The 288,358-nt window shown below is 44.3% G+C and overlaps 1 protein-coding gene across 1 annotated transcript; it reads left to right on the top strand.

Annotated features, from left to right (window-relative positions):
* The first annotated feature begins 323 nt into the window (after window positions 1-323).
* On the top strand, window positions 324-223,361 carry LOC121008091 (aldehyde oxidase-like). Its single transcript, XM_040440436.1, has 27 exons — window positions 324-688; window positions 65,861-66,002; window positions 66,655-66,747; window positions 75,332-75,474; window positions 83,921-84,014; window positions 87,420-87,523; window positions 99,719-99,903; window positions 103,069-103,258; window positions 103,628-103,717; window positions 107,815-107,990; window positions 110,262-110,367; window positions 110,451-110,573; window positions 116,337-116,433; window positions 116,545-116,669; window positions 127,365-127,489; window positions 136,959-137,046; window positions 144,233-144,319; window positions 149,619-149,810; window positions 159,738-159,965; window positions 162,109-162,204; window positions 166,733-166,858; window positions 173,652-173,726; window positions 173,853-173,905; window positions 177,651-177,765; window positions 200,585-200,650; window positions 220,621-220,809; window positions 222,645-223,361. The coding sequence occupies exons 2-27, from the start codon at window positions 65,864-65,866 to the stop codon at window positions 222,888-222,890; spliced, it is 3,351 nt and encodes a 1,116-aa protein (XP_040296370.1). The 5' UTR covers window positions 324-688; window positions 65,861-65,863; the 3' UTR covers window positions 222,891-223,361.
* Window positions 223,362-288,358: the final 64,997 nt, after the last annotated feature.

Genomic DNA, 288,358 nt, shown 5'->3' on the forward strand with positions numbered 1-288,358 from the left:
TGTCTCACAATATTTCCCTGTATAATGTTGTTTTATACTGCACAAGTTGTATGCTTAGCAGGGACACATCTTTCTCTCTCTCCATCTGAAAGGTTTGCGTGTACTATTTGCGTGTCGTGTCCCTGACTTGTTCAGATTGTTGGATATCCCTGTTCTATATTACTGATTAGTCAATTTTATGCAAATCTGATTATACTTTTGTATTGTATCTTGTGAAAAATAATGAGTATTACTAGATGAAGCTACATTCATTCTCTAGTGCAAAAGAATCTCCTGGAAATGAAATGGTTAAACATAAGTCTGGGTGAATGCCTTTGAACATCGCATCTACAGCTCACATCCCACATTATTCCCATACACAAGAGGCGGCTTTACTCATTGGAAAAACTGGTTTGAGGGCTGTATGACGAGGTCAAGCGATGTGTGCCCAGCCCTTGGGATATGACAGCCCAGCCAGGATGTGTACAAGCCGTGTGGAGTGATGACAAGGGAGGGGCTTCTAACACATTACCTGCATAGGTGTGGAAGTTCGAGTCAGACCAGCTTACACAGCAGCCAGGCCGCCCATTAAACAAGACAGAAAAAACCGTGACAGACGCCTGAGAACGTGATGGAGGCTGCTGGGCTAATGTGACTAGCTGTACGCTAGAGAACTCCTTCACCTTGTGTGCTCTACCTACAGTCTCAAGTAAGTAGGAACCAACAAACCGTGTCATGTCCTACCCAGTATGTATGGCTGTCAACATCTACAATGTACCTGCCTCTGCCTCCGGCGCTACCTGGCCTACTTTACACTGCAGAGATGAGGGGTGCTATAGGAGGATATACTGGATGTGAACCTCCATCGTAATTGTCCATGGATGCATTGAGTATGTGGTGGACTAGCTGGACGTAAACACTCAACCTTAAGGATCATCTGACCATTTCTAGGAGGTTGCTTCAAGTTTTTTCTCCTTCTGCTGTATTCTCACCAGGCAATAAACTGCCCATGATGCATAATGCTGAATCTTTCTGCTTTTTCACATGTCAGATGCCCTTATAGCACAGAGCTAGTGTAATAGTGCGCACTAAAAAACCCAGCTCAGTGGTTTGGGGTCATTAAACCACCATCATGCCTATATAAAACCTGTACCTCCTGCAAGGTATAGTTAATAAAAATGGACGTAACTTATTGGGAGGTGATTCTGGGGTTTATCTCCAGTGGCATTGGGCACACGCACCACTGAAGCTGAGGACAGTATACCTCACCTCACCTCACTGTGCATGCCCTGCACATTGGCGCATGTGCAGTGAAGTCAGTTATACCACCTCTACTTTATGGGCACGATGCACATATGCCATGTGGCACTGGAGATGAGTGCCGAACCCATCTCCTGGTAAGTTAGATATTAATTTACTATTCTAGCATGGACAGACGTGTTTAATGTTGACGGTTTGGGAACTATACTGTTTTGATAATGTCTGTCTGCTGGTCTTATTCCTTATTATAGGTGGGCACCCCAATGGGCCTCATTATTTTTTGAGTGCATCCTTGGGTATGAATAATTATATTTTGTTATATTTAGGTGGTGTGCTTGCCTTTTTGTGTACCCTTTTCCTTCTTTTTTTCTTTTTTTGTGTGCTTATATTTTTCATGGTACTTTTGCCAAACCCTTGGTATTCATTCTGGTGCTTTCATTCTGGGGTTTACTTACTTCAGCCAATGGGATTTATTGAAAGTTAATACAAGGCACTTACTAATGTATTGTGATTGTCCATATTGCCTCCTTTGCTGGCTGGATTCATTTTTCCATAGCATTATGCACTTCTGGTTTCCATGGTTACGACCACCCTGAAATCCAGCAATGGTGGCCGTGCTTGCACAGGATAGGAAAAAGCACTGTCCTATGTGTGTTACTTCGGTCCCGGTCTCCAGACAGATTAACTATAGTATTTCCATGTCAGGGATGCAAAGGAGGTGTAGCTAACCCCCCAAAAAAGGCTTTATGTCACCCACAGAATTAACAGACAGATTAACTATTGCATTTCTGTGTCACAGGTGCAAAGGAGATGTATCTCACCACACAAAAATGGCTATAGGTCACTAACGGAGAGGCCGACACTTCTTCCTATAGTGTGCAAGTACAACCACCACTGATGGATTGCAGGGTGGTCGTACCCATGGAAACGAGAAGTGTATAATGTGGTGGAAAAATGAATGAAGCCAGCAAAGGAAGCAATATGGATAATAATAATACATTAGTGAGTGCCTTGTATTAACTGTGTCTACATGACAAATCCCCTTTAATGACCAGCTATGTCTCCGTTTGTAGCAAATGCTGGTCTGTAATACTGTATATCTCTGATCTGCGTGATGTACAAGGTGTGATAGAACTCTGCACACGGTATTACGTTAATATAATCCAGCTTTGATGGTTCCCAGCTGATGTGGAAGTGTAAAATGCAAAATACCATCTCGATCCTACAGTGCATTGTTGACAGGTAGGTTAACCCTTCTAGTTCCACACCCAAATTAGTTTCATAGACAGATCAGAGACAGTCCCAGTTCCTCTGTGTTTCTAAACCTATAGATCCATTGTGATTAAGCGTCTTCCTCAGTGCCGCGCCGTGCTGTGCATGCCTATATCTTTGTCCAAACAGGTTTATATAATAGGAATGTGATTTTAATTGCCTTGGAGGGAGAAGCCCTGTTTCCAATCTCAGTGTGCTGTCTGGGAGAGTTTTAAGAATTTTCTAGATTGTAATTATCATTCGTTGTGATATTCTCTGTGTTGATAAGGCTTTGTTCACATCTGCATTGTGGCTTCTGTCTAGAACCACTTCTGTTGTACACCATATACCACCTGTGCCAGGCAGAGCGGATCATCGTAGTGTCTGTCATGTTGGTGGGAAGAATAGCCCTGTCAGATCTAATGGAATTTGCAAAAGAGCATCCAACACAAATGTGAACAGCGCCTTAGGCCCCAGTCAAATGACCATATTTTTAGTCCTCATTCGATCTGCATTTCAATGGAACCGCAAAAAATGCAGACAGCACTACGTGTGCTGTCCACCTCCGTATATCTGTTCCTCAGTCCTGCAAAAAAAAAAAGAAGGACATGTCCTATTCTTGTCCATTTTGCAGACAAGAAAAGGCATTGTAAGGCTCCATTCACACGTCCGTAGAATGGGTCCGGGTCCATTCCGCAACATTGTGGAACGAATCCGGACCCATTCATTCTCTATGGGGCCGGAAGAGATTGCGGACAAGAATAGGCAGTTCTATGGGGGTGCCGGACGGGTGCATTGCGGATCCGCAATACACTACGGATGTGTGAATGGACACTTACAATGGGTCCAGAAAAAAAAACATGGACGTCACATGAACATCATTCATTCATATTTTTTGTTGATCCATGTTTTGTGGACACAAATTACATACGGTCGTGAGAATGCAACATTACCAAGATATGGAGCAATAATTGAGATACTTATTTGTGAGTCAAAGGAGTTTGCTCACAGAGTATTTATCACCTAGCTCTCTGATGCCTCCATGACTTCCACTGCCCCATACAAGTTCCACCATAGAAATGCTGGTAAAATAGAGACTTAGGGCTCATGCACACAAACGTATTTTCTTTCCTTGTCCGTTCCGTTTTTTTTGCAGACTGTATACGGAACCATTCATTTCAATGTGTCCGCAAAAAAAAAACGGAAGGTACTTCGTGTGCACTCCGTTTCCGTATGTCCGTATTTCCGCTCCTCAAAAAAAAAAAAAAATAGAACATGTCCTAATATTGTCCACATTATGGACAAGGATAGTACTGTTCTATTAGGGGCCAGCTGTTCTGTTCCGCAAAATACGGAATGCACACGGACGTCATCCATATTTTTTGCGGATCCGTTTTTTGCGGACAGCAAAATACATACAGTCATGAGGCCTTATAAGGGGGCACAAAGGTGGATATTTTGATTAAGAATAATAATACCCCCTTTCCTTCACAAAACAGTATTGACAACCCCTTGTATTATTTTGTAGGGAGTACATTGCAGTATTAATACTGTGTAATGGAAACAAATAATTATTTGTGTATTTGGGTAGAAAGAGGGCATTATTACTGCCAGTGGTGCATTGTTACTAAGAGACACAAACAGGACATTATTACTTTGTAGGGACACATCAGGGGGTATTATTGGTATGTGGAGGCTCAAAGGATGCATTATAACTGTGTGGGGCACCAAGAGCAGCATGCTTACTGTGCAGGGACATTATTATTGTTTGGGGCCGCTGGGAAGATCACTATTAGGGCTCATGCACACGAACATATTTTATTTCCGCTTCCGTTAGTTTTTTTTTGCAGACCATATGCGGAACCATTCACTTCAATGGGGCTGTAGAAAATACAGAAGTTACTCCGTGTGCATTCCATTTCCGTTTGTCTGCATTGCCGTTCTGCAAAAAAGTAGTGCATGTCCTATTATTGTCCGCAAATCACGGTCCGAGGCCCCATTCAAGTCAATGGGTCCGCAAAAAGTACGGAACGCACACGGAACGCATCCGTATATCATCCGTATGTCATCCGTATTTTGCAGATCCATACTGTAGAAATGCTATGCCCAGCCCATATTGCTCATGTGTTTGGTGATTAATAAGTTACTGTTTCTGTATACGATCTGAAAAAAACGGATTAAATGCGGAAACCATATGGATATGTTTTGTGCAATAACTGAACGAAAGAGGACTTAAATCAGAGAGAAAAAAAACTCAGATACAGAACAACGGATCCATGAAAAATGGAACGCAAAACAGCAACGGTCGTCTGCATGAGCCCTCACTGTGTGTGGAGTGCAGTTTTAATATGTGGAGTACTATTACCATCTGGGGCACAATACAGGGTACTATGTGTTTGATGCTATTATTTTGGGGGACACTATGTACCTGCCACTAATGTTCTCAGGGATTTTGTCTGCCTGTGCGGAAGGATAATTATATTTATGATATCCTTATCTCTGAAATGCAGTATTTGGAGCACTGTGCAAAGCAGCAGGTGCAGCTAAAGGGCAGATGGGGCTGCAACAGACACAGAAAAATGTGGTGTCAGCAGGATAGGGAGTTTGTGTAGGTTTGGAAAAAGTAGAAAGGGGGCTAGAAGTGAGGAGTCTAAGATATCTGAGCAGACAACTGCAGATACAAAGTCATGGCTGGAAGAAGTCTTCATAGTGGTCTGGGCTGGATGGAAAAGACGGCAAAAGTGAACAACTCAACTTTCAGAGAAGACATCATTTGTTTGTAACTGGATTAAACTTAGTTTCACTTAGGCCTCTTTCACACGGGCGTCATGTTTTTGGCCCGGATAAGATGCGGGTGCATCGCGGGAAAAAGCGCAATTTTTCCGTGCGAGTGCAAAACATTGTAATGCGTTTTACATGCGCGTGAGAAAAATCGGCATGTTTGGTACCCAGACCCGAACTCGGACTTCTTCACAGAAGTGTTGTGTAGATTGTATTCTTTTCCCTTATAACATGGTTATAAGGGAAAATAATAGCATTCTTAATACAGAATGCATAGTACAATAGGGCTGGAGGGGTTAAAAGAAAAAAATATATAATTTAACTCACCTTAATCCACTTGTTCGCGCAGCCGGCATCTCTTCTGTCTTCATCTTTGAGGAATATGACCTTTGATGACGTCACTGCGCTCATCACATGGTCCATCACATGATCTTTTACTATGGTGATGGATCATGTGATGGACCATGTGATGAGCGTAGTGACGTCACCACAGGTCCTTTTTCTGTGCACAGCAAAGATGAAGACAGAATAGATGCCGGCTGCGCGAACAAGTCGATTAAGGTGAGTTAAATTATTATTATTTTTTTAACCCCTCCAGCCCTATTGTACTGAGCATTCTGTATTAAGAATGCTATTATTTTCCCTTATAACCATGTTATAAGGGAAAATAATAATGATCGGGTCTCCATCCCGGTCGTCTCCTAGCAACCGTGTGTGAAAATTGCACCGCATCCGCACTTACTTGTGGATGCTTGTGATTTTCACGCAGCCCCATTCACTTCTATGGGGCCTGCTGCGACGGAGCATGCTGCAATTTTCACGCAACGCACAAGTGATGCGTGAAAATCACTGCTCATCTGCACAGCCCCATAGAAATGAATGGGTCCGGATTCAGTGCGGGTGCAATGCGTGAGGTGAATCCGCACTGAATCCGCGCGGAAATCTCCCCCGTGTGAAAGGGGCCTTATATTGTCTGCAGAGTGCCTGTATAGAAGTGGTATCTTGCCACTATTTTGTCACTGTACAGTGGTAAAATTGTCCTTTGTATAGTGGTCTTTATTCAGTAACAATATAGTGGTTTTACTATGTAGTCAGGGCCGGTGCAAGGATTTTTGCCGCCCTAGGCAAGATAAAAATTGCCGCCCCCCCCCCCCACTTATCAGATGATCTGCCCATATCATGACATCCCATATGTTCCACCCCTTTCTCAGCATTTAAATTAAAAGAACTGCTATGTTTCCCTTAGGGTTAATCAAGCTTCTTGTAGCTGTCTCCCTGACAGCCGCTAGAGGTGCTTCCGCGATTCTCACTGTGAAAATTACAGTGGGAAGACGCGGAACATAGTTTTGAATGCAGCTGAGAGGAGGATCGGGGAGAAGAATTCCCAGTGCCGGCGCTGGAGAAAGGTAAGTGGCTGAAGGGGTTTTAACCCCTTCAGCCCAGTGGGAGGGGGACATGAGGGTGCCCTACTCCTAACAACTATATAGTGCCAGGAAAATGAGTTAGTTTTCCTGGCACTATAGTGCTCCTTTACCACCAGTACTGCACAGGGTCTTTTCTCTGCAGGAACAGGCTATAGACACCAGTACCACTACATTAAACTGTACTGGTTCTGGGACTATAGTGTCCTTTTAGGCGCCACTCACACGTCCGCAATTTCGTTCTGCATTTTGCGGAACGGAATTGCGGACGTGTGAATGGAGCCTTAATGTGAGGTAAATTAGTTTCCAATGTAGTATTAATAACTAAACAATTAAATAATAAACATATTGCATTGTCTACTTACCACCAGGACAATAAGATGATCTGGTCTCTTGCTGCAGTCTGGCTCTTGGTCTGGCTCTGGGGACTCTCTTGTCACTCTCTTCTCCCCCCCCCCTCCCTTGTCACTCTCTTCTCTCCCCCCTCCCTTGTCACTCTCTTATCCCCCCCCCTCCCTTGTCACTCTCTTCTCCCCCCTCCCTTCCTTGTCACTCTCTTCTCCCCCCTCCCTCCCTTGTCACTCTCTTCTCCCCCCTCCCTCCCTTGTCACTCTCTTCCCCCCCTCCCTCATTTGTCACTCTCTCCCCCCTCCCTTGTCACTCTCCCCCCCTCCCTTGTCACTCCCCCCCTTGTCACTCTCATTCCCTCCCACCTCTAGTGTAGCGTGGCCGTGGTCCACGGTACAGGAGCATTTGTTTCCTGTACCCGGCCGGACTGAAAGGAAGTGCAGACTAAGTGAGCTATCTAAAATATATAGCTATACAGTATCGACTATTGCCCACAATGCAAAAAAAAAAAAAAAACATAACAAAAAAATATAAGGCTTCTTTCACACCTGTGGTAAAGATATCCGGCAAAGGAACAGCCTGATGGAGTTCACAGCATCTGGCTTAGCCGGATACTTCCATCCACCGCCAGACCCTATTGACTATAATGGGATCCAATTGGCCAAAACCTGGCCCTCATGCTGGAAACCGGCCAAATCCCTGCCAGGTCCCATTATAGTCAATGGGATCTGGCAGTTCACAGCAGTATGCAGCTAAGCCAGATACAGTGAACTCCGACAGGCTGTGTCCTCTGCCGGAGCAACTTGCCGGATAGCTTTACCGCAGGTGTGAAACTAGCCTAACATAAAAACAGCATGTTTTTTTTCTGTAGGACTTTCCTATATAGTGAAAAATGTTACTCCATAGCATTGAGGTCAAACAGACACATTTTTGACTTCCAACTGGGGGCCTATGGCTACATTTGGTACATACTGTAGGTCAGAAGCATATGCCAAACATGTACATCTCAACATGGTGTGAACATAGCCTTATAATGAGTATCACATAACATGAAAATAGATTTACTGACAGTGTGCATTATCTACAGAACCTTTATCATCAGAACCTCAAGTGCATGTTATAATGAGAGTGATCAGTAGATTAATACTGGAAAGATAAATATGTGCATGCATTTGTGGCACACTGCTAAATTATTGCTTCGGTGTGACCTTCTTTTTGATGTTCTGCACATTCTGGAGTTCCATAATACACATGTAATCCTGGGTATATTAGAGCTAATGCCAACAATTTTGGCATGCCCTGGGTATGAGTTTTATCTGTGCTGTATGAATTGACTTTTGTAGATTTTGTAATTGAATGGGAACACAATTTACATACTGGTTTACATACTAGATTAGTAATTAAGTAGTTATTAGCGCCTGCACATTTTTTTTAAAATCACAGCATGTTCTAGGTCCACCATTTGTATGGTAACAGGGTTCTTCTGACCAGAGTTGGAGCTTGCATTGACCTGCAGTTAGTTGTGTAGAAGCGAGTTGTATTGTAATTAAAGCAGGCTCCCAATTACTATGTCTAGTCTACTTACCTCTGAATGTGTGTAACTGATGCTTAATAATCATCTTTTTCATGATGCTGGTTTAGTAATCTTTACTTTATAATCATTCTGCCCTTGCTGTACTCAGTGGCGTAGCTAGAAAAAAATAGGGCCACCCCAGAAACTTCTTCACAACCCTGACTCCTGTGCAACCCCCACTCCTATGGCTGGTCAAGATAGCTCTATCAGACGAGACCTGCCAGCCGCTCCGTCCGTTTACTACAGTGTCTCTGTATATAATGTCATTGTATAATGCTGTTGAGTGGGCCCTGACAGTAAAATCTTTTAGTCCTCCTCCTGGGTAGGCCCCCTTTGAGTTTGGTCACCAAAGCAGCCACTTCCCCTGCTTCCCCTATAGCTACTCCCCTGGCTGTACTGGAAATCACCTCTTCATGGACTATCCTCTTGGTCAGCCTGCTATAGACTTGTGTTTATAAGTAACAGCCAATCAGATGAGGCAATGCTGGAGGGAGGAGGAGAAAGCAGCAGCCTGAACCAATGGCAGGGCAAGAGGTGTGCCTCAGACTAGCTCGGACTCACTATATCACTGTAGTCACAAGTTAACAGCTCTTCCCTGACGGAGTTTAGCTAGACCCACCAAGCAGCAATCGGTGACGAAAATGAATGCGAGTAAACATAACCACCTATATGTACAAACATATTATTTTTAATCGTAGAACTGGACATCTGCTTTAGATATATTCAGAAAGTGCTCTGAAAATGCACTCATACTATACTGCTAATTTCTTAAAAGGGTTTTCCGGGTGCAGAATAATGATGGCCTGCTGTCAGGGTTATGAAAAATTTGATTCGGCTGCTTCGCCGAATTTCACAACGAAATTTGATTTGTGATGAATTAATTCGCCACTAAGCTCATTCCTTTGTATGTAGTGGGCACAATAGCAGCAACTGGCGATCGCGCCTCCCCCATCATTGAACCCCTCAGATCCTGCATTCAGCTCTGATTGCGCATCTGATGCTACAATTGCGGCCTTTGAGTGGTTAATCAGGTAAGAAACTAGGTGTGTTAGAGCAGTTACCCGACTAAAACACACTTGTGATGTCACAGCAGTTTATCTGACTGATGCACAGTTGTGATGTCACAACAGCTTACTGGAGAGAAAGTTGTGATATCACAGTTGCTTACCTAACTAAAACTAGTTATGATATCACAGCACGTTACCTGTCTGAACCACACTTGTGATGACACAGTGGCTTACCTTACTTTACCGCACTTATGATGTCACAGCATTTGTCTGGCCTAAAACACACTAGTGATGTCACAGTAGAATACCTGAGAAACTCACTTGTCATCTCACACCAACTTACCTGACTAAAGCTCAACTTGTGATGTCACAGCAGCTTACTTGATTGATACACTCTTGTGATGTCACAGCAACTAGCCTGAATGAAACCCCCAATGATGTCACTAAAGTCACTGACAAAAACCCACTTGTGATGTCACAGGAGCTTACTTGACAGAAACACGGTTGTAATGTCATATCAGCTACCTGACTGAAACATTCTTGTGCTAGATATGATGATAGCTTATCAAGGGTTGCAGCAACCCAGGAGGGGAGGCAAGAAGTGGGTAGGGAATGGTAGTGGCAATGATGGTGGTAGTTGTACTCACAGTTCAGTCATCACTTTGGTGCTCCCTGGGACATGCACAGTGAAAGAAGGATGAACCCTTTCTTCTGTGGGACTTCTGTCTGATGGTACTTTGGGCGCCCTTGACGTTAGGTGGATGGCAGGAGTACGGATGCACGGCAGGCGGATTGATGATGGAGTTAATAATCAGGCCCGTTGGTTGTAATAAATAAAGTCTTTCTTTACTAAATTGATGATGGGAGAACAGTACATATAGCAGCAAAAGGTACAGTTCCAAAGTATATCACTTTTAATAGCTATGTATGCGCAGCAACAATAATAGTAGCAGTAGTCCTCCCTAACTCTCCTTCTAAGGACACTTTGCAGTCTCTCCAAATAACCACAGGCATGCTATTCTATACTTGTGAACTCTATCTGCAATTCCCAGGCTGAGTTGTGCGGATTTTAGATCTGGATGACCAGTCTGTCTCAAAGTGTGGTAAGTGCAGGAGGCAATTAACCCTTTACACCGCAGTAAAGTCTTTAATGGCATAAATACATGGTACCTAACTGAAGTTATATTTCATGGCATTGGTGGTTATGGCTCTTCTAAGATGGCTTGTCCTTCAGGGGTACTCTGATAACAAGGAATCTTCTCTGCTTCTTCTGACTCTGGTCAGATTTTCAAGAGCTTACACTCGTAGGCGTTGTCTGCAGCTCCGCTTACAAGACACTCACTAACCAGGTGGCGATCCATCACCCTGGTAACTAAGCAGGTTTGTCAATGTTAACTATATATTGCCCATACATTGCTATTAGGTATACATAGTGCACGAAAAAACAAGTGCTTTAAGAATAAATTACAACATTTAACTTGTTAACATTAAATTAAAGGGGTTTTGCCATCTCAGACAATGGAGGCATATTGCTAGGATATGCTCCCATTGTCTGATACAATGAGAACGGAGCGGGGAAATGAACGGAGGGCGCACTGCGAATGCGCAGCCACCCTCGATTCATTTCTATGGGGCAGCCGAAAATAGCCAAGCACTGGCTCGGCTATTTCCATCTGCCCCATAGAAATTAATGGGAGCAGGGGCCGCGCGTGCGCGGTGCACTCCCATTTACTTCTATGGGAGCAGAGGGGTCCTCCAGCCACAGCTCTCCCTGCTCCGTTCTCGTTGTCCCACCTCTGGGACCCGCACCTAACAGACAATGGGGGCATATCCTAGCGATATGCCCCCATTGTCTGAGATGGGAATACCCCTTTAACCCTTTTAGCACTAATGAAGCCTTTTAGCAGTAATTAACCCTTTGCAGTCGTCCTCTGGGGCACTGGAGGGGCAGACACTAATAAGAGAGGACCCTTGTGCAAAAACTTTATCCGGTGCCAATTCAAGGTATCTAGAATGGCAGTAGTGGTCCCGAGGCTAAAAGCCAGCCAGTCTTCTGAGTATATTTTTTTAGGTAGTGGAGCACATATGTATATAGTTAACATGTGTATTGTAAGGGATGGCTATCAGGGGTCGGCAATGACAGACTTTGCATCAAACAGGGGGTTTAAAGTCCATACTGTGCTTTATTTTGGGCACTTCATCACCAGCACTAACATAAACAAAGCAAAACCAACACCTGCCTGTCTAGGCACTACCTAATACATAGGTCGTCTCTACCTCACCTATAGAGCGCAGTTCACACTCAGGGTAAGATCCGGCTTTTCTCAGCCTCGTGGCCCCTTTGCCCTCCTGGCTGAGAGCACAGAGAGCCTCTGCAGGCTTCCGTTTCCAGGTCCTCTTGGACTCATACACTGAGGGCTGGTTTATCCCCCCAGTGCTTAAACCCAGCTGGCCTCCCCTCAGGTGAATACCTGTGGTGGAATATGGATGTGGACTGAAATATCCACCCCCTCCACACCTCTATCATGTATGAGGCCTGTTACTGCCTCACAGTATATACAGTATTTTTTAAGTTCGCTACTGATTTGTATATGTTTTGAGTATGTATATGTACTGATATGTAGATTGAAAATGTGTGTCTGACTGTATATATGCTTCTGGGGGTACTATTTCTCCTTTTGGAGAGTGCCTAATTGGCATAAGAAGTCTTATAGGACATGTCATGCTCCTCTGGGAAAAATATATGCAAACTAGCCATCTTACAAAAAAAAAAAAAGCTGAGACTAATGCCACCAAGTGTAAACTAGCTATCCTATAGGTCAATGTTCAATCTTTCAAACAGGCCGTGAGACATAATTTAGGATTATAGATAAACCAGTACCAAATTTTTGGACAGCTGTTTCGGTGCAGAGCAGACAGAACTCAGTGAGATTCCTTTCTCAGGACCCGGGAGGTATTTTTCTCCTTGTGGAGAGTGCCTAGTAGGCGTAACAAGTCTTTTAAACTTCTCTAAGTGGGTGTATATTACTGTACTTAAAAAATCCATGTGAGGACAACTGTCATTTGTCATTTGTTATTTCTAGTCCATCCCTGGTGTAGAGTCAAATACAGCCTTAATCTTTAACCTATCCGACAAACAAAAGGTCTGTAGATGTTCCCTTCATTCCAGCTCTGGATACAGGTGACTAAATGGACAAAAGCAGCAGAATCTCTTTGGCATTTTTCAGATAAAAAGTATCTGATGCACTCTCCTAGCAAACAAAAATGTAATATTACAAACCACCTAGATTGTAATAAAACATGGAGACAGGAGATAAAAATAATAATTCTCAGCTGATTCCTCATTCCTCACACTTATTGCTTTTCTACATTTATCGCTGTTTCAAGATTTAGGAGGGAAAATAAAAAGGTTAAGTTGAGTTTAAATTCACAAAATCCCAGCAAAATCCTGTGATTTTGCCACTACTTTGAGCTAATCCCAGCAAAAAGTGCAATTTCCCCCCAATGTGGGAATCCTATTATTTTTTTATTCCCTTTCTACAACTTGAAACAAAAGTGATGAACGTCTCCAATTCATTTAAAGGCTAAGTAAAGGTGAGGGAAAAGCTGAAGACCATGCCAAGAAATGTACCATGAAGAACGATGAAGGATAGAGTTTACTTAAGCAAGCACTTTGGCACATATGGCTTAGGACTAACACCCTTCTGAATGTTACAAGGGTTGTCTGAACCTGGGAACTGATGGTCATAGGGCTGGGTATGGTGTAAAAGTTTAAAAATGGATCACCTTTTCAGAGCGTTCCAGGTCCATCTCCAAGCTCTCCTCTCTGCTGTAGCCAGTACCAACTGGACCATGCCATGTGATGTACCGCCACTAAATGGCCTCAGCGGTGACCTGTACAGGAATGACATATGATCAAAGTCAAAGATTGACATTGACGTTCATTGATGTAATTGCCAGAGATTTTAGGAACCACAACAATCACAGTATGTAAGGGAGCAATGCAAAGATGTTCAGTTTAAACCTGCTTGTTGTCTTTTATTGTCACAATGTTTCTGCTCTGTTTTATTTGCCCATTAAACCTTTATGGTTAAATACAATTACATAAGAACAAACTTATGACACTTGTGACTCACCAGCCACTATTCAAAACCAAAGTCTTAGCTAATAGATGTCTCATAGTAATCCATAGTTAAAGGCCACCTGCGACATTGAGCATGCAGTTTGATTTATGGGCAGCATGTTATACAGCAGGGGGAGCTGTGCAGATTGATAGTTTTGGGAAAAGATTCAGCATAACTTATAACTTATTGATTGAAACCCCATCTCATCTTGTGTTTAGGAGTCCAGTGGGTGGTCTTAGTCAGTTACTGACAGCCATCTCTGCATGCTTACACAAAGAAGGCTTCACATTACTGAGGGACAACCTTACTGGACTCCAAAGCATAGAAAGAGCAGAGATTTAAGTGAATATAATTCAAACTTTAGTGAATCCCATAGTAGATCCATCTGCTCTATAACAAGATGCCGGTAGATTGGACTGCATGCTCAATGTCAAAGGTTCTCTTTAAGTATGTTATCTCAGATGCATGAATTGTTAGATTTTTTATATTGAATATATTTACTTTTTATACACTTTATTGTATATACAGCTCAAAAGGGTTTTTCGAGATTTGAATACTGATGAACTATCCTTTGGATAGGTCTTCAGTATCTGAACGGTGGGGGTCCTGATTGTCTGCTGTTTGAGAAGGCACAGGTACTCCTGTGAGGGCCGCAGCCTTCTCGCAGCTCACCGAGCGTCGTAAATTTTACAGTGGCTGTGGCTTGATATCATAGCTCAGCCCCTTTCACTTCTATGGGGTTGAGCTGAAACTAGGACATGTGACAGATGAACGTGTCATCACTGGCCTAGGAACAGCTGAGAGAAGGCTCACAAGAGCACCACTGCCTTCTCAAACATCTGATCAGCGGGGGTCCTGGGTGTCAGACCCCCACAGACCAGATACTGATGATCAGTATAAAAATCTTGGAAAACCCCTTTAACTACTATTTATACTATATAAAAATACAATACTTTCTTAAAAATTTTGACCTATTCTTTTTACCTGTTAAGGCTAGTTTTTAGCCCAAGAATAAAATTAATTATATCACCACACTGGATAAATCTGTGGCGATATCTGATTACACCCAAATAATTATCAGATTCATTTTGTAAACTGGGATTACTTTAAAACATAACATTTACTAAATCATTTAAAATAATGGTTTCTGTAAGGTGATGGACAACAACAATATCTCCAATATACCACTTCAAATGCATGAAAAGAGGGTGGATCTTACCCCATTCTGTGGGATCCACATTCAATGGAGAAATTTCCTGGTCTTGAATAGTACCAGGAACCGGTGTGACCAGGGTGCTTGCGTCCGTATTGGCACTGCAGATAACTCCTAATAGGCCCTATTCTGCCTTTCCTACCTCATTAGGGGTCAGGGGCTACAAGCAGCGCCTACCTATCACACATGGAGCACCCGCCCCGACAGGGGCGACCCCACACCGAACCTTTCCCTCAGTATGGGTCTAGTGTTCTATATGGCCCTAATTACAAAGCCCTACATGCCATGTTTCTGTCTTTCTTTTGAGACATCATCAGGGGACTTCACACATGTATTCAAGGGCAGCTGGAAATAAAATCACAAACATACACTAAATACAGGTCACATATATTACTGAGTACCGCATATGAAATAATCATCAGCAGGCTCAGGTTACTTACTAAAGATCAAGGTGGTTTTGGCCTCGTGTCTTCACTCAGGATATTCAGTTGTTCCTATCCATGCTGTACAATGGGAAGTGTCCCATGGCAGCCAGTGTCTCACCACAAACAGCAATGATTTGGGTGAGCACTCAACAGTTGTTATCCTCATCCTTATATACCTCACCTTCCGGTTAGTGTCCCCCCCCCCCCTAATTACCTACCTCACCTGTCCGTATCCATTGTGGTGCATGTTGCTGCAAATGGAACGCACGCCGCTCCCATGCGTTCCACCGGACCGGAAGTTGTAATCACATGGGTCGGGCTGACCGGAAGTGACGTAAAGACCTGCATCTAGGCGTCGCTGGTAACATAGCAACCTCCAGACGCACGGCCAGTTCCCAGGCATATGATAATTTGCCTGCTCTTTTCTATATGCACAATCGCAAACTAGATTTATTAGGCAGGATTGCCAAACTCGATCTCCCACTCTTCACAGCCTTTACCAAATAGGCCTGGGGGACATACGATATCAGAATTCCATCTGGAAGGGGAGCAAGTGGATCCATATTCATACCGAATAGGCCATCACATCTCACATTTTTATTATGAGCGATGATGTTTCCACTCTATCCCAGAAGATCTTCAGTATTCTGGTCAGATCATCCATTACATCTCACATGCCCATCACTGTGGATGAGCTACTGTGAGTGGGAGGGAGATCTGGCCATTTTACAACACTAAACCGCTCCTAGGAGTCAGGATTATTCATATAAAGCAGCAGTAATTTTGTTGTTCGTTTAGGCCAAAAGGGTGAACTGTCTTCAAATAGAAGATCCATTTTGCTTCACATTGAAGGATCCTTCTATCAAAGTCGCCCCTTCTTATTCCTGGCTTGATTTTTTCGATCCCCATAAAGGAGAGACAATCAGGCCTGCCATCATGTTCAGTATTCACGTGTCGTGCCACCGACGTATCTCTGCCATTTCTGATGTCGCTCACGTGTTCTCCTATCCTTCTCCTCAGTTCTCTCCCCGTCTTCCCCACATATTCCTTTCCACATTTGCATGTAATTTTGTACACCAATCCCATGCTTTTACAGTTAATCATATCATTAACTGTATACATTTTGCCAGTGTTATTGCTCCTAAATGACTTTGCCTTGGCCATAAAGGGGCACGCCACACATCCTCCGCACCTGAAATTACCACTGATGCCTCTCTCAAGCCATGTTTTTTTATGAGGCACTGGTGTATAGTGGCTATGCACCATCATATCACGGATGCTTTTACCACGTCTGTACGTGATGCTGGGGTGCCCCTTTATGACCCTGCAAATGTCCGGGTCCATTTGGAGCACATGCCAATGTCTTGATATAATATCTCTTATTGCCGAGGAACAGCCATTGTATGTGCTAATGAGTCGGATTTCCCTGTTTTCACTGGCCCCACTAATCCTGGGGATATCAATTTTTGGGGCCAATAAAGACCCCCTGTCCTTGTTTAGGGCCATTTGGTACGCTGGGGTAAGTACACCTCCTGGGTATCCACGATCTAAGAAGCGGGTTTTGAGGTCATCAGCCTGTTTAATGAACTCAGAGCGTCTGGAGCAATTCCTCCTTAGACGTAGGTATTGCCCTCTCGGTATTCCCTTCCTGAGGGGATATGGATGGCTACTTTCCCATCTCAGGAGTGAATTTGTGGAGGTCGGTTTCCGATAGATGGTTGTCTCCAGGCAGCCCATCCCGTTTATACTGACGCAAATATCCAGAAAGGGGAGTTTAGATGGATCGCATTCTGATGTAAAATGGAGGCCTATCTCGTTCTGGTTCAATTCTTGAACCCAGGCAGAGAACGTCTCCTTGCTCCCCTTCCAGATGACGAAAACGTCATCTATAAATCGCGCCCACTTTTGGACACACTGTAATTCCATTGTGGACTCATCCCCAAATACTATGGTGTTCTCCCACCAGCCCAGGAACAGATTAGCATACGATGGGGCACAGGGACTCCCCATCGCAGTGCCCCTGAGCTGGTGGAAGAAACGCCCACTAAACAGGAAATAATTCCTTTTCAATGTGAATTCCAATAATTCCAACACAAAAGCATTGTGTGCCCCAAAATGTTTGCCTCTAGACGATAGAAAGTAGGCCACTGCATGCAAGCCCCACTTGTGTGGTATGGATGAGTATAGTGCTTCCACATCTACACTCCCCAATATACAGCCTGCATCCAGATGAATACCCTCCATCTGTCTAAGTAAATCCCCCGTATCTTTTACATGGGATGATAAGGAAAGGACGAAGGGTGCCAAGATCTTGTCAAAGTACACTCCTAGGTTTTGATTCAGGCTATCAATGCCCGATACAATCGGACGCCCTTTTAAAGGGTCATAGCCCTTATGTACTTTTGGCAGACTGTAAAATGTGGCGATTTGTGGGCATTCTGGGTATAGAAAATCCATTTCTTCCTGGCTGATTAGTTTATTGAGTTTTGCTTTGATCAAAATATTTTTTAACTCTTTTTGATAAGCTATGGTTGGATCACTTTTTAGGATTTCATAGCAATCCCGTGGAGCTAGCAGTTTCTCGCACATCACCTCATAGTTCTTTGTACCCAGGATGACTGTGTTGCCACCCTTGTCTGATGGCTTGATGACAATACTTTTGTTCTTGGACAATTCCTCCAAGGCACACAGTTCATCCTGGGTACAATTATGAGGTGATGAATGCAGGTGGGTGGTCTCCAGGTCAGTGCTGACCAATTTGAGAAATACATCCACGCAGTTTGTCTCACCTACCGGGGGTGTCCTCCTGCTCTTTATTTTAAGAGCTGTAAAGGGCCCTTCACCCAATGACGGTTCATTAGTCCCTGTTAGACTTTCTAAAAGTTTTACATCAGGTACCATCTCTCTGGGGACACCCATCTCTGCACTTTGTTTTTTCTCAATGTTGCAAAAGTACTTATACCAACGCAATTTACGCGCAAACAATTGCAGATCCACAATCGTTTTAAACGGATTATATTTAGACGTAGGGACAAAGGAGAGACCCTTCTCAAGGACCTGCGTTTCTATCTTTGTAAGGTTATGATCTGACAGATTAATTATTTTGGGGCCAGCACTGTTGCTGTTCCCTGAGGTTGTTGTGGTGCTCGATTCCGTAGGGGGTATGGCGAGTTCTGATCTAAAAAACCTTGTCCACCCTTGTTGTAATATCCCCCCCGGTAGTTTTTCTTCCCACGTCCTCTACCTTTAGTTGGATTTTTTCGATTACCTGTGTATTGTTCTTTCTCTGATCCTGAAAGATCTGTCTCTGTTGATGAGATATCAGTGTCTCTCTCTATCACCCTTCTCCTTTCTAATATTTGTACATATACCTTATTTTCTTTAAAATCGGCTAGGTCCCGTGTAAACTGTTTATGTTTACGCTCCTTAAGATGGTATTGAAACTTATCTAAGGAGGTCTGAAGCTGTTTCTCCTTTGTCCCAAAATCCGTCTCCTGTGAAAAAGATTGCGTGATTGCTATTTGATCTCGTAATTTGGTATCAAGTCCTGCCAGGGTCAGTCGTTCCTGTTCTATTAATAATCTCATAAATCTTAATGAGCTACTGGTGGCCTCAGACTCCCATTTATTCATTAAGGTGGTATTTCTACAACGAATTGCAGGAGTGAGGTTAATGCGTAGACCCCGCGGAACAATATTATGTTCTAAATAATGTTCCAAACTTTGAACCTCCCACCAGGAAACTATTTGTTCTTTATACACTTTTTCTAGCTCCTTAAAGGAAGCACCATACGATGGAATATATTTCTTCTGGCAGAATGCTCTATCAGAGAAAACCTCCTTGGCCTCAGTCAGCCAGCTATCCGAGTCAAAGCCCGTGCTCAGGAATCCCGCCATATCCAGTATTTGTTCAATTCAAGAATAAAATTAATTATATCACCACACTGGATAAATCTGTGGCGATATCTGATTACACCCAAATAATTATCAGATTCATTTTGTAAACTGGGATTACTTTAAAACATAACATTTACTAAATCATTTAAAATAATGGTTTCTGTAAGGTGATGGACAACAACAATATCTCCAATATACCACTTCAAATGCATGAAAAGAGGGTGGATCTTACCCCATTCTGTGGGATCCACATTCAATGGAGAAATTTCCTGGTCTTGAATAGTACCAGGAACCGGTGTGACCAGGGTGCTTGCGTCCGTATTGGCACTGCAGATAACTCCTAATAGGCCCTATTCTGCCTTTCCTACCTCATTAGGGGTCAGGGGCTACAAGCAGCGCCTACCTATCACACATGGAGCACCCGCCCCGACAGGGGCGACCCCACACCGAACCTTTCCCTCAGTATGGGTCTAGTGTTCTATATGGCCCTAATTACAAAGCCCTACATGCCATGTTTCTGTCTTTCTTTTGAGACATCATCAGGGGACTTCACACATGTATTCAAGGGCAGCTGGAAATAAAATCACAAACATACACTAAATACAGGTCACATATATTACTGAGTACCGCATATGAAATAATCATCAGCAGGCTCAGGTTACTTACTAAAGATCAAGGTGGTTTTGGCCTCGTGTCTTCACTCAGGATATTCAGTTGTTCCTATCCATGCTGTACAATGGGAAGTGTCCCATGGCAGCCAGTGTCTCACCACAAACAGCAATGATTTGGGTGAGCACTCAACAGTTGTTATCCTCATCCTTATATACCTCACCTTCCGGTTAGTGTACCCCCCCCCCCTAATTACCTACCTCACCTGTCCGTATCCATTGTGGTGCATGTTGCTGCAAATGGAACGCACGCCGCTCCCATGCGTTCCACCGGACCGGAAGTTGTAATCACATGGGTCGGGCTGACCGGAAGTGACGTAAAGACCTGCATCTAGGCGTCGCTGGTAACATAGCAACCTCCAGACGCACGGCCAGTTCCCAGGCATATGATAATTTGCCTGCTCTTTTCTATATGCACAATCGCAAACTAGATTTATTAGGCAGGATTGCCAAACTCGATCTCCCACTCTTCACAGCCTTTACCAAATAGGCCTGGGGGACATACGATATCAGAATTCCATCTGGAAGGGGAGCAAGTGGATCCATATTCATACCGAATAGGCCATCACATCTCACATTTTTATTATGAGCGATGATGTTTCCACTCTATCCCAGAAGATCTTCAGTATTCTGGTCAGATCATCCATTACATCTCACATGCCCATCACTGTGGATGAGCTACTGTGAGTGGGAGGGAGATCTGGCCATTTTACAACACTAAACCGCTCCTAGGAGTCAGGATTATTCATATAAAGCAGCAGTAATTTTGTTGTTCGTTTAGGCCAAAAGGGTGAACTGTCTTCAAATAGAAGATCCATTTTGCTTCACATTGAAGGATCCTTCTATCAAAGTCGCCCCTTCTTATTCCTGGCTTGATTTTTTCGATCCCCATAAAGGAGAGACAATCAGGCCTGCCATCATGTTCAGTATTCACGTGTCGTGCCACCGACGTATCTCTGCCATTTCTGATGTCGCTCACGTGTTCTCCTATCCTTCTCCTCAGTTCTCTCCCCGTCTTCCCCACATATTCCTTTCCACATTTGCATGTAATTTTGTACACCAATCCCATGCTTTTACAGTTAATCATATCATTAACTGTATACATTTTGCCAGTGTTATTGCTCCTAAATGACTTTGCCTTGGCCATAAAGGGGCACGCCACACATCCTCCGCACCTGAAATTACCACTGATGCCTCTCTCAAGCCATGTTTTTTTATGAGGCACTGGTGTATAGTGGCTATGCACCATCATATCACGGATGCTTTTACCACGTCTGTACGTGATGCTGGGGTGCCCCTTTATGACCCTGCAAATGTCCGGGTCCATCTGGAGCACATGCCAATGTCTTGATATAATATCTCTTATTGCCGAGGAACAGCCATTGTATGTGCTAATGAGTCGGATTTCCCTGTTTTCACTGGCCCCACTAATCCTGGGGATATCAATTTTTGGGGCCAATAAAGACCCCCTGTCCTTGTTTAGGGCCATTTGGTACGCTGGGGTAAGTACACCTCCTGGGTATCCACGATCTAAGAAGCGGGTTTTGAGGTCATCAGCCTGTTTAATGAACTCAGAGCGTCTGGAGCAATTCCTCCTTAGACGTAGGTATTGCCCTCTCGGTATTCCCTTCCTGAGGGGATATGGATGGCTACTTTCCCATCTCAGGAGTGAATTTGTGGAGGTCGGTTTCCGATAGATGGTTGTCTCCAGGCAGCCCATCCCGTTTATACTGACGCAAATATCCAGAAAGGGGAGTTTAGATGGATCGCATTCTGATGTAAAATGGAGGCCTATCTCGTTCTGGTTCAATTCTTGAACCCAGGCAGAGAACGTCTCCTTGCTCCCCTTCCAGATGACGAAAACGTCATCTATAAATCGCGCCCACTTTTGGACACACTGTAATTCCATTGTGGACTCATCCCCAAATACTATGGTGTTCTCCCACCAGCCCAGGAACAGATTAGCATACGATGGGGCACAGGGACTCCCCATCGCAGTGCCCCTGAGCTGGTGGAAGAAACGCCCACTAAACAGGAAATAATTCCTTTTCAATGTGAATTCCAATAATTCCAACACAAAAGCATTGTGTGCCCCAAAATGTTTGCCTCTAGACGATAGAAAGTAGGCCACTGCATGCAAGCCCCACTTGTGTGGTATGGATGAGTATAGTGCTTCCACATCTACACTCCCCAATATACAGCCTGCATCCAGATGAATACCCTCCATCTGTCTAAGTAAATCCCCCGTATCTTTTACATGGGATGATAAGGAAAGGACGAAGGGTGCCAAGATCTTGTCAATGTACACTCCTAGGTTTTGATTCAGGCTATCAATGCCCGATACAATCGGACGCCCTTTTAAAGGGTCATAGCCCTTATGTACTTTTGGCAGACTGTAAAATGTGGCGATTTGTGGGCATTCTGGGTATAGAAAATCCATTTCTTCCTGGCTGATTAGTTTATTGAGTGATGTCTCAAAAGAAAGACAGAAACATGGCATGTAGGGCTTTGTAATTAGGGCCATATAGAACACTAGACCCATACTGAGGGAAAGGTTCGGTGTGGGGTCGCCCCTGTCGGGGCGGGTGCTCCATGTGTGATAGGTAGGCGCTGCTTGTAGCCCCTGACCCCTAATGAGGTAGGAAAGGCAGAATAGGGCCTATTAGGAGTTATCTGCAGTGCCAATACGGACGCAAGCACCCTGGTCACACCGGTTCCTGGTACTATTCAAGACCAGGAAATTTCTCCATTGAATGTGGATCCCACAGAATGGGGTAAGATCCACCCTCTTTTCATGCATTTGAAGTGGTATATTGGAGATATTGTTGTTGTCCATCACCTTACAGAAACCATTATTTTAAATGATTTAGTAAATGTTATGTTTTAAAGTAATCCCAGTTTACAAAATGAATCTGATAGTTTTTAGCCCAATATAATATAAAAGGTGCAAAAGAACATGCACCAAATTTGTATATTTTCGACCACTTTTCTTGTCACAATTAAGTTGGGTTTCATCTTCCAGGAGGTGTAGTTTTAAGGGTCTTTCCACTTCTTAGAAATTATGTGCAAATGTTTTACATACAGTAAGATTAGTCACTTGCTAATGTACAGTGTGTAGCTGAGTTGGATCTATAAGTCAGTCTTACATGCAGTCACCTGACCATGCTTCTAATGTTCACCTCCTGCTGATGTAATGTCCCATACACTTAACATCTCCTTACTCCCACTATCCTCTCCTCCTTTCTGATATACAGGAGTCACACATCATATTCCTTTTTTCTCCACTGCTTCCTGGCTCCTCTTCTCCCTCTTTGTGTTTGGAGGAATTTTGTTATATATGCTGAACAGCAGATTGTGTAGTGAGCAATAGAGCTACAGAGCTGTGCTGTGTTTGAAGACATTGAGTCAGCTTTTTCTTATATAAGAGGAGAATGCAGCTGTAAACAGAGGCAATGCCTGTGAGCGAGGAATTACAGAAACTATACTGGTAATGGAAATCACTACTACTGCAAGCCCTAGCAACATCAAAACAAAGGTGCAGATATGTATTTGCTGTCAGTGAATAAGAACATTGTTGTTTACAACTGGAGGCTGTAAACCCATAAATATCTAGTCCTGCTCTTTGCTCTGGAAATTATCTATTTGTATCCTGTCTATACAGTGCTTTTGAAGTTTGGCAAATTTAAAAAAAAATTCAGTTCAGGCTGCATACACAGTATTGTAGGCCAGACAATGCCCCTACTATGCCAAATACATATACGCAGTATTGTAGGCCAGGCAATAGGACTAGTATGTTGAGTACATGTGCAGGGTATTATAGACAAGGTGATGCCCCTCTGGGTTTCTGGTTAAGATATTCAAATTAGCTTTCTTAAACCTGATGCCAGACAGATGTTAGACATGATAATTTGCATATATTTTACCCAAAAAATTCAGAGGAGCATTGTCTAGCCTACCTGTATATCAACTGGTCTCCATAATAATAATCGTACCCACCTAGAGGTTCCCCCTAAGACCTCGCAACTAGTAAAGCTGTTCTCATCTGCTTTTTTCTGATTAAGGACTCTGTCTTGAAAGAATTACCTGCATATATGAGGCTGACCTAGCTATTTTTATTGCTTTGCTGCATAAACCTGTTTAAAAGGAGAGCATCTCTGCCAATTTGCTTTGTGAAAATAATACAGCCCTCATATTGCTGCTGTTTTCTTCTCACTGTTTACATACTTGCTGTGCAGCAGCAAGTAGGTATAATTATAGCTCTCTGCTATTTACCTGAATATACATCACCTGTATAGCAAAAACAGACAACGCCTTTAGCAGTTTTATTTCACCATTTTGATTCAACATCATATGAACCAGAGAGATCTCCAAAGTAACATTCAACTAAAAGAAGAGAATTACAACATCCCCCAAAACTTATACATCTCTCAATGAAACATGCAAGCTAGTTCACTTTCCAGAAGAATAAGAGAAATATAATGCCTCAAGAGAAACTTGTCTTACTTGGTTGATTTGCCTTGTGGGGGTCTCTTTGAGGTGCTCTTTATCATTAGGGAGACCAAATATATACATGAGTATTGTAAGCCTGGTGACACTACTCTTGATTTCTAGGAAGAGTATATTGCAAATTGCATATCTTAAAAGGGTATTCCGTAGGTACAAGTTATACCCACCATTAACCACTTAAGGACCACAGGTTTATACCCCCCTAAAGACCAGGCCCTTTTTTACAAATCGGCACTACACTACTTTCACCGTTTATTGCTCGGTCATGCAACTTACCACCCAAATGAATTTTACCTCCTTTTCTTCTCACTAATAGAGCTTTCATTTGGTGGTATTTCATTGCTGCTGACATTTTTACTTTTTTTGTTATTAATCGAAATTTAACGATTTTTTGCAAAAAAATGACATTTTTCACTTTCAGTTGTAAAATTTTGCAAAAAAAACGAGATCCATATATAAATTTTGCTCTAAATTTATTGTTCTACATGTCTTTGATAAAAAAAAAATGTTTGGGTAAAAAAAAAATGGTTTGGGTAAAAGATATAGCGTTTACAAACTATGGTACAAAAATGTGAATTTCCGCTTTTTGAAGCAGCTCTGACTTTCTGAGCACCTGTCATGTTTCCTGAGGTTCTACAATGCCCAGACAGTACAAACACCCCACAAATGACCCCATTTCGGAAAGTAGACACCCTAAGGTATTCGCTGATGGGCATAGTGAGTTCATAGAACTTTTTATTTTTTGTCACAAGTTAGCGGAAAATGATGATTTTTTTTATTTTTTTTATTTTTCTTACAAAGTCTCATATTCCACTAACTTGTGACAAAAAATAAAAAGTTCTATGAACTCACTATGCCCATCACGAAATACCTTGGGGTCTCTTCTTTCCAAAATGGGGTCACTTGTGGGGTAGTTATACTGCCCTGGCATTATAGGGGCCCAAATGTGTGGTAAGGAGTTTGAAATCAAATTCTGTAAAAAATGACCAGTGAAATCCGAAAGGTGCTCTTTGGAATATGGGCCCCTTTGCCCACCTAGGCTGCAAAAAAGTGTCACACATCTGGTATCTCTGTATTCAGGAGAAGTTGAGGAATGTGTTTTGGGGTGTCTTTTTACATATACCCATGCTGGGTGAGATAAATATCTTGGTCAAATGCCAACTTTGTATAAAAAAAATGGGAAAAGTTGTCTTTTGCCAAGATATTTCTCTCACCCAGCATGGGTATATGTAAAATGACACCCCAAAACACATTCCCCAACTTCTCCTGAGAAGAAGTCTGGAATATAAATGTCTAAAAAATTTTACGCATTTGGATTCCGTGAGGGGTATGGTGAGTTCATGTGAGATTTAATTTTTTGACACAAGTTAGTGGAATATGAGACTTTGTAAGAAAAAAAAAAAATTTCCGCTAACTTGGGCCAAAAAAATGTCTGAATGGAGCCTTACAGAGGGGTGATCAATGACAGGGGGGGTGATCAATGACAGGGGGGTGATCAATGACAGGGGGGTGATCAATGACAGGCGGGTGATCAGGGAGTCTATATGGGGTGATCACCACAGTCATTGATCACGCCCCTGTAAGGCTCCATTCAGACGTCCGTGTGCGTTTTGCGGATCCGATCCATCTATCAGTGGATCCGTAAAAATCATGCGGACATCTGAATGGAGCTTTACAGGGGGTTGATCAATGACAGGGGGGTAATCAATGACAGGGGGTGATCAGGGAGTCTATATGGGGTGATCACCACAGTCATTGATCACTCCCCTGTAAGGTTCCATTCAGACGTCCGTATGCGTTTTGCGGATCTGATCCATCTATCAGTGGATCCGTAAAAATCATGCGGACATCTGAATGGAGCTTTACAGGGGGGTGATCAATGACAGGGGGGTGATCAGGGAGTCTATATAGGGTGATCACCACAGTCATTGATCATGCCCCTGTAAAGCTCCATTCAGACGTCCGTGTGCGTTTTGCGGATCCGATCCATCTATCAGTGGATCCGTAAAAATCATGCGGACGTCTGAATGGAGCTTTACAGGGGGGTGATCAATGACAGGGGGGTAATCAATGACAGGGGGGTGATCAGGGAGTCTATATGGGGTGATCACCACAGTCATTGATCATGCCCCTGTAAGGCTCCATTCAGACGTCCGTGTGCGTTTTGCGGATCCGATCCATCTATCAGTGGATCCGTAAAAATCATGCGGACGTCTGAATGGAGCTTTACAGGGGGGTGATCAATGACAGGGGTGTAATCAATGACAGGGGGGTGATCAGGGAGTCTATATGGGGTGATCACCACAGTCATTGATCATGCCCCTGTAAGGCTCCATTCAGACGTCCGTGTGCGTTTTGCGGATCCGATCCATCTATCAGTGGATCCGTAAAAATCATGCGGACGTCTGAATGGAACTTTACAGGGGTGTGATCAATGACAGGGGGGTGATGAGGGAGTCTATATGGGGTGATCACCACAGTCATTGATCATGCCCCTGTAAGGCTCCATTCAGACGTCCGTGTGCGTTTTGCGGATCCGATCCATCTATCAGTGGATCCGTAAAAATCATGCGGACGTCTGAATGGAGCTTTACAGCGGTGTGATCAATGACAGGGGGGTAATCAATGACAGGGGGGTGATCAGGGAGTCTATATGGGGTGATCAGGGGTGATCAGGGGCTAATAAGGGGTTAATAAGTGACGGGGGGGGGGGGTGTAGTGTAGTGTAGTGGTGCTTGGTGCTACTTTACTGAGCTACCTGTGTCCTCTGGTGGTCGATCCAAACAAAGGGGACCACCAGAGGACCAGGTAGCAGGTATATTAGACGCTGTTATCAAAACAGCGTCTAATATACCTGTTAGGGGTTAAAAAAAACACATCTCCAGCCTGCCAGCGAACGATCGCCGCTGGCAGGCTGGAGATCAACTCTCTTACCTTCCGTTCCTGTGAGCGCGCGCACCTGTGTGCGCGCGTTCACAGGAAATCTCGGCTCACGCGAGATGACGTCTATTGGCGTTAGCGTAGCCTGGGGGAGCCGCCGCAATGACGCCTTTTGGCGTTAGCGTGGCGGCAAGCGGTTAAGGAGAACAGGGGCCCCATACCCCCTTGCAGGCCCTTTGCTGCTCCCCTAAAATGAATGGAGCGGCCGGCCATACATGCGCGCTGCCGTTCCATTCATTTCTATGTGCGTTCCGGAGACAGCCGTGCGCTGCACTCAGCTACGTCTGGAACTCCCATAGAAATTAATGCATCCAACGCACACATACAGTATGCAACCGGCCGCTCTGGTTATTTTAGGGGAGCAGAAAGGGGCCTGTAGGGGGTATGCGGCCCCTGTTCTCTTTAATGGTGGGGATAACTTTCAAAGAAAATGCCTTGTTCTCCAGTTATGAGTCGCCCCTCTACTTCCTAAATTATCATTTTTTCTGAATTCTGTGATTAATCCATCTTGTTAAAACCAAGGCAGGCTGCCAGCTCACTGAAGTGTGAAATTACATCTTCCTATGAAAGTCTATGGAGAGGGGTGGGGAGGAGCAGTAAGCTGCAAAGTGAGACAGAGAGACATAGGCATGAATCAGTAACTAATAGTGTTATTTCTCACTCAATTGCTTGATTCACATCTATACTGCTCCATATTTCTCTATAATGTTCTATATGTGGCTTCTGAGTGACTCCTGTGAATGAGAGAGATTTAAAGAGGACCTTTCACTAGAATAAAAAATCTAAACTAACTATACAGACATGGAGAGCGGCGCCCAGGGATCTCCCTGCACTTACTATTATCAGTGGGTGCTGCTCCGTTCTCCCGGTATAGCCTCCGGTATCTTCATATGTTAGGCTCCACCCAGTGGAACCTGCCGGCGTCTCCTTCTCCCATGCTGTAGCGCTGGCCAATCGCAGCGCTCAGCTCATAGCCTGAGAGAAAAAAAAAACTCTCAGGCTATGAGCTGAGCGCTGCGATTGGCCAGCGCTACAGCCTGGGAGAAGGGGACCCCGGCAGGTTCCACTGGGTGGAGCCTAACATATGAAGATACCGGAGGCTATACCAGGAGAACGGAGCGGCGCCCAGGGATAATAGTAAGTGCAGGGAGATCCCTGGGCGCCGCTCTCCATGTCTGTCCATGTCTGTATACTTAGTTTAGTTATTCTAGTGAAAGGTCCTCTTTAAGGAGCAGAGTCTGCTGTTTCCATGAACAGCCTATTGGCAGGCATGATTTAAACTAGCCTCCACCCAGAGGCGGACTGGGAACTTAAAGTGGCCCTGGAAAAAATACTAAAAGTGGCCCCGTTTTGTAGTCTGGTCCAAATTAATGGAAGGCAGGGCCAGCAATACCATAGTGTGGCACATTATACCACTCCAACAGAGCCCAAATACTGCAGTCCATCACAAAATACTGCCGCCAACAGCACAAAATATATCCCCAAAAACCTCCACTGGTGGCCCCCTGGGCATCGGCCCACAGGGAAATATTCCTGTAAGGTCTATGGCCAATCCGCCCCGGTCTCCACCTAACAACTCAGGAAGACATCTTATGGTCATATATATAGTGCAATCACTCATGTATGCACACATAACAGCTTATTCAGAAATTTTAGATGAAACGATAGGTAGACTTTAAGATAACAAAGCCATTGCAAAATAACATTTAATGCATTATAAGTATTAAGTTAACAACTGCTACATTTGTAAAGACTGGTTACAGTAAAACCCCCTTTAACTGTTGTGACTGGTATTACATAGCTATTGAATGAGATTGATACCAACAACATTCTTGCATTTAAAATGTTAGTTAAAGGGATTTTGTCATGAGATTTGAGGCCTATAACCTAAACATATGGCCAGGTCCCTACTAATACCCTGAATCCAAAACTGACCTTATTAAATGTGCATGTGGCTCTATTAGCATATAAAACAGGTTTTTATAACCTGTCACTCACGTACCAAATGTGTCCAAGGGGACGTCTCATCATGCAGGGTGCCCGGCTGCAGCCGCCTTCCGACTAGAAATCGCCGCCCTCCCTTTCAATAGAGCCGCCTACCTCACCTCAGCGCCGCCTCCCTCACCTCATCACCGCCTCCCTCACCTCAGCGCCGCCTCCGAAATCGTCCGCTCTCCTCAGCCAGATCCCGCGCGTGCGCACTAGGTATAACTAGAAATAGATCAAAAGGGAGCCTCTGTAGAAAAGCAGCCTGTGCGCTCCGAACCTCCGAACAGCTTTGCACCCGGCTGTAAGAGGTTGGATGGCTGCAATAGGGCGGTCAAGGCAGGTTTGAGCAAAGTGCGCCGGCCGGCGCATGCGCACTTCGCTCAACGAGACCGCTGCCAGGAGACCTGGCCATATGTTTAGGTTATAGGCCTCAAATCTCATGACAGAATCCCTTTAACAGTCATTCAAGAGGAATACTTTTGTTCATTTTCCAATACTATGAAAATAGAGACAAGCAATTTCATGGACAGAGTCAATGACCGCAGGGTTATTGTAATAGATGTGTGACTCTCAAGTGTGTGCTTCCAAAGTTGCAACAAGGTGTGAAATTCTGTCAGCTATGCCATGGTATTGAGCTTCATGCAAATATACATTATGACTTATCTTATAACATTATACCTCACCTGTATAACAATACACAAATGTATTTTTCAATTTACTTACAGGTTAAAATTCTGTATATACAAAAATTCCCTAATATACTTTATCACCAGATCGGCTTTCTTTATATATGGGAGAGATTCAACAAAAGAGCAGAAACAACCTATTAGCAGATACAGTTTTCAGGCAGAGGACTGGCTGTCATAGATCTGTATTCTTCAGAGGACTACTTTATTATTCCACTCATAAAGGTTGCAGGTCTGATAATAAAACAATATTAGGAATCACTGTATAGACAATTCCCTATTATAGGAGTGTATCTTCAACTAATATGAATGGTGTGTATCTACATTTTTCAGTATAGTTTTATTTTATTTTAGACATTGTTTTTTTCCAAAATGTTTTGGCAGAATAACTAGTCTGCAACAAGATGAGAACTACAATGAATACGGTTGTTTGAACATTGTATATTCTAACCATCGGCACACCCATCCATCCATTTATTCACTCTTTGTTTCAGTGTTTGTCTTGATCATACCTCCTCTGCTTTGCTATTAATTTAGGTAATTCTATAATCTAGTGTTAACCACAACCACTGACTTGTTAGGGGTACTAAAAATACTAGTTTTCTAACGTTGTCCTTCAAGTTCTTCATTAGAATACAGGGCAAGATTAACTTTTTAAATATATTGGAAATAGCTCACTAGTCCCACAACCATAAGAGGTGCACAATCTGATGAATTCACCCTTCAAATTGTATAACTGTCAATGTAGGATTGGCACACTCAAAACATGCGGAGCCCCACGGAGTTGAAACAATTTATTATAACTACGTTTGATAAAATATGATAAAATACAATAAAATACATAAAATAAATTAAACAATGGTAGTAGTTTTATAATATTCGAATCAACTTATTGCAGACAAAGTATCCTGGATGTTCTCAATAGTGGATGGGTCTGCAATGACACACAATAGATGCTTAACTGCAGATCCTAACAACAGGGTGTTGTCTTGCAAATAAAACGCACTCTAGGTCACTACAGTCCATATGTATACAAGTCACAAAATATTCAGAAGGACTGTTTGAATTCCAGGAGGTTGCATCAAACTCCGGATATATTCATATGCAAGAAAAACGCACTGAGAGACTCTACATGCAGAAAAGCGCATACAGTGATTTCCTATGCAGGCACTATATTCCTATCTCTGTATATCTACAGTTTCTGCAATCCATGCATTCCAAGGTTGTTATAGGAGTTTTTATGCATTTATATTTGTATTTTTCTCAAGAATTCTATTCAAGAGGATCCTCAAAGAAGTTATTCCACACAAAGTCCCGATTGCAATATTCACATATGAACGCTATATTGTTGTTTCGTTATAAATGTAAGTTTGCAACGATAACCCACACTTGTTATCGTTTTTTGAAAATTTGTTGTGTTTTTACTTCGAAATGTACTATACCCCATGTTGCATTAAAATAACATTGATATTTAAAATTGTAGGGCAATTTTAGCAGCTTAAAAATGACCTCAAATTGGGTCGGATGGCGATACATCCGACACGTTCAGGGAAGAGTTAGGGGGCGCACGCATCCCTGAACGTGTCGGATGTATCGCCATCCGACCCAATTTGAGGTCATTTTTAAGCTGCTAAAATTGCCCTACAATTTTAAATATCAATGTTATTTTAATGCAACATGGGGTATAGTACATTTCGAAGTAAAAACACAACAAATTTTCAAAAAACGCAACAAATGGTACAAAAAATGCAACAAATGGTGAAAAAACGCAATCTTAAAAAAAACGCATAATAACCGCAACCAAAAACCGCATGTATGAAAAGCAACAATATCGTATGACTTATGAACTTTGAACTATCTATGAATGTTATTAACGAAACAACAATATAGCGTTCATATGTGAATATTGCAATCGGGACTTTGTGTGGAATAACTTCTTTGAGGATCCTCTTGAATAGAATTCTTGAGAAAAATACAAATATAAATGCATGCAGAAAATTCTTATGAAAAACTCCTATAACAACCTTGGAATGCATGGATTGCAGAAACTGTAGATATACAGAGATAGGAATATAGTGCCTGCATAGGAAATCACTGTATGCGCTTTTCTGCATGTAGAGTCTCTCAGTGCGTTTTTCTTGCATATGAATATATCCGGAGTTTGATGCAACCTCCTGGAATTCAAACAGTCCTTCTGAATATTTTGTGACTTGTATACATATGGACTGTAGTGACCTAGAGTGCGTTTTATTTGCAAGACAACACCCTGTTGTTAGGATCTGCAGTTAAGCATCTATTGTGTGTCATTGCAGACCCATCCACTATTGAGAACATCCAGGATACTTTGTCTGCAATAAGTTGATTCGAATATTACAAAACTACTACCATTGTTTAATTTATTTTATGTATTTTATTGTATTTTATCATATTTTATCAAACGTAGTTATAATAAATTGTTTCAACTCCGTGGGGCTCCGCATGTTTTGAGTGTGCCAATCCTACATTGACAGTTATACAATTTGAAGGGTGAATTTATCAGATTGTGCACCTCTTATGGTTGTGGGACTAGTGAGCTATTTCCAATATATTTACTAAGTTTTATTCCCTTTTTCACCTAAGTTGAAATTTAGCTCCTTTTTCTCACAGCCTTGGACATATGGAACCACATGGAGAATAAAAGGCAAAAAGCAGAGGCCTTCATATTTGATGTCATTGATGATGACATCATGGGATCGGGTGGCGAGACGTCTGTCTCTGACACGTTCAGGGATTTGGAAAATCTAATGCAAAAACAGCTGAGACAGTTCTGGGAAATACGTTCCTTGAAACAGTATTTGGCATTCAATAAGATCCAAAAGGGTTTGCAATTAACCAAATCACCAGCACAGGATTTATCAGGAGAGGCATTTAACAAAGAGTGGGAAGAATTTTTATCCACACAGTCACGTGTATTAGTCGAATTGATTATTAAACGTAGATCTGAGATTTTGGATAACCTGTCAGAACAGATTACAAAACTGAAAAATAAAATAGACCAGTTTCCAAAAGATCAGATCTTCGAAATTTGGCAAGAAAGACTGTGTAAAAGTTTAGATAAAACAGAGCAAGTAATTATAGAGCAAAATAATTACCAAAAAAATGAAAAAGCACAAATATATATCAAAAGTAAAACCAAACGAAATAAGATCAAAAAATGAAGTGCCGAAAACAAAAAGCAATGTACAGATGTTAGGAGAATATGAGGACCATAACAGATATAGCGTACAAACCCAAAATAGATTTGAAACCTTGGCGCAGAATTCTTTTTTAGACCAAACGCCACCTCAACACCCACACAGAATCAGACGCAGACGATCACAATCACCAGATCACGAAAAACAAACACCAATACCTTACAGACCACCATACAATCTGAGGCACAGAACTCCACCATTGGAACAGAAGAAATCGACATACCAGAGGACACATGCAGAGAAACAGGACTCACGCTCACGCAAAGTTCAAGACAATTATTTAACAGACAGTCAGAGACACTATCACAGGGAATATCCCATAAAATTAAGAAAACACGACGAGGTAAGAGGAAAACCAGAGCACAAGAGACACTATTAAATACAGACCAGAGTAATATTGTTAATCTGAGTCAAATAATTCTCACACCTGCACAAATCACCTTATTAAATAAGGGATTAAAATTTGCCCCCACAAAAAAACTAAACAAATTTGATACCTACATAGGTATTCAAAAATTTATCCGGAAATTGTGTTTGAAAAAATATTTTTTGAAGAATCCAATTAGCACAGACACGGAGAAGGTAGATCCCTTCACACACACTCATTTAAAGATGAAAATCAAAAAAGTTTCCGAGAGCAGAGATCAGTCCAGAGATATCTGCCTTTCAAAAAAACATTGAAATAGGTCTGAACAAGATCAAACCAAAAAGATCTGATAGGAACAATCTAACCAACGCCGAGATTAAGGCCATAAGAGAATTGCAGGAAGAACAGAACATTGTAATTCGCCCGGCCGATAAGGGGGGCGCTATTGTTATTTGGGGTAAAGACAAATATAATGAAGAATGCCTGTTTCAGCTGTTTGACCAATCCACTTATAAAAAAATAAAGAAGGATCCAACAAGCGAATTCAAGTTGGTTTTGACCAATTATTGTGATAAAGGTTTTCAACAAAAAATTCTGACTGCACAGGAATATAATTACATTACGGGAACATTAGGTAGACTTCCAATTTTCTACTGCCTGCCGAAGATCCATAAGGATATTGAAAACCCTCCGGGGCGCCCAATTATATCAGGGATAGGGTCCTTAACAGCGAATCTATCGCAATATATCGACATCCTGCTGCAGCCATTGGTAAAAACTACCAAGTCCTATATCAAGGACACAACCCAAATTATTGGGATATTGGAGGGACTGGATGTCCAACCGGAGTGGATTATTAACACACTGGACATACAGTCCCTCTACACGATAATAGACCATACACAGGGGGTTTTGGCCCTAAAGGAACAACTGAATTCCAATGGGACTATGCAGCGGGAACAGATAGATTTTATAATAGAGGGTGTGGATCATATCCTTCACCATAATTATTTTTTCTTCAACGATGAATATTATTTACAGTTGAGGGGCACCGCCATGGGTACCAGGTTCGCCCCCAGCTACGCTAATTTATTTGTGGCCCAGTGGGAACATGAGTTTATAGACCCCAAGCTTGGGGGCGACCTGGTCCTATGGCGGCGCTACATCGACGATGTCGTCTTCATTTGGAGAAATGGTGAGGATGGACTACAACAGTTTATGCAAGACTTAAATAAGAATATATACAACTTACGTTTTACGGCAGGCATGAACAAAGAAAAGGTAGACTTCCTAGACATACAAATAACAAAAAAAGACAATAAATACCTGTGTAACACTTATCACAAACCAACATATAAAAATGGGTTTATTCTTTTCTCTAGCTGCCATTTGCCAAGATGGCTCACAAATGTCCCCCTCGGGCAGTTCCGCCGCATTAGACGTAACTGTACTGAAAATAAAATTTTTGAGGAAGAAGCCATAACAATGAATTTGCAGTTTAGAGAAAGGAATTACCCGGCTAAAATACTTGAAGAAGCTTTGGGAAAGGTAAGACAGCTGAACAGAGAGTCCTTCTTTGAGACCAAATCCCCACAGAACTTTGATGCAAAAAAACGCATGCAAAAAACGCATGCATAAAAATATTTTGAAAATTAAGAAAATCATATCATTTATCAATCCTTGAATGATCATGGATGAACAAGATTGAAAAAGATTGAAAAAGAAATATGGTAGGGGAAGACTTATATTGGGAGAATCCATACTCCTTCTTTTCCAGAATACCATTTTCCCATGATCCCTTTCTTTTCCCATGATCCTTTTCCACACAAGACCGTGAGGGATATAAAAACCCACCATTCACTCATAGGGGTGATGCCACTGAGGAAGGGGAGAGTGTCCCCGAAACGCGTCTGGCGAGAGTTTCACCCCTGAAGGATTTGAACCCCGAAATAACAGTGCACTGTTAAAAACCAGAGGATATCGAGGATTCAAACAAGACGCTCTATATTAACCTGCCTGCAACCAGCTGAAAGTCATCACTGGGGAATACTAAGCCGCTGACACAGCAAAGACCGGGACGCCGGCCTAAAGTCGGAAGCGACAATCACCCAGAAAAAAACTGCTGAATAAAAAGGCCAGGTAAGCCCACAAGTGTGGGTTATCGTTACAAACTTACATTTATAACGAAACAACAATATAGCGTTCATATGTGAATATTGCAATCGGGACTTTGTGTGGAATAACTTCTTTGAGGATCCTCTTGAATAGAATTCTTGAGAAAAATACAAATATAAATGCATGCAGAAAATTCTTATGAAAAACTCCTATAACAACCTTGGAATGCATGGATTGCAGAAACTGTAGATATACAGAGATAGGAATATAGTGCCTGCATAGGAAATCACTGTATGCGCTTTTCTGCATGTAGAGTCTCTCAGTGCGTTTTTCTTGCATATGAATATATCCGGAGTTTGATGCAACCTCCTGGAATTCAAACAGTCCTTCTGAATATTTTGTGACTTGTATACATATGGACTGTAGTGACCTAGAGTGCGTTTTATTTGCAAGACAACACCCTGTTGTTAGGATCTGCAGTTAAGCATCTATTGTGTGTCATTGCAGACCCATCCACTATTGAGAACATCCAGGATACTTTGTCTGCAATAAGTTGATTCGAATATTACAAAACTACTACCATTGTTTAATTTATTTTATGTATTTTATTGTATTTTATCATATTTTATCAAACGTAGTTATAATAAATTGTTTCAACTCCGTGGGGCTCCGCATGTTTTGAGTGTGCCAATCCTACATTGACAGTTATACAAGATTAACTTTTATTAATATGTATAAAGACACACATTTAGTGCCGTAATATGTGTACATAATAACACAATGAAAACTGTCACATCCAAAATAGATCTTGTATGGATAGTGCAGCAGTCAGGTAACTTTAGAGTAGACTGTAGATGTTAGAGCCTTGCTAATAGCAAATACCGATATAAATTATCCCTAAGAAAAGCTAATATACCCTTCTTGATAAAGAGAGCTAATCTGTTGCTCTGACAAGGGCAGTCCTATATTGGAATCTGCCCAATAGCACCCTATTTTGACCCTTATCTCTCCCATTTATCCTCAAGGTATCAACCAAAACTTGTCAGGATGTTAGAACCATCTGTAATACGACAACAAAGAGTGACTGTTTTAGTATGATATTAAATGCAAGGGCGATATTTTTGCCAGTTCCAGCATTAAAAACTATCAGCAAAACCCAATGTAAAAATCAAGTTACAGCACAACAAAATGGCTAAGAACCAGTTATGATTTTCTTAAATCATATAGATTCCAACAGGAGCATAGTTACTACTCCCGGGGTCCAAACCATTTTTCATGGGTAACCTATCTCTAAGTGAAAACTGCTGCTCCAAAAGATGAAGGAACAAAGTCTGCAGGGGCAGGAAGGTGTAGAGCATACTAAAGTCTCTCCATATTTCCCAGTGATGGCATACAAGGGCTACAATTTCAACCACAGCATCTGAGTAGTCATTTACGGTGAGTATGATGCTCCCAGTGACTAAACAACTCCTCTACAATTAGATCGGGGAGACACGTTCGGTTGCTATGGCAGCCTCTGGCCTTCTGAAGGCTCTGAGGCCTGATCGAGCTCCGCACCCTAGGTCATCAATAAGAGATTGGCGGGGTGTAACAGTCCGGTTCTGGTTCGGAGTCTTTTATTGCAACTACTTGCAAGGCTGATATCATAGTCAGGAGAAAGCCAGTAGTCGATGCACAGATAAGCATCAGTATTTGAGGAGTAGCAAGTACCGTAGTCAGGAGGAAGCCAGTGGTCGATGCACAGATAAGCGTCGGTATTTGGCAGAGGAGCGTGGCGAGACTAGCTTGATTACAGGCTGAGGAGCACAATAATCTCACAAGGCAGGAAGTGCAAGGCTGGATTTAAATAGGAAGTCCAATCAAGGAACAGGGTGGAGCAAACAGGGAGGCAGGAAACTGAAACTATAGGCACAGAAAACTTTAGGCTTCGGTTCAGCACAAGCGCTGTCCAGAAGGCAGAATAGCTCAGTTAGAAGAGCTGCAGCCTGGGACACAGGAGTCACTGGGTTTGAGTCCTGACATGTGGTCCAGCTCCAGGCAACCCTGACAATCAGCTATTTGAGAAAGCCATCGCACTAACCAAAGCGCTAGTGAGCCTTACAGTGGCATCCACTGTATAGTGGTTGTGCTTGGTATCACAGCTCATCCCCATTAACTTGATTGGGACTGTGTGTGCCTAGGCCATGTGACCAATGAACGTGACATCGTATGTAGTGATGAGTGGCATAGGCAATATTTGTTTTCGCATAATATTCACAATAAATTCGCAAATTCTAGAATTCGTGATCTCCAGTCATTATTTTCGCGATTGCGCAAATCGGCACTAATGATGAGCATATTTTTTGCACAATACATGCAACTTCCCATTTTATCAGGTCTGAGTAGATATTACTGATTGGTGCACTGAGTACTGTTGTGGCATCACAGCACTATGTCTGTAGCATGTATGTATGGACTGCAGAGAAACATTAATTCCTATCAAACTATCTAACACCCTGCATTGGAACCTATCAGCTACACTATATCACTATCTAACCTACACTGACTATCTCCCACTAACTATCTTTAATATATATATATATATATATATATATATATATATACAGTCAGGTCCATAAATATTGGGACATGGACACAATTCTAACTTTTTTGGCTCTATACACCACCACAATAGATTTGAAATGAAACGAACAAGATGTGCTTTACCTGCAGACTGTCAGCTTTAATTTGAGGGTATTTACATCCAAATCAGGTGAACGGTGCAGGAATTACAAAAGTAATGTAATGGGACAGAATAATAATCATAAATCAAACTTTCACTTTTTAATACTTGGTTGCAAATCATTTGCAGTCAATTACAGCCTAAAGTCTGGAACGCATAAACGTCACCAGACGCTGGGTTTCATCCCTGGTGATGCTCTGCCAGGCCTCTACTGCAACTGTCTTCAGTTCCTGCTTGTTCTTGGGGCATTTTCCCTTCAGTTTTGTCTTCAGCAAGTGAAATGCATGCTCAATCGGATTCAGGTCCGGGGATTGACTTGGCCATTGCAAATCATTCTACTTCTTTCCCTTAAAAAACTCTTTGGTTGCTTTTGCAGTATGCTTTGGGGTATTGTCCATCTGCACTGTGAAGCGCCGTCCAATGAGTTCTGAATCATTTGGCTGAATATGAGCAGATAATATTGCCCGAAACACTTCAGAATTCATCCTGCTGCTTTTGTCAACAGTCACATTATCAATAAATATAAGAGAACCAGTTCCATTGGCAGCCATACATGCCCACGCCATGACACTACCACCACCATGCTTCACTGATGAGGTGGTATGCTTAGGATCATGAGCAGTTCCTTTCCTTCTCCATACTCTTCTCTTCCCATCACTCTGGTACAAGTTGATCTTGGTATCATCTGTCCATAGGATGTTGTTCCAGAACTGTGAAGGCTTTTTTAGATGTCGTTTGGCAAACTCTAATCTGGCCTTCCTGTTTTTGAGGCTCACCAATGGTTTACATCTTGTGGTGAACCCTCTGTATTCACTCTGGTGAAGTCTTCTCTTGATTGTTGACTTTGACACACATACACCTACCTCCTGGAGAGTGTTCTTGATCTGGCCAACTGTTGTGAAGGATGTTTTCTTCACCAGGGAAAGAATTCTTCGGTCATCCACCACAGTTGTTTTCTGTGGTCTTCCGGGTCTTTTGGTGTTGCTGAGCTCACCGGTGCGTTCCTTCTTTTGAAGAATGTTCCAAACAGTTGTTTTGGCCACGCCTAATGTTTTTGCTATCTCTCTGATGGGTTTGTTGTGTTTTTCAGCCTAATGATGGCTTGCTTCACTGATAGTGACAGCTCTTTGGATCTCATCTTGAGAGTTGACAGCAGCAGATTCCAAATGCAAATAGCACACTGGAAATGAACTCTGGACTTTTTATCTGCTCATTGTAATTGGGATAATGAGGCAATAACACACACCTGGCCAAGGAACAGCTGAGAAGCCAATTGTCCCATTACTTTTGGTTCCTTAACAAGTGGGAGGCACATATGCAAACTGTTGTAATTCCTACACCGTTCACCTGATTTGGATGTAAAAACCCTCAAATTAAAGCTGACAGTCTGCAGTTAAAGCACATCTTGTTCGTTTCATTTCAAATCCATTGTGGTGGTGTATAGAGCCAAAAATGTTAGAATTGTGTTAATATTTATGGACCTGACTGTATATATACAGTACAGACCAAAAGTTTGGACACACCTTCTCATTCAAAGAGTTTTCTTTATTTTCATGACTATGAAAATTGTAGATTCACACTGAAGGCATCAAAACTATGAATTAACACATGTGGAATTATATACATAACAAACAAGTGTGAAACAACTGAAAATATGTCATATTCTAGGTTCTTCAAAGTAGCCACCTTTTGCTTTGATTACTGCTTTGCACACTCTTGGCATTCTCTTGATGAGCTCCCCTGAAATGGTTTTCACTTCACAGGTGTGCCCTGTCAGGTTTAATAAGTGTGATTTCTTGCCTTATAAATGGGGTTGGGACCATCAGTGGCGTTGAGGAGAAGTCAGGTGGATACACAGCTGATAGTCCTACTGAATAGACTGTTAGAATTTGTATTATGGCAAGAAAAAAGCAGCTAAGTAAAGAAAAATGAGTGGCCATCATTACTTTAAGAAATGAAGGTCAGTCAGTCAGCCGACGCGTGGTGAATGGGCCTGACACAAGTTTGATCAAAATGTGCGCTAAGAGCTTCCATTGATTCCAATAGTAGGTATAGTACCAGTGGAATTTAGAATGATCCCCATTTCTCAGCTTTACTGCTTATATGTGTGTGCAGCCATTATTATTATTTTATTTATTATGTTTGCCTTATGGATGTGCACCCATGACTATGATTATGAATAAGAATATGCCAGTCTAAACTTTCTTGTAATATTTATCTGATGGTGGCGCCTCTTTTAGACTGAGCACACGCCCATCTGCCTGGAGCTTCTGAGCAAAGTACAAATGAAGCTGGTTCCTTCACTGCCCTGATACTTTCTTGTAACAATCAAGAAGGGAGGTTACTGATGAAAAAAAAAATATCTAGCATATTCGTGATTACGTCTACATCTTTGCGAATTCTTGAAGTGCCGATATTCGCGATAACAAATCGCGATCAGAATATTCTACAACACTAGTCATATGGCTTAGGAAGAGGCCTAAGTGCTCATGCAGCCAGACGGGGCTCCCTAAGGTGGATGCGGGCGTGAACGTATTAGTGATAAGGTGCAGAGAATAGTAGCACTCACGGTTTAGTTGTCCCTTGGGGTTGGCAGTGCAGTGGATGGGAAGACAGCACAAAATCCTCCGGGGCACTCTCGGTTGCAGGGAACACCAACCATATGGAAGTTGAGGTGCCCTTGATGGTGGTGATGTTTAGGGTGCTTGTGGCGGCTGGGCCCCTGTTTTTGTGATGCCAGCACCGTTAGGTGCAAATGTTGAGAGTAGTGTTAGTAAGAATGAGGAGTCGGTAGTTGTAAACCAGTTGAACATTTACTGACAATCAATAGTCTCTGGACAGTTGGTACAGTTCATCAATGGAAAGCTTTTGTAAGCATAAAAAGTTCAATGGTAATCCTATTGCCAGGTAATGGCAGAAGTCTATGAGGAGTTGTCCTTTTAGAGTACACTCTTTACAGGCAAGGATCCTGGTGGTAATCCTCCGTTCACTTTACAGCACACTGGCACTAAGGATGCTAATAACTATTTATCTAGGAGTTATCCTTTAAGGGCGTTCCCCTCACGGCAGGCAAACACATCTGCTTCATTCTTTGGCAGGAAACTCTTCTAGAAAGGTTTAGGTTTTCACTACTACCGGGAAGGTTTAGTTAGGGATAAAGACAATTCTGGGCCTTAATCGTCTAGTTGTGTCGAGGCACTCGGAAAGCTACTCCTGGTCACTTGTGCTAATGAGGTCCATAAACCATAGTTAGCTGTTACCCTTACTAGTCTCTCAGCATCTTGGTGTATAGACTCACTGTCCGGTGCTTGTCTTCTGTAGATATCTTCTCTAGGCTTGATCAGGGCCCAGAGGAAAGTAAAGCAGCTACATGGTGACTTTGGCCTGTCTTTCTCCTCCATGGACTTGCTTCTCCTTACTCTGACTACATTCTAATCTCAACTAACTCAGCTAGACTCCCCCCCCCCCCACACTATATATTACATGGTGCCAGTACCACCTAGGGGCGAATGGATGTAATGACATTGCCAGCCAGAAAATAGGAAATACCATGCAATGCAATTACAGATGTTTGCATTGTCCCATTTACACACATTGCACTCACGAAGGACTGTAACCTCTTTGTATAGCAAATAGGTGGGGGTGACTGTAGTCGGACCTCCGCCGATCTAATATTGGTGACCTATCCTGAGGATATATCATCAATATAAAAATCCTAGAAAACCCATTTAACTTGGACAACGCCTTTAAATGTATTTTATTTTACATGTACTGATGTCCAAAATAAGGGACACTTTCACAGAATGCAAGAATTTGTTCTGTAAGTGTAGGTTCACCTTTCACCCATGAAATATAAATCACTTGAACTACATTCCCAATTTATGCTTGCAAAATTGCGCAAAAACACAGTTTGTCCATGACAAGTTGTGAGGTACAAGCCTGCTGCACCTGCTGCTAGGCAGCTTTGATGTCTAAACTCCTTTGGCTTCAAGCAAAACCTTGAAACATTTATGAACTTGTAACTGAAAAGCTTAATTTTTGAAAAACTAAAGTCCTGTTAGGTAGCTCACATAAACTACCTCACTGGCCAACCAATACTTTTTTGTAAATTTTGCTTCGCTGCTGCTACGGTATATTCTTTTCTATACATGAAATATAAAGCTAACCACTAAATGATTGTATTCCCCATAAAATAACGTTGTTGGAACACCATTTCTTAGGACTTAATGGAATTGCGCTGGTATTCTGTTGGGGTCTGTCCACAAGTTTCAAATTTGTTGCAGAAATCTTTCAACAAATCTGCCAAGTATGAATATATTCTTATTCCTCCTAGAAGTGTGTACAGTCAGAACCAATAGGACAATATCAGAATGTGTAAGGACACACCCATTGACTAAATGCCTAGTTGTTACATTCATACATTTACAAGAGATGTAACAGGAACAGCACACCAAAGAGTTTTATGTATGGTTTTAGAATGTTATTTTATTAGGAATACAAGCATTTACTAACTATGTCTGCTCAGCAGGGCTGGTTTTAGCCAAAATGTGGCCCTGGGTAAAATCAAAAGTGGGGCCCCAAATCGTGCAATAATGTACTAACAACACAGTTACATTCTGTTGATTATGGCCCTCCCTCACAGATTTACACCCCTTTAAGCTCCTCACACAATTCTTCACTCTTAGGGCTGTTTCACACGAGCGAGTCCATTGCGGGAATCACGCTCCGTGTGTGAGTGTGATCCTCTGCTCTGGACTTGCAAGGAGCTCACGGCATTATCATGATTTATAATGCTATATGCCTCTGCTTGACCTTATTTCTACAGAATCATGCTGACAGCTTTATGTCACTATGATTCTGTGGAAAAAAGGCCATGCAGAGACACATAGTATTATAAATCAGTATAATGCCGTGCGCTCCTGCAAGTCCAGAGCGGAGGATCACATTCACACACGGAGCGTGATTCCCGCAATGGACTCGCTCGTGTGAAACAGCCCTTATGGCTCCAGAATATGCCACATGCCCCCTCACCTCACAGCAATGAGTTCCCCTTACTCACAGCATTTGAGAGTGTTAAAAACCGGAAGCGCAGGATTCTTCTTCAGGGGCGTTTTTCCCCATTGAAAGCACCCTGTTCTAAAAATACTTACTTGTTGTTTTATGTACTCTGAATGCATAATTTATGGGGCCTGTAGTACAGTAGCCTGCTGGAAACTTGATATCCATTGACCGTGTAATCTACCTCCAGCCACATACTTACTTGTTCTTTTCTGTACGCTGAATGCATAATTTCTGGGGCCTGTAGTCCACTGGCCTGCTGTAAAATTGATATCCAATGACCATGTAATCTACCTCCAGCCACATACTTACTTGTTCTTTTCTGTACGGTGAATGAATAATTGTTGCAGCCTCGGAGGAATTCAACACCAGTGACGACCACGTGTTATCGAATTTCAACTATTATCATTAGGTTTTTTTTCAAGAGGGGGGATTCCGTTAGCCATGTTTTTAATCAAATTTTATATTTTTAGTTCTTTTAAACATATGTATGTCCGGTGAATGCCTAATGTTTGAGGCCTGTAGTCCAGTGGCCTACAGTAAAAATTGTATCCATTGACTGCATAATGTACCTTGAGCCACATAATCGAAAAAAAATTTATGTCAGGTGAATGCCTAATTCTTAAGGCCTGTACTCCCGTGGCCTAAAATTTTATTTTTCTAGGCTCCAACAGGGCACATTTCAGAGAATTTCCCTTTAAGACGCATAAAAATGTCCCCTGATTAAGATACATATTTTTTGTTGGAATTTTTGTCATTGATCCCCCTCTAGTATGTCACTGTCCATGTTGTGAGACTATTTGTGCACTTCTACTAAGTATTTGGTGGCTGCAAATATGAGTTGAAGCTTTTTCAGGTTCGCCTGCCATTAAAGTGAATGGGGCCCGCCGGGAAATTGCGGTTCGCGAACATTTGATCGCGATCGTGAACCATCCCGGCCGATGTTCGTCAATCCCTAGCAGCTTGTACTAGGCTTCCAGGCTCATTATTATTATACCCCAGTTCAGGCCACTAGATGGCAGCAATGAACTGTGATAAAGTGATTTCTATACAGAATAATGGAGCAATTTTTTTTAAAAAGTTAGACCATATGGTGAATGGCATAACAGATTTTTTTTTTTTTTTAAAAAGGCAGTTTTGAGTTTTTTTTCATCACTTTATCTCCCAAGAAAATTGAATAAAAAGTGATCAAGTCATACACAACCCAAATGGTCAAAAACAACAAATAGTCCCGCAGAAAATGAGCCCCCAGACATCTCCATGGACATAACTATAAAAAAGTTATGACGGTCAGAATATCGCGATAAAAAGAAAAAAAACTTTTTTTACAAAGTGAGTCCTGATGAGGCATAGCTTGCTGCAGTCAGTGGGCCTATAGACGTTCTGAGCAGGGGTGCTGTTAGGGTTGTCACCTTTCCCAACAAAAAATACTGGTTACACAAGTTAAAAAGGTTGATGTGGGTTAATACGGGTGTTATTTGATCATATTTTACGATTTGCTCCATTTTTTTCTCAATAAAATCAAGCTTTTCACTGTTGGGGACACCTTGTGTATTTAAGTTTCATTTAGCCTCTATTTTTGAAATGTTTCTGTGGGGATTTAAATTCACAACCTTCCACATTAAGGGCAAAAACCTTAACCACTGTCTGTAGAGCTCAATGCTATGTTTTTGCAGAAAAACCTCATAGACGTTTATCTTGCATTATCCAAGAGAAAACTTCTATGAGGGTTTTCAGCAGTAACTTAGCATTGAGCTCTATAGCTCAGTGGTTAAGGTTTTTTACCTGTAATGTAGAAGGTTGAGAGTCCAAATCCCCACACAAATTTTTTTTTAAATACTGGTTACACAAGTTAAAATGGTTAAGGTAGGTTAATACTGGTGTTATTTGATCATATTTTATATTTTGCTAAATTTTTTCTCAATAAAATCAAATTTTTCACTATTGGAAACACCCTGTGTATTTAAGTTTTATTTAACCTCTATTTTTAAAAAGTTTCTGTAAGGATTTGAACTCACAACCTACATTAATGGCAAGAACCTTAACCACTGGGCTATAGTGCTCAATGCTATGTCAGTGCTGAAAAACATCATAGAAGTTTCTCTTCCGTTAAAAACAGCAAAGAAGTTTCTCTTGTATTATACAAAAGAAACTTCTATGAGGTTGTTCAGGACTGCACTCGCATTGAGCTCTATAGCCCTGTGGTTAATGTTCTTGCCCTTAATGTAGAAGGTTGAGAGTTTGAATCCCCACAGAGACATTTCAAAAATAGAGTCTAAATTAGTTTCATATACACAGGGTGTCCCTAAGCATAATGACAATGCTTGGGAATACCCCTTTCATGTTCAAAACACTGGCTCCATATATGGAGTCAGAGCCTGGACTCCTAAGCTGGGAAATTCCCCACTTTGGAGTCCCAACTGTTCAACCTTCTACGATGGGGACTGAAGCAGGGAGCCCCTTTGAGGATCGTGGCCCTGGGCAATTGCCCTGTTTTCCGGCCCTGCTGCTAAGCTTCACCATTCAATGTCCGTTCTTCCAGTATATCTGTATCACCACAGTATGTGCAGGCACTACACAGTATAATATTATATACTGGTTTTGAAACCTTTTTTAAATTAATTATCTTTATTAATTAGTATATCAAACAAATTACAAGACAAAAAAGAATACAGAAAAGAATTATTTTTTCCCTTCCCTGTTTTTCCCCCATATCCCTATTCCCTAACCCCCCCCCTTCCCCCTGCCTGTGGTGCGTCAAAAAAAAAAAAAAACAGCAACAACATTTATCACAACTAATCAAATCCTCCAATCACCCCATATCTTAGTCCACTTATCATCGGCTCCCCTCTGTTTAAAGATAATTTTCTCATAGTTTTTTACCTTATCAGTAAGGTTTATCCATATATTTATATCTGGAGTATAACGAGCAAACCAGGTCCGACTGACCAAAACTCTGGCCAACATCAATATCCTACCCAGAAAGATCTTTTGATACTTAGGATTATCTATTTTGGAAAAATCATTAAGCAAGAATAGTTGTGGTTCAAAAGGGATTCGTATTTTTAGTTTATATATGATGAAATTATTGATGCTATTCCAATATTTTTTAAGTTCTAGGCAGGTCCAGATCATATGGAGATAGTCCGCTCCTAAAGTGTCACATTTAGGGCAGTTAGACGTGTCCCTTAGTCCACATTTATTCATCCATAAAGGGGTAATATATAATCTGTGGCAAATATAGAAGTGTACTACAACATGGTTGAAGTTCAGGGATAGTGAACCTAAATTACCAAAAATATTCTCCCACCCTTCTGGTTGTAAATTTGGACAGTCCACCTCCCACGCTCTTTGTCCTGGTGACTGTATATCACTAAAACGTGCCTTGAGTAATAGCTTATATATATTTGAAATCTTTATTTTAGACAGTGTACCCCCTACCCAATCATTCAAAAAAGATGAACTATCTATATCCAACACCAATTTATCGTCCAGACTAGATAGTACTGAACGCAATTGAAGATACAGTACCTAAACCATGAAAAATTTTGTATATTATGTGTCATCTCTATAAATGGCTTAATGTCTCTATCCTTAATTACCTGTGAAATATACAAAATTTTGTTCCTTTGCCAAAATGTGTCAGCTGCAATATCATCTAACCTTTGTAAATACACATTGTGCCAAAGAAGCGTGAATGTAAGTGAGCCCTTTACCTTCAACCATGTCTTAGTAGTAACCCACACTTTCAGGAGTAGTTTTATAGTCTCTCTGTAGCCCCGCTCATAGGTCTTCAATAGCCCGGATTCCAACAGGGTAAATATATTATTATGAGCATAGCTCCCTACCAACTTCCCTAACAGTGCACTGTTTTCTGATTCGTAGCACATCAATAACTGAGCTGCAATAAAATACCCTTTAAAGTAAAGGAGATTTAAGCCCCCACACTCCAGTGATTTATACAAATATTCCAACTTTAATCGAACTCGTTTTCTTCCCCATATTAAATCATTAATTATTCTTTCCATGAGTTTAAAGTATTTATCTTGAATCCAAATAGGTGAATTCCTAAGCACATAGAGAAGTTGTGGTAGTATCACCATCTTGACCAGTGAAACTCGGTCAGCTCTAGATAGGGGAAGTTTCAGCCAAATCCCTATTTTAGCTCTAATCCTTGCCATTATGGGGATCAAATTAAGTTGTACAAAATTTTCCACCCGAGGTGATATATTCAAGCCCAAATATTGAAAAGTGTCAACGATGTCCAACTGTGTCATGAGAACCTCATCCTGTGGCAGGGGGTCTATTGGCATCAAACTGGTCTTAGACCAGTTTATAAGAAGACCGGACACCTCACCAAATGCTTTAACCATTTGAATAATTCTAGGAAGAGTTATTTCCGTGTGGTCTATAAAAAAGAGAACATCATCCGCATATAAGGAGATACGGTCTTGCACTCCTAACGTACCAAATCCTTTAACCCGATCGTCCTGCCTAATGGCCATCGCAAGGGGTTCAATATAAATGTCAAATAATAATGGGGATAGTGGACAGCCCTGCCGCGTACCTCTATTTAAATCAAAACTAGTAGTCAAGATCCCATTTAGACTTAGTTTTGCCCTAGGAGATCTATACAGTAGTTTGAGAGTGCCTATAAATTTTTCCCCAAAGCCCATCCTTGCCAGAACCTTCCAGAGGAAGCGCCACTCCACCCTGCCAAAGGCCTTAGAGGCATCCAGTGACAGGATGGATCGAGCGGTCCCCCCAGGGGCCTGTATATTGGAAAAAAGCCGATGAAGATTATGATGGGTACCCTTGTTTTGAATAAAGCCATTCTGATCCGGATGTATAATAGAGGAAATAACCCTAGAAAGCCTTGTTGCGAGAACCCTCGCAAAAAGCTTTACATCTGCATTAAGCAGTGAGATTGGTCTATAAGATTCTATATCTAGTGGATCTTTTCCTTTTTTTGGAATTAATGTTATTACGGCTTCCATCATAGAGTCTGGCAGCTTCCCATCCTCCACTGATTCAGAAAAGACCTCCAACAGTCTGGGGAGAATACAGTCCCCGTATTTAGTATAAAATTCATATGGGAGTCCATCTGAACCAGGGGTGGAGTTGGCTGAGCATAATTTAATAGCTCCCTCCAGTTCCTGAATTGAGATCTCTAGTTCAAGTGCTTCCTTTTGCGCCTCAGTAATAGTTGAAAAAGCAATCCCATCAAGATACGAATCCATCTTATCATCTGTGATCTTAGATTCAGCTTTGTACAAGTCCAGGAAGTAGTCCACAAAGGCCTTCTCTATCGGACCCTGTCCACTAACCATCCTACCATTACTCAGTCGAACATTATCTATGTATTTTTTAGATTGTTGACTTGAGATTACTCTGGACAAAAGTTTACCAGGTCGCCCTGACTCCGTAAAGTATTTTTGCCCTTTAAAAAAAAGGGATTGTTGGGCCTTATCCAATAAGAAGTTAGAATATACTTGTGTGGCTCTTTGCATACTTTCCCTATTCTCCTCCGTCTTATTCATATAAAAGGATTGTGTCGCCAATGATGCAAGTTCTTCTAAATTTTTCTGTTTTTTCCCGTACTCCTTTCTGAGGTTCGCAATATTACTAATCATCATTCCCCTCATAAACGCCTTAAAGGTATCCCATACCACTTGAGTTTTTGCTGAGCCATAATTGTTATCCCAGAAACGGCCAATTTCATTCTGAATTATTTCATGTGTCTTTATCACTGATAACCAGTAAGGGTTTAATCTGAAAGGGGGTTTTTGTGTATATCTTTCCTGGGTTAAACAGAGTTCGAGGACCAACGGTGAATGGTCCGATATTGACCTTGTTTCATATTTCATTCGTTTTACCAATTTCACATGTTTACTACTTATCAATGCAAGATCTATTCTAGACATAGATTTACCTGCTTTACTAAAGCACGAAAAAGCCCTTTTCCCCTGTCCTAAATATCCCCAAACATCTTCAAAACCAGCCTCCAAACAAAACCGTGCCAGGGGAGACCCCTGAACCGGACTATCTCCCTTGACACTCGTAGAGACCCTATCACGTAGAGGATCAATGACACAGTTGAAATCGCCAACAATCATTGTTGGGCACTCTGGCCACTTATCCATAAATAATAACAAAGAATTAAGAACCGAAAAGGAAAATGGCGGTGGAATGTAGACAAAAGCCAAAATACATGTCTTCCCCCTTAATCTACAATATAGGAAGATGAATCTCCCCAGGTGGTCAACAGAGGATGCCTCACAGGAAAAATCAATCAGTCTATGTATCAAAACAGTAACACCTCTGGAGTAGCTGGAAAAAGTAGAATGATACGAATGCGAAGCCCATCCCCTGTCGACCACCCTGGAGGTCTCTTCAGTGAGATGGGTCTCTAACAAGCATACTATTGCTGGTAAATGTACCTGAGTCAAATCAAAAACCGCTTGTTTTTTTCCTCTGTCCCCCAGACCGCGTATATTCCAGGCAATAATTCTGGTCGACATTATCAGAAGCGGTTAGGTGGGACAAAGCAAAAAAAAAAAAATATATTTTTTTCCTCTTTTTTCTTTTTGACGCACCACAGCCCAACCCCACCCCTAACCCCCACCCCCCCGTACAGGTAATCCACCACATATTGTAGTGGATTACTCTCCTATGACCATCCCTCCAACACTCCCCGTGCTCGGCCACCCCTATTAAGAAGCAAGGAAAAACAGAATTGGGGGTATAAGCCCCCCATAACAATTATTGTTCCCACTAAATCCTAAAGCGATTAGATCACAGATCATTTCGTTCAAGCCAATCCACGGCTTCATCCGGGGTATCGAAAAATAGGGTTTTATCCTTAGAAATAATCCGCAATTTTGCTGGGAACATAAGAGAGTATTTAATATCCCTTTCTCTTAGCCTCTTTTTGACAGTCATAAATGTGCGTCTCTTTTCTTGTATGTCCTTTGAGAAGTCTGGAAAAAAGGCCAGTCTATTACCGTTATATACAACCGGAGAACATTCCCTCGCCCTTCTCAGTAGCATATCTTTATCCCCTATGACCAGTAACTTAACAAGAAATGTCCGAGGTTGTCTCCCTGGGATTGGTTTGCCCCCTGGGACCCGATGCGCTCTTTCTATCAGAAACAGTGGGGAGAACGAATCTTTCCCAAAATTCTCAAAAATTAAATTCTGTATGAATTCGGTTGAGTTCTTCTCTTCAACACCCTCAGGGATCCCTATTATTCTCACGTTATATCTTCGTGATCTATCCTCAAGGTCCACCACCTTTTTTTTCAGAAGGCTACACTCTAATTTCAGTGTGGAGACTTCAGAGTTTGTTTTTTGGGATTCATTCTGTATCAGGGCGACGGAGCTCTCCAGATTGGTAACTCTGTCTCGCATTTTGGACAAATCATCTTTTATTAGTCCCACATCAACTTGGATAAACCCGAGTTGGGTTGTAACAGCCTGTATTAAATCCCCATTTTGTTTGACCGCTAGCAATATTTCTTCTAGCGGAGAGGAATTATCATTATCATTAGGGATAACTTCTCCCATTATACCCTCTTCCTCTTCAGGGTGTCTGGAGGCTTTTTGTGGTTCTAACCCAGTCACCTCAGAGTCGTCATTTTTTTTAGAGGCCAAATCCTTTTGTCCGCCCCTCGTATTAACCCTCGGAGACCTCAGGAACTGGTCTATTTTTGTTGTTTCAAAAGTTTTTGACCCCGGTTTCTGACCGGAGAAGTCGGCCGAGCGTCTACTAGCTTTTGGAGCCATACCTTGTTGTTATATATCCTTTGATCTCCTTTTTTTTTTTTTTTTTTCCTTTCTTTTTCCCTTTCTCCCCCTCTTCTTTCTTTTTCCTCCTTTTGTTTTCTGTTTTCCTTTTTCTCTCTCCTTGTTATTTATTTATTTTTTCTTTCTTTTCTCTTTCCTTTCTTCTCCTTCTCTTTTCCTTTTTTTTTTTTTTCCTTTTTTTTTTTTTTTTCCTTTTCTCGCCCTTCTCTCCTCTTCTCCCCCTTTCCTCCTTTCTCTTCTCTCCTCCTTTTTTTTATTTATTTTTTTTTTATTTTATTTTTTCCTTTTTCCTCCTCCCTTTTCTTCGTCTTATTTCATTCGCCTTTTTCTTCTTTTTTTTTTCCTTATTATTATTATATATATATATTTTTTTTTTTCTTCCTCCCCCTTATCCCTTATTTATTTATTTATTTATTTATTTTTCCTCTTCACCCTTTTCCCTTTTTTTTCCACTTTATACTTTATTCTTTATTCCTTTTCCATTTGTATCTAGAGCTATCTTTTAATTTGGTTTTATAGCTTCCTCACTTTTTTCCTTAACAGTGAGGATGAATGGTAATAAGCCCTTAAATGTGTTCTCTAGAGTGAAAAAGCAGGTTTACTTAATAATTGGTATCGAGGGGAGAGGACATAGGGGAGACAGCAGACAAAGGAAAGAGATCGCAATCTCCAGAAGCCCGTCAGCCAAAGTGATCTCAGCAAGGTTTAGTCAGCAAGGTTAGTCCCAGCAGTACAGATGATAAGGGGAGAGGGATCCACAAGAACTGGAGGCACAAAGCGGAGGTCAGGTATGACGGGGGAATCAGAATAAAACCCCCAAACAAAGTCCATCCAGCAACCTGACAGTCGCAACGGAGTTTACTCACAGTCACTATCACAGGAGGGGAAGAGGATCGGCAGCGCCGGGAAACACGAGGATGAGGAAGGAGGTCAGACGTAGGAGGGGGGTCAGACGGAGCTCCCAGGTGAGGCCCGACAACCCATCCAGCAGCCCATCAGTCGAGGTGAACACAGCAGAGTTAGTTGGTTAGTCACAGCGGTGCAGAGAGGAGGGGGGAGGATCAGCAGAAGCGGCACATTCAGCAAGTGGACAAGGAGGAATCACTGCCTAGGCAGCAGCACATACCCCCTGCGACCATAGAGAACGAAGGGCTAAGAACCATCATAGAGACGCCAGGAGGATCAGGAAGGTCGGAGTAGCGGGATAGCCGAGCCGTGGGGAGAGCGGAGAGCGCGACGTACTCTGTCTACGTCATCACGTCATCTGATTTCAAACTGGTTTTGAAACTTTTTAATAAAGAACATTATTTTAATATTCTTTGCAGGAATTGTGGAGAGCATTCACACTCACACAAGAGATGCCCTAAAGGAAAATTTGTCAAAAAATGGATCTTTGTGTTCTATAATGTTATAGCATCAGGTATCATTCCACATAATAACAGCATAAAGTGCAACAAAGATTTGACCTAAATGACATTTCAGCTTTTCTAAAAGAAAAAGAAAAAAAGAACCAGCAAAACCTAACAAAAAACTAGTTTGCATTCTTAACCTACTGTATATAAAGAGGACTGAAGAATCTCTTTGTGGTATAGGATACTTTATTAAATAACATATACAAGAGCATGAGCATACTGAACCATTAAAAAAACATAAAAAGGACTGAAATGTAAAAGGACAGAGACACTTCGTATTTTGCTTAGACACCAAAGTGTAAACTCTGCTGGTGGGCTGGCTGACAGTGGAGAGGAAATTGATCCACTTTTGTCTTCAGACTAGAGTTCAACATTGAGCCTTGTGATCCTGATTATATCAAGGTCCAGTCATTTATTAACTGTTACATCCCCCTCTCCAGACTGTGGATTGGGTCATACAATAAAAGCTAAACGAAGTGAATTATAATGCTTTACAGACTGACTCGCCATGAGACTTTGTTCATACTTGTCTGGAAATCGGGTCCCTCTACCTTAAAAGGAATATAGAGTACTGTGCAAAAGGTTTAGGCAGGTGTGGAAAAATGCTGCAAAGTAAGAATGTTTTAAAAAATAGAAGCGTTAATAGTTTATTTTTTTTATCAATTATCAAAACGCAAAGTGAATAAACAAAAGAGAAATCTAAATCAAATCAATATTTGGTGTCGCCACCAATTGCCTTCAAAACAGCATCAATTCTTCTAGATAGTGTTGGCCGTGAATATTCGAATAGCGAATATTAATCGTGAATATTGGCACTTCGAGAATTCGCAAATATTTGGAATATAGTGATATATATTCGTATTTTCAAATATTCTCGATTTTTTTTAATCTGAACCCATGATCCAGAGGCGCCTCTAGACTTTGTGAGGCCTAAGGCGAAACTCGAACATTAGGCCCCCACGAACACAAGATATACAAGCGATAATAAAGATTAACCCTGGCTGTGCTGTATGTGACATCACTGTGCATATTAACCCTGTACTGTGACTAACAGTACAGGGTTAACATGCACAGTGAGTGACATCACAGTGATGGCACAGTCAGTGTTAAGCAGCTGCATGCTTGCAGCACATAGTACAGGGCAGGGACTTGCACAGACATTTTGAAGGGCAGGGGCTTAAGTAAAAAAAAAAAAAAAAAGGGCACTTGTCATAATTTAAAGGGAGTCTGTCATCAGCATTTCCCTTTTTTAACCCTTCCCATAGCCCCCTAGCATGCTTACATTTAATAAAAACTTTACCTCTGGCATCAATCCTGAACTTATAGAACCATCAAAAACGATCTTTATAACTTATGCAAATGAGGGCTCGCAAGTGCCCAGGGGCGGCGTTACTCTCGTAGGTGCCCTGCTTGCTCAGCCTTTTCATTGCGTCCCCCCGCCCCTTCCTACCCTCTGACCGCCTTTCTACTAACTTGTTATTCCGCCGAGATCCCGCACCTGCGCACTCAGTCCGTCGGCCGGCGCATGCGCACTGCGATGCCCATTCCTTGTATGGCATCACAGTAATTAATGCGCATGCGCCGGCTTCGCGACGTTAGCCGGTGCATGCGCAATAGTTACTGTAATGCCATACAAGGAATGGGCATCGCAGTGCGCATGCGCCGGCCGACGGACTGACTGCGCAGGCGCGGGATCTCGGCGGAATAACAAGTTAGTAGAAAGGCAGTCAGAGGGAAAGGATGGGCGGGCGGAGGGTAGGAAGGGGCGGGGGGACGCAATGAGAAGGCTGAGCAAGCAGGGCACCTACGAGAGTAACGCCGCCCCTGGGCACTTGCGAGCCCTCTATAAGTCCAGGATTGATGCCAGAGGTAACGTTTTTATTAAATGTAATCATGCTAGGGAGCTATGGGAAGGGTTAAAAAAGTGAAATGCTGATGACAGACTCCCTTTAAAAAAATGACTGCCCACATACATGATACAACGCTGTCTGCCCACATACATGATGCCACATGGAGGGACACTTCCAGATTGTTTTGTGGTGGCGGACAGAAAATAATGTGGTGCTTATAGAACAGACTACACAGTGTAGAGGTATACTGTATATTGTGTGGCACAGTGTATGCTATTTGTGTATAACAAACATATTTAACATGAAAACTTACAATTAGGGTCCATTCACACGTCCGCAATTTCGTTCCGCATTTTGCAGAACAGAATTGCGGACCCATTCATTTCTATGGGGCCGCACGATGTGCGGCCCGGATCCGGATTTGCGGACCCGCACTTCCGGGTCCGCAATTCCGATCCCGAAAAAAATAGAACATGTCCTATTCTTGTCCGCAATTGCGGACAAGAATAGGCATTTTCTATTAAGTGCCAGCGATGTGCGGTCCGCAAAATGTGGAACGCACATCGCCGATGTCCATGTTTTGCGGATCCACAGCCCTTGCCGCTCATCACTACTTCTAGACACACAGGGGGAGATTTATCAAAACAGGCTCTTTCTGCACCTCTCATGATATCCACTGCACTGCCGGAGGAAGCACCACATTTATGACGAGGCGTATCCTCCAGCAGTCTGTGTGCCTAAACAGAAATCTATGACAGCTCAGAGCTGCCAAGATTTCTAGCTTTATTTGCTCCACAAAACTGGCGTAAATGAAGATAAATTTGTTGGACGAGGGAAGCATAAAAAGAGGTACTTGTGACTTTTTGAAAAAAGTCATATTTAAAAAGTTGCAAACACACACCTTGTGGATTTTTCAAGAGGACCTGTCACCCAAAAATGCAATGTAATCTGAATGCACCATGTTATAGAGCAGGAGACACCCAGCAGATTAATATATAGTTTTGTAGGAAAAGAATCAGTAAATCCTGTAATTTATACATTTAGGCCCCTTGCAGACGAGCGTGTGTCACGCGGCACGTCCGCAGCAGCGCAGCTCCCAGCCTGACCTCCCAGCACTGATGGGGTCACATAGCATTATATTGATTTATGATGCTATGTAACCCTTACAATTCTGGAATGTATTGGATAACACTGGCAGCATTATGTCAGTGTCATCTAATACATTTCAGAACTGTAAGGATTACATAGCATCATAAATCAATATAATGCTATGTGACCCCGTTAGTGCTGGGAGGTTAGCCTGGGAGCTGTGCTGCGGATTCGCAGCGTGACACATGCTCGTCTGCAAGGGGCCTTATATCTTTGCTTTTTTCACTCCCTGTGGACAGCATCAGTACAGGATGGAAGTGTTATCAGTGACTGGCAGCTTTGTATGTATAAGTGTATATACAGAGATAGCTGTCAGTTACTGATAAGATAACCCATCCCTTCTGTACCGATAGCTCTTCACAGGACTGCAGATGTAAATATAAAAAGTACAAGTTTTATTGTATCTTTTACCACAAAACTAAATATCAATCTGCTCAGCTCTTCCTGCTTTATAACCTGCTGCCTGCAGATTGCTTTGCATTTTTTGATGACAGGTCCTTTTTAAGGCAACTTTTCTGGCACAAGGGAGATGATAAATCCCCCACCGTTTTTGAAGAAAGGTTGTTCCAAATATCTTGGAGAACTAACCAAATATCTTCTGTAGGCTAGCTCAAATCCTTCTGTCTCTTCATGAAATCCCAGATAGACTCGATGATGTTCAGATCAGGTTTCTTGGGGGACATACCATCACTCCCAGCACTCCTTGTTCTTCTTTACATTGAAGACAGTTGTTAATGATATTGGCTGTATGTTTGGGGTCGTTGTCCTGCTGTATCTTCCTGTATTTCTCAGCTTTGAGGACACCATTAATCCTGACCAAATCCCCAACTCCATTTGCTGAAATGCAGCCCCAAACATACAAGGAACTTTCACTGTTGCCTGCTGACACTCATTATTGTATTGCTCTCCAGCCCTTCGATAAACAAACTGCCTTCTGTTACAGCCAAATATAAAAAATTTTTACTAATCAGTCCAGAACACAAGCTGCTGTTTTTATGCACCCCATTGCCTATGTTTTTCTGCATAGTTGAGTTGATTGGCCTTGTTTCCACGTGAAAGGTATGTTTTTTTTGGCCACACTGCTTCTGAGCTGATGGCACTGATAGACATCTTCCGATTATGAATTGAAGTATGCACTATGTTTCCTGGGCTGACCACTGCATAAATGCTGGCCACTTCTTTTTGCTTCTTCAAAAGAGCTTGATGTGCTATCTTTGTCTGGGAGAGACTTTGCTGATGTAGTATAACTACCACGTGTCTTGTTGCTGTGCTCAGGCTTGCTATGGTGTATGACCTGTGAAATGAAACTGTCTTCCACAACCCCACCTTTGTAGCAGTGTTTGGCTTTTCCTCAACCAGTTTTAAGCCTCCTACATAGCTGTTTCTTTAAGTTAATAACTGTGTTTCGACCTACATGTGAAAATGAAGATCATTATCACCTGTTTGGAATAACCGGTTAATCATACAGCTGACTATAATCTTACAAAATCACTGACTTTGTGCAAGTGTATTCTGTTTTGAAGGGTGGTCACACCAAATATTGATATGATTTAGATTTCTTTTTTGTTCATTCACTTTGCATTTTGTTGATTGATAAAAATAAACTATTAACACTTCTATTTTTGAAAGCATTTTTACTATGCAGTATTTTTCCACTCCTGCCTAAAACTTTTGCACATTACTGTAGATCAGAAAATAGTGTATTACTTAAATCAGGATATAACTATTAACATATGTTATCATTATTAACATATGTACCTTTTTACCTTTTTATCTGACTATCCATATACAGTATTTGGATATTACCCTCAAACAGTCACAATAAGCTAAGCTACTGAGTTTGCCTACCCCGGTCTAGAGGAAAATGTCAGGATATTTAGAATACCCATCCGATATCATACAGCCATTGCAGGAAGCTGATGGTTTACTTTTATAGTGGGTATAATAGTTTGTGATGGATTTCACGTTGCAGGTTTTTGTAAAATAAAGCAAAGTCCCTACATTGATTCAATGTACCTGTCCTTTCAGGTGACTATTCAGAATAGGCTGCTGTGTTTGTAGATCAGGAATTTATACTAAGTCTGTACATTATTTATTTTGTATTCTGCATTTCTCATCATTGATTCCTCTATGTAGCCTCAATTTCTATCTGTCAGTTTTTCCTGAGATTAGCTCCAGAGTAGAGATGAGCTGAGTTGACGAAGTGAAATTAGATCCGAATTTCAAGAAAAATTCTATTCGCACCGAAGCCGAATTTCTTTGCGCTTCGTGGTAACGAATCGCGATTTCCTAAAATGGCTGCTGCACATGTTAGGACATGAAGCAAAGAACTCTGGGAACGAGGGATCAGCTACAATGCCATGCATGCAGCCAATCAGCAGCCAGCCAGCCCCTGTGATGTCAAAGCCCTATAAATAGCCTCAGCCTTCTTGGATTCTGCCATTTTCCAGTATGCTTAGTGCAGGGATAGATGTCAGCAGGCGCTAGGGACAGTGCTAGGAAAAACTTCATTGTGCTGAAAAAACGATTTAGAAGTTCAGGGAAAGATTAGTCTAGGTGTAGGGAAAGGATAGGGAGGCATGACCTACACTATAAAAGGAGAACAGGGTTCAATAGGAGAGTGTACAGCCTGGGTAATAAGAGCGATTCTATTACACCTTGCTGCACTAATTGGGGATTCAAATTGCAGTTATACTGCTGCTTTTTGGTTATTTGCACTATATGATACATCACTAATTCCAGCAAACCTTGCTTGTGATTGGGGTGCAGAACGTGTGATACAGCCATTTACGGGGTGCATTAATAGGAAATATACGTACGTCCTATTATCTGTTCTCTGTTGATTTTACATTGTTTTACTTTTTTTTTTGGGAGGGTGTATTAATAGGAAAAAAAAAGGAAAAAATATATATGTCTTAATTGCCGTTCAGTGGTGAAGTTACATTGTACTACAGCTATTTACATGCTGTATTAATAGAAAATATACGTACGTCCCATCAGCCATTCTGCGGTGAATTGTGATCGTTATATTTCTTTTTTGGGGTGTATTAATAGGAAAAAAACAAAAGGAAAAAGTATGTGTCATAATTGCCGTTCAGCGGTGAAGTTACACTGTACTACAGCCATTTATGTGCTGTTGTAATAGGAAATATACGTACAGTTGCAAGAAAAAGTATGTGAACCTTTTGGAATGATATGGATTTCTGCACAAATAGGTCATAAAATGTGATCTGATCTTCATCTAAGTCACAACAATAGACAATCACAGTCTGCTTAAACTAATAACACACAAAGAATTTAATGTTACCATGTTTTTATTGAACACACCATGTAAACATTCACAGTGCAGGTGGAAAAAGTATGTGAACCCTTGGATTTAATAACTGGTTGAACCTCCTTTGGCAGCAATAACTTCAACCAAACGTTTCCTGTAGTTGCAGATCAAATGTGCACAACGGTCAGGAGTAATTCTTGACCATTCCTCTTTACAGAACTGTTTCAGTTCAGCAATATTCTTGGGATGTCTGGTGTGGATCGCTTTCTTGAGGTCATGCCACAGCATCTCAATCGGGTTGAGGTCAGGACTCTGACTGGCCCACTCCAGAAGGCGTATTTTCTTCTGTTTAAGCCATTCTGTTGTTTATTTACTTCTATGCTTTGGGTCGTTGTCCTGTTGCAACACCTATCTTCTGTTGAGCTTCAGCTGGTGGACAGATGGCCTTAAGTTCTCCTGCAAAATGTCTTGATAAACTTGGGAATTCATTTTTCCTTCAATGATAGCAATCCGTTCAGGCCCTGACGCAGCAAAGCAGCCCCAAACCATGATGCCTCCACCACCATACTTCACAGTTGGGGTGAGGTTTTGATGTTGGTGTGCTGTGCCTCTTTTTCTCCACACATAGTGTTGTGTGTTTCTTCCAAACAACTCAACTTTGGATTCATCTGTCCACAGAATATTTTGCCAGTACTGCTGTGGAACATCCAGGTGCTCTTGTGCAAACTGTAAATGTGCAGCAATGTTTTTTTGGACAGCAGTGGCATCCTCTGTGGTATCCTCCCATTAAATCCATTTGTGCTTAGTGTTTTAAGTATCGTAGATTCGCTAACAGGGATGTTAGCATATGCCAGAGATTTTTGTAAGTCTTTAGCTGACACTCTAGGATTCTTCTTCACCTCATTGACCAGTCTGCGCTGTGTTCTTGCAGTCATCTTTACAGGATGGCCGCTCTGTAACGGTCACGTCCACACACACACAGGGGGAAGGATAGTGACCACTGCGCTCCACCCTCACCCCTGGCCCTGCCTACTTGCCTCACGAGACCTGATGACAGGGGACAACTGGACGACAGTCCCTTACTTAGGATATGTACAGGGAAGACAGACAAGACAAAATACAGAATGTGAACGGACCAGGTCAGAACCAAGAGAGCTACGCAGTACAAAGGGTTAAGCAAAGAATGGTCAGGAGAAGCCGGGGTCAAATACCAGGAGAGTAGAGAAGTACCAGAGGAGTCCGCAAAGAGTGGGAGCCGTGGTCACAATACCAGGAGGGATGCGCAGTACAGGAGGAGCAGGCAAAGGATCGTCAGGGAACAGGATAAGGTGAGTATTCAGTAGTCCAACAAATAGCCAGGAACCTAGAATAAACAGGCAACCTGTGACCTGCAGGCTGCCTGTATTTATAATGGGGTCTGAGGGTCATGTGACGTGGCCAGCGTCACATGACTGACAGACAGACAAGTCGAGCACTGAGTGATCAGCTCGGCGCTCAAGGCAGATCTAGGAGCAGGGAGACTCCCAGCTAGCAAAGCTGCCCTGGGAACGAGGCCAAACACAGATCCTTGCTCCCGAAGCTAAGCAGCAGGTCTGCGGCTGATGGGAGACCGAGTGCGCCTTTGGCGCCCCATGACACACTGCTAGGGAGAGTAGCAGCAGTGCTGAACTTTCTCCATTTATAGACAATTTGTCTTACCATGGACTGATGAACAGCAAGGCTTTTGGTGATACTTTTATAATCCTTTCCAGCTTTATGCAAGTCAACAATTATTAATCGTAGGTCTTCTGAGAGCTCTTTTGTGCAAGGCATCATTCACATCAGGCAATTCTTCTTGTGAAAAGCAATCCCAGAACTGGTGTGTTTTTTTTTATAGGGCAGGGCAGCTGTAACCAACACCTCCAATCTCATCTCATTGATTGGACTCCAGTTGGCTGACACCTCACTCCAATTAGCTCTTGGAGATGTCATTAGTCTAGGAGTTCACATACTTTTTCCACCTGCACTGTGAATATTTACATGGTGTGTTCAATAAAAACACGGTAACATTTAATTCTTTGTGTGTTATTAGTTTAAGCAGACTGTGATTGTCTATTGTTGTGACTAATCACATTTTATGACCAATTTCATTCCAAAGGGTTCACATACTTTTTCTTGCAACTGTATGTCCCATTAACCGTTCTGCAGTGAATTGTGATTGTTATATTTCTTTTTTTGTGGTGTAGTAATAGGAAAGAGAATATGTCTTAATTGCCGATCTGCGGTGAATTGTGATTGTTATTTTTTTTTTGGGGGGGGGGGAATTTATTAATCAGAAAAAAAAAAAATATATATATATATGTCTTAATTGCAGTTCAGCGTGAAGTTACATTGTATTACAGCCTTTTTTTGGGGGGCGTTTTTTTTTTTTTATTTAATTATTTTATTATACAGTATGTCAGACAGACAGGTGACAGGCCCTTCAAAGGGAACAGGCAGTGGCCAAAATCTTTCTGTCGCAGGCAGCAGAAGAAGGAGGGTAGCAGCAGGAGTCGCAGCGAGAGGCCTGAACTCCCAGTGTCATCTAGCAGTCGTGTCTTGACCAGCAACTCAGCGGTGCTTGAATGGTTGACTTGGTCTTCGACTTCATTGCAAGTGACCACAGACACTCCCAGCCAAGAGTCGGTGGGTTTCTCTGACACGCTTGGTTGCCATGGCCCAGGAGCATGCCCTGTGCCCCCACCAGTCCTGAACCTTCCTCTGTCATTTTCAGTTCCCTCAGTGCGAAAAGTATAATATGCTGTAGGCTGGGCTCCACTTTTCAGTGAGGACGATCTCCTAGAGGACAGTCAGCAGCTACTGCCCAGCCAACATCTGGAGGAGACATCCGCCACTTCCTTTGGCAGGCGGGCAAGTAGTGATGATGAGAGTCAAAAAGCAGTAGTGGGTACAAAACAAAGAAGACATGCAAAGATTCCTTTCACGTGTCATCTCTGTTTTAGATACACTCCTGTTTTTTTTTGGGCTTTAGAAATACTGATGGATTACTGACCAAATGCTGACCAAGTGAAGACGGATGCTTAACAGACATGATCCGTTTTTTGGGGGGTTGTTCTGACGGATTAGAGGAAGGGCAAAATAATCAGTGACGTCAACACAAACTTACTGCTCTCCACTCTGTTAGGGGGGCTCTACTTGTATAAGTGTTTAATAGAACAGGTTCTGTAGATATCTACAGTCAGGTCCATAAATATTGGGACATCGACACAATTCTAACATTTTTGGCTCTATACACCACCACAATGGATTTGAAATGAAACGAACAAGATGTGCTTTAACTGCAGACTGTCAGCTTTAATTTGAGGGCATTTACATCCAAATCAGGTGAACGGTGTAGGAATGACAACAGTTTGCATATGTGCCTCCCACTTGTTAAGGAACCAAAAGTAATGGGACAATTGGCTTCTCAGCTGTTCCATGGCCAGGTGTGTGTTGTTCCCTCATTATCCCAATTACAATGAGCAGATAAAAGGTCCAGAGTTCATTTCCAGTGTGCTATTTGCATTTGGAATCTGTTGCTGTCAACTCTCAAGATGAGATCTAAAGAGCTGTCACTATCAGTGAAGCAAGCCATCATTAGGCTGAAAAAACAACTGTTTGGAACATTCTTAAAAAGAAGGAACGCACCGGTGAGCTCATCAACACCAAAAGACCTGGAAGACCATAGTAAACAACTATGGTGGATGACCGAAGAATTATTTCCCTGGTGAAGAAAACACCCTTCACAACAGTTGGCCAGATCAAGAACACTCTGCAGGAGGTAGGTGTATAAGTGTCAAAGTCAACAATCAAGAGAAGACTTCACCAGAGTGAATACAGAGGGTTTACCACAAGATGTAAACCATTGGTGAGCCTCAAAAACAGGAATGCCAGATTAGAGTTTGCCAAACGACATCTAAAAAAGCCTTCACAGTTCTGGAACAACATCCTATGGACAGATGAGACCAAGATCAACTTGTACCAGAGTGATGGGAAGAGAAGAGTATGGAGAAGGAAAGGAACTGCTCATGATCCTAAGCATACCACCTCATCAGTGAAGCATGGTGGTGGTAGTGTCATGGCGTGGGCATGTATGGATGCCAATGTAACTGGTTCTCTTGTATTAATTGATGATGTGACTGCTTACAAAAGCAGCAGGATGAATTCTGAAGTGTTTCGGGCAATATTATCTGCTCATATTCAGCCAAATGCTTCAGAACTCATTGGACGGCGCTTCACAGTGCAGATGGACAATGACCCAAAGCATACTGCAAAAGCAACCAAAGAGTTTTTTAAGGGAAAGAAGTGGAATGTTATGCAATGGCCAAGTCAATCACCTGACCTAAATCCGATTGAGCATGCATTTCACTTGCTGAAGACAAAACTTAAGGGAAATGCACCAAGAACAAGCAGGAAATGAAGACAGTTGCAGTAGAGGCCTGGCAGAGCATCACCAGGGATGAAACCCAGCGTCTGGTGATGTCTATGCGTTCCAGACTTCAGTCTGTAATTGACTGCAAAGGATTTGCAACCAAGTATTAAAAAGTGAAAGTTTGATTTATGATTATTATTCTGTCCCATTACTTTTGGTTCCTTAACAAGTGGGAGGCACATATGCAAACTGTTGTCATTCCTACACCGTTCACCTGATTTGGATGTAAATACCCTCAAATTAAAGCTGACAGTCTGCAGTTAAAGCACATCTTGTTCGTTTCATTTCAAATCTATTGTGGTGGTGTATAGAGCCAAAAATGTTAGAATTGTGTCGATGTCCCAATATTTATGGACCTCACTGTATATGGAATCAGCTGACGAGTGGGCTCTTTCACGCTATAGTATGATCTTGGGCCTCTGCATGGTTTTTTATACCTGGCGCTAACATTGACCTGTAAGGTTGAGTTCACACTTGAGTTATTTGGTCAGTTTTGGCCCCGTAATTGACCAAATGAGTGAAGTGTGTAGTGATTCTAAGAGCGACACCTGTCATCTGCGTGTCATACTGACTCACAGTATTGTTTCACTACCACAGCAGACTCCCTATGCGTGTTACTGCAAGGCACAGTGTTCTACACCACTATACAGGCTCTCTGCAGCCAGGAAATAGCTGCTTTTTAACGCGATTTGCCACAAATTAATATTTTCTGAAAATTTGGGGAACCAACCTGTGACGGACTGAACCGTCACTGGGGCTGCTGGAGAAGCCTGAGGGCCAGCCTCCTTCCTACAGACTATGGACCGAGAACTATGGAGACCCCCTCAGACCTTTTGGGGTTACAAGGAACTATGAACCCTGATTTATGTGTGTAATTTATATGCCACATATTTCCTATGGCCCATTAAAAAGGCATGGTGTGGATTCAGCAACACAAAAAGGGTTAACTCTGCACTGAGACTCCCACTGATTGTGTTAGTGATGGGATTAAGATAGTTCATTATAATAGCAGCCTGACTCCTATGATACACTCAGGAGATAATCCCATCACATGTGTCTCCTCTTCCCATTCATTTATTATGGAGGGGGTGAAGATATCTGTTTGCATGTTCATTGTTCATTGCGTCAAAGACAATGCCAGTGTGTTTGTTAATTGTGTCACAGACAATGCCATTGTGTTTGTTGAATAGGGTTAGTTTTGTGTTTAAACTGTACAGGATTGGCTGCTATGTCATGTCCTCAGTATGTCATGTGTATATAAGTCAATGCTGTGTGTTCAATAAAGAGTTCCTGTTTTACCTTAAACATAGAGCCTCGTCTCATGTGTGTGGGGATTGCTATACACTGTATACTCCCCTGGCTATAACTCCTAGCTCTTGTAAGAGCTGTTCCTGCTCTCTGGATTTAGGAGAGGTTCACCCACTGGAGCCTGGAGCCTTGTCGTGGGTCCAGGGTGGGTAGGAGACGGCGAGACCTCAACCAAGCTTCGGCGCTTCGTGTGGTCTGCGGTGCTTATGGTGTCAAGTGGAGTGCTTGGAGTCCTCGGGAAGAACTAGGAGCATCATTCGACGGAGGTACCCAGTCGGGGTGCCAGGAGATCCGTTACACAACCGAATCGAATTTTTGAGAAATTCGTTCATCTCTACTCCAGAGTATGAGGAGACTAGCTGCTTTCTATGATGTCTTCCATAGACAGCACACATAGGCCTCATGCACATGACCGTTTTAGTGGTCCGCATCCGAGCCGCATTTTTTGCGGACCTATTCACCTCAATGGGGCCGCAAAAGATGCGGACAGCACTCTATGTGCTGTCCGCATCCGTTGCACCATTCCGTGGCCCCGCAAAAAAAATATAGCATGTCCTATACTTGTCCGTTTTGCAGACAAGAATAGGCATTTCTACAATGGGCCGCCCGTTCCGTTCCGCAAATTGCGGAAGGCACACGGGTGGCTTCCGCTTTTTGCAGATCCGCGGTTTGCGGACCGCAAAAAAAATGGCACTGTCGTGTGCATGAAGCCATAGAAAAAGGATTTTCACTTCTATCTGGTGCACTATGAGAATTAGCAGCATCACAGAGGATATTGTAGAGCAGTACTGAGCAGTGTAGTTGTGAATGCAAACTAGGGTGAGATAAAACTATTACTTAGAATATGCAGCCATGTTTCTGTCTTTCTGCCTCTGTCTCCACTCTCAGCTGGATACTTCTCCTCTTTTTATAGTGGTAAAACAGGTATTTTTCTCTCATAACGTACACCAGAAATTTTCATATATTAGTCTGTGCTCTTGATTTACGCAAAGTTGAAAAGACAGTACCCATTTTAAGTTTCGAAAATATTAATTACTGTTTCTCTCTAGGTAATGGATGACCAAAAACGGAGGACTCTGGTTCTGCAAGGTGACAAGAGCACCTGGATTACTCCATCATGTCTTAACGAGCTCCTTCAGCTGAAATCCTGCTACCCCTTGGCTCCTCTGGTAGTGGGGAACACATTTATTGGTATGCAAAATGAATCAATTTTATAACTTGCAGTAAGAAGCGAAACTTGATTTGTAGGAGCGAGTGGTGAAACAGCATTGATGTAAAAGGTGATGTAATGGGCCATAAAGGCCCTGGCTAGATTGTAGTCACTGAGTAAAAAGCATACTAGAGTCGTATACAGCAACTGCAACTAAGGCCTCATGCACACGACAGTATTTTTTTCATGTGTCTTCCTTGATTTTTGGAGGATCACCAGACATGAAAAGTGAAAAAAAAAATCTAAGTCAAGTTTGCCTTGAAAATGATAGGGAAAAAACGGACACGGATCACGGACGCGGATGACAATCTTGTGTGCCTCCGTGTTTTTTCAAGGACCCATTGACTTGAATGGGTCCGCGAACCATTGTCCGTGAAAAAAATATCACAGGTCATATTTTTTTCACGGACTGGAAACACAGATCACGGACGCTGATGACAAACGGTGCATTTTCCGAGTTTTCAACGGACCCATTGAAAGTCAATGGGTCTGCAGAAAATCACGGAAAACGGAACAACGGACACGGAACCCAACAACGGTCGTGTGCATGAGGCCTAAACTGCACTGCGACAACTAGGCCCAAAAATTTATGAATTCCATTTCTATGATTTCTTAACTATGCTTTTCTTTTAGGTCCTCCAGTTAATTTAGTTGGATCATATTATCCAGTTATAATATCTCCAGCAAGAGTCCCCGAGCTGAGCATTGTGAATTTTGCAGAGAAAGGTAAAGAAAAAAAAAAAAGCAAATCACTTTTTCATGTTTAACGCTTTCATGACCGGGCCCATATCATTTTGTGCACATGGTGGTTTAGTGACCGTAGCTTTTTTTATTTGACTACTACAAAAAATTATGTTTTTTTTAGAGTTTTTTTTCCCTTTTTTTTGGTTTAATTTGGAGGAACACCGCTAATTATTATTAAAAAGTAATTTTTGTTTTAATTATAACTATTTATTTCTTAGATATTAAAACTGACACAACTGACAATCGTTTTCATATATGACATGTATAGGTTTGAGAGAACGGGGCGACTATAGTGACTGTTTCTGTTAGCGACTGCATTTTTTATTTTTTTTATTAATTTTTTTTACTTATATTTCACATTTTTTTGGCACATAATATGTCCCCAGGAGGTCATTAAAAGACCTCTGGAAGACACTGACTTTTTGTTTGTTAACTTTTTTTTTTCTCACTGTTTCCACTGTAACTGGGGCATCCACAGGAGCACCAGTTACAGGGGAAAACAGCCCCCTGTGGGGGCATGACACACAGGCAGAGCTAATCAGTGTTTTCTTAGACCCTGCAGCTCTGCTCCTGCCCCTGCTCCAGACACCCCCGGCGGTCACGTGACCGCCGGGACTAACAGAGGAAGCTGCACTGCTGATTCCTGCTCCCTCCACGATGCGCTCAGGTACCGCTCTCCTGCTGGCACAGGAGAAGACAGAAGCGGTAATAAACCGCTCCTGTCTTCTCCTCAGGGTCCCTGCTTTGTCTGTCAGCCAGGACCCAACCTTCTCCTGTGTATATACTTATAAAGCGCTGCCTGCATGTGTACATACATTTTAGCTGAACGGGACATGTGCAAATAGGACGTATATACACAGTGGGCAGTCGTGAAGGGGTTAACATATTTTTAAATGATTTTTGATGATGTTATTTTTAATTTTCCATGTCTCTTTTTATATTTTAACTAAAACAAAAAATCCTGCAGTTTTCGTACTGGCCACTATGTCTAATAATTGTCGCCACTTCTTGGTTTATACAAATCACTTTACTGCAGTTAACTCATTCTAATCCTGCCTGTAATGATATCACCTCTGTGTATAGATAAGACAGGATCCACCCATCATAATCAGTGATAGTCAAAGCTTATCTATTCTTTCATTGTACAATGGCCTCTGCAACAGGCACAGAGCATGCCTAGAAAACTATCCCATAAAAGTCAATGAGGTCCCCTCCAGACCATTGTGTCTATGGACCATGGGGCTGCCATAAAGCAATTTTTTTTAATGCTTTGCAAATGCTGTTAAGAAAGCTCAGGCAAGATGTCCGTCCCCGTAATCATGTTCAGGAAATAGAATAATCTGCAATCTAATAGCTGTACAGGCCACTGTTAAGGGGACAGGGTGTTGTGGAAATCACTGTTAAGGAGATGGGGTACTGTGAAGGTTACTAATAAAGGGGCAGCCGCTGTGGAGGTCACTGTTAAGGGAGCGGGATGCTGTAGAGGTCACTGTTAAAGGGGCGGGAGCTGTGGAGGTCTCTGTTAAGAGCACAGGGAACAGTGGAGGTCACAGTTAAGGGGACGGTCCACTATGGAGGTCAATGTTAAGGGGCAAGGTGCTTTAGAGATCACTGTTGGTGGTGGGATGCTGTGGAGGTCACTGTTAAAGGGGCGGGAGCTGTGGAGGTCTCTGTTAAGAGCACAGGGAACAGTGGAGGTCACAGTTAAGGGGACGGTCCACTATGGAGGTCAATGTTAAGGGGCAAGGTGCTTTAGAGGTCACTGTTAAGGGGGCGGAGTGTTGTGGAGGTCAAATTTTAAGGGAACGGAGCTCTGTGTAGGTCACTCTTAAGGGGGCGGGTTATTATGGAAATCAGTATTAGGGTCTATTCACACGTCCGCAATTCTGTTCCGCTTTTTTCGGAACGCAATTGCGGACCCATTAATTTCTACGTGCGAAGTCGGGTCCTTCTGCTAGTCAGAAAATAAAAATAGATAATTAAAAAAGGAGATGTGTTACTATCTAGTTTTAACTGGCAGATAAAAATTTTGGTGCCATACTTCCTTTAAGTGTACCTGATGCCAGTGCTGCTCCATTTACAAAGGTTTAATATGTTTTGTACTTGGATATTTTATACAACAAAGTATTCCATAAAAGAAAGACACCAGATCTTCTGTTCTACTGTTGTCTATTAAAAAAGACACAAAACCACAGTTGCCTTACAAAGATAATGAATGACGTCTTGGTGAAGCCATAAATTAATTGAATTTGACAGTTTTACTTGAAATTTCTCTTCACGGAACAGCTTTCCCCTACAGCTTGTGCCCCAGGCCTAGAGAGAGACTCAACAGCATTTCTTTAATTTGGGTCTTCAGTGTTGAGATGGTTTGCTGAACATGTGACACTGGAAGATGTATGGGGATTAGGCATAAATAAAAGATGTCAAAAGAAAATACTGAATATATAGAATCTACCCCTTCGTTGCACTCAGCAAACTAACCTTATCCCTTGAGGAAAAAAGCAGGGTTGCACAACCTTATTTGGTCTGAGGGCCATATTGTCGTCTTTCAAGGGACTGCCAAAAAATGTCTATCAGCGCTCGTTTGCATTGTCCTATTGCAGAGGCCAATACACAGTGAATCTAGAATTAAGGATTGCTACCACAGTCATTCCTCTCTCATTCAATCCCAATGCTCATGAGCAGCACATTCCTCATTATACAAGGAGATGAGCTGCCAATAATCGGGCATCTTTTATCCTGATGAAAGATACAAATCAGCTGACAAAGGAACCATTCTAACGCCTATTCATAAATGAATGCTTTCTTTCATTTCAGAGGATGTTGCTCATAGGTTATTACCGTCTCCACAGTTATTGGTTATATGTTTGTGACTGTTCCTGAATTTGGCAGGACTGTCCCTGATTTTCAGAGACAGTCCCGGCAAATTCAGGGTGTCTGGGCTGAAACAGGTGGGGGCTAACGCAAACACCGCCCATAAGCGGGTTTTCTTGGGTGGGTCAGGGTGTTCCTGAGGGCAGGGCTTAGATGCCCCGATCTTACATTGGTAAGTATGTTGGTGTCATGCACTAACCGTTACTAGTGGGTAAAGCACTCACTGGTTAATGCAGGCTGCTGTGACACAATGACTCTGACAGGTAAATGCAGGGCTGCACCCAGAAATTTGGCTTAGGGGGGCCTGAGAAGATTAAAAGCAGTGCACTTGGAGCACTGTGCACAATTTTAGGTCCCCCCCATTATTAATAGCCCCTGCTATATATAATAGCCACACCATACAGCTGAAATTATATTGTTGAGGATGAAGGTAGGAGTCTCACCCTCATCCTACATAGACACACTGTACTTAATACTCAGGGCCCCAACATAAAGCTACTGTACTCAAATAAACCCACTGGACTCACCATCCAGTTCTGTTTCACACACTGCCCACCATGTAACTAGCTCTGGCAGGAGCTGTTGCAGCTTTGCTTCCTCCCTCCTAGCCCTTAAGGCGCCAAAAAACTCACAATATTTAAGGTGTGTAGGTCTGGGCGGAGGAGACCGGCTCTACACATCATACAGAGAGGGGAGGACTGTAATGTAAAGCGCTGCCTGCTTTACATTATACAATAGACCACAGCAGGCTACAGCCAGGAAGCTCCTCCCCTCTCCCCCCCTTCCCGAATGCTGCTTGCGGCCTGTTTTCCACCCAACCACCTCCATCCATCCGCGGCCTGCTACCCCCCATCGGCCGTCCTCACCAGGCTGAAGCCCCCCCGACTTGTTTGTAGCCACCACGATGCTTATAGCTGCCCGGCACAGCAGGGTGGCTGTCGCTGATGCGCTCTGAATCCTCCATCTTCAAATGGCAGGGAAAGGAGCCGGAGCATCTTCTCTCCAGCATTGAATGCGCCCGCTGCTCAGCTGCCACATAATGATCCCTGGGTTGGCAGTGTTAAAAGCACAGGGGTGCACTTAGCCTTTCTGCTGCCTGAGGCAAAAATTAAAATGGTGCTCCTACCACCACCACCACCAATCCCCATGCCAAATTCCCAACCTCATCTTTCCTCATCTTCTCCATTCAGACCAGGCTGCCATAATGATTTTTCAGCCATTTCTAGTCTCTGAAGTTTGACAAACAGAACTCTTAGTTTCCTACTTTTCCATCATAATCCCACTTTCTAAACACCCCCTCCTGCCACCTGCAATACTGTGCCCCCTGTGCTCCCCAATACTATACTGCAGAAACAGCCCCCCTGAAAATACTAGTACCACACAAATAGTGCCCCCTTCAAAAATTATTGACACTCAGTGACCTAAAAAATATCTGCGCCCAGCAAGTGTCCAACACTAATAGTATAAACATAATGAGGGAGATTTATCATAACTGGTGTAAAGTAGAACTGGCTTCGTTGCCCATAGAAAACAATCAGATTCCACATTTCATTTTTTACAGCTCCTTTGGAAAATGAAAGGTGGAATCTGATTGTTTTCTATGGGCAACGAAGCCAGTTCTACTTTACACCAGTTTGACACTGCTCCTTAACCTCTTCACGACTGCAATCTGTATATATACGTGATAGCTGCACATACCCCGTGCAGCTATCACGTGTATAGACGTCAAGCCAGCTCTTTAATCCAAGCGCTGCAAAGCGCTTGGATTAAAGCTTCTGCCCGAGCCCTGCTGCTGTCACGGACAGCATACAGTCTAGTAATGCCAGCAAGGGGCCAATCAGAGTGGCCCCTTGCCGGCAATCGATCCGATTGGTTAGTCTGTGCAGACTAACCAATCGGATCGCGGCAGTGTTAAAATGCCGGTTTCAGGCTCTGATCTGCGCTCTGCAGATCACAGCCTGAAATCGGTAATGTGTCCTGAAGCCCCCGATCTGTGCCCCCTTCTTGCCCTTCTTCTTACCCTGCCCCCGATGCGGTCCGCCCCCTCCTGCCCCGATCTGTAATAAATAAAATGCTGCGCCCTGCCCCCGATGCGTCCGCCCCCTCCTGCCGCCATCTGTAATAAGTAAAATGCTGCCCCCTGCCCCCGATGCGTCCGCCCCCTCCTGCCCCGATCTGTTATAAGTAAAATGCTGCCCCCGATGCGGTCCCCCTTCTGTGAGTGATGGCGGCGTCTCCATTCCTGAGCCGCCGCCATCAGCAGCGTGTGTCAGCTCTATGCTGACACTGCTGTAACCGCATAGATGCCGCAGTAGCGGCATCCATGGGGTTAATAGAGGGAGGGGGCTCCCTCTCTCTCAACCATCAGGGCTGCTGCGATCGCAGCGCCCGATGGTTGCCATGGCAACCGGACGCTTTGCAAAGGCGTCCGGTTGCCATGGCATAGGCGTCCGGTGCTGCCACCTACAGGCATCTGATTGTATTATACTTTGCAATGCAAAAGCATTGCAAAGTATAGTACAACCATCAGCCCCACTGGATCTTCAAGATCCAAGAGGGAACTGATAAAAAAAAAATTGAAAATAATAAAAGTAAAAATAAATAAATAAAAATGTAAAAAAAAAAATCCTTTTCCTATAAAAAAAAACAAAAAAACTAACAAAAACCACACATATTAGGTGTCACCGCGTCCGTAGCGACCATCTCTATAAATATATCACATCATCAACCCCGTCCAATAAACACCATAAAAAATAAAAACGGTGTAAAAAAATAAGCCATTTTTGTCACCTTACATCACAAAAAGTGCAACAGCAAGCGATCAAAAAAGGCGTATATACCCCAAAATAGTACCAATCAAACCGTTACCTCATCCCGCAAAAAAAGCCCATATTTAAGACAATCGCCCAAAAAATAAAAAAGCTATGGCTCTCAGACTATAGAGACACTAAAACATCCTTTTTTTGGTTTCAGAAATGCTATTATTGTGTAAAACTTAAATAAATAAGAAAAAGTATACATATTAGGTATTGCCACGTCCGTAACGATCTGCTCTATAAAACTGTCACATGACCTAACCCCTCAGATGAACGCTGTAAAAAAAAAAAAAAAAAAAAGGTTCCAAAACAGCCAATTTTTTGGCCACCTTGTCCCATAAAGTGTAATAATGAATGATCAAAAAATCCTATGTACCCAAAAATGGTACCAATAAAAACCTCAACTCTTTCTTCAAAAAATGAGCCCCTGCACAAGACGATCGGTAGAAAAATAAAAAACATATGGCGTTCAGAAAACCAATCCAGCAAAATCTGCCTTCCAAAAACCATACGGTGTTCCTTTCCTTCTGCGCCCTGCCGTGCGCCCTTACATCAGTTTACGACCACATGTTGGGTGTTTCTGTAAACCGCAGAATCAGAGTAATAAATATTGAGTTTTGTTTGGCTGTTAATTCTTAATGTGTTAAAGAAAAAAATGTAATAAAATAGAAAATCTGCTAAAAAAGTGAAATTTAGAAATTTCCTCTCCATTTTCCTTTAATTCTTGTGGAACACCTAAAGGGTTAATAACGTTTGTAAAATTGGTTTTAAGTAACTTGAGGGGTCTAGTTTCTACAATGGGGTCATTTATGGGGGTATCTACTATATAGGCCCCACAAAGTGACTTCAGACCTGAACTAGTCCTTAAAAAGTGGGTTTTGGAAATTTTCTTAAAAATTTTAAGAATTGCTTCTAAACTTCTAAGCCTTGTAACGTCCTAAAAAAATAAAATAACATTTCCAAAATGATGCCAACATAAAGTAGACATATGGGGAATGTTATGTAATACATATTTTATGAGGTATCACTTTCTGTTTTAGAAGCAGAGAAATTGAAATTTAGAAAATTGCTAATTTTTATTTATTTTTGGTAAATTTGCGATTTTTTCATAAATAAAGGTGATATATATTGACTCAAATTTATGACTGTCATGAAGTACAATGTGTCACGAGAAAACAATCTCAGAATGGCTTGGATAAGTAAAAGTGTTCCAAAGCTATTACCACTTAAAGTGACGCATGTCAGATTTGTAAATTTTGACCTGGACACTGGGGCATCAATGACCTTTGGTCATGAAAGGGTTAAAGATAATTGAACTATGCTGATACTGTAGCAGGGTGCCCCCCACAGTAAGGCCTCTTTAACATGCGGATTGTGTCAGGATGCCTTCAGTGAAACTCGCACCATTTTGCAAGCAAGTTCAGTCAGTTTTGTCTGCAATTGCGTTCAGTGTTTCAATTGTTTCTGCCCGGGTGCAATCAGTTTTGATGCGTTTTTCATGCACGTGAAAAAAAAACGGAACATTTACAAACAGCATCTCCTACCAACCATCAGTGAAAAACACATTGCATCTGGTCTGCATCCGGATTGGATCCAGATGCATTGTGTTTTTCAGTGAAGCCCCATTCACTTCTATGAAGCCAGGGCTGCATGCAAAACGCAGAATATAGAACATGCTGCGATTCTCATGCAAGGCAGAAATGATGCTTGTTCATGTGCACAGACTCATTGAAATGAATGGGTTCACGTCACGCATTGCACCCGCCCGGAAAACTCACTTGTGTGAAAGGGGCCTAAGGCTGAGTTCACACGAGCGTGTCCGGATAAGGTCCGGATGCGTTGCGGCAAACCCGCGCGAGTAGGTACCCAATTGCAGTCAGTTTTGACTCCGATTGCGTTCCGTTGTTCAGTTTTTATCGCGCGGGTGCAATGCATTTTGCACGCACGTGATAAAAAACTGACTGTGGTACCCAGACCCGAACTTCTTCACAGAAGTTCAGGTTTGGGTTCGGTGTTGTGTAGATGTTATTATTTTCCCTTATAACATGGTTATAAGGGAAAATAATAGTATTCTTTAATACAGAATGCTTAGTAGGTGGTCAATTGAGGGTTAAAAAATAAAAAATAATTAACTCAACTTCTCCTCTTGATCGCGTAGCTGTCGGTCTCTTCTTACTTCTTTAATCATGAGCTGCCGGCTAAAGGACCTGTGGTGACGTCAGATCACATGGTCCAATTGCATGGTCCAACACCACGGAAATAAGATTTTTTTTTCATGAATGGGAAAACTAAGCCAAGAGACAACAATGTCAGATCAGTGAGGGTCTGACCATTGGGACTCCCACCAACCAGGAGAACATGGTTCCTGTGTTTCCCTTGTTCGAATGGAGTGGCAGTTAAGCATGTGGACTGCCGCTCCATTCACACTGTTAATAGGTGTTAAGTACTGGGAATGCCTCTTCGGACACATTTTTTCTTCTTCACCCACTCATTTTGATAAATGGTAAAGAAGAAGAGGATATTGTGTTTGTTACTAACAATTGTTTTGTCTGTTAGTTTCTTGAGACTCCAGATGTTTAAACTAACACTATAGATATAGAGGGCTCACATAGGACTTGTCTGGTGCTATATTTTACAGATTATGTTCAGCAGTGGTCTCCAACCTATAACTCTCCAGGGGTCATCACGGTTGAGGAATGCTGGGAAGTGTAGTCTAATAATGACTGGAGAGCCATAGGTTGGAGATGGACTGTTTATGTGCAATATCAGCCAGATTTTACATATTAAACAATGGAGTTGGGAATTCTTCTTCTCCCAGGTTTGACCAATGCATTTGTCTGTACATTATGGTTTTAAAAAACATCTGTTCACTTCAGGTATCACCATCGGAGCAGCATGCAGTCTGGCAATGGTTCGATCTATTTTGTCTGAGGCTGTATCTCAGTTACCACAGGAAAAAAGCAAGATCTTCCGGGTCATGCTCCAGCAGCTGTCAGCAAAGCACATAAGATGTGAAGCAGTAAGTTCCATGTTTTGAATAAAAATGTGATTTAAAGTATAACTCTTTACAAACGGAAGCAATCCAGGTAACAAAGCACATTAACAGTGCCAAAATCAAACAGTAGTTGCCCTGCAGGGTCCACCAGAAGAATCCAGGCTCTCCTTACCAGTAGAGAAGCTGTCTGTATGCTTGACTCTTTACTCCATACTCAGAACACAACTTTCTTAATTTCTCCACCACTTCCTTGAAAAGTGAGTGATCCTAATAATAGCTCAGGTCATTTTTGATAATACGCTTCAATAAGGCAATGTGTCTCTAACACTTGTTGCCCACTCATAGCTGCATCAACCATTTAGTGAGTAAACCATGGTTGACTCCTTCTTTTATTGTGTCCCTCAACATCATAACCTGAGAAATGATTCAAATTATGGATACAATGGGAGGAGAGATTTACTTATCAAAATGCACCAGAATTTTAGTCTAATTTGCGCCAAAAACTGGTGTACAGGTGCAGCGTACTCAAGTTGTGTGTAGAAATGTGTTCCTGGGTGTAGTAGTGCAATAGACACTAACCTGAGACGGCTGACTCTCTGCATAAGCAGGTGATGGTAGGAAAATGTTCGTGACGCCAGTGCCAATTAAACGGTGGCACGCCGTTTGCTGATAGCAGGAATAACTGAGGAACCACGTGATGTTAAAACAAAACTCCAACTTTAGTAGTTTCCATATAGAGACATTAACGGAAGCACAGTTCCTTTGCATACAGTTGATTTTTCAATATGGTCGATGCAGGCAATACAGATTAAGCAAGGTGACTTCAGAGTGTGAAACACAGGACTTGCAGTACAGGAGCTTGCACTCTATTCCTGACTGATCCTGGGACATAGAAAATCTTCTCCAAGGCCCAATACCTTAACTCTGGCGTATATCCTTGGTTCTCTCTTTGTAAAGTACCTCCTCTGTTATCTTGAGTACCTCTTGCTTTCCTTGACATGCCTCTGTCTCCCTCTCAGCTTCCTCAGGCTCTTTAACTGAGGTATTCCTGTTTCGGCATATGTAAATTCAGGAGGGGAACCTTCTCATTGGATCTGGAACCCGGTTACAGGGACTGCAATACCCTCTCCTGGTCCGCAGGCTTCAGGCCTGGACTTGACTCAGACATAGTCTAAACTCCAACTGCTGTAGACTGACTTTAGACTAGACTGACCTTCCTTTCCCTGACTGGGCCTTATATAAACTAGGGCTCCCTAGCTCCCTCTAGTGACTAAGAGCTGGAATGACACCCCTAGCAGGCCTGTACATGCAAGTTTCACAGTAACAGGGAAATACATAGCATTACATTACATGACAATTTATAAAGATGACATATACCAACTTCCCCATAATTAAGGAGGGACGACAGCACACCAAGTGACACTTTGGTAGTGACGGGTATTACAGTCCCCGTACACTACATACCCCACTGCTTTAAGCTGAGTACGACCTCGTACTCCATCAGGGCTCGCCCAACTGGAATCTCTACCTGAAACAGAAAAAAGAGACATGCAGGCATACATACATGTAATTCATCTGCATTTACATTCATATCAGGTCCAATTGGCAAAGGTGAAGGGTGGTGACAAGGGGCATCGTTCTCTTCTCCTCAGGATAGTGAATGGAACTGGGGCGCTGACCTGGCACAGCGTAACATTATAACCAGGATAGTCCATGACAATGAATAAGTCCATAATAGAACAGCACAATAGATAAAACAGTATAAAAGTTCTTGGAGGCTCAAAGAACAAACATGAGTCCGTACCCAGGTTATTTTCCTAATAAATCACAGAGGCTCTCGTGCGGTGGAGTCCATCTCTGGGCACATTTCCTTTTAAAAGAGCAAAAATCTCAGAGGCTCAGGTTCTTTTGAGTCTGTCTCCGGGCACGGTTCCTTAGTATCAAGTTGCACAATAAAATGACAGCAAAGACAAGTGCTGTAATACCCCTGATCAACCTGAAAAGGGGGTTAAGGGTAAAAGGTGCAACTCAGGAACAGGCACAACTTGGCGTGGGATAGCAAAAGCAGGCAGGAGGTCCTGGAAACAAACTTGGCTTTGTTGACTTTAATACCTCAGTGGTCAACACCCACCACTGAGCCGTGGATAAACTGGCAGCAGCAACAAACGACCAGGGAACATAGGACTCCTGTCCTGGAAGGGTTAACAGCATTTTTCGTTGGTGAAATAAATCAAAGGCCTAGCAGGCTGATTCACAGGGGTATGTCATCATTACCCGGCTCTGCTGGCAAGTACGGCCTGTAGTAGTCCTCTACAGGGGGATGTGCCCACATAACAGTGTTAGGGGGAAGCTGCAACGTGAAGGGACCCCTAATAGGTATTGGCCCCATGGGCCTAGGGGTAAACCCTTGGGTGGACCGTACCGGTCCCGGCATGATAATTGTGGGATGAAGTGGGGTGGATACCGCCGCCGCAAGCGGTCCGGTGGGCTCTGTGCAGCAATTCACAGCAACAGGGGGTCTTCTTTGGGGCACTGGCGGAGCGGTGGCAGCAGAAGGTAGTCTACGGGTGGTGACAGGCACCCTTACCTCGTCCTTCTCCGGCGGCGTCTGGATCCTGGCGGTCGCGATCTTGCGCAGCTCCCGCAACTTCTCCTCCAGCCGGACAATCTGCTCACCGATGCTCTCCGTGTCAGAGTCGCGGTCATCTGCTGGCGCCGCCGGCGCAGGTACAGTCACCGATGGCGCGGACTCGGCCTCTGCAGGTTCTGGTGATGCATCGGGTCTCCGACCCCTCCGGATGTTCTCAAAGGTATTTCGAAGTCCCTTTAGATTTTCCATCTCTTGCATGGTCTTCTCCCGACGAGGCAGCTCGGGGGAAGGGTAAGGGCTCACCCATTTTTCCAACACGGTTGGCTGCCAGAAGACGTTAGGCCCAATGAAGGAGCTCCGCTCCTGGAAGGCGTGATGGGCCGGCTCTGGAGAGCGTTCCGGTTCCCGCTCGCAGCCAGAGTAGTCTTCTTCTTCTGCCTCCCAGTCCTCAGGTTCTCGCTTGGGACGGGTCACGGCAGTGGCATAAGGGCCTCTCAGGCTCTCGGCAGGGGTGAACTCCACTTCCTCTCCCTCGCGGAGGCTGTGCTGATAGGAAGGGAGGTAGTCTCTCTTGACAGACCTTCTATTAACATATAAGTCTCTGCCAGTCAGGTAATCTTGTATGAACCCGTAGCCACGGGTTTTGTCAAAGGACACCACCACTCCCTTTCTCCTTTCCAGGCGGGTTTGGGTGTTGGTGTGTCTTTCATGGATTGTCTTGGTCAACTCTTCATAATAGATCTTGGTCTTTGTATTCCGCTTTATAGCGGCCTCCCGGATCTCTGCCATAAGTGACGACCACTTAAAAGAGGGTTGAAAGAAGTCTCTCCAAGAGCCATAGCAGGGCTCTGGTTCTTTCTCCCGTGGCGGGCAGGCGGGTTTCTCCGGTCCCGGAGAGTAGGCCGGTGGAGCCTCCTCTGGCTCTACACCAATAGCACTCATTTTTGAAATCTCAGGTGCGGACGTTGCAGCAACGCTCTGTTCACTTTCCAACATGCTCGATCCTTCTCCGGAGAGCGATAGGGTCGCGTCAATTAAATCAGCCAGCTCCTCCCCTCGCACTGGGAGGCCGCCCCCCAGGTATTCCAGTATATGGAAGGCGGTGTCCATGCTGGCAGACATGCAAATGTCCAGATAAGCAGTGGCGCCTGACCTTGAACTCCTTCCCGCTATTTCCTCAGAAAGGCGCCAATTTTTCCCGCCTTTTCGGGACGAAGATGACGCAGCAGTAAATTCAGCAAGCTCAGCGGCCATCTTTAGCAAGAAACGCTGTCTATTCACTGACAGCAAGCAGGATTGTAAAAAGTCCACAAAACCACACTCCAATGTGGCGATTTTCTTCCTCTTGATAGCGCAACACTGCACAGCGCTTTTTGGAGGTTTTAGGAACACTTTGGGTATGTTTTTCAGTCCACAAAGTCCACTTTAATAAAACAGGCAATTTGTCACTTTGGTCACAGGGCAACTGTATAAGGCACAAAGTTCACGCTTCTTGCACTAGAAAGCATGCGCATCCTGTTCGTGACGCCAAAAGAGAGGTGCAGCGTACTCAAGTTGTGTGTAGAAATGTGTTCCTGGGTGTAGTAGTGCAATAGACACTAACCTGAGACGGCTGACTCTCTGCATAGGCAGGTGATGGTAGGAAAATGTTTGTGATGCCAGTGCCAATTAAACGGTGGCACGCCGTTTGCTGATAGCAGGAATAACTGAGGAACCACGTGATGTTAAAACAAAACTCCAACTTTAGTAGTTTCCATATAGAGACATTAACGGAAGCACAGTTCCTTTGCATACAGTTGATTTTTCAATACGGTCGATGCAGGCAATACAGATTAAGCAAGGTGACTTCAGAGTGTGAAACACAGGACTTGCAGTACAGGAGCTTGCACTCTTTTCCTGACTGATCCTGGGACATAGAAAATCTTCTCCAAGGCCCAATACCTTAACTCTGGCGTATATCCTTGGTTCTCTCTTTGTAAAGTACCTCCTCTGTTATCTTGAGTACCTCTTGCTTTCCTTGACATGCCTCTGTCTCCCTCTCAGCTTCATCAGGCTCTTTAACTGAGGTATTCCTGTTTCGGCATATGTAAATTCAGGAGGGGAACCTTCTCCTTGGATCTGGAACCCGGTTACAGGGACTGCAATACCCTCTCCTGGTCCGCAGGCTTCTGGCCTGGACTTGACTCAGACATAGTCTAAACTCCAACTGCTGTAGACTGACTTTAGACTAGACTGACCTTCCTTTCCCTGACTGGGCCTTATATAAACTAGGGCTCCCTAGCTCCCTCTAGTGACTAAGAGCTGAAATGACACCCCTAGCAGGCCTGTACATGCAAGTTTCACAGTAACAGGGAAATACATAGCATTACATTACATGACAATTTATAAAGATGACATATACCAACTTCCCCATAATTAAGGAGGGACGACAGCACACCAAGTGACACTTTTGTAGTGACGGGAATTACAGTCCCCGTACACTACACATGCTTTGTTCCACGTTTATTAACTGTTTTAGACACTTTTTCTGTCTCTTCCAACCACAAGCCTTGGCCTAGTGGGAAAAGGTTATGTTATTTCAAAGAGAATCCGTGACTATGAAATGCAGTCCTACTATCTGCCTGCAGCATGTTATAGAGCAGGAGGAGCTGAGGAGATCGATATATAGCTGTGTGGGAAATGAGTCATCAAAACTTGAATCTCTGCTCTTTCTGAGCTCAGTTGCCATGTGGGTGGTTCTGCTCAGTGATTGTCAGCTAACTCTGTCTAAAGACTTGCACAGGGAAGGTTGTCAATCACAGATAAGACCACCCACTTAGTTATTGAGCACAGAAAGAACAGAGCTTTTGCTAAACTAGTTAAAAGTTTTGCTTAATCCTTTCTCATAATACTATAAATCAATCTGCTCAGCTTCTCCACATAAAAGGAGGCACAAACTTAGACTAGCATTCTGAAGGTGTGCCAGATTTATCATCCAGCATCAGCAACTTTGATAAATCTGTTGCAGTTTTAGGCTCAGGCTACATGGCGATCTTGGCCTAGACACATGACCAAAGGTATCCGTGCAGCCATAATCTGAATGGGGTCTCAGCACGACTTGCAAGTTTCATGTCCAGACCCAGAATAACAACACATTGAGCAGTGTTTTATAAAAAAAATTTGCAATTCTGAGGTCGCAGTCACGGAACTTGGGAGTCATACTGCGACCCCTTTCAATTCAATGGCTGCACTGCTACACAACCATCTTTGGTCATGAGACAGGTGTCGCAGCGAAGATCGACATGTAGCCCCGGCCTTAAACCGTTTAGTCTAAAATTAAAGTGGTTCTCCGTGAATTGAGACAATTAAATACTTAAATATTACCGCATTTTTCGCCCTATAAGACGCACCGGCCCATAAGACGCACCTAGGTTTTAGAGGAGGACAATAGGAAAAAAATATTTTTCATAAGACCTCAGACCCCCAATGTTAATCAGACCTTAGCTGACAGCCCCAATCAGACCCCCAATGTTAATAAGACCCTTAATCAGACCTCAGATCAGACCCCCATGCCTCAGATCAACCCCCCAGCCTCATTGGATGCAGCCCACAGCCTCATTGGATCCAGCCCCCAGCCTCAGATCAGATAAAATTAAAAATCCATTTACCTCCCCTGCTCCTGGCTGCCGCCGCTCATCACCGCCCACGCTCTTCTTCCTCCTGCTGTCAGCTGCGCTGTGAACTGGCGTCCACAGCGTGAGGTCACAGAGCGCCCTCACGCTGTGCGCAGCCACTGCACAGCCGACAGCCGAGGACCATGAAGCGGTGAGTACAGAGCCTTCACTGCTTCCTGGTCCTCCGGTACTAATGAGCGCTTCCATAATGGAAGCGCTCATTAGTATTCACCCCATAAGATGCAGGGACATTTTCCCCCCACTTTGTGCGTCTTATGGGGAGAGAAATACGGTACTTTATTATAAATATATTACCAAATACCTGTTTGGTACATTGTTGTTTGGGTTTAATTTTTATGATGTTCACTATGTGGTAAAAATGACATGACAACCTTATTCTGTGGGTTAGTAGGATTACAGTGATATCAAATATATATCGTTAAACACCTTTTGTAATAAAAAAAAAAATTATGTAGTGCTGCCATATTCTGATACCCATAACTTTTTATCTTTCATTGGACAGAGGTCTGGGAGGGCTCATTTTTTGCTGGGCTGAGTTTTCATTGGTATTATTTCAGGGAGTATGCAACTCTTCGATTTTTTTATTTCATTTTTTGGGGAGGTGAGGTGACCAAAAACTGAAATGCTTTCACATGGATTTTTTTTTTACATTTTTGTTCACCATGAGAGATATATAACATGATATTTTTAAGTCAGACATTTTTGAATGTGGTGATTAGGGATGAGCGAACTTCATATTTTGAAATTCGTTTTCGTTTCATGTTGTGGTATTTACTGAATTGCATTATGGATTCCATTACCACGAACCATAATGCAATTCCATGACGGAACCTGAAGCGAAAACGAATGTCAAAATATGATATCCGCTCATCCCTAGTAGTGATACTAATTATGTTTATTTTTTTACTATTTCCTATTTTTTATATAGTAAATGAGGAGGGGGGGTTGAATGTTTAATATTTGTGTTTTTATACTTTTAAATATAATTGTAAACATATTTGTACTTTTTTTAGGCCACTTTTAGGGAACTTGAATATGTGATAGCTTGATCACTTGTACCATTCACTGTAATACTCCTGTATTGCATTGTATGGTCATTTTTACATTCCATTACAGCCTGAGACAGGGTGTAATAGATGTCTGAACGTGGCAGGCCTGAGCCCTTCACATGGCCCACAGCTGCTATGACCTCTCTGCCTCTGTTCAACCACTCAGATGCCGCGGCCATTATTGACTGTGGCATCTGAGGGTTTAAGTGGCAAGAATCGAAGTAATCTCCAATCCCATCTGCAGTAGGCGGGTATCAGCTGTGTAACAGCTGTATGGAGTGGGTGCAGCTCCTGAAGTTGCTGTAGGCACTCCTCAGGCACATGTTCTATTCGGCCGAATAGTTTTTTTTTTCTTGCTTTCTCTTTTTCTCTCTCTCCCTCATAAATCTGTGCAAATTAATCATCAGAAAACTGGGATTTGCATCCATCTTGTATTTTTACAAAATCCAAGTAGATTTCTTTAGAGTAGATTTGCTCATCTCTAGTAATATCAGCACAATGGTAGTCATGTAGATTGAAAGACAAGACAGCATAGTAAGGAGTACATTGATAAAAACAGAGCATAGAGCAATGCTTTTCAAATGCAGTTCCTGGAGGTGCAGTATGCCTATAAAACCACCCAGAGTAAAGCCTCATTCACACATCAGTGTTTTGGTCAGTGATTTCCATCAGTGACTGTGAGCCAAAACCAGGATTGAAGCCTCCACAGACATAAGGTAGAAGGGGAAGATCTGCACCTGTTCTGTGTTTACAGCTGCACCTGGTTTGGGCTAGAAATCACTGACTAAACATTAACGTGTGAATGAGGCAATAGAAGGACAGAATAACTTTCCCAGAACTTGACTGCCTCAGGCGCAAAACATTCGTCACAAGTTCCTTCATCCAGGAAGAGATTGTCCTAGTCAGATTTGCAATCAAGTTAGCTTTCTTCTAGCTGAAGAAGACTCAGTAGCATGAAAAAGGTCTCTGGAGACACAGGGGACACAGTGGTTGGTACCAGAGCATTCAGATGATACACTACATGTCCTTCTTGTGGCATGGATATTGACTGTTGGCAAAGCCTAGTTAAGAACATTTGATATTCTGTATTCATGTTGCAAAAGTAGGCACATTTAACAGAACCTTTACAATCTAAACACTTTTCTCTTTTATCATAGTCCCTTGGGGGAAGCATTTTAAGTGAAAGTTCTTCTTGGGAGCTGAACCCTATCCTGGCTATTGGAAACTGCACCTTTAATCTTGCATCAAAAGGTAAGATTGCGAGGAAGGTAGTCATTAAATTGTGTATTTATATTCTGGATTGAATGCGCAGAAGCCAAGTCTGCCTAAATAAGTGCTGAAATGTTCCTCCTGTAATTTACTGCTATACATCTTGATATTAGTATTAGATGTGCCGCTTAAAGGCCCCTTTTCACTGCTCGATATTCGTACGAACCCTCAATGATTGGTCCACTTAAAGGTACATAAATTACCTGATGAATGAGCGAAATGCTTATTCATCAGGTAATAGATTGTTGGCGCAGTCACCTAAATTATCATTTGTGGGCAGCAGATCGTGCTGTCTAAACAACACTCTGCTGCCCACAAACAATGATTTTGTATTGGAATGAGCAATGGCATTAGTGAATGTTACTCCCCATAATGTGGAGATGATCGCTGCATGTAAATGAATTGCTCCTGAATTGGTGCATAGCACTTTGATAGGATGTAACCGATGCAACAACTCAGTTTGTGAAGTGTCTTCCCTCCTAGATATTCTACCATCAACTATGAGTAGTACAGGGTGGCCCACGAAAAGGTAGCCCGCCATCAATATCTCCAAATCAAACTGCCTAATAGTAAATTTGTCTTAGTTATCCACAGCAACCAATCAGAGCTCAGCTTTTATTTTTTCAGAGCCCTGTAGGAACTGAAAGCTGGGCTTTGATTGGTTGCTATGGAAAACTAAGATATATTTACTATTAGTCACTTTGATTTGGAGATATTGAAGGCAGGCTACTTTTTTTTGTGCCGCCCTGTATTATTGCAAAGTGGAAGTGTTTAGGAACCACAACATCTCAGCCACAAAGCAGAAGACAAGTCACTAATGCCTCGTTTCCACTGAGAGGATCGGTTCGGGTCGGCACAGTTTGGAAGATTTTTAATGGTCCGGTCTATTTAGGTGAGCGTTTCCACTGCAACTCGGGCCGCCGGGTCCATACGAGGTTTAGAAAAAAATGCATAACGTGACGTCACACTAGTGCGACGACAAACGCGATGCTACAAACAACAAAGATGCGCTTACGTTTGACGTTATTCAGGCCGCCAATCAGGAGAATGTATTGTGTGACGCAAGTAGCTCCGCCCTAACCGAACCGTTCCATTTTTCTATGGCCCTACATCTGAAGCAGGACCCTGAATGGTGCGGTACGGTTCACTTGAATGGATCGCTTTCATAGTGTAAACACCCAAAATAGCGAACCGTACCGTACCGACCCGAACCGATCCGCTCAGTGGAAACGAGGCAAAACGCTCTGCTGACTCAATAACTGCAGAGCTCCAAACCTCCTCTGGTGTTAACATCAGCACAAAAACTGCACCAAGAGCTGCATAGAATGGGTTTCTATGGTGAACACCTGCATGAAATCCTATATCACCAATCACAATGCTAAGTGTTGGCTGGAGTGTGGAGTGGTCTAAATGATGCCACCACTGGAGCAGTGGAAACGTGTTCTGTGGTGTGATGAATCACGCTTCTCCTTAGGGCAGTCTGATGGATGAGTCAGGGTTTGCTTAAAGGGAACCTGTCACCTGGATTTTGTGTATAGAGCTGAGGAAATGGGTTGCTAGATGGCTGCTAGCACATCCGCAATACCCAGTCACCATAGCTCTGTGTGCTTTTATTGTGTAAAAAAAACGATTTGATACATATGCAAATTAACCTGAGATGAGTCCTGTGTCTGACCCCTCTCACATACAGGACTCATCTCAGGTTAATTTGCATATGTATCAAATCGTTTTTTTTACACAATATGCTAGCTGCTCTATACCCAAAATCCCCGTGACAGGTTTCCTTTAAGACCCTTAGTTCCACTGAATCGAACTAGTAATACTTCCACATACCAAGATATTTTGGACAATTGTATGCTTCCAACTTTGTGGGAACAGTTTGGGGAAGGCTCTTTCTGATTAAGCATGACTGTGTCCCTGTGCAGAAAGCAAAGTCCATAAAGGCATGGTTGGGTGAGTTTGGTGTTGAAGAACTTGACTAGCCTGCACAGAGCCCTGACCTCAGCCTTATCAAACATGTTTGGGATGAATTTAAATGGAGATTGTAAGACAAGTCCTCTTTTCGAACATCAATATCTAACCTCGCAAATGCTCTTCTGGAGAAATGGGCAAAAATTCCCACAGAAGAACTCCAAAATCTTGTAGAAATCCTTCCCAGAAGAGTGAAAGCTGTTTAAGCTGCAGAGTGGATTTAGAATGTTTACAATGAGAAGCCATAAAAACTCCTGCAGGTGAAACATGTACATAGGTCTCTATATACCTGTGTCTATATAGTATATCTGTAAGGTATAGGAGCTCCATTTTTCTCTTTCAAGGCTTTGAATCCCATGACTCCCTTCTCACAAACAAAGCCAGACTTCTAGCTGCTCCCAGCCACGGAATGTATTGGATAACACTGACTGCATTATGTCACAGGGTTACATAGCATTATAAATTAATATAATGCTATGCGACCCCGTCAGTGCTGGATATTCTAAATTGCTGGATATGTAGAACATTTAGAGCCATATTTCAGGAAAGCATAATTTGATGAAAATTTAGGCTGTTTGTATAGTTGTTGCTCTTGTCCATTTCTTCTGGTCAAGAACAATGTTCTTATCTTCATTGATGCTGTTATAGTGTGTGAATATTGATGTCCAGACCATGCTTCTTCACTCTTGATCTGAGATCCCTTTCAAAAGGTCTTTATTCAACTGAAATTGTGGGACTATATATGGCCTGAAAGAGATATATATTTGTGAAAACTCTGGATATGAATTACCGTATTTTTCGTCCCATAAGACGCACCGGCCCATAACATGCACCTAGGTTTTAGAGGAGGAAAATAAGAAAAAAATATTTTTCATTACACCTCAGGTCATACCACCAATATTAATCAGACCTCAGCTCACAGCCCCAATCAGATCCCCAATGTTAATAAGACCTCAGATCAGACCTCAGAATAGAGCCTAATATAAAGAAGACCCCCAATCAGACCTCAGATGAGACCCCCATGCCTCATATCAGTTCTCTGTGCCACATATCAGCCCCCAGCCATGTGTGATCAGCCCCCAGCCATATGTCATCAGCCCCCAGCCATAAGTAATCAGCCCCAGCCATATGTAATCAGCCCCCAGCCATATGTAATCAGCCCCCAGCCATATGTAATCAGCCCCCAGCCATATGTAATCAGCCCCCAGCCATATGTAATCAGCCCTCAGCCATATGTAATCAGCCTCCAGCCTTTTATTGCAGTTACATATTGGAGGATTAATATGGTCAGCATTTCTGCCCCCACGGTGGTTGTAACCCCATTTCTCATAGTCCTGTTTGTCTTATCTACCTAATTATGCAGTGATATGGGCTGTTCTATAATATGTTAATGATTTCTGAATTGTTTTTTTGCAGACAAGAGACGTCAAGTAACCTTAAAACAGTTGTTGTTTGATGAGTCAGCAGCTTTGAGGGCAGAAGAGATTCTTATTTCAATTAATATCCCCTTCTCTAAAAAGGTATATTTATATATATGAAATACATGTATTTTCTGTATATTTAGAGCAATCGTTGGCAATTCTGCTAATAGTAAAGATGTGCACAATGCCTGAAAAATAGTAGTCATCCACATCCCAGGAATTTTTCAGGTTTTATCTTGTTTTTGTCAAAAAGCCAGAATAATCGTGCTGTGATTGAATGTTCCTACACAATAAAAAAAGTTGGATGGGGCTGTTTACGTTTTAAAAACATAGTGAGGGGCACTCACCACACTATACCACAATAATGATGTTAAAAAGTTGCAAACTATGGCACGAGTTATATGTGTGCAATAATGTGCAACCTTTAGGTCCCTTTCACACGAGCGAGTTTTTCGCGCGGGTGCAATGCGTGACGTGAACGCATAGCACCCGCACTGAATCCTGACCAATTCATTTCTATGGGTCTGTGTACATGAGCGTTGTTTTTCACGCATCAGTTCTGCGTTGCGTGAAAATCGCAGCATGTTCTATATTCAGCGTTTTTCACGCAGCCCTGGCCCCATAGAAGAGAATGGGGCTGCGTGAAAAACGCATTGCATCGGCAAGCAAGTGCGGGTGCAATGCGTTTTTCACTGATGGTTGCTAAGAGATGTTGTTTGTAAACATTCAGTTTTTTATCACGCGCGTGAAAAACGCATCAAAACGCATTGCACCCGCGTGGAAAAAACTGAACAACTAAACGCAACCGCAGACAAAACTGACTGAACTTGCTTGCAAAATAGTGCGAGTTTCACTGAACGCACTCTGAACGCATCCGGCCCCAATCTGCAACGCCCATGTGAAACCAGCCTTACAGCTTCTTGCTTACTTTTCTAAAGTGCCAATTTAAAGGAGTGGGTCTTAGTGGGAGGGGCAGAGCTTACTGCAGCCCGAAAACCGACCAAAAGGAGTGGGTCAAATATATTACAAATAACACTAATGGTACAAAAATAGTCAAAAAATAACATAATTTTATTAGAAAATCACAAAAAGACACATGATTGACACAAGTCACACTAAAACATTTAATACAGGTCACAGTACATATTAAAAACCAAGGGGACCGATGGTGAACTGCCGGTATATATAAATAAAGTGCACGTGCAAAAACCTTCCTGATTGGTCATCACAAAGAAGGTATGTTATACCTACACACTATGGCTCAAAATTTGCAAAATTTACCTAAATGCATTATTTGTACAACAGATACCAGGATGGGAGTGATAATACACACCACAGATGGCTAACTGAGGCAATAGGGTAAATAGAGTTATAACCAGCACATAGAAAAATACTGACCACACAGTTATAGTATACCGTACAGCAACACCACCGGTCCACTCCCCAACGCACGTTTCGTGTACAGCTTTTTCAAGGGGTACTGGTTGGTGTGGTGAGGGTAGTCCCTTAAGTAGGTGGGACAACTGTATCTTATTTGCTGGTGGGCTGTCATTCAATCAAAGCACTGATATCATTGGCTAGCCTGCCATCCGTCTATTTCAACTCACCTGAGTGCTATCACATGGTGAGTGCTCTGTACATGGCGTCCGGCACTCCACCATGAACGCCGCGCCACAGGCCACGCCACGCCGGTCCGGAGGAGGGAGGTCACGCACTTACTGCGCGATGATCATCACCCAGGAGCGGAGGGCGGCGCCCCAGCACGGCGCATGCGTGGAATGTCGGGCGCTCCGCAAACACCATGTTGGGTGAGGGCATGCGGACCGGCTACCATTATAGTTGCATACACCATAATTGTATTTACAAAATCCAGACCCAATATAAATCGGCCATCAGTTCATAGTCATACAGATATAAATTCACTCCAAATGGTGTGTTTCAAGTGCAATATACAATATATTAATGCAGCATCCTAGAGACAGAGGTAACAAACATAGACACCTGTTATGAGAAACAAGATACACAACAGATCAAATGGACCTATTGCTGATCATGACTGAAATGCAACATCTCTCATTATTTTTATTATTTTTAGATTTTAGTTGTTTTTAATATATATATATATATTTAACGAATGAAGAGGCAGCACTTCCAGTTTTTGGTGATAGGGTGACGACCCCAAACTTTATTCCCAGCAACGTTTCAGCCTTCTCAATGAGGCCTTTGTCAAGCTACAAAGGCCTCATTGAGAAGGCTGAAACGTTGCTGGGAATAAAGTTTGGGGTCGTCACCCTATCACCAAAAACTGGAAGTGCTGCCTCTTCATTCGTTAAATATATATCTTGGAGGAGAAGCCTGCCTCTGTGAGGATTTTTTGCACCCAGTGCACAACTTCTGACTGTGCTGCTGCAATATTTGTGGTATTATATATATATATATATATATATATATATATATATCAGTATGGTGCTTGAATGTGCAGCGCGATTGCGCTACACACATGCCACGCACCATACAGGGGTAGTACTGTACAATCCAGTCGTCATATACACTGGACTATACAATAGTTCAGTATTTTAAAAACAGAGCTGGGATATGAGGACAGGAAGATTTTGATGCTTGCGCAACAGAGTCTTTTTTTAAAGAGAATATAAGAACTATAAATAAAAATGTATTACCTGTGAAAAAATATATAAATATTTAATAAGTGAATACATATGCAATCTGCATTGACATGCATAATGGACTGGTGCAGCACATATAATCAGCAATCTAGATCGACCCCAAAGGGGTTGATTGATTATATTAGACTAGTGTAGCACAAAATTAACAATTTAACCCAACCGAAAGGGGTTGGAAGTGACGTGCTCGACTATTTATCTCTCTGTGATACTCAACATTGTGCATACAGGGAGAAAAAGTTTTTATAAAAGAATAATAAATGAAAAATATATAATAAGTGAGACATAATAATAATGTGCTCAAAAAAGCACAAAAGGTGAATTATTAAACATCCATCATATAGGAAATACTGTGATATAAGTCCCCTCACAATATCCCAACTATAAATAGGCGCATAACATCATAATATCCCCACGCCCATTTCTTCACGAATACTGCCCCCTTGATAACCCCGTAATCTATTTGTCACATCAATATAGCCCCTGTATATTTTTGCAATCTCATACAGAACACACCATGTGTACCCACTCTCAATATCACACCGTACTCATGATTTGATTTACCACTCACAAAGTCCACAACCCACTAGAGACTCTATCACACACAACCAAGACAATCACATAAAACATAAAAAGACCTGGACACAGCAAGGAGATTCAACTTACCAGATTTACTATAACTTACATCAGAAAGTGGGGCAAGTCATAGCTGAAGCATACTGCAGCCCCTAGCTGGTGTAGACTTCAGTTTCTGGCACACAGAGTGCCAGAGATGTGCCTAATTTATTAGGAGGCATCTGCCTATCAATAAATTAGACGCATCTCACTCCGGCGCAGAGGAATCAGGACTGGCATATGGAAACGCCAGTCACTGTCTTATATTTATTTCAGTTTAAATCACGTCCAACTTCAGACACAAATTTATAGTTTACATACAGTGAGGAACAGATGTATTTGAGCGATTTTGCAAGTTCTCCCACTTAGAAATCATGGAGGGGTCTGAAATTCAGATTGTAGGTGCATTCCCACTCTGAGAGACAGAATAAAAAAAAAAAAATCTGTAAATCACATTGTATGATTTTTAAAGAATTTATTTGTCTTGCACTGCTGAACATAAGTATGTGAACACCTGAGAAAATCAGTGTTAATATTTGGTACAGAAGCCTTTGTTTGTAATTACAGAGGTCAAACGTTTCCTGTAGTTCTTGTCCAGGTTTGCACGCACTGCAACAGGGATTTTGGCCCGCTCCTCCACACAGATCTCCTCTAGATCTGTTAGGTTTCGGGGCTGTCGCTGAGCAACACAGAGTTTCAGCTCCCTCCAAAGATGTTCTATTGGATTTAGGTCTGGAGACTGGCTAGGCCACTGCATAAACCTTGATATGCTTCTTACGGAGCCACTCCTTGGTTATCCTGGCTGTGTGCTTTGGGTCGTTGTCATGTTGGAAGACCCAGCCATGACCCATCTTTAATGCTCTGACTGAGGGAAGGAGGTTGTTGCTCAAAATCTCACAATAAATGGCCCCATTCATTCTCTCCTTAATACAGTGCAGTCGTCCTGTCCCCTTCACAGAAAAGCACCCCCAAAGCATGATGTTACCACCCGCATGCTTCACAGTAGGGATGGTGTTCTTGGGATGCAACTCATCCTTCTTTTTCCTCCAAACACGACGAGTGAAGTTTAGACCAAAAAGTTCTACTTTGGTCTCATTTGACCACATGACTTTCTCCCATGTCTCCTCTGGATCATCCAGATGGTCATTGGCAAACTTCAGACGGGCCTGAGATGACTTGAGCAGGGGAACCTTCTGTACAATGCATGATTTAAAACCATGACAGCGTAGTGTTCTACCGACAGTGACTTTTGAAACTGTGGTCCCAGCTCTCTTCATGTCATTGACCAGCTCATCCTGGGCTAATTCCTCACCTTTCTTATCATCAGTGATACCCCATGAGGTGACATATTGCATGGAGACTGACAGTCGTCTTTAGCCTCTTCCATTTTCTAACAATTGCTCCAACAGTTGATCTATTTTCCCCAAGCTGCTTGGCAATTGCCCCGTAGCCCTTTCCAGCCTTGTGGAGGTCCACAATTTTGTATCTGGCGTCTTTTGACAGCTCTTTGGTCTTGCCCAGGGTAGTAGTTAGCGTCTGACTGGCTGTGGGGTGGACAGGGGTCTTTAAAGAGCTCAGACAGGTTCTACTTAGTTAGATTAATGAGTGGAGTAGAGGTGGACTTTTCAAGGGCACAGTAACAGGTCTTTGAGACCCAGAATTCTTATTGTTTCTCAAGTGTTCAAATACTTATGTTCAGCAGTGCAAGACAAATAAATTCTTTAAAAATCATACAATGTGATTTCCAGATTATTATTTTTTTTTGTCTCCTACAATGTGAATTTCAGACCTCTCCATGATCAAATACTTCTGTTCCTCACTGTGACATTTTTAGCAACTTAAAACGTAAATTTCTTGCATTACTTTTTTTTGCAAAGATCCTGATATACATAATGTATTATAATTTAAGCTATGTTCACAATTCACTGGGCTTCAGAGCTGAAATTGTCCAGTATTCCTGGCTGACTTCAAGGGGTTGTCCAGGTTCAGAGCTGAACCTGGACATCTGCTCCCCTTCACACATTTAATCTGTATCAGTAGAGCATCAAAGAAGGGCGCAAGGGCTTTTTGTCTACTGCCAGTGACGTACCTGGCTTTTTCTGAGTATGCTAGGCGGTGGCTTCATCCTAGCAGTGATCCTGTTGATATCACGACACTAATGAGCGGTCTTTAGCGCTGCCCTAGCCTGTAAAACAGCCTAGGGCAGTGCTAAAGACCGCCCATTTATGTCGGTGATGTCACTGGGCTCACTGCTATGTGGAAACCTCTGTTTATCATGGCCATAAGAAGTCCGGTATGTCACCTGCGCTATGCAGAGCAAGGCAAGGGGGAGCATTGGAGCTAGAAATTCTCCGAAGCTCCACTGATACAGGCTAAGGCTGCTTTCACACTTGCGCTTTCCCTTTCCGCTATTGAGATCTGTCACAGGATCTCAATAGTAGGGGAAAACACTTCTGTTTTGTCCCCATTCATTGTTGTTGGGGACAAAACTGAACTGAACGAAACGGAGTGCACCAGAATGCTTACCGTTCCATTTGGTTGCTTCCCCATGGCGGACAGAATCCCACTGCAAGCAGCGTTTATCTGTCCGCGATGTGGTGTGGAGCAAGATAGATCCGTCCTGACACACAATGTAAGTCAATGGGGTTGGATCCGTTTTCTCTGACACAATAGTAAATGGATCTGTCCCCCATTGGCTTTCAATTGAGTTTATGACGGATCCGTCTTGGCTATGTTAAAGATAATACAACCGGATCGATTCATAACGGATGCAGATGGTTGTATTATCAAGACGGAAGTGAAAGTATCCTAAATGAGTGAAGGGGAGCTTATGCCCAGCTTCAGTTATGAACCCGGACAACCCCTTTAATGTTTGCCAAAAACTTCCTCTGTTGAATGCATTCTAAGAAGTGTCATTTTTGCAACAGTCCATTTCCAGCAATCTGATTCAGGAAGAACTGAACTGTCCTACTGCTTTATGTGCACTCAGATCAGCTGTCAGGGATGTGTCTGACAAAAAGCTTCTTGGCCGTTTATAATGACAACAACCAACCAGGAATTCAGTACACATATGGAATGGAAACCAAAGTAACTAGAAACTTCATTTGCTGCAACACAGTGAAAATGTTGGCATATGGAGGTTCGGTAGGGCTCGTAGATATCTATGGGTTCCATATTATGGCTCCATAAACCTTGGACTAATCATTTTCCTTTCCTGTTTTATGTTTATATTAAAGTCAAATCTTTTTACATGTATAGTTTTAAAAGTTCGCTGACCACCATATGCCAATTCATATTATAAAAAGCAATAAAGACCAAAGGTGTCCAATTGATAAAAAATGGAAAACAGTGTCCACCCAATAAAACCAAAAGGACACCCGTAGTTGTAACTCGGTACTACCTCCCGAGTGAAACAGGCGAAAAAACAAGAAAACAGAGCTCATAGTACCAAAAGTAAAAATATAATTTTATTGTAACATGAGTAAAAAATATATATATAAAGCAATAAGTGATATGCCGTTAAAAAGTGAATGGAAGCAGAAAAAGAGCGCCACCCTGGGATAGCACACGTGTCAAATGTAAAAGGTGGTGATCAATGGAATAGATTTATATACGGTACAGTGACCAGCCAATGATCAAAAAAATGCAACCTAAATGTCGGATGAGTCAGCGGTCAAAAGAGAACCTACACAACCCCCGGACGAAGGCACGCCGAAACGCGCGTTGGGGTAGCGCCATCCTGGGTGATATAGCACAAGGTCTTTTTTTGGTGAGTCTCTGCTCTTTTTCACCTATACGCCACTTAATTTAGGATATTTTACATCTAGTCATTACTGAGGTTTGCTCCTACTTCATTTATGTTACACTTGCAATGCAAACCCCGTTCTATCTTTTTTTGCCGTGTAGGTTCTCTTTTGACCGCTGACTCATCCGTCATTTAGGTTGCATTTTTTTTTATCATTGGCTGGTCACTGTACCGTATATAAATCTATTCCATTGATCACCACCTTTTACAATTCATATTATAACCTGACACACCTTACAGCTATGGCAAATTTGTAGATGGATTTTATCAGTCTTTTGCATTTATTTAATAGTGATTAATCACCAGTAACTTTGGTTAACTGTGTACACTTCTTCTTGAACTCACTATGAATATATTGTTTGATAATCCTTCACGTAACAAGAACCATGAAGTACAGTCGGAAGCCGCTCAGTTTCCTTATTGTTGCTTTGACAATTGATTGCAAACCAAATACATCCAAATACAGGGAATATAAAAGGGAGTATGTCAGCAGATTGTGCCCTTAGAACTGCTGACAGCAGTGGGTGCCTAAGGTATTTGGCACCAAGGGTGGGTCCTTTTTCTGGCCCCATACGGAAAAAAAAGAAGAAATTTTTACATTTAAACTCATTTAACCTCTGACATATTAAATGTTATACACATTAGAAAGCTGCCACAGTGCTGTGCAGATTATCTTCCTAGCTCGCCTTTACAGTATAGTCCCCCCCTGTGGCCCCTCAGAGTATAATGACCCCCATTGATCCTGCCCACACACACAGTATAATGACCACCGGTGCCCCTATACAGTATAATGACCCCCAGTGACCCTCATATTATGACATCACTGCTGTGCCAGACCTGGAGGAGAGGAGATCGGGGGGCTGAGCACAGTCAATGAGTGAAAGGACCACTAGCTCCTGACAGCTGGCACCTGGGACGGACTGCCCCCCCCCCCCCCCCCTTAGTAAGCCACTGGCTGATAGCACTATATAGAGAAATCAAATCACTATACATGAGAAATCAAAGTACCCCATCCTCATGCAATCACAAGTGTCCCAGAGGCAGTTTCTCTATGTTCAGGGCTCTGAATGCTTCCCACCCTCTCCATCCTGCTCTGAGTGACAGCTCTAGTGCTTTCTGGATTGGATGCCAGGGCACTCCGTTGTTGGGGGGGGGGGGGGGGGGGCTTGGGATCTGGGATCAGGATAATATAATCTCTGCAACTTGAGCAATCACTAGTGACGGAGCTGTGGACAACTTCCGGACAGCTCTGCATTCAGCAGGTGCCTTTTTCTGGTGATGTCTATCCTGGGATGCGTCTTGCCTGTGTTCCTCAGCAGTGCTGAGTCTATTACACTCCTGTGATCCTTCAAAGGGGTTATCTAATGATTAATGTGTCTGGCTGGTTCTGATGCTTTGCTACCCATATTCTGCACTGGGCCCACAAGGCTTAGCTTTCTCTCCTTCCCCAACCTGACTGCCCTGGAACTCAGCTCTGTCACTTATTGAACTACACACTCAGTCTTTATACCTACGTACACACAATGGAGCCATATTCTTTTCCCACTTCCTGTCCATGCCGAATCTCCTTCCCTTGCCAACCAAACCAATAATCTGTTGCCCTCTGCTAAAGTATTATTGGAGGCATTTATTCTTAATTATTTCCTTTATAATGCCAACATATTCCACTGTGTTGTACACAGACTTAGAGGTATCCTGGTTTTAATTAGTGTTGGGCGTGAATATTCAAATAGCGAATATTAATCAAGAATATTGGCTTTTCGAGAATTCGCAAATATTTTGAATATAGTGCTATATATTCGTATTTTTGAAAATTCTAGATTTATTTTTTCATCTGAAGGGATCCCATGATCCCTCCCTGCTTCTTGCTTATGGACCAATGAGAAGGCTGCAATATCTTTGTCTGAGCTTAGCAACATCCCTAGCAACCAATAAGAAAGTTGCCTACCCCTTACTATATAAGAACCTCCACAGCAGCCATTTTCTGTAGTTTTATGGAGTTCTGAGAGAGACAGCAGTGTCATTGCTGAGCTCTGTGCTTTACGGTGTCATTACATTAGATAGTTAGTTAGCTTATATATATATATATATATATATATATATATATATATATATATATTACAGATAGTTAGTGGCAGATAGTCAGTGTAGGTTAGATTGTGATATAGTGTAGCTGATAGGTTCTGCTGTCCATACATACATGCTACAGACATAGTGCTGTGATGTCACAACAGTACTTAGTGCACCAATCAGTAATATGTAGTCAGACCTGCTAAAATGTGAAGTTTCACGTATTGCGGCAAAAAATGGGCATCATTAATTGCCGATTAGCACAATTGCGAATATATTGGAGCACTCTATCTGCATATAATGCCATTTTTTATGTTCTGCCGTTCCAAACATTTTCTCCAGTCTCAGGAAACTTATAGCAGCTTGGAAAATGAAGCAAAAGTGACCCACGCCTGTATTGCGTGCGCTTCACGTGAATATTACATTGCCGATTTTAGCAATCAAGAAAATAATAGCGAATTCCACGCAAGGCCACGCCTATAACTCAGCCCAAAACATGACTATACACCTAATTCCACCCAGTACACTTAATGCCCCACACTAGTAATTATTCCCCCTTCATGCCACCTCACAGTATTTATGCACACATTGTGCCTCCTTCACAGAATTATGCCCAGCTGTGCCCCCAGTAATATGCCCAGTTATGTGCCCCTCCAGTAATATGCCCATATTGTGCCCCTCCATTAATATGCCCACATTGTGCCACCCAGTAATATACCCACATTGTACCACCCAGTAATATGCCCACATTGTGCCCCTCACAGAATGTAAAAAAATAAACACCACATACTTACCTTCTTCCTAGCAGCAGCAGGACATGTTAACCATTGCTTTGTTATTGGAAAAAAATTGATTAAAATGGAAAATCTGCCAAAAAAGTGAAATTCTGAAATTTCATCTCCATTTTCCATTAAATCTTGTGGAATACCTAAAGGGTTAACAAAGTTTATAAAATCAATTTTGAATACCTTGAGGGGTGTAGTTTCTAAAATTGGGTCAATTTTTGGGAGTTTCTTCTCTAGGGGTGCATCAGGGGGTCTTCAAATGTGACATGGTAGCTTAAAATTATCCCAGTGAAATCTGCTTTCCAAAACCATATGGCGTTCCTTTCCTTCTGCGCAGTGCCGTGTGCCCGTACAGCAGTTTACGACCACATATGGGGTGTTTCTGTAAACTACAGAATCAGGGCAATAAATATTGAGTTTTGGTTTGGCTGTTGACCCTTGCTTTGTTAGTGGAAAAAAATTGATTAAAATGGTAAATCTGCCAAAAAAGTGAAATTCTGAAATTTCATCTCCATTTTCCATTAATTCTTGTGAAACACCTAACGTCCACAAAAAAAATAAAAAATTACATTCACAAAATTATCAAAACAGGCAGTAGACATATGGGGAATGTAAAGTAGTAACTATTTTTTGGAGTTATTACTATCTATTATAAAAGTATAGAAATTGAAACTTTGCAAAATGTTAAATTTTTTTTGTAAATTTGTTTTTTTTTTTATAAATAAATAAGAATTTTTTTTTACTTCATTTTACTACTGTCATGAAGTACAATATGTGACGAGAAAACAATCTCATAATGGCCTGGATAAGTCAAAGCATTTTAACGTTATTACGTCATAAAGTGACACATGTCAGATTTGCACATTTACTGTAATAACCACAATAACAAATCATGATCTCGCGCGATAAAAACTGAACAACGGAACGCAATCGCAGTCAAAACTTACTGCAATTGCATACCTACTCGCGCGGGTTTGCTGGACTGCACCAGGACGCATCTGGAACTAATCTGGACACGCTCGTCTGCAAGGGGTCTAAGGGTCCATTCACAGGTCCGCAGTTCTTGCGGACCCATTCATTTCTATGGGGCAGCACGATGGATTCGATTGGATCTCCCACTTTGTGATACCCAAATATACAGGAATTGCATTTTTATGCCTTTCCTCCAGGGGCAGACCTGGGGGGATTCTCACTCCCATCTCCGACTCAGCCCCTCTGGGCCAAGTTACATTACTCATGCAGCCGGCCCCTGGCCAACTAGGGAACAGGTACGAAAATATCAAATCGCAGGCGCATTGAGAAGGGGGACGCTCGCTCGGCGCTCCTTCCTCAATGCGCCTGCGCCGGGTGTAGATGTGACGTCAGGCTCATTGAGGATGGAGCGGCCGAGCGAGCGTCCGCCTCTCAGTGCGCCTGCGCCGACTGAAGACAGGTACGGTGCAGGCGACAGATTTTGAATGCAAACAGGGCCAGCAGAGAAAGATCCCGTTCGCTGGCCCTGTCAATCAACATGCGGAGGGGGCGTCATTATGATAGGAGGATGCAGCTGCTACCAGCAAGTAGCCGCCCTACTTGCTGGTAGACAGGTAATTTACATATTATAAAAGTACGTTTTTAACATAATCTGCTGAACCAAAAGATTACAGTATGTATGCATAAATCGCAATATAGGGATTAAAAGCAACCAAAAAAAAAAAAACAGTTTAGTGGGGTGACAGAAGCCCTTTAAGACGATGAAGGCGAGTTGATATGCCATGTCTGGTGTCCATCCGATGCCCCCATTATACCAGAGATGATAAGCTAGATTTTGGGGACATCCGATCCCTCCTGAACAAGTTATGAAGGATTACGGATTATGGTTAATGCTATGGTTAGGAAGCCCCCATGCTGACACAAGGCGCCTGAGAGTCTGCTGTCCCTTGTCCCAAGTGTGACCAGCAAACGGGCCCATCCTCGTTAGCATCTCTGTGCTAACTACCCCCCTGGGAGCAGGCTGCTGATTTCCCAGGTATGAGGCAGACATCTCGGCCTATATGCAGCCTTAAACCAATTAATTAATGGCTGCTGGCCTGGCAACACAAATACATAAATACATACTGTATATATATGTGAATCACACCAGAACATGTTACACCACAACACATAACCATAAAACATATATTATCACAGCAAACATTCTAATAACTAGGAATAAGGCAGTCCTTATTCCTGACACTCTGTTTTTCAATTCCTTACCATTTTCAATATCTCTTCTTATTATTGTCAAGAATGAAAAGCTCATACAGACTTGATGCTTTTCTGACCTAACACTATTGTATCTGTCTGTATATGTTTGCAGGGTGAATTTGTTTCAGCATTCAGGCAGCTGCAGAAGTGGGGAAGTACAGCTCCAGTTGACATTGCTGCCATGAAGGTCAATTTGAAAGAAGGAACAGACTTAATTATATCCATAAATATTTATTATGGAGGATCAGAATCAGCCTGTATTTTTGCAAAATGTGTCAGTGAACACCTTGTTGGTAGGTATGTATCGCCACACTGTTTAGGAACGATAATAAACATCCAAAAATCCAAATTTCAAGTAGCATTGTTCAGAATGGACCCCTTGTGTCTGCTTGATAGGAATTCATTTTTGCAATGTCCCTGCAAATTCTGGAATGTACTCTGAAATCAGCCTGCCATTGACTTTCCTTCCCATGTGTCACTATATAGTTCTGTTCGTCATAAGTCTGTCCTTACACCTATAGTGTCAGTTGTGCTCTCTGACTTTTTCTGGGTGACTTTGTGAATGTCCTTTATCAACTATCTGCTTCATTTCCTTCTCAGTTGTGAAGGAAACAATATCAATGGCAATATTTGAACCACTTTAAAACCAAGCAAATTTTGGGGGCAAACTTAAATTTTTTACCTCCCAGCTATCAAAGAGTCATAACTTTTTTATTTTTCCATTGCCAGGGTTGTAAGAGGGCTTATTTTATTGCAGAGCGAGTTGTACTTTTAAAGAGACCATTTATAGTTGATCTAATATATTATAATATTATTGAAAACCCTGCAAATACACCTTTGTATGTTGGCTTTCATTTTTACAGCATTCAGTGTGATAAAAGTGACAGGTTAATTTTATTCTGTGGGTCACTACGATAATGGCATATCATATGATACCAACTTTATATGCATAGTTTTTGTTATATTTGTCAACTTTACAAAAATAAACCCCTTTTTTAAAACAAAAAATAGATTGCTTTGTGTCACCAAATTCTGACACCCATAGCTGTAGTTTCATTGGATATTTTGTTATGGTGTTCAACACGTAATAAATAATGATATTTTAATATTTCAGACATTTTTTTTTAATATGTGGCACGGAAACCGTTTTTTAATTAGGAGGACTTGAACCTGCGATCTTGCAACTTCTGTATTGCCGTGAATAGCAATTTTACAGGCATTTTGTTACATCCTACCAGAGGTAGGGTATAATAGGAACCATAACATGGCAGTCCAGGGGGCCTTCAGAAGGTGCCTAACTTTCACAGAAACCATTCAGTACCCTACAATTAGGTCTCACAGGCGCTAATTAGAGGAAAGAGGGTGAACACTCCCTCTATCTAACCGCTTAGATGCTGCTGTTGCTGTTGACTGTGGCATCTGATGGGAAAAACAACCAGAATTGGACCTCCAGTCCCAGCCTTGCCAGGTGGGTGTGTTTATGGTGGCACCCACTATGTATGTCAGCTCATGCACCCACTCCCACTCCCACTCCATACAGTTCTTAACATATGTACATTCAGTGGTTGCTAAGAGGTTTTGATAATGTTGGAAGATTTCTAGTTTTGAAACATAAAACCTACATGAAACATAATACTGCAACAAGAAAAGGAAAACAGAAAAGAAAACACACCTAAATTTACATAGTAAGGGTACTTTCACACTTGCGGCAGGACGGATCCGACAGGCTGTTCCCCATGTCGGATCCGTCCTTCCGATATTTCGCCGTGCCGCCGGACCGCCGCTCTGTCCCCATTGACTATGGTGAACAGCCTGTCGGATCCGTCCTGCCGCAAGTGTGAAAGTAGATTAACATAGTTTATAAGGCTGAAAAAAAGACATCTGTCCATCCAGTTCCATCCAGTTCAGCCTGTTATCCTGCAAGTTGATCCAGAGGAAGGCAAAAAAAAAAAAAACTGAAGTAGAGGCCAATTTTCCCCACATTTGCTCCCTATTTAAGGCCTCTTTCACACTACCGTATGGTTATTTCAGTGTTTTGCGGTTCGTTTTTCACGGATCCATTGTTCCGTTTTTTTGTTTCGGTTGTGTTTCCGTTCCGTTTTTCCGTATGGCATATACAGTATACAGCAATTACATAGAAAAAATTGGGCTGGGCATAACATTTTCAATAGATGGTTCCGCAAAAACGGAACGAATACGGAAGACATACAGATGCATTTCCGTATGTGTTCCTTTTTTTTTGCGGACCCATTGACTTGAATGGAGCCACGGAACGTGATTTGCGGGCAATTATAATAGGACATGTTCTATCTTTCAACGGAACGGAAAAACGGAAATACGGAAACAGAATGCAAACGGAGTACATTCCTTTTTTTTGCGGAACCATTGAAATGAATAGTTCCGTATACGGACCGTATACGGACAGCAAAAAATGGCCCACAAAACGGAAAAAAAAAAAACGGTAGTGTGAAAGAGGCCTAAAGGGAATCTATCACCTGTGAACCTCCCTATCCAACTATTTGCATATACACATAATTGTAGTTCACCTGATTAAAACACTGTGTTGATCTAAAGCTCTGTTCCCGAGTTATTATACTTTTTCCCAATAAGCAAATTAGGTATTCGGTGCAATGAGGGCATCACCATTGCTCTTGTTCCACCCAAGCTCATCTCCATGCTGTGGCCTCTCCCTGGCTGCTTTGACTGACAGGGCCAGGCAGTGTCAAAGCAGCAAGAGAGTGGCTGGACCAGAAATGAGCGAAGCTTGGGAGCAACAAGAGCAATGAAGATGCCCTCATTGAACCAAATGCCTAATTTGCATATTGGGAAAAAATATCATAACTTGGGAACTGAGCCTTAGATCAACAAAAGAAAAACAGCAGACAAGTTTGCATAATGGCTGTGCTTCATTGTAGAATCATAACTGTGAAGGAATAAGTCTTTTTTGGGCTCCACGAATATCTTCCTAAGCCATATTATTTCCCTCTTTAGCTGCATAGCTAGATGCATTTCTCTCACAAATAGGGGGAGTCTCTTTACAGTGTACTGCACTTCCCTTACTTCCCACTATATATTTTTTTCTTCTAAGGAGTTCACAAAGCTGATGCAAGCTGATTTTTAAAATGAAGATATTTAGAAATTTGCTAATTACATCATTCTCTATTAAATTAAATTGTATGAAAGTACAGCGACTCTTTAACGGTAAAAGTTATTTAGTAACCCTTTAATGTCTTTGTGTTTTATTAACAAGAGGAATAGATGATGAGTGAGGTGCACCATTTTAATGATTTCAAAATAATAAATATCTTTGATCCATGTGAAAATGTGTAAAATAAATAAAAAGGAACAGAGACATGCAGGTGGGGATATATATGGATAATAAAAGTTATTCAGGTGTAATAGTACATACTGGTACTGCACTACACATGGATTCCCGGCTGATGAACACCTTATCTACCACAGGCACTGGAACGAGACAATGCTTGATGATGCCTGTAAATTATTCCTGGAAGAGGTCCCAGTGAAAGAATCAGCTTTAATTGGGATGATGGAGAATGAGAAAATCCTGACTATCAGCTTTTTCTTCAAGTTCTACCTTGAAGTGTCCAAGGAACTGAAGAAGACAATGCACTTTCTACACAACGATGTCCACGTGAGTCATAGATTTTCTGCTCTGTTTCAGTGACTAAGCTTTCTGTCATCCCGAACTGCTGATGCATGATCATTCTGCCATAGTCATGCAATACATCCATCAATTAAAAAAAATTGTCTGTATACAGTATAGTTGTATACCTTTGTATGCAGCATGCACCTGATATAGGGCACACACAATATGAACCTGGCCTAATTTGCTTTTTAATTGTAGTATAGACATCTAGTACAGTACAGGTGGTATCTGGTGAGTTGTGAGTTGAGGAACTAACACATAAATTTGCTGTTTCTGAATCCATTTATTTCCAATTATGTTTTCAGACCAACTGCTGCTATTTGCTAATCCTTGACACATTTCTCTATTCCACAGGACATTCACTATGCCAGGTATTCCTCAAACAGCAAGAATTCATTAAATGGCTTTCAGCGGAGAACTACAAATGGATTCCATGCTGATCATGTATGTACTTAAATACCTGTTTTGTATATATACAGTGTATAACACGCACTGTCTTTGAACTGTTATTGTAATCTCCAGCATTTCCAGCTTTATTCCTAAATATGATACCCTACCCTAAAACAATTTGCAGAGTTTCTTTGTTATTAGGAGCTTGATCTTCACAACCATTTCTAAAAAGTGGATAAAATCAAGCCTATATCAAAGTGTAACACAAATATTAGTATCATACTCCACAGCAGGGGGTATAAGCAAATGGTTTCTTATATATTGTTATGCATTGTTATGGTGTGTATTGCACCCAGTGTAGCCGTGTATGGACGTCACTGCCTGGGTTAACATTTCTGGCTAAGCCCTTGTAGGATAGGTTGCAGCTGGCTCTACCCCTAGCTTGGGAGTATAGAGTGAGAATTTAGATCTCTGTAAGTTCTACAGAAAGAGAGGAAGATAAAGGAGAACTTAGAATCTGCATAGCCAAGAATAGGTACCCTGCTACTACAGCCATTCTGACTTTGCTGCTGTGAAGAACACTGTTAAGACATCCTTTACACCTGGAAATATACTGGCCAGATGTGCCTTCAAGACCCTGTATACCACAGTGGACACTACTGCCACCATTATAAAAGTACAATTGTTTGCCATAGCTTTGGCAGGAAGACACCTGAGACAGAGGGAAGAGGGTCATAACTTCCATCCTTGCAGAAATCCATACAACACTATATGGGATAAAATTGCACTGTGTACAGTTGGAACTGTGTCTGCTGTAAATGGATGTACTATAACTCCCATTTGCCACTTAAGTAAAAGAGACATTTGTTCTGCTACATCTGGCCTGTTTTTGTTATACCATACACTGGCAATTGCACTACACGTGCCCTGCCTTGCACCCATACAGACACTTAACATCACAGGCACCCCAACTACCATCAGGCAGCAGCCCAAGAACCAGAGTGCACCCTAATAGAAGAAAGGGTGCACACTCCTTTCACTGCATGGCCCTAGGGAGCAACGGTGTGAGGAAAGCCACTGTGATTGTAACAGCCAGAGCCATTACCACTCCTATCCTTGTCTCCAGCTCCTCAGGCTCTCCCTGCATTAGTAGTAAAACGAGTTAGCCAGTGACTCTGATTCTGGTTGTCAGGATGAGCAAACATATGCTTGGTCCTGGCTATATGAAGGAGTAAGCATGTGCCTAGCCATGGCCCTGGGTGACTATGAAGCAAGCATATGTCTGGTCCTGGCTGTCCCAATATGTGGTTGTATCATTTCTAGAGGAAGCACCTGGATAGTGAATCATTTGAGGAGTTTTCCTACCACAGACAGAAATCCAGGTGGAGCGCAACTATGTTATAATCAATATGAACAAATATCTACAAGCAGATTGTCTTATGTGAGCAGCCAGCTCACAGCATAGCTCCTTTCTGCAAACAGGGAGCATCTCTCATAGTGCTATATCTATCATCTGTAGAGCTATGATGTCAGGTTTCTTTAAGAATATCCCAGCTAAAAATAATCTAGACAGATTTTGGGAGCAGACACATTAGTACGTTTGGTTCAATGATTTCAGAGGACCCCTTTCCCTTGACGTGCCAGTTTCTATCCTAGATTTTGTAAGTGTAACCACCATATTTGTTATTCCTGTATGTATAAAAAAGTACACTCTTGGTAGTGAGTCTCTCATTAACACACTGGACTGCTAAAAAGTGCTTCCAATTGGGGCCACTAAAATTATTTAGCATTTTGACTTAGCACTGGTTATCCTATTCTCCTGATCTGTCTATAGCAATAGGTGCAACAAACAAACAAACAAACAAACCAAAATAGGTATAATTAAAGGCCTATGCACATGAATGTATTTTGTGACGGTTCTGTGTCGTTTTTTTTTTTTTTGCGGCCTGTATGCGGATCCATTCACTTCAATGGGTCAGCATAAAAAACTGAATTTACTCAGTGTGCATTCCGTTTCCATATCTGCTTTACACCAAACAGCTGATTGGCACAAGTGCGGGGTGTCAGACCCCACACTGATCAGCTTTTGATGGCCAATCCTGAGGGAATTTCTTTGATTTAGAAAGTCTTCTGACCCTTTCACTTTTTTCACATTTTGTTGTTTTGCACCCTTGTGCTAAAATAAATTTTAAAAAATCTAGTTGCCACCCCATCAGTCTGCACTCAATACTCCATAATAAGAATGTGAAAACGGAATTTGAGAAATGTTTGCAAATTTATTAAAAAGGAAAAACTATGAAACTTGAAATTTAGCTCTGGGGACCTTCCATTTCTCTTCATCATCTTTGAGGTGTTTCTACACGTTGCTGGGAGTCCACCTGTGGTAACTTCAGCTGATTGGACATAATTTGTAGAGACACCCCTGTCTATATAAGGTCTCACAGGTGACAATGCATATCCGGGCAAAAACCAAGCCACGAGGAGGAAAGAACTGCCTGTAGAGCCCAGAGACATGATTGGATGAAGGCACAGATCTGGAGAAGGATACAATATTTTCTGCTGCACTTTAAGTTCTCAAGATCCCAGTGGCCTCCATAACACTTAAAGTGAGCCTGTCATCAACTTTGTGCTGACCGTACTGAGGGCAGTATAAAGTACTGACAGAAATGCTGATGTCAGCGGTGTGTCACACATCAGCTAAAAGTAAGTGGTTGTCGAGAACCAGCATCATAATCATTACAGCTCAGGCCTTGAAAAGAGTCACGGCCACCTGAGAAGAGTTCTGGTTATTCATGAATTCCTGCTCTCCCCGACCATCTGCTGATGACGGAGAGGCTTCTACCTAGTTTTCTCCCTTTCTCTCTAGGAGAGAACTGCCAACCATCAGCAGATGGTCGGGGAGAGCAGGAGATTATGAATAACCAGGACTCTTCTAAGGTAGATTTGACTCTTTTTCAAGGCCTGAACTGAAATAATTATGATGCTGGTTCTCAGCAACCACTTACTATTAGCTGATGAGTGACACACCGCTGAAATCAGTATTTCTGTCACTACTTTATACTGCCTTCAGTACAGTCAGCATAAAGTTGATGACGGGTTCCCTTTAAATGGTGGAAGTTTGGAACAACCAGGACCACTTTGTGAGAAACAAGAATATCTAGTCTCATAAACCAAGATTGAACTTTTTTATTTCAATTCTAAACATTATCTCTGGAGGAAACCAAGCACTGCTCTATACCATCCCTACAGTGAAGCATTGTGGTTGCAGCATCATACTGTGGGAGTGTTTTTCAGCAGCTTGGACAGGGAGACTAGTCATAGTTGAGGGAAAGTTGAATGGAGCAAAATACAGAGATATTCTTAATGCAAACCTGATTTACAGTGCTATGGACCTCAGACTGGGCTGAAGGTTTATCTTCCTACAAGACAGTGACTCTAAGACAGCCAAGACATCACTGGGATGGCTAAAGGACAACTCTGTCAATGTCCTTGAGTGGCCCAGCCAGGGCCCTGACTTGAATCCAATCAACCATCACTGGAGAGACCTGAAAATGACTGTCCACCAACGGTCCTCATCAAACCTGACAGAGCTTAAGAAGATCTGCAGAGAATAAAGGCAGAAAATCCCCAAATCCAGGTGTGCAAACCTTGTAGCATCATACCCAAAAAGACTGAAGGGTGTAATCACTGCCAAAAGTGTTTCAACTAAGTACTGAGTAAAGAATCAGAAGACTAATGTTAATGCAAGATTTTAGTATTTCCTTTTCAATAAATTAGCAAAGATTTTGAATATTCTGTTTTCACTTTGTCATTATAAGATATTGAGTGCAAAACAATGGGCAAAAACTTGATCTTTTTTTATTTTAGCACAAGGCTACAAAGTAACAAAATATGCAAAAAGTGAAGCGGTCTGAAGACTTTCTGAATGCATTGTGTATTACATTAAATTCCCTATTATTCAATGGAATTGTTTTTGCCGAATGTACATGGATTTCATCAAGTCCCATTTAGATGAATGGAACAGTCACAGAAATTTCTGCAACAAATCTGCCACATGTGAATTCACCCAAAGGGATTTTATGAGGACAGTAATAATTAGGTATACTAGCTGAATGAAATGCCAGCATCCTTATTCTATGTCTTAATCCTAGAGTGAAGAGTTTAGTAATCTACACAAGGATGAATATGAGCAGTCAGGAGCTTGTAAGACTCATGTCCTACAAACGATAGTAGAAGAAGAGTTTGATGATGAAGAAGACACATCTGCTGTGGAGGGAGAACTTTTTCTAGCATTAGTGACCAGCAACAGACATCACGCTAAGATCCTGTAAGTTTCTGTGTTATAAGAATGACAGGTTATGGACGTTTATATAATTCTTTTTCCTTCTGTGAGAAACTGTCATTGTGAATGTTCTGTTTAAATGTATTTTCCAGTACATCATAAAGCAGAAAACAAGGGTTTTCCAGGAATACTGTTTCTACCAAGTGCCTTCTGCCTGCCTCTGTAAATAGAAGCTTCATACTTACCTGCATCCCGGTTCACCAGTCCTCCACGCTGCCTCCCTGGTGTCCACATTCCAGTTCCTGGCTTGTTTTCTTCCAGTGCTGCATGGGCATGATCACATGCTCCACTGCAACCAATGACTGGCTTCAGTGGTGATATGCTGCTTGTGGCCATGTCACTGATGAAGTCAGTCATTGGGTGCAGCGGAGCATGTCACCATGCCTATGAAGAAGGAAAAAAAAGGCAGGAACCAGAACATGGACACGAGCGGAAGGGAGCAGGTAAGTATACATTTCTATTTAACGAGGCAAACTGTGGGCACTTGGTTAAAACTCAATGTTTCCAGAGAACCACTTTAAAGGGGTTATCTAAAAAAAAGGTAGTGTTACTTATCCACAGGAGTGGTGTGACTGCTGGAGCCCCAATGATTCTGAAAATGATTGCCCCCCTTACCGAGTCCACTTCCTGAATGCAGTGGTAGTGCTCACAGGGGCGATTTGGCTTTTCTGGGGCCCCAATAAAAGTTATGTCTGGGGGCAACCTATGCACTTCTAAGCTCCGCCCCTCTTCTCCACTAGCTCCACCCCAGTAGCCCCACTAAGACCCATGCTCAGATTAGCACTTTAATCTAGTCAATTCTGTTACTGTTCTACAGCTGAGAAGTACTTTCTGGGCTCCTGTTCTGTCAGCTCCTTGAGGCCAGCAGAGGGCTCCCTAATCTCTGCAGCCCAAAGCAGATGCTTGGTTTGTGTGGTCATAAAGTCTACCCTTAGGGCAAATGTTGAATTAATTTCTGTAGGGCTGACAAAATGCTATCATCCAACCAGACTTACCAGAGGTTTTATGAGAACCGTGGCTTGTCAGCACCCACCCTTGACGGGTCCCCTTTACGTTCTGGAGTGGCTTGTCAATTGGTCTGTTATAACAAGTATCTTATTTTTTGATCAGCATATTCACATCACTTTAAAAAGGATATTGTATGTCATATTACTAGATTATACATAACTGTTTCATGATATCTTCAATTACAGAGGTTATCCCATAATTAACATAAATAAATGAAATCAGACATCATATAGTACATGAAAATCTCCAGCCCTGCACCTCACATGGATCCAGAGATCTCCTCATTCATTGCTCTGCTAGATTTATATCAAGCTGACAGCTCAAGGGGAGTGTCCTTTCTGCTGTAGCTCAGGAGGTGTGTCGTTTCTGCTGTAGCTCAGGAGGTGTGTCGGTTTCTGCTGTAGCTCAGGAGGTGTGTCGGTTTCTGCTGTAGCTCAGGAGGTGTGTCGTTTCTGCTGTAGCTCAGGAGGTGTGTCTTTTCCGCTGTAGCTCAGGAGGTGTGTCGTTTCTGCTGTAGCTCAGGAGGTGTGTCGTTTCTGCTGCAGCTCTCTCCCTATTACAGCCAGGAGGCAGTTGAAGGATAAAACTGAGCATGTGCAGCCATCTCAGAGAGCAGGACAAAGAAATAAGAAAAAGAGCAAACAGGCAGATAGTGTTATACAGATAGATTGTATTGAATAACTCAGTGGCTATGCAACATTTTTAATTACATGCAATTACAAAAGTCTTCAGATCCTGTTTCTAGCTTGTAGAATATTTTTCATAGGACAACCCCTTTAAATAGAAATCATGAACTCCAGATATTACATGTCCCTTTGCACTGCTTGACTGATGACTGTAGACATGAGTTAATCTTTCGCTGCGTTGATCGCATACTGTCTTCTGCGATGCCCACACCAAACCCTACTCTGCTCCCATGGTCCTTCTGCACTGACAACACAATCAAGGCTCAGTGGGAAGTGTAGGGCAAGGTTTACTGAGGAGTCTGAGCACTTGCTAAGCTTAGCACTCCCCACTGGGCACTTGCAACCTAATTTGCATTTGTGATTAAGTGAATTTTTTGGGCAATAAGACCCCTCTCCACAGTCACAGAGATATGTTTGCACATGTGTTTCAGTCCACTATCTGGCCCTGCAATTAGGTTAATGGGCAGAAAAGAACTGACAGGCTCCCTTTAAATAAATTATAGTTTAGTCTCTGACCTGTACTCGATGTATGCCGTATATTTACTTCCTTCTCTGTTGTCAGATCCATACATAAAGAAGATGCACTGAAAGTACCTGGAGTGATTGATATAATAACCTTGGCAGATGTCCCGGGAATAAACAACTCTGATTTGTTTGCAGAACATGAGGTATGGCTAAAAAATGACTGTTTTATGATTTTATCACACACATATAGTATATCTATGAGCACGTACATTTCTGTCTTCTTCAGGTAAAATACATTGGACAAGCTATATGTGCTGTAGTAGCAAAAACGCAGAACCACGCCAACCAGGCAGCATCACGAGTCAGAGTGCAATATGAAGAGCTGGAGCCTGTTGTCCTTTCCATTCAGGTAAAAATATGCTGCAAAAAGTGACAAAAACACAACATTGTATAAAAATGTGTGAAAGCACCCTAATGGTCTATTCATTTATTGAAGGGAATGTGGCATGTTATTGGTATGGGTTTTATTAGTGTTTGTTCTTTTTATGTGACCATGCATCAGGCAGCTCTGAAATAATCGCCATCATAATGACGAGGAGGGGATTTTATCACAGGTGACAGCTTTATTGTACTGCTGGATCCCCAGATATCAATATAACAGGCAGTGTTTTTCTAAGAAAAATGAGACAGGCGCACCATAGGGTAATAACGTCAGACAGTATATTAAATGACTCCAAATTGGAGGCTTACCTTGTCATGGAGGCAAATGACCCATTTCAGACTTAATAACTAAACCATAATAAATACTAAAATAATGACATGACACCTTGTGTTGGAATAAAAATGGCCGCAATGCTTTATTAAGGGTAAATAAATTAATAAATAATGAAAAGTTCAAATTTATAAATAAATAACCATGTAAAATTCCAATAATTACCAAAATCCACTCAGCAATAGCTGAGTGATACAGCCCCTCTAATAAAGCAAAGCGACATAAGCATAAGAATAGGGAGGGAGGGCGGGGCGACGATCCGGTCTTGATAAAACTGGCCCAGAAGCGGCGCCGAAACCCTCTTTTTAAGGACTAAACTTTCCCGCCGCTGGCATCCACACCAATCAGCTGTCCAGAAATCTCCCCCAGCAACCAGCTGCACCAATCAGAGAGGATCCCTGCTTGACATCCAAGGCTCAGGTGAGACCGGCTAAAACCAGCTGATTCTGACAGGACTTAACCCTTTCATAAAACCTGAAATAAAAGAGCGGGAAAGCAAGAAAAAGGGGGGGGGGGGGGGGAAACGAGCAAAACCATACAAAATACACATATTAATGGGGTCATTGCCCCCATGTGTCCCCCAAGCAAAACGCTCTGGGGGGCCTGAACAGGTTGTGCAAATGATAGGCACAATACTAGTGTAGGCTTAGTAGAGGGTGATGAAAACCCAAAGATTGGATGGTCATGCAGCCAGGGATACGATACTTCCACATAGGGATGACTGGAGTCCCCGAGGAGGCAAATGGATCCAAATGATAAGGAGATGATCCCACGGCGTAAGGAACCAGCCTTTGTTGTCAACAGGAACTAGGTTTATTATTATAGCAGGTGGTACAACGCGTTTCGGGGTAAAAGGACCCCTTCATCAGGTACAGACTGCTGATACATTACACCAGGGCTGGGCCGACACAGAGGCTCGGGAGGCTCCAGCCTCAGGGCGCAGGCCAGTCTGGGCGGCAGGCAAGCCACTGACCACGTCGCTGCTGCTGCCGCTCCTGCAATGTAACGTTACAGAGTTACATTACCCTACTTCGGGAGATTTCCCTACCTACTCCTAACTTCCGGTCGCACTGCTAATGATGTTAGGAGGCGTTCCTCAGTTTTGACGATCTGCGCATGTGCAAACGGACAGTTTAGAGAAAATCTCAGCGGAGTTCAGCTGCACACCGGGACATTGCGCATGCGCCGGAGAGCCTCAGTAGGGAAATATTACGGCCCAGTGCGCATGCGCGGCTAACTCCAGCCGGCGCATGCGCAGTGTCCCGGTGTGAAGCTGAACTCCGCTGAGATTTTACATAAACTGTCCGTTTGCGCATGCGCAGATCGTCAAAACTCAGGAACGCCTTCTCACGTCATTAGCAGTGCGACCGGAAGTTTTGAGGTAGGGAAATCTCATGAAGTAGGATAATGTAACGTTACATCTGTATTAGTCACCAATAAGAGGGTTGTGTCTCTATGTGAGGAGATAAAATGGTCCCTGTTTGCACCATTCAAGTGAGGAACAACACACTTTTAACCTCACTTGCTGGGTGCTATAGCAGATGTAATCTGAGGTTCTAATGGGGACTATGACAACCCCTATGGTACTGTAATGAATGTGCAGTGTAGTAGTTGTCACCCAACATTTGATGCCATTATGATGCCATTATAGTAGGGTAATGTAACGTTACATATTCTTTTCCGTCTGATCTGAGTTCTGATGGGGTTCTGGATGGGGTAAAATTACAAGGAACGCCCCGGGGGCGTGGGCACACTTGGGCAGCTCAGCCTCTGTTGGTGGTGGACCTTGTCCCAGCCCTCCACTACACACATGTTTAAATACATAGAAAAACGCCAAAAGGCACAAAATGGAGTGAAGGGCGAGGTCCAAAGCCTGCCCACATGTCACTTTGGTGTATTAGACACAAATCACCTTAAAATATACAATAGAATATTTATAATATATAACCATATACAATGCGGGCGAGTGAATGTGAAAACTTTAATATAATATTGAAGATATATCATTAGTGCAGTGATGATCGGCTGGGGAAAGATTCCGGAAGCATCGCTGCACACAGTGCGATCATGTGACCTGAACAGCGGTCACATGATCGCTCGGTGTCCTGGCAACAGGACCCTGAGGGCAAAGCCCAGTAGGAGTGTATGGGCGGGTAGGAGGCAGGATCATGCCGGCCGCACAACGATCCCAAGAACTGTGTGCAGGCGAGACCGGGTGTTGGAACACGCTGGGTGGGGAGGGAGGTGACTGATGAATGGCTAAACTATAAAAATGGAGAATAAAATAAATGTAAAAAAAACTATAGATTAACGGCAGACATAAATAAATGAATATAAATGATTGACTCATGGAATACATTAAAAGGGGTATACAATCAATCAATACAAATGACATAACGGCAGATCGCTAAATGTAAATGATTGGATAGCCGAATGCATTAAAAAATAATAATTATTGGATATAAGATCGATTCAGAGGGCACATAGTCAAAGGATGTACCTGATGAAGGGGTCCTTTTACCCCGAAACGCGCTGTACCACCTGCTATAATAATAAACCTAGTTCCTGTTGACAACAAAGGCTGGTTCTTTGCGCCATGGGATCATCTACTTATCCTTTGGATCCCCAGATATGGCAGGGTAAGGCTACTTTCACATCTTAGTTTTTGCTGAATCCGGATCAGCAAAAACGCTTCTGTTACTGATAATACAACCATCTGCATCTGTTCTGAATGGATCTAGTTGTATTATCTCTAAAATTAACAAGATGGATCCTGTACTAAAACCATTGTAAGTCAATGGGTGCCAGATCCGTTTATTTTTTCGTGCCCGAGAAAACGGATCCGGCATAATTGACTTATATTGTGTTTTATGCCGGATCCGTCTTGATCAGTATCCCCCGACGCACACAAAACCGCTGCTTGCAGCAGTTTTCTGTCCGGTACTTGAGCGCAACCAAATGGAACGGAATGCATTCTGGCGCACTCCGTTACGTTTAATTCTGTCCACATTGACAATGAATGAGGACAAAACAAAAGCAATTTCCTCTGGTATTGAGGTCCTATGACGGATCTCAATACCGGAAAGGAAAACACAGATGTGAAAGTAGTCTAACACTACAAAAAATACAGGCGCTCTGTGCACCTTTCTCCCTGGTCTCCAGGAGAGGTGGCCGTACTGTTCTTCTAGACTGTATTATTTACTGAGACGTCAGACTATTAACTCCTACTGACTGCATCCAGCATGAAGCACAAACACATTATTGCACTTTCCATACAGTCAAAGCGGGACGCATGTATATCCATTATTATTTCCCCCCTGGAAGTGTCTAAAATATAGAGCTAACATAAAACATTAATGATACTACAATAATCTACAATAGACATTAATTTTATAGAAGACTGCAGCATAAATATATGGCGCTGAAGTGAAGGGGACTTTCAAAATACAAAATGCAAAAATATACCACAAATAAACATGGCCAAAGCCCACGTTAATAAATGTATTTCAACTCTCTACACTCCAAGAGAACCAGGCTACAATACCACACACATCCCATGGACAGGATTGGATCCATGATATTCAAATTCTCTACAACCCCTTTAAATGGAGTCTGTCAACCAGGAAATTCACTGTTAGACCAGGTATGGGTACCTTGTAGGGCTAGCTCAGCTAGGGTTGCTACCCGGCTGGTATCTCACTGGAAAGGCTGATATTTTAGTGGCCCGGACGGTAATTTTTTTCTACCAGCAATATTAATTGCTGGTATTTTTCTACAAGGACTGTTACTAATAAGCGCTTCCATTGTGAAGTGCTCATTAGTACAGCCTTTACCTCCCCCCACTTGTGTTAATAATAAAAAAAAAAGCACTCTCCTCCTCCATTTGCTTGCGCTGCTGATTGGATGTGCAGGACAGGACCTGCGAGACGTCATCATGCTGGAGCGCAGGTCCTGTCCTGAGCTTCCAGTGAGCAGTGAGGGTTCACCGCAGCGTGAGAAAATGGAGGAGGTGAGTTCCTTATTTTTTTTGCCAGATGCAGAGAAGGGGGCACAAATGGGGGGTTATTCTTATGGGTGACACTAATGGCGGGCATTATTCTTATGGGGGCACTAATGGGGGCATTATTCTCACTGGGGGCACTAATGGGGGCATTATTCTCACTGGGGGCACTAATGGGGGCATTATTCTTACGGGGGGCACTAATGGGGGCATTATGTTTACTGGGGCACTAATGCGGGAATTATTCTTACTGGGGCACTAATGGGGGCATTATTCTTACTGGGGGCACTATTGGGGGGCACTGTTCTTACTGGGAGCATTATTCTTACTGGGGGCATTAATGGGGGCATTGCTCTCACTGGGGGAACTAATAGGAGTATTATTCTTACTGGGGGCACTAATGGGGGCATTATTCTTACTGGGGCACTAATGGGGGCATTATTTTTACTGGGGGCACTAATGGGGCATTACTATTATTGGGGCACTAATGGAGGCATTAATATTACTGGGGGCATTAATATTATTGGGGGCACCAATGGGGGCAATATTAATTCTCGGGGGCACTAACTGGGGCATTATTTATGCTGGGGCGCACTAATGGGGGCATTAATATTACTGGGGTATTAATATTATTGGGAGCCACAGTATGACAGTGACTTAACACCCCGTGTTAAGCCATGCCCCACAACCACACCCACTTTGGGGTGTGGCTTAACTTGGCCAGTACTTTTTGTTGGGAAAGGTGGCAACCCTAAGCTCAGTTGAATGTCATGGTACCTGTCACTTAGCAATCTGTTGCTTCATTCCAAAGAGAAAATTATTTGTAATCCATATGCAAAGAGCAGTTAAGTGCACTGAAGGTATACCCAAACTACTTTGTGCACCCTTCCTCTGCTAACCCCTCCCTCCCTTTCTTGATTGATAGGGCCAGGCTCCTGCATAGTCTGACCCTATTAATCAAGGAGGAGAGGGGCTTGCAGAGGAAGCAGGAGGAGCATGGGGTGCACAGAGTGGCTTGGACCCTCCCTTGGTGCACTTAACTGCTAATTTGCATATTGATTTAAAGTACATTTTCTCCAGAATGAAACAACGGTCACTAAGTGACAGGTATCATTACCTTCAGCTGAGCTAGCCCTACAAGACATTGTGCCTGGTGTATCAGTGAATTTCCTGGGGACAGGTTCCTTGTAATACTAGCCATACGCTGGCCAGAGCTTGCTTTCAAGGGGAATATAGCATGGAATTGGCCCTGCACATCTAAAGGCTCAAATTAGTCCAATTCCAGAGCTATAAAAAACAGAGCCATAATATGGCGGTATGCATGAGCAGCCTTGTAAATTGCCACTTACTCTACACTAAATACTTATTTACCTATATGCTTTTGTATCTGTGGCTTGTAGGATTCCATAAAACACAATTCATTTTTTGAGCCAGTGAGAACAGTGGAATATGGAAATATGGAGGACGCTTTTAAAAGCGTGGATAATATACTAGAAGGTAACTATACCTTGAAATTTAAAAAATATATATAAAATCTCCCAAACCCCACCTTGTAAGTCATGAATATGTGTCTGGAGTGCTGAATTTCTTTTACTTTTCAAAGAACAGGTGAGGACTATATAGGAGGACTGGACGATCTTCACCTGGAAGCCCAGACTGTACGTGTCATACCCAGAGTAGCAGAAAATGAGCTGGAGGTGTTCATATCTACAAAGGATCCAGCGTCCGTTCAGGTAAAGTATGTGATCTACAAATGTCAAGTGACATCATACCAAGATAATTCTAGCCATACGTACAATATATGCTCTTTAGATGTATTAATATGAAACCTAATTAAAAGAAAACCTATGAACAACAATTAACCCATATTATAACTTCTCTATGGGTACAGGATATTTCCTCTCAGGTTTCATATAGATTCAGGTTTAAAATACTATAGAGACTGAAGGCATACCAGTGATGTACACCCCAAAATATGTACTTAAAGAAAAAAAATGAAGCTTTGTTGGTTCTCATCTATGACAACTCCTTAAAGGACATCTGTCAGCAGATTTGTACCTGTAAAACTGGCTGACCTTTTGGACAAAGAATTTGGGTGCTATTAAAAAAGTACAACTTGACCTGCAAACAATAAGCCCTTATATGGCTATGTGAGCAGAAGATATAAAAAGTTATGGCCCTTAGAAAGAGGGGCGGAAAAAATGAAAGCGCAAAAATAGAAATTGTCCTGGTCCCTAAAGGGGCATCTGTCAGCAGATTTGTACCTATGAAACTAGCTGACCTGCTGCATGTGCGCTTGGCAGCTGAAGGCATCTGTGTTGGTCCCATTTTCATATGTGCCTGCATTCCTAACAAAATGGAAGTTTTAATTTATGCAAATGAGCCTTTAGGAGCAAAGAGGGTGTTGCCATTACACCTAGAGTCTCTGTTCTCTGCAACTGCTGCGCCTTCTGCACTTTGATTGACAGGGCCAGGCATTGATTACATTTACACTGCTCTGCCCTGTCAATCAAAGTGCAGAGGGCACAGCAGTTGTAGAGAGAGCTTCTAGGTGTAATGGCAACATCATAATTTTTCTCAGCAATGCGGGCACATATGAACATGGGACCAACACGATGGCTTCAACTGCCAAGCGCACATGTAACAGGTTAGGTACTTTCACACTAGCGTTTTTCTTTTCCGGCATAGAGTTCAGTCCTAGGGGCTCTATACCGGAAAAGAACTGATCAGTTTTATCCCCATGCATTCTGAATGGAGAGTAAGGCCTCTTTCACACTTGCGTTGTCCGGATCCGGCGTGTACTCCATTTGCCGGAATTACACACCGGATCCGGAAAAACGCAAGTGAACTGAAAGCATTTGAAGACGGATCCATCTTCAAAATGCGTTCAGTGTTACTATGGCACCCAGGACGCTATTAAAGTCCTGGTTGCCATAGTAGTAGTGGGGAGCAGTATACTTACAGTCCGTGCGGCTCCCGGGGCGCTCCAGAATGACGTCAGAGTGCCCCATGCGCATGGATGACGTGATCCATGCGATCACGTCATCCATGCGCGTGGGGCGCCCTGACGTCACTCTGGAGCGCCCCGGGAGCCGCACAGACAGTAAGTATACTGCTCCCCCGCTCCCCACTACACTTTACCATGGCAACCAGGACTTTAGCGTCCTGGCAGCCATGGTAACCATTCAGAAAAAGCTAAACGTCTGATCCGGCAATGCGCCGAAACGACGTTTAGCTTAAGGCCGGATCCGGATTAATGCCTTTCAATGGGCATTAATTCCGGATCCGGCCTTGCGGCAAGTGTTCAGGATTTTTGGCCGGAGCAAAAAGCGCAGCATGCTGCGGTATTTTCTCCGGCCAAAAAACTTTCCAGTCCGGAACTGAAGACATCCTGAACGGATTTCTCTCCATTCAGAATGCATTAGAATAAAACTGATCAGGATTCTTCCGGCATAGAGCCCCGACGATGGAACTCTATGCCGGAAGAAAAGAACGCAAGTGTGAAAGAGCCCTAATCCGTTCAGGATGTCTTCAGTTCAGTCGTTTGGACTGATCAGGCAAAAGAGAACACCGTAGCATGCTACGGTTTTATCTCCGGCGAAAAAAACTGAAGACTTGCCTGAATGCCGGATCCGTCATTTTTTCCCATAGGAATGTATTAGTGCCGGATCTGGCATTCAGAATACCGGAATGCCGGATCTGTCCTTCCGGTCTGCGCATGCGCAGACTGAAAAAAGGGTGAAAAAAAATACCGGATGACACCGGAAAGACGGATCCGGTATTTCATTGCATTTTTTCGACTGATCAGGCATTTTTAAGACTGATAAGGATCCTGATCAGTCTTACTAATGCCATCAGTTGGCATACGTTTTGCCTGATCCGGCAGGCAGTTCCGGCGACGGAACTGCTTGCCGGATCTCTCTGCCGCAAGTGTGAAAGTACCCTTAGCCAGCTTTATAGGTACTAATTTTCATTTTTGTGCTTTCATTTTTTTCCTTCCCACCTTCTAAGAGCCATAACTTTTTATATTTGCTGTTCACATAGCCATATAAGAGCTTAATGTTTGCAGGACAAGTCATATTTTTTTAATGGCACCAAAATTATTTGTGGGGTAAAATTGAAAAAAAAAGTGTGCACTAGAAGTTTACATGAAGACTTTATTCTGCAAATTTATATATTTTCTATTTTAAAAATTAAAATCCTTTAAAATATATTTTCTTTACATCACCATATTCTGGCAGCCATAGATTTTTTATTTCTCGTGCATGGCATTGGGGGACACAGCACCATGGGTATATGTCCAACTACCACTAGGAGGCACTAGACACAAAAAGTGTTGGCTCCTCCCCGTTGGGCTATACCCTCTCCACAGGCACAAGGCTATTCAGTTTTTGTCTAGTGTCCGTAGGAGGCAGACCTGTCCTGCTTTTTTTTGCAGGTCCTGCTGTTTATTTTTTTATTTTATTCTTTTATTCTTTTTTTCTCTCTTCTGCAGGTCTCGGTGATCTCCACCGTTATACCTGCTGCAGGCTGGGGCTCCATCGTGTTCCACTTTAGTTGCCCCGCCTGCGGGCTCGTACTTCTGTACCATCGCCGGTCACCCAGTCCCCACAGACTGCATCCGCAGTGGCTTGCCGGCATTCCCACGGTTCCCGTGTTGAGTCTGCCGAAGGGGTGACCCTGCGGCGCCCGAAGACATCAGATGGTGAGTACCCCCTGTCCCTGCCCCAGGGTCAGGTTCCCTCCTGTGGCCAGGGGGGTGGAATCCACCTTAGCTGGGGGTCCTGGGAAGCTTCCATCTTCCTCCACCTTTCTCTTACCCCTTGGTTGGTTTTTTCTCTCCTCCCTGGCCACACAGCTTCTCCTGGGCCTTCCCCGCTACTTTAGTCCCCTGCTTTTGCAGGGACTAGGCCTCATCTTCCATGGCCCGTTCCCGGCTCCCAGGTGCTCTGTTTGCCCTGTTCCGCCCACCCCCAGGCGTCGCTCCCCCCCACCTACCCTCCTCACCTAGTTTTGTGGGTCCGGAGGCCCCTCGGTCGGCCGCGATTTGCCCCGCCCCCCTCGCTCCATTCCCGGCCGCCTCATAAATCGAGGCTCCGGCTTCTGGGCCTGCTAGGCCGCAATCTTCCCGGCCCCTCCTCCTTGCTTCCCGGTCTTTTCTGACCCCGCCCGGCCCTCGGGAGGGGCTATCTCCTCCACACTTTACTGGTCTAACGTGGGTTATCTATCCAGTGGATAGATCCTCAGTTTTCAAAGAACTGCAGACCCCCTTTAAGTCATTGTCCTATGTACTGTGTGATGCAGCCTCTATAGCTGCTGCAGCACCTCTTTGGGGAACATGGCATCCTGGTCCAGATATGACAGCCTCTGCTGGCTGCTCTATGAGGGTCTCCTCTCCCAGCCTCTCCTCGGATCGCCACGTGTTTTCACGTGCGTCCGCTGTCTACGAAGGCTGCCATGCGGTCGGCCTGTCCCTGCTTGTGTGCAGTACCTCTTCCCAGACCCCATTGTGTCCCCTGACCAAATCCTTTTGTGTAGGTCCGTCCTGAATGGTCTCCTTTTTTGTCAAAGCCATGGGAACCTTGTCCGACTCTCCCAATCTCTGGCGGAGTCGCTGGACCGCTACCTATCCAATTGTGGCCACCTATGCCCTCCCAGGGTCCTCCCTGCAGATGAGGCACGCTCAGATACCGGGTCCGGCAAGGGTAGCTCACAGTACAACCTCGGGTGGTCTCAACAGGATTCCACCCCTCCTCGGCATCCTCGGGTCCTCCCCAGGACAGGCCTGAGGCTGGTGACGAATCCTTTTCTGTCACCCCATCCGTTGCCTCTGGGGACACCTCTGCACCGATTCCCTCGGAACAGAGCATCAGGCGGTCTTCCTCCATACAGAAGCCCTCTGGGAGGTCAAGGCTAACGTACACGGAGGAACCTCTCCTACCCAGGGTTGGTACCCCCTCTAGTGGATTTTCGGATGGCGCTCCCCTGACTGCACAGGTATTCAACCGCACAGGTAAGGCAGCCGTCCCCGTGTTTAGCATAATGAGTCACCTACTTGGTGTCTCTGGTACGTACGCCTTCTCCTTAACAGGGGGGTACCTGCACCACTGCCATAGGCTGTACCTGACAAGCCTTCCTGGTTCCCCTATACCAGGGGCTATGCTCTACACATTTGAGAGTGTTTCCACCGGGTCCCCATCCTGGTGCTGGTGTTCGCCACTCTACCCTGTTCTAGGCAAGCTGATGCTTAGGCAAGCGCCTCCTGTAGGTTGGTAAGGAAAAGCAATTATATCTGGCTGTTTCCATCTGCCTTGCTCCTTTTCATAGCTAGAGTACCTACACCTTCTCCAGATGCTGAAGCCATTACTCCTGGCTGGCTCTATGGTGTTCCATGCGGCACTATTTCTCCCTTCCGGGCGAGATATACAGGCCGCCTTCAATTGCCGTGGCAATTGCACCTGTCTGTTCCCAGCCACTTTTCTCCTTTCATAGCTAGAGTACCTACACCATCTCCTGTTGCTGTAGCCGATACCTCTGGCTGGCGCTATGGTGTTCCATGCGGCACTATTTCTCCCTTCCGGGCGGGATATACCGGCCGCCTTCAATTGCCGTAGCAATTGCTCCTGTCTGTTCCCAGCCTTTTTTGCTCCCTTTTCATAGGTAGAGTACCTACACCATCTCCAGATGCTGTAGCCAATACCCCTGGCGGGCTCTATTGTGTTCCATGCGGCAACATTTCTCCCTACGGGCGAGATATAGAGGCCACTTTCAATTGCCGTAGAATTGCCTCTGTCTGGTTCTAGTCGGCACCAAGCTGCCACCTTGGTTCCTTCATAGGTAGAGTACCTGCACCATCTCCGGATGCTGTAGCTGTTGCTCCAGTCTGGCCTTATGGTGTACCATGTGGCATTTTCTTTCCCTTACCGGACGAGATATTGAGGCCTCCTCCAATTGCCGTGGCCATTGCACCTACCTCATCATAGTGTGCACTAAACAGCCATCTTACTCCCTTCATAAGTAGAGTTCCTGCACCGTCTCTGATGCTGCAGCCGTTACACCTGTCTGGCTCTATGGTGTACTATGCGGCCCTGTTTCCCTTTTTTTCAGGCGAAATAGAGGGCATTCTTCAGTTTCCATTTCACCTACTTGATTGTAGTGTGCACCTGTCTTGTTCTTTGTGGTACCGTGCGGCCCTATTTTCCCCTTTCCGGGTGGAATATAGGTACCATTGCTAACGCGGTAGCCGTTGCTCCTCTCTGGTTCTAGGGTGCACCATGTGGTCACATTGCTCCGATCTTAAAGGTAGTACCTCTACCATCTCCAGATGCTGTACCCATTACACCTGTCTGGTCGTATCTCTGCACTACGCAGCCATATCTCTACTTTACAGGTTGAGTACCTGTACCCTCCAAATGCTGTCGCATTCCCAGATTCTGTGGCTATGTTTCCACTCTCCTTAGACATGCAGCCACTTTCCCTATATTTTAGGCGTGTGTTTGTATTACTCAGTGCTGGGCCCTATGGTGCAATCTGTGGCGCATACAGTTTCTGTATTACTGGGTGCTTTCTGCCCCCGGGTTCTAATCTGTGCTGCGGATGTTGGTTTCACCCTTTTGGTTCTTCCATACATCTCCACTCCGTTACTGTCGTGCTCAATGGTCTCCTTGTACTTCTCAGGGTACTGTCTACAACAGGCCATCCTGGTTCTGCATGTGCATGGTTACCATATCTGGCAGGGGTGGGCCAGCCCAACCCCCACCTTGTCGGTCTAGTGCTTCCTCTTGTAGCTCCAGTATATGGCTGATCTGTTCTGATCTGGCGGGTGGTCCACATACAACCACGCTCCCTACACCATGGCCAGGTGGTTGTTGGCCTTTGTGCTAGGGTTGCTCTTGCCATCTCTATAAGGTACTACGGTATGCTGCGCTCCGCGTTACCCCATGTTATAGAGCAGTACTCACGTTGTTTCCTATTACAGAGCAGCCCATTCCTGGTGGAGTACAGGGATCTCCACTGGATCTTCTACCTTGTTGGGCACGTAGCTGGTGAGCATCGGCCGCTGCAGCAGTTTTCGGTCATCGCTGGATGTCCTCCGCCACATGGAAACCTTCTGGGGTCATCGGCATTTATCGTCGCTGGATGTCCTCCCTGACTGGTCAGGGACAGGACCACTGAGCGCCACACACCTGTCTGGTAGGTAATTTTTCAGCTGATTGCTCTGGCATCGGACAGGGTCCCGTAGTTCCTTCTGGGTCCAGGTGTTCTCGGTATTCCCTTATATTCTCTGCTTAGTTGTACTACATGTCAGAGGGGCAGTCCCCTTGGACCTTGTCGTCGTCTGCACCTGTCAGGTACTTTCTCCCCCCTGGGAGTTTTCAGTACGCCGGTCGCGGCTGGTTTCTACATTTCTGTGTAGTCTCACCCGGCTATTTCATGGCGACTTCTGCATTCCTTATGCATAGATATGGATGTCTGTCAATTTAGTGGTACATCCCGAGCTGCTGTACTTGCCCTCTCTGGGACAATGTATACAGTTTGCTAGTCCCTGTTCTTGGAATGGCTAGTTGTCCATGGCCAATGTCCCTTCCCCTATGGTAGTTTCATTTCTCCTTTCCTGGATATTCTGGCGTGCGTTGTCTTCTGGTGGTTCAGCTCCTGCTTCCTTGTGAGCCCATTCCGGGTACTCCTTTCTGGAGTCCCTGTCCCCGTTCATTTGACCACTCAGGTTCTGCATGACAATCGTTTTTTTGGGGGGTCGGGGCCTGGGTTGATTGTTCCCTTTATGGGTTCCAATAGCCTTGTGGTCCTCTTGGGATTCGTGTCTCTTTTCCCATCCTCCCACGTCAAGTACCTGGTATTGAGTGGTTTAGCGCTACGGTTTGCAATTCTGCCGTATGGTCTCCTTTGAGAGGGACCTCCTCCTGTTGTAGAACCTTTCCTCCTTAGGCTGTTTGGAGTACTCTCCTTCTACTTCCATGTCTTTCAGTCCAGTGTGTCCTGCTGAGATTTCCTGGGCCTGTATCTGGTTCCTTTTTTCCCTGATGCTTCACATGCCCAGAGTTTCCTCTGGTCTTACGCTTCACAGTGATATCTTGCTTTCAGAGGCTCTAGCCTCGTCTCCTGTTTTTGGGACGCAGGTCTTACTCTTTTTTTCCTGGCTTTTACCTACAACCCCCTCCTTCTCCAAGGGTTGGCGGTTTCCTCTAGCAGCCCTGGGTTTTCGCCTTTTAAATAGGGCGCTTAACTTCTTCACCTGCCTTGCGGTGAGGGGAGACCTGCTCCCTTCACATGTGAGCCTTGCTATGGCTTCCCTCACTCGTTTGGCTTCCAGTACTTCCTTGTTTCATTTCTCCCCTGGCCTGTCAGGGGTTGGCCACAGGTTTTTTCGCTCTTTGGGTCTGAGACAATTTAGAGCGTTAGGTAGTCCCAACACGCGGTGCTGTCCTAATTTTTTCTCCAGCCCTTGGCTGAGCTCGGTGTTCCCTTTTGCCGCATTATTGCATTTGGGATTTTCTTCCAGGCATTTTTCCTGGGGTGCTGACAGTCTTCACTGATTCTTCCTTGAGGTTTCTTCCTTGTTATGGAACCTCTTGCCCATTCCGTGTTTTCTCCTCTTGGGTCACATGGTTCTCCCGCACCTGTATGCCCAACAGGTGGCATGGTTGTTTTTTTCCCACCCTCGGGGACTGCTTTTGGACGTCCCATGGTGCTGTGTCCCCCAATGCCATGCACGAGAAAAATGGATTTTTTGTACTCACCGTAAAATCCTTTTCTCGTAGTAGGAATTGGGGGACACAGATCCCACCCTATGTTTTTACTTCCGATTTTCCGGGCTGGTCTCTTGATCTTTCCCGGTACGGGAGTTGTTGGTTCCTTGCTTTTTTTCTCTCTCCTACTGCTTTTGGTACAAACTGAATAGCCTTGTGCCTGTGGAGAGGGTATAGCCCAACGGGGAGGAGCCAACACTTTTTGTGTCTAGTGCCTCCTAGTGGTAGTTGGACATATACCCATGGTGCTGTGTCCCCCAATGCCTACTACGAGAAAAGGATTTTACGGTGAGTACAAAAAATCCATTTTTTTCCATCTACAGAGCTGGGTGTGAGCTTTTTTTTATTTTGCAGGGTAAACTGTAGTTTTTATTCGTACCATTTAGTGGTACATATGACTTTTTAATCACTTTTTATTAAATTTTTGAGGGGCAACATGACCAAAAAGCAGTAAATTAACTATTTTTTATCTTATTTCCATTATGGTGTTCACCGCGGATTATAACTATTTCTAGATTTTAATAGTTTACACATTTTTGCACACAGAGATACCAATTACACTGAACAAAAATATAAACGCAACACTTTTGGTTTTGCTCCCATTTTGCCTGAGCTGAACTCAAAGATCTGAAACATTTTCTACATACACAAAAGACCCATTACTCTCAAATATTGTTCACAAATCTGTCTAAATCTGTGTTAGTGAGCACTTCTCCTTTGTCGAGATAATCCATCCCACCTCACAGGTGTGGCATATCAAGGTGCTGATTAGACAGCATGAATATTGCACAGGTGTGCCTTAGACTGCCCACAATAAAAGACCACTCTGGAATGTGCACAGTTTTGCCTTACTGGGGGGGTCAGAAAACCAGTCAGTATCTGGTGTGGCCACCATTTGCATCACGCAGTGCAACACACCTCCGCCGCATAGAGTTGATCAGGTTGCAGATTGTGGCCTGTGGAATGTTGGTCCACTCCTCTTCAATAGTTGTGCGAAGTTGCAGAATATTGGCAGGAACTGGAACATGCTGTCGTATACGCCGTCCAGAGCATTCCAAACATGCTCAATGGGTGACATGCACGGTGAGTATGCTGGCCATGCAAGGACTGGGATGTTTTCAGCTTCCAGGAATTGTGTACAGATCCTTGCAATATTGGGCCGTGCATTATCATGCTACAACATGAGGTGATGGTCGTGGATGAATGGCACAACAATGGGCCTCAGGATCTCGTCACGGTATCTCTGTGCATTCAAAATGCCATCAATAAAATGCACCTGTGTTCGTTGTCCATAACATACGCCTGTCCATACCATAACCCCACCGCCACCATTTGCCACTCGATCCACAATGTTGACATCAGCAAACCGCTCACCCACACGACGCTACACACGCTGTCTGCTATCTGCCCTAACCAGTGAAAACTGGGACTCATCCGTGAACAGAACGCCTCTCCAATGTGCCAGATGCCATCAAACTTGAGCATTTGCCCACTCAAGTCGGTAATGACGACGAACTGCAGTCAGGTCCAGACCCCAATGAGGACGACGAGCATGCAGATGAGCTTCCCTAAGATGGTTTCTGACAGTTTGTGCAGAAATACTTTGGTTATGCAAATCTGCAGCAGTCCGGGTGGCTGGTCTCAGATGATCATGGAGGTGAACTTACTAGATGTGGAGGTCCTGGGCTGGTGTGGTTACACGTGGTCTGCAGTTGTGAGGCTGGTTGGATGTACAGCCAAAATCTCTGAAACACCTTTGGAGAACGCTTGTGGTAGAGAAATGAACATTCATTGCATGGGAAACATCTCTGGTAGACATTCCTGCAGTCAGCATGCCAATTGCACGCTCCCTCAAACGTTGCAACATCTGTGGCATTGTGCTGTGTGATCAAACTGCACATTTCAGAGTGGCCTTTTATTGTGGGAAGTCTAAGGCACACCTGTGCAATATTCATGCTGTCTAATCAGCACCATGATATGCCACACCTGTGAGGTGGGATGGATTATCTCGGCAAAGGAGACATGCTCACTAAGGCCGAATGCACACGGCCGTGGAACATGGACGTGAGAGGTCCGTGGTATCCCGGTCTGGCATCCTGCTGACAGCAGGAGCGCATGGCGTCATTGGTTGCTATAACGCCGTGCGCTTCATGCCGCTGCTGCACTACAGTAATACACTCGTATAGATCATATGAGTGTATTACTGTAGTGCAGCGGCTGCATGAAGCGCACGGTGTCATAGCAACCAATGACGCCGTGATCTCCTGCTGTCAGCAGGATGCCAGGCCGGGATACCACGGACCGCTCGCGTCCGTATTCCACGGCCATGTGCATTCGGCCTAACACAGATCTAGACAGATTTGTGAACAATATTTGAGAGTAATGGGTCTTTTGTTTATGTAGAAAATGTTTCTGATCTTTGAGTTCAGCTCATGCAAAATGGGAGCAAAACTGAAAGTGTTGCGTTAATATTTTTGTTCAGTGTATGTTTATTACTTTATTTTTTATTTTTATTGTTGTTCATTTTTATGAATAACTAACTGTTCAGGGAAATGGACACTGTAGCTGGAGTTGCAGCTGTTTTTGAACACAGCAAAAGCCTTATATTTGTCTGAACAAACACAGGAGCAGCACATTTCACTCTGCCACTTCTTTTGACAGGCTGCAGTGGCATCAGCGCTAAACATGCCCTCTGATTGCATCTTGTGCTGCGTGGAGAAAAGTCGGGACTTACAGCACTCTCATGCTGCATCTCAGGCCGCTATTACAGCAGTGGCTGCTCACAAGTAAGTGTAAAGTAAGGATCAATGTGTATAAATGTATGTGTGTGATCACCACAGATCCCCCGCCGGAACAGCCTGCCGTATCCTGCGGCCGCCAGTGTGAAAATAGCCTTACATGGTTTTTGGTGCTGATTCCGGCTTCTTCGTTTTCCCATGTCGCACACAAAATCACTGCTTGCAGCGCTTTTGTGCCCGGCATGGGAACGGGAAAAAAGACCCCAGAAAGGAATGCATTCTGGAGCACTCCTTTCCGGTTTGTTCAGTTTTGTTCCCAATGACACTGAATCTGCCAAAATTGAAGCATTGTACTGTGGTTTTGAGACCCTGTGCCGGATTATAAAACCGGATAGCACAACGCAGATATGACAGTAGCCTAACACAATTATGGCTTAAAAGCAAAGACAAACAATGCAACAGCACTGTGCAAACACAAATAATAAAGTCAATATAATAGTGCCATACTCACTATAGAAAAGGTACTAATGCTAATGCTACATTATAAATGTGAGATTCTTGGCAAATACATTTTGTACAAAATTATTTGTGCCTGTCTGCCACAAACTTAGTATTAGTAAATTTTTATCTAGAGAGTATGGCACTACTGTATTTACTTTGTTATTTGTAATTGCAGAGTGCTGTTGCATTGTGTGTGTTGTTGCTTTTGTGGTTTCAGCCATGGGGACGTGCACCTGCGCACTGGGATGTGCTGACTAACCCCCATTTCTTTCTTTACAATTATGGCTTGCACAAGCTCAGTAGTAACATTTTATTGTGGGCTTGGCTTTTATGGCAGGAAGAGAGAGTGCTGTAAAAGACATTGCTAATTATGGATGTTAACATGTGTGTACATATAATTTTGTAAGTGATAATAAAGTGTTGCGAGCACAGATTCCCACACATTTTACCACCTCTGTGATTAAATTCAGAAGCTGATGAAATGTCCAATAACAACAAATGAAGATATGACAGCAGAAAATGAAGAAGTAGTTAAAGATGACCTTTTACCGCTCCTGACATGCCTGTTTTAATAGCTTCATGCATTCCACATGTAATAACAATTCTGGAGCATCTATTCTTTTATCTCCTTATGTGCCCTTCCTTTTATACCAGAAGTTATACAGGGAGTGTAGAATTATTAGGCAAGTTGTATTTTTGAGGATTAATTTTATTATTGAACAACAACCATGTTCTCAATGAACCCAAAAAACTCATTAATATCAAAGCTGAATATTTTTGGAAGTAGTTTTTAGTTTGTTTTTAGTTTTAGCTATTTTAGGGGGATATCTGTGTGTGCAGGTGACTATTACTGTGCATAATTATTAGGCAACTTAACAAAAAACAAATATATACCCATTTCAATTATTTATTTTTACCAGTGAAACCAATATAACATCTCAACATTCACAAATATACATTTCTGACATTCAAAAACAAAACAAAAACAAATCAGTGACCAATATAGCCACCTTTCTTTGCAAGGACACTCAAAAGCCTGCCATCCATGGATTCTGTCAGTGTTTTGATCTGTTCACCATCAACATTGCGTGCAGCAGCAACCACAGCCTCCCAGACACTGTTCAGAGAGGTGTACTGTTTTCCCTCCTTGTAAATCTCACATTTGATGATGGACCACAGGTTCTCAATGGGGTTCAGATTAGGTGAACAAGGAGGCCATGTCATTAGATTTTCTTCTTTTATACCCTTTCTTGCCAGCCACGCTGTGGAGTACTTGGACGCGTGTGATGGAGCATTGTCCTGCATGAAAATCATGTTTTTCTTGAAGGATGCAGACTTCTTCCTGTACCACTGCTTGAAGAAGGTGTCTTCCAGAAACTGGCAGTAGGACTGGGAGTTGAGCTTGACTCCATCCTCAACCCGAAAAGGCCCCACAAGCTCATCTTTGATGATACCAGCCCAAACCAGTACTCCACCTCCACCTTGCTGGCGTCTGAGTCGGACTGGAGCTCTCTGCCCTTTACCAATCCAGCCACGGGCCCATCCATCTGGCCCATCAAGACCAGTGTTCAGTGGTGGTCGTCTTTCAGCCTTTCTTACCTTGGCCATGTCTCTGAGTATTGCACACCTTGTGCTTTTGGGCACTCCAGTGATGTTGCAGCTCTAAAATATATGGCCAAACTGGTGGCAAGTGGCATCTTGGCAGCTGCACGCTTGACTTTTCTCAGTTCATGGGCAGTTATTTTGCGCCTTGGTTTTTCGCTTCTTGCGACCCTGTTGACTATTTTGAATGAAACGCTTGATTGTTCGATGATCACGCTTCAGAAGCTTTGCAATTTTAAGAGTGCTGCATCCCTCTGCAAGATATCTCACTATTTTTGACTTTTCTGAGCCTGTCAAGTCCTTCTTTTGACCCATTTTGCCAAAGGAAAGGAAGTTGCCTAATAATTATGCACACCTAATATAGGGTGTTGATGTCATTAGACCACACCCCTTCTCATTACAGAGATGCACATCACCTAATATGCTTAATTGGTAGTAGGCTTTCGAGCCTATACAGCTTGGAGTAAGACAACATGCATAAAGAGGATGATGTGGTCAAAATACTCATTTGCCTAATAATTCTGCACGCAGTGTAATTGAATTGCTATTAGCCTTCAGTAAGGGTACAGAGAGGTGGTAACCAGTTGGGGAGGTGCACCTGCACAGACTCACTAAATCTAATCAGTCCTGCCATGTTCGGACTGTGCAGGTACAGTCCCCTCTGTACCCTTACTGAAGGCTAATAGCAATTCATTCATAACTTACAGTGCAAATAATAAAGGAATAATGCAACATACAGAAATATGAATAGATGCTCTAGAATTGTCATTACATGGGGAATACATGAAACTATTAAAACAGGCATGTCAGGAGTGGTGAAAGGTCCTCTTTAAAGGGGTTCAACACTATAGGAAATCCCTACTTGTAAAAAAAAAAAAAAGGTCCCTTGATGATAACCATACCACATAGTGTAATCCTGCTGGGACCCCAAGGAAACCTTAGAAAGGTTAAAAGAATAATAGTGGGGGTGACTAGGTGTAACTAGGTCAGCATATACACTGCTCAAAAAAATAAAGGGAACACAAAAATAACACATCCTAGATCTGAGTTAACCACCTCAGCCCCCAGTGCTTAAACACCCTGAAAGACCAGGCCACTTTTTACACTTCTGACCTACACTACTTTCACCATTTATTGCTCGGTCATGCAACTTACCACCCAAATGAATTTTACCTCCTTTTCTTCTCACTAATAGAGCTTTCATTTGGTGGTATTTCATTGCTGCTGACATTTTTACTTTTTTTGTTATTAATCGAAATTTAACGATTTTTTTGCAAAAAAATGACATTTTTCACTTTCAGTTGTAAAATTTTGCCAAAAAAAACGACATCCATTTATAAATTTTGCTCTAAATTTATTGTTCTACATGTCTTTGATAAAAAAAAAAATGTTTGGGTAAAAAAAAAAATGGTTTGGGTAAAAGTTATAGCGTTTACAAACTATGGTACAAAAATGTGAATTTCCGCTTTTTGAAGCAGCTCTGACTTTCTGAGCACCTGTCATGTTTCCTGAGGTTCTACAATGCCCAGAAAGTACAAACACCCCACAAATGACCCCATTTCGGAAAGTACACACCCTAAGGTATTCGCTGATGGGCATAGTGAGTTCATAGAACTTTTTATTTTTTGTCACAAGTTAGCGGAAAATGATGATTTTTTTTTTTTTTTTCTTACAAAGTCTCATATTCCACTAACTTGTGACAAAAAATAAAAACTTCTATGAACTCACTATGCCCATCACGAAATACCTTGGGGTCTCTTCTTTCCAAAATGGGGTCACTTGTGGGGTGGTTATACTGCCCTGGCATTCTAGGGGCCCAAATGTGTGGTAAGTTCTCTCACCCAGCATGGGTATATGTAAAATGACACCCCAAAACACATTCCCCAACTTCTCCTGAGTACGGAGATACCCGATGTGTGACACTTTTTTGCAGCCTAGGTGGGCAAAGGGGCCCATATTCCAAAGAGCACCTTTTGGATTTCACAGGTCATTTTTTACAGAATTTGATTTCAAACTCCTTACCACACATTTGGGCCCCTAGAATGCCAGGGCAGTATAATTACCCCACAAGTGACCCCATTTTGGAAAGAAGAGACCCCAAGGTATTCACTGATGGGCATAGTGAGTTCATGGAAGTTTTTATTTTTTGTCACAAGTTAGTGGAATATGAGACTTTGTATGAAAAAAAAAAAAAAAAAAAAAGAAAATCAGCATTTTCCACTAACTTGTGACAAAAAATAAAAAATTCTAGGAACTCGCCATGCCCCTCACGGAATACCTTGGGGTGTCTTCTTTCCAAAATGGGGTCACTTGTGGGGTAGTTATACTGCCCTGGCATTTTCCAGGGGCCCTAATGTGTGGTAAGTAGGTAAATGACCTGTGAAATCCTAAAGGTGCTCTTTGGAATATGGGCCCCTTTGCCCACCTAGGCTGCAAAAAAGTGTCACACATGTGGTATCGCCGTATTCAGGAGAAGTTGGGGAATGTGTTTTGGGGTGTCATTTTACATATACCCTTGCTGGGTGAGAGAAATATCTTGACAAAAGACAACTTTTCCCATTTTTTTATACAAAGTTGGCATTTGACCAAGATTTTTCTCTCACCCAGCATGGGTATATGTAAAATGACACCCCAAAACACATTCCCCAACTTCTCCTGAGTACGGCGATACCAGATGTGTGACACTTTTTTGCAGCCTAGATGCGCAAAGGTGCCCAAATTCATTTTAGGAGGGCATTTTTAGACATTTGGATACTAGACTTCTTCTCACGCTTTGGGGCCCCTAGAATGCCAGGGCAGTATAAATACCCCACATGTGACCCCATTTTGGAAAGAAGACACCCCAAGGTATTCAATGAGGGGCATGGCGAGTTCATAGAAATTTTTTTTTTTTGGCACAAGTTAGCGGAAATTGATATTTTTAATTTTTTTCTCACAAAGTCTCCCGTTCCGCTAACTTGGGACAAAAATTTCAATCTTTCATGGACTCAATATGCCCCTCACGGAATACCTGGGGGTGTCTTCTTTCCGAAATGGGGTCACATGTGGGGTATTTATACTGCCCTGGCATTCTAGGGGCCCTAAAGCGTGAGAAGTCGTCTGGAATATAAATGTCTAAAAAATTTTACGCATTTGGATTCCGTGAGGGGTATGGTGAGTTCATGTGAGATTTAATTTTTTGACACAAGTTAGTGGAATATGAGACTTTGTAAGAAAAAAAAAAAAATAATTCCGCTAACTTGGGCCAAAAAAATGTCTGGAGCCTTACAGAGGGGTGATCAATGACAGGGGGGGTGATCAATGACAGGGGGGGTGATCAATGACAGGGGGGGTGATCAATGACAGGGGGGTGATCAGAGAGTCTATATGGGGTGATCACCACAGTCATTGATCACGCCCGTGTAAGGCTTCATTCAGACGTCCGGATGCGTTTGGCGGATCCGATCCATCTATCAGTGCATCCGTAAAAATCATGCGGACGTCTGAATGGAGCTTTACAGGGGGGTAATCAATGACAGGGGGGTGATCAGGGAGTCTATATGGGGTGATCACCACAGTCATTGATCATGCCCCTGTAAGGCTTCATTCAGACGTCCGGATGCAGTTTGCGGATCCGATCCATCTATCAGTGGATCCGTAAAAATCATGCGGACGTCTGAATGGAGCTTTACAGGGGGGTAATCAATGACAGGGGGGGTAATCAATGACAGGGGGGTGATCAGGGAGTCTATATGGGGTGATGACCACAGTCATTGATCACGCCCCTGTAAGGCTTCATTCAGACGTCCGTATGCGTTTTGCGGATCCGATCCATCTATCAGTGGATCCGTAAAAATCATGCGGACGTCTGAATGGAGCTTTACAGGGGGGTAATCAATGACAGGGGGGGGTAATTAATGACAGGGGGGTGATCAGGGAGTCTATATGGGGTGATCACCACAGTCATTGATCACGCCCCTGTAAGGCTTCATTCAGACGTCCGGATGCGTTTTGCGGATCCGATCCATCTATCAGTGGATCCGTAAAAATCATGGAATGGAGCTTTACAGGGGGGTGATCAATGACAGGGGGGTGATCAATGACAGGGGGGAAATCAATGACAGGGGGGTGATCAGGGAGTCTATATGGGGTGATCAGGGGTGATCAGGGGCTAATAAGGGGTTAATAAGTGACGGGGGGGGGGGGTGTAGTGTAGTGTAGTGGTGCTTGGTGCTACTTTACTGAGCTGCCTGTGTCCTCTGGTGGTCGATCCAAACAAAGGGGACCACCAGAGGACCAGGTAGCAGGTATATTAGACGCTGTTATCAAAACAGCGTCTAATATACCTGTTAGGGGTTAAAAAAAACACATCTCCAGCCTGCCAGCGAACGATCGCCGCTGGCAGGCTGGAGATCAACTCTCTTACCTTCCGTTCCTGTGAGCGCGCGCGCCTGTGTGCGCGCGTTCACAGGAAATCTCGCGTCTCGCGAGATGACGCGTATATGCGTCCAGGCGGAATGAATCAACCACCTCCAGGACGCGTCTGTGCGTACAGCGGTCCGGAGGTGGTTAATTAAATATTCTTCTGAAATACTTTGTTCTTTACATAGTTGAATGTGCTGACAACAAAATCACACAAAAATTAAAAAATGGAAATCAAATTTTTCAACCCATGGAGGTCTGGATTTGGAGTCACACTCAAAATTAAAGTGGAAAAACACACTACAGGCTGATCCAAGTTTGATGTAATGTCCTTAAAACAAGTCAAAATGAGGCTCAGTAGTGTGTGTGGCCTCCACGTGCCTGTATGACCTCCCTACAACGCCTGTGCATGCTCCTGATGAGGTGGCGGACGGTCTCCTGAGGGATCTCCTCCCAGACCTGGACTAAAGCATCTGCCAACTCCTGGACAGTCTGTGGTGCAACGTGACGTTGGTGGATAGAGCGAGACATGATGTCCCAGATGTGCTCAATTGGATTCAGGTCTGGGAACGGGCGGGCCAGTCCATAGCATCAATGCCTTCGTCTTACAGGAACTGCTGACACACTCCAGCCACATGAGGTCTAGCATTGTCTTGCATTAGGAGGAACCCAGGGCCAACCGCACCAGCATATGGTCTCACAAGGGGTCTGAGGATCTCATCTCGGTACCTAATGGCAGTCAGGCTACCTCTGGCGAGCACATGGAGGGCTGTGCGGCCCTCCAAAGAAATGCCACCCCACACCATTACTGACCCAATGCCAATCCGGTCATGCTGGAGGATGTTGCAGGCAGCAGAACGTTCTCCACGGCGTCTCCAGACTCTGTCACGTCTGTCACATGTGCTCAGTGTGAACCTGCTTTCATCTGTGAAGAGCACAGGGTGCCAGTGGTGAATTTGCCAATCTTGGTGTTCTCTGGCAAATGCCAAACGTCCTGCACGGTGTTGGGCTGTAAACACAACCCCCACCTGTGGACGTCGGGCCCTCATATCACCCTCATGGAGTCTGTTTCTGACCGTTTGAGCAGACACATGCACATTTGTGGCCTGCTGGAGGTCATTTTGCAGGGCTCTGGCAGTGCTCCTCCTGTTCCTCCTTGCACAAAGGCGGAGGTAGCGGTCCTGCTGCTGGGTTGTTGCCCTCCTACGGCCTCCTCCATGTCTCCTGATGTACTGGCCTGTCTCCTGGTAGCGCCTCCATGCTCTGGACACTACGCTGACAGACACAGCAAACCTTCTTGCCACAGCTCGCATTGATGTGGCATCCTGGATAAGCTGCACTACCTGAGCCACTTGTGTGGGTTGTAGACTCCGTCTCATGCTACCACTAGAGTGAAATCACCGCCAGCATTCAAAAGTGACCAAAACATCAGCCAGGAAGCATAGGAACTGAGAAGTGGTCTGTGGTGACCACATGTAGAACCACTCCTTTATTGGGGGTGTCTTGCTAATAGCCTATAATTTCCACCTGTTGTCTATCCCATTTGCACAACAGCATGTGAAATTGATTGTCACTCAGTGTTGCTTCCTAAGTGGACAGTTTGATTTCACAGAAGTGTGATTGACTTGGAGTTACATTGTGCTGTTTAAGTGTTCCCTTTATTTTTTTGAGCAGTGTATTTTTTTGGTTCACTGGGTAGGTCTAATCAATGTTGGTGGGTGTCCCCTAAGTATCTCTACAGCCTAGATCTGCTGTCTCTAAAATAATCTGGTCTAGAATTGGGATACTAGCATGGCTGTAGTTGGAGCACCCGCCCTGAAAAGAGCGACCCCCAGCCTCAGGAACCTTGGGCCTAGTCTAATACACCCTCACTAGTGCTACCTAGATAACTCCCCCGACGCGTTTTGACATATTTAAATGGCTCTTCAAGGAGGGGTATGTATTGCGGCAGCAAATACTTCAAAGGCAGTGGCAAGTGTTTGGTATAATTACTTGTCTTATGTAGAACAAATTCCGCCCCTTCATCGTTATGTCAGCTATCCTGGGGGAGAATCAGCGTTCAGCTCCAAAGCCCGCGCCCTGCACGACCCACGTGTTGGATGTGACGTGCTGGGGGCGGAACAGTTGTCATGGGGATCGAACAGTGCGTTCTCAGCCAGTGTTCCTCCTACCGCACACCTCTTCTGCTTGTGCAGAGAGGCAAAATACGCTAATTAGAGAATCCTGGTAATTCATAGAATCACTGTTAGTTTAGTCACAGGGTGCACAACTTTGGCACCCGTTCTTTTTTCATATATATATATGAATTACAAAAGGGGCACATGGCACAGTACAATGACTGTACTACATATATACATATAGCATCTCAACCAGCCTATGTGTCCATGTAAAAAAATTGCGGGATTATTTAACAAACTGTGGGGAACAGACCACCCAGATTATTCTTATAGATTCATCAGGTGGCTAGATAACTTCTAGGTACAGAGGTAGGCCAGCCAGTATATTCTTTCCCCAGGGACCCACCTTCTCAAAGTTGCTGAGGTAACCCCATAATGAGTCATCTTGCTGCCCCTGTGTATGTGTTCCAAGTTCACATAATTAAGAGGGCCCTAGTCCAAGGAGAGTGCCAGTCAACAGAATACCAACAGGGTCTCCAGCACAGAACAGTCTGAGGCACAGTCTAGGCAGCGGGCTACTGCTAAGAAAAAAGAGCATTAGCACATTTGTAGGGATTTGCAAATGGAGATCAGGTAATATTTGCATATACTGCAGCTGTACAGTGGGCCCCAGAATCTATTTTACTGTTGGGCCCTAGGCACCTTGGTCCGATACTAGAGGTACACAGTAACATAATCACTGTGCTGTACGATACCATCCTGCTGAGGCATTATGACACTATTGCTAGCTGAAACAGGACATGGATTGACTGTCTTATAAGTAATTAGGCGATGATTTGTCATTCAGTATTCTTCCGATAAATACATTTAATACATTTAGCTTTTTTTTATTTCAGAATGGGCCAAGCAGTCAGCTCAGTTATTGAGCGAAGAGTGAAGCTGCCGGCGTTAAGACCTCAGCCTGCATTCTTTGGCAAATACAAGGTTGGTTCTGTGGACAGACAGAATTGTATGTGGTCAGTATTTACCATGTGACTGAAGTGGCACTGTTGTATGTGACATCTTACCTAGCAAACATGCCACTATCCTATGTGTAATCCATGTTCTAGTCAGTGTTCATTGTCTGTATCAAAATCCGGTGGGGGTAAAAGTAGATGTAAAAATCAAATCATATGGAAGATGTTCAGAATTCACTCTTTCTTCACCTACATTGAAGACCTTACTTATACTCCTGGATCTGAAACACTTGGGTGGCCTGTTAAAGGGCTAACTTTGGGACTAATTTTGTACTTTAAAGGGAACCTGTGACCAAAAAATGTAGTGCAATCTACAGGCAGCATGTTATAAAGCCGGAGGAGCTGAGCAGATTGATATATAGATTTGTGGGAAAAAATTCAGTAAAACCTGTAATTTATTAATTTAACGTCTGCTCTTTTTATGCATCGAAGTAATGTGGGTTGTTGCACAGTGATTGACAGCCTTATATCAATCTGCTCAGCTCCTCCTGCTCTATAACATGTTGATTGAAGATTGCATTGCATTTTCATAGTCAGAAGTCCCCTGTGTGTGCAATTTCCAGGACCCATGCATTGCGCAGAGAGTTTGTCCCCACGGGGGCCATGTTAGGCTAGATCCACGCTAGTGCCGGTTGTTCTGGCAGGGAACAGCCGGCCGGATCTCTCTGCATTCCAGCATTGTCGGAAGTTTGTAAGTCTCCGTCTAGCCCTATTAACTATAATGGGAACCAGTGGAGATCCAGCCACAACCTGGAAAATATATGAGAATCGGCCAGGAGAAAAATGCTGTACCCACAGCCAGCCGGATCTCAAGCGCTAGTGTGAAACTAGCTTTACACAACTTATAGGAAAGTCCAAAGCAGACAGAAAGGAATTGACAAAACAAAATAACCACTTAAAGGGATTTCATGATTATTACCTTATCTAACTTAAGGGTAGACCATTAATGTATGATCGGGGAGACTCCACCCAAGAAGCCCTACTGATCAGCTCAAGAAAGGGTCAGGTGTTACCCAGCACGATGATGTCTATATGTATACCAAATAAAGTACAAAATTGCATAATAATTGCAAGTGCTATACTTATAAATTACAGATGCTTGGCAAATCATTTTGTACAAAATTATTTGAGCCCGTCTGCCGCACGTCAAGGCGATCTCTGTAAGACTGGTTCCTAACACTAAATTCTACCTGTTATGCGCCATGACGGCTACCATACAATTCAGGGAGTGTAGGTTCCACATGCATTCTGGGCCTCAGGGGCGGATTAAGTGCATGATAGGCCCGGGGCTCTCTACCCAACTTGGGCCCCTCCCTCCATTTTAGTTTTTTTGTATGAAAAGGCTGCGGTGCTTCATGAGCGCCACAGTCTCTTCCTAGGCCATATGACATCTTCAGACAAAAATAAATACCCCAAATTGGGTCCTAAACTGAAAAATTTGGTCGCCAAATTTAAAATACATATAATTATAATAAAAAAGACATGGAAGAGAATACAGCACCACATACCTCTTACATCCAGTGACATCTCCTGTCATGTAGACCTTTTCTTTCCTCTTCTCCTCCATTTGACCCAGACCACCATGGCAAATTCTTTCAGCCACATCTCGTCTCTACTTGTAACATAGAAAAGTTAGATTTCTCAATTTTTCTATCAACCTCCTCATCCTGGTGTCCCCACAGTGTCATCCTGCTGCCACTCCCAATACTGTGTCCGTTTTGCTCCCCAATGTCCAAGGTACTATACTGCTTAAAAAATTGTGACCCTAATAGACATATTTGGAGTCATTTATCAAACTGGTGTAAAGTAGAACTGGATTTCCAAAAGAGCTGTCAAATATGAAAGGTGGAATCTGATTGGCTGCTATGGGCAACTAAGCTAGTTCTAGTTTACACCAGTTTGATAAATTACCCAAAATGTCCCTATAGTGTCCACAGCAGCTATAATGTCCCCTAGAGTGCCCCGAGTAATAATACCACCCTCTATTGTGCTCCAGGCAATAATCCCTGTATAGTGTCCCCAAAAATAATAGAATTGCCCCTACAGTGCCTCCCGAATAGCAACACCCCCATATAGTAATCCCCCCAAAGTAATTTGCCCCCACACAGTAATTTCCCCCAAACTACCCCCATATAGTAGTTTTCCCCCACACAGTAATTTCCCCTACATAGTAATTTGCCCCACACTGCCCCTACATGGTAATTTCCACCACACTGCCCCCACATAGTAATTTCCACCACACTGCCCCCACATAGTAATTTCCCCCACACTGCCCCACATAGTAATTTGCCCCCACATAGCAATTTCCCCACACTGTCCCCACACAATAGTTTTCCCCACACTGCCCCCACAAAATAGTTTCCCCCACATAGTAATTTGCCCCCACACTGCCCCCAGATAGTAATTTGTTCCCACATAGCAATTTCCCCCACACTGTCCCCACATAGAAATTACCTCACACTGTCCCCACATAGCAATTTCCCCCACACTGTCCCCACATAGAAATTACCCCACACTGTCCCCACATAGAAATTACCCCACACTGTCCCCACATAGAAATTACCCCACACTGTCCCCACATAGAAATTATCCCACACTGTCCCCACATAGAAATTACCCCACACTGTCCCCACATAGAAATTGCCCCACACTGTCCCCACATAGAAATTACCCCACACTGTCCCCACATAGAAATTACCCCACACTGTCCCCACATAGAAATTACCCCACACTGTCCCCACATAGAAATTACCCCACACTGTCCCCACATAGAAATTACCCCACACTGTCCCCACATAGAAATTACCCCACACTGTCCCCACATAGAAATTGCCCCACACTGTTCCCACATAGAAATTGCCCCACACTGTCCCCACATAGAAATTACCCCACACTGTCCCCACATAGAAATTACCCCACACTGTCCCCACATAGAAATTACCCCACACTGTCCCCACATAGAAATTACCCCACACTGTCCCCACATAGAAATTACCCCACACTGTCCCCACAAAGAAATTACCCCACACTGTCCCCAAATAGAAATTGCCCCACACTGTCCCCACATAGAAATTGCCCCACACTGTCCCCACATACAAAATTGCCCCACACTGTCCCCACATAGAAATTGCCCCACACTGTCCCCACATAGAAATTACCCCACACTGTCCCCACATAGAAATTGCCCCACACTGTCCCCACATAGAAATTGCCCCACACTGTCCCCACATAGAAATTGCCCCCCACTGTCCCCACATAGAAATTACCCCACACTGTCCCCACATAGAAATTACCCCACACTGTCCCCACATAGAAATTGCCCCACACTGTCCCCACATAGAAATTGCCCCACACTGTCCCCACATAGAAATTGCCCCACACTGTCCCCACATAGAAATTGCCCCACACTGTCCCCACATAGAAATTGCCCCACACTGTCCCCACATAGAAATTGCCCCACACTGTCCCCACATAGAAATTGCCCCACACTGTCCCCACATAGAAATTGCCCCACACTGTCCCCACATAGAAATTACCCCACACTGTCCCCACATAGAAATTAACCCACATTGTCCCCACATAGAAATTACCCCATACTGTCCCCACATAGAAATTGCCCCACACTGTCCCCACATAGAAATTGCCCCACACTGTCCCCACATAGAAATTGCCCCACACTGTCCCCACATAGAAATTGCCCCACACTGTCCCCACATAGAAATTGCCCCACACTGTCCCCACATAGAAATTTCCCCACACTGTCCCCACATAGAAATGTCCCCACACTGTCCCCACATAGAAATGTCCCCACACTGTCCCCACATAGAAATGTCCCCACACTGTCCCCACATAGAAATTTCCCCACACTGTCCCCACATAGAAATTGCCCCACACTGTCCCCACATAGAAATTACCCCACACTGTCCCCACATAGAAATTACCCCACACTGTCCCCACATAGAAATTACCCCACATAGAAATTACCCCACACTGTCCCCACATAGAAATTACCCCACACTGTCCCCACATAGAAATTGCCCCACACTGTCCCCACATAGAAATTGCCCCACACTGTCCCCACATAGAAATTGCCCCACACTGTCCCCACATAGAAATTGCCCCACACTGTCCCCACATAGAAATTGCCCCACACTGTCCCCACATAGAAATTGCCCCACACTGTCCCCACATAGAAATTACCCCACACTGTCCCCACATAGAAATTAACCCACATTGTCCCCACATAGAAATTACCCCATACTGTCCCCACATAGAAATTGCCCCACACTGTCCCCACATAGAAATTGCCCCACACTGTCCCCACATAGAAATTGCCCCACACTGTCCCCACATAGAAATTGCCCCACACTGTCCCCACATAGAAATTGCCCCACACTGTCCCCACATAGAAATTTCCCCACACTGTCCCCACATAGAAATGTCCCCACACTGTCCCCACATAGAAATGTCCCCACACTGTCCCCACATAGAAATGTCCCCACACTGTCCCCACATAGAAATTTCCCCACACTGTCCCCACATAGAAATTGCCCCACACTGTCCCCACATAGAAATTACCCCACACTGTCCCCACATAGAAATTACCCCACACTGTCCCCACATAGAAATTACCCCACATAGAAATTACCCCACACTGTCCCCACATAGAAATTACCCCACACTGTCCCCACATAGAAATTACCCCACACTGTCCCCACATAGAAATTTCCCCCACACAATAGTTTCCCTCACACTGTCCCCACATAGTAATTTCCACCACACTGCCCCACATAGTAATTTGCCCCCACACTGCCCCATATAGTAATTTGCCCCCACATAGTAGTCCCTCCCATAATAAATTGCCCCCACACTGCCCCATATAGTAATTTTCCGCCACATAGTAGTCCCTCCCATAATAATTTGCCCCCACACTGCCCCCACATAGTAATTTGCCCCCACATAGTAGTCCCTCCCATAATAATTTGGCCCCACAGCCCCCACATTCCCCCCCATGTAATCGATGTCTCTTAATATGTCCTACTGTTTGTCCCCCACCCCCCACATGTCCCCCAAAGTAGGCACATGAAATAAAAAAAAAAAATGAAAAGCTAAATACTCACCTATGTCCAGGGCCAGGCGCTTTCTCGCAGATGAGGCAGTGCTGCGTCCCGGCACAGGCGCGCGATGACGTCATCACGCACGCCTGCGGCGGGATTTCACTACTGCATAGGCCTCAGGCCTACTAGGCCTGAAGCCTATGGCGGTGATCAGTGACAGGACAGGGAGCTATGCGCTCCCGTGCCCCGCCGCAGTATGTGGGCGTTCGGATCGGCGTTGGGCCCCCCAGCGGTGCTGGGCCCGGGGCTGCCGACCCGAACGTCCCTATTGTAATCCGCCACTGCTGGGCCTGCTTTAATTTCTGTCATTTTTAGTGCCAAAATGGCCTCTATTATATCCAAGGAATGCAGGCACCAACATGCATGCCGGGCCCACTTCACACCACTCCTGGTGCCAAATGGCCACCAAAGAATGCAATGAAAGTCCACAACTATCTCTCTCCTGGTGCCAAATGGCTTCCAGTGAGTGAGGGGAAGCAGGCTAAGCTATATACTCACACTAATTAAAATCAGCCTATGGGGCACACGAGCTGGTCAGGAGTGCACGACTAAGTATGCAGCCACACCTCCAGTACAAACTGCAAAGAAAAAGGGGGTCAGTCAGCACATCCCAAAGCGCAGGGGCACGTTGCTATGGCTGAGAACAACACTGTAAAACAAAACATGCAATGCAACAGCTCTCTGCAAACCAAGTAAAGTACAAAAATGCATAATAATTGCTAGTGCTATACTTATAAATTAGAGATGCTTGGCAAATAATTTTGTACAAAATTATTTGAGCCCGTCTGCTGCACGTCAAGGCGATCTCTGTAAGACGGGTTCCTAACACAAAATTCTACCTGTTATGTGCTATGACGGCTACCATATAATTCAGCGAGTGTAGGTTCCACATGCATGCTGGGCCTGCTTTAATTTCTGTCATTCTTGGTGCCAAAATGGCCTCCATTATATCCAAGGAATGCAGGTACCAACATGCATGCCGGGCCCACTCCACACCACTCCTGGTGCCAAATGGCAACCAAAGAATGCAATGAGAGTCCACAAACTATCTCTCTCCTGGTGCCAAATGGCTTCCAGTGAGTGAGGGGGAACAGGCCAAGCTATATACTCACAATAATTAAAATCAGCCTATGGGGCAGACGAGCTGGTCAGGAGTGCACGACTGAGGTGTCAGCCACACCTCCAGTACAAACTGCAAAGAAAAAGGGGGTCAGTCAGCACATCCCAAAGCGCAGGGGCACGTTGCTATGCCTGAGAACAAGACTGTAAAACAAAACATGCAATGCAACAGCTCTCTGCAAACCAAATAAAGTACTACAAAATTGCATAATAATTGCAAGTGCTATACTAATAAATTAGAGATGCTTGGCAAATCATTTTGTACAAAATTATTTGAGCCCGTCTGCCGCACGTCAAGGCGGTCTCTGTAAGACGGGTTCCTAACACTAAATTCTACCTGTTATGCGCCATGACGGCTACCATACAATTCAGGGAGTGTAGGTTCCACATGCATGCTGGGCCTGCTTTAATGGAGTGGTGTGGAGTGGGCCCGGCATGCATGTTGGTACCTGCATTCCTTGGATATAATGGAGGCCATTTTGGCACCAAAAATGACAGAAATTAAAGCCCAGCATGCATGTGGAACCCACACTCACTGAATTGTATGGTAGCCATCATGGCGCATAACAGTTAGAATTTAGTGTTAGGAACCCGTCTTACAGAGATCACCTTGTCATGCGGCAGACAGGATCAAATAATTTTGTACAAAATGATTTGCCAAGCATCTCTAATTTATAAGTATGTCTATATGTATACAGTCATACTGGTATGGATATTATGCCATCAATGTAATAATCCTGGAAAATCCTTTAACTTGTATCACAACATAGAAATCTGATGAAATAGCTTCAAGTGCTATTGACAGTATCTCAAGCCAGAATCTCATTATTCATTTTTTCCCTGTATGATACATAGCCTGCTTCAATAACGTATATGTAGAGTTCATTTGTGTTACCTAAACATGTCATTTTAATGTAGGTGGGATGTATGAATGATGGAAGAATTATAGCATTGGATGTCACCTACTACTGCAATGCTGGTCACAGGCCGGATGAATCTTTCAAGGTATCGGAAATCGAGCCTGCAATCCACTGAAAATATCCTAAAATGATTTATGGTATATAAAACCATGTGTTATGCAACAGAATATACAAATTGAAAGGGGTTTTCTCCCAAACATCACTTACCCCCTACTCAAGGGATAAGTTCCCCTTTCTTATTTCTGTTTGCAAATTGCAGAAGTTTCTGGGTGTCCATATGGCATCTTATTTTTTTCCTGGAGACTTGGACAGAAAATGGACAAGAATCTATTAACAAACAGAAGTATGGACTGCGCTATTTCGTTGTGCTACATGGGTGCAGTCCGGATAGCACATGGACGGAAAATTCTGAATCAGTGTTTGTTACTGTTTGTGCCGATTTTCACAATATATCTTCATAGGGGTTGGGGTTCCAAATCTCTTGCTTTGCTTAGTACAGTGGTGCCCAACCATTTATCGTCTGAGGGCCACACTAGACATGGTATAAATTTTGTGGGCCAGAACAGGTAGCTTTGCCAGAAAGAAATGCAAACACTGTGAAGGGGCATGTGTGAGCATTACTAAAATATATAATATGTAGGCCTTCAAATGCGTTTGGAGCCTCTGTTGCAGATTCTGTCGAAAGACCAGACAAAAAGTCCTTGTATGCAGCACTTTTTTGTCCTCCGGTAAAAAGACAGGATCCCGAATGGAAACTGAACGGATCCCATCATAGTCGGTGGAGTCTGTTCAGCTTCTTCCCTGTGGGGTGACAGGAGGAGGGGAGAGCAGGGTCACTAGTGGGGTGACAGGAGAAGGGGGAGCAGGGTCACTAGTGGGGTGACAAGAGGAGGGGGCAGCAGGGTCACTAGTGGGATGACAGGAGGAGGGGGGAGCAGGGTCCCTAGTGGGGTGACAGGAGGAGGGGAAGCAGGGTCACTAGTGGGGTGACAGGAGGAGGGGGGAGCAGGGTCACTAGTGGGGTGACAGGAGGAGGGGGAGCAGGGTCACTAGTGAGGTGACAGGAGGAGGGGGGAGCAGGGTCACTAGTGGGATGACAGGAGGAGGGGGGAGCAGGGTCCCTAGTGGGGTGACAGGAGGAGGGGAAGCAGGGTCACTAGTGGGGTGACAGGAGGAGGGGGGGAGCAGGGTCACTAGTGGGATGACAGGAGGAGGGGGGAGCAGGGTCCCTAGTGGGGTGACAGGAGGAGGGGAAGCAGGGTCACTAGTGGGGTGACAGGAGGAGGGGGGAGCAAGGTCACTAGTGGGGTGACAGGAGGAGGGGGAGCAGGGTCACTAGTGAGGTGACAGGAGGAGGGGGGAGCAGGGTCACTAGTGGGGTGACAGGAGGAGGGGGAGCAGGGTCACTAGAGGGGTGACAGGAGGAGGGGGGAGCAGGGTCACTAGTGGGGTGACAGGAGGAGGGGGAGAAGAGTCACTAGAGGGGTGACAGGAGGAGGGGGGAGCAGGGTCACTAGTGGGGTGACAGGAGGAGGGGGAGCAGGGTCACTAGTGAGGTGACAGGAGGAGGGCGGAGCAGGGTCACTAGTGGGGTGACAGGAGGAGGGGGAGCAGAGTCACTAGAGGGGTGACAGGAGGAGGGGGGAGCAGGGTCACTAGTGGGGTGACAGGAGGAGGGGAGAGCAGGGTCACTAGTGGGGTGACAGGAGGAGGGGGAACAGGGTCACTAGTGGGGTGACAGGAGGAGGGGGTAGCAGGGTCACTAGTGGGGTGACAGGAGGAGGGGGTAGCAGGGTCACTAGTGAGGTGACAGGAGGAGGGGGGAGCAGGGTCACTAGTGGGGTGACAGGGGAAGGGTGGAGCAGGGTCACTAGTGGGGTGACAGGGGAAGGGTGGAGCAGGGTCACTAGAGGGGTGACAGGAGGAGGGGGCGCAGGGTCACTAGTGAGGTGACAGGAGGAGGGGGGAGCAGGGTCACTAGTGAGGTGACAGGAGGAGGGGGGGGGGGGAGCAGGGTCACTAGTGGGGTAACAGGAGGAAGGGGGAGCAGGGTCACTAGTGGGGTGACAGGAAGAGGGGGAAGCAGGGTCACTAGCGAGGTGACAGGAGGAGGGGGAGCAGGGTCACTAGCAGGGTGACTGGAGGAGGGTGAAGCAGGGTCACTACTGAGGTGACAGGAAAAGGGGGGACAGGGTCACTAGTAGGGTGACAGGAGGAGGGGGGCGCAGGGTCACTAGTGGGGTGACAGGAAGAGGGGGAAGCAGGGTCACTAGTGGGGTGACAGGAAGAGGGGGAAGCAGGGTCACTAGTGGGGTGACAGGAAGAGGGGGAAGCAGGGTCACTAGCAAGGTGACAGGAGGAGGGGGAGCAGGGTCACTAGCGGGGTGACAGGAGGAGGGTGAAGCAGGGTCACTGCTAAGGTGACAGGAAAAGGGGGGACAGGGTCACTAGTGGGGTGACAGGAGGAGGGGGAAGCAGGGTCACTAGTGGGGTGACAGGAGGAGGGGGGAGCACGGTCACTAGTGGGGTGACAGGAGGAGGGGGAAGCAGGGTCACTAGAGGGGTGACAGGAGGAGGGGGAAGCAGGGTCACTAGTGGGGTGACAGGAGGAGGGGGAGAAGAGTCACTAGAGGGGTGACAGGAGGAGGGGGGAGCAGGGTCACTAGTGGGGTGACAGGAGGAGGGGGAGCAGGGTCACTAGTGAGGTGACAGGAGGAGGGCGGAGCAGGGTCACTAGTGGGGTGACAGGAGGAGGGGGAGCAGAGTCACTAGAGGGGTGACAGGAGGAGGGGGGAGCAGGGTCACTAGTGGGGTGACAGGAGGAGGGGGGAGCAGGGTCACTAGTGGGGTGACAGGAGGAGGGGGAACAGGGTCACTAGTGGGGTGACAGGAGGAGGGGGGTAGCAGGGTCACTAGTGGGGGTGACAGGAGGAGGGGGTAGCAGGGTCACTAGTGGGGTGACAGGAGGAGGGGGGAGCAGGGTCACTAGTGGGGTGACAGGGGAAGGGTGGAGCAGGGTCACTAGTGGGGTGACAGGGGAAGGGTGGAGCAGGGTCACTAGAGGGGTGACAGGAGGAGGGGGCGCAGGGTCACTAGTGAGGTGACAGGAGGAGGGGGGAGCAGGGTCACTAGTGAGGTGACAGGAGGAGGGGGGGGGAGCATGGTCACTAGTGGGGTAACAGGAGGAAGGGGGAGCAGGGTCACTAGTGGGGTGACAGGAAGAGGGGGAAGCAGGGTCACTAGCGAGGTGACAGGAGGAGGGGGAGCAGGGTCACTAGCAGGGTGACTGGAGGAGGGTGAAGCAGGGTCACTACTGAGGTGACAGGAAAAGGGGGGACAGGGTCACTAGTAGGGTGACAGGAGGAGGGGGGCGCAGGGTCACTAGTGGGGTGACAGGAAGAGGGGGAAGCAGGGTCACTAGTGGGGTGACAGGAAGAGGGGGAAGCAGGGTCACTAGTGGGGTGACAGGAAGAGGGGGAAGCAGGGTCACTAGCAAGGTGACAGGAGGAGGGGGAGCAGGGTCACTAGCGGGGTGACAGGAGGAGGGTGAAGCAGGGTCACTGCTAAGGTGACAGGAAAAGGGGGGACAGGGTCACTAGTGGGGTGACAGGAGGAGGGGGAAGCAGGGTCACTAGTGGGGTGACAGGAGGAGGGGGGAGCACGGTCACTAGTGGGGTGACAGGAGGAGGGGGAAGCAGGGTCACTAGTGGGGTGACAGGAGGAGGGGGAAGCAGGGTCACTAGTGGGGTGACAGGAGGAGGGGGGAGCAGGGTCACTAGTGGGGTGACAGGAGAAGGGGGAGCAGGGTCACTAGTGGGGTGACAAGAGGAGGGGGCAGCAGGGTCACTAGTGGGATGACAGAAGGAGGGGGAAGCAGGGTCACTAGTGGGGTGACAGGAGGAGGGGGAAGCAGGGTCACTAGTGAGGTGACAAGAGGAGGGGGGCAGCAGGGTCACTAGTGGGGTGACAGGAGGAGGGGGGACAGGGTCACTAGTGGGGTGACAGGAGAAGGGGGAGCAGGGTCACTAGTGGGGTGACAGGAGGAGGGGGCAGCAGGGTCACTGGTGAGGTGACAGGAGGAGGGGCGAGTAGGGTCACTAGTGGGGTGACCTGTATTGCTCCGGCGTGCGCCTATACCAACCAATAACAAAGCTCCTTGCTGCTTCTTGCCTGTGCCGTTCACAGCGCTCACTGCGCTGATGAATATGGGGGGAAAAGTCTAAGGCGTATTGGTACACCTTAGACTTTTTCCAGGGAGTCACACGGGCTGCATGACACAGCTTCCAAATCCAGCCCGCGGGCTGTAGTTTGGGCATCACTGGCTTAGTAGAATTATAGCACTAAATAAGAAAATTCAGGTTCTTGGCAGTTGCCACTAGAGGGCTTTAGGAGCTTAATGGAGAAAAATTAAAGGGGTTGTCTCACTTCAGCAAGTGGCATTTATCATGTAGAGAAAGTTAATACGAGGCACTTACTAATGTATTGTTATTATACATATTGCTTTCTTTGCTGGCTTAATTCATTTTTGCATCACATTATACACTGCTCGTTTTCAGCAGTAGTGGCCGTACTTTCACACTATAGAAAAAAAACACTGGCCACTCTGGTGGCTGGCACCATGGTGTGCAACTGCAAGCACGGCCGCCAATGCTGGATTGAAGGGTGGTGGTAACCATGGAAAAAGAAATGTATAATGTGATGGAAAAATGAGTCTAGCCAGCAAAAGAGGCAATATGGACAAACATACTACATTAGTAAGTGCCTTATATTAACCTATTCTACATGATAAATGCAACTTGCTGAAGTCGGACAACCCCTTTAATTATTGTGCTTAAAGGGAACCTGTCACCTGGATTTTGAGTATAGAGCTGAGGACATGGGTTGCTAGATGGCCACTAGCACATCCGCAATACCCAGTCCCTATAGCTCTGTGTGCTTTTATTGTGTCAAAAAACCGATTTGATACATATGCAAATTAACCTGAGATGAGTCAGAGCTTGAAAATATGACTCTTCTCTGGTCACAGAAGTAAGATATGACTCTTATGTTAATTTGCATAAAAGGCGGGAAGTACAAAAATGCATAATACTTATTGAATTCGTCTGCAAATGAAATTAAAAGTGTAATTTATATGTTTAGGGTAACACAATGAACATTTAGAAACACTCAGTGAGGGTAGCATAGTAGAGGCGACAGGTTCCCTTTAAGGATAAGCAAGGGGTTTAGGGCTCTGTGTTAGACCCCCTATTAAGTTATATTTTGAAAAGAATCAGCACAGAGATTTTACTTTTTAAGATTAAAAATATCTAATTAAAGGAAGATGTTGTACTTAATTATTCTTTTGTCCTTGGAGTGTGTTTTTAAATGCCTTTTGTCAATTGCAGGTGCTTACTATGTCCCTACTGAGTGCACAGAATGCTTACTGCATCCCCAACACCCGGTGCAATGTTGCGGCATGCAGGACAAACTTACCAGCAAAGTTGTTCTGTGCTGGATATGGATTTTCACAGGCAGCTATGCTCGCAGAGATTTGGATCGATGCAGTGGCCGACAGATGTGGTGTATCACCTGAAAAGGTAACATGAGTTTAATATGGCTCGCTTACTTTTTTTTTGTTTTCTTTGGAGGGGTGGGGGGTGGAGGGGAGAGATGGTGATTTTAGAATTAATATCAACTTCCTAGGAATGATTTATGTCTGTCCATGCATGCTTAAGATGAATGACCACATTATAGCAGTGGAGGTCTTTTTTATACAGATCTCCAAAGAGACTCTTTAAGGCCTCTTTCACACGGGCGTTGCGGGAAAAGGTCCCGGTGCGTTACGGGAACACCCGCGATTTTTCCGCGAGTGCAAAACATTGTAATGCGTTTTGTACTCACGTGAGAAAAATCGCGCATGTTTGGTACCCAAACCCGAACTTCTTCACAGAAGTTCGGGCTTAGGATCGGTGTAGATTGTATTATTTTCCCTTATAACGTGGTTATAAGGGAAAATAATAGCATTCTGAATACAGAATGCTTAGTAGGTGATCAATTGAGGGTTAAAAAAATAAATAAAAATTAACTCACCTTCTCCTCTTGTTCGCGTAGTTCCCGGTCTCTTCTTTACTTCTTTAATGATGAGCTTTGGGCTAAAGGACCTTTGGTGACGTCAGATCACATGCTCCAATCACATGGTCCATCACCGTGGTGATGGACCATGTGATTGCAGCATGTGATCTGATGTCACCACAGGTCCTAGCCGGTAGTTCATCATTAAAGAAGTAAAGAAGAGACCGGGAACTACGTGAACAAGAGGAGAAGGTGAGTTAATTTTATTTATTTTTTTTTAACCCTCAATTGATCACATACTAAGCATTCTGTATTCAGAATGCTATTATTTTCCCTTATAACCATGTTATAAGGGAAAATAATACAGTGAATAGACTCCTAGAAACCATGCGTGAAAATCGCACCACATCCGCACTTGCTTGCGGATGCTTGCAATTTTCACGCAACCCCATTCACTTCTATGGGGCCTGCGTTGCGTGAAAAACGCAGAATATAGAGCATGCTGCGATTTTCACGCAACTCACAAGTGATGCGTGAAAATCACCGCTCATGTGACCAGCCCCATAGAAATGAATGGGTCGGTATTCAGTGCGGGTGCAATGCGTTCACCTCACGCATCGCATCCGCGCGGAATACTCGCCCGTGTGAAAGGGGCCTAAGGCCCCTTTCACACGGGCGTTACGGGAAAATGTGCGGGTGCGTTGCAGGAACACCCGCGATTTTTCCGCACGAGTGCAAAACATTGTAATGCATTTTGCACTCGCGTGAGAAAAATCGCACGTGTCTGGTACCCAAACCCGAACTTCTTCACTGAAGTTCGGGCTTGGGATCGGTGTTAATAGTATTATTATCGCTGTAAATAGTATTATTTTCCCTTATAACATGGTTATAAGGGAAAATAATAGCATTCTGAATACAGAATGCATAGTAAAACATCGCTGGAGGGGTTAAAAAAATAAAATAAAAAAATTAACTCACCTTAGTCCACTTGTTCGCGGCCCGGCATCTCCTTCTGGCTTCATCTGATCTCTGTGCAGCAACAGGACCTGTGGTGACGTCATTCCGGTCATCACATGGTACGTCACATGATCTTTTACCATGGTGATTCACCATGGTAAAAGATCATGTGACGTACCATGTGATGATCGGAGTGACATCATCAAAGGTCCTTGACCTATAATTAATGCTCACCACAGGTCCTATTCAGTAAAGGGGAAAGAAGGAGATGCCGGCATCGTGAACAAGTGGACTAAGGTGAGTTAAATGATTTTATTTTTTTTAACCCCTCCAGCGCTGTTTTACTATGCATTCTGTATTCAGAATGCTATTATTTTCCCTTATAACCATGTTATAAGGGAAAATAATAATGATCGGGTCTCCATCCCAATCGTCTCCTAGCAACCATGCGTGAAAATCGCACAGCATCCGCACTTGCTTGCGGATGCTTGCGATTTTCACGCAACCCCATTCATTTCTATGGGGCTTGCGTTACGTGAAAAACGCACAAAGAGGAGCATGCTGCGATTTTCACGCAACGCACAAGTGATGCGTGAAAATCACCGCTCATGTGAACAGCCCCATAGAAATGAATGGGTCAGGATTCCGTGCGGATGCTGTGCGTTCACCTCCCGCAACGCATCCGCGCGGAAGACTCGCTCGTGTGAAAGGGGCCTAAGGGTGTGTTCACAAGTGGCTTAAACACTGCAGATTTCTGTGCAGCAATTCCACAGTGTTGTGCACTGCCAGCAAAGTGGATGAGACTTTAAGGATAAATTCACAAATCATGGATTTCAGGCAGATTTGTGATGCAGATTATATATCCCAAATCCATACAAAATTGGAGCATAGTGCATGTCAATCGAGGTTTGCACAATGTGCTACCCGGATCCGGAATTGCGGATCCGCACTTCCGGGTCCGGAATTCTGATCCCGAAAAAAATAGAACATGTCCTATTCTTGTCCGCAATTGCGGACAAGAAAAGGCATTTTCTATGAGAATGCCTGCGATGTGCGGTCCGGAAAATGCGGAACGCACATCGCCGATGTCCGTGTTTTGAGGATCCACGAATCCGTAGATCCGCAAAACACACACGGACGTGTGAATGGACCCTTAGATGTAATATAAATTCAGTTTGGCTCGCTTTTCTTTTGAGGTGGGGATTTTACAATTAAAACTCAACTTCTAAGGAACGATTTATGTCTATCCAGGCATGCTTCAAGTGAATGACAGCCCTTATAACAGTGGAGGTACCTTGTGGACATACCCTTAATGTTAAAATCTGTTAAAATAATAACTGACAATATTGTAGGGCTGTTTTATTACTGAGTTCAATTTATAAAGTTTGCCGTGATCTCCCTCTAGTGGTGGCTGAAGGTATACCGAATTTTATAATTTATCAACTAGCAGAGTTACCTGGCGTAGTATGGAGGTATTTTGTTTGTTGTTTGTGTGTGTATGGTTAAGATATCAACATTCCCCCCAATATCATCCATAGTGCCCCATAACAGTGACATCCATAGTGTCCCTATAACAGAGACATCCACAGTGCTCCCATAACAGTAACATACACAGTGCTATAATAATGGCAACCACAGTACCCCATAACAGTGACATCCAGAGTGCCCTCATAATAGTGATTCGTGACAAATTCATTCATAACAAATCAAATTTCTTGGAGAACTTCGGAGAAGCTGCCGAATCGAATTTTTCAAAACTTCGCTCATCTCTACCTAGGATCATTACATTCTTAGGGCTTTGGTCAAAACAGATGCATACTTCAGATCTTTTTTTACAATTAGTTTTTTTTGTTCGGTATTGTATTCATTTTTGTTTCATACAGTATTTTGCAAAAAGTTGTCAGTTTTTCATATAAATGTGTTCATTTTTTGTTGAAGGATTAAGTATCTTTTTACTGTATTTGTTGCTCAGATGTGATGTAAAAAAACAAAAACAAACGGATCAAATGGGAATATGTGAAGTATGCAACTGTGGAACATACATTTTTCTATTCAAACCACTGACGTCTGTGGGCTGAAAATGATACCAGTATGGATCTGTTGGAATATTCTGGGTATTGAAAAATTGCCATAAGCATAACCCATAAGTGTATAGAGAAACAGAAATGTAAATAGAACTATTTAAATGCATTGTGTCACGAGGGTGTCAAGGGGTTGCCAGAGAAAGTAAAAGAAGCGCTTGCGCTGTATGAGTCTCCTATATCCCTTGAGGCCGCTATATCGCTATCTATAAGAATTGATAGACGCCTTAGGGATAAGGTGAGGAGTTCTTATCCTCCAGAGACTTTTCTCAGGCAGGAGTCTGTTTGTTCTGACTCAGACGAACCTATGCAATAGGGCAGGGGTGGCCAACCTTACATACACAAAGAGCCAAAAAAACAACATCATATGACTACCAGGAGCCACAAGCTATACAATTACACACGAGTCACCGTATTTTTCGCCCTACAAGATGCACATAGTTTTTCACAAAGAAAAATAAGATAAAATAAATATTTTTCATCCGATCTGAGGTCTGCTAAAATATTTTATTTTTCATTAGCAGAGAGAAAAACTAAAAATATATTTTTCATCAGACCTCAGATCAGACTCCTAAATCAGATCCCCAATTCTAATCTGACCTACAATAAGATCCCTAAACCTCATCAGACCTCCAAATCAGACCCCCAAAATAAGACCCCCAATGCTCGGATCAGGCAACACAAATCAGACTCCCAGTGTCAGACCCTCAGTGCTCAGATCTCCCCCCCCCCATGCTCAGATCTCCCCCCTTCTCAGATCTGACCCCCCATGATCATACCTGACCAAGCCATGCTCAAACAAGACCCCCATGATCAGATCTGCCCCCCATGCTCAAATCTGAACCCTCATGCTCCGATCGTCCCACTCATGCTCAGATCAGACCCCCATTGTCCAGATCAGGACTTCCCACCCGTGCTCAGATCAGAACCTCCCATGCTAAGATCAGACCCCCATGCTCAGTTCTATAATTTAAAAAATATATCTTCCCTCCTGATCAGGCACTGGGCTCCTGCTACTCTGCAGGTCTGACACGCTCTCCACTGTGACCTGATGAGCACAATGTCAGGTCATAGTGCATGTCTCCACATAGTACGTTCTCACACTGTGTGCATCAGGACATAGTGAAGAGTGAGCTGGAACTGCAGTGCCCGATCAGGAGAAGAGACCTGAGCATGGGGCGGAGAGTGAGCGGCCTGACTGCTTCCTGGCTTCACAGCTAGAGCCGCACTTGAAGAAGCAAAGAGCCGTATGCGGCTCAAGAGCCACAGGTTGGCCACCCCTGAACTAGGGGGAGCCACTCATCTACTGACCCCAGGTTGTACGGAGGATGACAACCTGGGTGTATACAGTGGGGCGGGGGTCAATTTGGTGGATGCCCAATTCGCTCGGACTCTGGGTTTTTCTTTTAGTCCTTTACAGAGATCTATCCCCATATTTGCAATCGACTTTGCTCCTCTTACTCAGGGGAACATGACACACATTGTACATAACATACATCTTCGGGTGGGGGCCCTCCATAATGAGTTTATTTCTTGCTATGTCCTTGCAGGTCTTCCTAGTCCTATGGTATTGGGTCTTGCCTGGTTGGTAGTGCACAATCCTGTTGTTGATTGGCAGGCCAGGGAGATATTAGAGTGGAGTGAGCATTGTAGGGACAATTGCTTAAGTAGCAGTTGCTCAGACACCTCCATTACAACCTTACCAGCATTTGTGTCCTATTTTGAAGATGTTTTCTCTAAGAAGGGGTGTCAGGAGTTACCACCCCATTGTCCGTATGATTGCCCGGTTAACCTGCTCCCTGGAGCAAAGTTACCTAAAACAAGTTTAGATAATCTTTCTGGTCCTGAAAGACCAGCCATGAAGGAATATATTTCCAAGAGTCTGGCTAAAGGACATATCAGACCCTCTTCTTCATCCGTGGATGCAGGGTTCTTCATTGTGAAGAAGAAAGATAGGGGCCTGTGTCCTTGCCTAGATTTTTGTGAACTAAATCGGATAACTATCTGAGCCCCCTATCCTCTTCCTCTCATTCCCGACCTCTTCAATCAGATTGCGAGTACAAAATGGTTTTCCAAAATGGATTTAAGGGGGGCCTACAATCTGATTCGCATTAAAGAGGGGGATAAGTGGAAAACAGCATTTAACACTCCTGAGGGGCATTATGAGAACCTGGTCATGCCATTTGGCCTGACTAATGCTCCTGCTGTCTAGTGATGAGCGGCAGGGGCAATATTCGAATTCACGATATTTTGAGAATATTTTGTAGAACATTCGTCATATATTCGCGAATTCGAGATTATTTTCTTGATCGCGAAAAACCGTCAAAATAATATTCGTGTAAGGCTACTTTCACACAAGCGTTGTTTTAATCCGGCGTTCAATTCCGACACCGGAACTGCCCGCCTGAGCCGGAAAAACGTGTGAAAACGGATTACATTTGAATCCTGATCAGGATTTTGATCACAATGAAAAAATGCATTGGAAAAAACGGATCCGCCATTTATGGACTTTAACTTTTTTTTAACATTTTTCGGGTTTAACATGCAAAAGCCGGATCCGGTTTGACTGAACACACAGCGCCAGATCCGGCGTTAATGCAAGTCAATGGGAAAAAGACCGGATTCGGCGTTCAGTCAAAGTGTTCAGGATTTTTGGCCGGAGGTAAAAATACAGTATGCTACGTTTTTCTGAAAAGCCTGATCAGTCAAAAAGACTGAACTGAAGACATCCTGATGCATCCTGAAGGACGGACGCTCCATTCAGAATGCATGGGGATAAAACTGATCAGTTCTTTTCCGGTATTGAGCCCCTAGGACGGAACTCAGCGTCGGAAAAGAAAAACGCTAGTGTGAAAGTACCCTAATGCACTCGAAATATAGGCGTGGGTCACTATAGCTACATTTTTCAAGCTGCTAGAAGTTTCCTGAGACTGGAGAATATGGTTGGCATAACATTACAATAGCTTTATATGCAGATAGAGTGCTCCAATATATTCGCGATTGCGAAATCGTCACTAATGATGCAAATATTTTTGTGCAAAATGTGCAGCTTCACATTTTAACAGGTCTGACTACTTATTAGTGATTGGTGCACTAAATATTGTTCTGAACTTGTGACATCACAGCACTATGTATGTATGTATGTAGCATACATACATACAGCACTATGTATGTAGCAATAGCATATATGTATGGACAGCAGAACCTATCAGCTACACTATATCACTATCTAACCTACACTGACTATTTACCACTAACTATCTGTATTATATATATAAGCTAACTAACTAACTATCTATCTATCTAATATAATGACACAGGAAAGCAGAGAGCACAGCAATAACACTGCCGTCTCTCTCAGATCTGCAAAATACTGCATACAAGGGCAGCTGGGGAGGTTCTTATATAGTAAGGGGTAGGCAACTTTCCTATTGGTTGCTAGGGATGTTGCTAAGCTCAGACAAAGACATTGCAGCCTTCTCATTGGCCCACAAGCAAGAAGGGAGGTTACTGATGAAAAAAAAATCTAGAATATAAAAAATTACGAATATATATCGCTATATTCAAAATATTCGCGGATTCTTGAAGTGCCGATATTCCCAACACTACTGCTGTCTTTCAACACTTTGTCAACGATATCTTTTGTCATCTTGTCGGCAGATTTGTGGTGATATATGTTGACGATATTTTGATCTATTCACCCGATCTGTAGACACACAAGGTACATGTCAGGTAGGTGCTGCAGATGTTACGGACTAATAAGTTATATGCTAAATTGGAGTAATATGTATTTGCCGTACAGGAGGTGCAATTACTTCGGTATCTGCTATCAGCTTCGGGGTTCCGTATGGATCCAGAGAAGGTCTGCGCAATCCTAGAATGGGATCTTCCTAAAAACTTAAAAGCTCTGCAGCATTTTTTGGGTTTTGCTAATTTCTATAGAAAATTAATTCAGAACTATTCTTCCTCTTACGGACATGACAAAGAAGGGGACTGACTTTTTTAAATGGTCTGACGCTGCTAAACTGGCTTTTTCCTCTCTGAAGGAGAGTTTCACCTCAGCAGCCATACTGGTCCAGTCTGATGTTTCTTAACCTTTTATTGTGGAGGTTGATGCATCGGAAGTGGGGGCTGTATTGTCCCAGGGTCCGTCTCGAAGTTAATGGCATCCTTGTGCTTTTTTTTCTAAGAAATTGTCGGCAGCTGAGAAGAATTATGATATAGGCAACGGGGAACTTTTAGCTATTAAATTAGCGTTTGAGGAATGGTGTCACTTTTTGGAGAGGGCAGCTCATCCCGTCATGGTGATTACAGATCATAAAACCCTGTTATACCTTGAATCTGCTAAATGTCTTACCACTAGACAAGCTAGGTGGTCTATATTTTTTACCAGGTTTAATTTTGTTATCACCTATCGTCCGGGGCGAAAAATACCAAGGCTGATGCGTTATCCTGAAGTTTTCCTGGAGAGGGTGATGTTGACGATCCGGTGCCGATTTTACAAAAGGGGGTGGTTGTCTCTGTGTTACACTCAGACCCAGAGGGGATGGTGTTGGAGGCTCAGGGGGACGCCCCAGTCTCCTGTCCCCCAGGTAAGTTGTTTGTGCCCTTGAATTTGCGCCTTGAAATATTAAAAGAACACCATAATGCTGCACTCACTGGGCACCCAGGTAGTAGGGCAACCTCGGAGTTATTGTCTTGTTGTTTTTGGTGGCCGAGGTTGCACCAGGATGTAGTTGATTTCGTGTCTACCTGTACCACCTGTGTACGCGCTAAAGTCACTCATACTCATCCGGCTGATCCTCTGTTACCATTGGTCATTCCCAACAGACCGTGGACACACCTGTCAATGGATTTTATTACTGACCTACCTGTATCTGCGGGTAAAACTGTTATCCTGGTAGTAGTAGACAGGTTCAATAAAAAGGTGCATTTTATTGCCTTACCCGCGTTGCCAAATGCTAGAACCCTGGCTCATATTTTTATCAGTAAAATAGTGGAGCTTCAGGGGGTCCCTTCCGATGTTGTTTTCAATCGTGGAACCCATTTTACTTCTAAATTCTGAAGAGCTTTATGTTCTCGTCTTACATTTGTCCTTTTCCTGAGCCTTTCCTCGATCTGCAGTCAAACGGCCAGACCGAACGCACCAAACCTAGAGACTTAGGAGTTTTATGTCTGAAAATCAGGAGGAATGGTCATCTTATTTACCTTTAGCTGAGTTTGCTATAAACAATCTCCGTCAAGAATCAACTGGTAAGTCTGGACTAATGAGTGATTCCGGAGTCCTGACTAAGTGGTTAGGTATGATTATTGATAGGCCCTACGCACGTACGTGGGATGGATATGTTTTTACTGACTGTCAGTTGGACAGTTTGATGAGATGCGATATGGTTATTACAAATGGCGGACCGTCTCTTCGCTAAGGGGTGGGGGGGGTTGGGAGGGTTTATTTCTTTTGGTTTTGTGTAGGTTTAAATTATGGCACTGTATGTCATTCATTTGATCGGCTGTAATACTATCTGTAATGAAGGAATCCTTATTGTTTGTATAATTTGGGAAAAGCTGTTTAATAAAAACTATCTGATTAAAAAAATAATCAACTGGTAAATCACAATTTTTTGGTGCATATGGTTTTCATCCTGAATTTTGGGATCCCTGAGGAAGAACGGTTTATGTCATCACTCTCATCTGTATGGTGAAAGGTTCAAAGCAATTTAAAAAATATGGGAGACAGATATAAATGAATGGCTGAAACGTTCGCCAGGTCCGGACCTAGGGGTGAATGTGTGGTTGTCAACTAGAAATGTAAAGTTAAAGGTTCCATCTTGAAAATTGGTTCCTAGGTTTATCGGTCCTTATAAAACAGTCGCCGTCATTAACCCCGTGGCATTTCGCCTGGAGCTACCTCAAACATTGAAAATTCATAATGTATTTCATAAATCGTTGCTCCAAAAGTATGTTGCACCTCCGGAACCATTACCGCTACCACCCCCTCCAATTATTGTCGATGGCAATTTTTGGAGTTTGAGGTGGCAAGAATTATTGATTCTTGTTTGTCTGTCGCTCCCTTCAATATCTGGTGTATTGTAGGGGTTATGGTCCGGAAGAAAGAATGTGGGTGCCAGCGTCGGAAGTAAACGACAGCAGATTCGTTCTAATTCGTTCTTTCCACGTTTCTCGTCCGGAAAGACCTGGTCATGAGTGTCCGGTTGCCCCTCGTAGAAAGGGGGGTACTGTCACATCTGTTACCTACCATATCAGACGTGATACATTGGCACTGTTTTTTCAATGAAAACTAATAGAATAATATGGATGTGTGAATGAGTCCTTAGTGTGTAACTGTTTATAAACAATGTAATGCAGTTAGGAAATGAGTAAATATGATATGTTCTGATTAGTAAAAATGTATTCTAGGTACGGCACCTAAATCTACACAGAGAAAACAGTGAGACACCCTTTATGCAGGAATTTGATGCAACTAACTTGTTGGGGTGCTGGGATGAGTGTTTGGTGAAGTCTTCATACCATCAAAGGAGGATTGCAGTAAGGGAGAGCAACAAACAGTGCACCTGGAAGAAGAGAGGCTTCGCTATCATCCCTGCCATGCTTCCTGTTGGATCTATTTCAGACTTTATCAATCAGGTTGGTAGATCACAAACTTTATCCAGGGGAGTAGCTGAGGGACTGGCTGACGTGCCCTGCATGATGGGGCAAAAAGCCACCAGATCTCTGTTTTCAGCATCTGTGTATGTATGACATGTCAGGAGTGGGATATTATCTCCATTCAAATCCTAACCCCTTCAAGTAACAGCCATTTTCCCCCTTCATGACAAAGCCTAATTTAGCAAATCTGACATGTGTCACTTTATGTGGTAATAACTTTGAAATGCTTTTACTTGTCCAAGACATCCTGAGACTGTTGTTTTGTGATACATTGTACTTCATGTTAGTGGTAAATTGCGGTAGATATGTTTTATCGGTATTTATAAAAAAAATGCCAAATTTGCTGAACATTTGGAAAAAAATCACCATTTTCTAAATTAAAATTTCTCTGCTTTTAAGACAGATAGCGATACGCAAAATAGTTATTAGCATTCACCATATATCTACATTGTCATCATTTTGTAAATGCAATTTTTATGTTTTTTATAGGATGTTAGGCTTAGAATGTTTGAAGCAATGAATCATGAAAATTTCTAAAAACCTTTTTTAAGAACCAGTTTAGATCTGACGCATAAACTGCTGTATAGGTACACTGCAGGGCTCAGAAGTGAAGGAGCGCCATATGGTTTTTGGAAGGCAGATTTTGCTTGAATGGTTTTTGGGTGGCATGTTACATTTGAAGAGACCCTGAGGTACCCCTACAGCAGAAACCCCCTAAAACTGACCCGATTTCGGAAATTGCCGGAAAACCTCTGAAATATTTTTGTACAGACATATTTGATAAAAATGGACAAATTTATGTACAGTTTTAAAAATTTAGAAAACTCACACAGACCCAACTGAATGATTTGGCAGCACCTTCTTCACAGCACCTTACATTGGATAGCAGCTGTTTGCTGTATCAGTTGTCATATATCTTACATTTTATCTTCACTCATCAAATATATCACATAAAATCCATAATGTCCTTAATCCGGCATTTACTGGCACAGGTCCAGCATGTTGCAGGCAAATGTGACTTCCAACCCCTGAATGGAGTTTCTAAAATCATTCTGGAATTTCACCACTACAGACTCAGACATACTAATCCATGTATACGTTAAAGGGTTTCTACCACTTCATTTCACATAATTAGCTGTCAGACACTAGCGATACGCTAGTGTCTGCTCTGCCAAACCATCCTAATATAATTGCTTTTGGGGCAGCCGTTTTGCTAAAAAAAGAACTTTTATTGATATGCTAATGAGCCTCTAGGTGCTATGGGGGCGTCATTAGCACCTAGAGGCTCGGTCTACCTTCACAAACTGCCGTCGCCCAGCGCGTCCCTCCAGCCCGTCCCTCCAGCCCGTCCCTCCAGCCCGCCCATCTCCTCCGGAATGCGATCCTCCCTGTGAGCGTATGTATTCGGCGCATGCGCAGTGAATGTCTGACCGCTTCCCTGCTCAGACATCTCCACTGCGCCTGCGCCGATGACGTCATAGTGCTCCGAGGAAGAGGCGCAGTGGAGATGTCTGAGCAGGGAAGCGGTCAGACATTCACTGCGCATGTGCCAAATACATACGCTCACAGGGAGGATCGCATTCCGGAGGAGATGGGCGGGCTGGAGGGACGCGCTGGGCGGCGGCAGTTTGTGAAGGTAGACCGAGCCTCTAGGTGCTAATGACGCCCCCATAGCACCTAGAGGCTCATTAGCATATCAATAAAAGTTCTTTTTTTTAGCGAAACGGCTGCCCCAAAAGCAATTATATTAGGATGGTTTGGCAGAGCAGACACTAGCGGATCGCTAGTGTCTGACAGCTAATTATGTGAAACGAAGTGGTAGAAACCCTTTAAATGTCAGGATCCTTATGCATTTAGTTCTATTATATAAAGTATGTTATATGTATTCTCATCTTTATAGTGCAGTAGTGCTTGCTTGCACCTTTTTTTGGTGACCTGCTGGTCTTCCATCACTCAGTCATACCCATTCACATGCTGCTCTCTTGGCACATGAGAAATGGTGTCCAATCAATCATCATAAAGCAAGTCAAATTGTGCGGATGATTAGATCATATAGTTATAAAGTTATGGTGTGAGTTTAGATGAGTGAAATAAGTTAATAAATGATATGAATTAATTGTAGGCTTCTGTGCTCGTTCATGTAAGTAAGGATGGATGGGTGCTGGTGACTCCGGCTGGAAATGACATAGATCAAGAGACACTGACAAAACTGATGCAGGTGAGATACTCTATAGTTACAGCAATGTACTATCCTCTCAATTCTGACACATTCTACAGGTCTTGGTATCTACACATTGTACTGACATTTCAGTTATGGTATATTTATTTACTTTACATTTAAAGGGGTTTTACAGACTCCTGACATTAATGACCCATGCTCAGGATAGGTCATTAATATCTAATTGATGCAGGTCCTACACTCCACTCCCTCATGATCCGCTATTCCCTCCAGTATTGAATGAAGGAAGGAAGGAGATAGCTGCGTCCAAAGTGTAGTATTTATGCTGGGTTACTGCAGCTCTGCTCCTATTGAAGTGAACTGCAGTAACCTGACATGACCACTACACTTTGAACGGAGTAGTTCTAGGCAAGTACTGGCTGTGTGGTACATGTGACAGCAATCTCCCGTATTCTTCATATGTCTGGGCTATGCGGTGGAGTGGTAAGACGAAAGCCTTTTCTTACAAAGAAAAATATCCAAGCCAGGCTACATTTTGCAAAAATACATCTGAAGTCTCCCAAAAGCATGTGGGAAAAGATGTTATGGTCTGATGAAACCAAGGTTGGACGTTTTGGCCATAATTCCAAAAGATATGTTTGGCGCAAAAACAACACTGCACATCACCAAAAGAACACCATACCCAGCATGGTGGTGGCAGCATCATGATTTGGGGCTGTTTTTCTTCAGCTGGAACTGGGGCATGGTGGTGGCAGCATCATGATCTGGGGCTGTTTTTCTTCAGCTGGAACTGGGGCCTTAGTTAAGCTAGATGAACAGTTCCAAATACCAGTCAATATTGGCACAAAACCTTCAGGCTTCTGCTAGAAAGCTGAACATGAAAAAGGAACTTCATCTTTCAGCATACATCAACAACCCAAAGCATACATCCAAATCAACAAAGGAATGGCTTCACCAGAAGAAGATTTGGAATGGGCCAGCCAGAGCCCAGACCTGAATCCGATTGAAAATCTGTGGGGTGATCTGAAGAGGGCTGTGCGCAGGAGATGCCCTCGCAATCTGACAGATTTGGAGTGTTTTTGCAAAGAAGAGTGGGCAAATCTTGCCAAGTCAAAATGTGCCATGCTGATAGACTCATACCCAAAAAGACTGAGTGCTGTAATAAAATCAAAAGGTGTTCCAACACAGTATTAGTTTAAGGGTGTGCACACTTATGCAATCATATTATTTTATTTTTATATTTTTTCTTCCCTCTACCTAAAAGATTTCAGTTTGTTTTTCAATTGAGTTGTACAGTTTATAGGTCACATTATCTTTGTCTCATTTTTTTTACAGCACAGAAACCTGACATTTTAACAGGGGTGTGTAGACTTTTTATATCCACTGTATATATTGTTTTAAAAAATACAGATTGATAGTTTGGAGGGCACTCTACTTTCTGGTTCAGCATGGAGGCAAACGCATATTCAACAATAAACCTTTAATTAATAAGGAATAAATATAAAAAAAAACAGTAATAGGCTGAATTAATCTTAAATATACCTCCATATATCCTGATTATAAATACATTTTACTTGGTGACTTCATGATTATTATATATATATATATATATATATATATATATATATATATATATATATATAAATACCACAAATATTGCAGCAGCACAGTCAGATGTAGTGCCCTGGGTGCAAAAAATCCTCACAGAGGCTGGCTTCTCCTCCAGGATATATATTCAACGAATATATATATATATTTATTTATTTATATAGCATACACAAAATAAAGAAAAAAAAATATCAATATAATTGTGAATTCATAGGATAATTGGATATTAGTAAAGCATGATTGATAAAGGAAAAAGCATTTGATATATATAAAAAAGTAATTATAAAAAATGTCCAATAGTAGCGCTGTTTTATATGCATGAATGAAAAATATGGAGCTTCTCCAATGATATATTGAGAATAGTTAATTGTTTGTGCTTGTATATAGTTTTTAATAATGATATCTGAATTCCATATTACTCGATGCAAGCATTAGTTGATCCAAGTCTCATTGGACATAGTCAATACCTCAGTTTCAATATAAGCTTTCTTTCCATTAATACAGTATGTATAGTTCATAGGTAGAATAATTAATGGTTAGAAGTTATTTTATAATATATTTATTGTTACGTTACCACTCTTGTATATGCGCCAGAATTGGCTCAGAAGCAGTTGCTGTGTTAGGGTCGGCTCGAATTTCTCGGCGTTCCACGTGGCATCCCACGTAGTTAAGGGCTGGTTCTTTAATCAATATCGGGCTTCTGTTTTTCTCTGCAGGAACGGTTCTATGAAAAGCGCTTTCATTTTAAATTAAATTTAAAATGTATTGATCCAGTCCAGTTTTTTATGTGTCTGGACCCAATCAAACATCCCCCCAATCAAAGGGTTACCTATAAAACCACAGATACGACAGCTTGCTGTTAACTACTGAGGAAGGAGTATGTAACTCCGAAACGCGTATATACCTCCGAAAGGAATATGAATGCGACCTTTATTATTATAACCTGCCTCTAGATAATAACTTTCTAATTATTAAGGTATAGTGAAGCACTTTCCATAGAGCTGTTACTGCAGAGAAAAAAGGCAAGCAGCAACACGTACCGCTCATTCAATAGAAGCCTGAGATTGATCAAAGAACAAGCCCTTAACCACGTGGGACACCACGTGGAACGCCCAGAGATCCGAGCCAAATGCTGAGAGATCCGAGCCGGCCCTAACACAGCAGCTTGCAGTGCTTCTGAGACAATTCTGGCACACGTATAAGAGTGGTAACGTAACAATAAGAACTTATAACATATGACTTCTAACCATTAAGTATTCTACCTTTGAACTATACATATTAATGGAAAGAAAGCTGATATTGAAACGGAGGTATTGACTATGTCCAATGAGACTTGGATCAACTAAGTGCTTGCATTGAATAATATGGAATTCAGATATCATTATTAAAAACGATATACAAGCACAAACTATTTATTCTCAATATATCATTGGAGAGGTTTAAATATATCATTGGAGAAGATCCATACTTTTCATCTATAGAGTGATTCATTTATTAATTCATGCACATAAAACAGCGCTACTATTGGACATTTGTTATAATTGCTTTTTTATATATATCAAGTGCTTTTTCCTTTATCACGCATGCTTCACTAATATCCAATTATATATGACTTCACAATTATATTAATATTTTATTCATTTTTTTTATTTTTTATTCTTTATTTTGTGTATGCTATGTATATATGAAATAATCATGATGTCACCAAGTAAAATGTATTTATAATCAGGATATATAGATTAATTCAGCCTATTAGTTTTTTTTTTATATATTTCATTACTGTTTTATTATTTTTTATTTATTCCTTATTAATTAAAGGTTTTTTTGTTGAATATGCGTTTGTCTTCATGCTGAACCAGAAAGTATAGTGCCCTCCAAACTATCAATCTGTATTTTTTAGGTGAGCATTGCCCTAAAAGCCCCTATACACATTTGCTTCCCATAACTGCCTGCTCATCAGTGGTGGTTACCTTGAATTTTCATGCGGCAATCACTTATCCCCCAAACAGAAATGATGAATTTGGTGTCAGCGGCAACAATACTTTCACCAATGAACGAGTGTTTGCTCATTGGCCATTGCAAAGAGTTCTTTTAACTTGAGTGGTAACTTTAATAAATTGCAAGAGTGACCATCCCGAAATATGCAACCAGTAATTTTTTATTAAGGGCTCAAAGAAAACATTCACTTCTTCATGATGTAACAGCTCATTTATTCTTAGTTCTTTGTGTAATTCCTCAGTAAGTCATCTAAGGTTTAGCATTATGGGAGCATCACTGTATTCTTCAGTGAATGTCTGGGGTAATTATGTTGGATTATAACCAATACAACTTATCCAAATGTTGAAATTGTAGTTCCTGTCTTAGAGCTTCTAAGCTAATGTGACATGTAGTATATAGGGGCACATTTATTAAGACCTGCATTTTAGACACCCGTCTTAATAAAGGCCCATAGCTGGCAGTTGATCCATTGAAGTTATGAAGAGGCGCAGGCCTCTCCATAACTTTGGCGCATCCAGCACCAGTTCTAAATGTAAGACAGCTTTTGAGCTGTCTTACATTTAGACCATTTGCTATGCCTACAACAGTTGTATAAAATGATTAATGAGACGGGCCTACTGGCCCATCCTCTGCCCCGCCCACACCATACCACACCTACAATTCTAGAACTAGCGTGAGTGGGAAGAAGTCGCAGATAGTGGCGCAATTAACCATTGCGCCTCCGTCTGCGCCTGAAATACACCAAATTTAGGCATATTTTGGGTTAGTAAATGACCCCCATAGTATATATATGACAAATACCTAACTCGCTAAAATTACTTGAAAAAATATTCAAAAACTTTAATAATTGAAGTAAATTTTTTGTGAAATCCCTCCAGGATCTGAGCTCAAGATCTACTTTGAGCTTTGTAAAGAGAACATTTGCATCTGGTAACTAGTGCTGCACTTTTGTTTGGTACAGGTTGCCAGTCGAGAGTTGCGGGTACCAATATCATATGTCTTTGTCAGTGAAATCAGCACATCGGTTACTTCAGATGCATCTAGAATGCCATCTTCTGGATCCACAGTCTACATAATGGCAGTACAGGTATGCTTATGTAAAGACGCCAGTTTATTTTGCTAAACTATACCATGGGTAATAAGAATACAATTTTCTATCACACAAAAATATAGATCAGGGACTTTTTGGCAAAGGGGGCACATCAGCACCATTCGAAGAAGTGCACCTTATCTTCTAAACTGCATGTAAGAGCTGTAAGAGCTTTCTCTCTCTACATTGGGCATCGATGACAGACTTCTCTTCAAACAGGGGATTTTCAAGCTCAAACAATGCTTTATTTGTCACACAGCACTTGGCACGATGAAGTCGCAGCTTCACATCACATGTTACGTCAACACAGAACAATAAATCCTTGCCCAGCTACACGCTTACTATACAGAGGTCTCCCTAATTCACCTCTAGCTCAGTGTTCACACTGTGGTATTCAGCTTCACTCAGCCATGTGGTCAGACAGTTTCCTAGCTGTGACCAATGCAACCCATTGGGGTCTCGAACCACTAGTCCTCCTGACGATGATCACGTAATACCATGGGGGGGATATGGTCCACCAGTCCTCCCGACTCTGACCGTGCGACACCTCTTTTCCTGGGCCCCCAAGATCTCAGGCTTTACTTAGCCTTGTGCCCCCAACACTCCTAGCTGGGACCACACAGAACCTCTGCAGGCTACCTTCTCAATTCCTCCACACCTCTCACACACACTGAGGATTGATTTATACCTCAGTGATTATTCCAGCTGGCCTCACCTTGGGCCAAGGTAATATCTGTAGTGGCCTAGGGATGTGGACTGGGAGACTCCCACTAACACCCTGGCTACCAGTCCAAAGAAATCCAGCCCATATAACTTAAACAAAAGATCTCCAGCAAGCTATGCCTTGCTGAAGAAAAACATATCTCTGGATTTCTCCTACCTCACCAACTAAATTGGAAGTCGGGTGAGATATACACCTCTACTGCACACTTCACCATAGAGTCTATGTTATAAGTTATGCACAGTCAGGACCACCTGTACCATCCTGACATCATAGGAGGAGCTCTTCTGTAACTGAGCCCCTTGGTGGTTTGTAAGTAAAAAAAAAAATGCACAAAATACACAGGACAAACCAACATGGAGGTCCCTTTGCGTGTTGACTCACTGGCCTATTTTCATAGACACTAGTGTAATCCACTCCCGTGCCTGGGCAGCGGGAACCAGTAAGTAAGGACCCCCTTGTGCTGCTGGTGCCCACATCATGCTGTACATTCCTGTAGAGTGCTTCCGTGTGGGCGCTGAATGCGGCAGGATGCGCTCTGCACAGAGGCCAGTGAACAGAAATCTAGGAAAATTGGGTTGCCTTAGCAAAGCATTGTTAATGGTGTTGTAGGGCCTGGATTTTTATGGAATGATGGACAGGTTGCAGTTGCATAACTAGAGTGTTATGGGCCCTAGTGCAAACTTTGGATAGGGCCTTCCCCCCCCCCCCCCCCCCCCAATTTATAAAGAGGCAGATTTTTTTTTTTACACTAAGCCCAATGCATGGCTACACTCACTCAGTCCTAACTAATAAAATCTGGTCCTACTTCATCCAGGGTGTCGCTGGCATCGGCATGATGTCCACTAGATCCAGAACAAGGTCCCTGTGGTAATAAAGAAAAAAAGAATAATCACATAAAGAAGGGATGGTGACTGCCCCTGTGAAATCACCAGCAGGGGGTGCTATGCTGGCCTGTAAGACTGAGTCATGCCAATGTATAGCAGGGTAATCTAGGACATTTCCCCTAACTGCTATCAAACAGTACTAATGCCCATCTTGTGGCCCCTTGACAATAGTTATGTCCTCCTTGTGGCCGCTAACAGCAGTTATGCCCACCTTTGTTCCTGACACAGTAGTTATGCCCACTTTTGTGCCCCCTCACTGTAGTTATGCCCAAATATGTGCCCCCTTACAGTAGTCATTCCAGATTAGGTGCCCCCTCACAGTAGTTATGCCAGATTAGGTGCCCCCTCACAGTAGTTATGCCAGATTAGGTGCCCCCTCACAGTAGTTATGCCAGATTAGGGGCCCCCTCAGTAAAGATGCCCACTTTTGTGCCCCCTCACTCTAGTTGTGGCCCCCCTTTTGCCTCCAGTCTGCAGCTTTATGACTGAAAAAATAAAAAACACATACTTGCCTTCTTCCCTTATGACTTGCTCCCACACTCATATCGCGCTGCTGGCTGTGCTGGAGGCTGATTCCCGGGCTTTCAGCGCTCTTTCCTGCTTCAGTCTGGAAACAAACAGCCCGGCAGTGACAAAAACTGCTGGATGAGTGCGTGTGCCCCCCTTGCCTTTGCGCCTCGGGCGCACATTATACATGTTTGAAGAGTGATCTGACGGGGCCCGGCATTGTCACTATACCTTACGCCGGGCCCCGTCAGAGCGCTCCCGTTACATGTGAGTGCAGCAGGCCCCCTGGTTTTATGCCCTGGCAGGTTGGTAGTGGGGTTCATCATTCCTTTACTGTCCAGTACAGGTTTTCTTTATAGCCCTCAGCAAGGTGATAGAGCTCAGCTCATTTCAGGGCTACAAAGGTCTGCACTATGTGCATGTGTGGGTGGGGACCTTTTGAGCAGACTGTAATCCACCAAGTCTGCTAATACTTCAAATGGGTATTGTAAGTTTGCTTTGTATTGTGTCTGGTAGTAAGCCACCCATATAGAAAGGGGTGTTTAGTTAGTGCTCAGCCGAGTTGGAATTTATTTTGTATTTTGCCTGTATTTGTGTTTGTTTATGCATGAAAATAAAGAAAAGGGCAAAGTCCTGTATGAACTGTACTTCTGTGTCACTGTCTCTGACTGCTGTGCCTACCAATATTGTGTTGACCCCCGCAATACATAAGACTTAGAACAGGAAAAAAGATGGATTAGTTAGGCCATCAGTGCATGTTTATTATTAATTTCCATATCTATATAGTTCTGAGGTAAAACAGTATGTAAGACATATTGGGAAGATTTATCAAAAGTGGTGTAAAGGCAACCAATCAGTTTCCACCTTTCAGTTTTTCAGAACTACACACTTATTGGTTGCCACACACACATACACATTGTGTAATAACAGAATAAAAAGGTAGTAGGAATGAAATTACCACATATACAACTACATTCCCTAAATATACTTCTAAGATACTTATAGAATTATAAAGTACAGTATTGTGCAAAAGTTTTAGGCCGGTATGGGTAAAATACTGAAAAGTAAGAATGCTTTCAAAAAGAGATACAAAATTTAAAGCGAATGAACAAAATAGAAATGTAAATCAAATCAATATTTGGTGTCACCACCCTTTTCCTTCAAAACATCATCAATTCTTCTAGGTACACTTACAAATGGTTTTTTGAAGGAACTCAACAGGGAGATTGTTTCAAACATCTTGGAGACCTAACCACATTTCTTCTGTGGATGTAAGCTTTCTCAAATCCATCTGTCTCTTTGTATAATCTCAGACAGACTACTAGGTACATTGAGATTAGGGCTCTCGAAAGAAGCAACCTTGATGTGGTGTGTGGGCTCATGAACTTTGATCAAAATGTATACAAATTGCCTTGTGTACATTAAGTGGACTATAGTGTTGTATACTAGTAATTATACTGTAAAGCAATGTCAATTATGCCAGTGTTTTTAATTAGCAGGAAACTGCATATAGATTAAAGGCTACTTGACCTCAGTTTAAGTTTGAGACCACATAGACAGGTGTGTTCTAGATACCTATTGACATGGTGCAGTACTGTGTGGTTGCTGCTGTGGCATTAATGCTGTGCCTCAGGGTTGCTGCAGTCCAGTGCCAAGGGCTGCTGGGTCTCACCACCTGTGGGTGCTGTGTTTTGGCGCCAGTGGTTGCCACATGGTACTGCACCAAATTAGAGCTTGTGGATGTGGATACATTTTTTATTTTTTTTATTTTATTAGGTTGTTCCAAACATCTTGAATACCTAACCATACATCTTCTGTGAATGTAGGCTTGCTCAAATCCTTCTGTCTCTCCATGTAATCCCAGACAGACTAGGTGATGTTGAGATCAGGGCTCTGTAGGGGCCATAGCATCACATCCAAGTTTTATGATCAGTGTGGGGGGAAGACTCCACACTGAACACCGGAGAGAGGGGGAACAGTAACTGGGTCTGGAAACTAGGGAAGGAACAGGTCACCTCCTAAACAACCCTAATCCGGGCCCTAGCTACCTATAAATATGAATAGACCTTGAAGGTAGGAATATTCATATGCAGTATGCCTAGGCCCTAATTTCCCTATAAGTCCCTGGAATAAGGTTAGGACCAGAGACAACCCATTCCTCCCCGGAAGGACAAATGGAATTCTCTGTCTCAGGCCCAGATACAAACAACAGAAAATATAACAAACACAAACAAACGCAACACTTAACTTAGTAGAGATGGAAGAGCAGGACCACCAGAGACGACCTAACACCAGCTCAGCCAAACCCAAATAAGGCTACTTTCACACCTGCGTTAGGTGCGGATCCGTCTGGTATCTGCACAGACGGATCCGCACCTATAATGCAAACGCTTAGATCCGTTCAGAACGGATCCGTTTGCATTATCATGAACAAAAAAAATAAATAAAAATTTTGTTCATGATAATGCAAACAGATCCGTTTTGACTTTACATTGAAAGTCAATGGGGGATGGATCCGTTTGAAAATTGAGCCATACTGTGTCAACTTCAAACGGATCCGTCCCCATTGACTTACATTGTAAGTCTGGACGGATCCGTTTGCCTCCGCACGGCCAGGCGGACACCCGAACGCTGCAAGCTGCGTTCAGGTGTCCGCCTGCTGAGCGGAGCGGAGGACAAACGGTGCCAGACTATTGCATTCTGAGCGGATCTGCATCCGCTCAGAATGCATTAGGGCTGGACGGATCCGTTCGGGGCCGCTTGTGAGAGCCTTCAAACGGAGCTTACAAGCGGAGCCCCGAACGCTAGTGTGAAAGTAGCCTAAAGCTATCTACTTCATAGTCAGAAGGGTGGAGTCAGACTATAAAGGGTAGAAGTGATGACCACTGAGCAACAGCTGTGAAAAGGGAAGTGGTCATTAACCCTATCAATACTGAATCAAGAGAAATCAAGGTGGCTGTTAGATTCCTCCACGCTCAGCCAGTCTCCCTGATCTCCTGACATCAGTCACCTTAGGGACCGTGACACCAAGACTCCTTGTTATTCTTTACGCTGAAGATAGTTCTTAATGACATTGGGTGTAGATTTGGGGTTGTTGTGCTGCTGAAGAATACATTTAAATTTAAACTATTAACACTTGTATTTTTGAAAACATTTTTACTTTGCCGCATTTTTCCACACCTGCCTAAAACGTTTGCAAAGTACTGTAACTCTGCTTTATGACAGAGGTTGATCTAAGGGTATCTGGAGATTTGTTCCATTGATAGGAAAAAATAATTAATTTTTAAGTTGAATGAAGACTTTGAATTTTTTCAGTTGAAGAACACAAATTTGCCTCCTCAAAACGCACCCTGGGAGACTAGGACCTTCTTGGAGTTTGCTATGTTTTCTTTTAGTTTGATATTATTATAATCATTACTGGCAAACTTATGTTAGGGTACTTTCACACTTGCGATAGAGGATTCCGGCAGGCAGTTCCGTTGCCGGAACTGCCTGCCGGAGCCGTCAAAGCGTATTCAAACTGATGGCATTTATTAGACGGATCAGGATCCTGATCCGTATGACAAATGCATTGAAATGCCGGATCCGTCTCTCCGGTGTCATCCGAAAAATTGGATCCGGCATTTATTTTTTTTCACATTTTTGGTGGTCTGAGCATGCGCAGACCGCAATGCCGGATCCGTTTTGCATCCTGAATGGATTTCTCTCCATTCAGAATGCATTAGGATAAAACTAATCAGTTCTTTTCCGGTATTGAGCCCCTAGGAAGGAACTCAATGCCGGAAAAGAATAACGCTAGTGTGAAAGTACCCTTACCTATGAAACCAACCGAAAATTGTTGAACAGCCAACATAGGCTACATATAAAATAGATATATATTTTAAAACCAAAAAACACAATAGAAAGTTTATATACTTTTTAACCAAATTTTATTTGCTGGGCTGGATCCAAAACCAATCAGATTGTATTTTACAAAAGATATTTTTATCATTGTATTTATTGTTTTTTTATTTTTTATTATGCCTATTGTAAACAAGGAGTCTGTAATATGTGTAAGTTATGCTTTGCTAGGGATAGGCAGCACCATGGTACTCGTATGGTGTCACTGGGAGCAATTGTTCCAATAAAAAATACCTCTTCATATAACTCCATGAGAAAAAAAAGTATGTGCCTCCATACAAAATCAGAGGCAGATGGAAGTATAGTATAAGCCTGTATAAGATTACGGGCACCATCTTATAGATCAGCACCGCATAAATCATTAATACAACAGTGTGCATGAATTCTAACACCCTCAGCCTTTTAAAGGAGGTGTCTAGCAGCACACACCTAGCAAACAATCTCATAAGTAAGGTCTTCAGCTCCAGGTTAAATTGACCCAAAGTAGAGTACACTGAAGCAAGAACACTTGGCAGTATCACACTTTTCTTTATGTTTGGTGGCAGCAGTATACACATTTTATGACAAAATAAATCTAGATGGAGATTCCCTTTAAATTGGCTAATATTATATAGACATATGTAGATCATATCAAATGCTTAAAGAATATATCATAAAAATGATCCCTATCCAGTATGAGGAAAACACTGGGGAGAGCGAGAAGAATGCCCTGAATGTCAGTATGACAAGTTGACATGCATGCAGATTATCTCACCAGGGTGATCATTTTTTTTAGGAAGCGTGTCAGATACTTCTCCAGCGTCTACAACCAATCATCAATCTGAATCCTGAAGCCACTTGGACAGAATGTGTAAGCTTTTTAAACACTATAATTTTATGTACAATATATAATATGTACAGAGCACCTCACCATACATCTAGTCTTCCGATACCTCCTCATACGAAATCTCTCTAAGTCTCTGCTTGTTTTACTTAGATACAAGAAGCTTTCCGGCTAAGAATCTGTCTTTCAGCAGCTGGCCATTACAGGTAAAACTGTGCCATGTAGACTTTCATTCATTGTGGTTCAGCAAGCCCAGAAAATGGGTAGTAGTTATTCACGGTGGCGGTCGTCACATAGGCACTGCCTGGGCTTATACAGTGATGGAAGGGAACACTCTTGTTCCCTCAGGGCACACCCAGACATCAATGCACCTTCCTGTTGGTGGTTCGGGGTGCCCTTAGTGTTGGATGGGTGATGGGGTTAAATGCAGGAGGCCAGTGGTGAGGAGGTGCAAATACATGTTCTCTTGCAAGTGAGCCCAGTTCTTAGATACCACAGGAGTCAGCTTGTCGCCAAGACTGTGTAAAGGGGTTGGATGGCAGCCTAACCCCCTTAATGACAACCAATATGCCTTTTTACAGCAATCACAAAGGGGCCTTAGTGTCACGGCTTGGTGGTAGTTTGCCGTGACACTTTCGCCGCGCATGATGGCTGCCAGTGGCAACATGTTGTTTGTTTTGCATGCGTGTGCACTTCTCCTTTAAGGCTGTTTCCCTTCCCATTTCTGGTGTGTATGGGGTCAATGTGTGTGCAAGTTGGAGCTGGGTGTTGCCTCTTGGCTCTTATTGTTCTGAGTTGTGAGCCTGAAGGGAGATTATCTTCAGTGTCTTGAGGAGCTGGTGCTGTTCCATCTGCCCAGTCCTTGAGGGCCAGCCTATGGGACATCTATGTCACCTGATGTCTTATGATGTCACCCCTTTGTGTCTGTTGCTGTTACCCTACCTCACTTGTTGTATGTTTGGTGTGGGTTTATGTTTGGGGTTTGTTATTATGTCTGGTTTGGTGTTTCATGTCTGGCCTGTTTGGTGTTTTAGGTCAGAATGGATGCCAGACATATCCTTTTGTATGTCCTTTACCTCTGGAAGGGGGTCCCTGGTGCCACCATGGTTCATGCCGCATGGTAGTCCAGGTTGTTTCTACTAGATTCTGTGTTTGGTGTTCGTGCTGGGTCCTGCCTAGTGTGTGTGTTTGAGCCTTTGCGCATTACCAGGATCCTGTGGTAGCGGCGTGGATGGCTCGAGTTCCTGTTGCAGCTGTGTCAGGTAGGTGTCTATGTTGGTCCTGTTGGCAGTGGTGCTTTCTGCCACTGGACACTTATCTGTCGTGTCGTCCACTGCTGGCTGCGTTCTTCCCCTTTGTTGCTAGGCCTGTTGGAGACTCCGGTTCCTCCGTGTCTTGGAGGAATCGGTTGTCTCCACCTTCTGATGCCATATTGCAGGGACCGTTCGGGTCAGTAGGGCACATGTTCGAGAGTATGAGCCCCCCTACCATCGAGAGCGGCTCATACAGTCAGGAGGTCAGGGATAGGATTTAGGGATGCTTAGTTGGTTTCCAGCTCCCTTTTCCCTGTTTTCAGGCCTAGCTGCTACCTTATTTTCCCCACATTGTACGGTGGGGGGTTTCTCCTACTCCCCACCGTGACACTTAGGCTGGGCTGCTGCCATTCTACAGCGGCCCAGTCTAAGCGCTGCACAGGCGTCCCATGTAGCAGAGGGCAGGAGCGCGACTCTCATATGAAAGCTGGGATCCTACTCTAATGGTGTGGTGCTGAACTCCTGGGGGGACAAGCACTGAACTCCTTCTGTTCCCAATGTGAAATCACTGCATTTTCATGCAGATGCCACTAGGAGTAGCTCAGTGCAAAGAGATGCTTAATGCTTCTATTGCAGACAATTTTAACTGTATAAATTTCCATGCACTGAGCTCCCCCTAGTGGTAGCTTGAGACAGAAAACTTTGTAATATGTGAAGTTAGAATAATGAATGTATTAATGCCAGCTGTCTTATGTAAATACATTGAAATATACAGTGTTCAGAATGAGTGTCATATTTGTAAAGCACTAGTTCCGACATAGAAGTTGGATAGTGTGGGTGGGACCAAGGGTGACTTTTTTTTTTATTATAACTTTTTACAAACCGGATTCCCAAAAAGTTGGGACACTAAACAAATTGTGAATAAAAACTGAATGCAATGATGTGAAGATGGCAAATGTCAATATTTTATTTGTAATAGAACGTAGATGACAGATCAAACGTTTAATCAGAGTAAATGTATCATTTTAAAGGAAAAATACGTTGATTCCAATTTTCACGGTGTCAACAAATCCCCAAAAAGTTGGGACAAGTAGCAATAAGAGGCTGGAAAAAGTAAATTTGAGCATAACGAAGAGCTGGAAGACCAATTAACACTAATTAGGTCAATTGGCAACATGATTGGGTATAAAAAGAGCTTCTCAGAGTGGCAGTGTCTCTCAGAAGCCAAGATGGGTAGAGGATCACCAATTCCCACAATGTTGCGCAGAAAGATAGTGGAGCAATATCAGAAAGGTGTTACCCAGCCAAAAATTGCAAAGACTTTGCATCTATCATCATCAACTGTGCATAACATCATCCGAAGATTCACAGAATCTGGAACAAGGGTCAAGGCCGTAAAACCATACTGGATTCCCGTGATCTCGGGGCCCTTAAACGACACTGCACCACAAACAGGAATGCTACTGTAAAGGAAATCACAGAATGGGCTCAGGAATACTTCCAGAAACCATTGTCAGTGAACACAATCCACCGTGCCATCCGCCGTTGCCAGCTGAAATTCTACAGTGCAAAGAAGAAGCCATTTCTAAGCAAGATCCACAAGCTCAGGCGTTTTCACTGGGCCAGGGATCATTTAAAATGGAGTGTGGCAAAATGGAAGACTGTTCTGTGGTCAGACGAGTCACGATTCGAAGTTCTTTTTGGAAATCTGGGACGCCATGTCATCCGGACCAAAGAGGACAAGGACAAGTTGTTATCAACGCTCAGTTCAGAAGCCTGCATCTCTGATGGTATGGGGTTGCATGAGTGCGTATGGCATGGGCAGCTTGCATGTCTGGAAAGGCACCATCAATGCAGAAAAATATATTCAGGTTCTAGAACAACATATGCTCCCATCCAGACGTCATCTCTTTCAGGGAAGACCCTGCATTTTTCAACAAGATAATGCCAGACCACATTCTGCATCAATCACAACATCATGGCTGCGTAGGAGAAGGATCCGGGTACTGAAATGGCCAGTCTGCAGTCCAGATCTTTCACCTATAGAGAACATTTGGCGCATCATAAAGAGGAAGGTGCAACAAAGAAGGCCCAAGACGATTGAACAGTTAGAGGCCTGTATTAGACAAGAATGGGAGAGCATTCCTATTTCTAAACTTGAGAAACTGGTCTCCTCGGTCCCCAGACGTCTGTTGAGTGTTGTAAGAAGAAGGGGAGATGCCACACAGTGGTGAAAATGGCCTTGTCCCAACTTTTTTGGGATTTGTTGACACCATGAAATTCTGATTCAACATATTTTTCTCTTAAAATGGTAAATTTTTTCAGTTTAAACTTTTGTTCTGTGATTTATGTTCTATTCTGAATAAAATATTAGAAGTTGGCACCTCCACATCATTGCATTCAGTTTTTATTCACGATTTGTATAGTGTCCCAACTTTTTTGGAATCCGGTTTGTAAATTAAAACGTTTTCCGCTTAATAAAAAAGATTGTAACTTCAAATGAAATCTTGGGCGTTGCAGTTTGTGTTCCATTTAACATGGGAGTGATTGATATATGCATACTGGGAAAATGGGGGTGCAGGGGGCCCATACTAAGTTTTGATAAAAGGCCCTATGAGGTCTGTGTACACTACTGGAAGTAGCAATTATAAAATAATGTTTAGTGATTTGGCAATTTTGCATATGTTTATTCCTACAGAATTCCTGATTCAGTCTCTGACTGGGGGCCAGAAAAGAGTGTGGAAACACCAGACTTTATATTTGGAGCAGCATGCACTGAAGTGGAGTTAGACTGTCGATCAGGGAATCATAAGGTACCATAGAAAAACAGATAGAATCTTTCATTTTGACTTAAACTCTGATTAAGTCTCACCTTATAATGAATGAGGCTGAGCTGTAATACCACACACAGTCCATGGAAAAGTCTAGTGCTGTTTTTTAAAGAAAGCCATTATGTGTTTCTAATGGAGATAAAAAGGGGGAGTGGTGGCACCCCTCTATAGTAAAATCATTTTAAAAAGGATTGTGTCATCAGAAAATGACCTATTGTTTAAATCACGTTTTTTGGGTTAAACATACTTTTTTTTTTTTTTTTTTTAGTTTTCCATGTGTTAGTTTTTTAGTTTTACCACCTACAGTGCTGCCCATAACTATTCATACACCTGGCAAATTTTGACTTAAAGTTACCTTTATTTAACGAGCAAGTTATTTTTTGACGGGAAATGACATGACATATAAGACAATGTACAAGAGGCATTATTGTGGGGAAAAAACATTTCTCAGCTTTTATTTACATTTGAGCAAAAAGTGTCCAGTCCAAAATTATTCATACCCTTCTTAATAATCAATAGAAAAGCCTTTATTGGCTATTACAGCAATCAAACGCTTCCTATAATTGCAGACCATCTTTTTGCATGTCTCCACAGGTATATTTGCCCATTCATCTTTAGCAATGAGCTCCAAATCTTTCAAGTTCTTGCCATCACCCTGATCTTTAGCTCCCTCCACAGATTCTCAATTGGATTCAAGTCTGGACTCTGGCTGGGCCACTCCAAAACGTTAATGTTGTTGTCTGCTAACCATTTCTTCAGCACTTTTGCTGTGTGTTTTGGTTCATTGTCATGCTGAAATGTCCACTGGTGCCCAAGGCCAAGTTTCTCTGCAGACTGCCTGATGTTGTCGTTGAGAATCCTCATGTATTGCTCTTTTTTCATGGTGCCGTTTACTGTGATTAGGTTCCCTGGTCCATTGGCTGAAAAACACCCTCAAAGCATTAGGTTCCCACCACCATGTTTGACAGTGGGGATGGTGTTCTTTGGGTTGAAGGCTTCTCCTTTTTTTTTTTTACGCCAAATGAAGGAAACATCATTGTGACCAAACAATTCAATTTTTGTTTCATCTGACCATAACACAGAAGACCAGAAGTCTTCTTCTTTGTCCAGATGAGCTTTTGCAAAGGCCAAGCGAGCTTTTGTGTGCCTTATCTGGAGAAGTGGCGTCCTCCTTGGTCTGAATTGTGCAGTGTCCGTTGGATTGTCTGCCTTGAGACATTGCCACTAGCAGAGCCCAGATTTACCAGGATGGCCTTGGTTGTGATCCTTGGATTCTTTTTCACCTCTCTAACTATCCTCCTGGCCAACACAGGTGTCACTTTTGGCTTCCGACCACGTCCTCTGAGATTTTCCACAGTGCGGAACATCTTGTATTTTTTGCTCAAATGTAAATAAAAGCTGAGAAATGTTTTTTTCCCACAATAATGCCTCTTGTACATCGTCTTATTATCTTTTGGGAGACACCTATGTCATTTCCCGTCCAAAAATTACTTGCTGGTTGAACAGAAGTAACTTTAAGTCAAAATTTGCAGCACTGTATATTTAAAAAAATATATATATATACAGATGTAGCAGGGGTAACACTCACACTCTTAAGTCTAATTTCTTAACTCATCGCGTTATCTTGAAACAAAAGCCATTGAAAAGCAATTGCTTAACGCATTTAGTTGCATTTAATTTAGATAACATGTCTCATAAAGCATGAGTGTTAACCCTGCATTGGCCATACGGCCTAATAATAGATCATGATTTCCTGTTCTGTACAGGTAAGTTTTCAGTAGTTATCTTGTTATCATCACAAGCAGAATTACAATGACAAGTGACACCTTTATATAGAGAACACAAAATCCACCACTCACAATAGGTGATATCACAGCTTATCTACTCCCTCCTGACCTCTGCACAGGTCACAGAGCATAGCCTAGAAAACTCTCCCATAGAAGTCATTGGGGTCCCCTTCAGATCCATGGAGCTTCTCTCAAAAGACAGAAATCTTAACATATTTTACGCCTAGTGACCAGTGTGAAAACTGCTGGGTTTTTTAATATAGTGATATGGAAAAAAACATGATTTTGACAATAGATCATTTTCTGATGACATATTTTCTTTAAGTAGATAGCAAGTACTGGAAAACCATTAGACTATTAGTGTTGTGTGACCTTAGTGTGCAAAAAATAAATCATTCAGGCTGCCCCCATTGCCACCCCTCTAAAGCAACTTCACTTGGAGGAAGAAAACTGTGTGCAAATTAAAAACTTCAGTACAGTTATCTGGTGTCAGGAACACCAGCAGATAGTCTTTTTCAATATGCTTTGAGTTCAGACATTTTAGTATCCTACAGGTCAAAGTTAACAGCAATATATACAATGTACATATACATAAAATGACTGTGAAATAAAATACAAAAGCATGATGTAATGCATGCCAAACAGATTACAACATAAACATCCTCTAAAAGCAATTTTTACAAAACATGACCATGTGATGGAAAATACATATGTAAGACTAAAAGACAACATAGAAAAATACAGGGTAAAAATGTAAAGAAAGTATCATCCGAACTTCAGTTTCTCCTGATGTATTGGTGTGTGACAAGAATTGCATAGTACCGTGTTAGCTAGAAAAAACTGATGTGACGTTAAAATACTTTTGCGTAAATAAATACAAAAGTATTAAGGGAGTGATACCTTTATAGGCCAACCAGAAAAAAACATATTGCAAGCTTTCAGAGCACAAAGGCTCCTTCTCCAGACTTGGGATGTAGAGTCCCTGTACTGTAATATGCCTCACAAGGCTGGCATAGATGCATGTCAGTACTTCCTGCAAAAAAATTATCTTGCCACGGAACCGTCCCTGCAACTGATCAGGTATGTACTTCAACACAATTACTTTTCTTTTGGGGAAGACATATAGCTATAGCGTATGGGTAGCGCCATGGGCAGTAGAATGTCACCACAGTATGTCAACCGGTTTATGGCCAAACTAAAAGGAGGATTTTCTATCGACCTGCACCACCAAACCTCTGGCATACTTTCAGTATATCGATAACCTACTAGTAATCTGGTCTGGCTCGGAAGAGGAACTACTGACATTTCATAAAAACTTCAAGTTTCACCCGGCCATCAGGCTTACTCTCAATAACTCCCAATCCCACGTACATTTTCTGGACACTACCATATACATAAGGAACAATACTGTACAAACTTCTATCTATCATAAACCCACAGGCTGTCCGGCATATCCACAATTTACAGCCAGGCGCTACAATACATTCGTATTTGCTCAGATGGTGAGGACAGAAAACACCACCTGCTGTCACTAAGGCTACATGCACACGACCGTTCCGTTTTTTTGTGGTCCGCAAACCGCGGATCCGCAAAACACAGATGGCATCCGTGTGCGTTCCGCAATTTGCGGAACGGCACGAACAGCCTTTAATATAACTGCCTATTCTTGTCCGCAAAGCGTGGACAAGAATAGGACATGTTATTTTTTTTTGCGGGGCCACGGAACGGAGCAACGGATGCGGACAGCACACGGAGTGCTGTCCGCATCTTTTGCGGCCCCATTAAAGTGAATGGGTCCGCATCCGAGCCGCCAAAACTGCGGCTTAGACGCGGACCAAAACAACGGCCGTGTGCATGAGGCCTAAGAAATACATTCCTACAACAGGGATATCATATATTAGAGCAAATACATAGGATTTTAAGGAACAGCCTTATGGAATACAGACAAAAGCAGGTCACCAACAGGGTGCCTTTAGTGGTCATGTACAACCCCAAAATGAATATCCTAAAGAAAATTGCGCCAGAACTCCAACCCCTATTCAATAAAGAGAAGAGACAAAAATAAATATTTCCGGAGTTACCTCTTCTGACATACAAAAAACCATCAAATTTGAGGAATCTCCTTCAGGAGTGGCCTCTCTTCACCATCACAGACAGGCACTTTTCCATGCAACCACAAAAAATGCAAGACCTGCACACATGTCTTATCCACGAACCGCAAATATACCCCTCAGACCTATAACATCACGGACACCTTCTTATGTGAACCCTCGAATGTGGTGTACATGATACTCTACAAGGTGTCCTAATGGAAGAATTTATATTGGGGAAACTGTACAGAAACTGTGATCCAGAATTAACTTGCACAGATTCAAGATAAACCACAAGGCCGATAAAACGGTGGGAATCCATTTCTCTGGACCAGGACACTCCATGGACAACTTAAAGGTTTTAATTCTCAAAGGGAATTTTAAGAATGATAGAGACAGGAAAACCTGGGAATTTAAAATGATCACTACATTCCAATCATTAAGTGATGGACAGAATATCACCCCTGGTTTTATGACCCACTATTTAGACAAAATTCACGCCTCCCTTAGTTCGACTCCCAATCCCTAATCTACATTGCCTCCCGCTGACCATGTCCACTTGTTTCTCTGTCTTATCTTAATTATGCATCCCCATGTACATGTTTTGCTGCAACATCCTATAAGTGTTGTGCCTGTTTCTCAGTCTTTCATCTGTAATCTTGCCTAAACAAGGAGCCTTTGTGCTCTGAAAGCTTGCAATATGTTTTTTTCTGGTTGGCCTATAAAGGTATCACTCCATTAATACTTGTATTTTTTTAATGCAAATTTATTCAACGTCACAACCGGATGTATTGGAATTGGCTACTACTGGAACATACCATTAGGTATGTAGTGGGCACTGGAAAAATTAATGTCACTGGTTATATCCACCACTTTAAAGTGTGTTTTAGTCTCTTTTAGTTGGCACCCTGAGCAAGTATGGGTGCTCAGTTGTAGTCTAGTTGTCCTATAAAATATTGTACAAAATACCACGCCACTCCAATAGTGATCTGATGAAGTTTTCTTTTCTTTTATTCACTTATTCCAGCATCATATCGTAAAGAATAATTCACCCATACATTTTTAGCCAGCATTATGGTTCCTCCCAGACCTTGATTATGGCCTTGTGTGAAGTTTGAGACGTGGTTCCAGACGGCTTTTCCTAATATGATGCTGGAATAAGTAACTAAAAGAAAACTTAATCTGATCACTATTTGAGTGCTATTGTTTTCTCTATAATTAAAGTGTGTTTTAGGCTGGGTTTACATCACATTTTTTGTCCCATGTTTAATATATACATTGGGAAAAAAGGATGCTAAAGCGTAGCACACTATACATTTCCATAATGCCAAAACATTAAAGGGATTCTGTCACCAGGTTTCACCCCTGTCAGCTAAACATATGCTGATGTTCAGGGCCTCATCACGATTCCTAATGTGGGCTTATAAATGTGATCTGCAGCCTTATTTTGCTAAAAAACAGCTTTTACTAACCTGTCACACAAAGAAATAAGGTGCCCAAGGGGATGTCAAGCGATGCAAGGTGCCCGCCGAACCCACCGCCGTTCGTGCCCAGCGCCGCCTTTCCAGACTTCTGCGCCGCCTCCTAATCCTCTGTGCCGCCTCTCGCTCTCGCTCCCTCCCCCCTCCTCCTGCTGTAAGATCTCGCGCGTGTGCACAGGGCTCTGAGAGGCTGGCGCCAGAGTGCAGGTCATACAGGGGGTTGAGCGAAGTGCCGGCGCATTCGCACTTCGCTGTAAGAAGCCAAATGGAGAAGTCCGCACAGGCGCATCAGGCAGAGCCCTGTGCGCACGCGCGAGATCTTACAGCAGGAGGAGGAGGAGGAGGAGGAGGAGGGGGGAGGGAGGGAGGGAGAGCGAGAGGCGGCACAGAGGATTAGGAGGCGCAGAAGTCTGGAAAGGCGGCGCTGGGCACGAACGGCGGTGGGTGCGGCGGGCACCTTACATCGCTTGACATCCCCTTGGGCACCTTATTTCTTTGAGTGACAGGTTAGTAAAAGCTGTTTTTTAGCAAAATAAGGCTACAGATCATATTTACAGTATAAGCCCACATTAGGAATCGTGAAGACGCCCTGAACATCAGCATATGTTTAGCTGACAGGGGTGAAACCTGGTGACAGAATCCCTTTAAATGGATTTGTTTTTTGTTTTTTTACAGTGGATGGAACCCTATGGTGACATATACATCATGTGAATATGTTAATTGTGGGACAAACTTTAGGGGGATTGGTTGAACCTGAAGCCCTAAGTCTTGTTCACTCAACACTAACAATTTGGGCCTGAAGTTCACTATCGACTTTTCTGCAGATCAATTGATTTTTTGGACTTTACTTGGTCTTATCACACTAAGGCCTCATGCACACAACAGTATTTTTTCACGGTCCGCAAAACGGGTTCCGTTGGTCCGTGATCCGTGACCGTTTTTTCGTCCGTGGGTCTTCCTTGATTTTTGGAGGATCCACAGACATGGTGTCCGCCTGGCCGTGCGGAGCCAAACGGATCCGTCCTGATTTACAATGCAAGTCAACGTGGACGGATCCGTTTGACGTTGACACAATATAGTGCAATTACAAACGGATCTGTCCCCCCATTGACTTTCAATGTAAAGTCAGGAGTTAATATACCATAGGATCTGAGTTTTCTACAATCCGATGGTATATTTTAACTTGAAGCGTCCCCATCACCATGGGAACGCCTCTATGTTAGAATATACCATCGGATTTGAGTTACATCGTGAAAACTCATATCCGACAGTATATTCTAACACAGAGGCGTTCCCATGGTGATGGGGACGCTTCAAGTTAGAATATACTACGAACTGTGTACATGACTGCCCCCTGCTGCCTGGCAGCACCCAATCTCTTACAGGGGGCTGTGATACACACAATTAACCCCTCAGGTGCCACAACTGAAGGGGTTAATTGTGCGTATCAGAGCCCCCTGTAAGAGATCAGGGGCTGCTAGGCAGCAGGGGGCAGACCCCCCTCCCTCCCCAGTTTGAATATCATTGGTGGCCAGTGTGCGCCCCCCCGGCCCCCCCTCCCTCCCTTTATTGTATTATCATTGGTGGCCAGTGTGCGGCCTCCCCCCCCCCCCCCCCCCCTCCAATCATTGGTGGCAGCGGAGAGTTCCGATCGGAGTCCCAGTTTAATCGCTGGGACTCCGATCGGTAACCATGGCAACCAGGACGCTACTGCAGTCCTGGTTGCCATGGTTACTTAGCAATATTAGAAGCATCATACTTACCTGCTGCGCTGTCTGTGACCGGCCGGGAGCTCCTCCTACTGGTAAGTGACAGGTCTGTGCGGCGCATTGCTTAATGATCTGTCACTTACCAGTAGGAGGAGCTCTGTACCTCATTGTGAGAGGTACATACCGTATGGGAATAAAAGGTTAAGGAACAAAAAGAAACCAATGTGGATAAACAGAACTGTAAAGAAAGCAATAAATGACAAAAAGAAAGCATATAAAACCCTAAAACAGGAGGGTAGCACGGAAGCACTGAAAAACTATAAGGAAAAAAACAGAACATGTAAAAAACAAATAAAAGCGGCCAAACTAGAGACCGAGAGATTAATTGCCAAACAGAGTAAAACTAACCCTAAAATGTTCTTCAATTATATAAATGTTAAAAAGTATAAATCTGAAGGTGTCGGCCCTTTAAAGAGTAATGAGGGGGGAGTCGCAGAGAGCGACGAGGAGAAAGCAAAGCTGTTAAATATTTTTTTCTCCAATGTATTCACTGAGGAAAATAAACTGTCAGATGAAATGCTGAATGCTGAAATAAATTCGCCATTAAAAGTGTCCTGTCTGACCCAGGAAGAAGTACAACAGCGACTTAAAAAAATCAAAATAGACAAATCGCCAGGACCGGATGGCATACACCCCCGTATCCTAAGGGAATTAAGTAATGTCATAGCCAGACCCTTATTTCTGATATTTGCGGACTCTGTACTAACAGGGAATGTCCCACAGGATTGGCGCATGGCAAATGTGGTGCCAATATTCAAAAAGGGTCCAAAAACAGAGCCTGGAAACTATAGGCCGGTAAGTTTAACATCTGTTGTGGGTAAACTGTTTGAAGGTTTTCTGAGAGATGCTATGTTAGAGCATCTTATGGGAAATAAGCAAATAACGCCATATCAGCATGGCTTCGTGAGGGATCGGTCATGTCAAACTAATTTAATCAGTTTCTATGAGGAGGTAAGTACTAGACTTGACAGCGGCAAATCAATGGATGTCGTGTATCTGGACTTCTCCAAAGCATTTGACACTGTACCTCATAAAAGGTTAGTATATAAAATGAGAATGCTCGGACTCGGAGAAAACGTCTGTAAGTGGGTAAGTAACTGGCTCAATGATAGAAAACAGAGGGTGGTTATTAACGGTACATACTCAGATTGGGTCACTGTCACTAGTGGAGTACCTCAGGGGTCAGTATTGGGCCCTATTCTCTTCAATATATTTATTAATGATCTTGTAGAAGGCTTGCATAGTAAAATATCAATTTTCGCAGATGACACTAAACTGTGTAAAGTAATTAACACTGAAGAGGACAGTATACTACTACAGAGGGATCTGGATAGATTGGAGGCTTGGGCAGATAAGTGGCAGATGAGGTTTAACACTGAGAAATGTAAAGTTATGCACATGGGAAGGAATAATGCAAGTCACCCGTACATACTAAATGGTAAAACACTCGGTAACACTGACATGGAAAAGGATCTAGGAATTTTAATAAACAGCAAACTAAGCTGCAAAAAACAGTGTCAGGCAGCGGCTGCCAAGGCCAATAAGATAATGGGTTGCATCAAAAGGGGCATAGATGCCCGTGATGAGAACATATTCCTACTACTTTACAAATCACTGGTCAGACCACACATGGAGTACTGTGTACAGTTCTGGGCTCCTGTAAACAAGGCAGACATAGCAGAGCTGGAGAGGGTCCAGAGGAGGGCAACTAAAGTAATAACTGGAATGGGGCAACTACAGTACCCTGAAAGATTATCAAAATTAGGGTTATTCACGTTAGAAAAAAGACGACTGAGGGGAGATCTAATTACTATGTATAAATATATCAGGGGGCAGTACAGAGATCTATCCCATCATCTATTTATCCCCAGGACTGTGACTGTGACGAGGGGACATCCTCTGCGTTTGGAGGAAAGAAGGTTTGTACACAAACATAGAAAAGGGTTCTTTACGGTAAGAGCAGTGAGACTATGGAACTCTCTGCCTGAGGAGGTGGTGATGGTGAGTACAATAAAGGAATTCAAGAGGGGCCTGGATGTATTTCTGGAGTGTAATAATATTACAGGCTATAGCTACTAGAGAGGGGTCGTTGATCCAGGGAGTTATTCTGATTGCCTGATTGGAGTCGGGAAGGAATTTTTTATTCCCCTAAAGTGAGGAAAATTGGCTTCTACCTCACAGGGTTTTTTTTGCCTTCCTCTGGATCAACTTGTAGGATGACAGGCCGAACTGGATGGACAAATGTCTTTTTTCGGCCTTATGTACTATGTTATGTACTATGTTACTATTAGGGGGGGGGGAGAGGGGAGGCCGCACACTGGCCACCAATGATATTAATACAATAGAGGGGGGGCCGGGGGGGGGGGCGCGCACACTGGCCACAAATGAAAATACAATAGAGGGAGGGAGGGGGGCCGCACACTGGCTACCAATGATAATACAATAAAGGGAGGGAGGGGGGCCGGGGGGGGCGCACACTGTGCCACCAATGATATTAATACAATAGAGGGAGGGGGTGCCGGGGGGGGGGCCGCACTGGCCACCAATGAAATTAAAACTGGGGAGGGAGGGGGGTCTGCCTCCTCCTGCCTGGCAGCCCCTGATCTCTTACAGGGGGCTATGATCCGCACAATTAACCCCTTCAGGTGCGGCACCTGAGGGGTTAATGGTGCGTATCACAGCCCCCTGTAAGAGATCGGGTGCTGCCAGGCAGCAGGGGGCAGTCATGTACACAGTTCGTAGTATATTCTAACTAGAAGCGTCCCCATCTTCGGATCCGTCTGTATGAAAGTAGCCTACGGACACGGATCACGGACACGGATGCCAATCTTGTGTGCATCCGTGTTTTTTCACGGACCCATTGACTTGAATGGGTCCGTGAACCGTTCGTCAAAAAAATAGGACAGGTCATATTTTTTTGACGGACAGGATACACGGATCACGGAGGCAGATGACAAACGGTTCATTTTCTGAGTTTTCAACAGACCCATTGAAAGTCAATGGGTCCGCAGAAAATCACAGAAAACGGAACAACGGCCACGGATGCACACAACGGTCGTGTGCATGAGGCCTAAAACACATTTTAAAATGGTGGAGGTACTGTTAAATTGATTTATCCAGTGCCCAGTCCAAATCTTGTGTAATTAATATTCATATCAATCAATTCCAGTACATCAGAAGAAAGATATTCAGGAAGTATCTACAACAACTGATAGATGTGGTCTATTGCAGGTCCTTCAAAATGTTACAGAATGATCTCCTTCTTTAAGGGGTATTCCCATCTGGGCATTTATGGTATGCAGAGGGTATGTTATAAATATCCAGTTGGTATAGGGCCCACCTCTGGCACCCCCTTCTATCTCCCCAGAATGGGAACCCATTCCGCGCTGCAGCAAATGCAAAGGAGGCCGCACATTTGCACGTTTCTCGATTCACTGCTATGGGACTTCCTAAAATAGCCGAGTACTCTTACTCCCATAGCAGTGTGCAAAGGGGTTCTGTTCTAGAAATGGGTCCCAGAGGTAGGACCCACACCTATTGGACATTTATGGAATTTCTTGTACCATAAATGTCCAGATGGGACAACCCCTTTAAAGGGAATCTATCAGGTATTTTCCTCGCAATAAAACTGGAAGAATCACATTATAGGTAATGTTATCCAGCTCACCTAGTCAAGCCAGCAAGTTCCTGGACGTAGACAAAGTGAAATAGAAAAAGACGATTCCGGCACTTATTTTTCATCCCATAAAATAGTCGACTAAGGAGAAGGTCTCCGAAACGCGTAAACAGCTTGTTTGTGATACTGTTCCGCATATGATGTGATTCAATAAAGAGGAAGATTTTATGGGATGAAAAATAAGTGCCGGAATCGTCTTTTTCTATTTCACTCAAGAATCACATTACATTTCACATAGACGGTACACAAATGGAACCTTTCTCAGTGTTGTCTGCAGCTGTGATGTGCAAAAAAATAAGTTTGAAGAGATATGCAGATGATATGCAAGTGCCCAGGGGCGGTTCCTATTGCTGTAAGTGCCCAGGCGTTACTGGTCAATAACTCTTCCCCTGGTTTCCTGCTTACATCACTCTTCACTCCTGAAACCCTGCGCTACCACACATCACTGCCGGGCCTGGAGATGCACAGTGCGATCACTAATGAAGCTGCCCACAGTCGGGATCAGACTGCGCATGTATAGGCCCAACGATGATGTGTGGTGGCGTGGGATTTCGGGAACAGAAAGTGATGTAAGCAGGACACTGGCTTACAAAAAGGCAGGAGAGGAGTTATTGACTAGTAACTCCGAAGGGTGCCTGGGCACTTACAGCAGTAGGAACCGCCTCTGCGCACTTGCACATCACTTGCATATCTCTTCAAATTTCTTTTTTTTTTCACATCGCAGCAGCAGCCAAAACTGAAAGAGGAGCCATTTGTGAACTGTCTATGTGGACTGTAAAGTGATTGCAGTAGTTTTTTGTGAGGAAAATAGCTGGTACTCCCTTTATGGGCTCATTTACACGACCACATGCTGTATGTGAATCCCATATGACGAATGCGGACCCATTAACTTGAATGGGTTCACAATCCTCAAGATACAGTGTGGTGTGGAGTGGAGGCACGGATCAGAAGCCCATGGAACTTGCGGTCCGCAGCACGGGCACAAATGGCCTATGGTCATGTGAATGAGCCCTAAGGAAAAGGAAACAACTGGTGGTTATGGAAAATTCAGGTATAACTTTAATACTGTATGTACTACAACCAGGGGCATAGTGTGAAGAAGAGAATTCTCTTCAAATATTTGGGTATTCTACAGAATGACCCTATTCTCAATAACACGAGTACCCATTTTGTAAAATGCAACTTACCTAGACATCTGTACCAAGAAAATGGGGGTACATTTGATATAACCACTACATCAATGGAGCAGCAAATTTGTGGTCAGCAATCACTTCCAGTTGTGAAAAACAGAGTCTTTTTGGATCTATAAATTTCATTAACACACCTTGAATGGCCACAAAGAGATGATAGAGAAGACTAAGTGAGAACTAACAGAAGTCAAATAGCCTTTTATAAACTAATCTATTCAGTCATTTATGCAGTCACCATGTTGATATATTCATTTACATAACTGTTTAACACTTATGACAATTTGTAGGCTAATCCCTTCCTCTTACTGTAATCATTTCATTTGTTGCATGCCCCTATCAGCTTTCCTTCAAAATAGTCTCTACCTCCTCTGAAGGGGTTGTCCTAAGATTTAAATGGGATAACTGATCGGTTGAGCTCTGCCTACTGGAACGCCCACCGATCTTGCGATCGGGGTTCCTATGCCTCCCTGTTTGGAGTGGTGGTTGAGCATGCATGCCACATTCATCTCTATGGCACTGCAGGAGATAGTTGATCGAATCGAGTGGCAGCTCCTACCTATTCTGTGGATAGGGGACAAGTTTAAATGTTGGAAGGACTCCATTAAAGTGTTTTGACATACACGCACATCAGGAACAATATGGTCAGTTGCCAAATCCCCACATGCCATGTCTGAGCCCGATCATTTTACCCTTTAGATGCCACAGTCAATAGTGATATCATCTAAGTGGTTTGACAGAGGGAGAGGGTCCTCTCTGTCCCATAGGCCACCTGCGAATGCAATTGCAGGATGTTAATGCCAGTTGCCATGGCAATCAGGGGGCCTAACAAAGTATATTAAAGCATCATAGAAGTGATCAGAAGATAATATTGTGACATCTCCTAGTGGGACTAAATAAATAACTAATTTAATTAACTAAGTTTTAATACTTGATAAACTAAGTCTAAAACATGTATATAAAAAAAAAATGCATTTCTTTCATAAACGGTGGTTTTATTTTGTAAAAGTGTAAAAAAAAAAAAATGCATGTAATGTATCAGCATAATGATAATGACCCATACAGTGCCTTGGCAAAGTATTTTGGCAAAGTATTTAAACCCCTTGAAGTTTTCCACATTTTTTCACGTTACACCCACAAATTTAAATGTATATTTGGGGATTTTTGTGATAGACCAATAGTAAGTATGTGTGAAGTGAAAGAAAATGATACATGGTTTGCACAATTTTAATACATAATGATCTGGAAAGTGTGGTGTGCATTTGTAGGACCACCTTTTAACTTGAACAGGGGTTTACTCAGGTTGATGCAACGAGTCTCTCACAGAGGGCACAAACTAGCTTGGTGGTTACACACATAGACGCGAGGGACAGAGCTTGCAGTTTGAAAAGTAACTCCTCGGGCCATTGCCAATAGTAAAAGGACAGTATCCATAACTCCTCAGGCCACTGCCAACAGTAACAGGACTGACTTTATGCTCCACTGGTGGTTACACTAACAGGACAGTCTTTTTCCATGTCTTACAGTGTACCAACAACCGGCATAACAGGTGGTCACCTCTAGCAACAAAACAGTCTATTGAGACAGACCACAGTTTATCTCATGGTACATATTAACAGGGTCTACATATGCAGTCCACAGCTGGTGGGTGCAGGGCTTCGCAGGCTGGCTGGGTCCCACTCTCTTTTCAACAACTAAATCCAGAGTATCTGGTTTGGGTCTATGCATACTACAATATCTAGGCTGGAAATGGTCTGAAACCTGCTTTCATGCTATGGTATCTTATTTTCTGGTCCTTTTATGTACAGGGAGTGCAGAATTATTAGGCAAGTTGTATTTTTGAGGATTAATTTTATTATTGAACAACCATGTTCTCAATGAACCCAAAAAACTCATTAATATCAAAGCTGAATATTTTTGGAAGTCGTTTTTAGTTTGTTTTTAGTTTTAGCTATTTTAGGGGGATATCTGTGTGTGCAGGTGACTATTACTGTGCATAATTATTAGGCAACTTAACAAAAAACTAATATATACCCATTTCAATTATTTATTTTTACCAGTGAAACCAATATAGCATCTCAACATTCACAAATATACATTTCTGACATTCAAAAACAAAACAAAAACAAATCAGTGACCAATATAGCCACCTTTCTTTGCAAGGACACTCAAAAGCCTGCCATCCATGGATTCTGTCAGTGTTTTGATCTGTTCACCATCAACATTGCGTGCAGCAGCAACCACAGCCTCCCAGACACTGTTCAGAGAGGTGTACTGTTTTCCCTCCTTGTAAATCTCACATTTGATGATGGACCACAGGTTCTCAATGGGGTTCAGATCAGGTGAACAAGGAGGCCATGTCATTAGATTTTCTTCTTTTATACCCTTTCTTGCCAGCCACGCTGTGGAGTACTTGGACGCGTGTGATGGAGCATTGTCCTGCATGAAAATAATGTTTTTCTTGAAGGATGCAGACTTCTTCCTGTACTACTGCTTGAAGAAGGTGTCTTCCAGAAACTGGCAGTAGGACTGGGAGTTGAGCTTGACTCCATCCTCAACCCGAAAAGGCCCCACAAGCTCATCTTTGATGATACCAGCCCAAACCAGTACTCCACCTCCACCTTGCTGGCGTCTGAGTCGGACTGGAGCTCTCTGCCCTTTACCAATCCAGCCACGGGCCCATCCATCTGGCCCATCAAGACTCACTCTCATTTCATCAGTCCATAAAACCTTAGAAAAATCAGTCTTGAGATATTTCTTGGCCCAGTCTTGACGTTTCAGCTTGTGTGTCTTGTTCAGTGGTGGTCGTCTTTCAGCCTTTCTTACCTTGGCCATGTCTCTGAGTATTGCACACCTTGTGCTTTTGGGCACTCCAGTGATGTTGCAGCTCTGAAATATGGCCAAACTGGTGGCAAGTGGAATCTTGGCAGCTGCACGCTTGACTTTTCTCAGTTCATGGGCAGTTATTTTGCGCCTTGGTTTTTCCACACGCTTCTTGCGACCCTGTTGACTATTTTGAATGAAACGCTTGATTGTTCGATGATCACGCTTCAGAAGCTTTGCAATTTTAAGAGTGCTGCATCCCTCTGCAAGATATCTCACTATTTTTGACTTTTCTGAGCCTGCCAAGTCCTTCTTTTGACCCATTTTGCCAAAGGAAAGGAAGTTGCCTAATAATTATGCACACCTAATATAGGGTGTTGATGTCATTAGACCACACCCCTTCTCATTACAGAGATGCACATCACCTAATATGCTTAATTGGTAGTAGGCTTTCGAGCCTATACAGCTTGGAGTAAGACAACATGCATAAAGAGGATGATGTGGTCAAAATACTCATTTGCCTAATAATTCTGCACGCAGTGTATATATGCATTGTATCTTTTGCTGTTAATTATAAGCCGATAAAACTTGTATGGTGCTTAAAAGCATTGTCCAAGTTTAATTCAAGTATATCCCATTTTCTTTAAATATGAATATCTCCAGTCTGAGGTGCCTGGATCTCTAAACTGTAGTTTTTATCTTTTACATGAATGTTTTTCTTGTGTCATACATGCTGGTCAGTCAGGTTTTCTACAAGTGAAGGAATAAAAACATTAAAGGAGATTCTGAGACTGACAAAACTTTTACAGGGCAGTAGTAGCTACTATAACTGAAGCATATATAAAGAGTTGATACTGTCATTCACATACATTTATGCAAATTTGATCTCTTTCCAAAAAGAAAAGAAAGCTGAGCCCCTACTGCTACTAGATGTAAGTTAGCTAATTTCCTATAAGTCAATGCTTGACCTTTTAAACGGGCCATGAAACATAATTTAGGATTATAACTAATGCCTGTCAAGGCCTGTTTAAAAAGTTGAGCATTTATTTGTAGGAAAGCTACCTTGCATCTGGTGGCATCAGATGTTCAGCTTCCTTTTCTTTTTGGAAAGAAAGCTACTTTGCATATTTTTTCCAAAGAAGCATTGCCTGGCCAATAACACCCCTTACACCTACCAGGCGCTCTCCATAATACAAAATAGCACCCCATATCCTGACTCTCACCCAGTTAAGCCAGTTCTCAGCACTGATGAGGGGCAATCACCCCAAAATAGCTGCCTACAGATGAAGTACTCAGCTTAGTTAAAATCCTAAGTCATGTCTCAAGGCCTGTTTAAAAGACAAATTAGAGGCTAAGCTTTCTTTTTTTTTTTTTTTGGGAAGAGCTAATTTGCACACCTTTTCCCAGAGGAACATTGCCTGGCCTATAAGACTTTTTACGACTACTAGGCACTCTCCATGAGGATAAATAGTACCATAACTGTATGTACAGTGCCTTGACTTTTTTTTTCGTGTTTTGTTACATTACAGCCTTAAATTCAATGTTTTGTTAATCTGAATTGTATGTGAGGGATCAGAACACAATAGGCTAAGTTGGTGAAGTGAAATGAGAAAAATATATAACTAAAACTATTGTTTAGAAATAGAAAACAGAAAATTGTCCTGTGCGTATGTATTCACCCCTTTTGTTAGGAAGCCCATAAAAAGCTCTGGTGCAACCAATTACTTTCAGAAGTCAGATAATTAGTGAAATGATGTCCGCCTGTGTGCAATCTAAGTGTCACATGATCTGTCATTACATATACACACCTTTTTTGAAAAGCCCCAGATGCAGCAACACCTAAGCAAGAGGCATCACTAACCAAACACTGCCATGAAGACCAAGGAACTCTCCAAACAAGTAAGGGACAATGTTGTTGAGAAGTACAAGTCAGGGTTAGGGTATAAAAAAAATTCAAATATTTGATGATCCCCAGGAGCACCATCAAATCTATCATAACCAAATGGAAAGAACATGGCACAACAGCAAACCTGCCAAGAGACGGCCGCCCACCAAAACTCATGGCTTTATGGTTGGGCTTTATGGCAGAGTGGCCAGAAGAAAGCCATTATTTTCAGCTTAAAACAAAAAGGCACGTTGTGAGTTTGCAAAAAGGCATGTGGGAGACTCCCAAAATGTATGGAGGAAGGTGCTCTGGTCTGATGAGACTAAAATTGAACTTTTCGGCCATCAAAGAAAACACTATGTCTGGCGCAAACCCAACACATCACATCACCCAAAGAACACCATCCCCATAGTTAAACATGGTGGTGGCAGCAGCAGTGGCGTCTCTAGCTTTCAAATTTTGGGGGGCACACTGGGGGCCAGGACAAAAGTAGGGAGGGTAGCTATAACAACGATACATTTACACAAGTATGCTTAGAAATGCTGCGATACTTTACCCAATACCTAAAACCGCAACAGGGAAGAAAAGTCCTGCTGTCTGTGGTTTAAAAAGAATATAAAATCACTCAGAGTTCAACATGTCCTAGTTGCCTGTGAATTACACTGTTATGGGGGGGGATCTGTGGATGACACTGCTATGGGGGGGATCTGTGGATGACACTGTTATGGAGGGGGATCTGTGGATGACACTGTTATGGAGGGGGATCTGTGGATGACACATACCGTATATAGCATCTTATGCTATATGTGTCATCCACAAATCCACAGCTACCCTAACCATATCATCCACAGATCCCCCTCCCTATAACAGTGTCATCCACAGATCTCCCTCCCCGCCGCTCACAGGAGTGTACATTTGACATTTCTAAACTGTAATCCATATCCGGCAGTACCTTTACCTTTAAATCAGGATTCAGCGGCCGCTTATCTCTACTAGTACCTTAACCTTACACCACTCAGCGAGCTTCGGTAACAGTGCCAGGCTACAGCCTACAGGCACTGCCTGTTAGTTGTTACTGAGCGAGCGCTGATTTCTGCAGGTAAGAGGATACGGATTACAGTTTAGAAGAAATGTACACTCCTGTGAGCCTGGTCTCGGGAGGGGCACTTCCAGATTATTTTCTGTCTGCCGCCACAAAACAATGGTGCTTATAGAACAGACTACACAGTGTAGAGGCATACTGTATATTGTGTGGCACAGTGTATGCTATATGTGTATAACATAAAAATATTTCACATGAAAACTTACAATTACTTGCCTTGGCCCTTGGGGATCTCGGACACCACTTCAACACTTGGCTGGGGGGCTCGTGGAGGTGATGTTGTGTTTTATCCCAATGAGAAAGATTTCATAATAAGGATTTGGAGAAGGTGCAGAGGGATAGCAGAGCAGGGAGAGGCTGGTGCTGCTACTAGGGGGCTCATACCATGGGGGAGTAATAAAGCCTACCATAATGCCCCCAGTAGAAATAATTCTCCTTATAATGTGACAGTGCAAAAAATACCCCCTTGTAATGCCCCCAGTTGAGCTAATGTCCCCATAGTGCCCCTATAATGTGCCAGTATAAAATACCCCTATATAGTGCCCCAGTAAATGCCCCCATAGTGCTCCTCTACCCCCTTCATCCTAGTGCCCCCCATAATGTACCAGTATAAAATGCCCCATATATAGTGCCCCAGTAGATGCCCTCAGTGTCCCCCATAATTTGCAAGTATAAAATACCCCTTCTTTGTGCTCCAGTAGATGACCCTATAGTACTCCTCTCCCCCCTTCCCCATAGTACCCACCATAATGTGTCCCAGTATAAAATGCTACTGTACAGAGCCCCCCATATAAAATACCCCTTCTTTGTGGCCTCAGTAGATGTGCCCACCAACAATGTGGCAGTAATAATTTCCCCAATAATGTGCCAGTAATAAGTGCCACCAATAATGTGCCAGTAATAAGTGCCCCCAATAATGTGCCAGTAATAAGTGCCCCAATAATGTGCCAGTAATAAGTGCCCCAATAATGTGCCAGTAACAAGAGCCCCCCATCATGTGCCAGTAACAAGATACCCCCCCATGTGCCAGTAACAAGAGCCCCCCCCATGTGCCAGTAACAAGAGCCCCCCCATCATGTGCCAGTAATAAGAGCCCCCCTAATGTGCCAGGAACAAGAGCCCCCCATCATGTGCCAGTAATAAGAGCCCCCATCACGTGCCAGTAACAAGAGCCCCCCATCATGTGCCAGTAACAAGAGCCCCCCATCATGTGCCAGTAACAAGAGCCCCCCCATCATGTGCCAGTAACAAGAGCCCCCCATCATGTGCCAGTAACAAGAGCCCCCCCATCATGTGCCAGTAACAAGAGCCCCCCCCATCATGTGCCAGTAACAAGAGCCCCCCCATCATGTGCCAGTAATAAGAGCCCCCCCATCATGTGCCAGTAATAAGAGCCCCCCCAATGTGCCAGTAACAAGAGCCCCCATCATGTGCCAGTAACAAGAGCCCCCCCATCATGTGCCAGTAACAAGAGCCCCCCCCATCATGTGCCAGTAACAAGAGCCCTCCATCATGTGCCAGTAATAAGAGCCCCCCCATGTGCCAGTAACATAAGCCCCCCCCTCATGTGCCAGTAACAAGAGCCCCGCATCACGTGCCAGTAATAAGAGCCCCCCATCACGTGCCAGTAACAAGAGCCCCCCAATGTGCCAGTAATAAGAGCCCAGCCCCCCATCACGTGCCAGTAATAAGAGCCTCCCCAATGTGCCAGTAACAAGAGCCCCCCCCATCATGTGGCAGTAATAAGCCCCCATCATGTGCCAGTAACAAGAGCCCCCCCATGTGTCAGTAACGAGCCCCCCAATGTGCCAGTAATAAGAGCCCCCCCATGTGTCAGTAACAAGAGCCCCCCATGTGCCAGTAAGAGCCCAACATCAGGTGCCAGTAATAAGAGCCACCCCATCATGTGCCAGCCCAGTAACAAGAGCTTAGAAGCCCCCCCAATGTGCCAGTAACAGGAGCCTCCCCAATGTACCAGTAACAAGAGCCCCCTTAATGTGCCTGTAAAACTATTGTACATATATAAAAAAAACACTTATACTTACCTCCATGTCAGCAATGCGATGCAGACCACAGCGTGATGTAGGGGGGGCGGTGGCCCCCTCTTGCCCCCCTTGGTGACGCCACTGGGCAGCAGCATGCTGTGGGGATGTTTTTCAGCAGCCGGGACTAGGAAACTGGTCAGAGTTGAGGGAAAGATGGATGGTGCTAAATACAGGGATATTCTTGAGAAAAACCTGTACCACTCTGTGTGATTTGAGGCTAGGACAGAGGTTCACCTTCCAGCAGGACAATGACCCCAAACACAGTTCTGAAGCAACACTTGAGTGGTTTAAGGGGAAACATGTAAATCTGTTGGAATGGCCTAGTCAAAGCCCAGATCTCAATCCAATAGAAAATCTGTGTTCAGACTTAAAGATTGCTGTTCACAAGTGCAAACCATCCAACTTGAAGGAGCTGGAACAGTTTTGCAAGGAGGAATGGGCAAAAATCCCAGCGGTAAGATGTGGCAAGCTCATAGAGACTTATCCAAAGCGACTTGGAGCTGTGATTGCTGCAAAAGGTGGCTCTACAAAGTATTGACTTTAGGGGGGTGAATAGTTATGCACATTGACCTTTTCTGTTATTTTGTCCTATTTGTTGTTTGCTTCTCAATAATAGAAAAACAAACATCTTCAAAGTTGTGGGCATGTTCTGTAAATTAAATAATGCAAATTCTCAAATAATCCATGTTAATTCCTGGTTGTGAGGCACTAAAATATGAAAAAAGTCAAGGGAGTGAATACTTTTGCAAGGCACTGTATATGTCTCAGAAGGTTCTCAAAACTGGAGTTGAAATCTAAAACTGCAGGTGGAGTTCGCCCAATCCATTTTGCTCTTTTATGCTTCTTTACAAGTTTTTTTTATTTATTATTAATAGTTTATCTTTCATTTAGTATTACTTATTCAATTTCATATTTTTCCTACAGAATATAAGAACAGATGTTGTAATTGATGTTGGCTCCAGTATCAATCAGGCTGTGAACATTGCCAGTAACAAGAGCCCCCCCATGTGCCAGTAACAAGAGCCCCCCCATCATGTGCCAGTAATAAGAGCCCCCCTAATGTGCCAGGAACAAGAGCCCCCCATCATGTGCCAGTAATAAGAGCCCCCATCATGTGCCAGTAACAAGAGCCCCCCATCATGTGCCAGTAACAAGAGCCCCCCCATCATGTGCCAGTAACAAGAGCCCCCCATCATGTGCCAGTAACAAGAGCCCCCACATCATGTGCCAGTAACAAGAGCCCCCCATCATGTGCCAGTAACAAGAGCCCCCCCATCATGTGCCAGTAACAAGAGCCCCCCCCATCATGTGCCAGTAATAAGAGCCCCCCCATCATGTGCCAGTAATAAGAGCCCCCCCAATGTGCCAGTAACAAGAGCCCCCATCATGTGCCAGTAACAAGAGCCCCCCATCATGTGCCAGTAACAAGAGCCCCCCCCATCATGTGCCAGTAACAAGAGCCCTCCATCATGTGCCAGTAATAAGAGCCCCCCCATGTGCCAGTAACATAAGCCCCCCCATCATGTGCCAGTAATAAGAGCCCCGCATCACGTTCCAGTAATAAGAGCCCCCATCACGTGCCAGTAACAAGAGCCCCCCAATGTGCCAGTAATAAGAGCCCAGCCCCCCATCACGTGCCAGTAATAAGAGCCTCCCCAATGTGCCAGTAACAAGAGCCCCCCCCATCATGTGGCAGTAATAAGCCCCCATCATGTGCCAGTAATAAGAGCCCCCCATCATGTGCCAGTAACAAGAGCCCCCCCATGTGTCAGTAACGAGCCCCCCAATGTGGCAGTAATAAGAGCCCCCCATGTGTCAGTCACAAGAGCCCTCCATGTGCCAGAAAGAGCCCAACATCACGTGCCAGTAATAAGAGCCCCCCCATCATGTGCCAGCCCAGTAACAAGAGCTTAGAGCCCCCCCAATGTGCCAGTAACAGGAGCCTCCCCAATGTACCAGTAACAAGAGCCCCCTTAATGTGCCTGTAAAACTATTGTACATATAAAAAAACAAACACTTATACTTACCTCCATGTCAGCAATGCGATGCAGACCACAGCGTGATGTAGGGGGGGGGCGGTGGCCCCCTCTTGCCCCCCTTGGTGACGCCACTGGGCAGCAGCATGCTGTGGGGATGTTTTTCAGCAGCCGGGACTAGGAAACTGGTCAGAGTTGAGGGAAAGATGGATGGTGCTAAATACAGGGATATTCTTGAGAAAAACCTGTACCACTCTGTGTGATTTGAGGCTAGGACAGAGGTTCACCTTCCAGCAGGACAATGACCCCAAACACAGTTCTGAAGCAACACTTGAGTGGTTTAAGGGGAAACATGTAAATCTGTTGGAATGGCCTAGTCAAAGCCCAGATCTCAATCCAATAGAAAATCTGTGTTCAGACTTAAAGATTGCTGTTCACAAGTGCAAACCATCCAACTTGAAGGAGCTGGAACAGTTTTGCAAGGAGGAATGGGCAAAAATCCCAGCGGTAAGATGTGGCAAGCTCATAGAGACTTATCCAAAGCGACTTGGAGCTGTGATTGCTGCAAAAGGTGGCTCTACAAAGTATTGACTTTAGGGGGGTAAATAGTTATGCACATTGACTTTTTCTGTTATTTTGTCGCATTTTTGTTGTTTGCTTCTCAATAATAGAAAAACAAACATCTTCAAAGTTGTGGGCATGTTCTGTAAATTAAATAATGCAAATTCTCAAATAATCCATGTTAATTCCTGGTTGTGAGGCACTAAAATATGAAAAAAGTCAAGGGGGTGAATACTTTTGCAAGGCACTGTATATGTCTCAGAAGGTTCTCAAAACTGGAGTTGAAATCTAAAACTGCAGGTGGAGTTCGCCCAATCCATTTTGCTCTTTTATGCTTCTTTACAAGTTTTTTTTTATTTATTATTATTAGTTTCTCTTTCTTTTAGTATTACTTATTCAATTTCATATTTTTTCTACAGAATATAAGAACAGATGTTGTAATTGATGTTGGCTCCAGTATCAATCAGGCTGTGAACATTGAACAGGTAAGTAAAAATGCTGTAGTTTAGTGATGGACCACATGAAACCACTTTTATCAGAGAAACTGTACATTGAAATATTCTTAAAATTTGCATAGCTCGTGATGTACCATTTACTGGAAATATACTGAAACAACTGTATTAAAGGGGTTTTCCGCACTGCTGGTCTGTGCCAGCTGGGAATCAGCTCTGCTCTCCTACTCTTACACAGACCAGTAGCGCGATGTGTGACAGTACATCGTGCAGCTGGGGAGTGCCGGCTGCTGAGGTGAATGGTGAAGTGGGGAGCAGACAGCTCCTTACTTCACCATTACAATCAGCTGCCTCTGCGTCCTATGGACAGAAAGACAGCTGAGAGAGACACATACCTCAACTGAGCAGCATTCGACAGAGCACTACTACACAGTGGGGATAACAAGTCAAGGATGAGGAGGGAGGCGGAGGAGGCAGTGAAGACACATCAATGGAGGTGGGGAAAGACGGTGCAGGGCTGTGGACACATGAGAGGTGCATGCACATACACAGAGACATAGTGTTGAGCGAGAATATTCGAATTACGAATTTTAATCGCGAATATCGGCACTTCGAGAATTTGCGAATATTTCGAATATAGTGCTATATATTCGTTTTTCGAATATTCAGCATTTTTTCCATCTGAACGCATGATTCCTCCCTGCTTCTTGCTTGTGGGCCAATGAGTCATTGGCCCACAAGCAACTTAAGCAGGGAGGAATCGTAACTTCAGATGGAAAAAAATAACGAATATTCTAAAAAACTAATCTATAGCACTATATCGAATATAGTGCTATATATTCGTTTTTTAAAATATTGGAATTTTCTTTCCCATCTGAAGGCATGATTCCCTCCTGCTTAAGTTGCTTGTGGGCCAATGACTCATTGACCCACAAGCAAGAAGCAGGGAGGAATCATGTGTTCAGATGGAAAAAATGACGAATATTCGAAAAACGAATATATAGCACTATATTCAAAATATTAGCAAATTCTCGAAGTGACGATATTCGCGATTAAAATTCATAATTCGAATATTCTCGCTCAACACTATGCCTCTGTGTATGTGCATGCACCTCTCATGTGTCTACAGCCCTGCACCGTCTTTCCCCACCTCCATTGATTACCTTGCCGCTTTTCGAGTATTCGAAATTCGAATATGACCCCTTCTGCACATCACTACTGAGGCAGCCTCCCCCCAGACCCTGCCCCTCAATGCTGGTCACATGTTCCCTCCCCCCACTCCAGAATGTGGTCGCACAGAAATCCAACAGGTTTTTAAAGAACTTCATATATATCTAGTCATGTGTAGCTTAAAGGGTAACTGTCATATTTATTTTATTTGCTAGTTTATTAGAACTAGGCATGTATACCTGAGTTAGTCTGTCAATGATTGTCAAAAGATCTGTAATTACCTTATAATAACAGCTTTCATTAATGTCCTCTGTCGCTTTCCACTGCTCCCTTAAAAGACATTTGCTATGGCTTGTCTGTCTCTGGCTAAGAAGACAGGAAGACGGAGGGGCAGTCCTTCACACTGCATGCCTGCATTAGGCTTCAGTATGAGGAGGCGTGTCTCTCAGATATCCAATCTGATTGGATGGCAGGGAGATGCTGGCTACAGCAAGTGTGTATGGGAAGTGAGGGAAAGCAGTTTTGGCCTCAGAGAACTGGCAGAGGAGCCATCTTGAGAAGGTCCTCATATCGTAAATGTTTAAACAGCCGTAATTAAAGGAAAAACTCAAGGAAAACAGTGGCATGTGAAGAAACTAAAGATTGCTTTATGCATAATGCTGCTGCAGCAGTAACATATCCTAAAATTGATTTTTTTTTTAATGAAAACATGACAGTTACCCTGTAAGACACTGTTTAAAGGGGTTCTCCGAGAATGAAAACAATGAAAATACATAAATATTACTTAATATAAATATATTCCCAAATACCTTTTATTAGTTATAATGGATTTTGTCTGGGGAGCAATCATTAGGAGAAATAAAATGGCCCCCGTCCTATTAGTACACACAAAACCTGTCCTAATCACACAGGAGGACAAGTTACTTCACAACACGGAGGTAAAGAGCTACCTTATCCTCCTCTCTGCTCTCTGCTTGTCAGGGATAGGGATCAGCGAATCAACTTTGGATGAAACATCCGAAGTCGATTTGCATAAAACTTTGTTCTAATACTGTACAGAGCATGAGCTCAGTACAGTATTAGAATGTATTGGCTCCGATGTGCCGAAGTTATTGCTTCGCGAAGTCTCATGCGCAATAACTTCATTAATTAATTTGTACTGTAAAAAAACATTTCCCGAACTCGGGTTCAGTTCCAAGTGGTACCTTGGAACCAAACCAGAGTTCGGGAAATGTTTTTTTACAGTACAAATTAATTTATGAAGTTATTGCGCAAAGTCTCGCGAGACATTGGAGCCAATACATTGTAATACTGTATGGAGCTCCTGCTCTTTACAGTATTAGAACAAAGTTTTATGCAAATCGACTTCAGGTGTTTCATTCAAAGTCGATATGCTCATCCCTAGTCAGGGATTATGATCCTGAATACAGTTTAATATGATCTTCAGCTGAATCTCTAGGGAATGGAGTTTAAAAGGAGACATGAAGTACAGAGAGGAGGTGGTGATAATGAGCAGCAGCTCTTGTGTGCAGTGTCCATTACCACAGTCTGTCACGTCCATCCTCTCTGTAGTTCATGTGTCCCCATGAACTCCTTTCCTACAGAGATTCAGCTGGATATCTTATCTGTATTCAGGATCACAATTAGAGATGAGCAAATCAAAGTTGACGAAGTGGAATTCGATCCGAATTTCAGGAAAAATTCTATTTGCACTGAATCCGAATTTCCTCACGCTTCGTGGTAACGAATCACATTTTTTCCTAAAATGGCTGCTGCATGTGTTTCGACATGGAGCAAGGAACTCTGGGAATGAGGGATCACCCACAATGCCATGCATGCAGCCAGCCAGCCCTGTGATGCCACAACCCTATAAATAGCCTCAGCCATTTTCCAGCGTATTTAGTGCAGGGAGAGACGTCAGCAGGCGCTAGGGACAGTGATAGAAAAGACTTTAAAACTTTTATTTTGATGTATAGAAGTTCAGGGAAAGGATAGGGAGGAATCATTACACAGCATTGAAGCAGAACAGGGTTCAGTAGGGGAGTTTACAGCCTGGGTAATAGGAACAATCCTATTACACCTTGCTGCACTGACTGCGGATCCAAATTGCCATTTGTCCAAAGTGCTGTTTGATACAGCCATTAACAGGGTTTATTACAAGGAAATATTTCTACGTCTTATTTGCCCTTGTGCGGTGCAGTTATATGTTCTAAAGCCCTTTTTGGCATATATTGGTGGAAAAAAAGAGCTTATTAGCCGTTGTGTGGTAAAGTGAGAAAATTACTTTTTTGGGGTGTTTTAATTTCCTTTTCATTTATTTAGTTCAGCTAAAAGTATGTCAGGCAGAGAAGTGCCAGGCCATGCACAGAGGAGAGGAAGAGGCCTAAATGTTTCTGGTGCAGGCAGAGGTCGCAGCAGAGTAAGGGGGCGTGGCAACAGGAGTCGCAGCGAGAGGCCTGAGCTCCCGGTGTCATCTAGCGGTTGTGTCTTGACCAGCAACCCAGCGGTTCTTGAATGGTTGACTCAGTCATCCACTTCGTCCCTAGTGATATCATACACCCCCAGCCAAGAGTCAGTGGGTTCGTCATACACAACCCCTAGTTGGCATGGCCCGGGAGCAGGCCCTGTGCCCTCACCTGTCCTCAACCTGCCTTTGTCCTTTTCTGTTCCCTCAGCCAGAGAAGTATTATATGCTGTGGGCTCAGCTCCATTATACAGCAAGGACGAGCGACTAGAAGACAGTCAGAAGCTATTGGCCAGCCAAGATGTGGAGGAGACATCCGCTACTTCCTCCGGTAGGCGGGCAAGTAGTGATGAGAAGAGTGGCGTGGGAGCTGGTGTTGCGAGCGGTCAGGCTCCTGATCCAGAGACCGTTGAGGAGGACATCAGTGATGTGCAGACAGTACTCCATGATTATGATGATGTAGCTGATCGCATTTGGCAGCCGGGTAAATTAGGGGCTTCATCATCATCGGGAGAAGAGGGTGGCAGCTTGCCTGTGAGGCAGCGGTGGAGTCAGCAAGTCGCTAGCGTAGCCGGGAGTCAGCAAGGTGACAGCAGTGGGAGGTCGGGAGCCAAACATGCCTGGGGTAGACCACCTGCTTCGCCTAGCTGCCCAGAAAGTAGTCAGTCATTGCAGAGTGTAGGGGGTATAATCACCTACTTGGCGGTGTGGCAGTTTTTTGTTCAGCATATGCAGCATCACGATAAAGTGGCCTGGGAGAACTGTGGCTCCGATGTGGTGATCCAGGCTGCCACAGCAACCGCTGCATCACCCAGTGGCATGCACCCGATTTCAGGCAGTCAAGGCTCCACCACCTCAGCCGAAGGGAGCTGTCTGTCCTTCTCATCATCTGCTGGTCCTGATGCTCCTGTCCTCCTCCTACTCCTAGTCAGTCATTCAGTCAGAAATCAATCACCAAGCGATTGCCAAGAGACAACAGTATGCGTGCACTCATCCAACAGCACAGAAGCTGAATGTGCTCCTGGCCAAGTTGCTGGTGCTGCAGTTCCTCCCTTTCCAAGTGGTGGACTCTGCACCTTTCAGAGAACTGATGGCTTGTGCCGAGCCGAGGTGGAGTACCAGCCCTGCTCACGTTTGTAGAACAGAAAACAGAAGGTGGGCCAGTCCTTGAGACGTTTGGTCTCTGCCAAAGTGCACGGCAGCGCCAACGTGTGGAGCTGTAACTATGGTTAAGGACAATACATGTCTTTTACGGCCCACTGGGTGAATGTGCTTCATGCACAGCCACTCCAGCAACTTGGCCAGGTGACACTGCTTCCACCTCCACGTTCTCACGCCGTTGGTCCTGCGACAATGCCTGCCTCTGCCTCCACCATGTCTTCACCCTCCACTGCAGGGAAAATTCACAATGCCCCTCCAGCATACCATATGTGCAGTGTAACTCTGTTCTGCACCTCATTTCCTTGGGTGAACGAAGTCACACAGGGGAGGAACTGCTCTGTTTCCTTCATCAAGAAATCGAATCCTGTCTTTCTCTGCTATAACTCAAAATCGGAACCATGGTGACCGACAATGGGAAGAACATGGTGTCGGTGCTGTGTCAAGGAGGGCTGAGCCATGCACCCTGCATGGCACATGTGTTTAATCTGGTTGTCAAGTGGTTCCTGAAGTCTTCCACCCATCTTCAAGACATCCTAAAAATGGCCAGGAAACTTTGCATGCACTTCAGCCACTCGTACACCGCAAAGCAAAGCACACCAAAGCTGCAGCGGCGGAACATCTTCCCCCAACATAGGCTGATATGCGACGTTTCCACCCATTTGAATTCCACCCTCCATATGTTGGACCGAGTATACGAACAGAGAAAGGCCATAAACGATTTCTTGATGATCCAAGCGGACAGGAGTACTCCCCTGTGTAACTTCGATGTCAGCCAGTGACAGCTCATGCGTGACACCAGCCGTTTGCTCAGGCCCTTTGAGGAGGCCATGTTATTTGTCAGTCGCCAGGACTACGGGGTGATTAACGTTATTCCACTGCTGGTAAATCTAGCTGGTCAGGGGACTGGAGACGTGGCGCCTAGATCTCATGGCCACATGAGCCCTGTGGGGGCTGAACTGGAGCAGGAAGAGGACAATTGAGAACAAGCAATGTGTAGCGAAATGGGTGGTTTTTCTACACAGGTGTCAGGAGAGGAGGAGCAGATGCAGCCAGAGGAGCTACAGGGCGATGAGAAAGAGGACCCAGACACACCGTGGTAGTATGCAGTGGAGATGGAGGCAGGGAGTCCCTCCGAGTCACTTGCACAAATGGCCTGATGCATGCTTACTTGCTTGGGTAGTGAAAGCTAAATTGTCACCATTCGGCAGAGGGATGACTTCTGGCTCTCCACCTTTTTGTATCCTCGCTACCAGTCCAAAATGGGGGCCTTTCTTGCACTCGCTGAGAGGGAGGACAAACTGAACTACTATAGAAACATCTTATGTAGTCAGTTGTCCGCTGCCTATCTGCGCCATCGTCCATCCTCTCGCAGGTCTGACCTGGGGGGCCCTCTGCGCTCACATTCCTCTGCCATGGCTGCTGTGGCAGTTTGGGGGGGTAGGAGCAGTTCCAGCTCCATCAGTAGCAACTTGAGTCTAGAGTCGCTGATGAACAACTTACTTCAACCGTCTAGTGAAGAAACTACTCACCAGTAGCAGCTAGACCTGGAGCAGGACCTGAACCAGAAGGTGGTGGCATACTTGGACAGCAACCTGCCTCCCCACATTGAAGATCCGCTGGACTACTGGGCAGCCAAACTGGATTTGTGGCCGCAACTGGCAGAGTTTGCCCTGGAAAAGCTGTCCTGCCCCACCAGTAGTGTGGCATCAGAGCGGGTGTTTAGTGTGGTGGGGGCCATAGTTACCCCAAAAAGAACTCGCCTGTCCACCCAAAATGTGGAGAGACTGACCTTTTGTCAAGATGAATCAGGCGTGGATCAGCCAGGATTTCCAACCACCAAAGCCTGATGCATCAGACTGGATCATCCATGGTGCCACACCAACACTTTGACAAAAGACACCGATTTCTTCTGGCTACCTGCCTCAGATACTATTCTGATGCTGCCACCCGCCTGATGCCACACATCTGATGCCAAGGTCTCCTTCTTTCACCCACCTTCAGCTGGTAATGGTATTGCCAACCACCTCCCCACTCTGTCACGGGGTCACTCTGTGGTCTCCTGATGCTGCTGCCACCTCCACACTATATCACCTTGCCACTCTGTGGTCTCCTGATGCTGCTGTCACCTCCACACTATATCACCTTGCCACTCTGTGGTCTCCTGATGCTGCTGCCACCTCCACACTATGTCACCTTGCCACTCTGTGGGCTCCTGATGCTGCTGCTATCTTAACATTGTCACCTTGCCACTCTGTGGCCTCCTGATGATGCTGCCATCCCCAAAATGTCATTGTCTCACCCTGTGGCTTCCTCCTGATGCTGCTGCTGCCACCTCCACATTGTCATTGTGCTACCCTGTGGTCTCCTTCTGATGCTGCTGCCGCCACCTCCACGCTCTGTCATTGTGCCACTCTTTGGCCTCCTCTTGTTGCTGCTGCCACCTCTAGACTCTGTCATTGGCCCACTCTGTGGTCTCATGTTGCTACCACCTCACCAATATATCATAGGACCACTCTGTGGACTTATCATGCTGTTTCCACCCTCCCTACTTCATGAATGGGCCACTATTTTGCCTTTCGGCCTGGCTGACATCATCATTTATTTGACCCTTCTTCTGATCTGTCAGAAGGAAGGAAAAATGAGACGCACAATGGATCCTGTCTACAGTATGTAACAGCTGTAAGGCCTGCATGACATGGTCCCTATTTTGCATCAGAATTGGCTTATGATTTGGTAGCCAAAAGCAGGAGTGGGTAGAAAACACAGAAAACATGCAAATATTCCATTCACGTGTCATCTCTGTTTTGGATCTACTCCTGTTTTTTTTTGGCTTTAGCAATACTGATGGATTACTGACCAAATGCTGACCGAGTGAAGGCGGATGCTCCACAGACAGGATCTGTTTTTTGTTGGTTATTGTTCTGACGGATCAGAGGACGGGCAAAATCAGTGATGTCAACACAAACTTACTGCTGACACCCTCTCCACTTTGTCGAGGGGGAGGGGGGGCTCTACTTGAACAGGTTTTGTAGACATCTATGTGGAATCAGCTGCCGACGGTGTTAAAGGAGTGTGCTTCTTCTTGACGCTAACATTGACCTGTAAGGTTGGGTTCACACTTGGGTTATTTGGTCAATTTTGGCCCCGTAACTGCCCAAATAAGTGAAGTGTGCAGTGATTCTAAGAGCGACGCCTGTCATCTGCATGTCATACTGACTCACAGTATTGTTTCAGCAGACTCCCTATGCGTGTAACTGCAAGGCACAGTGTTCTACACTATTATAAAGGCTCTGTGCAGCCAGGAAATAGAAGTTTTTTAACGCGATTCGTCCAAAATAAGTTCAGATCAAACCGAAATCGAAAAATTCGGCGAACCGGCCGAATCAATTTTTTTTATAATTTGCTCATCTCTAATCATAATCCCTGACAAGTAGGAGAGGAGGATGAGGCAGCTCTTTAGCTCAGTGTTGTGAAGTAAGTTATCCTGCTGTGGGAAGAGGTCAAGTTTTGTGTGTACTAATAGGACGTCGAGCATTTTATTTCTCCCGGTGAATGCTCCCCAGACAAAACGATCCACTATAACTAATGAAAGGTATTTGGGAATATATTTAAAATAAAGTAATATTTAAGTATTTTAATTCCCGGAGAACCTCTTTAATAATGATAAATGTTATAGAGGATGTGCTAAGAATGGACCATTAAAGCACATGTGGTGGGATCGTGATATAGTAGGTAGGTTCAGGAAGAAAGTTTCAGAGATGATGTTGTATAAGGTAGTAGGAATATGAGTGACCTTGTCACCTGAAGTGTGTCTATTGGGAGAGGAATTTGATAGGGTTTTCTAGAAAATAATTTGATTCAGCATATGCTGGCAGCTAGTAAGACATACCTGGCTAGGAATTGGAAGAGTTCTGTTCTTAAATTAGAGGATTTGATAGAGAGGATACATTTAATTAAGGGCTCATTCAGACGGCCGTATGCTGTCCGCAAAAATACTGAATGCTATCCGCCAAAAAAATGAAACATGTCCTATACTTGTCCGTGAAAATCAGGACATGGCCCCATTGAAGTCTATGGGTCCGCAAAAATACTGAATGCTATCCGTTTTTTTGCAGATCCGTTTTTTTGTGGATCCGCAAAAAAACGGATAGCATTCAGTATTTTTGCGGACAGCATACGGCCGTCTGAATGAGCCCTTAATGTGGGAAAAGATTAGATGCAGTTAGATATAATAAATTGGCAAGATTTTAAGAAATATGGGGAATATGAATGTAATTGATGAAAGGAGTGAAAGATTATTTAAATATTTAATTCGTTTTTGTTTTTTTTGAGGGGGTGGGGGCGTGATACCATTTGGATTAGTTATATTTAGTTATGATGCTGTTAGAGGATTTTCTAAAGACAACACTGTTTAATGATCCTCCAGATGTGGTTGGATTGGCAAATGACAGATATTTTAAACTACAAGAAATTTTTTACTAGAACCTTCAGAATCACAGGTGTATATCCATGAAGAAAACATGATTATAAAAAAGAAAATGGCTGCACACCGTTATATATACAAACAATAGACCTAAGAAATGGGGATCATTCTAAATAAAAGTGGTACAATACCTACTATAAATGAGTCAATGGAAGCTCTTAGCGCACATATTTGATCAAACGTGTGTCGGGCCCATCTACCAGGCGTCAAGGTGGCTTCCGCAGATGGGTCCCTAATAGAGTTGAGCGAACACCTGGATGTTCGGGTTCGAGAAGTTCGGCCGAACTTCCCGGAAATGTTCGGGTTCGGGATCCGAACTCGATCCGAACTTCGTCCCGAACCCGAACCCCATTGAAGTCAATGGAGACCCGAACTTTTGGGCACTAAAAAGGCTGTAAAACAGCCCAGGAAAGAGCTAGAGGGCTGCAAAAGGCAGCAACATGTAGGTAAATCCCCTGCAAACAAATGTGGATAGGGAAATGAATTAAAATTAAAATAAAAAAAATAAAAATGAACCAATATCAATTGGACAGAGGTCCCATAGCAGAGAATCTGGCTTCACGTCAGCAGAGAATCAGTCTCTTCATGCCATAGCAAAGAATCTGGCTTCATGTCAGCAGAGAATCAGTCTCTTCATGCCATAGCAGAGAATCTGGCTTCATGTCAGCGCAGAATCAGTCTTCATGTCATAGCAGAGAATCAGGCTTCACGTCACCCACCACTGGAACAGGCCACTGTCACACATTTAGGCCCCGGCACCCAGACAGAGGAGAGCGGTCCCGTAACAGAGAATCTGGCCTTATGTCAGCGCAGAATCTGTCTTCATGTCATAGCAGAGAATCAGGCTTCATGTCACCCACCACTGGAACAGGCCACTGTCACACATTTAGGCCCCGGCACCCAGACAGAGGAGAGCGGTCCCGTAACAGAGAATCTGGCCTTATGTCAGCGCAGAATCTGTATTCATGTCATAGCAGAGAATCAGGCATCACGTCACCCACCACTGGAACAGGCCACTGTCACACATTTAGGCCCAGGCACCCAGGCAGAGGAGAGCGGTCCCGTAACAGAGAATCTGGCCTTATGTCAGCGCAGAATCTGTCTTCATGTCATAGCAGAGAATCAGGCATCACGTCACCCACCACTGGAACAGGCCACTGTCACACATTTAGGCCCAGGCAGAGGAGAGAGGTCCCGTAACAGAGAATCTGGCCTTATGTCAGTGCAGAATCTGTATTCATGTCATAGCAGAGAATCAGGCTTCACGTCACCCACCACTGGAACAGGCCACTGTCACACATTTAGGCCCCGGCACCCAGACAGAGGAGAGCGGTCCCGTAACAGAGAATCTGGCCTTATGTCAGCGCAGAATCTGTCTTCATGTCATAGCAGAGAATCAGGCTTCACGTCACCCACCACTGGAACAGGCCACTGTCACACATTTAGGCCCCGGCACCCAGACAGAGGAGAGCGGTCCCGTAACAGAGAATCTGGCCTTATGTCAGCGCAGAATCTGTCTTCATGTCATAGCAGAGAATCAGGCATCACGTCACCCACCACTGGAACAGGCCACTGTCACACATTTAGGCCCAGGCACCCAGGCAGAGGAGAGAGGTCCCGTAACAGAGAATCTGGCCTTATGTCAGCGCAGAATCTGTCTTCATGTCATAGCAGAGAATCAGGCATCACGTCACCCACCACTGGAACAGGCCACTGTCACACATTTAGGCCCAGGCACCCAGGCAGAGGAGAGAGGTCCCGTAACAGAGAATCTGGCCTTATGTCAGCGCAGAATCTGTCTTCATGTCATAGCAGAGAATCAGGCTTCACGTCACCCACCACTGGAACAGGCCACTGTCACACATTTAGGCCCCGGCACCCAGACAGAGGAGAGCGGTCCCGTAACAGAGAATCTGGCCTTATGTCAGCGCAGAATCTGTATTCATGTCATAGCAGAGAATCAGGCTTCACGTCACCCACCACTGGAACAGGCCACTGTCACACATTTAGGCCCAGGCACCCAGGCAGAGGAGAGCGATCCCGTAACAGAGAATCTGGCCTTATGTCAGCGCAAAATCTGTATTCATGTCATAGCAGAGAATCAGGCTTCACGTCACCCACCACTGGAACAGGCCACTGTCACACATTTAGGCCCCGGCACCCAGACAGAGGAGAGCGGTCCCGTAACAGAGAATCTGGCCTTATGTCAGCGCAGAATCTGTCTTCATGTCATAGCAGAGAATCAGGCTTCACGTCACCCACCACTGGAACAGGCCACTGTCACACATTTAGGCCCCGGCACCCAGACAGAGGAGAGCGGTCCCGTAACAGAGAATCTGGCCTAATGTCAGCGCATAATCTGTATTCATGTCATAGCAGAGAATCAGGCTTCACGTCACCCACCACTGGAACAGGCCACTGTCACACATTTAGGCCCAGGCACCCAGGCAGAGGAGAGCGGTCCCGTAACAGAGAATCTGGCCTTATGTCAGCGCAGAATCTGTATTCATGTCATAGCAGAGAATCAGGCTTCACGTCACCCACCACTGGAACAGGCCACTGTCACACATTTAGGCCCCGGCACCCAGACAGAGGAGAGCGGTCCCGTAACAGAGAATCTGGCCTTATGTCAGCGCAGAATCTGTATTCATGTCATAGCAGAGAATCAGGCTTCACGTCACCCACCACTGGAACAGGCCACTGTCACACATTTAGGCCCCGGCACCCAGACAGAGGAGAGCGGTCCCGTAACAGAGAATCTGGCCTTATGTCAGCGCAGAATCTGTCTTCATGTCATAGCAGAGAATCAGGCTTCACGTCACCAACCACTGGAACAGGCCACTGTCACACATTTAGGCCCCGGCACCCAGACAGAGGAGAGCGGTCCCGTAACAGAGAATCTGGCCTTATGTCAGCGCAGAATCTGTCTTCATGTCATAGCAGAGAATCAGGCATCACGTCACCCACCACTGGAACAGGCCACTGTCACACATTTAGGCCCAGGCACCCAGGCAGAGGAGAGAGGTCCCGTAACAGAGAATCTGGCCTTATGTCAGCGCAGAATCTGTCTTCATGTCATAGCAGAGAATCAGGCATCACGTCACCCACCACTGGAACAGGCCACTGTCACACATTTAGGCCCAGGCACCCAGGCAGAGGAGAGAGGTCCCGTAACAGAGAATCTGGCCTTATGTCAGCGCAGAATCTGTCTTCATGTCATAGCAGAGAATAAGGCTTCACGTCACCCACCACTGGAACAGGCCACTGTCACACATTTAGGCCCCGGCACCCAGACAGAGGAGAGCGGTCCCGTAACAGAGAATCTGGCCTTATGTCAGCGCAGAATCTGTATTCATGTCATAGCAGAGAATCAGGCTTCACGTCACCCACCACTGGAACAGGCCACTGTCACACATTTAGGCCCAGGCACCCAGGCAGAGGAGAGAGGTCCCGTAACAGAGAATCTGGCCTTATGTCAGCGCAGAATCTGTCTTCATGTCATAGCAGAGAATCAGGCATCACGTCACCCACCACTGGAACAGGCCACTGTCACACATTTAGGCCCAGGCAGAGGAGAGAGGTCCCGTAACAGAGAATCTGGCCTTATGTCAGCGCAGAATCTGTCTTCATGTCATAGCAGAGAATCAGGCTTCACGTCACCCACCACTGGAACAGGCCACTGTCACACATTTAGGCCCCGGCACCCAGACAGAGGAGAGCGGTCCCGTAACAGAGAATCTGGCCTTATGTCAGCGCAGAATCTATTCATGTCATAGCAGAGAATCAGGCTTCACGTCACCCACCACTGGAACAGGCCACTGTCACACATTTAGGCCCAGGCACCCAGGCAGAGGAGAGAGGTCCCGTAACAGAGAATCTGGCCTTATGTCAGCGCAGAATCTGTATTCATGTCATAGCAGAGAATCAGGCTTCACGTCACCCACCACTGGAACAGGCCACTGTCACACATTTAGGCCCCGGCACCCAGACAGAGGAGAGGTTCATTCAACTTTGGGTTGCCCCGCAATATAATGGTAAAATGAAATTAAAAATAGTATTGAATGAGGAAGTGCCCTGGAGTAGAATAATATATTGTTAAGGGGAGGTAGTTAATATCTAATCTGCACAAGGGATGGACAGGTCCTGTGGGATCCATGCCTGGTTCATTTTTATGAACGTCAGCTTGTCCACATTGGCTGTAGACAGGCGGCTGCGTTTGTCTGTAATGACGCCCCCTGCCGTGCTGAATACACGTTCAGACAAAACGCTGGCCGCCGGGCAGGCCAGCACCTCCAAGGCATAAAAGGCTAGCTCTGGCCACGTGGACAATTTGGAGACCCAGAAGTTGAATGGGGCCGAACCATCAGTCAGTACGTGGAGGAGTGTGCACAGGTACTGTTCCACCATGTTAGTGAAATGTTGCCTCCTGCTAACACGTTCCGTATCAGGTGGTGGTGCACTTAGCTGTGGCGTGTTGACAAAACTTTTCCACATCTCTGCCATGCTAACCCTGCCCTCAGAGGAGCTGGGCGTGACACAGCTGCGTTGGCGACCTCTTGCTCCTCCTCTGCCTTCGCCTTGGGCTTCCACTGGTTCCCCTGTGACATTTGGGAATGCTCTCAGTAGCGCGTCTACCAACGTGCGCTTGTACTCGCGCATCTTCCTATCACGCTCCAGTGTAGGAAGTAAGGTGGGCACATTGTCTTTGTACCGGGGATCCAGCAGGGTGGCAACCCAGTAGTCCGCACACGTTAAAATGTGGGCAACTCTGCTGTCGTTGCGCAGGCACTGCAGCATGTAGTCGCTCATGTGTGCCAGGCTGCCCAGAGGTAAGGACAAGCTGTCCTCTGTGGGAGGCGTATCGTCATCGTCCTGTGTTTCCCCCCAGCCACGCACCAGTGATGGGCCCGAGCTGCTTTGGGTGCCACCCCGCTGTGAACATGCTTCATCCTCATCCTCCTCCACCTCCTCCTCATCCTCGTCCTCCTCGTCCTCCAGTAGTGGACCCTGTCTGGCCACATTTGTACCTGGCCTCTGCTGTTGCAAAAAACCTCCCTCTGAGTCACTTCGAAGAGACTGGCCTGAAAGTGCTAAAAATGACCCCTCTTCCTCCTCTTCCTCCTCTTCCTCCTGGGCCACCTCCTCTTCCATCATCGCCCTAAGTGTTTTCTCAAGGAGACATAGAAGTGGTATTGTAACGCTGATAACGGCGTCATCGCCACTGGCCATGTTGGTGGAGTACTTGAAACAGCGCAACAGGGCACACAGGTCTCGCATGGAGGCCCAGTCATTGGTGGTGAAGTGGGTCTGATCCGCAGTGCGACTGGCCCGTGCGTGCTGCAGCTGAAACTCCACTATGGCCTGCTGCTGCTCGCACAGTCTGTCCAGCATATGCAAGGTGGAGTTCCACCTGGTGGGCACGTCTCATATGAGGCGGTGAGCGGGAAGGCCGAAGTTACGCTGTAGCGCAGACAGGCGAGCAGCGGCAGGGTGTGAACGCCGGAAGTGCGAACAGACGGCCCGCACTTTATGCAGCAGCTCTGACATGTCGGGGTAGTTGCGAATGAACTTCTGCACCACCAAATTCAGCACATGCGCCAGGCAAGGGATGTGCGTCAAACCGGCTAGTCCCAGAGCTGCAACGAGATTTCGCCCATTATCGCACACCACCAGGCCAGGCTTGAGGCTCACCGGCAGCAACCACTCGTCGGTCTGTTGTTCTATACCCCGCCACAACTCCTGTGCGGTGTGGGGCCTGTCCCCCAAACATATGAGTTTCAGAATGGCCTGCTGACGTTTACCCCGTGCTGTGCTGAAGTTGGTGGTAAAGGTGTGTGGCTGACTGGATGAGCAGGTGGAAGAAGAGGAGGAGGAAGCTGAGTAGGAGGAGACAGGAGGCAAAGAATGTTGCCCTGCGATCCTTGGCGGCGGAAGGACGTGCGCCAAATAGCTCTCCGCCTGGGGTCCAGCCGCCACTACATTTACCCAGTGTGCAGTTAGGGAGATATAGCGTCCCTGGCCGTGCTTACTGGTCCACGTATCTGTGGTTAGGTGGACCTTGCCACAGATGGCGTTGCGCAGTGCACACTTGATTTTATTAGACACTTGTTTGTGCAGGGAAGGCACGGCTCTCTTGGAGAAGTAGTGGCGGCTGGGAACAACATACTGTGGGACAGCAAGTGACATGAGCTGTTTGAAGCTGTGTGTGTCCACCAGCCTAAATGACAGCATTTCATAGGCCAGTAGTTTTGAAATGCTGGCATTCAGGGCCAGGGATCGAGGGTGGCTAGGTGAGAATTTACGCTTTCTCTCAAATGTTTGTGAGATGGAGAGCTGAACGCTGCCGTGTGACATGGTTGAGATGCTTGGTGACGCAGGTGGTGGTGTTGGTGGTACATCCCATGTTTGCTGGGCGGCAGGTGCCAACGTTCCTCCAGAGGCGGAGGAAGAGGCCGAGGCGGCGGCGGCAGCAGCAGCAGCAGAAGAGGCCGAGGCGGCAGCAGCAGAAGAGGTAGCAGGGGGAGCCTGAGTGACTTCCTTGTTTTTAAGGTGTTTACTCCACTGCAGTTCATGCTTTGCATGCAGGTGCCTGGTCATGCAGGTTGTGCTAAGGTTCAGAACGTTAATGCCTCGCTTCAGGCTCTGATGGCACAGCGTGCAAACCACTCGGGTCTTGTCGTCAGCACATTGTTTGAAGAAGTGCCATGCCAGGGAACTCCTTGAAGCTGCCTTTGGGGTGCTCGGTCCCAGATGGCGGCGGTCAGTAGCAGGCGGAGTCTCTTGGCGGCGGGTGTTCTGATTTTGCCCACTGCTCCCTCTTTTGCTACGCTGTTGGCTCGGTCTCACCACTGCCTCTTCCTCCGAACTGTGAAAGTCAGTGGCATGACCTTCATTCCATGTGGGGTCTAGGACCTCATCGTCCCCTGCATCGTCTTCCACCCAGTCTTGATCCCTGACCTCCTGTTCAGTCTGCACACTGCAGAAAGACGCAGCAGTTGGCACCTGTGTTTCGTCATCATCAGAGACGTGCTGAGGTGGTATTCCCATGTCCTCATCATCAGGAAACATAAGTGGTTGTGCGTTAGTGCATTCTATCTCTTCCACCCCTGGGGAAGGACTAGGTGGATGCCCTTGGGAAACCCTGGCAGCAGAGTCTTCAAACAGCATAAGAGACTGCTGCATAACTTGAGGCTCAGACAGTTTCCCTGATATGCATGGGGGTGATGTGACAGACCGATGGGCTTGGTTTTCATGCGCCATCTGTGCGCTTTCTGCAGAAGACTGGGTGGGAGATAATGTGAACATGCTGGATCCACTGTCGGCCACCCAATTGACTAATGCCTGTACCTGCTCAGGCCTTACCATCCTTAGAACGGCATTGGGCCCCACCAAATATCGCTGTAAATTCTGCTGGCTACTGGGACCTGAGGTAGTTGGTTCACTAGGACGTGTGGCTGTGGCAGAACGGCCACGTCCTCTCCCAGCACCAGAGGGTCCACTAACACCACCACGACCATGTCCACGTCCGCGTCCCTTATTAGATGTTTTCCTCATTGTTCCCGTTCACCACAATTTTGAGAATGTCAAATTTGGGAATGCTTTTTCAACCCAGAACAAAAAGTCTGCTTTGACGGTCACTACAAATAACTTGACCAGCTAAAACACTGCAGATTTGGTTGAATAGAGATGTGAGACCTGTTTTTTTTTGCGCTGTGTGACAGTTATAGGTTTAATCACAGAATGACACTTCTATCAGCACGCTAGCGTGTGTCTTAGGTTTTTCTGAATGACACTATCAATAACTTCAATGTAAGATTTTCTTTTTGGGATAGATTTCAAGTAGGCCTCAAATACCACAAACTAGTTATTTTCAGAATGGCAAATTTGGGAATGCTTTTTCAACCCAGAACAAAAAGTTTGCTTTTACGGTCACTACAAATAACTTGACCAGCTAAAACTGTGCAGATTTGGTTGAATAGAAATGTCAGGTCTATTTTTTAGGCGCTGGGTGACAGGCTCAACTTGCCCCTGATGTAATATATGGCCAACAAATAACCACACTGTTGATGGTTAAATGCACTTGGGTGACACAGGCTCAGCCTGCAGCTGATGTAGTATATGGCCAAAAAATAATCAGACTGTTGAAGGTTAAATGTACTTGGGTGAAACAGGCTCAGCCTGCAGCTGATGTAGTATATGGCCAAAAAATAACCAGACTGTTGATGGTTAAATGCACTTCGGTGACACAGGCTCAGCCTGCAGCTGATGTAGGATATAGCACAAAATAACCACACTATCGATGGTTAAATACACTTGGTGATAGCTCGTGCTGGCGCACCACAAGTCACAAAATGGCCGCCGATCACCCCAGAAAAAAAGTGATCTAAAAACGCTCTGGGCAGCCTCAAAAAAGTGAGCAAGTCAATAATAGCACTTCAATGATCCACAGCTGCAGATCGATCACAGAATGAAGTCTTTTGGAGGAGTTAATCTTTCTAATCTCTCCCTAACGTCGCAGCTGCAACCTCTCCCTATACTGATCATAGCAGAGTGACGTGCGGCGCTACGTGACTCCAGCTTAAATAGAGGCTGGGTCACATGGTGCACTGGCCAATCACAGCCATGCCAATAGTAGGCATGGTTGTGATGGCCCTTTGGGCCAAGTAGTATGACGCTTGTCGATTGGCTGCTTTGCAGCCTTTCAAAAAGCGCCAAGAAAGCGCCGAACACCGAACCCGAACCCGGACTTTTACGAAAATGTTCGGGTTCGAGTCCGTGTCACGGACACCCCAAAATTCGGTACGAACCCGAACTATACAGTTCGGGTTCGCTCATCCCTAGTCCCCAACACTAAATATACTGCCTCTCCTTGGACTTACCTAAGCCTACAATATTCAGGGCAGTGTAGGAACCAGCTACATACGTACTCTGCTCAGAAGCCCCAGGTAGATGGGCGTGTTGAGTCTAAAAGAGGCGCTACCCTCAATTAATACTACAAGAAAATTTAGACTAGAACCTTCAGAATCACAGGTTCATATCCATGAAGCAAGCATGATTCTAAAAAGAAGATGGCTGCACACCATTATACAGACAAACAATAGAGCTAAGAAATGGGGATCATTCTAAATAAAAGTGGTACAATACCTACTATAAATGAGTCAATGGAAGCTCTTAGCGCACATATTTAATCAAAGTGTGTCGGGCCCATCTACCAGGCGTCAAGGTGGCTTCCGCAGATGGGTCCCTAACACTAGTATACTGCCTCTCTTGGACTTACCTAAGCCTACAATATTCAGGGCAGTGTAGAGACCAGCTACATACGTACTCTGCTCAGAAACCACCTTGATGCTTGGTAGATGGGCCCGACACACGTTTGATCAAATATGTGCGCTAAGAGCTTCCATTGACTCATTTATAGTAGGTATTGTACCACTTTTATTTGGAATGATCCCCATTTCTTAGCTCTATTGTTTGTATGTATAATGGTGTGCAGCCATTTTCATTTTTATATAGATATTTTAAACTGAAATTCCATACAAAATTTTAATTTGCAGTGGTGAGCAGGTGTAATTACAAGTATGGTTTCCCCATTCACTTCAAAGGGACGGTTCTGTCTGTTCAATTGACTACTACAGAGCCATCCCATAGAAGTGAATGGGGACGCCATACTTGTAATTACACCTGCTCATCCCTGCAAATGCTGCGCCGAGCAGGCAAACGGAGCAGAGAAGGCAGCTGATTGGCGGGGGTGCTAGGACTCGGACCCCCGCTGATCTGATACTGATGACCTATCCTGAGGATAGGCCATCAATAGTAAAAAGTGAACAACCCCTTTAAATGCTCTGTACACCATGAGGTGACCAGTAGATAAAGTGCACGTAGATAGGGGCTGTTTAACAATGAAGAGGTTGAAGCACTTGCATTAGTCCCTTCAAACAGCTAATGGGCAGGGGTGAAAAAGGTTGGACCTTCACTGATCTGGTATTGATGGTGTATCCTGAGGATAGGTCATCAATATCCTGATCCCGGAAAACATATCTAAACTCTGGATAGTGGATAGGTATAAAAAATGAACCTTATAAAAAGCGGCACTGCTGCAGAAGACAGGACTCAAATAGATAAAATAAAGTGGGTCTTTATTTATATTGGTCTACGCGTTTCAGGGGCGGACTGCCCCCTTCATCAGGACAATATGTCATATTGTCCTGATGAAGGGGGCAGTCCGCCCCTGAAACGCGTAGACCAATATAAATAAAGACCCACTTTATTTTATCTATTTGAGTCCTGTCTTCTGCAGCAGCGCCGCTTTTTATAAGGTTCATTTTTTATACCTATCCACTATTCTCCATACCCCGGATATCGTGCTCCACGAAAACGGGTAAGAACCTGGGCAGCAGCAGCAGTCATCCCCGCAAGCTGGACGGGCTTTTACCAGCACAAGCGATTCATAGGAGTTGTGACTCATCACAACCCAATACGGTAAGCACAATCAGTGCATTGTTGTTTTTAATATTATCATACGGTTCTACACACGAGGCGCTGCCTCCTGTTTTTCTCCTTTTCTTACATATCTAAACTCTGGTCACATCTATGTGTATAAAAAAATTAAAACAATCAGAAGATCTCAATTACTGGTATATACCGCCACTTGCTGGCAAATACTTCTACTGCATTTTAAAAAATCACAGCATTCATTACAAAATATTTTTATTTTGAATTCAACAGATTAAATATGCATTTATTAAAGGACTTAAACTGTACACAAATGATGACATAAAATACAATCTTCAACCAGCCATGAATGGTGCCCATCCCAATGAAGACGACTCTCCAACCAACAAAAGGGAGCCTGAACAGTTCAATGTAACTTTGCTTCCATCATCTCCAAATCCATATGTGGGATGTTCTCCTAAGGTAAACTGAAATAACGCTGTAGCAGATTTGCCAATTATGTGTCTGGGAACACTTGGTGACAACCCATTAGAAAGCAGTGTAAAGTCATGTTGTCACAATGTTTTAACTGTAAAATATGTAATTAGGAAACCACAAAGTAAAATGGCACACAAAAGAAGAACTCTAGGGCCTATATTTACTGGTAGTGTGGCCAAAAACTGAATGTGTCGGTATACACCAAGCAGTCATGACAACCACTGACATGACAATGAATAGTATTATCGTGTGACAGTCACACCTGTCAGGGGATGGGATATGTTAGGCAGCAACTAAATGTTCAGTTCTTGAAGCTCCAGTGTTGGAAGCAGGAAAATTAAAAAAGCCTAAATATCTGAGTGACTTTGACAAGGTCCAAATTGTGATGGCTAGATGACTGTATCAGAGCATCTCCAAAATGGTAGGATTGTGGGGTGTACCTGTTATGCATTAGTTAGTACCTGCATGGTCCAAAGGAGGACAGCTGATAAATCAGTGACATGGACATGGGCACCTAAGACTCCCTGATTATAAGGAACAAAGGCTAATGCCACGCGTCCTACCTCGCATAAGAACGTTGTCTAAGTGAACCACTCGTTCTTCACAGTACCCCTGATGGTAGGGATAGACTTTCCCGAGGAAAACACCAGGTCGCTACCTCTTGAAAAGGACTGGCACAAAAGGCAGCTGGTCCAGGCGGACCAGGAGGTGCCTGAGTAAGGTACCAGCTGTAGTCAGCAGGCCGAGTCATAACCAGGAACAACCATGCAGGAACGAAGGATGAGGCAGAGTTAATGTCAAACAAGTTATAGGTCAGGGCAGGTGGCACAGGTATAGGTCAGGCAATCCGGATAAGCAACAGGAGAGTCAAGGCAAGCAGGCAGGGATCAAACAGGTAGCGGAGTCCAAAAACACAAGCACGAGTCAGGTACACAAGCAGAGAAATCAGCAACCTATGCAGGACACAAGGACCTTGACACTCAGGTATCCGGGAGGGGGGCTGAGCCACTTATACATGTGCAGGAGGGATAGGATTGGTCAGCGAGGTCACATGATCTAACCCATAAAGCACAGGAAGTGACAAGTGCTGCAGGGAACAAGCAGCAAACATGCTGTGGCCAGGGCTGAAAGGAAACTGTGGAGCAGATCCCAGAACCAACAGTACCTACAAGGACAGAGCCCAAGACTGCAGCGGTGAATGGGAAAGCACTTGCAGCAGATCACCGCTGAACCCGAGGCCACAGCGTTAAGCAGGGGAACAGCGGCGCACAGTAGCCACTGTTACAGCTAGTCTGTGTGGCACAAATTGCTGAAAAAAGTGTAATTATCTGTGCCTCGACAGGTCAGAAGAAGCGATTAAGTGGCACAAGGGGGAGCTACACATGGTTTTACTTTTATGACTGAACAATGTAGTACTTGTATTTTTGGATATGTACTGAAACTGATATTTGTGCACTGCTAGTCCCCATTTCCCACCCTAAGACCCCATTGACACAGCATCTTTTGCATGACGAATTTGGGCCGGATTCTGCATCCCATTGTATTTAATGGTCGGCCACGCTGCTGTTCATGCGGCAGGGGCTTATTGTCATGGTCGCATCCATAAACTGTGACATCACATTGAAAACAATGAGGGGCAGATTCTGCGTAGTCGACCGCCAACTTTTTGGCACAGAATCTACACCAAATTCTGCTAAAAACTGTGCATGAACGGGGCATAATATTCCATAGTGTTACAGCAGGCAAAAAATATCACATATATTATGTTGCATTACCAAATGTTTACTTTGTAGTACTTAACTTATTTTATTTTATTCTAGGCAGTGGAAGAGGTGTCAGCCTTTCTGGGTTCTTCTGTGTTTTTTGCCATTAAGGACGCTGTTTTGGCTGCCAGACAATGTATAGGTTTGCCTGGAACTATCCTACTCCCTGTCCCAGCCCGACCTCAACACATTCAAATGGCTTGTGGCAACCACCTGATAGATGCAAAACAGACTTCAGATAAACAAGAATGGACTGTGGATGACGACGTATTTGAAAATACCAATAGTAATGGGAGCTTTTAAGAGAACTCACAAAAAGGCCTAGTTATGGTAACTAGGTTCAGAGGACTATATGCAAACACTACAATGGGTGGTGGATTTATGGACTAACCTTCTGTAGGAATTTAACATATTTCAGCTGCCTAGCAGGTTTTATCATGTTTAAATTAGTTTTTGAAACAATTTAAGCACAACTTAAAGACGTGATATGGACACGTGTGATATCATGTGAAATGTCTGTCAGGGTGTAATACTGTTTTTCATGAGGGGTCTTGTTCACAATTTGCTAATTTGTTTTTATATACCGTAACCTAGAAATGAGCGAAGTTTTTAAAAATTCCATTAGGATGCTTCGCTGAACTTCCACAAGAGATTTGATTAGTTACAAATTACTTGTTCACGAATTGCTTTCCATTGTATGGAGCGGGTGCAATGACTGTGAACGGCGATCGCACTGCTCTCCATTATTTAACCCCTCAGGTGCCGTGTTCAACACCTTTGTGATGCCTTTCAGGGGTTAAAAAAATTATACTCACCTCATCCACTTACTCACGAAGATGCAGTCTGCTTTTTTGTCAGCCATCATTTTAGGAAAAATTGATTCCTTACTACGAAGTGTGAGGAAATTTGGCTTTGTGACAAAGCGAATATTTCCTGAAATTCAGATTGAAGTCCACTTCAGATAATTTGATTCGCTCAACACTAATGTAACTAATACAATGTCGAGTGGCTCAAGTCATAATTGAATATTAATAAATAAATAAATAAATATATATATATATATATATATATATATATACACACACGTAAAATAAAGGAAATCCTGGAGCTCACACTCTAGAATCAAGGGAAGAATTTCCTCAGTACTCACAGTCACCACAGTTTGCACTAAAAGGAAAAATGGAGTATGGAGTCTATAGTACCTAGCTCCAGGGCCGTCTTTACCAATGGGCAAAAGGGGCAGCTGCCCCGGGCCCAGTTGCTCCTGGGGGGCCCAAGGCAGCTGCCTCTTGAGCCCTGCTAGCCACTGCTCTGGGTGTCAAGCTGTCAGCTACACAGGGGTGCTGCCATGCCTGCCTGCACTGAGTCCAGGCATCATGATCGGACTGTGTTAAAGTTGTGTTTAGGACCTTAATGACATCATCACCATGTGACCAGTAACCTAGCAATTACTGGTCACATGGCTATGAGGTCATCACAGGTCCTGTTGCAGAAGTTAACTGTGGAGCTTTTTTGTGTGAAGATTACATCAGAAAAAGGTGACAGGGGCTGTTATGTTAATATACTGTAAACTACTGTAGAATGGTGGGCTGTATACTATGTGGGGGCCTGTATACTGTGGGGGCTGTATACTGTGTGGTGGGCTGTATACTGTGTGGTGGGCTGTATACTGTGGGGGGGCTGTATATTGTGGGGGGTCTGTATACTGTGCGTGACTGTATACTGTGTGGGGGCCTGTATACTGTGGGGGGGCTGTATACTGTGGGGGGGGCTGTATACTGTGGGGGGGGCTGTATACTGTGTGGGGGGCTGTATACTGTGGGGGGGGCTGTATACTGTGTGGTGGGCTGTATACTGTGTGGTGGGCTGTATACTGTGGGGGGCTGTATACTGTGGGGGGCTGTATACTGTGGGGGGCTGTATACTGTGGGGGCTGTATACTGTGGGGGGGGCTGTATACTGTGTGGTGGGCTGTATACTGTGGGGGGGCTGTATACTGTGTGGTGGGCTGTATACTGTGTGGTGGGCTGTATACTGTGTGGGGGCCTGTATACTGTGGGGGGGCTGTATACTGTGTGGGACTGTATACTGGGTGGGGGCTGTATACTGTGTCGTGGGCTGTATACTGTGTGGGACTGTATACTGTGTGGGGGCCTGTATACTGTGGGGGGGGGGGGCTGTATACTGTGTGGTGGGCTGTATACTGTGTGGGGGTTGTATACTGTGGGGGGGGGCTGTATAGTGTGGGGGGGCTGTATACTGTTTGGGCTGTATACTGTGTGGGGGCCTGTATACTGTGGGGGGCCTGTATAGTGGGGGGGGGCCTGTATAGTGTGGGGGGCTATACTGCTGTACTGTATACTGTGGGGGTCTGTATACTGTATACTGTGGGTGCGGTATAGTGTGGAGTGCTATACTGCTGTACTGTATAGTGTGGGGGACTGTATCGTGTATAGTTTGGGGTGCTGTATACAGTGAGGTGTTGTATACTGTGAGGTGCTGTATACTGTGGGCTGCTATACTGCTCTACTATATACTGTGGGGTACTGTATAGTGTGGGGTGCTAAACTGCATACTGTGTGGTGCTGTATACTATAGGGTATATACTGTAACACTAGGGTGAGCCGAGCCCTGGTCTCCTTCCTGCAGAGCGGTGCCTACTTCCAGCCTGAGCCCAGCTGCCCAGAGCACTGACCCTGAGCCGCTGGAGTCTTCAGAACTGGAAGTATTTACAGTCATTCACTGTACTCTACCAGATGTGTGGATTTTTTGTGTGTGTGTTGTGGTGGAGGGCGTGATTGCCTAAGGTGTGAGAAGGCGGGATCCAGGGGGCCCAAGTAAATTTTTGCCCAGGGTCCAATCAATATTAAAGACGGCCCTGCCTAGCTCCTGATATAGACAGATTTCAACACCTCAGCATATTTATGTTCTTTTCAGTTCAACTGCTTAGGATGTAGATGCACACTGCAAGAAGCGGGTCAATCACAGTCCACACTGCACCACAATCTATGTGTGGAAATTAAAGGACATAGGACATACTGCCTTTCAAGGATAAAATAACACAGATTTATTATACTCAATTAAAACCAAGCACTTATCTCAGAAGTTAAAAGCATGGCATGCTACTCATGTGATATGTGCTTGGTTTTTATCTCCTGTAAGAGTCTAAAAGGGTTGTCCCACTACAATAATTTATCCTCTATCCAAACTATAGAGTATAAGTGCCTGATCAGTAACACAGCAGTTTGTGTTCTCCCAGCTGAATGGAGCAGTGTATACACGTGTACTGCCGCACCCTTCAATTCTATGGGACTGCCAAAGCAAGCCAAGTACAAGATCTTGGCTATCTCCGGCAGTCCCATAGAGTTAAATGGAACAACAGCGGGCATATGTTTCTGCCGCTCCATTCAAACTGGGGAACATATGGCCTCATTCTTGTAATCAGCAGGGGCCCCAGCAGTTGGACTTCCACCTATCCACCCCAGCAGTTGGACTTCCCTTATTATGTAGATATGGGGCAACCCCTTTAATAAATCGGTGTTATGTTATCATCGAAAGGTAGTCTGCGCTATGTCTTTTAATTTCCAGATATACAATGCATTCAGAAAGTATTCAGACTTTTTAATTTTTTCACATTTTGTTATGTTGCAGCCTTGTGCTAAAATTAAAAAAAATAAAGTTCTTACCATCAATCTGGACTCAGTACCCCATAATGCAAAAGTGAAAAGAGAATTTTTGTAAATTTATTAAAAAGGAAACGTTTTCAGACCCTTTGCTGTGACATTTGAAATGTAGGTATGGGGGCCATCCATTTCTCTTGATCATCTTTGAGATGGTCCTGCACCTTTATTAGAGTCCACTTGTGGTGAATTTAGTTGATTGTACATGATTTAGAAAGACACACCCATGTCTATATAAGCTGCCAATACATATCGGAGCAATAACTAAGCCATGAGGATGAAAGAACTGCCTGTAGAGCTCAGAGACATGATTGTGTGGAGGCACAGATCTGAAAAAGGGTACAAAACATTTTTTGCTGGAAAATGGTTCCCAAGAGCACAGTGGCCTCCATAATTCTTAAATGGAAGTATGGAATGACCAGGACTCTAAATAGAGCTGGCCACCTCACTAAACTAAGTAATTGAGGGAAAAGGGCCATAGTACCAGACATAATGAAGAACTAAAGGTGAGTGAATCAGTTTCTAACAAACCGATTTCCTTACAAACTTCCCAAAAATGTGTCCCCAAGACAATCCCAAAGCTTTTCACATTAGTTTCGGATGAATCCAGTAAAACGGCGTGCAGCGGGCAATTTTACTGCACATGGTGGAAAAAGCACAAAGGAGAAAGAAGAAGGATGATCACATGATCCCCATGAGAGGAGTTGGGGGAAGGGTTTGTCCAGACTGGCTCACAAGTATACAGACAGCCTTGATAAGCCAATAAATGGGGCAGCAGGCAAGGAAGTGCCATTGCAGAAGTAACAGAGCGTCATTCTGTGTTGGGCTGTTGTTGAGGGTGGATGGGTGTAGCAGTCTGTGGCAGAATTTTTTTTTAGGGACAATGTACAGTCACAATCTGTCACGCTCCAGTATGGGAGGGAAACACCACACTGAGCAAGAGGGAAGGGGGGAACAGGAATCAGGCCTGAGAACTAAGGAAGGAAGACGAACACCTCCTAGTAAAACTCTAACCAAAATCCTGACTGACTATCAGTATAAACATACCCCAGAGGTAGGTGTGTTCATACACAGGAATACATAGAGTCCTATCTAGCCCTATAGGACCCTGGTACTAATGGCAGGGACGAGACTACCTGTTCCTCCAAAAGGAAGGATGAACAGGAGCCTCCCTCAGGCCTAATACAAACAATAGGGAAATGCAACACACAGAACCCAAACAAAATACAAAAGGGAAAGGAAAGACTTAACTTTAAAGAGCAATGGAAGCACCAGGAACTCCGCCGAGATCCACACACCAGCAATCCAAAACTGAAACTGAAGATATAAACCGCACAGCACTGGGGGAGAAGCAACTATAAATAAGTAAGGTTAAATTACCACATTAGCAACACCTGAGACAAGGGGTGTGGCCATACCAGAAACAACACAGACGCCTATTGATCCACAGGGAAACCTGTCCGATCAAACCACGTGTTGCCAGTCTCACCGATCTCCGTACCCTCCCTTCTACGGGTGACCTCTGGGCACCCAGGACCGACCTTATCCGGGTAAGACCTGTGAAAAGCTTTCAAACGACTGGCATTTACGTCAGATGCCGGTACCCACATCCTCTCCTCTAGTCCATAACCGTTCCAGTGAACAAGATACTGAAGAGATCTACAGAGATCTCGAGAGTCAATTATCTTGGCGATCTAAAATTCCAAACTGCCATCCACCATGATAGGAGAGGGTGCCAAGGAAGACGGCTCCAAAGATACAACAAATCTTCAACAACTTATGAATTTTCAGGGCCTGATGAAGTTCAAGACGAAATGCTACAGAATTAATAATGGCTGTAATCTTATATGGACCAATAAATCTTGGACCCAACTTCCACGAAGGTACCTTCAATCAGTGGCGTAGCATGGGTTGCCAGCACCCGGGGCAAGCCAAGTATTGGGCCCCCCAACCTGTGGCCACGCCCCCTTTTTTTTTACAGATAATGTAATAGATGTCACCTGCAGTCCTATGTACCACCACAGATAACACGGTGATAACTCTCTGAGTACAGATAATGTGGTAAATGGGTGTGAGCCCCCAGAATTCAGAACATGCACAGTGTGACCTGAAGTCTAGGGCCAGGTTGCTACAGTGTGGGCCAAATTCTATATCTACCCTCCCATCACTACAGAACATACAGGGTAATACAGCGCCCCATACCTCTTACATCCAGTGATGTCTCTTTTATGTAGATGTTCTCTTTCCTCATCTTGTCCTGTCAGACCTTCAGACCAGCCATTTCTCGTCTCTGCAGTTTGACAAAAAAATCTTAGTTTACTACTTTTCCATCATCCTCCCATCTTCTGGACAAATCATACTACCACCCCCAATACTGTGCCACTGTGCTCCCCAATACTATACTGCAGAAACAGATAAACCCCCTGATAATAGTAATACCATGCAGATAGTGCCCTTTAATAATTATTGGCACACAGTGCCCTAAAATAACTGCGCCCAGCAAATAGTGCCCCTGACACTAATAGTGTAAACATAACGTCCCCCAAAAATAATTGTGCTAAGCGGATACTGTGCCAAGGTGCCCCCACAGTAATAGTGCTCCTAAAAGTCCCACCAATATGAATAATTCTCTGCCAGAGCACACATGGTAGTAATAGTGCTCCTACAGTGCCCCCAACATGTCCCCACTGTGCCCCAGAAGTAATAATGCTCCCATAGTGCCCATACTAGTAATCATGTTCCCTCTAGACCCCCAGTAGTAATAAAGCCCACCATAATGCCCGCCAGTAATAATAATTCTCCTTATAATAGTGCAAAAAATACCCCCTTTTAGTGCCCCCAGTTGAGCTAATGTCCCCATAAAGCCCCCATAATGTGCTAGTATAAAATACCCCCATAGTGCTCTTCTCCCCCCTTCCTCCTAGTGCCCCCATAATGTACCAGTATAAAATGCCCCATATATAGTGCCCCAGTAGATTCCCTCAGTTTCCCCCATAATTTGCAAGTATAAAATACCCCTTCTTAGTGCCCCCGTAGATGACCCCATAGTACTCCTCTCTCCACTTCCCCATAGTACCCACCATAATGTTCCCTAGTATAAAATGCCCCTATACAGAGCCCCCCATATAAAATACTCCTTTCTTTGCAGCCTCAGTAGATGCCCCCAATAATGTGCCAGTAAGAAGTGCCCCCATAGTGCCACCCAATAATGTGCCAGTAAAAAGTGCCCCCAATAATATGCCAGTAAGAAGTGCCCCATAGATGCCCCCCAATCATGTGCCAGTGAGAAGTGTCTCCCATAGATGGCCCTCCAATCATGTGCCAGTAACAAGTGCCCCCCAATCGTGTGCCAGTAACAAGTGCCCCCCATAGATGGCGCCCAATCATGTGCCAGTGAGAAGTGCCTTCCATAGATGGCCCCCAATCATGTGCCAGTAACAAGTGCCCCCCAATCGTGTGCCAGTAACAAGTGCCCCCCATAGATGGCCCCCAATCATGTGCCAGTAGCCAGTATTGTACCATATAAATAAATAAATAAATAAATAAATAAACACTTATACTTACTCTCATGACAGTGATGCAATGCAGGCCTCTTCCGACCTGTGTCCTGCACTGTACAGCTCAGGCGGCACGATGACGCCTGCAGCCTATCAGAGTAACGGTGAAAGGAGATGCCTCTCCCTCCCCTGCCGCGCAGCACATCCATCTGTATCGCTGTCCTGAGGACGGCAATACAGATGACTATGGGACCATTTTGGAAGCGCTCATCTCCCTGTGACCTACCGCCGCCCTCCACTTGTGAGCAGGGCCGTGCTGCCTGGGGCGATTGCCTCACTTTGCCTAATTAGCGGTGCGGCCCTGCTGGCGCCCCCTAAAATTTTGCGCCCCGGGACAACGCCCCCCCCCCCCCCCCCCCCCCCCCACACACATGCTACGCCACTGCCTTCAACTTAATGTTTCTTGTGGACAGCCACACAGAATCACCCACTCTTAGGTCCGGACCATTCATACGTTTCCTGTCAGCCACACGTTTATACTTGTTGACAATATTTATCAAGTTATTTAGAATTTCCCGCCATATAGATGACAATAATGACGAAAAACATTCCTCCTCAGGGATATCATAAGTATCAGAACCAGAAAATGTGCCAAACTGCAGGTGAAACCCCTATGCCCCAAAAAACTGCAACTTAACAGTGGACTCCTGTCTACGATTTTTTATGGCAAACTCAGCCAAAGACAAAAACGAAGACCACTCCTCCTGGTTCTCAGAGACAAAACATCTCAAGTAAATTTACAGACTCTGATTAGTGTGCTCCGTCTGTCCTTTCGACTGAGGATGAAAAGACGAAGAAAACGACAGTTGTACCCGCAGTAGAGTACAGAACACCCTCCAGAATCTGGAAACAAACTGAGTCCCACAATCCGAGGCCATGTCAGAGGGAATGCCATGGAGTCTCACAATGTTGTCAAAAAACACTTTTGGAAGTGTTTTAGCATTAGGTAGGCCCGGCAACGATATAAAGTTTTTACTAAAGCGATCAACTACCACCAGAATAACTGTCTTTACTGAAGAATTAGGTAGATCAGTGATAAAATCCATGGATAAGTGAGTCCATGGTCTGGACGGAATGTGCAACGGAAGTAGAGATCCGGTAGGTCGAGTATGTGTCACCTTAGCACGTGCACAGGTACTACAGGTTGACACATAGTCCTCAACACACTTACGCAACCCCGGCCACCAGAATCTACGAGAGATGAGGTCGGCAGTGGATCTACTCCCAGGGTATCCCGTAAGAACCGTACAGTGATGCTCCTCAAACACCTTGTGACGCAATTCCGATGGCACAAACAGTTTCCCAGAGGGACAAGAATCTGGTGCATCTCCCTGGGCCTCTAACACCTTCACCTCTAGGTCAGGGTAAAGAGCGGATATTGCCCCTTCCAACCAACGATGCCATTTCTCAAAAGCCAACCAAATGGCTAGTAACTCTCTGTTACCCACATCATAATTTCTCTCTGCGGAAGAGACTTTTTTTTTAGAGAAAAAGGCACATGGACGCCATTTACAAGGAGACAGGCCCTGCGATAAAACTGCTCCTACCCCCACCTCGGACGCATCCAATTCCACAATGAAAGGTTGTGATACATCCGGCTGCACCAATATAGGGACAGAAGAGAAGCATTCTTTAATAGCAGAAAAGGCTCGCAACGCTGATTCAGACCACACTGAGACATCTGTCCCTTTCTTATTCATGTCAGTTAAGGGTTTAACTATTGTCGAATAATTTTGACTACATTTTCGGTAATAGTTCTTCAACCCCAAAAACCGCATAAGAGCCTTCAGATTTTCAGGTCGATCCCAGTCCAATGCAGCAAAGACTTTCTCTGGATCCATTCGAAAACCTGAAGTTGACATCAGGTAGCCCGAAAACTGCACCTCGTTTACAGCAAAAACACACTTCTCTAATTTTGCGTACAATTTATTGTCCTTTAGGATCTGTAACACCTGTCTAACGTGATCCTGATGTGTCTCCACGTCTGGAGAATAAACTAGAATGTCATCCAGATACACGACTACAAACCTCCCCATCAGGTGATGAAAAAAGTAATTCACTAAATGCTGGAAAACCGCAGGAGCATTGGTCAACCAGAAAGGCATGACCAGGTTCTCAAAGTGCCCCTCAGGAGTATTAAAAGCCATCTTCCATTCATCCCCTTCCTTGGTCCTAACCAGATTATATGCCCCCCTTAAATCCAGCTTGGAGAACACCTTGGCACCAATAATCTGGTTAAACAAATCTGGAATCAAAGGATAAGGAAAATAGAAGAAATGCTCCAGCACCACGATCGTGGTGCTGGAGCATTTCTTCTATTTTCCTTATCTACAACCAGGACTGGCTTGAGTCCGCTCCGTGCACCGCTGTGCAGGACGTTGAGGTGAGCTGGCTGTAACCCTTTCCATGCTGGAATCAAAGGAAGAGGGTAAGGATCACGGACAGTAATCCAATTGAGTTCACGGAAATCTAAACATGGCCGAAGACCTCCGTCCTTTTTTTTAACAAAAATGAACCCTGCTGCCACTTGGAGACTTGGAAGGTCTTATGTATCCTTTAGCCAAACTCTTGGTAATATACTCTCTCATGGCCAGTGTTTCAGGTTCCGAAAGGTTATACAACCTAGATTTTGGCAATTTAGCTCCGGGAATGAGATTGATAGGACAATTATATTCCAGATGCGGAGTTAATCCTGGCATCCACTCTCAGAAAATACGTCAGGAAAATCAGATATAAAAAGAGTCTTAGTAGTTAGAACAGAATTTTTTTTTTTAAATTAGGATACACCCCAAAACATTGGGAAATATAACCCTCCAGTCGTGTTAAACACACGTTCAGACAATACACCGGCTGCAGGGCAGGCCAGCACTTCCAAGGCGTAAAGGGCAAGCTCAGGCCATGTGCCCAATTTGGAGACCCAGAAGTTGAAGGGGGCAGACCCGTCATTCAGTACGTGTAGGTGTGTGCATACTTACGGCCCCACCATGTCGCACTTCCCCGTGATGTTCACGATCCAATTTGATATCTGCTCTATCAACTTTCGATGAAGAAAAAAGACTCCAGCATGATTACGATAATCTTGATTGCTTTTTATTGTATAGTTATTGCGGCTTTAAATGTTACGTTTCGGCCATGTGGCCTTCTTCAGACTGCCGTAAACATAAGATATATCATTTTAGTATACATTACATATCATAAAGGGATTATGTAATCATAACTGAACATATAAGCATATGTGCATATCCTAGTATTCCATCTAGGTACATTTCACATTTAGTTTAAGATTCGGTTCATCTCAAACATATCTGTTCATCACAAAAATATCTGTTCATCACAAAAAATTAATTAATCTATCAACTTTCGATGTTATGTTATGCGCCTACCATTGTGATTACGGTTGGCAGGGAATCAGGGTTCCAGGCCGGAGAGGGAGCGTGAGAAAAAGAGACCAAATTTAAGGGAGATAAATATATTTTAAAAAAATGGGATCGAGAAGAAATGTGGGAAAAGCTATTGAGGCGCAAATGTTGGCTAAAAGATTATAGCGGAAATGTGGGACAAAGTATTGAAGCTTAAATGTGGTACAACTTGTTTAAGTTTAAGCATTAAATCAAAAGAGGTGGCGCGCATCAATTAAAAAAGCATTTCAGAAATTTTATTCCCTGTCACCTATGCAGAGCAGGGGTTTATTAACGTCTAAAATTGTATAATGTCAACCCAAGAATGTAACAGAAAAATTACAGAAATTAATTAACATGTCTACTTGGTAGAGCAGGGGTCTATGACAGAAAACAATTGTTTATTGTCACCCTAAAATGAAAAATAAAAATTATTGAAATTTATTAAGCTATCAACTAGGTAGAGGAGGGGTATATTACACACAAAAATTGGTGAATTTGACCCTAAAATGTAACTGACAAATGTTATATATTTTTTTTTACCGGTCTAATAGGTATAGCAGTGGTACTTCACACCCCCAAATTGCTGAATTTCACCATAAAATGTAACAGACAAATAATTTTATTGTTTAACCTGTCTACTAGGTATAGCAGTGGTACTTCACACCCAAAAATTGTTTAATTTCAACTGAAAATGTAACTGGCAAATATTTTTTTTTTGTTAACCGGCCTACTAGGTATAGCAGTAGTACTATATACACAAAAATTGGTGAATTTCACCCGAAAATGTTAATGACAATTTATTTTTATTTTTTTAACTGGCCTACTAGGTATAGCAGTGGTACTATACACCCAAAAATTGGTTAATTTCACCAGAAAATGTTAATGACAATTTTATTTATTTTTTAACCGGCATACTAGGTATAGCAGAGGTACTATACACCCAAAAATTGGTTTATTTCACCAGAAAATGTAGATGACAAATTTTTTATTTTTTACCGGCCTACTAGGTATAGCAGTGGTACTATACACCCAAAAATTTGTGAATTTCACCCGAAAATGTTAATGACAAATTTTATTATTTTTTTTAAACGGCTGTAACGGGGTTCCGAAGGTGCACTCGGTCCCCCATTGCCCGCAGAACTGTTGCCTAGCTTTGGGATTGAGGATCTGTGTTTGACCTCATTCCCAGGGCAGCTTTACTGCAGGGTGGCTCCCTGCTCCTAAGTCTGCCTTGAGCGCCGAGCTGATCACTCGGTGCTCAACTGGTTGGTCTGTCGGTCATGTGACGCTGGCCACGTCACATGACCCTCACTCCCCACTATAAATACAGGCAGCCTGCTAGCCACAGGTTGCCTGTTAATTTCTAGGTTCCTGGCTATTTGTTGGACTACTGAATACTCACCTGATTCCGTTCCCTGACGATCCTTTGCCTGCTCCTCCTGTACTGCGCATCCGTCCTGGTATTGTGACCTCGTCTCCCACCTGACTACTCTCTTAGGACTCCTCTTGTACTTCTCTACTCTCCTGGTATTTGACCCCGGCTTCTCCTGACCATTCTTTGCTTAACCCTTTGTACTGCGTAGCTCTCTTGGTTCTGACCCGGTCCGTTCATGTTTCGTATTTTGTCTTGTCTGTCTTCCCTGCACGTATCCTAAGTTAGGGACTGTTGTCCAGTTGTCCCCTGTCATCAGGACTCATGAGGCAAGTAGGCAGGGCCAGGGGTGAGGGTGGAGCGCAGTGGTCACTATCCTTCCCCCTGTGTGTGTGTGGACGTGACCGTTACAACGGCCTACTAAGTATAGCAGTGGTACTATACACCCAAAAATTGGTTAATTTCACCAGAAAATGTTAATGACAATTTTTTATTTAGTGAATTGGTAAGAGGGGCACACCTGCATCCGGATTCACACAGAGCACTAGCCGATGATGTTGCTAAATAATTATTTATTATATTAGATATAGTCTTAAAAATCAAAACAATTGAGCGGTACCTCTAATACATGACAATAAAATGACATAAAATACATACATTAATAACTGATAAAATTGGTGTGACCAAACTAGGAAGTTGGTTGTGTGCAGTCTAATATATGACTGTTGGAGCGTGGCCAATAGATATTAGGTTAAATCTCCGGTGTTTTTGCACTTATACAGTGCGTGGTTCCCCTTTATATCCACGGGTTTATTGCGGCTGTTTGGTGTAAAAAGTTCCAATGTAGCCGATGATTTTGCAAATAAGTATAGTTTCCTCTTAATTTGAAGAATATGTATTCACAGCTATAGTAAGTTAAGAGGAAACTATACTTATTTGCAAAATCATCGGCTACATTGGAACTTTTTACACCAAACAGCTGCAATAAACCCGTGGATATAAAGGGGAACCACGCACTGTATAAGTGCAAAAATACCGGAGATTTAACCTAATATCTATTGGCTACGCTCCAACAATCATATACTAGACTGTTGGCAAACACTGTCGTGCACACAACCAACTTCCTAGTTTGGTCACACCAATTTTATCAGTTATTAATGTATGTATTTTATGTCATTTTATTGTCATGTATTAGAGGTACAGCTCAATTGTTTTGATTTTTAAGACTATATCTAATATAATAAATAATTATTTAGCAACATCATCGGCCAGTGCTCTGTGTGAATCCGGATGCAGGTGTGCCCCTCTTACCAATTCACTCTTTTAAAGATTGGGGGATATCTTTTTTAGGGGGAGCGCCCATTCCCTTGCCTATTGGAGGGTGAGCCGTCCCAACCTACCAAAAGGTATACTAGGTATAGCAGTGGTACTATACACCCAAAACTTTGTTAATTTCACCAGAAAATGTTAATGACAATTTTTTATTCGTTTTTTAACCGGCCTACTAGGTATAGCAGTGGTACTATACACCCAAAAATTAGTGAATTTCACCAGAAAATGTAAATGACAAAGTAGTAAAATAATATAAAATAAAACACGTACAAAAAAAATTAATGGATTTATGAGGTGGAGTTCCATATGGAGTAGGAGTTTAAGGAGGCGATGGACGTAGCGGAGTAGGTGGAAGCGGCGGTGGAGGAGGACGAGATAGCCAACACAGGCTTTTGGTTTTAATTTAATTTAGTAAAATTAAGGTACACTCCAAAAGAGTGTGAAATATCCAAAATACAAACATGAGCAATTGCGCTGCAGTATAACAATGCCTGCTTAGTGCCGGTATACATGTCTATTCTGGACAAGGTACAGACAAGTCCTGAGGGATCCATGCCTGGTTAATTTTAATGAACGTGAGCTTGTCCACATTGGCTGTGGACAGGCGGCTGCGCATGTCTGTGATGACGCCCCTGCCGTGCTAAACACACGTTCAGATAATACACTGCAGGGCAGGCCAGCAACTCCAAGGCGTAAAGGGCAAGCTCAGGCCATGTGCCCAATTTGGAGACCCAGAAGTTGAAGGGGGCAGACCCATCATTCAGTATGTGTAGGCGTGTGCACACATACTGCTTCACCATGTTGGTGAAATGCTGCCTCCTGCTAAGACGTTCCATATCAGCTGGTGGTGCTGGTTGTTGTGGTGTGCTGACAAAGCTTTTCCACATTTTGGCCACGCTAACCCTGCCTTCTGAGGTGCTGGCGGTGCCCCAGCTGCGTTGGCGACCTCTTCCTCATCCTCTGCCTTCGCCTTGTGCTTCCACTGTGCCCCCGCTGTCAGGTGGGAATGCCACCAGCAGCGCGTCTACCAGCGTGCGCTTGTACTCGCGCATCTTACGATCACGCTCCAGTGACGGAATTAAGGATGGTACGTTGTCCTTGTAACGGGGATCCAGCAGCGTGGCCACCCAGTAATCAGCAGAAGATAGAATGTGGGCAACTCGGCGGTCGTTGCAGAGACACTGTAGCATGTAATCGCTCATGTGTGCCAGGCTGCCCAGAGGCAACGAAAAGCTGTCCTCTGTGGGAGGTGTATCGTCTGTGTCCTCTGTATCCCCCCCATCCACGCACCAGTGATGGCCATGAGCTGGTCTGGGTGCCACCCTGCTGTGAACATGATTCCTCCTCCTCCATCTCCTCCTCCTCATCCTCCACCTCCTCATCCTCCAGAACTGTGCCCTGGCCGGACAATTGTGTACCTTGGGTTTGTGGGTGCAGGAACCCACCCTCGGAGCCACTTGGGAGTGACTGGCCGGAAACCCTACGAAATGATCCCTCTTCCTCCTCTTGTGCCACATCCTCTTCCATCATCGCCAGGAGCGTTTTTTCAAGCAGGCATAGAAGTGGGATAGTAACGCAGAAAACGGCGTTATCGGCACTGGCCATGTTGGTGGAGTACTCGAAACAGCGCAACAAGGAACACAGGTCTCGCATGGAGGCCCAGTGATTGGTGGTGCTGTTCCGCCGAGCGACTCACCAGTGCGTGCTGCAGCTGAAACTCCACTATCGCCTGCTGCTGCTCGCACAGTCTGGCCAGCATGTGCAAGGTGGAGTTCCACCTTGTGGGCACGTCGCATATGAGGCGGTGAGCGGGAAGGCCGAAGTTACGCTGCAGCGCTGACAGGCGAGCAGCAGCAGGGTGAGAACGCCGAAAGCGCGCACAGACGGGCAGCACTTTATGCAGCAGCTCTGACATATCGGGGTAAGTTTTAAGGAATCTCTGCGCCACCAAATTCAGCACATGCACCATGCAAGGGATGTGCGTCAAACCGGCTAGTCCCAGAGCTGCTACGAGATTTCGACCATTATTGCACACCACCAGGCCGGGCTTGAGGCTGACTGGCACAAACCACTCATCGGTCTGTTGTTCAAGGCCCGTTCACAGCTCCTGCGCGGTGTGGGGTTTGTCCCCCAAACAGATACGTTTTAAAACTGCCTGCTGTCGTTTACCCCTGGCTGTGCTGAAGTTGGTGGTGAAGGAGTTACGCTGACCGGATGAGGAGCTGGTAGAGGATGAGGAAGCAGAGTAGAAAAAGGAAGCAACAGGAGGCAAACTGAAGCGCCCTGCAATCCTCGGTGGTGGAAGGACATGCGCCAAACTGCTATCCGCCTCACTCCCAGCCGCCACTGCATTTACCCAGTGTGCTGTTATGAAGATATAATGGCCCTGACCATGCTTACTGGTCCACGTATCCATAGTCAGGTGCACCTTGCCACAGATGGCGTTGCGCAGTGCACACCTGATTTTGTCCCCTACTTGGTTGTGCAGGGAAGGGATGGATCGCACGACGTACTGTGGGATAGCCACCACCATAAGGCTTTTAAAACTATCCGTCTCCATCAGACGGAATGCCAGCATTTCAAAGGCCAGTAATTTAGAAATGCTGGCATTCAAGGCAAGGGATCGCGGGTGAGTAGGGGGGTACTTCCTCTTCTTCTCCAGCGTTTGGGAGATGGAGAGCTGAATGCTTCCGTGGGACATTGTGGAGATGCTTGGTGACCCAGGTGTTGGTGTTGCTGGCAGATCCTCTGTTTGCGGGGTGGCAGGTTGCACTGTCGCTCCAGAGGTGGATGAAGAGGCCGCGACTGCATCAGAAGAGGAAGCAGGAGGAGCAAGAGACCTTTCTTGGTTTTTCAGGTGTCTACTCCACTGCAGCTCGTGCTTTGCACTTAAATGCCTGGTCATGCAGGTTGTGCTCAGGTTGAGAACGTTTATGCCTCGCTTCAGGCTCTGATTGCACAGCGTGCAAACCACTCGTGTCTTGTCGTCAGCACATTGTCTGAAGAACTGCCACGCCAGGGAACTCCTTGGAGCTGGCTTTGGTGTGCTCGGTCTATTGCTGCGGTGGGCAGTAGGAGGTGTACTGTCTAGAGGATGGCCGCTCCGCTTTTGCACCCTGCTCCCTCTTCTGCTGTGCTGGTGGCTCTGTGCGACCAACGACTTCCTCCGAACTACATAGGCTACTCGCATGACCTTGATTCCATGTGGGGTCGAGGACCTCATCGTCCTCCACATCATCTTCCACCCAGTGTTCACCCCTGCCTTCCTTGTCGGTCTGCACACTTTCGAAAGCCCCAGCAGTTGGCACCTGTGTTTCGTCATCATCCGAGACATGCTGCGATGGTCCTCCCATGTTCTCATCTTGAAAGATAAGTGGTTGGGCATCGGTGCACTCAATCTCTTCCACTTCTGGGGCAGGGCTAGGTGGATGGCCCTAAGAAACCCTGCTAACAGAGTCATCAAAAAGCAGAAGAGACTGCTGCATGACTTGGGGCTCAGACTGCTTGGCTGATTTGCAAGGGGGTGAGGTGAAAGACTGATGGACATAGACTGCAGGTGCCAACTGTGGTCTTTCAGCAGGAGACTGGGTGGGAGACAATGTGAAGGAACTGGAGGCACTGTCAGCAACCCAATCTACTATCGCCTGTACTTGTTCAGGCTTCACCATTCGTAGAGCATCATTAGGCCCGACCAAATACCGCTGCATGTTTTGTCGCCTACTCGCACCTGAGGAAGGGGTTTCACTTGTGTGTGTAGCTGGCACAGATCGACCACGTCCTCTCCCTGCAACAGGAGCTCCACCAGCAGCACCACGACCTGGGCCACGTCACCTTATTTGACGCTCTACTCATATTTTTCTAATTTAGGATCTTGCCCTAAATGAGTGTTTAATTAATAGTAGAATAGAACGACAGTATGTAAAGGGTGTATCTCACACGGTCTGAACCAGTGTAGGCCCTAATTAAATATTTCTTTGCCCAAAATGGCTGTATTTCAAATCCCTGAATCAAACCCCTGTATGTAGAGGGAGTATCTCATAGGGCCTGAACCAGTGTAGGCCTAAATTAAATATTTATTTGCACAAAATGGCTGTATTTCAAATGGCTGCATCAAACCCCTGTATGTAGAGGGGGTATCTCACACGGTCTGAACCAGTCAAGGCCTGAAGTAAATATTTCTTTGCCCAAAATGGCTGTATTTCAAATGGCTGTATTTCAAATGCCTGATTCGAACCCCTGTATGTAAAGGGAGTATCTCACAGGGCCTGAAACAGTGTAGGCCTAAGTTAAATATTTCTTTGCCCTAAATTGCTGTATTTCAAATGGCTGTATTTCAAATCCCTGAATCAAACCCCTGTATGTAGAGGGAGTATCTCACACGGTCTGAACCAGTGTAGGCCTGAATTCAATATTTCTTTGCCCAAAATGGCTGTATTTCAAATCCCTGATTCAAACCCCTGTATGTAGAGGGGGTATCTCACACGGTCTGAACCAGTGTAGGCCTAAATTAAATATTTCTTTGCACAAAATGGCTGTATTTCAAATGGCTGTATTTCAAATCCCTGAATCAAACTCTGTATGTAGAGGGGGTATCTCACACGGTCTGAACCAGTGTAGGCCTGAAGTAAATATTTCTTTGCCCAAAATGGCTGTATTTCAAATGCCTGATTCAAACCCCTGTATGTAGAGGGGGTATCTCACACGGTCTGAACCAGTCAAGGCCTGAAGTAAATATTTCTTTGCCCAAAATGGCTGTATTTCAAATGGCTGTATTTCAAATGCCTGATTCAAACCCCTGTATGTAGAGGGGGTATCTCACACGGTCTGAACCAGTGTAGGCCTGAAGTAAATATTTCTTTGCCCAAAATGGCTGTATTTCAAATGGCTGTATTTCAAATCCCTGATTCAAACCCCTGTATGTAGAGGGGGTATCTCACACGGTCTGAACCAGTGTAGGCCTAAATTAAATATTTCTTTGCACAAAATGGCTGTATTTCAAATGGCTGTATTTCAAATCCCTGAATCAAACTCTGTATGTAGAGGGGGTATCTCACACGGTCTGAACCAGTGTAGGCCTGAAGTAAATATTTCTTTGCCCAAAATGGCTGTATTTCAAATGCCTGATTCAAACCCCTGTATGTAAAGGGGGTATCTCACACGGTCTGAACCAGTGTAGGCCTGAAGTAAATATTTCTTTGCCAGGTGCTGATGCTGCAAGGCCTGAAAATAGTCTTTTTTTGTCAAAAAAGTGTGTTTTTCAAACCCCAGAAAATGATGTGTGTATTTCTAGCTTAAATTGCACACTGACTAATCAAGATGATGTAGATTGCCAAAAAAGAGTTTTTTTGGTAACAGAATATGAAAGCTGTATATATTAAACTTGCATTTAACACTTGCAGATCTGGAAAATACTGTTTTTTTTTTTTTAAAAAGTGTGTTTTTCAAACCCCAGAAAATGATGGGTGTATTTCTAGATTAAATTGCACACTGACTAATCAAGATGTTGTAGATTGCCAAAAAAGTGTTTTTTTTTGGTAACAGAATATGAAAGCTGTATAGATTAACCACTTAAGGACCACAGGTTTATACCCCCCTAGTGACCAGCCCCTTTTTTACAAATCGGCACTTCACAACTTTAACGGTTTATTGCTCGGTCATGCAACTTGGCACCCAAATGAATTTTACCTCCTTTTCTTCTCACAAATACAGCTTTCTTTTGGTGGTATTTGATTGCTGCTGACATTTTTCGTTTTACGGATATTAATCAAAATATATCGCAATTATTTTTAAAAAAAGTGTATTTTTAACTTTTTCTGGTAAAATTGTTCAAATATAATTACATTTCTATACAAGTTTGTGTCAGAATTTATTGTGCTACATGTCTTTAATAAAAAAAAAAATCCAATAAGTGTATATTTATTGGTTTGCGCAAAAGTTATATGTTTCTTGAGGTGCTAGAATGCCAGGATAGTATAAATACCCCCCAAATGACCCTATTTTAGAAAGAAGACACCCCAAAGTATTCGTGGAGGGGCATGGTGAGTTCATGTATGATTAAAAAAAATTTCACAAGTTAGTGGAAAATGACACTTTCTGAGGAAATAAAGTTTCCATTTCTGCTAACTTCTGGCAAAAAAAATAAAATGTCCCACGGACTCACTATGCCCCTCAGTGAATACCTTGGGGTGTCTACTTTCTGAAATGGGGTTATTTGTGGGATGTGTTTACTGTTATGGCATTTTGGGCGGGGCTAAATTGTGAGCAACCCTGTAAAGCCTAAAGGTACTCGTTGGACTTTCGGCCCCTTTACGCACCTAAGCTGCAAAAAAGTGTCACTCATGTGGTATTGCCGTACTCAGAAGAAGTAGGGCAATGTGATTTGGGGTGTATTTTTACATATACCCATGCTGGGTGAGAGAAATATCTCTGTAAATTGACAACTTTGTATAAAAATTTCTTAAAAGTTGTCATTTACAGAAATATTTCTCACACACAGTATGGGTATATGTAAAAATACACCCCAAAACACATTGCCCTACTTCTTCTGAGTACGGCGATACCACATGTGTGACACTTTTTTGCAGCCTAGGTGCGCAAAGGGGCCCAAATTCCAATGAGTACCTTTAGGATTTCACAAGGCATTTTTACGCATTTGGATTCCAAACTACTTCTCACGCTTTAGGGCCCCTAAAATGCCAGAGCAGTATAAATACCCCACAAGTGACCTTGGGGTGTCTTCTTTCTAAAATGGGGTCACTTGTGGGGTATTTATACTGCCCTGGCATTTTAGGGGCCCTAAAGCGTGAGAAGTAGTTTGGAATCCAAATGCGTAAAAATGCCCTGTGAAATCCTAAAGGTACTCATTGGAATTTGGGCCCCTTTGTGCACCTAGGCTGCAAAAAAGTGTCACACATGTGGTATCGCCGTACTCAGAAGAAGTAGGGCAATGTGTTTTGGGGTGTCGTTTTACATATACCCATACTGTGTGTGAGAAATATCTCTGTAAATGACAACTTTTTCCATTTTTTTTATGCAAAGTTGTCAATTTACAGAGATATTTCTCTCACCCAGCATGGGTATACACTCACCTAAAGAATTATTAGGAACACCATACTAATACGGTGTTGGACCCCCTTTTGCCTTCAGAACTGCCTTAATTCTACATGGCATTGATTCAACAAGGTGCTGATAGCATTCTTTAGAAATGTTGGCCCATATTGATAGGATAGCATCTTGCAGTTGATGGAGATTTGAGGGATGCACATCCAGGGCACGAAGCTCCCGTTCCACCACATCCCAAAGATGCTCTATTGGGTTGAGATCTGGTGACTGTGGGGGCCATTTTAGTACAGTGAACTCATTGTCATGTTCAAGAAACCAATTTGAAATGATTCGAGCTTTGTGACATGGTGCATTATCCTGCTGGAAGTAGCCATCAGATGATGGATACATGTTCTCATTCTGTTTACGCCAAATTCGGACTCTACCATTTGAATGTCTCAACAGAAATCGAGACTCATCAGACCAGGCAACATTTTATCAGTCTTCAACAGTCCAATTTTGGTGAGCTCGTGCAAATTGTAGCCTCTTTTTCCTATTTGTAGTAGAGATGAGTGGTACCCGGTGGGGTCTTCTGCTGTTGTAGCCCATCCGCCTCAAGGTTGTGCGTGTTGTGGCTTCACAAATGCTTTGCTGCATACCTCGGTTGTAACGAGTGGTTATTTCAGTCAACGTTGCTCTTCTATCAGCTTGAATCAGTCGGCCCATTCTCCTCTGACCTCTAGCATCCACAAGGCATTTTTGCCCACAGAACTGCCGCATACTGGATGTTTTTCCCTTTTCACACCATTCTTTGTAAACCCTAGAAATGGTTGTGCATGAAAATCCCAGTAACTGAGCAGATTGTGAAATACTCAGACCGACCCGTCTGGCACCAACAACCATGCCACGCTCAAAATTGCTTAAATCACCTTTCTTTCCTATTCTGACATTCAGTTTGGAGTTCAGGAGATTGTCTTGACCAGGACCACACCCCTAAATGCATTGAAGCAACTGCCATGTGATTGGTTGACTAGATAATTGCATTAATGAGAAATAGAACAGGTGTTCCTAATAATTCTTTAGGTGAGCGTATGTAAAAATACACCCCAAAATACATTGCCCTACTTCTCCTGAGTACGGCGATACCACATGAGTGACACTTTTTTGCAGCCAAGATGCGCAAAGGGGCCAATGAGTACCTTTTAGGAGGGCATTTTTAGGCATTTGGATTCCAGACTTCTTCTCACGCTTTAGGGGCCCTAAAATGCCAGGGCAGTATAAATACCCCACATGTGACCCCATTTTGGAAAGAAGACACCCCAAGGTATTCCGTGAGGGACATGGCGAGTTCATAGAAGATTTATTTTTTTGGCACAAGTTAGCGGAAATTGATATTTTTTTGTTTTTTCTCACAAAGTCTCCCTTTCCGCTAACTTGTGACAAAAAATTCAATCTTTCATGGACTCAATATGCCCCTCAGCGAATACCTTAGGGTGTCTTCTTTCCAAAATGGGGTCATTTGTGGGGTGTTTGTACTGCCCTGGCATTTGAGGGTCTCCACAATCATTACTTGTATGGCCAGCATTAGGAGTTTCTGCTATTCTCCTAAGGCCTCATGCACAAGTCCAATGTGTGCATCCATGGCCCCCCCTCCCTCTATTGTAATATCATTGGTGGCCAGTATGCGACCTCCCCCGACCCCCCCTTTATTGTATTATCATCGGTGGCCAGTGTGCGGCCCCCCCGGACACCCCCTCCCTCTATTGTATTATCATTGGTGGCCAGTGTGCAGCCCCCTCCGGCCCCCCCTCTATTGGATTAATATCATTGGTGGCCAGTGTGCGGCCTCCCACTCTCCCCCCCCGATCATTGGTGGCAGCGGAGATTCCGATTGGAGTCCCAGTTTAATCGCTCTGGGGCTCGGATCGGTAACCATGGCAACCAGGACGCTACTGCAGGCCTGGTTGCCATGGTTACTTAGCAATATTACAATATTAGAAGCATCATACTTACCTGCTGCGCTGTCTGTGACCGGCCGGGAGCTCCTCCTACTGGTAAGTGACAGATCATTAAGCAATGCGCCGCACAGACCTGTCACTTACCAGTAGGAGGAGCTCCCGGCCGGTCACAGACAGCGCAGCAGGTAAGTATGATGCTTCTAATATTGTAATATTGCTAAGTAACCATGGCAACCAGGCCTGCAGTAGCGTCCTGGTTGCCATGGTTACTGATCGGAGCCCCAGAGAGATTAAACTGGGACTCCGATCGGAATCTCCGCTGCCACCAATGATCGGGGGGGGGGGGGAGAGGGGAGGCCGCACACTGGCCACCAATGATATTAATCCAATAGAGGGGGGGACGCACACTGGCCACCAATGATAATACAATAGAGGGAGGGGGGGGCGGGGGGGCCGCACACTGGCCACCAATGATATTACAATAGAGGGGGGGCCGGGGGGGGCCGCACTGGCCACCAATGACATTCAAACTGGGGAGGGAGGGGGGTCTGCCCCCTGCTGCCTGGCAGCCCCTGATCTCTTACAGGGGGCTATGATACACACAATTAACCCCTTCAGGTGCGACACCTGAAGGGTTAATTGTGCTGATCACAGCCCCCTGTAAGAGATCGGGTGCTGCCAGGCAGCAGGGGGCAGTCATGTACACAGTTCGTAGTATATTCTATCTAGAAGTGTCCCCATCACTATGGGAACGCCTCTGTGTTAGAATATACTGTCGGATCTGAGTTTCACGATGTAACTCAAATCCGATGGTATATTCTAACATAGAGGCGTTCCCATGGTGATGGGGGACACTTTAAGTTAAAATATACCATCGGATTGGAGAAAACTCCGATCCTATGGTATAATAGGGACTCCTGACTTTACATTGAATGTCAATGGGGGACGGATCCGTTTGTAATTGCACCATATTGTGTCAACGTCAAACGGATCTGTCCACATTGACTTGCATTGTAAGTCAGGACGGATCCGTTTGGCTCCGTACGGCCAGGCGGACACCAAAACGACTTTTTTTTCATGTCCGTGGATCCTCCAAAAGTCAAGGAAGACCCACAGACGAAAAAACGGTCACGGATCACGGAAAAACGGAACCCGTTTTTGCGGACCGCAAAAAAAAAGGTCGTGTGCATGAGGCCTTAGGCCTCATGCACACAACCGTTGTGTACATCCGTGGGCGTTGTGCCGTTTTCCGTTTTTTTTCGCGGACCCATTGACTTTCAATGGGTCCGTGGAAAAATCGGAAAATGCACCGTTTTGCAGCCGCATCCGTGTTTCCTGTCCGTCAAAAAAATATGACCTGTCCTATTTTTTTGACAGACAACGGTTCACGGACCCATTCAAGTCAATGGGTCCGTGAAAGAACACGGATGCACACAAGATTGGCATCCGCGGCCGTGATCCGTGGCCGTAGGTTACTTTCATACAAACGGATCCGAAGATCCGTCTGCATAAAAGCTTTTTCAGAGATGAGTTTTCACTTCGTGAAAACTCATATCCGACAGTATATTCTAACATAGAGGCGTTCCCATAGTGATGGGGACGCTTCTAGTTAGAATATACTACGAACTGTGTACATGACTGCCCCCTGCTGCCTGGCAGCACCCGATTTCTTACAGGGGGCTGTCATCCGCACAATTAACCCCTCAGGTGCTGCACCTGAGGGGTTAATTGTGCATATCATAGCCCCCTATAAGAGATCAGGGGCTGCCAGGCAGCAGGGGGCAGACCCCCCTCCCTCCCCAGTTTGAATATCATTGGTAGCCAGTGTGGCCCCCCGGCCCCCCCTCTATTGTAATATCATTGGTGGCCAATGTGCGGCCCCCCCTCCCCCCCTCTATTGTAATATCATTGGTGGCCAGTGTGCGGGCCCCCCCGGCCCCCCCTCTATTGTAATATCATTGGTGGCCAGTGTGCGGCCTCCCCCGGCCACCCCGCCTCCCTCTATTGTAATATCATTGGTGGCCAGTGTGCGGCCCCCCCCGGCCCCCCCTCTATTGTATTAATATCATTGGTGGCCAGTGTGCGGCCTCCCCTCCCCCCGATCATTGGTGGCAGCGGAGATTCAGATCGGAGTCTCAATTTAATCGCTCTGGGGCTCCGATCGATAACCATGGCAACCAGGACGCTACTGCAGGCCTGGTTGCCATGGTTACTTAGCAATATTACAATATTAGAAGCATCATACTTACCTGCTGGCTGCTGCGCTGTCTGTGTCCGGCCGGGAGCTCCTCCTACTGGTAAGTGACAGGTCTGTGCGGCGCATTGCTTAATGATCTGTCACTTACCAGTAGGAAGAGCTCCCGGCCGGACACAGACAGCGCAGCAGCCAGCAGTTAAGTATGATGCTTCTAATATTGTAATATTGCTAAGTAACCATGGCAACCAGGCCTGCAGTAGCGTCCTGATTGCCATGGTTACCGATCGGAGCCCCAGAGCGATTAAACTGGGACTCCGATCGGAATCTCCGCTGCCACCAATGATCAGGCAGGGGGGGGGAGAGGGGAGGCCGCACACTGGCCACCAATGAAATTACAATAGGGGGGGGGGAGGGGGGCCGACGGAGGCCGCACACTGGCCACCAATGATATTACAATAGAGGGGGGGTGGGGGGGGCACACACTGGCCACCAATGATATTACAATAGAGGGGGGGCCGGGGGGGGCCCGCACACTGGCCACCAATGATATTACAATAGAGGGGGGGAGGGGGGGGCGCACACTGGCCACCAATGATATTACAATAGAGGGGGGGCCGGGGGGGCCACACTGGCCACCAATGATATTCAAACTGGGGAGGGGGGTCTGCCCCCTGCTGCCTGGCAGCCCCTGATCTCTTACAGGGGGCTATGATACGCACAATTAACCCCTTCAGGTGCGGCACCTGAAGGGTTAATTGTGCTGATCACAGCCCCCTGTAAAAGATCGGGTGCTGCCAGGCAGCAGGGGGCAGTCATGTACACAGTTCGTAGTATATTCTAACTAGAAGCGTCCCCATCACTATGGGAACGCCTCTGTGTTAGAATATACTGTCGGATCTGAGTTTCACCATGTAACTCAAATCCGATGGTATATTCTAACATAGAGGCGTTCCCATGGTGATGGGGGACACTTTAAGTTAAAATATACCATCGGATTGGAGAAAACTCCGATCCTATGGTATAATAGGGACTCCTGACTTTACATTGAATGTCAATGGGGGACGGATCCGTTTGTAATTGCACCATATTGTGTCAACGTCAAACGGATCTGTCCACATTGACTTGCATTGTAAGTCAGGACGGATCCGTTTGGCTCCGTACGGCCAGGCGGACACCAAAACGACTTTTTTTTCATGTCCGTGGATCCTCCAAAAATCAAGGAAGACCCACAGACGAAAAAACGGAACCCGTTTTTGCGGACCGCAAAAAAAAACGGTCGTGTACATGAGGCCTTATATTGAGCATACGGGTAATGAGATTTTTTTTTTCCGTTCAGCCTCTGGGCTGAAAGAAAAAATGAATGGCACAGATTTCTTCATTTGCATCGATCAATGTGGATGAAAAATTCTCTGCCAAAAAATGTGCAAAAAAAAAATAAAAGAGGGGAAAGGACATAGGAGTGCTTGCGAAGTAAAGCTGCGATCGCTAATAAAGATCCAAAAAGCTCAAAAGTGATCTTTATAGCGCCGCAGCGATTTTACAGTGTTTTTGCAGTGATCAGAAAAAAAAAAATTCTGTCACTGCGGTGGGGCGGACTGAAAGCAAGTGTGTGCACAAGATCAGGCCTGATCAGGCGAACACTGCGTTTTTTGTAGAGCCTAAGTTGACCCTAATGTACTGATATAGATCTGATTGCGATCAGTCTTGATCACTTACAGATACTATATAGTACTAGTGCTGATTAGCGACAGCGATGACGCTAATCAGTGACTGCGGTGCGGTGGGCTGGGCGCTAACTACCTAACAAGTAGCTAACTAACTGGCGGTGATAAGGGACCCTTAGGCCCCATTCACACGTCCGCAATTCTGTTCCGCATTTTGTGGAACGGAATTGCGGACCCATTCATTTCTATGGGGACAGACTTTGTCCCACTCGGATCCGGAATTGCGGATCTACACTTCCGGGTCCGCACTTCCGTTCCGCAAAAATATAGAACATGTCCTATTCTTGTCCGCAATTGCGGACAAGAAAAGGCATTTTCTATATAGTTCTGGCAATGTGCGGATCCGCAAAATGCGGAAAGCACATTGCTGATGTCCGTGTTTTGCGGATCCACATACACATACGGAAGTCTGAATGGAGCCTTACAGGGGGGTGATCAATGACAGGGGGGTGATCAGGGAGTCTATATGGGGTGATCAGGGGTTAATAAGGGGTTTATAAGTGACAGGGGGGGGGTGTAGTGTAGTGGTGTTTGGTGCTACTTACAGAGCTGCCTGTGTCCTCTGGTGGTGGATCCAAGCAAAAGGGACCACCAGAGGACCAGGTAGCAGGTATATCAGACGCTGATAACAAAACAGCGTCTAATATACCTTTCTGATGCGATTTATTAAACATCTACAGCCTGCCAGCGAATGATCAGCAATGGCAGGCTGTAGTTTAACTTCAGAGCTGCGCGCCGCTGTGAACACGAAATCTCGGGTCTCACGAGATGACTCCAATAGGCGTCGCTGATACCTGAGAGCGCTGCCGCCCGGACGCCTATCGGCGTTACAGTGGTGGCTAGCGGTTAAACTTGAATTTAACAATTACAGATATGAAAAATAATGTTTTTGAAAAAGAAATGTGTGTTTTTCAAACCCCAGAAAATGATGGGTGTATTTCTAGCTTAAATTGCACACTGACTAATCAAGATGTAGATTGCAAAAAAAGTGTTTTTTTTGGTAACAGAATATGAAAGCTGTATAGATTAAACTTACAGTTACAGTGGTGGCTAGCGGTTAAACTTGAATTTAACACTTGCAGATCAGGAAAATACTGTTTTTTGGGGAAAAAAAGTGTGTTTTTAAAACCCCAGAAAATGATGGGTGTATTTCTACCTTAAATTGCACACTGACTAATCCAGATGTTGTAGTTTGCCAAAAAATTGTTATTTGCAATGTCCCAAAAGCTCAGATGCAGTGCTGGTGCACTGAGCTTGCATAGAATGGCCGTCGCCGCCACCCACCTAAATAACAGAATTATAAAAGTTATTTTTTTTTTGTCAATGGCCTCAGAGCAGTGTAAAACGATTGTGTCCTGCACCCACACAACTATTTCTCTGTAGATCGCTGAGTTAGATTCTCTCCTATTCTCTCCCTGAAATCACAAGTCCAGCAGCATCCTCTCCCTACACTTGTAACAGCAGAGTGATGTGCAGCGCTACATGACTCAAGCTTATATAGAGCCTGGGTCACATGCTGCTCTGGCCAATCACAGCCATGCCATTAGTAGGCATGGCTGTGATGGCTTCTAAGGTCAGACAGTTAACTGCTTGCCGCAGCCTTTCAAAAAGCGCCAAGAAAGCGCCGAACATCGAACCCGAACTTTTACGGAAATGTTCGGGTTCGGGTCCGGGGTCGAAAAATCAGTGCATACGGACGAACTGAGCATCAATCAGATTCACCCCGGCCCAGCTGTCGATAAACACCTCAATCCCCACAGTTTTTTACTCTAGCGCCACCTCAGCGGCCAGGAGAAATCGGGTACTACCAGTAAAAGATTAATGCACATTTTCTGACTCTCCTCTCACCCCTCCAAGAGTCAGATGGGAATTAAATGTCCCTCTTTTTACTTTTTGCCGTTGAATGCATGGACATACTCTGATGAAATGTCCCTTTTGTCCACAGAAAAAGCACACTCCCTTCCTATTACCAGTATGCTTAAAAGCGGATCCAGGAGTAGCTCCCCCTAGTTGCATGGGTTTGTCCCCAGACATAAACCCAGGAGTAGCTTCGTCCAAAGTATCAGAGGAGGACGATACATCATGTGATAGTATGTCCTGAAAGTGGGGGCCCCCAAATCTCTATCTCTAAGGCATCTATCCATGCGTATAACCAGAGACATAGCAGCCTCCAGAGACACTGGGGTTTCATGAAAAGCCTTCAGCCGCTCCGATAACCCCTGACTAAACTGGCTACGGAGGGCAAGATCATTTCACTCCATATTCATAGCCCACCTCCTAAACTCAGAGCAATAAATCTCAGCGAAACGATCACTCTGACGAAGGACACACAGCTTGGTTTCGGCTAGAGAGGTCCGATCCGGATCATCATGGATAAGACCCAAAGCTTCGAAAAAATGTATCTACCGACCGGAGAGACTGCGATCTGGTCGACAGAGAAAAAGTCCATGACTGCACATCCCCTTTAAGCAAGGAAATAACCACACCGACTCGCTGTTTCTCATCCCCAGATGAGTGTTGACATAGCCTAAAATACAGTTTGCACACCTCCCTAAACAAAATGAAATTATCACGTCCCCCAGAGAATCTGTCCGGGAGGGCAACTTTAGGTTCAAGAAAGGCCTGGTAACCACCACCACTAGGACCAGAAGACTGTGGTCTCTGCATCTGCGAGAGGGTCGTGCGGAGGTCAGTTACCTCTAAAGACAGCCCTTGCAGCTGACGTGCCAGTGCAGCAATGGGATCCATGGCTACACACAAACAAAAATTACGGTTTTGGCAGGTTTATAATGTTACGCTCCGGTGTGGGAGGGAAACACCACACCGAGCAAGAGAGAAGGGGGGGACAGGAATCAGGTCTGAGAACTAAGGAAGGAAGATGGACACCTCCTAGTAAAACCCTAACCAAAATCTTGACTGACTATTAGTATGAACACACCCCAGAGGTAGGTGTGTTCATACACAGGAATACCTAGAGTCCTGTCTAGCCCTATTGGACCCTGGTACTAATGGCAGGGATGAGACTACCTGTTCCTCCAAAAGGAAGGACGAACAGGAGTCTCCCTCAGAAAGTACATACATGTGGGTCCGCGCTACGCTTGAATGAGGAATAGTTCACAAACAGAAGGTCTTCCCGAAGATATTCCAACTTCACAGATGCATCTCCGGTGCACAATCTCGATATTAACCAGCAATCAGATTTTCCTCTAAAAAGAACAGATCATAGTGCAATACCCGAATCTTTTTTTTTTTAAGTATAATTTATTTTACTCACAAATAAAACACTTGATTATAGTATATAAAATCACTTGCTTCTGTGAAGTTGGAATATCTTCGGGATGACCTTCTGTTTGTGAACTATTTTTTCATTCTAGCGTAGCGCGGACCCACATGTATGTACTTTCTGGTGATTTTATTGGTGATTTTATTGGAGAAGGGACTTACTCCGACGAGATTGGGACTGCTGCTTATTTCACATTCCTGAGATCACACAGAAATTTTACTTTTTTGTTTCTAAGGAGTCTCCCTCAGGCTTAAGACAAACAATTGGGAAATGTAACACACAGAACCCAAACAAAATACAAAAGGGAAAGGAAAGACTTAACTTCAAAAGGAGCACTGGAAGCACCAGGAAATCCGCCGAGATTCACACGCTAGCAATCCAAAACTGAAACTGAAGCTATAAACCACTCAGCACTGTGGGAGAAGCAACTATAAATAAGGAAGGTTAAATGACCTGAGACAAGGGGTGTGGCCATACCAGAAACAACACAGATGCCTATTGATCCACAGGGAAACCTGTCAGATCAAACCACGTGTTGCCAGTCTCATCGATCTCCTGCCACCTGTCTCGGGAATGTCCGTGACACAATCAAGCTTCTCTTCTCGTGTCAAGGATAGCTTAGGGAAACACTAGAAAGAAGAATAATCGTGAAGAACAGGGAAAGGCAGCTGTGGAATTAGAAGTATGGAGCTGAGTATAGTGTGCCATAGTGGCAGTGCCTTGTAGCTGCAGTTACTGCCTTATAAGCACAGCTACAGCTGCTGCAGAACCTCAAGAGCAGCTACATGCAAGAACATTTCTTCTGTCCCCCCATTTGAACAGAAATACAACTTTTTTTCCCAAACCTGAGTTGAAGTGTTGGTGTGGGGGAATAAGCACAATATAAGTATACAACGCATGTTTATAAATCCAGAGGTTATTATTTTAAATCTCAGGGAAAACAGACAGGGCATCTCCAGAGAGTTTTTTTTTTAGAAAATACCATTACGGTGTACCGCGCATGTTTTGCAATCTAGAGGGTAGCGTTTTAAAACTCAATGAAAACATCTGAAATAGGAGTAGTCCTAAATCTAGGACAGGGCATCTCCAGACAGTTCAAGTCTTGTTGTGGGTTGCAAAAAATAGCAATATAAGTGTACAATGCATGTATTTCAATCCAGAGGGTATTCTAAACCTCTGAGTGAAAACACTGGAAATAGTAGGCCAAAGGATTTTACAGTGCATTTCCAGACAGATCAAGTGTTTTTTGTTTTGAGGAAATAGCAAAATGTGTGCACAATGCATGTTTTATAAACCAGAGGGTAGCGTTTTAAATCCCAGTAAAAACACCTAAAATAGTCTGAAATCTAGGACAGGGCATCTACACACAGTTCAAGTGTTTTTGGTTTTGTTTTTTTATGCTTCTCCAGACAGTTCAAGAAGTTTTTTTTTTTTTTAACCGCCTCACGTCCGCCCATAGGATATAAACGTCCTATGGGTGGACGTCTATTTCTGACAGCACGTTTTAAAACGTCCTGTCAGAAATAGCAGCTGCACGCTAATCGTGCAGCTGCTGATCGGGTTGCCCGCTGTCAGTGACAGCAGGGCAACCCTAAGACAAGGCAGGGACAGTTCCCAGGTGTCCCTGCCTTCACGATCGCTGCAGACACAGCGCTCACCGAGCGCTGTGTCTGCAGAGCAGGAAGCGCTGTGCGCTTCCTGTTCCGGCCCGGCGGTCATGTGACCGTCGGGACCGGAGAGTGCAGGAGCTGTGTGAGGTCTCTCAGAGACCTCGATCAGCCCTGCTGTGAGGCTGTACAGCGCAGGATTGCTGCTGTACAGCCTCTCTAGGGGTGTATTTGTCCTGTAACTGGGGCTACTATGTCAGCCCCAGTTACAGGAGAAATCAACTGTGAAAAAAAAAAAGAAAAAGTGAAGCAAATGTCCCCCAGAGGTCTTGTATGACCTTATGGGGGACGAAAAGTGTAAAAAAAAATAAAAAAAATAAAGGGTTGAAAAAATAAAATAAAATAAAGTTTCACATGTAAAAAAAAAAAAGTTCCCAAGTTAGGAATAAAAAAAAAAAATTAAAATAGAAAAAATAAAGTAAAATAGACATATTTAGTATTGCCGCGTCCGTAAAAACCAGCTCTATAAAAATATCACATGACCTAACCCCTCGGATGAACACCGTAAAAAATAAATAAAAAAAACTGTGTCAAAACAAGCAATTTTTGTCACCTTGCATCACAAAAGGTGCAACACCAAGTGATCAAAAACGCGTATGTCCCACAAAATGGTACCAATAAAACCGTCACCTCATCCCGCAAAAAATGAGCCCCTACATAAGAAAATCTCTCAAAAAATAAAAAAACTATAGCTCTTAGAACATGGAGACACTAAAACATAATTTTTTTGGTTTCAAAAATGCTATTATTGTGTTAAAGTGAAACAAATAAAAAAAAGTATACATATTAGGTATTGCCACGTCCGTAAAAACCAGCTCTATAAAAATATCACATGACCTAACCCCTCGGGTGAACACCGTAAAAAAAAAAAAAAAAAAACTGTGTCAAAACAAGCAATTTTTGTCACCTTGCATCACAAAAGGTGCAACACCAAGTGATCAAAAATGCGTATGTCCCACAAAATGGTACCAATAAAACCGTCACCTCATCCCGCAAAAAATGAGCCCCTACATAAGAAAATCTCTCAAAAAATAAAAAAACTATAGCTCTCAGAACATGGACACATTAGAACATAATTTTTTGGTTTCAAAAATGCTATTATTGTGTAAAACTTTAATAAATGAGAAAAAGTATACATATTAGGTATCGCCACGTCCGTAACAATCTGCTCTATAAAAATGTCACTTGACTGAACCACTAAGGTGAACGCTGTAAAAATAAATAAATAGAAACTGTGCTAAAACAACCAATTTTTTGGTCACCTTGCCCCATAAAGTGTTATATTGAATGATCAAAAAATCATATGTACCCAAAAATAGTACTAATAAAACTGGCACCTTATCCCCTAGTTTCCAAAATGGGGTCACTTCTTGGGAGTTTCTACTGTAAGGGTGCATCAGGGGGCTTCAAATGGGACATGGCATCTAAAAACCATGTGGAGTTCCTTTCCTTCTGCGCCCTGCCGTGTGCCCATACAGCAGTTTACGACCACATGTGGGGTGTTTCTGTAAACCGCAGAATCTGGGTAATAAATATTGAGTTTTGTTTGGCTGTTAACCATCGATGTGTTAGAGAAAAAAATTGATTAAAATGGAAAATCTGCCAAAAAAGTGAAATTTAAAAATTTGATCTCCATTTTCCTTTAATTCTTGTGGAACGCCTAAAGGGTTAACAAAGTTTGTAAAATCGGTTTTGAATACCTTAAGGGGTGTAGTTTCTACAATGGGGTCATTTATGGGGGTATCCACTATGTAGGCCCCACAAAGTGACTTCAGACCTGAACTGGTCCTTATAAAGTGGGTTTTGGCAATTTTCTTAAAAATTTGAAGAATTGCTTCTAAACTTCTAAGCCTTCTAACGTCCTAAAAAAATAAAATGACATTTCCAAAATGATGCCAACATAAAGTAGACATATGGGGAATGTTAAATAATAAATATTTTATGAGGTATCACTTTCTGTTTTAAAAGCAGAGAAATTGAAATTTAGAAAATTGCGATTTTTTTAAATTTTTGGGTAAATTTGGGATTTTTTCATAAATAAAGGTGAAATATTTTGACTCAAATTTATGACTATCATGAAGTACAATGTGTCACGAGAAAACAATCTCTGAATGACTTGGATAAATAAAGGCGTTCCAAAGTTATTACCACATAAAGTGAGATATGTCCGTTTTGCAAAATTTGGCCTGGTCAGGAAGGGGGCAAAGGGCCCAGATGGGAAGTGGTTAAATGGCAATACAAGTATGCAACGCTGCTCCAGATGTGCAGAACGCTTATGGAGAAAATCGCGAATATCAGCAGACTTTCTCCATTATAACTTTATGCTCAAAACATATAATTCGGCTCTCAACATTGCCAAACAAAAACACTTCACCTCTCTCATCTCCTCACTCTCAAATAACCCAAAACGACTCTTTGACACTTTTCATTCCGTTCTAAGCCCTAAAGTTCCAGAATATGTCACTGACCTCTGCGCTGATGACATGGCCACTTACTTCAGAGACAAGATTGGCAGTATTGGGCAGGAAATAATCTCCCAGTCCCCAAATAATTTCAATCATCCTCCCTCCCATTCCTCCACATGCTCTCTCTCCTCTTTTGACCCTATAACAGAGGAAGAAGTCTCCAGGCTTCTCTCTTCTTCTTGACCCACGACCTGTAGCAGTGATCCTATTCCATCACACCTCCTCCAGTCCCTCTCCCCGCCTGTCATCACTCACCTAACTACAATTTTTACCCTCTCTCTCTCTCCCCTGGTATCTTTCCCTCCTCTTTCAAACACTCTATTATCACCCCATTACTAAAGAAACCATCCCTTGACCCAACCTGCGCTGCTAACTACCGACCTGTTTCTAACCTCCACTTCATCTCTAAACTCCTTGAACGTCTTGTCTACTCTCACCTAATAAGCTATCTCTCTGCAAACTCTCTTCTTGACCCTTTACAATCTGCCTTTCTCCCTCTTCACTCTACAGAAACTGCCCTTACTAAAGTGTCTAACGATCTCCTAACAGCAAAAAGAAATGGTGACTATTCGCTATTGATTCTGCTGGATCTCTCTGCAGCATTTTAACCGTAGACCATAAATTCCTCCTCACCATGCTTCACTCAATTGGCCTTAAGGACACTGCTCTCTCTTGGTTCTCTTCCTATCTCTCTGGCCGGTCCTTTAGTGTATCATTCGCTGGCTCTTCTTCTTCCTCCTCTTCCTAGAGCCATATATTGAATATTAAAGGTGATTTGATCAGAAGCGCTGTTGCCTTGCTGCCATCATTCACTGTGATTCTACATACGATCCTGGCCGGGGGGGTATTCGTCACAGGTGTTATGTGCTTATCCTGCTGACGGCCCCCCAGTGAACTAAGTGCCTCACTGGATGTCACCCATCCATTTTAATCTTATGCTTTTAACCTCATGCTTTTAATCTTATGCTGCTGCTGTTCTTGGAGGTGACCAGTCCATTTGTATCCACTTTGTGGTCACATATCACCACCTTTATCTAATACATCAACATTAGTGGATAATCAATACCACTAAATATATTATATTTTTGATATACGCATTTTTATATATATATATATATATATATAGCTTGAAAAAGATAGGACTGCACTCCAGATAAAGTGAAAAATCAGTGGAGTTTTATTCACCCATAACTTTGGCAACTTAGCGACGTTTCGGCTCACAAGAGCCTTCTTCCAGCATAGAAACAGTGAAAATAACAATCATATAAAGGCAAGTCACAAGTGACTGGCCAATCATACTGTGATTACAATCATGATTAAATTGGATACATATGATACATATAAACAAAAGTGCATGTGCGTAAAGTGACAAGTGCTTAAGAGATCCGCATCACAAGAACATAGTCCCTGGTCATCGATCATATAGACATATAATATATAAATAATATAAGTGTATATTAAAGTGCATACATATATTGGATGAAGATCAACGAAGTGACACCTCTCGATGTAATGGCGCCAGCATACAGCATCGTATTCCGTTGAGCGTCTCCATTCTCTCACTGCGCATGACCAGATCCGCGTCATCATCCGTCATAGCGCTTACATGTGACGCATGCGCTCCATCAAAATTACATTAAAGGCACCATCTTGATAGAGGGCAACATTGCCCAACGGTTACATAAGTGCCAATCGTGCATACATTCAATAGGCTAAACACTTTCCTATGTAGTATATTAAGCCGCAGTAGGTAAATCCTACAGAAATCAGCATGTGGAGGAGGTACCAACTCTGCGGAGATGGATCCTGTCCACTAGATGGCATATGTCAGAGGGGGACACGTCAGTATACCCTGCCGGCATCGCCAAACTAATTGCCGAAAGTAACGCAGCCATAAGAGAAATTCTTTAAGGAAAGAGTAGCCGGATAAAGAAAAATTCATATCTGGAAATACGCAGCGAGAAGACTGTTGATGTTGCAGCTCGGTATCATCATCATCAAAGAGGGCCAGTTCAAAGATCTCCATCCAAAAGAATAATTTTTAAAAGAATGTTGTTCTAAAAGGCAAAGATAAATATAACAAATTAATTACAGATTAATTAATCTGTGTCACAATGATTATCAATGTATGTTATCACCGTTTCAGGGCACTTTTATACAACCAAAGAGAAAGATCAAAAAACGCAAGGGAGATCAAGCTAAACCTCAAAGCCAGACATCTCATCTAAAATCTACATTAAGCCCATTAGGATGTAAACTGTCCAAAGTATATATCCATCTTAATTCTCGCTGTTTCAAGATTGCCAAGCGGTCACCACCTCTCCTGGGCATTGCCACATGGTCGATTATCCAGCATCTTAGATCCCGTTCACCGTGGTGAAGGGATCCAAAATGTCTGGAAACCGGCAGATCGGTGCGACTTTTTCTAATTGAATTTCTATGGTTGTTTAACCTAACCTTCAATTCCGTGGAGGTTTCTCCTACATATATTAGATTGCAGGGACATGATAAAACATAAATGACATATGATGAGGAACATGTCAAATGATATCTAATAGGGTATTCTCTTCCTGTAGATGGATGTACAAAAGATTTTGATTTATTTATATAGCGACAGTTGACGCAATTAAGACACGGGAAACATCCCAGTCCCGCCTGCGTCAACGGTCGCTGAACAACATTTCTTTTTGGACCAACATCTGCCTTCACCAGATAATCTCTTATATTTTTATTTTTTCGATACGATAACAATGGAGGATTCTCAAATTCAGCGACATTTTTTATTCCTCTACTCAGAATATTCCAATTCTTTTTAAGGATCTGTCCTATTTCTACACTGTAATTAGAATATGTGGACATAAAAGGTATTCTCTGAATTTTTGAGAGACTAGGTTGTACACGTTCCGGACACATATCAAGAATTTTGCTTTTTTGTTCATTCAGCAATTTGCGAGGATAGCCACGTTCTCTGAATTTGTCAGCCATCATATCCAATGTGGCTGGCAATTCAGTGTGGTCCGACACAATTCGTTTTGCCCTCAAAAATTATTTATTTATTTATATATTTATATATTATATGTCTATATGATCGATGACCAGGGACTATGTTCTTGTGATGCGGATCTCTTAAGCACTTGTCACTTTACGCACATGCACTTTTGTTTATATGTATCATATGTATCCAATTTAATCATGATTGTAATCACAGTATGATTGGCCAGTCACTTGTGACTTGCCTTTATATGATTGTTATTTTCACTGTTTCTATGCTGGAAGAAGGCTCTTGTGAGCCGAAACGTCGCTAAGTTGCCAAAGTTATGGGTGAATAAAACTCCACTGATTTTTCACTTTATCTGGAGTGCAGTCCTATCTTTTTCAAGCCATATTGTTGGGGTATTGCCGCTGCCTCTGTGGATTTTGCACCCGACTCCTGGTGGTGCTCCCGCTGGACTTTTCTTCTATATATATATATATATATATATATATATTTTTTTTTTTTTATTTCTATACAGTCTTGACCTACCTACAGGTTTGACCTATGTACGATCTGAGACTTTCTGTTACACACTGATTGGTCTCCAGTAACTTTTTTTGCCACAAATCTGAATCCCTCTATGATCATGTATGAGTAAACGCATCTGGATGATCATACTGTACAAAATTGATGCTCAAGTTATTATATCCGCATTATATCATAATTGTATGACTATGTATATATATATATGCATATTGTTTTGGGGATATGTAATAATTATGCATTGGCTAATGGTCATTCATGTGCACTCCATGAACAGATATTCAATGCCTGTTGCGCCTGCTCTCATGCGCGCTTTGCGCTTCGCCGGGACTTAGCTGCGGTGTGACTCCCGGATATGACGTCAGTCGTCCCACTGCGTTTCCGCTGTTTGGAACGCACCGTGGCGCCGATGTCTGTTCCGGGAGCCATTTTGCGCATGCGCACCTGCTATGACAACACGCCGGCTCCCCGGCGGTCGCAGGTGCGCTCGGACCATGCACCGGGACCCATACAGGTGACACTCATCTGTGGCTCCCCTCTGACCTCTTGACCTAATGAGCTTCCAACAGGTATGACCACAACTGATTCCCATTTATGTAATTTGATACTTGATCTTACTCACTATATAGGATGTGTCCTTAGCATTCAAATGCACATGGACCTCTGAGGAAGCTAGTCCAGGCACTAGCGATACGCGTCAGGTTTTCTGTGCACTCCTCTTGGATGGGTTTTGTATGCTCTGTGTGTTATCATTATGTTTGTGCCACTACTATAGGATTGAGGGAGTCTTTTCAGGGATTATATTGCTTATCCGTTTATGCATAGGCTCCCTGTGTGGTATTACATTATGCATATATATATTCTTATTGTACCATCCTTGGGGTTTGCCCCATGTACATGTTTTTAATCTTTATATATTCTAATAAATTGTATTTTTGAGGTGCGGCCACTGTTTGGTATTTCTTTGTCTTGTTTTTTCTCTTTTTTTGCCACAGTGTCTGTCCTAATCCTGTTTGTGTTTGTACCCCTACACCACCGGGACAGTACTCTCTCCACTTACCCTTAGCTTGGATTGGCGCTTTCTCCTTTTTCTCCCTTTCCCCCCACCCCTTGGTCAGTTGATCCCCTTTCAACTCACCTCCTCCTATGTGTATCTCTTCCTCTTGATGTCGGCGCTCCTCAGGGCTCAGTAGTAGGTCCTCTACTCTTCTCCCTCTATACAGCCCCCGTCAGACAGACTATCAGTAAATTTGGCTTTCGATACCATCTCTATGCTGATGACACCCAACTATACACTTCATCCCCTGACATCACCCCTGCTTTACTCCAAAACACCAGTAATTGTCTGGCAGCTGTCTCTAACATCATTTCCTCTCTGTATCTAAAACTGAACCTCTCAAAAACTGAACTTCTTGTCTTTCCCCCATCTACTAACTCACCTAAACTTGATATTTCAATTTCGGTCTGCAGCACTATCATAACTCCTGTGCAACATGACCGCTGTCTTGGGGCCACATTTGACTCTGATCTTTCCTTTGTTTCCCATATTTAATCACTTACACGCTCTTGTCATCTGCACCTCAAGAATATCGCCAGAATCTGCCCTTTTCTTACAGTGGAAATGGCAAAAACTCTTGTTGTTGCCTTGATTCATTCTCGTCTTAACTACTGCAGCGCATTACTAATCGGTCTCCCTCTCAATAAACTCTCACCCCTTCAGTCTGTCCTAAATGCTGCAGCCAGGCTCATCTATCCATCCAACTACTACACTGATGCTACTAGTCTGTGCTAGTCACTTCACTGGTTGCCCATCCACCACAGAATACAGTTCAAACTTCTCACCCTCACCCACAAAGCTCTCCACAGTGCTGCACCTCTATACATCTCCTCCCTCATTTCCATCTACCACCCTACTTGTGCTCTCCGTTCTGTTAGCTACCTAAGATTAATAACCTCCATAATTCGTACCTCTCACTCCCATCTTCAAGACTTTTCTCGAGCTGCACCTACTCTCTGGAATACTCTGCCCCGGAATGCTAGGTCAATTCATAACTTCCCCACCTTTAAACGTGCCTTAAAAACACATCTTTTCAGGCAGGCTTATCAAGCTACCTAAACTGATTATTCCCCAACTAAACCTCTCCCCCACCAACTCCTCTGGCCTGAACTCGATCCTCTAGTAGTCCCAAACCCGAAGCAGATCGGCCGGCACCACTCCTGTCAGTTCAATAATGGCTCAAATCCTACTTATCACAATCAACTACCTTATGTGTCACCCCCAATTCCTCATAGATTGTAAGCTCTTGCAAGCAGGGTCCTGACTCCTAGTGTTTCAGTTGCATATTAGTCAGTTAGTTTTGTTTCATACATGAACCCTATGAATTTGTATAGCGCTGCGTAATATGGTGGCGCTATATAAATACATTTTATTATTATTATTATTATTACAATGCGGAGGGGTAGGGAATGATCCCATAGTAAGTTGACAACTTGTGTTTTACACTAGATAAAGCTTTTTTTCTGAATCTACGCATTTTAATGCAAAGAAGACATTAGGCCCAAATCTGTTGGTGGCGCCGATACTGCATTTTTTCCAAAGTAAATTGTCAGTAGCAGAGTGTTTATAGAACGGGAAGGACATTTTATTGTGCCTCTCTGTCTTTAAGTTCCAGAAAACAGACTTGCAAACCGTACCATACTTTGTGTGACTGTGTACATTAGGCCAAATGTCAGTAATACGTAAGAGTTCCAAACAAAAGACCCAGGGTCAGGACTTGTCCTCCCAGAGCCAGAATGAGTATTAGCAGCACCAGCTATCTGGCCAGTAGTAGTAGTAGGCCACAGTTCTCCCTCGCATCGGAAAGACACAATGTTATTATTGAGGAGAAAGAGGATGAGATTATGTATTTGATGGCTCACTCCTTCACTCACAGCAGGATGACATGGAGGTGATTTCTGAGTCTGACACTGTGCTAATGAGCCAGGGGTCACAGCATTCCTCCTGCTACTCCTCCTTGCAGCCCCAGAGAAGCCTTTCAGTGTTGTCCTCTCAGTCTTCCTAGCCCCTATCTAGTGGGGCAGCCATCTTTTTTTTTCCAAAGAAGAGGCAACAAAATTCCCATCACACCCTACAGCAGATAGTCAAGAGAGTCTTTCTGTTGATGACTTGTGTGAGAGCAGTCAGCGGCGGGGTGACCTATGCATAGCTGTGTTAGTGGTGGTAATAGGGGCACCTATAGCCGCTGGGGGGCAGCGACAGTAACAGTCGGGGCAAATACAGAGCCGGGAACCGAGAAGGGGACAGAGGAGCCCTTCATTATATATCACATTCTGATAAAAGTGACAGGGAAGGTGAGGACTTCAATGATGACTTTGTGTTGGACAGGAACTGGGAGCCAGATCGGGGTGCTGGGGAAGAAACATCAAAGGAGAAGGGTGGTGGCAGCGGAAGCAATAAAGAGCAGAGGCGACGTATGGCCAGAACCTCCCAAAGACATCTCAGGGCCATATCTGCTTTGGGAACTGGTGATTCACTGGAAGACACTTAGCAGACATTATTTCTCCCAAAAATCCATGCCTTGTATACTCACGTGGTGGAAAACGTGGGACACTCCCATATGGACACCTGGAGCAGCCGTTACAAGCAGGAAAGGTACACTTCTTTCATGGCCCACTGGGTCTATGTTTTTTGCTGCTGTGGTGAGGCAGCACCCCAGCAACAAGGCCTGGCTCCCACATGAGGCACTTATTCGCCTCTTCTACCTCTTCCTCCATGGACACACTCCCATCCCCAACAGCAGCAGGGCACAACATCACTCCCACTCCCCCTCCTTCCCACCCAATCAGGTCAAGCGTTGCCATGTGGTGTTCAAGCTGATTGGCCTGGGTGAGAGTAGCGACACAGATGATCAGTTACTAAAGTACATGAAGCAGTAGACATCTCCCTGGTTGTCACCCCACAAACTCCAAGGTGGTCCGCAACAATAAAAGTAATCTGGGGGAAATAACACATTCCCCATGAATGTTGCATGTGATTAACCTAGTTGTGCAATGTTTTAAAAAAAAAGTACACTGGCTTGCACAAGGTGCTGGTAATGTCCAGGATAATGTCCTCTCATTTCAGTCATTTTTACGTGGCAAGAAACTCTCTCCTGGACTCGCAGTGACAGAATGGTCTGCCGTTACATTGCTTAATCCGCGATGTTCCAACTCGCTGGAATTCCACTTTGAACATACTAGAGCATCTGTATGAGCAATGGAAAGCCGTGAATGATTATGTCATGCACCAGGCAGTGGCAGCTCATCCCAGATCACTGTTTGGTGCTGAAGCCCTTCAAAATTTGTCAGTAGGAACAACTGCAGCATGAGCAATATCATGCCCTTCATATTTATCTTAGAACAGACACTGACGCTCATACAGCAGGGGACAATGGCTAATGCATCTTGCTGTCCGTCTGTAGCTGCTGGGGTCCCACAAGGAGAAACTAATGCCCATTATGGACTAAATTACACCTATTGATCCTGCACCTACCAAATTAACTAAGACTTAACTTTTATTAATGCTGCTATTAATACTTAATACTTTAGTGAATGTCAAAATTGTTAAAACTTCCAGCATTCGCTGGCCTTAGAGTCACAATTGGAGTGCCCTATCAGTATGTCAACTGACCGGGTCTATCTGCTACTATGTAGATACACACTAGTGCCTATCTGGCTGCGCGCTGCCAGTGTAATATGCGGGCACTGTGTGATTGCTTGACACTATAATAAGAGGCTGCAGCAAAATGCTGTGTTAAAATTACCAAACCAACATCTACCAACAACCTGCTACACTGGCAAAGCTTCCACCCTGACCCCCTTAAAAAGGGAATCCCTGTGGGGCAGTACCTGAGAGCCAGGCGGAACTGCTCCACAGAGGAAGCATTCCAAAAGGAATGCAGTACTTTATACTCACGTTTCCATGATAGAGGATACTCCAAGAAATGTCTGCATAGAGCATACAACAAAGCCAGGAAGGTAGGAAGAAGTGATCTGTTGGCAGGTAGAAAGACAATAGGAGGAGAAAAAATCATACGATGTATAGGAACATACGATACGGAACACAATGTTATACAACAAATTCTGAGACGACACTGGCACATTTTGCAAGCCGATACAGATTTACATCAAGTTATACCAAAATATCCAGCTATAACATTCAGAAGAGGGCAAAATCTGAGAGAAAAGCTAGTCCACAGCCACTATCAACCCCACGGAATGCCCAAAAAGACCACCTGGCTATCTCATAAAGGATCATATCCCTGCGGGGACTGTACCTTTTGTAGCCGGATGGAAGTCACAAAAACCTTCACAAATCCAGTGGATGGAAAAAATTATGAAATACGGGATTACATCAATTGTAAGACAAAGGGGGTTGTATATGTTATTAGATGCGAATGTCCCAAACTATATGTCGGGAAGACTATTCAGGAGTTAAGAAGGCGAATTTCAAGACACCTGAGCAACATCAATACAGGAGAAGACACTAGCCTGGCCAGACACATGAGAGAAAAACATAAGGACCAAAATACAGAATTTAAATTTTGGGGACTGATGAAGGTAAAATCAGGCCCACGCAAAGGAGATATAGACAAAAAACTCCAACAGGAGGAAACAAAATGGATTTACCTGCTTAACAGTCTATCTCCGAGAGGTCTAAATGAGGGGTTCACATACTCGTCCTTCCTGTAGGTATGACCCCCTACCTAGGAAAAAAGAAAAATAGAAATTATCACAAGTAAACAATAATAAAAAATAGAAGATGATACAATTCTAAAAAATAGAGCAATCCACTCGATGGCAAGACCCGAAAAAAAGAAAAGAGGAAAAAGATAAACCTAACAATGAAGGGCAGTATCTGTGGGAAGTGCACCATCAAACAGTGATAGCGGGGCCAGCCCAATATACCATACATCCTATTAAAACCGGGGCCAGCCCAATATACCATACATCCTACTAAAACCTATTATCAATCCTATAAAGGCCACGTCTGCTTGCTACACAGGCAGTGTACAACATACGTCAAATATAGACTATGGCCGTATATATAGGAAGTGAAATGGGCGATAAACACTAGGGTGAAATAAATAGGGCAAGTAATCTGGCCAGTTCGAAGTGAGCATACACTGTAAGTAGTGGATGCATGCTGAATGACTCTAGGGATGTCTATACATAGCTATTAATAACATCTAAGCTGTACAATATAGAGTACAAATAGGTACAAAGTATAAGGTAACAGCATGTGTAGAGACAAGTACCCCTACATCCACCATGAAGGTTGGCAAGTGACTGGAATCTAATCTTTAAATATGAGTAAAAAGTGAAAAAAAACAACAAGGGGATGCACAAGATGTGCAATCAAGGATAGTGACATACATAGAAGACATATATTCCAGCATAGACAACTATAACAGATAAAAGAAAGTCAAGCATGCATACCATGAAGAATCGACCTCCTGATGGTAGTAACTAAGTCCATGGGCATGCGCCGTAGTGAAGAGCTACATCCGGAACCTGAAGGGCCGGGAACTAAGTCGGCTGACATGCGCAGTAGTACACACATCGAGAATTGTCTAAGTGTACAGGACATGCGCGGCATAATCCCATGACGGAAGCCATGTAGAAGGCTGTGGTTAGGAGAAGGCCGACGTCAGGGGGCGGAGCTCCGCAGCGCTTTCTATCACCATCTTAGTCCTGGATCCCAATTACGCCCCGCAGCCAAACCCACAGGAAGCACGTCACAAACGAAGGTCTTATAGGCCAGCTGAGAGCGGACACGCTCACACTCTGCCCTAACCCCTGAAGACGCCGGTACACGGCGAAACATGTCGGGGGGCAGCGTGAAGCTCTAATTTTAACATAGCATTTCGCTGCAGCCTCTTATTATAGTGTCAAGCAATCACACAGTGCCCGCATATTACACTGGCAGCGCGCAGCCAGATAGGCACTAGTGTGTATCTACATAGTAGCAGATAGACCCGGTCAGTTGACATACTGATAGGGCACTCCAATTGTGACTCTAAGGCCAGCGAATGCTGGAAGTTTTAACAATTTTGACATTCACTAAAGTATTAAGTATTAATAGCAGCATTAATAAAAGTTAAGTCTTAGTTAATTTGGTAGGTGCAGGATCAATAGGTGTCATTTAGTCCATAATGGGCATTAGTAGTAACGAATTGTTGTTTAACACACCACATCCTTGCACTTAAAGGGAAAGCTAGTATTTGAACCACAAGGAGAAACTCCCATGGAGGACAAGGAGCTGCCAATGGAGGAGGAGGAGTCCAAGTCCAGGAACTGACACCTTGCGCACACTGACCAGAATGGCGACCTGTATGCTTGCAGGTGTATAATTCACATCAAGCAGTCTGATGATTACTGGATAGCTATGTGCCACGAAAAGATGAGGCAAATCATCAAGCCGAGACCTCCCACCTCAACGCCCAGGTTCAGGCCTACCTAGACTATGGCCTGTCTCCATACCCTGCTTCCTAACCCCATGAACTTCTAGGCAGGCAGACTAGAACAGTGGCCCGAACTGATACAGTACAGTAGGTGAACCCGATTTTGTGTCAATCTCGCTGTATTTCTCGGCGAGATTGAGCACATACGAGCCCCATCGCGGGAGCCAGCGCCGAGCTGGCTTGCCGCGATGGAGACAGAGCCGTCATAGAAGCGACGGGAGATCCGACTTGGATTCCCGCCAATTCTACACGTGTGCGGCGTTTGTTATGAATCCTGAGGGGGAAGTCCCCGCCGGATTTTAAATAAAAATCCGGCCTGGGTCCCGCCCTCAGGAGCATACCGGGCCCTTAGGTCTGTTATGGGTTGTAAGGAGAGCCCCCCCTACGCCGAAAAAAATGGCGTAGGGGGTCCCCCTACAATCCATACCAGACCCGTATCCAAAGCACGCTACCCGGCCAGCCAGGAAGGGAGTGGGGACGAGCGAGCGCCCCCCCCCCTCCTGAGCCGTACCAGGCTGCATGGCCTCAACATGGGGGGTTGGGTGCTCTGGGGCAGGGGGCGCACTGCGGCCCCCCCACCTCAGAGCACCCTGTCCCCATGTTGATGAGGACAGGGCCTCTTCCCGACAACCCTGGCCGTTGGTTGTGGGGTATGCGGGCGGGAGGCTTATCGGAATCTGGGAGCCCCCTTTAATAAGGGGGCCCCCAGATACCGGCCCCCCACCCTAAGTGAATGAGTATGGGGTACATCGTACCCCTACCCATTCACCTGCAAGAAAAGTGGTAAAAACACAAATAAACCACACAGTGTATTAAAATATTTTATTTTTCTGCTCCGGAGGCCGCCCCCTGTCTTCTTTATTAGCTCTTTTACCAGGGGGGGGCTCTTCTTCTTCCGATATCCCGACGGGTCTTCTCCGCTATCCGGGGGGGTCTTCTCAACTCTCCGGGGTTCTCCTTCTGTCTTCTCCTTCTGTCTTGTTGTCTCCTTCTGTCTTCTGTCTCCGGGGTTCTCCTTCTGTCTTCTCCGCTATCCGGGGGGGTCTTCTCAACTCTCCGGGGTTCTCCTTCTGTCTTCTCCTTCTGTCTTGTTGTCTCCTTCTGTCTTCTCCTTCTGTCTTGTTGTCTCCTTCTGTCTTCTGTCTCCGGGGTTCTCCTTCTGTTTTCGCCTCTCTCTGTTGTTGACTCGGAGCACCCCGGTTCTTCGTCTCGCGAGACTCGGCGCACCCCGATTCTTCGTCTCGCGAGACGAAGAACCGGGGTGCGCCGAGTCAACAACAGAGAGAGGCGAAAACAGAAGGAGAACCCCGGAGACAGAAGACAGAAGGAGACAACAAGACAGAAGGAGAAGACAGAAGGAGAACCCCGGAGAGTTGAGAAGACCCCCCGGATAGCGGAGAAGACCCGTCGGGATATCGGAAGAAGAAGAGCCCCCCCCTGGTAAAAGAGCTAATAAAGAAGACAGGGGGCGGCCTCCGGAGCAGAAAAATAAAATATTTTAATACACTGTGTGGTTTATTTGTGTTTTTACCACTTTTCTTGCAGGTGAATGGGTAGGGGTACGATGTACCCCATACTCATTCACTTAGGGTGGGGGGCCTGTATCTGGGGGCCCCCTTATTAAAGGGGGCTCCCAGATTCCGATAAGCCTCCCGCCCGCATACCCCGACAACCAACGGCCAGGGTTGTCGGGAAGGGGCCCTGTCCTCATCAACATGGGGACAGGGTGCTCTGAGGTGGGGGGGCCGCAGTGCGCCCCCTGCCCCAGAGCACCCAACCCCCCATGTTGAGGGCATGCAGCCTGGTACGGCTCAGGAGGGGGGGGGGGGCGCTCGCTCGTCCCCACTCCCTTCCTGGCTGGCCGGGTAGCGTGCTTTGGATACGGGTCTGGTATGGATTGTAGGGGGACCCCCTACGCCGTTTTTTTCGGCGTAGGGGGGGCTCTCCTTACAACCCATAACAGACCTAAGGGCCCGGTATGCTCCTGAGGGCGGGACCCAGGCCGGATTTTTATTTAAAATCCGGCGGGGACTTCCCCCTCAGGATTCATAACAAACGCCGCACACGTGTAGAATTGGCGGGAATCCAAGTCGGATCTCCCGTCGCTTCTATGACGCGCTTGCTGGGATGTGCTGTCACTATCCCAGTGAGTGCGAGATCTCGGCACCATGTTGCCGAGTATCAGCGCGACGCTGTCGTGCTAAAAACACAATGTCAGAAACACCTACTGTATGCTCTCAGTCTTTTCTCTTGCCCAGCCTGCAGGGTCAGCTAGGAGAGGGTTTTTATCACTGCAGGGGGCGTACTGACACCCAAGTTGACCAAATTGTCCTCCGCCGGTGTCCAAAACATCACTTTTGTCAAAATCGGGAGGATTTTCACACATCAATCATCTTGCCACTGTTGCTGTCTGCCTGCCTGTTTACAATCAGTTTGCCTGCCTACCATCATGTTCCGTACAGCTGCCACCATGCCACTACTGTTGTCTGCCTTTTTGGAAGCTTTGGAGTACAAAAAAAAACATAACACATGCGACAGTGCAGTGTGTTTTTAAACAAGCTATTTGTTAATGCCAAACATGTGTTAACCTATAGCTATGTGTATCTGTGTCACTCTGACATTATTTATTATCACTGTCATTGCATTCAAAAGCTTAGGGGGGGAGGGGGAGAGAAAAAGGAAAAAATCATTTAAAAAAAATAGATACATTTTCCTAAAAATTTAGACTCCTAGGAGACTAGAGGGTGTTATAGACCAATTTACAGGGCAATTGGAGCAATTTTGGGTAGAAATTATTCTGGTTCAAACCAAACTTTTTCAAAATTTTGGCAAATCGGAACTGAACCGAATCTCAAAAGGTTCGCTCATCTCCAAGAACCCAAGGGTCACTCTGGCTGAGCTCCAAAATCTTGTGTGCAGATGAGAGAAACTTCCAGAAGGTCAACCATCACTGCAGCATTCCATCAATATGGGCTTTATGGCAGAGTGGCCACAAATAAACTTTTCCTCAGTAAAACACACATGAAAGTTTGCAAAAAAGAAGCACCTTAGCAACTCTCAGACTATGAGAAACAAGTTTCTCTGGTTTGCTGAAACCAAGATTGAATCTTTTGGCCTCTGTTCGAAGCATCATGTCAGTGTGAATCATGGTGGTGGTAGCATCATGCTGTGGGTGTTTTTCAGCAGCTGGGACAGGGAAATTAGTTAGAGTTGAGGGGAATCTGAATGGAGCAAAGTACAGTGATATTCTTAATGAAAGCCTGAACTAGAGTGCTCTGGACTTCACACTGGTCCAAAGATTTACCTTTACGTAGAACTACCTTAGTCGCCCATAGCAACCAATCTGAAGGAATCTGATTGGTTGTTATGGGCAACCTCGCCAGTTCTACTTTACACCAGTTTGATAAATGACCCCCAATGACCCTGAGCACACAGCCAAGACAACACAGTAGTGGCTTATGGGCTAATCTGTGAATGTTCTTGAATGGCCCAGCCAGAGCCCTGACTTCAACCCAATCGAACATCTCTGGAGAGACCTGAAAATAGTTGTCTGTCGACAGTCGCCATTCACCCCGACAGAGATTGAGAGGATCTGCAGAGGAGAATGGCAGAAAATCCCAAAATCCATGTGTGCAAACCTTGTAGCATCATACCCAAGCATACTGGAGGCTGTACTCACTGCTAAAAGTACTTTAACTAAGTACTGAGTAAAGGGTCTGAATGCCTATATCAATGCAAGATTTAAATTTTTCCTTCTCAATAAATTAGCAAATATTTCTAGTATTCTGTTTTCACTTTGTCATTATGGGATACTGCGTGCAGACTGATGGGGAAAAACATGATTTTTTACTTTTTATTTTAGCACAAGGCCACAATATAACAAAATGTGAAAAAGTGAAAGGATCTGAGATAATGTTATTATATGGCTTTCCAGACTGTCCCTGTTCTGTGAAGTTCACTGAAGTTTTGAAGTTTGGTGCAACTTCATGTCATTTTTAGTGTATTATCTATTAGCAATCATATAAGATTATCATTAAAATGGATGCTAACTGCAATCACCAGTGAATAGTCATTTATTAATGCAGCTTTATTAAATTCACAACAGGAGTTGTCAATATGGCAACAGTCATTTTGCATTTACTATTACTTCATCGTGGTCCTGACTTCATGGTGATAAATCCACTCTATTCCTCATATCTCTCATTGATGACATCCAACACTATACTGTATATAACAAATACAGCATTCTCCATACAAAGAATCAAAGAAAAATGTATTTTCAAAGAAAGGCATTCAGATCATCACTCAAAGCTCCACAGCACCTAACATTTATGAATCCACTCAGCTTCATCCTATAGATGGCATAAACATAGATAAGCTATCTAGACCTGTTCCAGATTTATCATAGGGGCTCAGGCAAGATGATAAATCTGGTAAAGGGCTAGACACGTTTGTCTAACTCTATGCCAACTATTCTTTGGCTTACTTTAAAAACAGAATTTTACTCCAGCATTGTGGTGCAATTTTGGCACAAAATGGCACATCATATGCCAAGCCCCTTGTCCACAGAGCCCCACTCCCTCTCACTAGGCCCTGACCCTTTTCGGACAAGTCAGAAAAAAGGTGTAGAAATCCCAGTTGTGCCAAATTGTATCAAAAATGCGCTGGTTTGTGGCACTTTTTAGATTTGAGATACAGACACATTAGCCAATTTGGTCATTTTGTCTATCACCCCCTGATGATGGAGTTTCAACATGTTCTACACTTGTTCAAAATGTAAAAAATGGCATAAACCATATACAGTACATTGTCCTACAAGTAATAACGTGATTGATCTTGTGTTAAACTATAATTATTTACAATAAGGACAGTGTTCACATTTATGGATTCCCCTCAGAATAAGCTTACACAACCAGACACCTCTGCAAACCTACTTCAAATTATATGTTCCTTTAAGTTGCAAGTTGCATTACCTCCTTAACCCCTTAAGGACTCGGCCCTATTTCAACTTAAGGACTTGGCCATTTTTTGCAAATCGGACCAGTATCACTTTAAGTGGTGATAACTTTAAAACACTTTGACTTATCCAGGTCATTCTGAGATTGTTTTTTCGTCACATATTGTACTTCATGACACTGGTAAAATGAAGTAAAAAAATGTATATTTTTATTTATAAAAAATACCAAAATTTCCATTTTTTTTTTTAAAATAGCAAATTTCCAAGTTTCAATTTCTCTACTTCTATAATACATAGTAATACCTACAAAAATAGTTATTACTTTACATTCCCCATATGTTTGGATCAATTTGGGAATAATATTTTATTTTTGGGGGATGTTACAAGGCTTAGAAGTTTAGAAGCAAATCTTGAAATTTTTCCGAAATTTTCAAAAACCCACTTTTTAGGGACCAGTTCAGGTCTGAAGTCACTTTGTGATGCTTACATAATAGAAACCACCCAAAAATGACCCCATTCTAGAAACAACACCCCTCAAGTAGGGATGAGCGAACCCGAACTGTATAGTTCGGGTTCGTACCGAATTTTGGGGTGTCCGTGACATGGACCCGAACATTTTCGTAAAAGTCCGGGTTCGGGTTCGGTGTTCGGCGCTTTCTTGGCGCTTTTTGAAAGGTTGCAAAGCAGCCAATCAACAAGCGTCATACTACTTGCCCCAAGAGGCCATCACAGCCTTGCCTACTATTGGCATGGCTGTGATTGGCCAGTGCAGCATGTGACCCAGCCTCTATATAAGCTTGGGTCACGTAGCGCTGCACGTCACTCTGCTGATTCAAGCATAGAAAGAGGTTGCTGCTGCGACGTTAGGGCGAGATTAGGCAGATTAACTCCTCCAAAAGACTTAATTCAGTGATCGATCTCCAGCTGTGGATCATTGAAGTGCTGATATTGAATTGCTCACTTTTTTTAGGCTGCCCAGAGCGTTTTTATATCACTTTTTTCTGGGGTGATCGGCGGCCATTTTGTGGCTTGTGGTGCGCCAGCACAAGCTACCACCAAGTGCATTTAACCATCAATAGTGTGGTTATTTTTTGCTATATCCTACATCAGCTGCAGGCTGAGCCTGTGTCACCCAAGTGCATTTAACCACCAACAGTGTGGTTATTTTTTGGCCATATACTACATCAGGTGCAGGCTGAGCCTGTGTCACCCAAGTACATTTAACCATCAACAGTGTGGTTATTTTTTGGCCATATACTACATCAGGTGCAGGCTGAGCCTGTGTCACCCAAGTGCATTTAACCATCAACAGTGTGGTTATTTTTTGGCCATATACTACATCAGGTGCAGGCTGAGCCTGTGTCACCCAAGCGCATTTAACCATCAATAGTGTGGTTATTTTTTGGCCATATACTACATCAGGGGCAAGTTGAGCCTGTCACCCAGCGCCTAAAAAATAGCCCTGACATTTATATTCCTCCAAATCAGTACTGTTTTAGCTGGTCAAGTTATTTGTAGTGACCGTAAAAGCACAGTTTTTGTTCTGGGTTGAAAAAGTATTCCCAAATTTGCCATTTTCTAAATTGGTAGTTTCTGCTATATCAGGCCTACTTTAAATCTATCCCAAAAAGGGTATATTAGATTCAAGGTGCTGATAGTGTCATTCTGAAAAACTTAACACACACGCTACAGTGCAGATACAAGTCTAATTCTGTGATTAAAGGTATACCTGTCACACAGCGCCTAAAAAATGGCCCTGACATTTATATTCCTCTAAATCAGTACTGTTTTAGCTGGTCAAATTATTTGTAGTGACCGTAAAAGCACAGTTTTTGTTCTGGGTTGAAAAAGTATTCCCAAATTTGCCATTTTCTAAATTGTGGTGAACGGGAACAATAAGGAAAACATCTAATAAGGGACGCGGACGTGGACATGGTCGTGGTGGTGTTAGTGGACCCTCTGGTGCTGGGAGAGGACGTGGCCGTTCTGCCACAGCCACACGTCCTAGTGTACCAACTACCTTAGGTCCCAGTAGCCGCCAGAATTTACAGGGATATTTGGTGGGGCCCAATGCCGTTCTAAGGATGGTAAGGCCTGAGCAGGTACAGGCATTAGTCAATTGGGTGGCCGACAGTGCATCCAGCACGTTCACATTATCTCCCACCCAGTCTTCTGCAGAAAGCGCACAGATGGCGCATGAAAACCAAGCCCATCAGTCTGTCACATCACCCCCTTGCATATCAGGGAAACTGTCTGAGCCTCAAGTTATGCAGCAGTCTCTTATGCTGTTTGAAGACTCTGCTGCCAGGGTTTCCCAAGGGCATCCACCTAGCCCTTCCCCAGGGGTGGAAGAGATAGAATGCACTAACGCACAGCCACTTATGTTTCCTGATGATGATGACATGGGAATACCACCTCAGCACGTCTCTGATGATGACGAAACACAGGTGCCAACTGCTGCATCTTTCTGCAGTGTGCAGACTGAACAGGAGGTCAGGGATCAAGACTGGGTGGAAGACGATACAGGGGACGATGAGGTCCTAGACCCCACATGGAATGAAGGTCGTGCCACTGACTTTCAGAGTTCGGAGGAAGAGGCAGTGGTGAGACCGAGCCAACAGCGTAGCAAAAGAGGGAGCAGTAGGAAAAATCAGAACACCCGCCGCCAAGAGACTCCGCCTGCTACTGACCGCCGCCATCTGGGACCGAGCACCCCAAAGGCAGCTTCAAGGAGTTCCCTGGCATGGCACTTCTTCAAACAATGTGCTGACGACAAGACCCGAGTGGTTTGCACGCTGTGCCATCAGAGCCTGAAGCGAGGCATTAACGTTCTGAACCTTAGCACAACCTGCATGACCAGGCACCTGCATGCAAAGCATGAACTGCAGTGGAGTAAACACCTTAAAAACAAGGAAGTCACTCAGGCTCCCCCTGCTACCTCTTCTGCTGCTGCCGCCCTGGCCTCTTCTGCTGCTGCAGCCTCGGCCTCTTCCTCCGCCTCTGGAGGAACGTTGGCACCTGCCGCCCAGCAAACATGGGATGTACCACCAACACCACCACCTGCGTCACCAAGCATCTCAACCATGTCACACGGCAGCGTTCAGCTCTCCATCTCACAAACATTTGAGAGAAAGCGTAAATTCCCACCTAGCCACCCTCGATCCCTGGCCCTGAATGCCAGCATTTCTAAACTACTGGCCTATGAAATGCTGTCATTTAGGCTGGTGGACACAGACAGCTTCAAACAGCTCATGTCGCTTGCTGTCCCACAGTATGTTGTTCCCAGCCGGCACTACTTCTCCAAGAGAGCCGTGCCTTCCCTGCACAACCAAGTGTCTGATAAAATCAAGTGTGCACTGCGCAACGCCATCTTTGGCAAGGTCCACCTAACCACAGATAGGTGGACCAGTAAGCACGGCCAGGGACGCTATATCTCCCTAACTGCACACTTGGTAAATTTAGTGGCGGCTGGGCCCCAGGCGGAGAGCTGTTTGGCGCACGTCCTTCCGCCGCCAAGAATCGCAGGGCAACATTCTTTGCCTCCTGTCTCCTCCTCCTCCTACTCAGCTTCCTCCTCCTCTTCTTCCACCTGCTCATCCAGTCAGCCACACACCTTCACCACCAACTTCAGCACAGCCCGGGGTAAACGTCAGCAGGCCGTTCTGAAACTCATATGTTTGGGGGACAGGCCCTACACCGCACAGGAGTTGTGGCAGGGTATAGAACAACAGACCGATGAGTGGTTGCTGCCGGTGAGCCTCAAGCCCGGCCTGGTGGTGTGCGATAATGGGCGAAATCTCGTTGCAGCTCTGGGACTAGCCGGTTTGACGCACATCCCTTGCCTGGCGCATGTGCTGAATTTGGTGGTGCAGAAGTTAATTCGCAACTACCCCGACATGTCAGAGCTGCTGCATAAACTGTGGGCCGTCTGTTCGCGCTTCCGGCGTTCACACCCTGCTGCTGCACGCCTGTCTGCGCTACAGCGTAACTTCGGGCTTCCCGCTCACCGCCTCATATGCGATGTGCCCACCAGGTGCAACTCCACCTTGCACATGCTGGACAGACTGTGCGAGCAGCAGCAGGCCATAGTGGAGTTTCAGCTGCAGCACGCACGGGTCAGTCGCACTGCGGAACAGCACCACTTCACCACCAATGACTGGGCCTCCATGCGAGACCTGTGTGCCCTGTTGCGCTGTTTTGAGTACTCCACCAACATGGCCAGTGGCGATGACGCCTTTATCAGCGTTACAATACCACTTCTATGTCTCCTTGAGAAAACACTTAGGGCGATGATGGAAGAGGAGGTGGCCCAGGAGGAAGAGGAGGAAGAGGGGTCATTTTTAGCACTTTCAGGCCAGTCTCTTCGAAGTGACTCAGAGGGAGGTTTTTTGCAACACCAGAGGCCAGGTACAAATGTGGCCAGACAGGGCCCACTACTGGAGGACGAGGAGGACGAGGAGGACGAGGAGGACGAGGAGGACGAGGATGAGGAGGAGGTGGAGGAGGATGAGGATGAAGCATGTTCACAGCGGGGTGGCACCCAAAGCAGCTCGGGCCCATCACTGGTGCGTGGCTGGGGGGGAAACACAGGACGATGACGATACGCCTCCCACAGAGGACAGCTTGTCCTTACCTCTGGGCAGCCTGGCACACATGAGCGACTACATGCTGCAGTGTCTGCGCAACGACAGCAGAGTTGCCCACATTTTAACGTGTGCGGACTACTGGGTTGCCACCCTGCTGGATCCCTGGTACAAAGACAATGTGCCCACCTTACTTCCTACACTGGAGCGTGATAGGAAGATGCGCGAGTACAAGCACACGTTGGTAGACGCGCTACTGAGAGCATTCCCAAATGTCACAGGGGAACCAGTGGAAGCCCAAGGCGAAGGCAGAGGAGGAGCAAGAGGTCGCCAATGCAGCTGTGTCACGGCCAGCTCCTCTGAGGGCAGGGTTAGCATGGCAGAGATGTGGAAAAGTTTTGTCACCACGCCACAGCTAACTGCACCACCACCTGATACGGAACGTGTTAGCAGGAGGCAACATTTCACTAACATGGTGGAACAGTACCTGTGCACACCCCTCCATGTACTGACTGATGGTTCGGCCCCATTCAACTTCTGGGTCTCCAAATTGTCCACGTGGCCAGAGCTAGCCTTTTATGCCTTGGAGGTGCTGGCCTGCCCGGCGGCCAGCGTTTTGTCTGAACGTGTATTCAGCACGGCAGGGGGCGTCATTACAGACAAACGCAGCCGCCTGTCTACAGCCAATGTGGACAAGCTGACGTTCATAAAAATTAACCAGGCATGGATCCCACAGGACCTGTCCATCCCTTGTGCAGATTAGACATTAACTACCTCCCCTTAACAATATATTATTGTACTCCAGGGCACTTCCTCATTCAATCCTATTTTTATTTTCATTTTACCATTATATTGCGGGGCAACCCAAAGTTGAATGAACCTCTCCTCTGTCTGGGTGCCGGGGCCTAAATGTGTGACAGTGGCCTGTTCCAGTGGTGGGTGACGTGAAGCCTGATTCTCTGCTATGACATGAAGACTGATTCTGTGCTGACATGAAGCCAGATTCTCTGTTACGCGACCTCTCTCCTCTGCCTGGGTGCCTGGGCCTAAATATGTGACAGTGGCCTGTTCCAGTGGTTGGTGACGTGAAGCCTGATTCTCTGCTATGACATGAAGACTGATTCTGTGCTGACATGAAGCCAGATTCTCTGTTACGGGACCTCTCTCCTCTGTCTGGGTGCCGGGGCCTAAATATGTGACAGTGGCCTGTTCCAGTGGTGGGTGACGTGAAGCCTAATTCTCTGCTATGACATGAAGACTGATTCTGTGCTGACATGAAGCCAGATTCTCTGTTACGGGACCTCTCTCCTCTGTCTGGGTGCCAGGGCCTAAATGTGTGACAGTGGCCTGTTCCAGTGGTGGGTGACGTGAAGCCTGATTCTCTGCTATGACATGAAGACTGATTCTGTGCTGACATGAAGCCTGAATCTCTGTTACGGGACCTCTCTCCTCTGTCTGGGTGCCTGGGCCTAAATATGTGACAGTGGCCTGTTCCAGTGGTGGGTGACGTGAAGCCTGATTCTCTGCTATGACATGAAGACTGATTCTCTGCTGACATGAAGCCTGAATCTCTGCTATGGGACCTCTCTCCTCTGCCTGGGTGCCTGGGCCTAAATATGTGACAGTGGCCTGTTCCAGTGGTGGGTGACGTGAAGCCTGATTCTCTGCTATGACATGAAGACTGATTCTCTGCTGACATGAAGCCTGAATCTCTGTTATGGGACCTCTCTCCTCTGCCTGGGCCTAAATATCTAAATATGTGACAGTGGCCTGTTCCAGTGGTGGGTGACGTGAAGCCTGATTCTCTGCTATGACATGAAGACTGATTCTGTGCTGACATGAAGCCAGATTCTCTGTTACGGGACCTCTCTCCTCTGTCTGGGTGCCAGGGCCTAAATATGTGACAGTGGCCTGTTCCAGTGGTGGGTGACGTGAAGCCTGATTCTCTGCTATGACATGAAGACTGATTCTCTGCTGACATGAAGCCTGAATCTCTGTTATGGGACCTCTCTCCTCTGCCTGGGTGCCTGGGCCTAAATATGTGACAGTGGCCTGTTCCAGTGGTGGGTGACGTGAAGCCTGATTCTCTGCTACGACATGCAGACTGATTCTCTGCTGACATGAAGCCAGATTCTCTGTACGGGACCTCTCTCCTCTGCCTGGGTGCCTGGGCCTAAATATCTGACAATGGACTGTTCCAGTGTTGGGTGACGTAAAGCCTGATTCTCTGCTATGACATGCTGACTGATTCTCTGCTGACATGAAGCCAGATTCTCTGTTACGGGACCTCTCTCCTCTGCCTGGGTGCCGGGGCCTAAATATATGACAATGGACTGTTACAGTGGTGGGTGACGTGAAGCCAGATTCTCTGCTATGGCATGAAGACTGATTCTCTGCTGACGTGAAGCCAGATTCTCTGCTATGGGACCTCTCTCCAATTGATATTGGTTTATTTTTATATATTTTATTTTTATTTTAATTCATTTCCCTATCCACATTTGTTTACAGGGGATTTACCTACATGTTGCTGCCTTTTGCAGCCCTCTAGCTCTTTCCTGGGCTGTTTTACAGCCTTTTTAGTGCCGAAAAGTTCGGGTCCCCATTGACTTCAATGGGGTTCGGGACGAAGTTCGGGTCGGGTTCGGATCCCGAACCCGAACATTTCCGGGAAGTTCGGCCAAACTTCTCGAACCCGAACATCCAGGTGTTCGCTCAACTCTACCCTCAAGGTATTCAAAACTGATTTTACAAACGTTGTTAACCATTTAGGTGTTCCACAAGAGTTAATGACAAATTTTCCATTTTAATCAATTTTTTCCAGTAACAAAGTAAGGGTTAACAGCCAAACAAAATGCTATATTTATTGCCCCGATTCTGTAGTTTGCAGAAACACCCCATATGTGGCCGTAAACTACTGTACGGGCACACAGTAGGGCGTAGAGGGAAAGGTGCGCCGTATGGTTTTTGGAAGGCAGATTTTGCTGGACTGTTTTTTTTACACCATGTCCCATTTGAAGCCCCCCTGATGCACCCCTAGAGTAGAAACTCCATAAAAGTGATCACATCTAAGAAACTACACCCCTCAAGGTATTCAAAACTGATTTTGCTAACTTTGTTAATCCTTTAGGTGTTGCACAATAGTTATTAGCAAATACAGATGAAATTTGAGAATTTATATTTTTGGGCAAATTTTCAATTTTAATCCATTTTTTCAAGTAACAAAGTAAGGGTTAATAGCCAAACAAAATGCTATATTTATTGCCCCGATTCTGTAGTTTGCAGAAACACCCCATATGTGGCCGTAAACTACTGTACGGGCACACAGTAGGGCATAGAGGGAAAGGTGCTGTGACGATAACGTACACTACACACAGGTGGGAGGATAGTGACCACTGCGCTCCACCCTCACCCCTGGCCCTGCCTACTTGCCTCGCAAGTCCTAATGACAGTGGACAACTAGACGGCAGTCCCTAAATTAGGATACGTGCTGGGAAGACAGACAAGACAAATAACGGAACGTGAACGGACCGGTCAATACCTAGAGAGCTACGCAGTACTAAGGAATGAGCAGAGAATAGTCAGGAAAAGCTGAGGTCAAATACCAGGAGAAAAACGAAGTACAACAGGAGTCTGCAAAGAATCGTCAGGTGGAAGCTGGGGTCACGATACCAGGAGAGATGTGCAGTACAGGAGGAGCAGGCAGAGAATCGTCAGGGAACACAGGATCAGGTAAGTATGCAGGAACAAATCAATCACCAGATACCTAAAATTAACAGGCAACCTGTGGCCAGCAGGCTACCTGTATTTATAGTGGGGAGTGAGGGTCATGTGACGTGGCCAGCATCACATGACCGACAGACCGACCAGTCGAGCACCGAGTGATCAGCTCGGCGCTCAAGGCAGACCTAGGAGCAGGGAGCCTCCCAGCTAGAAAAGCTGCCCTGGGAACAAGGTCAAATACAGATCCTCACTCCCGAAGCTAAGCAGCAGGTCTGCGGCTGATGGGAGACCGAGTGCGCCTTCGGCACACCGTTACAGTACCCCCCCTTTTACGAGGGGCCACCGGACCCAAGACTTCAGGCGATGGCCTTTCAAGGTGTTCTAAATGAAATTTTCGAACAAGTCTAGGAGCATGAACCTCCCTGGCAGGTACCCAAGATCTCTCTTCAGGTCCATACCCCTTCCAGTGAATCAGGTACTGCAAGGAATCTGACATCTTTGACAAAAAGCCCTCCAAAATTTGGACACAAACTGCACACCCCTGTCAAATACAATATTTTCCGGGATACCATGTAACCGTACAATTTCTTTCACAAAAATAGATGCCAGGGTCTTGGCATTTTGGAGTTTAGACAGATGAATGAAATGAACCATCTTGCTAAACCTATCGACCACTACCCAAACCACAGTCTTACTCTCCGCCGGCGGCAGGTCAGTAATAAAGTCCATCGAGATATGGGACCAGGGTCTACTGGGAATGGGTAGGGGTCGTAGGTTACCAGCAGGGTGAGTCCTAGGTGTCTTAGACCTAGCACAAACCTCACAGGCTGACACGTAGGACTTGACATCCCTAAATAGAGTGGGCCACCAATAGGATCTAGAAACCAGCTCTCTAGTGCCCTCAAAACCAGGATGTCCACAAAAGGATGAATCATGACACTCACCCAACAGCTGGAGACAAAATTGTATGGGAACAAACAACTTATCTGTTGGGGTGGTTGCCGTTGCCAGATGTTGTTCAGCCCTAATGAGAGCCGAGATATCTTGAGTTAAGGCTGCTACGAAGATATTTGCTGGTAGGATGGATTCAGGCGGTGCCTCTGTAGGCTGAAAAGCATGAAAGCTCCGAGATAATGCATCAGCCTTCACGTTCAGGGCCGGTGCAAGGATTTTTGCCGCCCTAGGCAAGATAAAAATTGCCGCCCCCCCCCCTATCAGATGATCTGCCCATATCATGACATCACATATGTTCCACCCCTTTCTCAGCTTTTAAATTAAAAGAACTGCTATGTTTCCCTTAGGGTTAATCCAGCTTCTTGTAGCTGTCTCTTTTTGCGCAACGGAATTGCGGACCCATACAGGCCCCGATCCGGAATTGCGGACCCGGATCCGCAATTCCAATCCTGAAAAAAATAGAACATGTCCTATTCTTGTCCGCAATAGCGGACAAGAATAGGCATATTTTCTTAGTGCCGGCAATGTGCTGTCCGCAAAATGCGGAACGCACATTGCCGCTGTCCGTGTTTTGTTGATCCGCAAAACACACACGGATGTGTGAATGGACCCTAAATGTGAGGTAAATTAGTTTCCAATGTAGTATTAATAACTAAACAATTACATAATAAACATATTGCATTGTCTACTTACCACCAGGACAATAAGATGATCTGGTCGCTGGCTGCAGTCTGGCTCTTGGTCTGGCTCTGGGGACTCCCTTGTCACTCTCTTCCCCCCCCCCCTTCCTTGTCACTCCCCCCCCCCCCCCTCGCTTGTCACTCTCTCCCCCCCTCCCTTGTCACTCTCATCCCCCCTCCCTTGTCACTCTCATTCAAGCCCCCCCTCCCTTGTCACTCTCATTCAAGCCCCCCCTCCCTTGTCACTCTCATTCTACCTCCCACTCCCTTGTCACTCTCATTCCAGCCCCCCCTCCCTTGTCACTCTCATTCCAGCCCCCCCCTTCCTTGTCACTCTAATTCTACCTCCCCTCCCTTGTCACTCTCATTTCAGCCCCCCCTACCTTGTCACTCTCATTCCAGCCCCCCTCCCTTGTCACTCTCATTCCAGCCCCCCCTCCCTTGTCACTCTCATTCCAGCCCCCCCTCCCTTGTCACTCTCATTCCAGCCCCCCCTCCCTTGTCACTCTCATTCCAGCCCCCCCTCCCTTGTCACTCTCATTCCAGCCCCCCCTCCCTTGTCGTGTCACTCTCATTCCAGCCCTCCCCTCCCTTGTCGTGTGACTCTCATTCCAGCCCCCCTCCTCCCTTGTCACTCTCATTCCAGCCCCCCCTCCCTTGTCACTCTCATTCCAGCCCCCCCTCCTCCTCCTCCTCCCTTGTCACTCTCATTCCAGCCCCAACCCCCCCACCTCTAGTGTAGCGTGGCCGAGCTCTGTTCAGTCCGCGGTACATGAGCATTTGTTTCCTGTACCCGGCCGGACTGAAAGGAAGTGCACACTAAGTGAGCACTTCCTGTCAGTCCGGCCGGGTACAGGAAACAAAAGCTCCTGTACCGCGGACTGAACAGAGCACGGCCACGCTACATTAACAATAGCACAGAGCAGATACAGCCTGACAGCAGGAGCAGGCAGGCTGCGCAGCACTGAGCCGGCGGCCGGAGATTCTTTAGAGCGGCAAGCGCTCAGCCGCTCAGGAGGCGCAGCATGAGGGGCGCCACCAGCCGGCCGAACTTATATAACCAACTTATTATTTATTTTTTTACACCGCAACGGGCACCCCCTGCTAAATGGCGCCCTAGGCGACTGCCTAAGTCGCCTTACTGGTGGCGCCAGCCCTGTTCACGTTTTTACTTCCAGGCCTGAAAGTAATGGAGAATTCAAAACGAGTAAAAAACAGTGCCCATCTAGCCTGACGGGGATTCAACCTCTTAGCAGATTCGAGAAACATAAGGTTCTTATGGTCAGTGACAACAGTTACACAATGCCTTGCCCCCTCCAGAAAATGCCTCCACTCCTCAAATGCCCACTTAATGGCCAGCAACTCCCGATTCCCTATGTCGTAGTTTCTCTCGGTTGAAGAAAATTTTCTGGAAAAGAATGCACACGATCTTAGGTTAGTTAGACTAGCAGGACCTTGTGAAAGGACTGCTCCTGCGCCATCCTCAGATGCATCCACCTCCACTATAAAAGGACTCTCCTGATCTGGCTGGATCAGAATGGGAGCGCTACTGAATGCCTTTTTTTGTGTTTCAAACTAAGCAATGGCCTCAGTAAACCAGTTCTCTAAATCCGCCCCTTTCTTAGTAAGGTCGGTCAATGGTTTAGCAATTACTGAAAAATTCTTAATAAATTTACGGTAGTAATTGCCAAAACCTAAGAACCGTTGTAAGGCCTTTAAGGATGAAGGCCTTACCCATTCCTTAATAGCTAGTACCTTACCAGGATCCATCTTGAAGGCGTGAGGGGTCAGGACATGCCCTAGAAACAGTATCTCCTGTACACCAAAGACACATTTCTCTTGTTTAGCGGACAACTGATTCTCCCTCAACACCTCTAATACTTGTCTAACATGAGACACATGAGATTTGAAATCAGGAGAAAATATCAAAATGTCATCAAGATAGACAATGACAAATTTACCTAAAAACTCTCTAAGAATATCATTCATAAAGTTTTGGAACAAAGCTGGGGCATTGCTGAGTCCAAAAGGCATAACCTGATATTCAAAGTGCCCTGCTGGAGTATTGAACGCCGTCTTCCATTCGTCTCCATCCTTGATTCGGATTAGATTATATGCCCCTTTCAGGTCAATTTTAGAAAACCAAGTTGCCCCCAGAACCTGGTTAAATAAATCCGGAATCAATGGGAGAGATAGTGATCTTATTCAATTTCCGGTAATCGATACAAGGCCTAAGACCACCATCCTTCTTCTTAACGAAGAAAAACCCTGCTCCCATAGGAGAGACAGAAGGTCTAATGTGCCCCTTACCGAGGCTTTCCTTAATATAATCCTCCATGGCCTTGCGTTCGGGCTGAGAGAGATTATAAATACACCCCTTAAAAAAACTGTCACCTTCTACTAACTCTATGGCGCAATCATAAGGTCTATGGGGTGGTAGAACCTCCGGGGTAGGTGATGAGAACACATCAGAATATTCCCTAATGACCGTGGGTAATATATTAGATTCTACTGAGACCCCAGCTTGTACCACAGACAAGCACGAGTCACACTTAGGTCCCCATTTCACCAACTCCCCCATGGACCAATCAATAGTGGGGTTGTGTAATCGGAGCCAAGGCAACCCTAGTACCACCTCGACCGGTAAGTTCTCCAGGACTAAGAGGGAACATTTCTCAGAGTGGCACACCCCCACGGTTAAAGAAATCTCTGAGGTACAGGACCTCACCATACCACCTACCAGGGGAGTGGCGTCAATAGCCATGACATGGATAGGTGTAGGAAGAGAAAAAATTGGAATACCCAGTCTAATGGCGTACTCAGAGTCAATAAAGCTGGCCGCTGAACCAGAGTCAATAAAGGCCTTACCCGGCCATTTATTAAACTCCAGAGATACTGTTATAGGTACCAAAAGCTTACATTTCGCAATATCAGGGTGTACCTGGTCTTTAGGTTGCCTTGCCTTGGGAGACTTAACGGAGAAGGCCTTCTTTGGACACTGGTTGATCCAATGGTCAGAATCTCCGCAGTAAAAACACACTCCACGTCTGCGGCGCAGATTCCCTTGAGTCATGACGACCTGCATGGGTTCTTCAGTAGAGACCTCAGCGTTATTTCTGGAATAGACCTCAGGCTGGACCACCATCTGAGAAGAGAACTGTCGTTCCTGTCGTCTCTCTCTAACCCGTCGGTCAAGTCGGACTACAAGGGTCATCATCTCCTCTAGAGTCTCTGGAAGCTGATAACTCACTAGAAGATCCTTTAAGTTATCAGACAGACCTGACCTGAACTGACTCTTAAGTGCTGGTTAATTTTTTATATTTTTTATGGCGTTCACCGTGCGGGTAAAGTAACATGACCGTTTTATAGATCAGGTCGTTACGGACGCGGTGATATCAAACATGTGTAGGGAATTTCATTTTTTTTCATTTTTAATCAGTGATAAATGTGTTTTTTGTACTTTTTTTTCACTTTTTTTTAAACATTTTTTTGACCCAGACCCACTTGGTTCTTGAAGATCCAGTGGGTCTGATGTCTGTATAATACAGTACAGTACACTATATAGTGTACAGTACTGTATTTTCACTTTACAAAGTCTGATTAGACGTCTGTCTTTAGCAGAAGTCTAATCAGCAACATGGACAGCCTCTGATCAGTACCATGGACAGCCGGACCCCTGTGAAGGCGTCCAGTTGCCATGGTACCCATCACTCGCTGCCACAGCAGAGCAGTGGGTGATAGGGAGGTAGGGGGGCCCCTCCTTCTCCCATCGGGGGCTGAAAAGGCACAGCAGCCCCCGATGGGAGAGGAAGGGAGCTCCCTCCCTCTTAACCTTTTCCATACAGCGGTCCCTACGGAATGCGGCATGGAAGGGGTTAAACGCATGGCATCTGTCATGCCCCACTCACGAGGTGCGGAGGTCGGCCAGGATAGCAGCTCGAGTTTAGTGGTTGTTTTGGAGCCGTGCTGGATCCGCCTCTCATCAGGTGCACTGGGTGGGGTCATTAGTTTAAATAGCACACTAGCCCAGTGCCCTGAGCGGATTATACTAATCATTGTGGTCTTGGAAGCTAGGAAGGAAGGTTGGCTGTCTGCTCCAGCTCAGGAAGATAAGTGCTATTTCAAGTTTGGTTGTTTTGTGTCATCTATCCCATCCAGGTTCTGTGCGAGCAGGCTGCTCCTTTTTCCCTACTTCACATCTCAGGGAATTCAGGGTTTTGTCAGCCCAGGCACGGGGACACCTCATACCTACCTTAAAGGTCTGTAGGTGGGCTGAGCATTGCAGGGAAAGAGATCAGGGATTAGTTTGGAGGTGACCCTTCCCCTGTCTCTCGCCCAGAGCCTGGTTGGTGCGTTATCTGTTAGACTGAGTGCACGCCCGCCGTGACATTATAATCCACCATACTGTGACTACCATCACTCAGCGCTTTTGTGATGGCGTCAATTGATGCACTGGTTGACCGCATGCAGGGTTTATCCCTAGAGGTTGCGGATCTGCGTAGTTCGGTCACACAGTGTCAGAGGGTTCTGGCATCAGGTACAGGTCAAATTGGTGGGGAGCCTAAAGTCGCTCTTCCCGAGAAATTTACAGGGGGTACGGATGATTTTTTCCGCTTTAAAGAGTCATGCAATTTGTACCTTCGACTGCGTCCATTTTCATCAGGTAATGAAGATCAGAGGGTTGGTATCATCATGTCTTTGCTTAAAGGGGACGCACAATCCTGGGCTTTTTCTCTGCCGCCCGGTTCTATGGCTCTGCGGTCGGTGGAGGAATTTTTCAAAGCCCTGGGATTGATTTACGATGACCCAGATCGGGTCTCAATGGCAGAATCGAGATTGCGTAACTTACTACAGGGTAAACATACTGCAGAGGGTTACTGCACAGAGTTTAGGAGGTGGGCTACTGAGTCGGGGTGGAATGACCCCGCGTTACGTAGTCAGTTTTGTCAGGGGTTATCTGAAAGGTTGAAGGATGCCCTGGCTTTTTATGAGTACCCGGATACTTTAGAGAATGCTATGTCTTTGGCTATACGGTTGGATAGACGTATCAGAGAGAGGTATCTTGCCATTCTGATAGTAGAGACTTTAGAAAAGTGCACAATCTATGTTACTATTGTGGAAAGAGGGGTAATTTTGTTTTTTCTTGTCCTTATGTTAAATCACAGGTGGAAAAGAAAAAGAAAAATGAAAAAAAAAACTTCCCTCACACTTGGTAGTATGAATGGTGTGGTGGAGCAGACAGGTATGCAAGCTCCCTGCAGTTCCCGTTTTCTCCTTTCAGCTATGGTGGCGCTAGAGTCAAAAAATGTGTTTGTTGATGTATTCCTTGATTGTGGTGCTGGGGTAAACCTAAGTGACTTTCTTTTTCTTCAAGGCCTGGGACTAAGTACTTGCACGTTAGAGAACGAGATTTGTGTTTTTGCAATTGATTCTTCCCCTCTTTCTCAAAGGAGCCTTACTCACATTGTTCATGGTATTCACTTAAGGGTGGGTGATTCACATGCTGAAATTATTTCTTGTTTTGTCATGAAGGATTTGCCAGCTCCTATAGTTTTGGGGTTGCCATGGTTGACTAGACATAACCCAATTATAGACTGGCAAGCGAAACAAATCATTGGTTGGAGCGAGTTTTGTTCGGATAATTGTCTTGGCACATCTATCTCTGGTGTGTCCATTACGGCTTTACCTCAGTATCTCTCGGATTTTGCGGATGTCTTTTCAGAGGGTGGGGCTCAGGAATTGCCCCCTCATCAAGACTATGATTGTCCAGTTAATCTCATTCCTGGGGCTAAGTTGCCAAAGTCTCGGCTTTACAACCTCTCTCAACCCGAAAGAGAGGTCATGCGAAAGTATGTCGCCGAGAGATTAGCAAAAGGTCATATTAGACCATCTAAGTCTCCAGTGGCAGTAGGTTTGTTCTTTGTGAAGGAAAAAGATGGATCACTGAGACCGTGTTTGGATTTCCGGGAATTGAACTGTATTACAGTCCGGGATCCATATCCCCTGCCTTTGATCTCTGATATTTTTGATCAGATTGTTGGAGCCAAGTAGTGTTGATCACGAATATTCGAATTTTTATCGAATATAGGTACTTCGAAAATTCGCGAAAATTTCGAATATAGTTATATATATTCGAAATTTTGAATATTCCAATTTTTTCCGAAATTTTTTTTTTTTCATT

This window comes from Bufo bufo, chromosome 7 (assembly GCF_905171765.1).
Source record: "Bufo bufo chromosome 7, aBufBuf1.1, whole genome shotgun sequence".
Taxonomy (NCBI): Eukaryota; Metazoa; Chordata; class Amphibia; order Anura; family Bufonidae; genus Bufo; species Bufo bufo.

What these genes read in the sequence shown, in the direction of transcription:
- LOC121008091 (XM_040440436.1), top strand. Translation starts at nt 65,864, where the DNA reads ATGGATGACCAAAAACGGAGGACTCTGGTTCTGCAAGGTGACAAGAGC. An exon ending in AGTGAACACCTTGTTGGTAG is followed by an intron (nt 99,904 to 103,068) that starts GTATGTATCGCC and finishes TATCTACCACAG; the next exon opens with GCACTGGAACGAGACAATGC. An exon ending in CTGTTGTCCTTTCCATTCAG is followed by an intron (nt 110,574 to 116,336) that starts GTAAAAATATGC and finishes TGTGGCTTGTAG; the next exon opens with GATTCCATAAAACACAATTC.